The sequence below is a fragment of the Heterodontus francisci genome, chromosome 14 (genome assembly GCF_036365525.1).
Source record: "Heterodontus francisci isolate sHetFra1 chromosome 14, sHetFra1.hap1, whole genome shotgun sequence".
Taxonomy (NCBI): domain Eukaryota; kingdom Metazoa; phylum Chordata; class Chondrichthyes; order Heterodontiformes; family Heterodontidae; genus Heterodontus; species Heterodontus francisci.
The window spans coordinates 46,314,660-46,603,017 of NC_090384.1; the positions used below are offsets into that span (position 1 = coordinate 46,314,660).

Sequence of the window (288,358 nt, forward strand, 5' to 3'; positions counted from 1 at the left end):
TAAATGAAGTTATTTCTGTCAGTGGTATGGTTGAAGCATTTTCTTTGATTTTTCATTGATTGGTCACAGTAATTGTTTTCATATTTTTTTTGTTTTGTCCAGTTTTTGCCCCTTCCATTTCAAGGTGTTGTTTATTCCTGAATGATGGTTCCCAGGGCACCAGGTGTACTCCAGTACCTTTCCCACGTGGCCATTCTAGATGTTTTTGCCCAGTGAATGTCAGGTTATTCAGCCTTGGCGAGCACTACAGGCAAACCTTATGCTGTCATCGCCAAAACATCTACAAAAATACATTCTAGCAGGAGTCATTGGATATTGACATTGAGCAGGAGGTAAAATATGGATTCCTACCACCCCTACAAACCTAACAGCATGAAAGCCTTTTTAGCACATATATCAGCATACGCCAGCTAACTCAGCACATACCAGACTGCTTCAGTACATCACCATATGTAATTCACCATCAAACCATTGGGTGAGTGCCATTTTACAGCTAAATCAGCCTGGGGATCAGATTGTGATTTATACCATTTCATTGTGGGGGAAGGGAGTGGTTCAGACCAGACAATATATTCTTAAGCTAATAACTTCTCATCTGCTTAATTTTCAGGAGTTTAGCAGCAGAAGGGTGGAGTTTTTTTGATGCCATTGGCATATAGATTGATGTTGAGCTTAGAACATTGAATCTGAAATATATAAATTAGCTCAATAAAGCTCCTCTGATTCAGTGGGTAAATGCTCCACTTTGCAACAGGTGGTCATCAATTGACTTCAGTGTCCTCAGATTTCTAGGATAGCCAGACCTGTTTCATATAAGCTCTCTGATAGCCAGACCCAGCTGGTCCTGCTCTATGTTTCTGGCTTGTTTAATCCTGAGATTACCAGCCCTATTACATACTTGTTACTAGCTGATCAGCCCTAAATGCTTTAGCTTCTTCTGCCATACCTATGGAAACTGAACAAAGGTGGTTTAAAAAAACGCCCTCAGCACTGACTTATAGCACTGGTGTGGATCTGCTGTTTCATGCTTGCTTTGATATCAGGGAGAGTGTCTAGTAGAATGGAGACAAAGGATAAGTATGGTACAAATACTGTGCTGGGCCTCATACTTCTCCATCTCCTTCTGTCTTCTCAAAATCCTGCATTTGGAGGGCCAGCTCCTCAAAAGTGGAGAGAAGATGCATTCAACAGCTTGTATTTGTATGGTGCATTTATCATAATAAAATGCCCCAAGGTGCTTCATATATGAAACCGAGACATTAGGGCAGATGGCCAAAAGCTTGGTCAAAGAGGTAGGTATTAAGGAGCATCTTAAAGGAGGAAAGTGAGGTCGAGAGGTTTAGGGTGGGAATTCCAGAGCTTAGGGCCCAGACACCTGACAGAAAGGCACCAACGGTGGAACAATTAAAATCAGAAATGCTCAATTAGAGGCCAGAATTAGAGGAGCACAGATATCTCGGAGGACAATGGGGCTGGAAGAGATTACAGAGATAGGGAGGGGTAAGACCACAGAGGAATTTGAAAACAAGGATCGGAATTTTAAAATTGAGGCATTGCTTACCAAGGAGTCAGTGTAGTCAGCGAGCAGAAAGGTGAAAGGGATTTGGTGTGAGTTGGGACACTGGCAGCAGAGTTTTGGAGAATCTCAAGTTTAAGGAAGATACAATATGGGAGGCTGGCCAGTAATGCATTAGAATGGTAAAGTCTAGAGGACAAAGGCATGGATGATGTGTGCAATTTTCTTTAAAATCAAAGATTGAGTAGTTCAGTATCATGAAAGATACTACTAATGCATTTATCAAGGTACTAGTCACAGGTGGTGGAAAGACAAAAACATGCATTATGCAGGTGCTATAAATGGAAGGAGTTGGCAGCAGGTGCTCCTGGGTATGACAGGTGCTAGGAAACCGAATAGGCAACCTCAGTAAGCAAGTCAAATATGTAAGAATGTATGGGTAAATAGTAACAGTTCATGCCAGCAATATTGCTGCACTGCATTATGAATGTTAGTATGGTTCCACACCTTGCTACTAAACTTTTCTGATATTGAATCTAAATCCTGTTGCTGGCACTGACAGAATTAGTGACCTCCTCCAAGCTGCCTGACTCATCTTTGTAGGAGAAAGAAAATAGCACGGCTCAGCTGCAGGAAGATTTCCATGGCCTCCTCCTTGAAGTGTGCTGCCCTATTGCTGCTTTGGCTGTGCACCCACATTAGCAGAACAAGCTGTAACATCAGGTCTCTCTCTCTACACCTCCATACCCCACCAGGACAGTTTGAGGGCTCTCCGCTTCTTCCTTGAACAGAGGTCCAACCAGTCCTCATCCACCACCACCCTCCTCCGCCTGGCTGAACTTGTTCTCACATTGAACAATTCTCCTTCAACTCCACTCACTTCCTTCAAGTAAATGGTGTTGCTATGGGTACCCGCATGGGCCCTAATTATGCCTGTCTTTTTGTGGGATATATCGAAAATTCCTTGTTCCAGTCCTACCCTCCCCCAACTCCTTTTCTGATACATTGATGACTTAATGGTGCCATTTCCTGCTCCTGTCCAGAACTAGAAAACTTTTATCAACTTTGCTTCTAATTTCCACCCTTCTCTCATCTTTACATGGTCCATCTCCAACACTTCCCTTCCTCGACTTCTCTGTCTCCATCTTTGGGAATAGGCTATCTACTAATATTCATTATAAGCCCGCCGACTCCCACAGCTACCTCGACGACACTTCTTCACACCGTGCCTCCTATAAGGACTCCATTCTCCCAGTTTCTCCGTCTCCGACGCATCTGCTCTGATGATGCTACCTTCCACAACAGCGCTTCTGATATGTCTTCCTTTTTCCTCAACCCAGGATTCCCCCCCTCTGTGGTTGCCAGGGCCCTCAACCATGTCCGCCCATTTCCTGCACCTCTACCCTCACCCCTTCCCCTCCCAGAACCACGACAGGGTTCCCCTTGTCCTCACTTTCCACCCCACCAGCCTCCACATCCAAAGGATCATCCTCCACCATTTTTGCCACATCCAGCCTGATGCCACGACCAAACGCATCTTCCCCTCCCTTCCCGTCAGCATTCAGAAGGGACCGTTCCCACCGCAATACCCTCATCCACTCCTCCATCGCCTCGTCCCCTTCCATAGAGAGATACAGCACTGAAACAGGCCCTTCGGCCCACCGAGTCTGTGCCGACCATCAACCACCCATTTATACTAATCCTACATTAATCTCATATTCCCTATCACATCCCCTCCCACATTAATCCCATATTCCCTACCACCTACCTACCCGAGGGGCAATTTACAATGGCCAATTTACCTATCAACCGGCAAGTCTTTGGCAGTGGGAGGAAACCGGAGCACCTGGCAGAAACCCGCACAGTCACAGGGAGAACTTGCAAACTCCACACAGGCAGTACCCAGAATCGAACCCAGGTCACTGGAGCGGTGAGGCTGCGGCGCTAACCACTTCGCCACTGTGCCGCCCATAAAGCACCTTTCCCACTGCACCTTCCCCTGCAATTGCAGGAGGTGTAATACCTGCCCATTTACCTCCTCTCTCCTCACTATCCAAGGTCCGAAACATTCCTTTCAGGTGAAGCAGCAATTTGCTTGTACTTCTTTCAATTTAGTATACTGTATTCGCTGCTTACAATGTGGTCTCCTCTACATTGAGGAGACCAAATGCAGATTGGGTGACCACTTTGTGGAACACCTTCGCTCAGTCCGAAAGCATGATCCCGAGCTTCCGGTTTCTGGCCATTTCAACACACACCCCTGCTCTCATGCCCACATCTCTGTCCTGGGCTTTGCTGCAGTGTTCCAGGAAACATCAATGCAAGCTTGAGGAACAGCACCTCATTTAACAATTAAGCACGCTACAGCCTGCCGGACTGAACATGGAGTTCAATAATTTCAGAGCATGATGGGTCCCCCATTTTATTTTGTTATTTTTTCTTTTTATTTTATTTTAGTTTGTTTCTACTGTGCTTACCCACTTTTTTCATGTTTGTGCTTGGCTGTTCAGTTTTCTGTCAATTGACACTCTCTCTGTACTAACGCTTCATCTTTCAGCACACCATTAACATACCATTTGTCTTTGCTCCATGACCTTCTGGTCAGCTATTCTGTGACCTTGTCCTATCAACACCTCTTTTGTTATCTCTTGCCCCACCCCCACTTTACTTGCTTAAAACCTTTTACATTTCTAATATGTCAGTTCTGATGAAGGGTCACTGACCTGCAACATTAACTCAGCTTCTCTCTCCACAGATGCTGCAGACCTGCTGAGTATTTCTTGTTTTTATTTCAGATTTCCAGCATCTGCAGTATTTTGCTTTTACTCTAACAGGAATTCATGTTAGCTGCTGCAAACCTTTTAAGACTTGCAGCAAAGCAGGAATTCCTGTCGCCAATTTGAATACGTGCTGAATAGCCATTAACTCACACTCGGCACTTGCCCACATGTCACAAGTGGGTTGACCAGAGAGATACAGATGTGTTCTGAAGCTCTCGAGTTACATACAAACTACATATCACCTGATTTAATTGGGACAATATAAAAATTAGCTCAATGTCTTTGAGGGGAGCGGGAAGAAAAATAGAGAAAACTATCGGGTGAGTGGGTGGCGGGTACCATTTTTGACATAAAAATTTCATGGGTTTACGATTTGTTTTCCAGTATACTAATTGCCACTTCTAATATTTTCAGCGGAAGGGCAGTTCCTACATCATGTAACTGAACCGTAATAAATAGATTTTGTCTAAACTCGTGTGTTTTAAGAATAAGAAATGCTTGTGATGTTTCCTTCCCGTTATCCTGCTTTTAATATATACCAACAAGATTTTTTTTTTTAAAGTCGATATGGGATCCAGACAGCGAGCTGCTTCCTCTTTGTACCTCACCATCTCACATTCTGCAGAGGCTGATTCTTCTTGTGAGAAAGCCAGTTCTTAGAATCTGAGCTTGCAGCTGCTTGATTGCAAAGTGTTTTGTGCTGAGTCGCCTATGAATGTGCAGTAATCGCCTTTGCGCTGCAGTATCAGGTTACACAATGACGCATTCTCCCAATGCTGTGCTGCCTTTTGTGGGTGGAGACGAGCTTGAGGCAGCATCCATCACCCCTCCTCCACCATCATCACCAAGCCGCCTGCTAGCTTACATTCTCCTCCAGTGATCCACATTTCCCTGAACATCGTGAATAAACTGGATAATCACTAGTAGCCTTAACAATGGCAAGGAGAGCAAGTAAAAATTGGGCAGATGAGGAGATCAAAGGCTTGTTGTCCATTTGGAAAGATAGGTCCATCCAGGATCAGCTGGCCGGGGCAGTGAGGAACAAAGATGTGTTCGTGAGGATCTCCAAGAGCCTTAACGCGTTAGGGGTCAACCGGGACTGGAAGCAATGCCGAGCCAAAGTGAAAAACCTGAAATATGAATACAGGACCATGGTGAACCAGAGGAAATCCGGCAGGAGATGCAAATCCATGCGCTTCTACAGTGAAATTGACGCGGTGCTGGGATCCCGAGCTCTCCAGGCCAAAGGAGCACAGGACAGAACATTCCTCAATGTGGTGGTCAAGCAAGAAGGAGAGGAAGAGAAGATGGAAAATGGCCCGCCACAGGCCTCTTCAACCTCCGAAAACGTCACCGGTAACCTTTTAATTCAGTCTGCAACAGGAAAATCATAAATAACAGTTAGTTGATAAATGAGAAACAACAATTCCGGAGTGCGTTTTCTTCAACGTAAACGAAATTATAACAATTATTTATAAGATTTACAGAAAGAGTCGGAGATAATTTAAGATATAAAATGGGGATTTCGGAGGGCACTCTTTTAGCTGACAAAGCTTTTGATGCCTATTTTTGAAGAAATCTGAGCTTCAGGTTTTTAAATACGGTATAGAATCATCAGTGCCCACTCACTGTACAGTCTGATCTGCAAAGCGAGATAGCAAGAAGGCTGTCAATAAAACTGGAGCTTTAAATTTTTTTAGAATAAAAATTGATGGAAGATTGTCATAAATAATTTATCAAAGTTTTGATATAAAGTATAGTCCATATGTTTAATATCTCAGATAGTCACCTGGAGTCACGTGCCTCCTTTCAGACTCACTGCACTTATCCCTAAAATCAGCACCTTCCTTAACATTCAAAGCACAGATTCCAGAGTCAAAAGAGCTGATTCTCTGATCACGTGCTCCCGGTGAGGCGTGGTACTCAGGGAGCAATTTGGGAAGTTGTAGGTCAACAGTGCCTTCTTATCCATTAACTAATTTGGGGCACTTTTCTGTGTTAAAGTCGCTATATAATGCAAGTAGTTAATTTAAATGGATGGAAAATTAAGGACTGCTGGATTTCTGGTATGAAATCATGGACACCTGATGGGAGAATCCGTTTTAAAGTTGTCTTAGCATTCAAAGTTACCATCCATCCTCCTTAACATTCACAGCAGGTCACAGAAGTCACCCTTCAGCCAAATAGACACCCTGTCTGCTCATTTTTGACATGTCCTTTACAAATGTACCACTTGACACTCATTAGGAGTGATAATTAATTCATATGAAAGAAAAGACTGCCTATAAAAAGTGCCTTATTAGATCACTCAGAAATATCTCAAACGCTTCATATACAATTAATTATTTTGAAATCCAGTCACTGCTAGTGACCTACTCAGACATATGTTACTCTAAAATTTATGCACAGCTCCATTTTATTAGGAAGAATATATAGCTGAACATTAACCTGAATTTATTTTACAGATGCTGATGAATAATTATTTCCAGCATTTTTGTTTTATTTCATGTATCAGAATGTGCTTCCCGTGGCATGTGGGAAGTCGTGGATGGCACCATGTGTCCTCGGCAAACACAGCTGCAGGAAGTGTCACCGGCTGCAGAAGCTTGAGCTCTGGGTTTCGGAATTTGAGCGGCGGCTGGAGTCACTGGCGCATCCGCAAGACAGAGAGCTACGTAGATAGCATGTTTCAGGAGGTAGTCACCCCAGAGCTTAAGCGAGTACAGGCAGAGAGTGACTGAGTGGCTGCCAGACAGACAAGAAGGTCAAGGCAGGTAGTGCAGGAGTCCCCAGAGGGCATCCAATTATCTAACTAGTATTCAGTTCTGAGTATCGATGGGAGAGAGGGTTCCTCTGGAGAGTGCAGCGAGAGTCATGACCAGAGCACTATGGGTGGCTCAGCTGTGCAGGGAGGGAGACGAAAGGACAAGAGGGCAATAGTGATAGGGGATTCTACAGTTAGGGGAACAGATAGGCGTTTCTGTGGTCACAGACGTGATTCCAGGATGGTTTGTTGCCTCCCTGGTGCAAGGGTCATGGATATCACCGAGTGGCTACAGAGCATTCTGGAGGGTGAGGGTGCACAGCCAGAGGCCGTGGTCCACATTGGTACCAACGATATAGGAAGAAAGAGGAATGAGGTCCTGCAGGCTGAGTTTAGGGAGTTAGGAACAAGATCAGCAAGCAGGACCTCAAATATAGTAATCTCTGGATTACTCCCAAGGCCACATGCTAGTGTGTAGAGAAATAGGAAAATACACCAGATGAACACGTGGCTGGAGAGATGATGCAGGAGGGAGGGCTTCAGATTTCTGGGGTATTGGGGCAGGTTCTGGGGAAGGTGGGACCTGTACAAGCTGGACAGTCTACACCTGAACAGGACTGGGACCAATATCCTTGCAGGAAGGTTGCTAGTGCTGTCGGGGATGGTTTAAACTAGTTTGGCCAGGGGATGGGAACCTGAGCACAGTCTTAGGACAATTTCAGGGCAGGAAACAGGAGGCAGAAAATTAGCAAGGACTCTGGAAAGACAAGAAGCAAAGGTTAAAAAGCATGCAGCACAGGAATTTGGCAGTTTCAAAGGGTATTTATGTAAATGCAAGTATAGTAAATAAGGCCGATGAGCTGAGGACACAAAGACACATGGCAACACAATATCGTTGCTTTAACGGAAACTTGGCTTAAAGAGGGGCAGGAATGGCAGCTCAACTTCCCTGGATATAGAGTTTTCAGGTGGGATAGAGAGGGAGATAATAAAGGAGGGGGTGTAGCATTATTAGTTAATAACAGCTTTGAGGAGGGATGATATGCTAAATGAATCATCAAATGAGGCCATATGGGTGGAGCTCAAATAAAAAAGGGGCAGTCACATGACTAGGAGTGTACTATAGTCCCCCAAATAGTGAGAGGGAGATAGAAGAACAAATATGTAGGCAAATTTCCAAGTGCAAAAACTATAGGGCAATAATAGTTTGGGATTTCAACTACCCTAATATCAACTGGGATACAAGCAGTGTGAAGGGCACATAGAGGACAAAATTCTTGAACTGCATTCAAGAGACCTTTTTTAGCCAGTACTTAACAAGACCAACAGGAGGGGGCGCAATTCTAGATTTAGTCTTTGGTAATGAAGCTGAGCAAGTGGATGACCATTTTGGAGATAGTGACCATAATACAGTTAGTTTTAGCATAATCATGGAACAGGACAAAGATAAAACAGGAGTAAAGATTCTAAATTGGGGGAAGGCAGATTTTATGATGCTGAAAGGTGACTTGGCGAAAGTGGACTGGATACAGCTACTTGAAGGGAAATTAGTGGCAAACCAGTGGGAGGCATTCAAAAGCGAAATACTACAGGCACAGTGTAGGCATATCCCCACAAAGATAAAGGGTGGTACTGCCTAATCTAGAGCCCCCTGGTTATCTAGAAGCATACAGGGTAAGTTAAAGCAGAAAAAGAAACCTTATGATGATCACAAAAGTCTGAACACTATAAAAAGCCTTGTGGAGTATAGAAAGTGCAGGGGTGAAATAAAAAAGGAAATTAGAAAAGCAAAGAGAGGACATGAAAAATTATTGGCAGGTAAAATCAAGGAAAACCCGAAGATGTTTTATCAGTACATTAAGAGCAAGAAGGATAACGAAGGAAAGGGTAGGGCCTGTTAGAGCTGTACAACGGAACTTGTGCGTGGATGCAGAAGATGTGGGCAGGATTCTTAATGAGTTTTTTGCCTCTGTCTTCACAAAGGAGAGGGGTGATGCAGACATTGTAGTTACAGAGGAGGAGTGTGAAATATTAGATACGATAAGCATAATGAGAGAGGAAGTACTAGAGGGTCTGGCATCCTTGAAAGTGGATAAATCGCCAGGGCTGGATGGATTGCATCCCAGGTTGTTAAACGAAACCAGGGAGGAATTAGCAGATGCGCTGAGGATCATCTTCAAATCCTCACTGGATGCAGGTGAGGTACCAGACAATTGGAGGTCTGTGAACGTTGTACCATTGTTTAAAAAGGGTGCGAGGGATAAGCCAAAGAATTATAGGCTGGTCAGTCTGACCTCAGTGGTGGGTAAATTGTTAGAATCAATTCTGAGGGACAGGATAAACTGCCACTTAGAAAGGCACGGATTAATCGGGAATAGTCAGCATGGATTTGTTAGGGGAAGGTCATGTCTCACTAACTTAATTGAGATTTTTGAGGAACTAACAAGGAGGATTGATGAGCGTATTGCAGTGGATGTGGTCTACATGGATTTTAGTAAGGTATTTGACAAGGTCCCACAAGGCAGACTGGTCAGAAAAATAAAAGCCCATAGGCTACAGGGGAATGTGGCAAGTTGGATTCAGAATTGGCTCTGTGTCAGGAAACTAAGGGTAGTAGTCGACGGATGTTTTTGCGAATGGAAAGCAGTTTCCAGTGGCATTCCACAGGGCTCAGCGTTGGGTCCCTTGCTGTTTGTGGTGTATATTAATGATTTGGACTTAAATGTGGGAGGCATGATTGGGAAATTGGCTGATGACACAAAAACTGGCCGTGTAGTTGATAGTGAAGAGGAAAGCTGTAGACTCCAGAATTATATCAATAGTTTGGTTGAATGGGCGGAAAAGAGGCAAATGGAATTCAATCCGGAGAAGTGTGAGGTAGTGCCTTTGGGGAGGGAAAACAAAGTGAGGGAATACACAATAAATGGGAGGATATTGAGAGGGGTAGAAGAAGTGAGAGCCTTGGAGTGCATGTCCACAGATCCCTGAAGGTGGCAGGACTGATAGATAGAATGGTGAAGAAGGCATATGGAATGCTTTCCTTTATTGACTGAGGTATAGAATACAAAAGCAGGGATGTAATGCTGGAACTGTATAAAACGCTGTTTCGGCCACAGTTGGAGTATTGCATACAGTTCTGGTCGCCACATTGCAAAAAGGACATAATTGCCCTGGAGAGAGTACAGAGGAGGTTTACAAGAATGTTACCAGGGCTTGAAAGTTGCAGCTATGAGGAAAGGTTGGATAGGATAGGGTTGTTTTCCCTAGAACAGAGGAGACTGAGGGGTGACTTAATTGAGGTGTACAGGATTATGAGGGGCCTAGATAGAGTAGACAAGAAGGAGCTGTTTCCCTTCACGGAGAGGTCAATTACCAGGGGGCACAGATTTAAGGTGATTGGTAGAAGGATTAGAGGGGACATGAGGGATAAACTCTTTCACCCAGAGGGTGGTGGGTGTCTGGAATTCACTGCCAGAAACAGTGGTGGAGGAAGAAACCCTCAACTCTTTTAAAAGATACCTGGACATGTACCTGAAGTGCTGTAACCTGCAAGGCTACGGACCAGGTGCTGGAAGGTGGGATTAAATTGGGCAGCTCGTTTGTTTGGCTGGCACGGACATGGTGGGCTGAATGGCCTCCTTCTGTGCTGTAATTTTTCTATGGTTCAATGGTATTTAATATGTTTCACAGTTAAAGGTTGTAAATGTCTTTCCTAACGTATCCCAGATACGAGTTTGCCTGATTGATTTTAAATATTTCCACCCCTCATATAATCCCTGCTCCCTTCCTATTCATAGTTACAAGTGATCATCTTATTTAGTCAGAAGTGATTATTTGTTTTATTTTTATGTGGTTATTTGTCCACTTGGCCTGTCAACTGCAGAAAAGAATGAGGGTGCAGAACTTGCTTCCAGCTGCTACAGCCATCCTCTGTAGCAGAACTTGAATTTGTGCAGATTCCCTCTCTGTGACGCTATGGGCGTACATTTACCAGTCTCGTGGTGACAGTCATGGAGGCTGGGGGTATCGGTGGGGAATGCATCAGAGTGGAACCCTGCATCTTGCCGAGGGGCAGTCAGCCAGCCGGATCGGGAATGCACAGGATGGCAGCGGGCAGGCAATTGAAGCTGTTAGGCAGCCGATTGAAAGTAATTTTGAAGTGGATTTTAAATTTTCCCTGGGATGCACAGGTTCTGCGACACGTCAGTAGCTCACCTGCTCAAAGGAGGCGAGAGCTCGGGCAGCCATTGAATACAGCAGTGTCGTCAACCAGGCGGGCTGAGGTTCAGATAAGCAAAGGTTTGAACATTTGGAGAGATTGTGGTGTGCGAGCCCATATTGGAGGGCAGTTATTGGAAGTGTATCTTCCAGGTCCACTGCAGTGAGTGCAGGCAGCACTAGGGGCTTGAGATGCGTTGAACCATGAAGAATTTAAATCTCAATGGGTGCTCTGCACTCTGGGTTTGACTCCTCCGGTGAGGAGGAGAGTGGGCGGGAGAGACAGGTTCAGCCACATGGAGAGGGGCTGCAATGGCCCGAGGAGCACCAGCATCATGAGAATGCAATGAGATGCAGACCAGGAAGGTGCATTGAGGCAGTAATGCGGGCCAATGTTCGTAGAAGGCACAACCCAGCTGAAAGGGTTTACAGGCAGAGGCTTAGCTTCAGGGGGATGTCAGAGCACCAGTATCTCAGAAGACTCTGTCTGTCCAGGCAGGTATTAGTGGACCTATGCAAAATGCTGGAGGAGGAGTTGAGGCCACTGGGATCTGTTGGCTACCCATTGCCTGAGGTGTTGAAGGTGACCGTAGCACTCAACCATAACACTTTAGGCTTTTTCCAGGAATCAGATGGAAACAGCTGTGGGATCTCATGGTCAGCAGCCAATTGTTGCATCAAGTAGGTGACTGATCATATGCCTCTGGTATGTAGCAACTCTGCATCTCACTGTGGATGCTGCTCCCTTGTCATACCTGTGCATGGGTTGGCCAGCTCCTCACATCTCATGGGTGCCACTTAGGACATGCAGGGCTGCGAGCTTGCAATTATGAATGCTACTTACCTTGCCAGACTGCACCAGTTAATTGAAATGCTTCCAGCACTGTGCCCGTGTTTGTGTGACCACCCTGTGGCTGCCGACTTTCTGGGCCACCTCCAGTCATGCCTTCATTGTGAGGCTTTCTGGCTCCACCTCCCATCCACTGGGAAGAGCACCTCTCTTTGTTCCCTTGCTGCCTGCAGGAGCACCTCAGGGAGGGATCCCTGAACTGTGGAGCCACCCTTCCTCTGACTCCAGCTATTCTTCCACAGTCTGCCTTGTTCTGTAGCCCTTTGAATGCCCTCAATCTGTGCAGCCTGTATGAAGGCTGCAGACTGGCCTTTAAATATGGCGTCTTCCTTTGACCTGCCAGAACTCCCTCCCACCCGCCATCCATTATTGGTCAGCTCTCCTGCTTGCCGGACGTTAATTGGAGGCAGATGGGAAAATCCCCGAGAGTGCCCCACCACCCGTCGGTGCGGCCAGGTGACTTACGTTTGACCCTAGCATCAGGTCTTGCGCTCAATTGGCAAAATCCAATCCTGTGCGTGTGCTAATGTGCTGCCACCAGTTATATAACTGATAATGATTTATTGCTTTCTCATTGACTTGATGAGTTACATGAACAAGGAGCTGAAGTTACACAGCCCAGAAGGTCTGAGGTTCTGTTACCAGTCTGTGCCAAGCTACTAATCCCATTCAGGATGGTGGTGAAGACACTATAATAGGCCTCAGTACCCCTCATTTAGGGAAAGGAAATTTCATGAGACTTTCTATTCCAGATTGGTATCCAGTGTGCCTGGTGGATGTGGGGTGAGAACAGGATTGGATTTGGATATCTATTTAGGTTAAATACCCTGCCGATACATACTGACGTAGATGAATAGTGGCTATCGGGTGAACTATCAAAAGGGTACCTAGTTTCTGTGGAACTGTGCCCCAATGACAGTAGACACCTTGGAGAGTGATGGAAGAGAAAATTGGTTTGAAAAAAAATTTGGTTTACAGATATGAATCTTCATGAGAACAATGTAGGCTGTCTGCTCCATGCTATAACTACTATTATCTCTACTCAGATTTCCAATAAGGGGGGGACACATCTTGCCATTAAAATTAGCTGAGCACTGACATACTGTAAATCTTAAATTCCCACAGCATGCTATGTCCAACCAGCTGCTGCCATCAGCAGAGAAGAGGAAGATAAAGTTGTGACTGAACCACACTCTGGAGCAGATAGTGTTACAGGTACGTGTCAAGTTATATAAAGAATGATGATGGAGAGGCAAGGATTAGATGACAGTATCTATCCAAACTGGTGATTGGTGCAAGTAATAATATTGTGAGGAGCGAATGGCATCCTTTCTTGGTGAGGGGTGGAGAGCAGGGGTGGAGAAATGGTAGGTGGGGTCTCTTTGGGATCGCTTTCACACACAATGCAAGATTGGAATCAATGGAGGGTTGCAACTGACACGATTCCCTGTGGCATCATCCATAATTGGATACCTCAGCTAGACTGATCAGCAATTCTCATGGGAGCGATTGCTGATGGACCAGACAACCTCTCTCTGTTGGGATGTGGAGGGACAGTTGTTGAAGGCTGGGGCCCCAATGCTTTGTTGGGTAGAGTGGCCCAGCTGAGTGAAAGCAGAAAGCCCACTATGCTCTGTGCTGGTGGTTGCGCTGCTAAGTTGTCTGGACTTAAGTAAGCGTAGTGTGCCCCTAAAGAGGGAGTATGTATATCCAATATTAGAAAAACAATCTCTACTCTACAAAATTTCTTAGTCATTTTGGAGACTCAAACATGGCCATCAGTGTTTACACCTGTCAGATACATGGCTGGCTAGAAGAGAAAGAGAGGGAATGGTAACATTCATTAAATTTAGTGCTTGCTTCTCCATTTTCACATCTCTGCTGAGGAAACAGTTAAAGTATACATGAGTCTAACCTGCTACCTCCACTGGTCTTAGTGTCTGTATTCCAGAGAAATCCTTCTTTTCTTCCCAATTTTCTTTTGTACATCTAAATGGCCTTTATTCATATGGAAGCTTAGAGAAAACATTTTAGTGGGGCTGTTGCCCAATAGAGGGCATCATAGCCAAGCCCAAAGCTGCTGCACTTGACATTTGCAAGCATGCACTTTTGAGCAGAAGATTTTTTGCTTGCGATAGACTTGACAATCATCAATAGTATATGTATACTAGGAAACCTCCCTTAGCATGCTCACAGGTGGTGAGAAGGCTGGCTCGGGAGGCGATTCCACAGTTCTGATCTTCGTAACTCCTTCATTTCTTATGGTTTGGGGTGTGATTGATCAAGCCAGTCATGGTATGAATAATAACACGGGTACAAGATTGTGACCTAGTGATGGCAGGGCCTAATGCCCTATTACCCCTCTCAGGTACTATTTATGTATTCTGTCCACTTATTTGACATTCCATAATGTTGGTGCTTGCTGTATGCCAGTCTCAGCCTGTTCTTTGTCTTCCCCAATCCTGAGACATCCCAGGCCAGGCCTTCTCCTTGAACCTTGCCAAGAGGCCAGCACTTCTGTTATTAGAGTTAGAACATTACAGCGCAGTATAGGCCCTTCGGCCCTCGATGTTGCGCCGACCTGTGAAACCATCTGACCTACACTATTATTAGAATTATGAAAGTGCAAAGAGGTGGAGACATGGATTTTAAACTAAATTGGCTTTTAAGTTGCTTTGTATTGTTAGAATGGGCCAATCGGAAGGCCAGGAGAAACTCCACATTCATACAGTCACAAAATATTGTATTTGTTTATTTTGGTTTTTGTTCTATCCAACAGACAAGCAAAATTTGAAAGGGAAAATCCAAAAGAGAGATCATTTAATATTGTTTTGGGTTTGGAGCATGGAACTTAGGCTCAGATTGTGAAATGTAGTCCATATTGGGAGCAGATTAAAATTTGCCATTTGGATTTGAGGCTCAGGGCATTGTGTAGCACAAGTTAGATGAAGGGTTAAGGTTCCTTTGTACTGTCCCATGAAGCACCTTCAGGTGAAGTGCAATGCTAGTTCACTTAGGGTTTGTTGGATTCTAATGGGACTGCTTTCGTTGAATGATGTGGATTCTAATGAGACTGGTTCATTTGAGTGTTATGGGAAAAGTTTGGTTGAGTCCTGTTGTGTTCTAATGGGACTGGTACAACTTACTGTTGTCATTTACTATTTTTCTTGATTGCTGATGTAGCTGAAACAGAAGGCCCTATGGAAGAAGAAAAGATTAGCACAGCCTCAGAAGCCCCTGCTGCAACAAGCAGAAAAAGGACTGACGATGAGCATGGTGCGTATCTGAGCAATGATGGACTAATAAAATTCAGTAAGAGCTGGATAATTAAACAATTGTTGCTTACAAGTCCAGCAAACTGTTGGGAATTACTGGCACAGTCAAAACAGATATGAGATTGTGACCTAGCGATGGGAGGGCCTAATGCCATGGTATCCCTCTTGGGTACTATTTATGTATTCTCTCCACTTATTTGACACTCCATAATGTTGGTGCTTGCAGTTCACCAGTCCCAGCCTGCCCTTTGTCTTCCCCAATCCAGAGACATCCCATGCTAGGCCGCCTTGAACTTTGCCAGGCGGTCAGCACTTCAAGTACAAAGAGGTGGGGATATGGATTTTAAACTAAATTGGGTTTTAAGCTGCTAGGTATTGTAACTGGACTTAAATGGACTGTTGACGAGCCAAAACTAAACAAAAATACCTAATTTGTCTTCATAATCACCACCAAATGCATCACTAAGATATAAAGATCAGAAGAGTCACTAACTCCATCTTAGCTGATCTCTACTTGGGCCACAGTAAAAATGCTACAGTTGGCCTTAGCACTACTTTGCTAGGGAGAGAAAAAAGATCACAAAAGCCTCTGCTCCTGATCATTATCTATTTTTGTACATGTCAAGTGGTAATTGTGGTATTTTTTATCATTGAGTAGCCTGCTGACGGTTACTGTCTAGGCTCTCGTCAACAATAGCTGCTTGTGTGAAATACCAGAGGTGCCTCCCAAGGAATTGGCAGCTCCAGGAGTGAAACTTGTTTTAAAAATTTAAAGAAACACAAGAGCACTGAGTCGAACAAAGGCTTGCAATGCTGCATCAGGTGTCAGTTGTAGCTCGGTTGTAGCACTCTTACCTCTGAGTCAGAAGGTAGATTCTAGGTTGATACGCCAGTGCAGAACTGAGGGAGTACTGTACTGTTGAAAGTACCATCTTATGGATGAGATGAAGCAGGGATTAATCCAGGATAGTCAGCATGGCTTTGGCAGGGGGAGATCATGTCTAACAAACTTGATTGAATTTTCCGAGGAGCTGACTATATGAGGGGAAAGTAGTTGATGTAGTCTACGTGGACTTCAGTAAGGCTTTTGATAAGGTCCCGCATGGGAGATTGGTTAAGAAGGTAAGAGCCCATGGGATCCAGGGCAATTTGGCAAATTGGATCCAAAATTGGCTTAGTGGCAGGAGGCAGAGGGTGATGGTCGAGGGTTGTTTTTGCCAGTGGAAGCCTGTGACCAGTGTGTACCACAGGGATTGGTGCTGGGACCCTTGCTGATTGTAGTGTACATTAATGAGTTCGACATGAATATAGGAGGTTTGATCAGTAAGTTTGCAGATTACACGAAATTGGTGGTGTCATAAATAGTGAGGAGGAAAACCTTAGATTACAGGACAACATAGATGGGCAGAGCAGTGGCAAATGCAATTTAATCCTGAGAAGTGTGAGGTGATGCATTTTTGAAGGACTAACAAGGCAAGGGAATATACAATGGATGGTAGGATCCTCAGAAGTTCAGAGGGACTTTGATGTACTTGTCCATAGATCACTGAAGGCAGCAGCACAGGTAGATAAGGTGATTAGGAAGGCATATGGGATACTTGCTTTTATTAGCTGAGGCATGGAATATAAGAGCAGGGAGGTTATGATGGAGCTGTATAAAACGCTAGTTAGGCCACAGCTGGAGTACTGTGTACAGTTCTGGACACCACACTATAGGAAGGATGTGATTGCACTGGAGAGGGTGCAGAGGAGATTCACCAGGATGTTGCCTGGGCTGGAGCATTTCAGCTATGAAGAGAGACTGGATAGGCTAGGGTTGTTTTCCTTATTGCAGCGAAGGCTGAGGGGGAACCTGATTGAGGTATACAAAATTATGAGGGGGATAGACAGGAAGGAACTTTTTCCCTTAGCGGAGGTGACAATAACGGGGGGCATAGATTTAAGGTAAGGGGCAGGAGGTTTAGAGGGAATTTGAGGAAAAAAGTCTTTCACCCAGAGGGTGGTTGGAATCTGGAACACACTGCCTGAAGGGATGGTAGAGGCAGGACCCCTCACAGCATATAAGAAGTATTTAGATGAGCACTTGAAACGCCATTGCATACAAGGCTACGGGCCAAGTGTTGGAAAATGGGATTAGAATAGATAGGTGCTTGATGGACGGTACAGACACAATGGGCCAAAGGGCTTGTTTCTGTGTTGTATAACTCTATGACTCTATGTTAAACCGAGGCCCCATCTTCCCCCTCAGGCGGAAAATGTAAAAGATCCCATGACACTATTTGAAGAAAAACAGGGGAATTATCCCCAGTGTTCTGGCCAATACTTATTCCGCAACCAACATCACAAAAACAGATTATCTGGCAATTGTCACATTGTTTGTGGGAGCTTGCTTTCTGGAAATTGGATGCTACATTTCCTATATTGTAACAGTGACTGCACTTCAGAAGTATTTAATTGGCTGTAAAGTGCTTTGAGATGCCCTTGATTGTGAAAGATGCTATGTAAATGCACGTCTTTCTTTATCCCAAGTAATTTGATTGTATCTCACTTAACTATACTTTGGAAAACATTTAGAGTGCTCAGTGCCAAAGAAGAGGATGAAGCTGAAGAAAGGAACCATGTTTCAGAGACACATTGGCACCATTATCAACACCTTCATGGACTATCAGAGGAAAGCTGAAGAAAGGTTCTACAAATGGGAAGAAGAGAGGCGGAGAGAGGAGCGTGAGCATGAGCTGCGGATCATCCAATTGTTGCTTGATCATTCCAGATCCTCAATAACTCAAGCACCTCAAACACCAGATTATTTGAGATCGCTGCACAGCCAGAACACCCACATATTCACACCTCCTCCCTCAAACAATTAATATTTAGGTTCTTTTTAATTGTTTAAATTACTTGCCATTGATGGTGCTCAGCTGTGACATCCTATGTTAGTCAGGAGCCGTTAAATTGCAGTTTCCCAGATTTACCTACACATTGCCAGCTCTTACAGGATCCAAGTCTAAACAGGAAGAGGTAGGATGGTGAGCGGGTTAATTTAAAGAAGAGCTCCCTGATGATTCAGTTGCACTGTCCACTAACCTATACTCACCAAGTAGGTCCCATGTTCCATCCACAGGCTGTGCTGTGTTAGCTGATCTCAGTATAGGGGTGTTTTAATATGACATTTCCAGGCTTGGCTAGGGAGCAAAAAAATCAGCCATAACTCCCTCTCCAAACCCCTATGCTACCTAACAGTGTGTGTGTGGATGTTGGGTGAGGACAAGATTGGGCTTGGCTGTAATGTCCTCCTCCCCACAGTTGAAAAGCTATTGACACTTGTTGCTTAGGCTCACAGATAAACCATTGAGTGAGTACCAGGAAGCTATGAGCATCTGTACAACTGTATCCCTAGTGAAGTGTATGCCACCAGGAGGAGAGAATATTAATTGTAAGAAAGCAAACAATGGAAAGGTAGGTTGGTTGATAGCATCTGAATGGTTAGCACTGCAGCCTCACAGCTCCAGCGACCTGGGTTCAATTCTGGGTACTGCCTGTGTGGAGTTTGCAAGTTCTCCCTGTGTCTGCGTGGGTTTTCTCCGGGTGCTCCGGTTTCCTCCCACAAGCCAAAAGACTTGCAGGTTGATAGGTAAATTGGCCATTATAAATTGCCCCTAGTATAGGTAGGTGGTAGGGAAATATAGGGACAGGTGGGGATGTAGTAGGAATATGGGATTAGTGTAGGATTAGTATAAATGGGTGGTTGATGGTCGGCACAGACTCGGTGGGCCGAAGGGCCTGTTTCAGTGCTGTATCTCTAAACTAAATCTAAACTAAAGGATACATTTTGGGTGGAACCCTTCCTCAAAATCTTCTCCTATGATGAAAACTCGCACTTGAAATGCTAACTTGTCTTCTCAGATGCTGATTGACTGTCTATAAACTTCTGCCATTTCCTGCTTTTTCTTTTGAAAAGTTCACGTTTGGCTGCTGCTGAAGTTGGTGACACTGTGGTTTAAAATGTGTTGAGAACCAGGATATTATCCAGAATTGCAAAGGATGATGAGTGACACTTTAATGTAACAGGAGTCAGCTAATAACTAATTCGCTGTATAAACCACCCAATGGTTTTTTTGCTCTATGAAGATACTTTCTCACTGAGAAACAATATGCTTCAGATAGGAGACAATGAACCCCAATATCTCAGAGTAAATACACCATGTGGTGTGGTACTGAACCATTCAGAAAAGGTGGTGTTGTGGGAGGGACATTCCAGTTTTGATTTCCTGGTCTGTACTGAGTACACCAAATTCAGTCATGGCAGTTAGAGACAGTACAATTAGCCTCAGTGTCGCTGCGCTAGGGAGGAAAAAAACATCAGCCCAGGTTCTTTCACTTGATTACTATCCAGTGACCTCTGCTTGGGAGTATCTATGTGTTGGGTGAGAATAGGATCAGGTTTAGTTTTGACAGTACCACAGTTGAATCGCCTGCCCACACAGGTTAGTATGGTCACTTGGGTGAAGTACTGTACTGGCACCATTGAACTATCCTCCAACAAGAGTCAGAGGATGGAGGAAAACTGGAGGACAAAAGAGGAGGGAGTTCCAGAATTTTTCTTCAAAATTAATTTTCTTTAAAAATGAAATAGTTCACTATCATAATTGCAACCTAGTTTCCAAACACTGGTAATGGATGGAAAGTGTCATGAGCAGTTAAGTGTGGGTGAAGCTCTATTCATCCTTCCTTTATGATAAGGTAATTGGTTTTACTTGGACAAAGTCCCTTACGTTAGGAAGACCTTCTGGAGTCTGATAAAAGAACATGAAAATTATATAAAAGACACTGTATTGAAATCTTGTATCATGACATACTATGATACAGTAACTATTCTGGTAATGTATCACAAGATCCAGCCTTGTAATATTGTATGTCATGTGATGCTGTATCAGTGAGTTCTTTCATCAATGCTTGCATCACACTTTTTTTCCTGTCTCACAAGTAATGAAAACAGCAAAATCAGCAGTCTTGTGTTTCATTAAAAAAATGAATTAAATGTTTGTTACACATTAGCTGATTCATATGATTGCTGCTGATAGATTTGTTCAGTCAATTAAATTTTTGTCAGTCACTTTCATTGTTTACACAGCACTGATTTGCCTAAATATATTTAAATTATAATAATCCTTGCATTTATTAAATCAGTGTCGCAAAGTGCTACTGTTACGACCTCAGTAGAGACTCAAACTTTAAAATGAGATATGAACACCCAAGACCGATTTAAAGAATTACACAAGATTTCACATTTTAAGACTTTGACTATAACAACTAAACTAAAAATCAACATTAACTAAAGAGTACTTAGTAGGTAGCTAATACACTAAATTACAGATAAAGATATTTCCCATTAACTTATCAACACTCTCGAAAACCCCACACCATATTTATATGTTACACAGTGGTCTCAGCGAAAGAAGTATCTTTGCAGTTAAAAGTCCCAAACTACTACTAGCTGCAATGGGTTACATTATCCAATGTCCTCCTGAAAACCAACGTCCTCTTTGCTCATCTCTTCCAAGCGCATTTGACTGGACTTCTGTTAACAAGGCAATCTCTGGTGACCCCATTGATTTTTACTGCCCCCAAACTTCGAGCCTTCGAACCGGGTTAAAATCTTAGCCGCATTTTGCTGCATTGATGATCTGAGATCACCAGTTTCCCCAGAAACAACTCACTGGTTTTTCTCTCTGTTCAGGCTGCGCAGCTGACTGCTGGTCTTTGTTTCTACCTTTCAGTTCTCAGACCTAGCAAAGCCTCTAGAATGTATCCAGAACAAAAGCCAGTAGTCGTTTGCCTTTAACAGTTCTCAGACCATAAAGCTGACACTAGCAAAACCACCTGGGGCCTTTCTTTGCTTCCAGGTGTTAAAAACTTCACCTCAAGTCTGCATTTTAGAGCCTCTGGCATCCTTTTTACGGTCTGGGAGAGCAAAAACCTTTGTCCTTTTGGTGTTACAATCTTGCACCCTGCTTCCAAAAGGGTCTTTGATCTGGGTTCCTTATTCTTATGGTAACCAAGACCCCTGGCTTGTCTCTGGGCTGATTTTGTATGAGGTCACATATTTCCTCTGAATGTCTATTTTACACTACATTAAAGATCACAGTTTTAAAAAAAAACATACTACAAAGTCCAGTGTTGATAACACTACACACAATAAAAGTTGGGAGATTGAGGAAAATGTAGGAAAAACACAGCAGCACACTGCATCAGCAACATCCCACCAATAGCAGTAAAATGAATTGCATTATTGTATTTTTGGAAGTATTGGTTGAGGGAGGACAGGCAGGCAGGATATTCTATTTACATCTTATCCAAAAGACAACAGGGCGGCGCGGTGGTTAGCACCGCAACCTCACAGCTGCAGCGACCCGGGTTCAATTCCAGGTACTGCCTGTGTGGAATTTGCAAGTTCTCCCTGTGACCGCGTGGGTTTCCTCCGGGTGCTCCGGTTTCCTCCCACATGCCAAAGACTTGCAGGTTGATAGGTAAATTGGCCATTAGAAATTGCCCCTAGTATAGGTAGGTGGTAGGGAAAATATAGGGACAGGTGGGGATGTGGTAGGAATATGGAATTAGTGTAGGATTAATATAAATATGTGGTTGATGGTCGGCACAGACTCGGTGGGCCGAAGGGCCTGTTTCAGTGCTGTATCTCCAAACTAAACTAAACATCTCCAACAATGGAGCACTAAAGAGTTTGCACTGAATTCACAGCTTTCTCTCCCAGAGATGAGGGTGCCAGAAACTTTGCCGAGCCTCCTTAGTACTCAAAATACGTGGCCCTCAGTAAAATTGTTGCTCCTGTCTCTGCTTTGCAATTTGTAGCTCAGTAGCTCTGGGATGTTGCTTGAGCAGAGATTCAGCAATAATGAATATTTTTGTTTTCCTTTATTAAAACATGGGATAATTTTATTGTTGGTTGGTAAGAGTGGACCTTGAGCAAGTTGTTGAAGACCTTTTGAGATTTATGCATGCCTGCTTAATCTTATGCTGGTTGTGTATGCCAGATTTATTTGAATCTAGTGAGGATTGCCATAACCAGAGAAATAAACGTGACACATTAGTGAAAAAGACAAACTTTCATTCCACTAAAGCATCAATTTTGGTGCCTTAATCCTTGTATTGTCTACCGTCCTAAACAAAACAGCTAGTTGGGGCTGGGCCCAGTCTGTGAGCACACCACATTCGGAGAAAAAATAAAAAGTGGCATCACAGGGAAACAGGTAAGTGAATGGTTGGTGAGTATTTTGTTATTTTCCTCATTTATCTTTCAAAACTCAGGTAATTTATCAGTAATTGTACGGTTTTATTAGTATTAGTAAAGTTTACTAGTGGTAATAAAACTTATTGGGAGTAGGGTAAGGTCTACAATTTTTTTTGTATAAAGTAAGTGTTTTTAGGGAATCAAGGTTCCTAGTGTAAATAATCTCTAATTTTTGGGTAATTTAAGGGAGTAAATTAAGGGTAAGTCATAGCAGGGCAGTTCGGGGATGTTGCCTGGGCTGGAGCATTTCAGCTATGAAGAGAGACTGGATAGGCTAGGGTTGTTTTCCTTATTGCAGAGAAGGCTGAGGGCGGACCTGAATGAGGTGTACAAAATTATGAGGGGCGTAGATAGGAAGAAACTTTGTCCCTTAGCGGAGGTGTCAATAATCAAGGGGCATAGATTTAAGGTAAGGGGCAGGAGCTTTAGATGGGATTTCAGGAAAGGTTTTTTCACCCAGAGGGTGGTTGGAATCTGGAACATACTATCTGTAGGCGTGTAGAGGCAGGAACCCTCACAACATTTAAGAAGTATTTAGATGAGCACTTGAAACGCCATAGCATACAAGGCTACGGGCCAAGTGCTGGAAAATGGGATTAGGATAGGTGCTTGATGGCCGGTGTGGTCACGATCGGCCGAAGGGCCTGTTTCTGTGCTGTATAACTCTATGACTCTATCCTGGCTATGTGACATCTCTGTGGTGTGTTCCAACAATGTGCTGCATAACTTGGCTGTCCATCTGGGCATCCAATTTCAACCCATTAGAGAACAGATCCATGTCCTACTGTGGGTGAGGAGTGAAAACAGTCGCCACCAAAAAATTATTCTCAGATATTGCGAAATAATGTCTGTGTCCAGCTGGCCCTGGAGAAGGAATATGTGGTTTCCACTGGGCTGCTTGGGGCCTTCCATCTTCGGTGGGCACTGCAAAGAATAGTGTCTGATAGACACGAATAACAACATGGTGATTGAGAAGATAAGCTTTCCCTTTTAAATTGATTTTATGTTTCAATCATTGTATTACTTGTACCTCTTTATGAGGGGACATTTGTAAAATAAAATTCCAGTCGATACCTTCATAGGTCAATTTAAAAAAAGGTATTTCTATATAATACACCTTCATAAAGTTCCCGTCCAAGTCACACACCATCCTGACTTGGAACTATATCGCCGTTCCTTCACTGTCGCTGGGTCAAAATCCTGGAGCTCCCTTCCTAACAGCATTGTGGGTGTACCTACCCCACATGGACTGCAGCAGTTCAAGAAGGCAGCTCACCACCACCTTAAGGGCAATTAGGGATGGGCCTATCCCATATCCCATGAATGAATGAATTAAAAAAAACCATCCTGTCACATCACTCAAGTATTATCAAGATAAATCAGGAAAAGAGTTGAGTCACACACTTAATTACGATCAAATCCCCCAATGGTTTAGTGGGTAAAGTCATAGTGAAACAAATCAAAAGATTCCAGATTAGGTTTCCACTCTAGTCTGCACTGTGATTTGATTTAAGATGCTGCAATTGGCCTAAGGGCACCTGGGGGTGGGGGGAAACTTCCAGGACCAACTCCAGTAAAGACGCCCAGGCATTGGGAATACCTCTGGTTGGGAGCTCACCTCTGTTGGGGTGGGAAATACTGATTTGCTGCAAGACTTAAACCTTGTTGCCAACTGTCCACGTTGAGAGGATTTTTTTTACCTCCACTTACTCGGCCCATACCCTGTTTCGCTAAATAACTTGTCTGACTCTGATCCACTCGCTCCACAAAATCCATCAGGTGTCTCTCCTACACATGCACGGATGTTGTGTGTGCTTTGGAGGAACAAACTGCAAAGTTTTTGGAGCGAGTCAGTTATAACCAGAAACATTTTGGAAATTCTGGGAACGGGGTAGATGGAGCTTGGCAAGTATTTCCCACTTTCAGCAGTATTGGTAATACAGTGACATTTTAGTCTGTAGTAACTGGAATTTACATTCAGAATGGAGACATTGCTTTCCATATTTGGACATGAAAGGAATGGATCAGCTTTTGGGGCATCACATTTATACGTGAGGGAACTCAAAGATTGTATAACAATTCTTCAGTTGATCTGTTTCGACTTTTTGCTCAAAAATGAACAAGTTAGTTGTGTTTCTCTTGTTTCAGATAAGTGGCACAGGACTCAAAAAGTTGCAAAGTGAAATCATGATGATGGAAATAAAAGAGGCAATAAAAGATAGTGGGGTATATAGAGTCATTTATTATGGCAACAGAAGGCAGCCATTTGGCCCATTGTGTCTATGCTGGCTCTCTGTAGAGCAATCCAGTCAGTCCCATTCCCCCACTATCCCCATATCCTTGCAAGTTTATTTCCCTCAAGTGCCCATCCAATTTCCTTTTGAGGGGTGGAATGATAGCTGGCCAAAGGGGAATGACAAAGGGAAATGAGGGAGAGCGAAAGTGACTAAAAGCTATTGGAGGATAGCAAATGGGAATAAAGGTTTGAAATAGGGGAGAGAGGGAGAGGTGTGATCTCATTATGTTCCACATTCTGAGGATAGGGAGGTAGGAGAGAAACTGACTGTGTCTCAAGGTTGAAAGGTGTCTGAGCTATTTGTAGATTAGAGACACCCATAAAAGGACTTTGCATCTGGGTCAGCAAAATTGTAGCACTGGATTTGGACCTGTACCATTTACATAATTTGCAAGCCTACAATGATACCTTAGTTCATTGTCAGTACCACTGGTCTAACTTTCAGTGTTAATACAAGAATTGTTTCTGATACTGTACGTGTGTTTGTACATTATATTGGTCTTTGATCCTTACATTTTGCTTCACTTAAGGTCTGCACCTCTGATCTAGCTTGTGGCATATTGTGCACGTACCTGGTTGGTCTGTGCTTAGTATTTATTCTACATCTCCACCGAGTCACAACTATCAGTGCAAGCGACTAACCAATTTCTTACAATAGGGAAATATGAAAACTTATGAATTTGGCCCTTGGCTTCAGTGAAATGTTTGTAACACTGTATATAACTTTTCCGGGGTTAGTTGATTCCAAACCTAGTCAAGCTACAGGTTAACTTAAAAGTCACAAAATATAGAAAGCATTACTCATGGGTCAAAAGATTTGTTACACAGTCCTGTGCAGAAGATGATAAAGAGACACAATTGAATTTCAAAAGCAGGGCAAAAAATGAGAAGAGAAAGCATAGCAAAATAACAGAAGACGTAAGCAAGGAAAAGAATCACAGTGCATTTCAAAATGTGAGAAAATTTATCAAAACGTGTTCTTTTTTAAAAAATCTAAATTTTCTGGGAGTGCATGCCTCCAGAACCCTCACCCAGAGGCAAATTTGGCACAGCAGAGCTTCAAAAACTTCTAAATCTACCAGTGCAAAAATTGTACTTTTTGTTTACTTTAGCCTTCATATCGTACAACTGGTGCAATATTGGATGCAGCTGATGCTTAAGTCACGACAAGTTCATGTCCTACTGCAATCCTGTTATAATCACTTCTGTTCATGTGTCACGCATGAGGCCACTGGATTTCAGTTTTCACAGAAAAACAGGATAATTTGTGGAAAGTGATCTCAAAACACCAATAAAAAACCTGAAACTCAATGTAATAAAAGGAATTCAACTTATTCAGACCTCTTAAATCATAGGCCTTTATTCAACGCTATTTTTCAGTTGTCTACTATTTTTTGAATTGTCAGCATCTTTGTTTCAGCATTTCTGAGCTTTGTAGTTGGCATCAGGTGGCAGGACTATATCTCCAACACAGAAGTCCTTGAAGCGGCCAACACCCCCAGCTTATACACACTACTGAGTCAGCGGCGCTTGAGATGGCTTGGCCATGTGAGCCGCATGGAAGATGGCAGGATCCCCAAAGACACATTGTACAGCGAGCTCGCCACTGGTATCAGACCCACCGGCCGTCCATGTCTCCGCTATAAAGACGTCTGCAAACGCGACATGAAATCGTGTGACATTGATCACAAGTCGTGGGAGTCAGTTGCCAGCATTCGCCAGAGCTGGCGGGCAGCCATAAAGACAGGGCTAAATTGTGGCGAGTCGAAGAGACTTAGTAGTTGGCAGGAAAAAAGACAGAGGCGCAAGGGGAGAGCCAACTGTGCAACAGCCCCGACAAACAAATTTCTCTGCAGCACCTGTGGAAGAGCCTTGTCACTCTAGAATTGGCCTTTATAGCCACTCCAGGCGCTGCTTCACAACCACTGACCACCTCCAGGCGCGTATCCATTGTCTCTCGAGATAAGGAGGCCCAAAAGAAAAGAAAGAAGTTGGCATGCAGGCTTAAAGGCCTGAGTATGATCTTAGGACTTAAAGGCTGCAGCTGCTTAAAGGGGCCCAAGACAACATATTATTTTGGATGCAGCAAAAGAAATTCATGGATCGAAATAAGTCAAAGAAGACAAATACAGCATACAGTCACCCCTCTCCTTTTGCGGATACTAATTTTGAAGTGGTGCTTCACAAGGTTTGGACTATTCGGAGGCCTCTTTTGAATCAACGCATTGTCATATTGCTTGTTGTGGGAGCTAATTGTGTGCAAATTGGTTGCCATGTTTCCAATTTTACAACAATGACTACACTTCAAAAATACTTCATAGGCTGTAAAGCACTTTAGGACGTACTATGGTTATGAAAGGTGCAATATAAACGCAGTCTTTTTTGACACATGGAAAGACTCACGGAGAATTAAAGCTGGCTAAGTGGAAGGGTGTTAGTGAAAACTTAACCATCCAATGCACAGCCACTCAGTGCTGCAAAAGGATTTAATGACCATACCAGGTCAGACAAGGTAAAGAGGAGCCAGTCATACCTTCTAAGAATGCATGATATTAAGCACATTTACCACTTTCAATGGCCCCCTCCTCGTGTTGAGTGAAAGTGATAAGAACTTATCATCAATGCTCATGTGATAGTGTGCTGTGTTTTATACCCACAAGGCAAGCCATATGTGCAACAGAAGCCTCCCGACTGCCTAGATCATGATGTCAAACAGCTGTACTGGCTGATTTGAAGCTTGATTTACAAACTTGGACCACCCTGGTTCTTTCAGCGTATTTGCTTGTCATTCACCAAAGAACATTCGTAAAGCTGCAAGAGGGATATACTACAAGTGTTAATTAAAGGGTCTGACAACCAACTTGCAGGTAAGTTGATTTACACTAACTTTTGCTATTGTAAAGTCTCTGGAAGTATTGTGGAGTGCTTTTGGAGGTGTTGTGACGAGTTGCTGGATTCAGCAGAGTGGACAGAGGAGTTGATGACCTGTCCACACAAAGGCTGAAACAGGTATGACGCCTGCAACTGCACTGCCTCTGGGACTGCAGCACAACAGGGAGATAAAGCAGAGACTGCAGAGAGGGGAAGCTCTGTGGGATGCACTCTGCCAAGTTGAAGCCAGACTCCACCATATTCCTTGCCAGTAACAGGAAGCTGTCTGGCAGGCCAGCCAATGGAACCCAGCATCTCAGTGTGCATGCCATCAGCATTCTCCTGTATGCCGTCCCATCAAAGCTCTCATCCGAATCCCCTGTAGCAACCGCCAACCTCATAGAATCAGAGTTATACAGCACAGAAATAGAGCCTTTGGCCCATCGTGTCTGTGCCCACCATCAAGCACCTATCTAATCTAATCCCATATTCCAGCACTTGACCCGTAGCCTTGTATGCAATGGCGTTTCAAGTGCTCATCTAAATACTTCTTAAATGTTGCGAGGGTTCCTGCCTCTACCACCCCTACAGACAGTGTGTTCCAGATTGCAACCACCCTCTGGGCGAAAAAAGTTTTCCCCAAATCCCCTCTAAACCTCCTGCCCCTTACCTTAAATCTATGCCCCCGGTTATTGACACCACCACTGAGCGACAAAATTTCTTCCCATCTACCCTATCTATGCCCCTCATAATTTTGTACACCTCAATCAGGTCCCCCTCAGCCTTCTCTGCTCTAATCAAAACAACCCTAGCCTATCCAGTCTCTCTTCATAGCTGAAATGCTCCAGCCCAGGCAACATCCTGGTGAATCTCCTCTGCACCCTCTCCAGTGCAATCACATCCTTCCTATAGTGTGGTGACCAGAACTATACACAGTACTCCAGCTGTGGCCTAACTAGCATTTTATACAGCTCCATCATAACCTCCCTGCTCTTATATTCCATCTCTCTGCTAATAAAGGCAAGTATCCCATATGCCTTCCTAACCACCTGATCTACCTGTGCTGCTGTCTTCAGTGATCTATGGACTAGTATGCCAAAGTCCCTCTGACCTTCTGTACTTCCGAGGATCCTACCATCCATTGTATATTCCTTTGCCTTGTTAGTCTTCCCAAAATGCATCACCTCACACTTCTCAGGATTAAATTCCATTTGCCACTGCTCCGCCCATCTTACCAGCCCATCTATATCGTCCTGTAATCTAAGGCTTTCCTCCTCACTATTTACGATACCAATTTTCATGTCATCTGCGAACTTACTGATCATACCTGATTCACGTCTAAATCATTAACGTACACTACAAACAGCAAGGGTCCCAGCACTGATCCCTGCGGTACGCCACTGGTCACAGGCTTCCAATCACAAAAACAACCCTCGACCATCACCCTCTGCCTCCTGCCACTATGGCAATTTTGGATCCAATTTGCTAAATTGCTCTGGATCCCATGGGCTCTTACCTTCTTAACTAATCTCCCATGTGGGACCTTATCAAAAGTCTTAGTGAAGTCCATGTACTCTACATCAATTGCTTTATCCTCATCTGCACACCTCCTTGAAAACTTCAATCAAGTTTGTTAGACATGATCTCCCCCTGACAAAGCCATGCTGACTATCCTTGATTAATCCCTACCTCTCCAAGTGGAGTTTAATCCTGTCTGTCAGAGTTTTTTCCAATAGTTTCCCTACCACTGATGTTAGACTCACTGGCCTGTAATTACCTGGTTTATCCCCACTACCCTTCTTGAATAATGATGCCACATTCGCTGTCCTCCAGTCCTCTGGCACGTCTCCAGCGGCCAGAAAGGATTTGAAAATTTGTGTCAGAGCCCCTGCAATCTCCTCCCTTGCCTCACATAACAGCCTGGGATACATCTCATTTGGGCCTGGGGATTTATCCACTTTTAAGCTGGCTAAAACCGCTAATACCTCCTCCCTTTCAATGCTAATTTATTCAACTATATCACAATCCCCCTCCCTGATCTCTACACCTACATCGTCCTTCTCCATAGTGAACACAGATGAAAAGTAATCATTTAAACCCTCACCTACGTCCTCCGGCTCCACACACAGATGGCCACTTTGGTCCCTAAAGGGCCCTACTCTTTCCCTGGTTATCCTCTTGCCCTTAATATACTTATAAAACGCCTTCGGATTTTCCTTTATCTTGCCCACCTGTGTTTCTTCATGCCCCCTCTTCGCTCTCCTAATTACTTTAAGTACCCTTTTACACTTTCTATACTCCTCTAGGGCGTCTGCTGTTTTCAGTGCTCTGAATCTGCCATAAGCCTCCTTTTTTTTCTTTATCCAATCCTCTATATCCTTTGACATCCAGGGTTCCTTGGACTTGTTGTTCCTACCCTTCAACTTTACTGGAACATGTTGGCCCTGAACACTCTCTATTTCCTTTTTGAATGACTCCCACTGGTCTGATGTAGGCTTTCCTACAAGTAGCTGCTCCCAGTCCACTTTGGCCAGATCCTGTTTTATCATATTGAAATTGGCCTTCCCTCAATTAAGTACCTTTATTTCCAGTCCATCTTTGTCCTTTTCCATACCTACCTTAAATCTTACAGTTATGGTCACCATCCCCGAAATGCTCCCCCACTGACACTTCTACCACTTGTCTGGCTTCATTCCCTAAGATTAGGTCCAGTACTGCCCCTTCTCTTCTAGGACTTTCTACATGCTGGCTCAAAAGGCTCTCCTGGATGCACTTTAAGAATTCTGCCCCCTTTAAGCCCTTTGCACTAAGCCTATACCAGTTAATATTGGGGAAGTTGAAATCCCCTACTGTTATTACCCTATTATTTTTACACCTCTCTGAGATTTGCCTACATATCTGCTCCTCAATCTCTCCCTGACTATTTGGAGGCCTGTAGTACACTCCCAGCGAAGTGATTGCCTCCTTTTTGTTTTTAAGTTCCACCCATATGGCCTCATTTGAGGAACCTTCTAAGATATCATCCCTCCTAACTGCAGTAATTGAATCCTTGATCAATAGTGCAGTGCCACTTCCTCTTTTACACCCCCATCACCACTCCCGTCACGTCTGAAGATTCTATACCCTGGAATATTGAGCTGCCAGTCCTGCCCTTCCCTCAACCATGTCTCTATGATAGCAATAATATCATATTCCTATGTTCTCAGTGCATCAGATGCTATTGGCTCTGTCGCAGCCGGCACTAAGACTTGAAGAACTGCATCCTCTGTTGGGTGAGATGCAGGCATGCTTGTCCGCCACTGGTTCTGCTCTGCTCCCTTCTATTCTGGGAGACCTTGATCTGCCAAAGAGGGGGAAGAATGTCAATAATTGTGTAGCACTGTGTTTGGGTGATGTGCCTGCCACAGTTGAACAGCTGAAGTATGTGGAGGCAGTGAGAGATGGTTTGGTGTGAATCCTGAGTGCCAGAGAATGCTGCTGGGTGAGTAATGTGGGTGTGGAGCATTGGGCAGCATGAGAGGTTGGTGGTGTGGTGCAAGCACATGACATGTAAAGATGCATTCACTGACCTTGACCACTTGTGTGAGGTCATTAGACTTCTCGTGGCACTGCTGCCAGATCTTTGAGGCCAGATTCCTTGCACTGACCTCTCTGGTCACCTGCTCCCACTCCCTTCTTAGGGTGGTCCTTGAGAGCCTCCTAGCTACCCACAGAAACATGACCTTTCTCCTTCTGTAATTCTCATTTTTGTTTGCATTTTTTCTTCAAAGCTCCGAACAGCTAGGAGATATCGAGGACAGATGGCAGTCTCTCAAACCTGTCATTCCCATGATAAAGGTGTCCACACTTTTGTAGCTGGGGATTGGATATATGTGCCAGAATCACTAGTAGGCTGTATTTGATTACAGCAACTTGCATTTATATAGCAGCTTTAAGATTATAAAATGTACAAAGGCGCTTCACAGGTATCATCATAAATAAATGGATACCAAACCAAAGTAGGAGATTGTAGAAAAGGCGATTGAAAGCTTGGTCAAATAGATTGGATTTAATGAGGGTCTTAAAGGAGGAGAAGGACATAGGTAGTTAATTCTAGAGCGTGGGGCCGAGATGGCTAAAAGCATGGCCACCGATCATTGGCTATAAGATCGGTAAGGTAAATTTAAACATGAAGGGATTTAAACATGAGGATGAGAATTTTGAATTGGAATCGTTGGAGAAGTAGAAACCATTATAGGTCGGGAAGCAGATGGTGATAGGTAAGCAGGTGTGAAACAACAATGAAACTCAATACATGCTCGAGGAACAGCACTTCACTTTTGACTGGGCACTTTACAGCTTTCTAGACTCAACATTGAGTTCAATAATATTAGTTCATAACCTCTAGCCTCATTTTTACTTTTTATGCTTATTTTTGCTGGTTCGTTTATTTGCCCCCCCCCCGCCCTCTCATTTCTTTCTTTATCCATTTACTTTGTGTTTGTATTGCTGCTTTCCTGCCATTCAAACTTCATCCAGAAATCTCCTTTGTTTCTTTATTGTCCCATTACCACTCCCTTTGGCTTTGTACCATCAAACCTTTTGTCATTTAATCTGTCCTGCCCTCCACCCTATCACAGACCTTCCTTTTTGTTCTTCTTCCGTCGCCCCCCTTTCACTTGCTCAAAACCTATTACATTTCGAACCTTTGCCAGTTCTGATGAAAGGTCACAGACCTGAAACATTAACTCTGTTTTTCTCTCCACAGATGATGCCTGACCTGCTGAGTATTTCCAGCATTTTCTGTTTTTGATTCAGGTGTGAACTGAGATAGGATTTGATTGGAAGAGTTTGAAATGAGCTGAAATAAATGCAAGGCAGAGACTAGGAGAACCTTGGAAAAGTAGCATCTGGAGGTGACAAATACATCAGAGTTTCAGCAGCAAATGGGCTGAGATGACCAGTGTTATAGAAGTAGCACGAGGTGGTTTGAGAGGATGTGAGGTCAAAAGTTGTGCTTTTGTCGGGATTAAAGGCCTGCTACCCGACCCGAACCTGATGGGACCTGACGACGTGTCGGGTTCGGGTCGTGTCGGGCTTATCTTCCGGATCCAGCTTTCGGGCTTGGGTCGGGTCGGGCTGGACACACACGCTAAGTGCTCTGCTGATAAGTATTGAAATTAAAAAAACTTACCTGAGCTGGGAGTCCGAGACGAAACTGAGGCTGTGCCGTGAGCGAGTGACATCACTGTGATGTCATCACGCATGTGCTGCAGCTTCCCGGAGGTTCCGAGTCGGAAGGTAAGTAAAGGGATGGTCGGGTCAGGTTCGGGGCAAAATCAGAGAGACTTGGGCCGGGTTGGGCTCGGGTCAGGTTCTTTTTCCAGTCCTTTAGCTGCAGAGATACTAAGAAGGAGATGGAGGGATTATGTACCATCGTCACAATCACATGATGCTACTTGTGACTTTAATTAGGACCATTTCAGTGCAGTGGAAGGGATAGAATCTGATTTGAGAATCTCAAACATGCAGTTGTGGGATAATGGATTTGGAGTGGTGCAAGAATTTTCAGGAGTATATGGAGCTGGAAATGGAGTGGTAGTTTGCAAGGGCAGGGATGGAGAGTGGTATTTTGAAAGGAGGGTCAAAATAGTGATTTTGGAAGGGAAAACGAGGATGATGCTTGAGCAGGGGATGGACCTAGAGGGAGGAGTTTGGATTAATGGGGAAGGAGAAGGTAGAAGCAGTGGATGCAACTGAATGGATGATCTCAATCATAGTGATAAAGAAGTCCATGAATTCCTCACACTTGTTGGAAATAATGGTGGACAGGGGTAAAAGGAGACAGTTGGTAGTGGAGAAATCAGGGGTTATCTTTGCCCTCCAGGAAGATCCTGGAGTGGTGAGCAGTTTTAGCAGAGAAGATTGAGGCCTGATAGCGCTTGATGTGATCTAGCCAGATTTGGTGATGGATGATTAAATCAGTTGTGTGCCAGAATAACCAGTCCGTACTATTTGTTCTTGAAGGAGTAAAAATGGGGAGCGTACCGGGAGAGTGACCAGGGTGGGAGAGAGTAACAGTTTTACTGATGTCAGGTTCTGGGGGGGGGGGGGAAAGAGCTGGAGAATCGGAGCGGCAGTGGCCTACCATGGAACCTGACGCTGGGATTGCTGGGCCTGATCTTCCCAGCGGCGGGGAAGCTCTGTGGCACTACTCTGAGATGGGACCCTTTCCATATGCTAATTCTTCTTCTTTTGGGCCTCCTTATCTCGAGAGACAATGGATACGCGCCTGGAGGTGGTCAGTGGTTTGTGAAGCAGCGCCTGGAGTGGCTATAAAGGCCAATTCTGGAGTGACAGGCTCTTCCACAGGTGCTGCAGAGAAATTTGTTTGTTGGGGCTGTTGCACAGTTGGCTCTCCCCTTGCGCCTCTGTCTTTTTTCCTGCCAACTACTAAGTCTCTTCGACTCGCCACAATTTAGCCCTGTCTTTATGGCTGCCCGCCAGCTCTGGCGAATGCTGGCAACTGACTCCCACGACTTGTGATCAATGTCACACGATTTCATGTCGCGTTTGCAGACGTCTTTATAACGGAGACATGGACGGCCGGTGGGTCTGATACCAGTGGCGAGCTCGCTGTACAATGTGTCTTTGGGGATCCTGCCATCTTCCATGCGGCTCACATGGCCAAGCCATCTCAAGCGCCGCTGACTCAGTAGTGTGTATAAGCTGGGGGTGTTGGCCGCTTCAAGGACTTCTGTGTTGGAGATATAGTCCTGCCACCTGATGCCAAGTATTCTCCGAAGGCAGCGAAGATGGAATGAATTGAGACGTCGCTCTTGGCTGGCATACGTTGTCCAGGCCTCGCTGCCGTAGATCAAGGTACTGAGGACACAATTAGATGTTTGCATTAATATAAATGTAACCCGCTGCGATCTTACCTTCAGTTCCTGATCTTCAGCGCAAAATGCAGCACTTGCGCCTTCACTTTCCTATCCAGGGAAAACTGCCGCCACTGAAGTGGGGAAAGGGCCATCTCTGCAGTATTTGTAAAGGGAAGGTGAGGGGCGGAGAAGGGGTGAACTCTGCATTTCATTGAATTGTCTGCAGGGCTGGCTGCCTTTTAAAAATGGCACCAGCACATGCTTCTGCATCAGGTGACACAGTGAATGACATCGTCAATGCACTACCACCACATGATGGGTGGGGGCAGCGACTGGCCACCATGAATAAGCTAAGTGGCCACCCGCACCGTAATCGCAGTGGCGCAGATCCCGTGGGGGTTGGCCGCCATGTTCCGCGCCTGCTGTTGGAACTACAAAATCCAGCCCATCAAATCAGAGATAAGGAGGTGATTAAGCACATCAACAGTGGCAGAAGTATGATGGTGAATGGCTAACCAGTTGGGAATTATGCAATAATGCAAAACTTCAGAAAACTTCAAAAAGCAAGATCCCCACACATAAAAAAAGAGACTCCCATAGACAAGAAAAGTAGTCATTGTTTTCTCTCTCTTTATCTTTCAACCCACCCAATCTCTTTTCCTGTCCTCACCTTATCTCCTCTTTTCCTCCTCTGTCTCTCATCTTTTCTAGTTCTTATCTTTCTCTCTCTACTCCATCTCTGTCCTCCTGTTTCTGTCTTTTTGAAAGACCCATTAGCTTCAAAAATATATAATCAAAAATAAAAGCGGTCAGTCTGGAGGGAGCAGCCTTCCAGGATCTGGAACTTTACACAGCATGGAGATGCTGAATGCTTTGCTCACAGGTACAAAGAGGAAGGAAAGCAGCAGGAGCTTTGCAGCCAGTTCACAGGCCGCACTCGGCCCTCGGCTTTATGAGGCAGTCGTGCAGGCTGGTATAGGTTGGCGTGTGCCAACTGAAGAGGGTCTATTATGGCATTGTCCCCCTTCCCTTTACAGGATCCTGCATGAACTTCATGTCACTCCTACTGAAAAACAGGTCCTGAACTGTTCCTGAGGAAATCATTCGAATCTCTTCCTCCACTAGATGGGTCGGGCTTTGTTTTGAAAAGGAACACGAGTTTGTTTTGCATTCGTTATTACAGAGTTTTCAACAGTTTTCCAAGGACGGCAAAGTAACCCACAGAGTTTGCGCTCTGATCCTACCCCCTTCTCGACCTCTTTCCTGTTCTGGCGGGTTTCCGTGCAGGAGAAGTGGGTTTAGTCTCAGTTTGATTTTCCTTTCAGAAAAAGCGGATTAGCGATTCCAAGAGAAAGAGCAGCAGGAACCCAGGAGTAAGTTTGGAGAGCTGCTCTGGGTGAGTGAGTAACCAGAGTTTACATTTCAGGAGCACAGGTTTATTTAGAATTTAGAGATGGTTCGAAGCAAACTTGACGGCGGGAAGTTCCTGCAAACTGAGAATAGACGTTTGATTAAGCTTACTTGTTTCATCCATTTCTGTTTAAGTGTTTAACTTGTAGAAGCGTTCGAGAGCGGTGTGAAGTTGCGAACTTTATTTACTCACTGCCGCTGCTTCCCAGTCTCTGGGGAGACTGCTTCATCTTTCCACAATGGAGACAAGGTTTGGGGAGGGGCAAATGGAAGGGTTGAGATTTTTTTCTATGATTATAACACAGAAAAGGCCAGCACTGTTCCTAGAGGTGAACCTCGATACCCTGATATTTTCAAAGCGATTATAAAGACCTGGAACAGTGGCGCAGTGGTTAGCACTGCAGCCTCACAGCTCCAGGGACCCGGGTTCGATTCTGGGCACTGCCTGTGTGGAGTTTGCAAGTTCTCCCTGTGTCTGCGTGGGTTTCCTCCCACAAGCCAAAAGACTTGCAGGTTGGTAGGTAAATTGGCCATTATAAATTGTCACCAGTATAGGTAGGTGGTAGGGAAATATAGGGACAGATGGGGATGTTTGGTAGGAATATGGGATTAGTGTAGGATTAGTATAAATGGGTGGTTGCTGGTCGGCACAGACTCGGTGGGCCGAAGGGCCTGTTTCAGTGCTGTATCTCTAATCTAATCTAATCTAATCTAATTGGGAAGGTTGGTGTTTCTCGGAGCGTTCTAAGCAGTGGGAGCAAAGTTTTGTTGGGTGCAGCCTGGTGGATCCAATTGGCCCAGCAGTGCCTACACGTTCACTTGTAACCGCTGTGGGAGAATCTACCGGTCACTGATAGGCCTGACTAGCCACCGGCTAACCTGCAACTGATGAATGCAATCTTCCCAAAATCTTCGTCTGCGAAGAAATGCCAAGAAAAATGCCTGGTAACTCAGCAAGATTGTTTACCCGTCACGCTGTGAAGGTTAAAGAGGTGGAATATTATTCGGGGATAAGTTTTTGCTAAAGAACGACTTAAGTTCTGTAGTATTCCTTATGTAAAAGAATGTTCTTTAACATGAGAGGATAAGGATGCTGAGAGGGAAAAGAATATGGGGCTGAATTTTCTTTTCTCCCTCACACCTCTATCCCGCAGCTTGGACGTTTGCCTGCCTAACCTGAATGCATCTCTATTTGAATTGAGGTTTAGGGTATAACCCCAGCCAAGTGTATGATAACTCCTCGGTGGGGCCTTATACCTGAAATACATCTGCTGTTGCAGCTTGAAAGGCTTGAACAAAAGGGTACTTGCTGCTTTGAGTTTGCCATGACCTTGTTGTCTGGTCCTCTCGACTCTTCTGACCCAAGGAATGTGGCTGGTGCGGAGGGGGTAGAACTTGGCAAGGCCCCTCCATTCTCCATAATGCTGTGCCTAAATCTCTACCAGATGCAAATCCAGAAAAATGAGGTGGGAGATGTGATGTTGTCCTTCCTCCCTGACTTACGTGTCCTCTGTGTGTGCCTGCTTCAAGTGCAAGCATTTTGAAGTCCTTGGAAACTTTGAAGGTATAACTGCAATGCATAGTGTCATGGTCTTGTAGTTTTTTTTCTGGGAATATGCGGTTTGCCTTTAAGGCTTGCAAAGGATCAGTATTGCTTTAAGAACCAGCAAGCCTCAGGAGTTATAGGAAGATGCATTTTCGTTGCCTTAGAAACAGCCATTTGGAGACTGCGATTCAAAAGGTGCATTCTCGTTACCATAGATAAAGCCACTGGGAGTGAGTATTAAGTGATATATTTGTTATAATTCAATTTTGAACTGGCTTTTTAGTTGAAGACAGTTTGTTCTAACCGAACACAGACACAGCGGACACAGACAGCTGTGGTGACAGCACCTGCAAAAAGAGCTCTCAACCATTTAAACTGAAGGAATAGGATTTTAGTCTGTTTAGTTATTATCTCTCAAAATTCTAAAAGTCAAGCCAAAACAGAGATCGCTGGTAATTTAAATTGAAGAAAGGGAAGTTAGACTATGACAATCTTTTATCCTTAAAAAACTCGAAAGTCAGATTGATTCTGTTGAAAGTGTTTGCAAGTTTGCAAATTGTTGAAATTCACTGGAGAAAGAAAGTAACATTCTGTGAGGACTTCAAGCAACATTGGACTGTAAATTTGCAAGGACTCTAATTTTTTCTATTTTAAATGTTTATATCTTCGTAGTGTTTAAAAATTTAGTTCTTCTAATTAAAGAGTTAATTTGTTGATTTAAAGATACCTGGTTTGGCTAGCCTCATTCAGGGGTTAAAAGATGGTACGAATGGCTGGGTCTTTCTTTAATTTGGAAAGTTTTAAATGATATGTCAGGCGATCTGTGGAGCCACGGGATTGAATTATCAGTGCATTTCTCCCACCACAATCGGATTCGTATATTTTGAGTGGGGGCTTTGACTGGAGCAGTCGGTCATAACAATAGAAGCAGTGATCCAGCCTACTGGGTCTCTGCCTCTTTCTCTAGCCCCCTTGATTGTTACCGGGTTGCAAAGCAGAAGAAAATCACCTCTTATATTTGGAAACATATTCTTCACCAATTTTTAAAAGCTATATTGTATGTATGAATTGTGCTTAGATGGTACTGTATTTCCCAAGGGTCAGATGTTCCAATACAGCTACTCAGGGGTGCTGTCATGGGGTCGACCGTGAAGGGCCCCAACATGGTGGAACCTCCTTTGGATGAGAAATTTTAAAATGTCTTATTTTTTCACAATATGTAATGGGAGTGCACTGAATAGTTAAAATAAAGCTCCTTCCTCTTTATAAACCTGTGATCCAAAAATATCACTTGGACTACAGTGAAGCCATTTCCAAAAACAGTAAATTGAAATTTCCCATTCTAAAACTAGCAAGTTTCCCTTTTCAGTTTCATTTATAAGTCTTTTAAAATACTATCAGTAAAATATTGTTTATAACTTTTACTCTCTCTCTCGTTTTGGCCTGACTACTTGAGACAGACAGGAAGATCTGTCACATTTCAGATTATAAAACAGGTTTATCTTGTTAGTATTTATTTGAGACTTGGTCACCTTAAACTTTATTTACTGTAACAGGTGGTTGAGCTAAATATACATGTAATCACCTGACAATATCCATGAACTTTCCTACTCATTTTAGAGGCAATGGCAATAACTTGTATTTATATTTTGCCTTTAATGTAGTAAAACATCTCCAGAATTTGCACAGGATTATTTGACACCAAGTCACATAGGAGATGGTAGGGCAGATAACTAAAAGCTTAGTCAAAGAGGTAGGTTTTAAGGAGGGTCTTAAAGGAGGAAAGAGAGGTAGGGAGATTTAGGAAGGGAATTTTAGAGCTTAGGGCCTTGTCTGCTAAAGGGGTGGCTGCCAATGGTGGAGCAATTAAAATTGGGGATGCTCAAAAGGCCACAGTTAGAGGAGCGCAGATATCTTGGAGGGTTGTGAGGCTGGAGGAGTTTATAGTGATAGGGACGGGTAAGGCAATGGAGGGATTTGAAAACAAGAATGAGAATTTAAAAATTGAGACATTGCTTAACTGGGAGCACAGGGATGTTTTGTTGCGAGTTAAGACCCAGGCAGCAGAGTTCTGGATGACCTCAAGTTTATGGAGGATGGAATGTGGGAGGCCATCCAGCAGTGCATTGGAATAGTCGAGAGATGTAATTCATATCCAAATACATTTTGATTTTTAAAAAAAAGGTGGAAATTGCTTAACACAAGCTTTTTTTAAATCTTGAAATCAGTCAATGTAAGGAAAAGGGTTTGGCTACACAGGAAAATAAGCTTGTGTGGATTGAGTTTAGGAAAGCATCACTTTAGTCTGATGCACTTAGTTTAACTGTGGAAGACCCTTTTGATTTTGAGTAACCTCATTTCAACTTTAAAAGATACAAGAGTTTTTTTATTTGTACTTGGGATTTGGACATCGCTGGCACATCAGCATTTATTGCCTGTCCCTAATGGCCCTTCAGAAGGTGCTGATAAGCTGCCTTCTGGAACTGCTGTGGTGGTGTAGGTACACCCACAATGTTGTTGGGGAGTGAGTTCCAGGATTTTGACCGAACAACAGTGAAGGAACACAATATATCTCCAAGTCAGGAGGATGTGTAACTTGGTGGTGTTGTTCCCATGCATCTGCTGCTCTCGTTCTTCTAGGTGGTAGAGGGTGTGGGTTTGGTAGGTGTTGTTGAGGGAGCCATTGGTGAGTCGCTGCAGTGCATCTTGTAGATGGTACACGCTACTGCCACTGTGCACCAGTGGTGGAGGGAGTGAATCTTTAAGGTGGTGGATGGGGTGCCAATCAAGTGGGCTGTTTTGTCAGAGTCATAGAGAGATACAGGACTGAAACAGGCCCTTCGACCCAACGAGTCCGCGCCAAACCATCAACCACCCATTTGTACTAATCCTACATTAATCCCATTTTTCCCTCTCACATCCCCACCTTCCCTCAATTCTCCTACCACCTACCTACACTGCTGGATGGTGTCGAGCTTCTTGAGGTTTTTGGAGCTGCACCCATCCAGGCAAATGGAGAGTATTCCTTCACGCTAAAGTAAAAAAAATACTGCAGATGCTGGAAATCTGAAATGAAAACAAAGTGCTGGAAACACTCAGCAGGTCTGGCAGCATCTGTGGAGAGAGAAGCAGAGTTAATGTTTCAGGTTGAAATGTTTGGGCAGCTCTCCCAATTTTGGCACAAGGCCCCAGATGTTAGTGAGGAGGACTTTGTCATTTCCAGTGTCTAGGTCGATGCTGTGTGATCCGTCCAATTTTATTCTTCTTCGACTTTTCTGTAGCAGTTTAATACATTGAGCGGCTTGCTAGACCATTTCAGAGGGCAATTAAGAGTCAGCTGTAGGTCAGGAGTCGCCTGTAGGCCCAACTGGGTAAGGATAGCAGATTTCTTCCCCTGAAGGTTGTTAATGAACTATTTGGGTTTTTATGACAATCTGGTAGTTTCATGATCATTATTACTGAGACTAGCTTTTTATTCCAGATTTATTAATTAATTGAATTTAAATTCCCCCAGCTGCCATGGTGGGATTTGAACTCATGTCTCTGGATCATTTGTCCGGGCCTCTGGATTAATAGTCCAGTAACATCACCACTATGCTACTGTTTTGCAGTAGGTATGCTCACAGCTCATCATCTCTTCAGACCTCTATCAAGATATAAGTTGCAAACTCCATTTTGGGTGATAAAGCCTCACCTATAAGGTATGTTAGAGGCAATTGTCTGGATTTTCTGTTACTGAGAGACTTGGCAAAGTGTTCTGCCTTTTATTATTTTTGATTTGACATTAATGTCTGCTTTTAATAAACTGTTTTGTAGTTCATAACTTAAGTCCTACAGTCTGTTACAATGTTTGTTCTTTCATTATCTGAAGGCCAGATAAAAACAATGAGGCGACGCTGTTATCTGACATTGCATATAGAAAGTCACATTCCAGATTGTAGGGAATGAGGGCTGAATATGAAAGAAGTATCCAGCAAAGTCTAGAAATTCTTACTCAGTATGACTCCTCTGGCTGCAGCTCTGATTAAATACCTCACCTGAGCAGCCTATACCTTAATTATTAGCAAAGGATTCAACCATGGGTGTCTCAATTGAGCCTGCATTTAACCTGCCCTGACATCCATACATTGACACTTTCAGCAAGGGTTGTTGGACGGTGATCAGGTTGTGTGAATACTGGCCCATTTTCCCCTTTCTAATCCAAGTTGTTAAACCCAGTTCTAGCACCTCACTATCACTGTGGTTCAGATCAGCTAACTCCACACAGATTAGAGGTGAAACCAGAACTGTTCCTGGTCTGGACCTCATAATGTTCAATGTCTTTAACTTTGTATTCAAATAAAGTGAGTTCCTGCCCCACCCCTGCACTCTGTCTTGATTATCTAGAGTAATGGAAGTAAAAGAGAGTCTATTATCATGGGCACAACCACTGTGGGGAGTGGGAGTGGAGATGGGAGAATGGGGGATAAAGTATCACCACATTCATTTTACCAAAATGTTTTCTTCCCTTGGTAGACGACACATTCATTATGTCAGAATGTGAAGATGACCCTGCGGTGTTTTCCAGTGACACCTTGCCATCTGACCTGTGTTTCATGGCAACAGTTGCCAATGGATATCTTGGCACTAGAGTGTATGGTGACATAATGCATATTAATGGGGTGTATAACGGTGAAAATGGTGACTGCTGTCGGGCAGATGTACCGTCTACTGTTAATGCCAGACTGACCGTAGCTGGTGAGAGTGCTTTGAAAGAAACCTTCACCTTGAACACCAGGACAGGTAAAACCGATATGTTTATCTTTAATTTAAAAAATTTTACAAATGCTTTTTCCCAGATTGTCTGTTCAAAGCGATGCTTATCATTAGATTTAGATATTCTTCAGTAGAATAGGACAGCCAGTGCCTAACACTAATGTCAGTGTTCTTTTTGTAGATATTTGTACTCATCAGTGAGGGATGTAAGTACTGCAGAAAGGGATACTTTCCATTTTTACTTCCAATGGAGCAGCACTGACCTCTCTAAGATCAGTTGCAAAGTAGTTAGATACAGAATCATAGTCATTTACAGCTCAGAAGGAGGCCATTTGGCCCATCTAGTCCATGCCAGCTCTCCACAGAGCTATCCAGTCAGTCCCACTCCCCTGCTCGATCCCTGTAGCCCTGTAAGTCTATTTTTATTTTATTTATTTTTTATTTAGAGATACAGCACTGAAACAGGCCCTTCGGCCCACTGAGTCTGTGCCGACCAACAACCACCCATTTATACTAACCCATATTCCCTACCACCGACCTACACTAGGGGCAATTTACAACAGCCAATTTACCTATCACCTGCAAGTCTTTGGCTATGGGAGGAAACCGGAGCACCTGGCGAAAACCCACCCGGTCACAGGGAGAACTTGCAAACTCCGCACAGGCAGTACCCAGAATCGAAGCCGGGTCCCTGGAGCTATGAGGCTGCGGTGCTAACCACTGCACCACTGTGCCATCCTTCAAATGACCATCCAACTTTCTCTTGGAGTCATTGATTGTCTCCACTTCCAGTACTGTTGTGGGCCACAAATTCCAGGTCATTACCACCCACTGCATTAAAAAAAAGTTCTTCCTCATATTCTGTCTGCATCTCTTGCCTAAAACTTTCAACCTGTGTCCCCTAGTCCTTGTACAGATTTTCCTTTTCTAACTTATCTGAGCCTGTCATAATCTTGTACCCTTCGATTAAATCTCCTCTCAATCTCCTTTTCTCCAAAGGAGAACCAACCCAGCTTTTCCAACCTAACCTTGTACCTAAAATCCTCCTTGGAACAATTCTGGTAAATCTCCTCTGCACCCTCTCAAGGACCCTCACATCTTTTCTGAAGTGTGATGACCAGAACAGTACGCAATACTCTAGATGGGGCCTAACTCGAACTTTATAAAGGTTCAATTAATTTCCCTGCTTTTGTACATAATGCCTCTATTTATGAAGTTCAAGATTACATATGCTTTAGTAACCATTGTAGGGTGTGAGAGTCCCTTGCGGAGTCTCACTTGAGTTTGGAGCAGTACTCTGGACATAACAGGAATGAGTTACTCAATAATAAATAATATGTTAAAACAATTTTTATTAAATAATAAAAAAGAACTTTAAAAAAAGGAAGGAAAATAATTACTATTCTAGAAAGACAACTTTCTTATGGCACAACTTCTATAACCCCAAATTACTCTGTTAAGACAGTTTCCTAGAATGGTACAGTTCCCCTTGATACATACATCACCAAGTCTCTGAATAACCTTGCACGGGGTGGACTCTCCGATCAGTCACTCCGTCAACGTCCCTTCCTCTATAGTCTTCAGTGATTGACGAGTCTGTTCAAGCTGCAGCACCAAACGTTGGATGCTGTGCCCCCTTTAAGTCTAATTTCTGGCTCCATTCCAGCCTTCCGAGGCCTCCATCCAGACTTTCTCAAAACAAGAGTCCGATAACCCTGAGTCCTTATCAAATTCTTCTCATGGGCTCTACCAGGTCGCTCAGGCTGTTTACACATTCTTTGATGGTGTCTGTCACCTGCCATCAATTAGGTTGTACTGTCCATCAATTAAATGCCATCTCCTGACTCCACACCATAGTGGACCACCCCATGTGCAAGGCTATCTAGTGTCCTGGCTTGTAGTTTGTTATATGTTTGGCTTTGGATGCTGCCGCCGTATTGAGTCTACCAGAAAGGTTCTTAGACTGTAGTATTAAACATTAATATTTGATAACGACTGTATACACTCCACACTAGCCTGTGTGTCTCCTTCAAAAGCCACATGTATCTGTTCTCGAGTCTCTCCCACATGATCTCTTACATCATCATGGTGGGTTGTATTCTTTACATGCTCTCAAAATTAACCCTTTCAGACCCTTATACTACATAGTTCAAGGGTCATTGAATACTGTAAGAACAGACACCTGTTTAAACAGTAGGAAACAACTTTTATTTTTAACAATCTAGTAAGAGAAAAACAGCAGTTTGGACGAAACAAATGCTGCGAGCATGGCCTGCTTTGACCAGCATGAAAACAAAACAAAGGAGTTCTTGTGAAAAACAAGTTCAGTTAATAATATTATTGATTACCATGGATTACATAATTGATTAATTACTTGACTTAATCAGAGCACAATCACACTTAAATCAATGTCTACAAAGTAACCTTTAAAAATTCAATACAGATTTTTATTTGAAATTAAGAGCAAAGCAGAAGTAAAATGCAAAAATATAAAAGTTCAAAAGTAGTGGCTGCAGGCAACAGGCTTACAGCACTCTCTCAATATGTCCTGCCACCTTCAAAGATCGATGCACAGGCAGCCCAGGTCCCTCTGTTCTTGCACACTCTTTAGAATTGTGGCATTAACTGTATATTGCCCCTCCTTCTGCCAAAATGCATCACCTCACACTTGTCAGTATTAAACTCCTCTACCACCTGTCTGCCCACTCCACTAGCCAATCTATGTCCTACGAATAGGAGTAGGCCATGAGTAGGTCCTGTTGCAGGCTGTTCATATCATCCTCACTGTTTGCCACACATCCAAGTTTGGTGTCATCAGCAAAGTTTGATATTCTACTCTGTATTCCAAGATCCAAGTCATTTATATACTATTGGCACAACCATGTTTTAGCCAAAAGCTTATTTTCCATTTCTGCACTAGCTACTTTAGGGCTTCTGTTTGTTTGAGATGACCAATTTACAATTAGATTTATATCTCAGTTGTGGGCCTCACTGCCAGCTTACATATTATTGACCAATGAACAAAGTTATACGAGTGATTGACATGGGTCATCTCATGATGTTATTTACTTTAACTTTTCCTTATTTCTTATCTTCCTTATTCGAGGTCACTCATTTAATTCTCTCACAGAGTATCTCTTTATGTCTTTATATCTCTCCTCATCTAGGGAGCTCTGGCTTTGGTTGCCTTAACTGTTTCCCCTTATGGGAATGTACCTCGACCTTACCCAAACTATCTCCTCTTTCAAGGCAGCCTATTGTATGATTCTGATTTACTTGGGACAGATCTTTTCTCACCCCACTGAAATTGGCCTTCCTCTAATTTAAGGGTTTTAGTTTAGATTGTTCCTTGTACTTTTCCATGACTAACATGACTTTTGATATTATGATCTGAATGTTCACCGATTAATATCTGATCCTCATTCCCCAGAACCAGATGCAGTAATGCCTCCTTCCTCATTGAACCGGAAACATAATGATCAAGAGAATTCTCCCGATCACATTTCAGAAACTCTTCTCCCTCTCTGCTCTTTACACTATTATTATCACAGTCTATATTAGGATAATTGAAGTCCTTCATTATCACTACAGTTTTTGCACCTCTCTGTACATTTTCCTGCATGTTTTCCTGCACATTTGCTCTTCTATATATTTCCGACTAGTTGCGGGTCTGTAGAATACACCCAGTAGTGTAAAGGTCCCTCAATTGTTGCTTAACTCGCATCAAATATATTTAATCCTTGACCCCTCCAGGACATCCTCTCTCTCCACTACTGTAATATTCTCCTTTGTCATCACAGCCACCCCTCCTCATTTCTTTCCTTTCCTACCTTTTCTGAACATCTTGTATCCAGGAATATTTAGTACCCAGTCCTGCCCTTATTTGAGCCAGGTCTCTGTCATAGCACAGCAACATATTCCCATGTGCAGCTCACCAACCTTATTTTACCACATTTCATGCATTTATATACATGCACATGATATTGGCGACCATGCTCTGGAAGTGGTTCAAGAGTTCACCTACCTAGGCTCAACTATCACCAGTAACCTGTCTCTAGATGCAGAAATCAACAAGTGGAAAGGCTTCCACTGCTATGTCCAGACTGGCCAAGAGAGTGTGGGGAAATGGCGCACTGACACGGAACACAAAAGTCCGAGTGTATCAAGCCTGTGTCCTCAGTACCTTGCTCTATGGCAGCGAGGCCTGGACAACGTATGTCAGCCAAGAGCGACGTCTCAATTCATTCCATCTTCGCTGCCTCCGGAGAATACTTGGCATCAGGTGGCAGGACCGTATCTACAACACAGAAGTCCTCGAGGCGGCCAACATCCCCAGCTTATACACACTACTGAGTCAGCGGCGCTTGAGATGGCTTGGCCATGTGAGCCGCATGGAAGATGGCAGGATCCCCAAAGACACATTGTACAGCGAGCTTGCCACTGGTATCAGACCCACCGGCCGTCCATGTCTCCGCTTTAAAGACGTCTGCAAACGCGACATGAAGTCCTGTGACATTGATCACAAGTCGTGGGAGTCAGTTGCCAGCGTTCGCCAAAGCTGGCGGGCAGCCATAAAGGCGGGGCTAAAGTGTGGCGAGCCGAAGAGACTTAGCAGTTGGCAGGAAAAAAGACAGGCGCAAGGGGAGAGCCAACTGTGTAACAGCCCCGACAAACAAATTTTTCTGCAGCACCTGTGGAAGAGCCTGTCACTCTAGAATTTGCCTTTATAGCCACTCCAGGCGCTGCTCCACACACCACTGACCACCTCCAGGCGCTTACCCATTGTCTCTCGAGGTAAGGAGGCCAAAGAATACATGCACTGTAAACCTAATTTAGACCTTGTTGCATTCCTTCTTAGTCTGACCCCACCTAATACTTTCCTATTTCTTCCTCTAGTGCTATATGTCTCTCCTAATCTTTTGTGCACCTTGTTTCCACTTTCTAAGGCTACATCCTTGTTCCCATCCCCCTACCAAGTTAGTTTAAAACTTCCCCAACAGCACTAGCAAACTGCCCCATGAGGACACCGTATCGGACCCACCTTCCCCAGAACTAGTCCCAATGTCTTAGGAATCTAAAGCTCTCCCTCCTGCACCATTTCACTAGCCACACATTCATCTGCTCCATCCTTCTCTTTCTGTACTCACTAGCTCATGGCACTGGGAGTAATCTGGAGATTACTACCTTTTGAGGTCTTGCTTACTAGTCTTTTTCTTAGTTCCCTAAAATCTGATTGCAGGACCTCATCCCTCTTCCCATCTATGTTGTTGGTACCGATACGGACCATGACCTCTGGCTATACACGCCCCCCCACCCCCCTCGGAATGCTTTGCCTTGGGAGGCCAGCTTTAGTATTCCAGTAGAGGAGACAAATGCATGAGATCTTGTTGTTCAATTTAAATTTTTTTTAAAATTACAATTAACCCTTTTTCTGCCCATGTCTCCTAAAAAATAAAATTGCAGGAATGGTGATTGCTTTGGCAGGGCTCAAATTTCTGGAATTCCTTTCTCCAGTTAAGTAATGATTTCTGCTTTCCTTTACCTAGGCACATTTTGCTGTATTGCAGAGACAGAGGATTTCCTGGTGACCCAGCAGATATTTGCCCATCGCACTCAGGTCCATCTCATGGTTCTCACCATAACTTTGGAACGGTTGACCCTTTCCAAGAAGCAGTTCACAGTGCAGATAAACTCATCGTTTGTTCCCTACAGCCAGAATATTGACTTTGTGAGTGGGCCAGACTTCATGGGAGCAATGTAAGGGTTAGAGGATGATTCTAGCTATAATATGCTGCAGTTTGGGGTATCAAAGCTTTCACATATGGCCTTATTTAGATAAAATTTCCTTTTTTCCTCCTCTCTTCCTTCTTTCTCTAGTGGCGATGCTGATGTCTCGTTCTATGGGCACAGTCAACCTTCCAGTATCTAATTCAAGTGGATACTGAGTGTCAGCAGGCTGTTACATTGTAAGGATAGTGCTGTGTATGTATGTTGCCATGTCTTGAATAGGTTTCCCCCTTACATAACTCATTTGGACCTCTTAGTTTGCTTGTTTTTTTTCCTTTAACCAGCATTGCTGTTGTAACATTCTGCTGTTGTCACTTCAGTGAATTGTTTCTTTAAACTGTCACCCTCTCCTTTTGAGCTTTATCTATTTTATAATATCGATGTCCTGACATTTTTGCTCTCATTAAAAGCATAATTCTGTTTTACACATTTTTTTCTCCCTCCATATGCACCCACTTGAGAATCCTTGGACATTTTCACAATATCGATACTGATGAAGATGCCATTTAGCCCCTCTAACTCAACCATGCAGAAAGACAGTTCCTGAGGCACCGGTAGTCCATTGGAACTCAATCAAGCAGCTATTCTTCATCTGTGCAACTAATACTAGTTAGTTGACTGTGGTGGCCATCACAGCTGAGCCTACTTCATTCTTCACCCATGTTCATGTGTACTTTGCAGAAAGTGTCATTGGATAATCATGAGGACAGAAGTTCTTGGCTGATTTTATTTCTCCCTCTAAAGCTCAGGCACACTGCAGATGAATTTCTATGGGGGCCTCCTGTTTGTCCACCATAAATTTGTCAGAGAGCTGCAGAAACCCCAGAGAAACAGCATAAATGGAGTTTTGGCTTTTTATCATTGAGGTTTGTGTTGCTGTGCTGCTGAAATTACAGGGGATGAGCAGGAAATCCACTATGGAAATTCAGCCCCACTCTGACAGTTGGTTTGACTGTAGGAGCAGTGTGGTTTATCTGTTTATCTCAGTAACGCGGGCAGTGTTATCCATCTTCCAAGCATTCCCCTACTGAGTATCCTTCCCCTAAAACAGAGGTTCCCAAACTTTACATATTGTGTACCCACTTGCAGTTCCACCAGCTGCCTAACCATCACCTATTTCATCCTGTACAACATTGTCAACCCTCTGCCACGAAAACCCTTATCCATTCTTTGTCACCTCTGGACTTGATTATTCCAATGCCCTCTCATTCTCCACAAATCCCCACTTATTCCAAAACATAACAACCTGTACCCTGTTCTGCACGAAGTTCCATTCACACATCATTGACTGACACTGGCCCCAGTAACATAACAAATTTCAACAATCATTCTTATCAAATTCCTTATGGTCTTGCTGAACTCTACTCTTACAATGTCCTGCAAGTCTTGGATTACCTTCCACAGAACCCTTCAGTCCTCTGATTCTTATTTTTAATTATACAACTCCCTCCCGTTAATGCAGCAGTGATGAATCCTTTGGTGGCATTTCCCCCCCCCCTGCCACTGCCAACCTTCTCTGCATGTCCACCAGTCTCTGCTCCTATAACAACGTCTCAAACCCCATCTTTTTGGCCAGGTTTTGGTCATCCCCTACTAGTCCCTCTCTCCATGGCTTCCATCCCTGTCTCTGCCCTTTTTCTGTCAAATGTTTTTGATTCTGTGATATCTAACTCGTTTTTAAAAAAAAATGGATATGTTTCAAAGTTCTTACCTAAATCGATAAAGTTTTCAGCAGAGTCTCCCCTCCTGCACCATATGGTACCAGGAGCCATGTAGCCTCACCTGCTCCATCTAGCTCCTTTGCACTGATCAGTGCTCGCGCGATCCAGGAGGAAGCAGGCTCCACTTGGGATGGCGATGTGTTCTTCATTCCCTGGGGGAGCCAGCCCAGAGACACGGGAGTCTCCTGGAACTCGTGGCTGATGGTTGAGGTCTGTGGGCTGGAGCAGGTCATCCCAATCTCCCCACCCCTCACTGCTCCTCCAGACCCCGCAAAGTAACTGCATGACCGCTGGTGGTTGGTGGATTGTTTCACTTCTCCAGGTATAAAGGCCAAGTCAGTGCGGGTGAATGTCTTGTCCTTCCAGACAGTGCATTGCACTAGGTGACAGTGGACAGTGTCAGGATCAAGTAGTTTAGGAGTGGACAAGTCCACCGTGGAAACCTCCAACCCGTGCTCAAGCTCAATGAGCACGCCTAGTGGTGGCGAGCAACAAAATCACATAGAGGCCTGACCCCCCTCCCTCCACTCCCCCGGGCCATGCTGCATGTCTTTGCATTTGGGAAATATACAACAGACTGAGACAAACATGCACTGAGAAGCATCCTGACTTTTGTTTTCGTCACACACACATACACACAAAATGAAAAATAAATAAATAAATAAAATGAAGGAAAAAATGTTTATTTTGCATTAGATCTTAAATCCACCATTAGACCGTTTCTCCTGTGTACAACCCCAGAGATGTCTCGCATATCCCCAGGGGTACATGTACCACAATTTGAGAACCACTACCCTAAAATAACCAATTTAGACTTTTTTTCCTCTCTCTTCCCATGAATTGTAGCTTCTCAATTGTCATTAGCTGAGATCAGTTAAGACCTTTCCCTGGAAACTGAAAAAGCTTTTCTTTATAACTCAGGTACATCTATGGACAGACACTTACCCCAGAGGTCAAAGGCGCTGCAAGGCAAAGTGTCCACATGATCTCAATGCCGCTTCCAGACTCTCTGACCCTGTTACCTCAGGAGCAGAGAGGTTCCTGGGTATTCCTGACTGCAGTGGCTGACACAGAAGAACGAGCGAAGGAGTGTTTTGTAGAAGGACAGGCCCTGGTCCAATTAAATCAACTGTACTCTTCGCATGTGGCAGCATGGGCTGCACTGTGGAAGCAGAGCTGCATCAGTGTGAGAGGCTGCAGAAGGCTAAACCAGGCTCTGTATGGCTGTCTATATTACCTGCTCAGTGCCCTACCCCCTCTGAAACCTACAGACTTCCAATATGTCGGACTAAGTCCTGGAGGTCTCTCCAATGGGGGTAATGGAGAAGATTACTATGGCCACATCTTCTGGGATCAGGTAAGAGATTTTAGTCCTAAAGAGTCAGACCATATGGCTGGATTTTGTCTTTGGAGGAATTTTGGTGAAACTTTTATGGATCAAGAGCTCTGTACACTCTACAGGCTGAGTGGAATCTGATCTGAGTTGATTTTCTGGGGTCAGGGCAACTTAAATATTGTTGGCAGCATTACCAGTTCTATTGAAGAGCCCACGAATGGGGTCGAGTTGGGGCGGGGGTGGGTGGGGGATATAAAATATCTGTGGCAGTCCTCAACTCTTGCATAGTATAGTGTGGCTGGTGCTTCAGGGTTGCATGCAAATTTTGAAATAATAATGTCGAAATCCATTTTAAGGTGGCTCTTTATATTTTAAAAATTCCTGCCCAGCATAGCAACCCAAGAACCCAGTATTTTGAGAGTGCAAATAACAGGGGATATATTACAGAATGTAATCCCTCTCATTTGTGAGTGAGTCTAACTCTGTGGTAGTGCTTTTGATCAAGTCAGAAGTTAGTCAGTTCCAGGTATTTCTCACATAATCTAGGCTGGCACCTTGGTGAAGTACTGAGGGAGCACTGCATTGTTGGTGCTACAGACAATGAGATGGATGTAACACATCCCAAAAAAGGTCAGGGGAATTCACCTGATAACCTGGCCAACATTTATCCCTCAACTAACATCACCAATACCGATAAATAAATCATTTAATCTCATTGCTGTTTGGGGGACTTAATGAGCACAAATTGGTTGCTGCATTTGCCTTTAAAGGAGCAGTAACTATGCTTGATGGTACCATAGAATGGTTACGGCACAGAAGGAGGCCATTTGGCCCGTTGTGTCTGTGCCAGTTCTCTGCAAGAGTGACTCACTTAGTGCCACACTCCAGCCCTTTCCCCATAGCCCTGCAAATCTTTTCTCTTATAATTATCCATTTCTCTTCTGAAGGCCTCAATTTGAATCTGGCTCCACCACACACTCAGGCAGTGTATTCCGGATCCTAATTACTCGTTGCATAAAAGTGTTTTTCCCCATTTTGCCTCTGGTTCTTTTGCCATTCACCTTAAATTTGGTGTCCTCTGGTTCTAATCCTTTGGCCAATAGGAGCAATTTCTCCATCCGTCCAGACTCCTCATGATTTTGAACACCTCTATCAAATCTCTCTTAATCTTCTCTTCTCCAAAGAGAACAGGCCCAGCTTCTCCATGTAACTGAAGTTCTTCATCCCTGGAACCATTCTTGTGAATATTTTCTGCGCCCTGTTTAATGTCTTAACATCCTTCCGAAAGTGTGGTGCCCGGAACTGGACACAATACTCCAGTTGAGGCTGAACCAGTGTTTGATACAAGTTTATCATAACTTCCTTGTTCTTTTTCTCTATGCCCCTATTTATAAATCCCAGGATCCCAAATGCTTTATTAACTGCTTTTTCATCCTGCCCTGCAACTTTCAATGATTTGTGCACATATACCCCCAGGTCCCTCTGTTCCTGCACCCACTTTGGGATTGTATGCTTTAATTTATATTGCCTCCCTTAATTTTTCCTACCAAAATGTATCACTTCACACTTTTCTGCATTAAATTTCATCTGCCACTAGTCTACCCCTTCCACTCTGTGACTGTCCCTTTTATTCCATGGGCTTGAACTTTCTGACATCCTGTTATGTGGCACTTGATCAATACATAAATGTAGTTTCTTTTATTAGAATATGTCCCTCCATATTAATGTGAGTGGGATGTTTGTGGATTGGCAGCGGCCTTCGGAAATGTGTGGATCCAGGAAGATCTTAAAAAAAACCCCACAAATTTATCTGTCTGGTGGACGCTGCTGCTTAGGCTGCTGCAATCGCTGGGGAAACCTAAGTGAGCATGTCCAGTGCCTGCTGCACTTAACACTGCCCAGTTTCTTGCAGGAGGGTGCCAGGGCAGCCATCTATACCTCCAACAGATTGGATGTGGGACCCTGTGCCTCAGACATGGTCCTTTTTGAGTTCATCTTACATCATTGTACTAAATTTTACCTGTACCTGTTGTGTATGCCCTTGCGTGTGCTTCTCCAATCTTTTGAAAAATGTACTATGAAAAGCCTTAGTAAGACGAGAGCATATGGTTAAAGCTGTTTTATTTCTTAGACAGCAAGTTAATATACCCCTTCAGAGCACTCTGGACCAGAGACCTCTCAGCCTAATAAATATGATGTTTTTATCAATTGGCAAGCCAGGCTTTTGTCATTCTTTGAGGAAATAACTTTAAAGCCTGGCTTATTAGCATTTTACCCCTTCTCAGTATGTTTTGTTTTAAACTTGTGTGAATTGAATGCACTTTGCCTAAAAACACAACACTTATATGTAACTCAGTGTTGTCTAGTAGAAGTTGCTGACTAGCCACTAGAGTGGTTACAGTGACATTGCTTCAGCCACATGCACTAATTTTAGTAGGAAACACCTTGCATGCATCAGACAATACAAGTAATGTACTTCACTTCTATATTTACTTAACACACACCTACCACCATTCAGTAACCAAGGAAGTACAGCAATCACAATGATCAGGAAAAACTGCTTCACGTCTTACAGTTTTATCAACAAATGGACAAAAGGGCCTAAAGTACACATGGGCTATGCGAATGTGTATTCAGAACACCTGCCCAACAAAGGTGCCTCTTGCCCATTTTTTTATTCAATTGTGCCAGGCAATGACCATCTCCCCTTGATATTCAATTATCATCGCTGAATCCACCACCATCAACATCTTGCGGGTTACTGTTGACCAGAAACTTGACTGGATGAAGCATGTAAATACTGTGGCCACAAGAGTAGGTCAGAGGCTGGGAATTCTTGTAGTTAGTAATCTACCTCCTGATTCCCTAAAGCCTGTCCACCATCTACAAGACATAAATTAAGAACGTGATGGAATGCTTTCTGCTGAATGAGTAGCTCTAACATGTGGACGGTGGTGTAGTAGTAATGTCACTTAACTGGAAATCCAGAGGCCCAGGCTACTGCTCTGGGGACATCGTTTCAAATCCCACCATGGCAGCTGGTGGAATTTTATTTCAATTAACTAATAAATTCAATTAATTCAGAAGAATGTGGAATTGAAAGCTAGTCTCAGTAATGGTGCTATGAAACTATCATTGATTGTTGTAAAAACCCATCTGGTTTACTTAGGTACTTTAGGGAAGGAAATCCGCTGTCCTTACCTAGTCTGGCCTACAAGTGACTCCAGACCCACGGCAATGTGGTTGACTCATAACTGCCCTCTGAAATGGCCTAGCAAGCCACCGAGTTGTCCAAGGCAATTAGGGATGGGCAACAAATGCTGGCCTTGCCAGTGATGCCCACATCCCGTGAAAGAATAAAAAAAAAACTCCGGAAGCTTGACAACATCCAGGACGAAGCCCGCTTGATCATCACTCCATCCACCATCTTAAACATTCACTCCCTCAGTCGTTGGTGCACAGTGGCAGCAGAGTGTATGATCCATAAGATGCACTGTAGCAACTCGCTAATGTCTTCTTTGACAGCATCTTCCAAACCTGTGACCTCTACCACCTAGAAGGACAAGGGTAGCAGCCGTATAAAAACACCACCACCTGCACATTCCCCTCCAAATCTGACACCATCCTGACTTGGAACTATATTACTCTTCCTTCTCTATTCTTTGATCAGAATCCTAGAACTCCCTCGTTCATAGCACTGTGGGTGAGCCCACACCACATGGACTACAGCAGTTCAAGAAGTCAACTCACCACCACCTTCTCCAGGGCAATTAGGGATGGTCAATAAAGGTTGGCCTTGCCAGTGATGGATACATCCATCCATGAATGAATTTGAAAAAAAAAATTACTAATCAACAATGCAATTAGCTAAATCTGGATTTCCAGTTAGCCATTTATCTAGTGGCCAATGTATTGGTCACTTTTTTTTCTAGATCCTTTCTGCGGAGCAAAAAATCACAAATCCAGAAAAAAAGAGAACTTCTGTGTTCCTATTGGCACTTTATTGGGTGAGATCAGCTAATTGGGCACAGATTGGAGATCAATACAGTCTCATACCATCTCATGTGGTACATGAAACCAGTAAGATCAGAGAGCCTCACTTATTTTTATCAATTTTAGTATGACTCATAATTTATGATTGACACTAGGATGATGTCATCGCCATGGTCTCCTCCATTAATTAACTTAATGGTCCTATGAGCTAGTTATTAGCTGCCAGGACCCCTTTCAAATATTTAACATTGCTTGTTTCAGGAGACCTGGATGTACCCTAATGTGCTTGTATTCTACCCTGAGCTGGCATGCACCCTCCTGAAGAGCCGTATTCGAACACTTCCTGCTGCCAAGTGCATTGCAGGACAGCAAGGATACATGGTAAGCGAGTGGCAACAGGGCAGAGAAGATACTTTTCACGTTGTAGATTCACCATCCCACACGTGCGTTTATTTCTAACAGGGTTTTTTTCTCTTTCCTCCCCTGAATATACTGGCTTTGGTAGTGAGTTGGTTCCACTAGCATCTGGCATGCTTTTATTCTTAAGAGTAAATTGATGGTGCTTTTCCTTGCATTGAACTTAATAGGTGAGATTTGCCTTCGCATGCACCCTCCATTAATTTGAGCAGAGGAAGGTCAGATGGTTCTCTTCACAAGCATATGTTCTGACCCGCCCAATTTTCCATTATGCACCACAGCTGGGTGATCCAGTGCGACTGACCTTAAACCCAGGAAAGTGTCTCAATGAATAATTGTCAATATACAGATTTATTTTCCATATTTTGAGAGGAAATGTGGGGTCATAGCAGATGTCAATCAATTCTGGTTATGTTTCATTAAGTGAATGTCAGAAGATTATTTGAATATTGGTGAGGGGGGATGGGAGGAGGGTGGCAGGACATTATAGCTGAACCTGAATTTTTCTTGCATGATTTTCACATGCATGCACATTGCAGCAGGGGGTAAATAAAGTTCTTTCCACTCTGCCTCAGAAGAATAACCTCATATTGGATCAGAAAGACATTTATCACATAACCTAATTTTGCCAGATGGGTAGAAATAAGGTTGTACGGACAAATTATTATGGCAACTTGGAGCAGACCACACCAACTTTTGAATAGGCTTCCATATTGCTCAAGTTGTGTGACATGGATGGGAGCAAAAACAAAATGATTAAACCGAGTGAAAGAATGAATAGAACTGGACACTGGTATCACCTGAGTCCAGTTGTGAACATAATTTGTACAGGCGATTCCTTTATTGAGTTGTAATATCGACAAGTGAAAATGGGCTCCGAGACTACCAAAACAGCACCATTCTCAGCACCACTATGTTATGATCACATCTTAAACAATTTATGAAAATTAGTACTGAGACACAAGAACAGTACAGTACTAGATGGCATTGGTTGCTCCCTTTCACCTGTTGTGTACTGTAAATGTGCAGGAGCTGACACCACAACACACATGAGCCAGACAGGAGTGGATTGTTTCCTTGTACGTGGTGTATACTTTATGTACTTGTTTTGGAAATCAATATCAAAGACTTCATTCTAAATATCTATTTTTAGTTACCAAAGTGATAAATGTTCACAACTACAGCTTCTACTAATCTCGTCACAGTTCATATGTTTACTAGTGATATCGATATCTGTTTTACTGACTTAAATGAACGCTGTGAATGAAGTTTAATATCTCTTGTTTTATAAGGGTGCCAAATACCCGTGGGAGAGTGCTGTGACTGGATTTGAGGTCTGTATTGAGGATGTTTATGGACTGCAAGAAATTCACATCAACGGTGACATCTCATTTGCATTTCAGCAGTATTTTTACTTCACCCAGGTGGGCAATGTACTTCCTGCTTCCGCAGGCCACGTCATAGCAGACTGTTACTGATACTGTTGCTGTGTTACTGATGCTCCACTTTGGAATAGTCAATTGTTGTAAAAACCTATCTGGTTCACTAATGTCCTTTAGGGAAGGAAATCTGCTGTCCTTACCTGGTCAGGCCTACATATGACTTCTGACCCACAGCAATGTGGTTGACTGTAAATGCTCTCTGAAATGGCCGAGCAAGCCACTCTGTTGTATCTAACCGCTACGAAGTCAATAGGAATGACCACCTAGGCACCGGAAATGACAACGGTAAACACAGCCCTGTCAACACTGCAAAGTCCTCCTTGCTAACATCTGGGGGCTTGTGCTAAAGTTGGGAGAACTGTTCCACAGACTAGTCAAGCAACAGCCTGACATAGTCATACTCACAGAAACATGCCTTACAATGTCCCAGACACCTCCATCACCATCCCTGGGTATGTCCTGTCCCACCGGCAGGACAGATCCAGCAGAGGTGGGGGCATAGTGGTATACAGTCATGAGGGAGTTGCCCTGGGAGTCCTCAAAATTGACTCTGGACCCAATGAAGTCTCATGGCATCAGGTCAAACATGGGAAAGGAAACCTCCTGCTGACTACCACCTACCGCCTCCCCTCAGCTGATGAATCAATACTCATCCATGTTGAGCAGCACCTGGACGAAGCACTGAGGGTGGCAAGGGTAAGAATGCACTCTGGGACATCAATGTCCATCACCAAGAGTGGCTTGGAAGCACCACTACCGAGCTGGCTGAGTCCTAAAGGACATAGCTGCTAGGTTGGGTCTGTGGTGAGGGAATCAACAAGAGGGAAAAATATACTTGACCTCGTCCTCACCAATCTGCCTGTTGCAGATGCATCTGTCCATGACAGTACTGGTAGGAGTGACCACCATACAGTTCTTGTGGAGACAAAGTCCCATCTTCACATTGAGAATACCCTCCATCATGTTGTGTGGCACTACCACTGTGCTAACCGGGATAGATTTCGAACAGATCTAGCAATGCAAAACTGGGCATCCATGAGGTGCTGTGGGCCATCAGCAGCAGCAGAATTATACTCAACCACAATCTGTAACCTCATGGCCTGGCATATCCCCCACTCTACCATTACCATCAAGCCAGGAGACCAACCCTGGTTCAATGAAGAGTGCAGGAGGGCATGCCAGGAGCAGCACCAGGCATACCTCAAAATGAGGTGTCAACCTGGTGAAGCTACAACCCCAGGACTGCTTGCATGCTAAACAGCGTAAGCAGCATGCGATAGACAGGGCTAAGCGATCCCATAACCAACGGGTCAGATCTAAGCTCTGCAGTCCTGCCACATCCAGTCGTGAATGGTGGTGGACAATTAACTAATTGGAGGAGGTGGCTCCACAAATATCCCCATCTTCAATGATGGTGGAGCCCAGCACATCAGTGCAACAGATAAGGCTGAAGCATTTGCAACAATCTTCAGCCAGAAGTGCCGAGTTGACAATCCATCTCGGCCTCCTCCTGAAGTCCTCAGCATCACAGATGCCAGTCTTCAGCCAATTCGATTCACTGTTATGATGTCAAGAAACGACTGAAGGCACTGGATACTGCAAAGGCTATGGGTCCTGACAACATTCCAGCAATAGTACTTAAAGACCTGTGCTCCGGAACTTGCTGCACCCCTAACCACACTGTTCCAGTACAGTTACAACACTGGCCTCTACCTGACAATGTGGAAAATTGCCCAGGTATGTCCCGTACACAAAAAGCAAGACAAGTCCAACCCGACCACTTACCACCCCATTAGTCTACTCCCAGTTATCAGTAAAGTGATGGAAGGTGTTGTCGATAGCACTATTAAGCAACACTTACTTAGCAACAACCTGCTTGTTGACGCTCAGTTTGGGTTCCGTCAGGGCCACTGCACTCCAGACCTCATTACAGCCTTGGTTCAAACATGGACAAAAGAGCTGAACTCCAGAGGTGAGGTGAGAGTGACTGGCCTTGACATCAAGGCAGCATTTGACTAAGAATGGGATCAAGGAGCCTGAGCAAAACTGGAGTCAGTGGGAATCGGGGAAAATTCTCTGGTGGTTGGAGTCGTAGCTAGCGCAAAGGAAGAAGGTTGTGGTTGTTGCAAGTCCGTCATCTCTGCTCCAGGCATACTGCAGGAGTTCCTCGGGTCGTGTCCTAGGCCCAACCATCTTCAGCTGCTTCATCAATGACCACCTTTCAGTCATAAGCTCAGAAGTGGGGATGTTCACTGATTGCATAATGTTCAGCACCATTCGTGACTCCTCAGATACTGAAGCAGTCCGTGTAGAAATGCTGCAAGACCTGGATAATATCCAGGGTTGGGCTGATAAGTGGCAAGTAACATTCACATCACACAAGTGCCAGGCAATGACCATCTCCAACAAGACAGAATCTAACCATCTCCCCATGACATTCAATGGCATTACCATTGCTGAATTCCCCACTATCAACATCCTAGGGGCTACCATTGACCAGAAACTGAACTGGAGCGGCCATATAAATACTGTGGCTACAAGAACAGGTCAGAGGCTAGGAATCCTGCGGCGAGTAACTCACCATCTGCAAAGCACAAGTCAGGAGTGTGATGGAATACTCTCCACTTGCCTGGATGGGTGCAGCTCTAACAACACTCAGGAAGCTCGACATCATCCAGGACAAGCAATCCCCTTGCTTGGCATTCCCTCCACCACCAACGCACAGTAGCAGCAGTGTGTACCATATACAAGATGCACTGCAGCAATGCACCATGGCTCCTTAGACAGCACCTTCCAAACCTGTGACCTCTACCACCTAGAAGGACAAGGGTAGCAAATGTATGGGAACACCACCAACTGCAAGTTCGCCCCCAAGCCACACACCTTCCTGACTTGGAACTATATCGCCGTTTCTTCACTGTTGCTGGGTCAAAATCCTGGAACTCCCTTCCTAACAGCACTGTAGGTGTACCTACCCCACATGGACTACAGCGGTTCAAGGAGGCAGCTCACCACCACCTTCTCAAGGGCAATTAGACGGGCAATAAATGCTGGCCTAGCCCACATTCCAGAAATGAATTAAAAAAAAAAATGAGAACTGTATCAGTTCTGTGAACAGGATATATGAAAACCCTTGTCACATGCTGTATGATCCTTCTTAAATCTCTGGCCTCTGACCTGTTTGTTCATCTAAATCTTTCTTGTTGGGTGGTATTTAATCAATAGCACTGTGGTGATTACTGCTCTGATCTTTCTTGTTCCTCATAAGCTGCAAATGCATCATTTTACATGTTCGTCCTGTTCTTTATATCCTTACTGTTGAGGTCACTGCTTCTGACTCGTTGTTTGAGGATCTCAAAACTGTCGAACTCATTTCCTCCCTTCCTGGTATTTGAAGGATTTTAAAACCCAAATTTTGTGGTACCTAATCACTGCTATCTCATTTGAGACTTCTTGTTTTGCACTTTGGGCCTTGGCACTTCGTCATTGTTTTTAAAAAAAATATTTTTTCTAAGCTTTGGTTTGGCAATTTTCTGTCCTCAAAGCTTAAATTTTTGAGCTGCTTGTGGCTATGAGGAGAGAATTTAGGCCTGTAGACATGGTGAATTTGACACCTACAGGATGGAAGATTGGGAGCACTACTGTGTACAAGTTGGAGTTGCTAGAAAGTAAGAGTTTAGGGCGAGTGGAAGGACTGTGTTTTGAGCATAGATAAGTTTGTAGGGAAGCTTAATGACTGCTTCATTACCTGGCTTCCCGTCTTTAAACGGTGTAAATTTGCAGGAGACATTTTTAAGCTTACGATTTGCAAACACATGATACTATTAACTGTGAGCTGGGTAACATTCAAAAAGTTGAGAGAGAAAAATGAGCATTCGCCCTTCAAGCCCACTTCATCCAGACCCCATGTTTATTCTATCATGGACACCCTGTCTACTGTCTACCTGATCCTTTACTTTAAGGGACACATAAATCATTCTGATCTTTCCACTTAAGAAAATCAAACAAGGTTATGACTCTCCGTCTGCTTTCTCAAGCGAGAACATTGGGTTGTTGCAAGTTTCTGTAGTTGCAATATCTGTTCTTTTTGGTTTTAGGACCTAGAGTTTTTCCAGAATGATGGGGGTTGGGATGTGGTCAGCAGTATAGCTGAGTTTTGGAGCAGCCGAGTTACTTGGAACCCTTCTGAGGAGTGCTACGATATCAAAGGTAATGGACATGAATTCAAGCAAAATGCTGGATCATGTGTATGTATATATATATGTGTGTGTATATATAATAATATATATCGTGTGTATATTGATCACTTGAGCTCTTGCAACTTCAAACATTTTATGAGGGTGAAGATTCAGCTAGGTGCTGAGGGCATGAGGTGTATTAAGATTGGCTGGAGAATCAAGACGTCCCTTAGGTGGAAGTCTTGGAGTTGAGAATGTCAGGTGTGATCTGAGTATATCTAAGACTCTGAAATGCATCTTCCTTTTTGTCTTCATTAAAAGCTTACTTATGTGCTGAAAGACCGCCTTCGGTCATTGAATAGATTCCACCATTCAGAGCATTTCTTGTGCTGATTGTTGAATTGGTCATCTGTACAGTTGCGTTAAGTTTAGAACATGTTTGTTCTGTCAATTGCAATGGAGCTGTCTATAATTGATCGGATGGACAATAAGGTAACTGGGGGGAAGGAAACATATATATTTGGCCCATGAGTATGCTCGGTCAGTTATTTGTACGGTCAGTTATTCAGACCATCAGCTGCATGACACTGAAAGAAATGAATGTTTCCACAAATCTTTTATTTATTTTATTTGATACAAAATATACCAGGAAATTAAGTATTCGAACATATGATCATACGAATTAGGATGAGACAAGTGTATGTATATTGAAAATGTGGGTGGTAATTATGGGTGATTATTCAAAAATGAGGGTAGGTTGGATGGTCTGCATTATTTTAACTTCTGTGCTGTTGTTACAAGGCTATTAGGAATGAAGCAAGATTTCACTTTATTCCCATGGAATATTTGGTGCAAGCACAAAATGCAATATGTTCATTAAAAGCAGAAAAATTCTAGGTCAGCCAAAAGTTATTAAAAGAGAGCAATGTCGTAGTAACTTTGTGTTACTGGTAAGAGTTGTTCATATTGTAATTTTACTGTTAACATTAAGTAACATTGCACTACACATTCACCAAGTCCCTCAGATCACAGTCCCTCAGTTATTACAGCTCATTCCTTTCGCACGATCATGGCTGGATCATTGCATCCTAATGTTCACCAGGTTCTTTAAGGCAATAGACATCTTGTTTGTTTTAAATTCCAAAGAAACAAATTAATGTTTTTCTCAGGTCCAACCACCAACAGCTGCTTTTGATGCCCTTCTTTCTCTTCTCTCTCTCTCTCTTCTCTCTCTCCACTCTCGGCGCTCTCTCTCTCGCGCGCATGCGCGCGCGCTCTGTGAGTAACTTCTGTTAGAAAGTATCTGTAAATAGCTGATTTAGTGCACTGCTGTTTGGGTGCGTGTGTTAATAGCTGGAAATTAGAAATCATACAACTAAAATTAAAGTAGCTACCTTATAATTAAGACATGCAAGCAGAAGGGAAGTAAGAACCTGGTGAGTCTACTATTTTTTTTAACGATAAGGTTTATTGTATTATCAAGGTTAAAATTAGTACATTAAGTGCTGGTGAGAGGCATTAATTTAATTAAGGAAAATATTTAGTTATTTAAAACTCAATCAGGATGGCAGGGCAGGTAATGTGTTGCAGCTGCAGTATGTTGAAGCTCGTGGACTCCAATGTGATCTACCGCAACTGCATCTGCTCGAGGAGCTTTGGCTCAGAGTTGATGAGCTGGAGATAGAGCTACAGACATTGTGAAGCATCAGGGAGGGGTAGTTATCTGGACTCTTTGTTCCAGAAGGCAGTCACACCCCATAAGATAGGGTCTTCTGATTTGGTCAGGGACAGGAGGATGTGATTGTGAGTAAGGCAGGTAAGGGGATCAAGATGGCAGAAGTGGAGGAGCCAAAGCCTTGCAATTGTCCAACAAGTTTGAGGTTCTTTCAGCTTGTATGATGAGAGTGAGGGCTGCAGGGTGAATGAGCAATCTGACAATGGCACCATGGTACAGGAAGCTTTTCAAGCGGGGCGAGTAAATAGGAATGTAGTGGTAGTAGAAGATAGTTTAGTCAGGGGGATAGATACAGTTCTCTGCAGCTGAGAGCAAGAGTCCAGTAAGCTCTGTTGCCTACCCGGTGCCAGGGTTCGGGACATCTGCTCAGGGCTGGAGAGGAACTTGCAGTGGAAGGGGGAGGATACGGTTGCTATGTTCCACATGGGTACCAATGACATATACAGGACTAGGAAAGAGGTTCTTCAAAGGGAGTATGAGTAGCTAGGGGCTAAATTCAAAAGCAGAAACTCAGGTAATAGTCTCTGGATTATTACCTGAGCCACGAGCAAATTGGCATAGGGTAAATAAGATTAGGGAGTTAAATGCGTGGCTCAAAGATTGGTGTGGGAGAAATGGGTTTTGATTTATGGGGCACTGGCACCAGTACTGGGCAAAGTGGGAGCTGTACCGTTGGGACGGTCTTCACCTGAACCATGCTGGGACCAGTATTCTGGCAAGATATTAACTAGGGCAGGAGAAGAGGACTTTAAACTAAATAGTGGGGGCGAGGGATCAAGTGAGAGGAGATAGGATAATTTAAAGAGAAGAGAAAGCAATATATCAATAAGGGTAACGATAATCAGAGTGTGGCAGGAAGGAACAGAGTATACAAACTGAAGAGTGTGCCAGCAGATAAGGCCAGAGGTCATGAACTAACAATGGAGGGAGAGTTCGGGTGAAGGGAGATTTAGAAATCCAAAGAGAAAGGCCAAGGCATTGGAACAGTATAGCGTTGTGCGTAAAAACAAGCAGAATGGGACAGGAAGGGACAGAGCATTTAACAAAAATTGTACATCAGCGAATAAGATCATTGTAGGGAATAGAAGTAAAAAAAAATGAATTAAAGGTTCTTTATCTGAATGCACGAAGCATCTGCAATAAGACAGATGAACTAGTGGCACAAATAGAGGTAAATGACTTGGATCTAATTGCTGTTACAGAGACATGCTTACAAGGTCATAGAATCATAGAGAGATACAGCACTGAAACAGATCCTTCGGCCCCCTGAGTCCGCGCCGACCTTCACCCACCCATTTATACTAATCCTACATTAATCCCATTTTCTCCCTCACATTCCCACCTTCCCTCAATTCTCCTACCACCTACCTACACTAGGGGCAATTTTTTTTACAATGGCCAATTTACCTATCTACCCGCAAGTCTTTGGCTGTGGGAGGAAACCGGAGCACCTGCAGGAAACCCACGCGGTCAGAGGGAGAACTTGCAAACTCCACACAGGCAGTACCCAGAACCGAACGCGGGTCGCTGGAGCTGTGAGGCTGCGGTGCTAACCACTGCGCCACTGTGCCGCCCAAGGTGATCAAGGTTGGGAAATAAATACTCCAGGGTGCACAATACTTCAGAAAGACAGATAGAATGGCAAAGGAGGAGGGGTAACCTTGATAATAAAGGATGATACAAGGACATTAGTGAGAAAGGATCTGGCCTCAGAAGATCATGAAGTAGAATCAGTAGGGGTGGAAATGAGGAATAGCAAGAATCAGAAAACCTGGTGGGAGTAGTTTATAGGCCCCTTAACAGTGGTTATACTGTTGGACAGATCATTAAACAAGAAATTATTGTAGCTTGTAACAAAGACAATGTAATAATTGTGGGGACTATAATTTTCATATTGACTGGGACATTGAAATTGGCAAGAGTGGTCTAGAAGATGAGATTGTGGAATGTTTCGGGACAGTTTCTTGAAGCAATACATTGTGGAACGGACTAGGGATAAAGCTATCTTATATCTAGTTTTGTGTATTGAAGCAGGGTTAATTAGTAATGTCATAGTAAAAGATCCACTGGGAAATAATGATCATAATACCATTGAATTCCATGTTAAGTTTGAAAGTGACATACTCCAGTCACAAACAAGAATCTTAAATAAAGCCAATTACATAGGTGTGAAGGGAGAACTGGGTAAACATACTAAAAGGTAGGGCTGTACATGAACAGTGGGAAACCTTTAAAGAAACAATTCAAAATGTTCAACAAAAATACATTCCATTGAAAACAAAAACTTAGCAAAAAAGACCCACCTGTAGCTCAGTCAGGAAGTTAAGGACAGTATTAGATTAAAAGAGGCTTACATTGTTGCAAAAAAGAGTAGCATGTCTGAGGATTGGGAGTGTGTTAGAAACCAGTAAAGGGCCACCGAGAAGATGGTTTTAAAAAAAAATGGGATGAGAGTAAACTAGCCAGTTATATGAAAACAAATTGTAACAGCTTTTATAGGTATATAAAAAGGAAGAGAGTAGCTAAAGTCAAATTGGTCCCTGAGAAGCAGAGACAGGAGAAATTATCATGGGGAATGAGGAAATGGCAGAGGCATTGAACAAATATTTTGTGTCTGTCTTCACGGTAGAAGATACGTTTCATACCAGAAATAGATGGTAATCTAGGGGCTAAAAAGAGTGAAGAAATTAATATCAACAGACAAAAAGTATTGGAGAAACTTAAGGGACTAAAATCCAACAAATCCTCGGGACCTGATAATCAACACCCTAGGGTTATCAAAGAGATAGCTGTAGAGATAGTGGATGCGCTAGCTACGATTTTCCAAAGTTCCTTTAGATTTGGGAACGGTTCCGTCAAATTGGAAGTTGGCATATGTTGCACCACTTTTCAAGGAAGCAGGGAGAGAGAAAAACAGTGCACTTCGGGCCAATTAGCCTAACATTGTTTCTTGGAAAAATGCTAGAATCTATTATTAAGGAATTATTATGATTAAAACAAGTCAGCATGGTTTTACTAAAGGGAAATCCTGTTTGACAATAAATTTATTAGTTTTTTCAGAATGTAACTAGTAGGGTAGATAAAGGGGAGCCAGTAGATGTAGCATACCTGGATTTCCAAAAGGCATTTGAAAAGGTGCCACACAAAAGGTTAATAGGCAAGATAAGGGCTCATGGAGTTGGGGTAATATATTAGCATGGATAAAGGATTGGTTAACAGACAGGAAGCAAAGCATGGGCATAGATGGGGTATTTTAATTTGGCAGGCAGTGAATAGTGGAGTGCCACAAGAATCCATGCTGGGGCCTCAGCTATTTATGATCCATATTAATACTTGGATGAAGAGACAGATGTATCTACATTTGCTGATGATACAAAGCTCGCTGGAAAGGTAAGTATGGGGAGGACACAGAGGCTGCAAAGAGATATAGACAGGTTAAGTGAGTGGGAAACAAGATGGCAGATGGAGTATAATGTAAGGAAGTGTGAAGTTATTCACTTTGGTCGTAAGAATAGAAAAGCAGAATTTATTTTTAAAGGTGTGAAACTTTTCGGTGTTAATGTTTGAAGCGACTTGTGTGTGCTTGTACAAGGAATGCAGAAAGCTAGCATGCAGGTACAGCAAGCAAGAAGGAAGGCAAACGACATGTTGGCCTTTATTGCAAGGGGATTGGAGTACAGGAATAAAAAATGTATTGCTGCAATTGTACGGAGTTTTGGTGAGACCGCATCTGGAGTAGTGTGTGCAGTTTTGGTCTCCACATTTCAGAAATTGCATTGGAGACAGTACAGCAAAGGTTCACTAAATTGGTCCCTGGGATCAGGGGGTTGTCCAATGATGGGAGGAGGAGTAAATTGGGCCTATATTCTTTGAAGTTTAGAAGAATGAGAAGCAATCTCATTGAAAGGGCTTGATAGGGTAGTTGCTGAGAGATTGTTTCCGCTGGTCAGGGAATCTAGAATACTGGGGCGCAGTCTCAGGATAAGAGGTCGATCATTTAGGACTGAGCTGAGGAAAAATCTATGGAATTCTCTACCCCAGAGGGATGGAGATAGACAGATTTTTGGTGTCTCAGGGAATCAAGGGATATGGTGAGTGAGCGAGAAAGTGGAGTTTAAGCCTAAGATCAGCCATGATTGTATTGAATGGCGGAGCAGCCTCGATGGGCCTTATGGTCCACTCTTGCTCCTATTTCTTCTGTACTTGTGTTTCTGAGGCCCTGCATCTGTGCCCAGCTGAGCAGGGCTGTGTCTGTTGTCCCTCCTGCAAGGGGTACTGCCCGCGGCCCCCGGTGCCTCTGGCACCTCTCCTGCACGCTTGTGCTGTACTCCTCACTCATTGCCACCCTATCTCTGTGTGAGGAGCCACCAAGGTGACTATGGCTGGTGGATGGTGAAGTTGTAAGGTGTGACGGTGCTTCTTCTTAGCTTTGCTGTCGCTGCTCTTGGCCTGGTGATGGTGAGGGAGATGGTCTCCTTGGCTTGACATCTGCACCTGTGGGCAACATGAGACGAAATCATGAGAGCTAGCCTTGGAAAGCAGAAACCTGTGCCGTTCTCAGGTTTCCCAGTGCAACTCCATGTTTGGAATACTGTCAGGGTGGATTGTGAGGCCCCCCCCTGAATTAGCGCATTGTGCTCTTTAACCACCATGAGTACCCATCTCGCCATGTCTGACATCCTCATGGTCTGCGAAGGGTGTCAATGATGGAGATGAGACATAAATAAAAGCAAAATACTGCGGATGCTGGTAATCTGAAATAAAAACAAGAAATGCTGGAAATACTCAGCAGATCTGGCAGCATCTGTGGAGAGAAAAGCAGAGTTAACGTTTCAGGTCAGTGACCCTTCTTCGGAACTGCTTTTTGGACTGGAGGAAGGTATGCAGTGGGGTTCCCTAGGGATTGGTACAACAACCTATGCTTTTCTTGAGCTATATTAATGACTTAGACTTGGGTGGAAAGGGCACAATTTCAAATTTGCACATGACAAAAAACTTGGAAATATAATCTGTGAGGAGGATAGTGATAGACTTCAAGAGAAAATATGCTGAGGGAATGGGCGGACGCGTGGCAGGTGAAATTTAATGCAGAGAAGTGTGAAGTGATGCATTTTGATACAAAGAATGAGGAGAGGCAATATAAACTAATGTCTCCTTTTGTGGCTCAGTGTCATACATTGTTTTATAATGCTCCTATGAAGTGTCTTGGGATCTTTTATTATATTAAAGAGCTATATAAATATAAGTTGTTGTTGTTAAGCACAACTGCTCTTTCAAAGAGTCAGCATGGGCTGAATGGCTCTGCTCAGTGCTGTAAGATTCAGAAGAGTACCTCTACTGCAACACTGTGACATTTCCTAGTTAACAATAGTCATTTTCATGGCTTCTTTGAGTGAGCCTACGAATTCATTGTTACATTGTTCTGAATTTTATGCAGTACTTCTGCATAATTTCCTGTCCAAATCGGGTCTGTGCTCAGAAAGAATTTCTTTACTCAAATAGTGGTAACTGTTTTGAATAAAATACCAAGCAGGGTAATAAAGACAAAAAGATTGAAATTAATTGTTCAAAATAAAATCAGATGTTAGGTTGGGCAAGCTAATGTATTAATGGAATGAGCTTTGAAGAACGAAGTGGGCTTTTCTCATCTCTGGTATGATTGATAACAGACCTTATTTAAAGACAGTCTATGAAAAGAACCCAATCAAGATGGAAATCCATATTTTATGTTCATGACTTATTATTTCACTGCATATAATTTCTTCAAGGAGTGATGCCACCTGATGAATATCATTCTGATGTTACCAATTCAGCCTACACTGCAGTGGTCGCCAAGTACAGGTGAGGATGGGACTGGGGGAGGTGGACTTTCCTTGTCCCATTTTTCTGAAGTTACTAGTTTGAGGAATGAACAAGGGCTGCAACAAAAGAATGAAATATTACAATAAAAAAGACACATGATAAAAACTGACTTTACCAGTTTGCAGAGTGAAACACAACAAGGGCACTTCAGATTGTTTGAAATGTGTTGTGTATTCTTTATTTTTTTGGTGAATTTTCAAAGTGATGATAACTGCTTTAGATGCATCATAAAGCTCTCTCTGCTGTGCCCAAACCTCAGAAAAGTGGCTTCCTTAAAGCACCAATGTAACATTTCCCAAACTGAAGCAGCCCTTCTTACGGTTCAAGAATGCCAATTAGAGGCAGTTTTTTTTTTATTGTTGTAGGCCTGTGTCCACTAGAACTGGATTGAAACTGCACAAACTTATTCCATATAAACCTTGACAATAGCAGAGAAGGAATTTTATTCTTCAGTTTGTGTTGGATTTGAACCTAGGTAACAGAGATGCACGTCCAGTGGGCAGATATGCTGCAACACCTATTTTTAACTTTTTAAAGTTAAGTATTTAAAAAGGGTCCCAGGATATCTCTGCAGGAGTTACTCATTGCTTCAGCAATGACCTTTCTTGCATTATAAGGTCGGAAGTGGGGCTCTTCACTGATGATTGCAGTGTTCAGCTCCTTTCACAGCGCCTCAGATACGAAGTAGTTAGTGACAACATTCAGGCTTGGGCTGATGTGTAACAAGTAATATTGGCACAAGTGCCAGGCAATGACCATCTGCAACAGGAGAAAACCTAACCATCTACCTTTTAACATTTAATGGCATTACCATTGCCAAATATCCCACTACTCACTACTGTACTCACTACTGGCTAGAAAATCAACTGGACCAACCACATGCCATGGTTTTGAGAGTAGGTCAGAACTGTGAAGAGTGGCCCATCTTCTGACTCCCTAAAGCCTCTTCATTGCCTACAAGGCACAAGTCAGGAGCGTGATGGAATACTATCTATTTTTCTGGACAGGTGTAGCTGTAATATTAAAAGAAACTCGACACCATCCAAGCAGTCTGCTTGACCTGCACCCCATCCACCAGCTTAAACACATCCACTCCCTCTACCATGTATCATGGCTGCAGTATGTACTGTCACAAAAGTCTTCTTTCCAGCATATCTCAAATTTGCAACCTCCATCTAGAAGGATAAGAGCAACAGATGCGTGTGAACACCATCACCTCCATGTTCCCCTCCAAGTCAGACACCATCTAGACATTGATACATATCGTTGTTACTTCATCGTTACTTGTTGAAAATCCTGGAACTCCCTGCCTAACTGCAATGATTGGCTGCAGCACCTTGGGTGAGGGAGGAGAGAAGTCAGCCAGGATTCCCACTTCTGATTACTGTCCAGTGACTTTTACATGCAGCTATCAGCAGAGGGGAAATTGAGGTTATAAAATGTCCTTCAGTAGGTTTTCTTGGCAGAGAATATTTGAATAGTGATGCACCATGCCACTGAGTGACAAAATTTGGATATACAGTGTAGTTCTCCATGTGCACGTACCTGTTTTTGAGGGGGAGACAAGTCTTTCTTTAATGGGATGTTTTAAAGTATGAAACTAGACCACCTATGCAGGACATTGCCTCATTGCTAGGTTTAAAGCCTTTTTACGAATCTCCCTAGATTATTCTTTCACTTAATTTTCACTTTGTACTACACATCAGAATTACTATTATTTTCCTGTGAATTAATTGGATTTATGCTGTATTATTTCCAGCCTCCAGTTTGCTACAGAGTTGGCATCACATTTGAAAGTTTTAGTTCCATCCGAATGGATGCAAATAGCTGAAAAAATCAAAGTGCCGTTTGACCCGCTGAAGCAGTATCATCCTGAGTATGATGGGCATAAGTCAGGTATGGAAGAATTCATTTCAGACATCCTTAATTTTACTCCTCTTCCCCAGCCCCCTCCCCCCGCTTTTTTTTTCAGAATTCTCTCTAAGGCCTCTCCCCTCCTTTTGACCAAGAGTTTGACACAGCCAAGGCTGAATATGTTGCCATTGCAGATATAATGGGTGGAATCTTCTCCACTCACAATTTTCAGGCATCGGGACCATTTGCAGCTCCCCACCCTGCTCGTGTTGGAGGTGTGCCTGCAGCGCGATCTTACAGGAGGTGGCAAGTTAGCAGGCTGCCTCCATGTTCACCATCCAAATAAGGACGGTGGGTGGGACACGGACGCAGGAGGGCCTGCAGGACTGGATGGCGAGCAGCCCCACTGGGAGAGGCGGGCATTGCTGAGGCAGGTGGAAAGGGCAAAGGTGCCTCAAAATGGAGGCGTGTTTGAAAGGCTTCAGAGTAATTAATAAAAATGAAGGCCCAGAGCTGCTAGGGCCATCAGTCTAGAAAGGGTCCCTCCACAAGAATCCTTTCGGCTGTGGATGTTCCCATTTCAGCCTTGCGGCTCCATGATAGTGGCATGGACAGCAGCCTCCAATATTCCACTGATCTCCCGCCTTGAGGCCACCTCCAATGCATTGCCAGCCTCCTGAAACAGTGCGGGGTTTGCACACCTTCCGCAAGATTGCATTGCTACACACATTTCGGGGCTAATTGCCCTTTTACATTGGCCATCTGCTGCGGATGGGTGTGCAGCAGCTGCTGCAAGGAGCCTGCTTCTGGGAAAATCTCTTGGAGGTGGGAACACATCAGGGAGAGGACCTGACATGCCTCTGTTTGAATTTCCATGCCCACCCTGCCTCTAAAGCTGCCTCCCCAAGGCTGGGAAGATTCTGTCCAATGTCTCCCAAGCTGTGATTTTGATGGGATAAAATAGAAATGTCTGTGTGATTTGCCCCCATGAGGCAGTATAATTGACATTCATGCTCTTGGACAAGGCAAAAGCAAAAAACCTAGTCGGGCTTCTCACTCTCGATCACAATCCAGTAACCCCTACTGGAAAGTGCATTTGTGTGGACATCATTGAGTGAAGCTGTGATAAGCCCAAGTGAGCGATGATCCCTTGGACAAGGTAGCGTTTCCCACTCTGTGTAAGTTCTGCTGAAGGTTTGGCTACAGCATTCTTTATGCTAAGAATATTATTTCTTTGCTCCAGGGGATGTCGTGAAACAAGCTGATGTTGTGTTGCTAGGTTACCCACTCATGTATCCCATGAGTTCTCTGGTGCGCAAGAATGATCTGGTGACATACGAAGCTGTGACTGATCGTGATGGACCAGCCATGACATGGGTTAGTAGAAGGTGACAGTTGAATGGGCACAGGAAGGGGCTGTCTTAGTAATGGTCAAACTGTAAAACCAGCAGCATTATGTGTAAGCAACAGGGAATTATAAACTGACTAACCTAACATCTGTTGGGAAATTACTAGAGTGTATAATTAAGGATGGAGTGACTAAACATGTTGAAAATTCACAGCTAATCAGAGAAAAGCAGCATGGATTTGTTAAAGGTAGGTCATGCCTGATGAATCTGATTTGGAATTTTTTGAAGAGTTGAGTAAAGTAGTGGACAGGGAATGTCTATGGATGTTATTTATATGGACTTCCAGAAGGTGTTTGATAAAGTCCATCATAAGAGATTGTTAGTGTTATGGACAAAATTGAGAGAGAACTGAAATCCCAGTTCTTTTCCCTTTACTGTCTGTAATCGATGTGTTTTTGAAAAGGAAGATGTGTGTGTTTCGTAACCCCTGAATAAATGGCCAATTTGAATAACCAACAGCACGCTTTTCGTGGGTTTAAATAAAGAGGATTATCTTTATTCACACTTTCAACCTGGAAGTCTTAACATTTCATCACTCATCACTCTCTCACTCACACACACTTGAGAAAGAAAGCCGTTTAAAAAGGATACTGCACTTCACAAATTACAAGCAAAGGAATAGTTCATAAGTCACGTGATATGGCACGTCTTGGGGAAAAGGCCTGAGTTGCAGGCCCAGTGAAATAGGCGTTTTCACTCCTGAAGTGTAGTGGGGTGGATTCAGTAGCCAGAGTCATATATCGAAGTCATTGCAGGATTCTCTCGAAGAGGTGGATTTTCAGCAGGTCATGATGTTAGTTGCTTGTAGTCTCATTTCTAGGAGATTGATTTTCTGTACTGGTGGAATTGAAAATGAACAGGTTTGGAGATCTTAAGATATTACAGCCTCCAGTTCTTTTAAGGCATGATGGTACTGCCTTGTCTGCTTGCTGCTTTTTCCTGCAGCCTGTGTTTAAAAATATTTTTAAAAGGAGACCAACATGACTGCCTCACCATTTTGGGCGGCACAGTGGCGCAGTGGTTAGCACCGCAGCCTCACAGCTCCAGGGTCCCGGGTTCGATACTGGGTACTGCCTGTGCGGAGTTTGCAAGTTCTCCCTGTGACCGCGTGGGTTTTCGTCGGGTGCTCCAGTTTCCTCCCACAGCCAAAGACTTGCAGGTGATAGGTAAATTGGCTGTTGTAAATTGCCCCTAGTGTAGGTAGGGAATATGGGATTAGGGTTAGTATAAATGGGTGGTTGTTGGTCGGCACAGACTCGGTGGGCCGAAGGGCCTGTTTCAGTGCTGTATCTCTAAATAAAAATAAATAAAATAAATATGACTTCTCACCGTTCTTTTTCCAAATATGGTGGGGGTCTACGTTGATTAGACCCATCCTAGTTTATTGTTGTAAGATATACATCCTGAGAAGGGTTAACATCTTTTTTGTTTCAGGAGAAACCCATTTAATTCAGGAATGTCTCCTGATGGTTTCAGGATGGGCGTTGGTGACATCTCTCAGTCTGGAAGGTATTCTTTTGTCCTTTCAGGCAGTGAGTCAACTTTTGAATGCACAACCTGAAGGTCAGCTGACCTTTAGTGGTCATCTTTGCATCCATGTCCATTTTTAATGTCCATTGTAGTTCATTTAAAACAAAAGAAAAATTCCAGATGATGCTATGCTGAGTATAATCCATGTTTAATGAATAGGACATGCCTGTACTAGGCATGACAATTAGCTAAAGTTGAAGCTTGTGAGACTGAGGGAAAAATATTGACCTGGTTAGGAAATTGGCTGAGTGGCTGGAGACAGAGAGAAAACGGTCAGGTATTCTAATTGGCAGAATGTGACAAGTGGTGTTTCTCAGGCATACATGTTGGGAAGTCAACTATTTACAGTATTTATTAACGACTTGCATGATGGGATAGAGAACCATTTATCCAAATTTTCTGTTGACACATTAGCAGCATTGTGAGCAATGTAGCTGGAAGCATAAAATTACGGCACTGTTAATAGATTGAGCAGGCAAAACAGTGGCAAATGGATTTCAATATGAGCAAGAGTGAGGTCACCCACTTTGGACCTTTTATGTGATGAAAAGCTAGAAGCAATGGAGATACTTGGGGATCTATGTACATTGATCATTTAAGTGTCATGGACTGGTACAAAAAATAATCAAAAAGGCTAATGGAATGCTGGCTTTTATATCTAGAGGACTAGAAGTCAAGGAGTTGGAAATCATGCTGCAGCTATACCAAAGCCCGGGTTAGATCACAACTCTGTAATTGTGTTCAGTTCTGGGCATCACACCTTTAGGCAGGATATATTTGCCTTGGAGGGAGTTCAGCTTAGACTTAGTAGAATAATAACTGAACTGCAAGGGTTGATTTACGAGGTAAGATTACACAAGCTAGGGTTGTATTCCTGGAAATTGGAAGATTAAAGGGTGATTTGACTGATGTTTTTCAAGATATTAAGCAGAACTGATACAGTAGTTGGGAGAAATTATTCCTGCTGTTTAGAGAATCAAGACTTTTGATCTGGATAAATTCAAGAGGCTTTCCTAAGTCTGGGGGCTAAAAAGGAAGAAACGAAGATTGCAGACAGCTTCGCAGCTTAAAGAGGGACCAGTGGCCTGTTTCTGGGGAAACAGCTGCTCTCTCATCACCAATACAGCAAAATGCTGCTAAGATTTGAACCCAGTTCCAAGGCTCGAGGTTTGCGGAGGAGAAAAGATCAACAGTGTCACCAGAGATTGCCTTATTGACAGAAGTTCATTCGAATGTGCTTGGAAGAAATGAATGAAGAGGACATTGACTTTGAGAAGGATATTTGGGAGGCCCAACCCATTGCAGCTTGGAGGAGTTTGGGACTTCTAACTGCAAGGATACCTTTTCACTAAGAACACTAATGTATAAATGTAGTATGGGTTTTCGAGTGTGTTAATAAGTTAATGGGAAATACCTTTCTCCGTAATTTAGTGCATGAGCTACATACGAAGTACGGTTTAGTTAATGTTGATTTTTTTTTTAAGTTTGGTTATAGTAAAAGTCTTAAAACATGAAATCTTGTCATGTATTTCTTTAATTGGTCACTAGGAAGTTCATAACTCTTGTTTTAAAGTTAGCGGTCTCTGCTGAGGTCATAACAGATTTAGGGTAAACTCCTTGTGTACGAGCTCTTGGTTTTCATGAGCCATTTAGGTGTGGACCATCGAGCCATGTTCCTAATTAATTTGCATATCTCAAGTTGCTGTTGCTGGTGTTTTGAGGTAGGATTAATCCACAAATGAGGCAACATGGTTAAAAACAGTCCTTTTGAATCGTATCGGTCAATGAAATTCAAACAGGACAAACGGATAAATAGGAAATATAATTGCTGCTACAGACAGGTGGTAAGGGATGTGGGTGGTTTCCACTGTTCACCTCCAAACTGACCATAATCGTGTTTTGTTTAAAATAATAAGTTAGGCCCTGAGTGTTTTTTAGGGTCAAATAAGCAGACAAATGACAGGTTTTCTCTTTAGGTTAAACAGAAGATAACTATCTTTACACAATTCCCGAACTGGTCACAACCTCACTCACGCACACATTCACACACGCATGTACACAAGAATAGGTCGAGAGGAAAAGGGTAAGTGGTTTAAAGTGAGGTAGTGTTCATGGTTGACAGTAAACCTGTTGAATCTTCTAAGGAGGACAGCTTCTTTTAAAGGTGCAGGCCTGGGTGTTTGTAGTCTTGAACTTGTTGAGGTGTCATGGATTTCTAGTGATTAAGACTTCAGACTGGACGTGGTGGTGACTTTGTTCTCTGTTGCAGCAATTTAGAGTGTAGAATTAGCAGCAGTGCTGTTACTTCTTGCCTGGCTGGATCCTTCCACAGCCCCTGGCAGTACTGCTTTCTGTGATGTTGTTGTGATCTCTCGTCTCTCTCCAGAGGGCTACTTTTCAAGGTCAAAATCCATCACATTAGCATTTATGTTAGCTGTCACATGGTCTTCACCCTGGTGTGTCCACACAATGGACCAGGATGTGGAATTCATGACTATCCATTGATGACTGGATGGGTACCATTCTGTTATGATGTGGCAACATCATTCTTTCTTTGTCTCAGAAGAAATCCATTCAATTCAGGAATATCTCTTGATGGTTTCAGGTTGGGTGTATTTAACATCTCTTAGACTAGAATGTATCGTTTTGTCCTTTCGAGAGAGTGAGGCAGTTTTTGAATGCACAGGCCAGGTCATCTGACTGGTGGCCATCTTTGCAGCACATTGTCCACTTTCTTTTTAAAAGGAAAAGTCAATTTCAAATAGTTTATATTGAATAAAGTTTGTATCTTAAAAGTTAGGAATATTATTAAACTTAAAATTTTAACATAACATGAAGATGTACATTTCAAACTCTAAATCTCAACAAAACACTCCTATTTTACTGTTCCTACCACCCCAATAATTTCCCTATACGTTAAAGGATCTTGGCGGTTTATTCGCTTCTGCAGGGACCAATCCAAAGTTTACCACAGCTCTTAGGAAATCACTTTGATTTCCTTAATTTCTCAGCTGTCTTCTGAGGTATCAGATCTCCTGAATTTGGACTTCCCAGCTTGAGCATGGACCTTACTCAAAACAGAAACGCCCCTGGTTCTTGATGGCTTCTTTGCTCCTGAGTCTAGTGGACTTCTAAAAGCCAACTTGCTTTTTCAAAAGCCAGCTGACTGTGTCAGCAAGCACACAGATCAAACAACCGACAGACACACCCTGCATTATCCATCTCCATGGTCATGTGGGATGTCCCATATAGCAATTTAAACTAATCATTTCCAACTCCAAATCTTGTCTTTAATTCCTGATACCCACATGAGTAATATTGCTAACAACGATAGAACAATTTCCCCTAAACATTCTGGTTTCAACTGCCCAATTAAAAGAGGTTTTATGGGTCTCACCTCTTTAACTCTGTCTGTAAGCACTCATGGAGAGATTTTTGAACTTTAAATCTTGGGTGGTCTGCAACCTTTTGAAATTTTTCCAACTACACATTTAATTCCACAAAACTAAAAATGACCTCTAAAATATTAATACAAACCATGAACCAGGTGATCGTAACACTTTGCACCAAGAATACTTTTGCCTGGAGATCCACTGACCACAAATTATGGTGATTCTGGAGTTACAAATAAATACAAGTGGATTAAAATTTCCATGTACAATGTTGCTGCAAAACAATTGCAAGATCTGGAATTCCTGGCTCCAGTTCAAGTGGAGTTGGATCCCTGAACAAGGTGACCAAAAGGAGTCAGTAGTGGCAGTGTATGACAACTCATGGAGAAGAAGATCAGGATTTTCATGTTGCAGTACTAATCTAATAGTGTCCTGGTCTGGATGCAGAGCATAATCTGCCATTTCAGCAAATCCTGCTCCTCCAGTATGATGTTTTAGTCAGCCTGCAATTGACAATTTGTGCTAATAATTCACTTGCAACCTAATTGGTACTGCCCCAAATTGAAATGAGTTCGGACCCTAAACCAGAAAGAGTAAACTTGATTAAAATCCAGCTCCAGATGGTAGGAGCAGTGGCTTGCTGACTACAAATGCAGACATGGACCAAAAGGAGTGAGGTTTCCTGTTCCATTGACTAATAATTTGATCAAGGTGAGCAACGTCTGTGCTTGTTACTTAAAAGCACGTTTCTTTTTCAGAGCATGTTTGCGATTGGTTGGCTGGAGCTGAAGAATGTTAGTCGGGCTCAGCAGCAATTGAACAAGTGTTATAGGAACATTCAGGAACCATTCAAGGTAATAGTTGCCATGAAAACGTCTCGAGGCTCTGCCCAGTTGCATGCATGCCAAATGATAAAACAAGCAAAAGCTGACTAAGGGCTTCACAAAAGCATTTTTAGGACTAAAGCGCACGAGCTCAGTTCAGAACAGTGATGGATTTAGAATTTCACAAGGGGGTGTGAGGACCGAAGGCAAGATTTTAATTTTTTTGTGGGGGTTTTCACTTGGGAAATTTAGATTTTCTGGTACTTTATTTTGATACATATTCAGAACTTTACAGCCACCTGTGATTTTAGTCCCTTAATTCAGTTAGGACACGCAACTTTTTAAATATGTTACCATGGCGTAGAATTCCCTTGGAGGTGTTCCCACTCCACCACCATAACCTTGTCCAAAGTGTGGCAAAAACCACTTTCATGAATTGCCTTCCCCCTTCACACCCTCCCCATCACTGAGGCCAACTGTAGCATCCCTCATGCTACACCTGATGAGGCAAACTAACTTGGATTAGACCAAGGTTTGAACTTTTGGCCTTTCAGGGCTATGTGTGGCATGTGAATCAAAAAATAAGTATGGTGTTTTCTGAGAGTTTTTGGATACTGATTTTTGCCATTTTCCCTCCCCATGACAGGTTTGGAGTGAAAATGAGGATGGGTCAGGAGCTGTGAATTTTCTGACAGGAATGGGTGGCTTCTTGCAGACTGTGCTGTTTGGCTACACTGGCTTCAGGTCAGTGTGAATATAGCCAGGTTTTATTTGAGTTGCTGGGATATCCAATAATCGATTCCGTTTTGCACAAGAAATCTGCTTTTGTTATAGATGTACTCTGAAAATATTTTCTTCAACCGCTCTCTTTTTCCATTAATTTCTCCCCTCCACTTCTGAAGGCATTGATTCCTTGATGACCAACATTACCATGGGTGCTGCCAGCTCACTGCTCTCTCAAGCAAATTACCTGTGTGTGAACCTAGCCAGTGAATATCATTGGGCTACTTGGCCATGGACAGTACCACAGCTGAGGCCGATCCTGTCCCCAACCTAACTGTGTATACACTCAGTTTTCAAACTGGGTCACTGGATACCCATGGGGACCAGGAATCCTTGCTGTTTTATCTCTCCTTCGCCCTAAACACATCTCCTGCCTCTCAAGTGAGAAGGAGAAATATATCATAGACTGGGGATTGAATCTGAGAGTTTCCTGGTCTATATGGATCAACCTATTGATTAGATTCACTGACTTCTTGGAAAACAAACAGTCAATTTTTAAATGTCTTGTTTTCCAGGAACTGACATTAAATCCTGCCTTGTCCTTAAAAAAAAACTCCAGGGTGAAGCTTAACCACTCAATTTTTTTTTGAATAAAGGAAATAGGAGCAGGAGCAGACCATATAGCCTGTCGAGCCTGCTCCGCCAGTCAACACGACCATGGCTGATCTTCAGCTTCAACTCCACTTTCCAGCCCTCTTTTCCCCCCCCCCCCCCCCCGATATTCCTTGATTCCCTGAGAGACCAAAATTCTGTCTATCTCAGCCTTAAATATATTCAGTGGTGGAATATACCACTACCCCCGGGCTGGAGAATTCCAAAGATTCACAACCTTTGTGCCCCCATGTTCTCTATTTCCCCAGCCAGGGGAAATGACCTCTGTGTAAAGGTCTGCTACCCGACCTGAACCCGACAGGACCTGACGACGTGTCGGTTTCAGGTCGGGTCGTTCTTCCGGGTCCGGCTTTCGGGCTCGGGTCGGGCCGGGTCCGGGTCAGACACACACAGTGAGTATTGCATTTTGCTCTGCTGGTAAGTGTCAGATGTTGAAAAGCCTACCTGAGCTGGGAGTCTGGGGCGTCAAGGAGGGAAACGCTGAGTCTGCGCAGTGAGTGCGTGAGCGTCTGTATGACGTCATCGAGCTCATGCTGCAGCTTCCTGTAGTTTCGGAATGGGAAAGTAGGTAAAGTGAACATTCCGGGGGTCGAGTCGGGTCAGGTCGGGCTCGGGCCAGGTTGGGCACTGGTCCGATGTGGTTCTGTCCGGTTTTTTTTTCCTGACCTGAGCAGGTCTTTACCTCTGTCTACCTTGTCAAGCCCCCTCAGTATCTCGTATGCTTCAATGAGATCACCTCTCATCTTCTAAACTCCAGAGTATATAGACCAATTTACTCAGCCTGTCATCATAGCATCCCTCTTCCAACCCCTGATGCGGCCCTCTCATTCCAGGAACCAATCTAGTGAACCTTCGCTGTACTGCCTCTAAGGTAAGTATATACTTCCTTAAATATGGAGACCAAAACTGCACACAAACTTCAGGTATGGTCTCACCAAAGCTCTATTACAATTGTAGCAATTTTTATTCTTTATTCTTGTACTCTAATCCCCTTGCAGTAAAGGCCAATATGCAATTTGCCTTCCTATTTGCTTGCTAATCCAGCACGCTAACTTTCTGTATTCCTTGTACAAGTCCCTCTGAACATCAACATTTATAAGTTTCATGCCTTTTTAAAAAAAAAATTCTGCTTTTCTCTTCTTACAACCAAAGTGAGTAACTTCACATTTCCCCACATTATACTCCATCTGCCACCTTGTTGCTCACTCACTTAACCTGTCTATATCTCTTTGCAGCCTCTTTCTATCCATACCAATATATTACCCCCAACTCCTTTGGCCCTTATCTTGCCTATTGACCTTCTATGTGACATCTTATCAAATGCCTTTGGAAATCCAAGTATACTATATCTACCCTACTAGTGACATCCTCAAAAAGACTCTTAATAAATTTGTCAAACAGGATTTCCCTTTCCTAAAAACAGGTTGACTTTGTCTGATCATACTATGATTTCCTTGATAATAGATTCCAGCACTTTCCCAATGACTGATGTCAGGCCACCTAGCCTGTAGCTCCCTGTTTTCTGTCTCCCTCTTTTCTTGAATAGAGGAGTTACGTTTGCTAACCTACACTCCACTGGGACCGTTCTGGGATCCAGGGAATTTCAGAAAATCATAACCAGTGCATCCACTATCTCTGCAGCTACCTCTTTTAGAACCCTGGGCAGTAGGCCATTAGATCCTGGAGATTTGTCGGATTTTAGTCCCTTAACCTTCTCCAATACTCTTTCTCTGCTGATATCAATTACCTTAATGTAAGATTAGATAAGTGGGGAGTTAATGCCTCCTACTATGGCAGGAACAGACTTAGCAGCAAAGCTTTTGTTGTGAATCAACGTTATTGAGATAAAGGTAAGGACAAGTTTATTAAGTTTTCAGATGAACAATTAGTTACAAACTCAGGCAGTGATTAACAGTCTAACACAGATACTACCCATATTAGAAACTGGCCAGCTAGAGCGCACGACTGGTTTCAGTGCAGCTTTTGAGCTTCATGTTTTTGCTGACTCTCTCGTCTCTGTTGTTGAAAAAGTTCTCTCAGTCGTACAGAGACACAGACAAGATATCTTTTATTTTGGCTGCTTTCCAATTAACCCTCCCTTTCCACACTCACTGATTAGTCTTGTATTATGGGATGCCTTTCTTAACCAACCAAGCATCATTTTGTGGTTGTTGCAAACCCTTCTGATTTATGTAGGCAATGCCTTTGTTTTTACATTCCATGGCTTCTTATCTCATTGAGAGAAAGATCTACATTTTGTTCTTACAGAAGCTGTTTTCACTCTCTGCTCTCAAGTTTTTTTTTGCTGCAAGTAAGCATTTTAAAACTTGGCATAATCTCCCAGTATCCCTCTACCTTGACTTCTTATCCATACTGGGTCCTTTTTCCTAAGTTTTCCTGCTTGTAATACTGCAAAGGAGGGTTCTAATAAAGTCAAATGTTAGTTTATGATAATTCAGTTGTCAGTTTATAATAGCTAAAGTTTAACAATTAGTATTCTGGTTGGTAACTTTTTAGTAACCTAATAATATATTAATTTCCTCACTCTTAGTAGCCCCTAGGTTACCCTTGGTTTTTGGTACGTAACTTGTGTCTGCTACTGTGAAGACTGACACAAAATATTAGTTCAATGTCTCTGCCATTTCCTCATTTCTCCTGTCTCTGCCTGTAAGGGACCAACATTTACTTTAGCTACTCTCTTCTTTTTTCTATACTTGAAAAGTTTTGAAATCTGTTTCTATATTCCTGACTAGTTTACTCTCATTCTATTGTTTTTCCCTTTTGATCAACTTTTTTGTTGTCCCTTTGCGAGTTAAGTAACTCCTCAATACTTTCCCCCCTCCCCCGTTTTAAGTGTCTTTATTTACCATACCATTCAATCTGTGAAGAGTGTGGATGTGAACTAGTGCAGCTCCCTTATCCTTGGGATTGGGCTGGATAGACTCTCCTTTATGGCTTTTTTTCTGCTCGAACAGCCTGGTTTATGCTTGGATCATGGCTGATTTGATCATGGTCTCAACTACACTTTCCTGCCTGCACCCCCACCGATCACCCTTGAATTGACTCTCTTGTAGATCAAAAATCTAACTCAGCCTTGAATCTATTCCATGACCCAGCCTGTCTGCCTGGAGTAGCAAATTTGAAAGATTAACTACCCTTTGAAAGAAGAAATTCGTCCTCATCTCTGTTTTAAATGGGAGACCTCTTATTCTGAAATTGTGACCCCCTAGTTTTTGATTCTCCCACAAGGGGAAATATTCTCTCAGCATTTACCCTGTCAAGCTTCCTCAGAATCTTGTGTTTCAGTCACCTCCCATTCTTCTAAACACCAATGAATATAGGCCCAACCTGCTAAACCTTTCTTTACAAGACAACTCCTGCATCCCAGGAATCAAGCTAGTGAACCTTCTCTGAACTGCCTCCAATGCAAGTCTATCCCTCTTTTAATAAGGAGAGCAAAACTGTCTGTAATACTCTAGGTGTGGTCTGACCAACACCCTGTACAGTTGTAACAAGACTTTCCTATTTTTATACTCCATCCCCCTTGCAATAAAGGCCAACATTCCATTTGGCTTCCTAATTACTTGTGCTTAAATGCTAACTTTTTATGATTTCATGTACGAGGACACCCAAATCCATTTACTGTGGTTATTACAATTTCCAGTTACTGCCTAAGGAAGACTCCACTCTGTCAGCAACTCAGTCTTCTGATCTGTATTCTGTGCTTTTCTTTTGCAGGATCATGAAGAACTATCTGCACTTTGATCCCATAATCCCAGAGGACATGGGTGAACTACAGATTACTGGAATTAATTACCTCGGAAACAAACTACAGTTTCAATTTTCTACAGAGCAGGTCACCATTGCTTTGATAAGGCCTTGTGGGTTTCAGTACTTGGCCTTGGAAGTTGTTCTAAGAGATTCGGGGAAGAGTTTTGTACTAAATGAAGGTAATATAGGGAAGTTCATATTGTCATTCAGTTGGAACAATCTGGACTTTCACTGGCCTGTTGAAAGCCTTGGTCAATGTAGTGTCCTGCTTTCAGAGATTGACTGAGAGGGAACAACAGATACATGCCAACATTTCACATTTTGGGGGCTAGATCAATGTGTCAGCTGACAAAAATTAGTCCTACCCCTTTTGCACATGGAAATGATTCTGGCCACTGCATATTGTCAAGATTAAAAAAATATATAATCTTATCCCAAAATGCTTCACAGACATTGAATTCTGAAATTTTGTAGGCATGCCAATTTGCAAATAGTAAGCTCCCGCAAATTAGAGAATTGAGTAATCTGTTTTGATGATGTTGGTTCAGGGATGAATATTGGCCATGATGATTGAGAGAATTCCTTACTCTTCATATAGTGCCATGGGATCTTTTATGTCCACCTGATCTGGGTAGATCTTAACTTAAAGAGCATTACATTGGATGGAAGAGGAAGGCAAGTGATAACATTAATTGTGAGGGAATGAAGGTGAAAGGGCCAGAATGAACTGTGTTGGGAAGAGTGCCAGGTTGAATTGAAGGGAATGTATAGTCCCAGCTTGAATAGAGTGTGGAAGAAAGGTGCCACTTTAAATTGTGGGAGAAGAATGCCAGTATCTACTGTGAGGTTTGGAGGAAGAATGTTTCTGTGAAAGGGCCCAGAGCTGATTGGGTTGCAGCACCTGTGTGAACTGGATCAGGAGGGGTTAGAGTGCCTCTGTGATATGGGGCAGTGGGATTTGGATGTGGGAGAGTAACCATTGAGAAAAATTTGGGCAAGTGATAGCCTGGTTTATGTATTGAAAATTCAAATGTTTGTACTAAAAATTCTATTAATTGTGAAGTCTAAAAACACTTAAAATTAACAAGAATTCATGTGGACTTCTTCCTTCAAACTTTGATTCCATCAGGAGAGGAGAGCAGATTGGTAGAAGAGGACAAAAAATGAGGGTGTGGAGAGCAGGCTAACAAATGTACTTATTTTATACATGCTAATAGGTTAATTATGCTAAAGATACACAGATGAAGGGCATTATTTAATTAAGGACTTAGAGCGGATATAAAGAGAGCCTGGCAGCAGCTGATGTATGGCGCCTCAATCGACATAGTTGACACAAAGATAGGTAGGCAAGTATGTTGTGAAGAGGACATAAGGAGGATACAGACCGATATAGATAGGTTGAGTGAGTGGGCAAAAATCTGGCAGATGGAGTATAATGTGGGAAAATGTGAAGTTGTTCACTTTGGCAGGAAGAATAAAAAAGCAGAGTATTACTTAAACGGAGAACGACTGCAGAATTTCGAGGTGCAGAGAGATCTGGGTGTGCTCGTGAATGAGTAACACAGTGCAGGTACAGCAAGTAATAAAGAAGGCTAATGGAATGCTATCCTTTATTACGAGAGGAATTGAAAATAAAAGTAAGGATGTTATGCTTCAGTTGTACACGGCATTGGTGAGACCACATCTCAAATACTGTGTGCAGTTTTGGTCTCATTTTAAGGAAGGATGTAAATGAGTTCGAGGCAGTTCAGATGAGGTTTACTAGATTGATGCCTGGTATGAGTGGGTTGTCTTATGAGGAAAGGTTGGACAGACTGGGCTTGTTTTCACTGGAGTTTAGAAGAGTGAGGGGAGACTTGATTGAAGTTTATAAGATCCTGAATGGTCTAGACAAGGTGGATGTGGAAAGGATGTTTCCTCTTGTGGGTGAGTCCAGAACAAGAGGCACTGTTTTAAAATTAGGGATCGCCCTTTTAGGACAGAGATGAGGAGAATCTTTTCTCAGAGGGTTGTACGACTTTGGAACACTCTGCCTCAGAAGGTGGTGGAGGCGGGGTCATTGAATATTTTTAAGGCGGAGGTAGATAGATTCTTGTTAGGCAAGGGAACCAAAGGTTATGGAGCTAGATGGGAGTGTGGAATTCGAGACACAAACAGATCAGCCATGATCTTATTGAATGGCGGTGCAGGCTCATGGGGCTGAATGGCCTACTTCCCCTAATTCGTATGATCGTATAGTGGTCAGTACTGTGCGTTGTGGCCAGAGCAACCTTGGTTCGAAGCTGAGTCCTGACGCAGGTTGTTCGAGCTGGCTTGCACGCAGCGACACCTCCTAAAAGAGCACCGCTTCAAAAGAGGTATAAAGAGAGCCTGACTCAGTAAATCAATAAATACCATGGGCTGAATTTTACCAAGCCCTTGATGTCAGGCTTCGTGGCTGGGGGGGGATGCAAAAAATGGGGCCGGCAGTTGTCTGCCACAGAGGCCGACGCCAGGAGGGCCCAGCCTGATCATTCCGGCGGCGGCGGCAAGGCTCCTTGGCAGCCCCCTGCTGCTGGGCGTCGGGACTTGGATTTCAATATTTAAATTAATGACATGCATACATTTAAACAAACTTATCTTCAATTTTCTGGGACCGCCGTGATCTTCGGTGCGGTGGCTGGCACTCCTGTGCCTTCAAATTCCCCATCCAGGGAAAGCCGGCGTGACACTGGTGGGGAGGGGGAAAGGAATTAATATTTTCAGAGCAGGAGGGGGGTCGGGGTCAAATAAAAGTAATGGATGTAGGGGATGGTTGGAAGGGGTGAACTTTAAAAACTTTATGCAATCTGGGGGGGGGTGGGGGGGTGGTGTCAGATTTAAAAGGTAAGTGTTTTTTGGGGGGGGGGAGGGCAAATACTTGATGTAATTGTTATTGCTGGGTGGGAAAGGGGCATTTGAAATTTACTTAATAAATTTTAGTGGGTGGGGGTGTATATCTTTAAAAATTAAAATTTACCGGCAGGGCTGGTTGCCCTTTAAAAATGGCGTCAGCGCCTGTGCTGCCATTGCTGAGGATGGACAACCCGCCCCCTCCATGAGATGGGGGGGGTGGGTGCCGGGATGCCCTGGTTATTGAAATGAGCCGCCACGCGTGGGATCGCGGTGGCTCTTTGGCATGCGGCCCACCATTCTTTGAGCTCACTGTCGAGATCGGCGGCGGGCTGTTAAAATCCAGCACATACTCTATTGTGTTGCGAAGTCCATGGTCCTGAGCGCTCATCAGGGTTTGTTTGGTTCTTGCCATAAGTTGGGCACATTGGGAGATAAAAACAGAGACACAAATAATCACAAACAGAAACAAATATTCACTAACAGTGAGGTTTTTAAATAGAAAACTGAAAGGGCAAATTTTCACCAGGCCCAGAAGGTTAGGATTCAGATGGTAGTTTAAAAGTTAAATTTGTTCAAGTTAAACAGGATGGCCCACTGATGTGGGGAAGCATGGCATACTCATTATTTTGTATGATAGTGCAAACACAAGCTGTGCTGAGAAAACTAAGTGAGTCGGATCATTACTGTTGCTCTGTATGTTCACTTGCTGTGAAATAAAGGAGCTTAACACTTTGTATTTGCCCTGATTCTACCAAATGTTTTCTTGACAAAATAGTTGCAGAGGTACACACCAAGGTACATGCTGATGACATGAATATCCAGTTCAGATCACAAGGGGGTAATATGGTTACATCCCTGGGTTATACTATTGTATAATTAGATATTGGGCACTGTGGGCACACCCTTAAATGTAAGCCACTTGAACTGCTCACTGAAGTGGCTAGCAATGAATAGGAAACTGAGGCAAAGCCCTAAACTTGTAACACCCTGTTTCATTTCTTTTTACAGGCCAACCGGTGTCTTTTCTTCTGGGACCAGGAATGATTCGAAGCAAATGTCTTGCTGCTGCTTCTGTATTATCTAGCAATTTGTAGCCTGTAGGAGCTGAACCAGTTTTTCCATCCATAACATATAGGTCTGTGTATTCGCTAGACCTGAAGTTTTGAGAGTCACTACATGCCACTAGAATTTTATACATGTTACGACCGAGGCAGGAGGAGTGCACTGTTAATTCAGACCCACTTCTCCACAGGTCACAGCATATCAATACATTTTCCGACTTACCGAAACAGCCAATTAGATATGCTATTTGTCCCCAGAACAAAGCACACCAACCAGGTTTCTTTAATAAACAACACAATTATCTGTTTATTATTAAACCGAGTCTTAACTACTAATGAAGTAAATATATATGTGAGTCAAAATATTAAAGCCCCATGTTATTATCTTAGCCCTCACACGCACACACACACATCCAAAAACTGGTTAACGGGGAAAAAAGGGATTTTTGTTTACAGCTGTTTCAAAGGAATAAAAAACTTCAACTGTAATGATCTGGAAGGAAGTCATTTGGTTTGGCAAGGTGTCCCAAAGCCAAATAGTTGGATGCCACTCACAGTCTTTCCAGGTGAGGTCTGTTTAGGGTAGGCGTTCAAAGAAATTCAACTGCAGAAGCTTCACATAGGTCTTCCATCAGATGTGCAGCAACAGGTGTCAATTCTCTCTCACATTCGATGCAAAGACCTTTCTTAAGAGCCAAAATTTCTCCAAGCATTCAGGGTTTCTTAAAAATACAGTAAGCAAGAGTACCACTTCACACAGGCTTTTGCTTTACACTAGCAGGGATTCTTCAAAGAGTTTTTTCTTCTGATCTCCTGGCAGGTTCAAACGCAGATTTCAACTACCTGCTTTTAGTCCATAAACCAGCATCTTTTAACAATTCAAAGTGAAACTACTTTTCCAAGCAAGTGTCTTGCTAAGTCATAGATTCTCTCTTGTCACAACAAAGGGTAGGTCTTAGGTCAAAACCCCTTGTGGTTTCCTTTAAATCACCTGGCTTCCAGTATTTCTTTGCTGGTTAAAACCAGTAAACTCTTGTTGACCTTGCTTTTTTTTTTAAAAAAGCATGCGTAAAGTTCAGCTATATCCAGATGTTTCAATGTCCATGAAATTTTTTTTTTTAAGTTTTTAAAAATTTAGATTCCAAGTTTTAACAAAAAAGGACTCTCGTCACACACCTTTCAGTGAATTATTATTTTGTTTTCTTCCTTCCCTTCCTCTGCCAAAGATGTGCGCTTTTGCTGGGGTATGCTGGCACTTGCAGCCCTCCAGTATTTTTGCCTTTAATCAAGTGAGAACCTTGGGAAGTGAGTGATAGCAGTATTTTTGGCATCACAGTCGAACCTGATGCTGTCCTCACATGTACACTTTTCAGCAGAGTTGCTGGATAGTGATGAGTGGGAAGCCTGGTTGATTTTTTTCCCCCTTCCTATCCAAGGATCACCTAAGGTTAATTACAACAGCTTTGTAGGTGCACTGTGGTGATCAACTAGCCCAGTACAGACTGAATCTGCAACCTTCTCACTCATGGTCTACATGGCTACTTTCCCACACGAGGTACTCCATTTCCCATTAAGTCAATGGAAGCTGCAACCTTCTCACTCATGGTCTACATGGCTCCTTTCCCACACGAGGTACTCCATTTCCCATTAAGTCAATGGAAGCTGCAGAATCAGATATGTTCCATTCATAAATTTCTTTCAGATGAATGTAATAGTTCAAACATTCAAAAAGCCAATATTAACTGGTTCAATAAAATAGAAATTATTATACCTATTAAGGTGAAAGTGACTTTTAATTATTGAGAGAACCTATGTGAAATCATAGTGCAAGACACCACTAAGGTTGCAGAGAACGAGGTAAGTCAGGAACTAGCTATTAGCTGATGCTGTAATTGTATTTTGAGTGCATGTAGATTGTAGCAGGAAGGGATGTCTGAGGGAAGTGTTCCAGTTTTGAGCTCCAAGGGAAGAACAAACTGCATTAAAATGTATACACAATGAAAATGTGCCTTTTAATAGCCCAATAGTTCTCTCAACGGTCAACCTTATGGAAGATTTTTCCTTTTTGTCTGGCTTCTCTGCTGTTGTTTGGACCATTCTTAATGGAGCCTTTGCTATATCCAGTACCTTCAGCCTTTTTTTTAATATCATGTGGAATGAATCAAATTGGCTGAAGACAGGCATCTGTGATGGTGCAGACTTCAGGAGGAGGCACTTCTGGCTGAAGGTTGCAATCATTTTAGCTTTGTCTTTTGCACTGATGTGCTGGTATCTGCCATCATTGAGAATGGGGATTTTTATGGTTAGTTGTTTAATTGTCTATCACCATTCACGACTGGATGCGGCAGGACTGCAGAGCTTTGATCTCGTCTATTAGTTATGGCATCGCTTATCTCTATAGAATGCCGGTTGCACTGTTAAGCATGCATGTAGTCCTGTGTTGCATCTCCACCAAGTTGGCACCTCATTTTTAGGTACACCTGCTCCAGACATGCCTTCCTACACTCCGCATTGAACCAGGATTGGTCCCCTGCCTTGCTGGTAATGGTAGAGTGAAGGATAAGTCAGGCCATGAGATTATAGATTGTAGTTGAATATGATTCTATTATATATTATAAAGAATTAGAAAGTTAGGGAGGGGCAAGGCCATGGAGGATTTGAAAATAAGGATGAGAATATTAAAATGGAACTGTTGCTTAACCGGGAGCCAATGTAGATCAGCAAGTACAGTGGTGATGGGTTGACGGACTTGGTGCGTGTTAGGATAGGGGCAGCAGAGTTTTGGATGATCTAAAGTTTATGGAGAGTAGAATATGGGAGGCTGGCCAGGAGTCATGGATAAAGATTTGAGCAGCAGATGAGCTGAGGCTGGGATGGAGTCGGGCGATGTTACTGAGGTGGAAATAGGCGGTCTTAGTGATGGTGTGGATATGTCGTCAGAAGCCTATCTTGGGGTCAAATATGACACCAAAGTTGCGAAAGATCTGGTTCAACCTCAGACAGTTGTCAGGGAGAAGTACGGAGTTGGTGGCTGGGGAACAGACTTTGTCACGGGACCAAAGACAATAGCTTCGGTCTTCACAATATTTAATTGGAGGAAATTTCTGCTCATCCAGTACTGAATGTTAGACAAGCAGTCTGACAATTTAGAGGGATGGGTGAAGGTGGGTGGTAGTGAATTAGATCTGAGTGTCATCAGCGTCCATGTGGAAACTGACATTGTGATATTACATGCCTCTCTGAAATGAGACTGTGCCATAAAGTTTAGGTGCTGTCTTTCATGGCTATGGAGCAGTGCATGGTTGCAGGTACTTAAGGGACAGCTTATCTGCAGCTGAAACCCTCATTCATGCTTTTGTTACCTATAGACTTGACTATTTCAGTGCACTGCTGGCTGGTCTCTCACATTCTGTCTCCATAAACTTGAGGTTATCCAAAATTCTGCTGCCTGTGTCTTAACTTGCATCAAGTCCTGTTCACCTATCACCCCTGTGCTTGCTTGACCTACACTGGCTCCCGGTCAAGCAGCAATCTGATCTTAAAATTCTCATCCTTGTTTTCAAATCCCTCCGTGGCATCGTCCCTCCCTATCTCGGTAATCTCCTCCTCCTGTAGACCCACAACTCTCCAAGATATCTGGACACCTCTAATTCAAGCCTCTTGAGTATCCCCCTATTTTAATTGCTCCACCATTGGTGGCTACGTCTTCCATTGCATAGCCCTTAAGTTCTGGAATACCCTCCCTATACCTTACTGCCTTGTTTTCCTCCTTTAAGACACTCCTTAAAACCTACCTCTGACCAAACCTTTGCTCATCTGACCTAATATCTCCTTATGTGGATCAATCATATCTTGTTTTATAATTCTCCTGTGAAGTTAAAGGCACTATATAAGTTGTTTAGTTGTTGACAGAGCTGCCCTCTTTGTGGAAGTGCACTCTTGTACAAACTTCACTAGGGCTGTCATAGCCTTTGTTGTCTGTATATCCTATAGAGGAGGGGTTCATCCTTCAAATGCTGCTTGATTCTCTGCACCATTCTGTACTGCTGCTTCAGGATAGTGGCATACCTGCTCCTGAGAATTCCTAACTGTAAACAGAGGGTGGGATGCAAATTCAGGTGTGTATAATCAGAACGCCAGGAAAAAAAAGTCAGCACGAAAAGCATTTCCCAGCTGCAGGTATCGTTGTGAAACTATCCACTCTTTTCAGGTTCAGAAACTCCTCACTTCTGCAGTCTGCTGATCTTGGCAGCCTTTCAGAATTATATCACCATCAGATCATCCCTCAGCCTTGTCATTTTTAGAGAAAAGAGCCTCAGCCTATTCAACCTTTCCTGCTGGATAAAACTTTTGATAGATTTCTAAATCTTATTTGCACTTTATCTAGTGCCTTTTTTATATATGGAGACCAGACCCCCCACCCCACCCCACCCCACCCCAAGTGTGATGTAACCAAGGTTCAATATAAATTTAACATACTTCTCTGCTTTTCAACTCTACTGCGCTAGAAATGAATCCTTGGTTTGCTTTTTTATGGCTGTGTAGCTACTTTTACTGATATGTGTATCTATAGCCCCAGAGTCGTCTATCAACCTCATTTAGGCTCTTTTCCAAACAATTTGTAGCCTCTTTATTTTTCCACCTAGATGCCTCACACATACGTATATTTATCCATTACATGCCTATTTTGCAAATTTATTACTGCCTTGCATTTTGTCTGTTCTCTGTATTAACTATAATTCCTCTCTTCCCCCCTCCCTCTCCTCCCCCCTCCCTCTCCTCCCCCCTCCCTCTCCTCCTCCCTCCCTCTCCTCCTCCAAATTGGTGGTGTCTGCAAACTTTGAAATTCGACTGCTGATTCCCGAGTTCAAATCATTTACATATTTTTTAATTGTGAACAGCAGCGGTCCCAGCATTTCCCTGTGAGTAACGGTCCTTTAAATCCTTAAGTCACTTTACTGCTTTGTAGCCAGCTTGCTATTTACTGTAAGTCGTGGTGACCCTGCAGCATTATTCCATGCTTGGGGCAGAATATGAGGCTTATGTTAAAACGACTGACCCAATATTTATGTAGTAGACTCTTGAGTTGGAGGACTGATAGCAGAATTTATGGTTTCGGGAGCATATAAGTTTGCCGTTGTAAACTTTCTTGTACACTAATTCTGCTGCTGTGCAGTAGTAAAAACTTTGTAATAAATGGTCCTTTAGAAATAAGGGCAGAAAATTCCTAAAATAAAAGCAAAATACTGCAGATACTGGAAATCTGAAATAAAAACAAGAAATGCTGGAACCACGCAGCAGGTCTGGCAGCATCTGTGGAAAGAGAAGCAGAGTTAACGTTTCGGGTCAGTGACCCTTCATTGGAACTGACAAATATTAGAAAAGTCACAGGTTATAAGCAAGTGAGGTGGGGGTGGGGCAAGAGATAACAAAGGAGGTCTAGATTGGACCAGGCCACATAGTTAACCAAAAGGTCACGGAGCAAAGGCAAATAATATGTTAATGGTGTGTTGAAAGACAAAGCATTAGTACAGATTAGGTGTAAATACACTGAATATTGAACAGCAGCAAGTGCAAACCTGAAAAAAAAGTGGGTAAGCAAACTGAACAAACAAAGATGAAATGAAATAAATGCAAAAAATGTAAAAAAAAAAGTTTTAAAAGAAAAAGGAAGAAAAAATAACTAAAAATGAAGGTAAGATGGGGGGCTGTCATGCTCTGAAATGATTGAACTCAATTCAGTCCAGCAGGCGTGGCCGCAGGAATTCAGTCAATATTTGCACCATGTGACCGAAGAGAAAAGTTCTGATTGAGCTTGATCGGGGAAGAGAGTGAGGAATTGCTATCTGTGAGCAACAATCCCGCCCTGTCCAGAAACTTACGCAGAGGCTGCGATGTTGCCCTTCGAGTTGCTGTAGGCCTCGCTTTAAATGCCCGGTACAGGGAGGCCGTGGGGGCAGGGCTGGGACACAAACTGCAGTTTGTGCTTCTCCAGCACGAAGCCTTTGTGTGGTTTGAGCTGCTGAGCGGCGCAGTGAAACTGGATGTAACCTTGCAATAACTTTCGCGGCTGTGTTGCGGAGCGACGTAATGCGTCAGTTGCCACGTCTGTGCGTCACGGCGTTACTTCGCCGCGATTGGTTCGTTCTGTAACTGCCGCTGAATTTAAAAGTTTAAACGGGCGAGGGGGCGCGCGCTGCTTCTTGTTTGGTCTTGGTTTGTCCCGGAGTCTCCGGTAAGCGGCTCGGGTGTGTGCATGTGTGAGTAAGTATGGGGATGATGTTGCGATGTGTCGGGGTGAAGTGGGTGTGCAGGCCTGGGTAGTGGCTCTGGATGTACCTGTACACCACCATTCCCCCGCTCTCCCCTGCAACGGCCGCACTGTGGGAGGAGGGATGGTGGAATTAGCAGTTTTCCAACAGTGGGAGGCCCGGGAGCTGTGAACCGATAGAGAGCTGTTGTCTGTGAACATCAATACGGCCGCGATCGGAAAGTTACGCGGAGGCTGAGATTTTGCCCGTCAGTTGGTGTAGGCCTCGCTTTAAATACCCGGTGCGGGGAGGAGGATGGGGCAGAGCTGGGACTCAATCTGGAATTTATGCTACTCCAGGAGGAACACTTCGTGCGTTTTGAGCTGTTCAAAGGCGCAGTGAGACTGAATGTATTGATATTCGTTACCAGCTTCAGTAAGCTTGACGTTTGTCATGTTGTGAAGCACAAGAAATTTGTTTTAACTTTTGCCATGTCCATACATTTAGTGTTTAGAACATCTTCGCTACTTCAGATGCAGCTCGCTGAAACCATTTGATTCCTAAAATATTAAAATAAATTGTTGTGTTCTTCTCTACATTAACTTGGTACACAAACTTGACGATTGGGGTCACTAGCAATCAGAAACAGGGTAGTGTTCTTGGTTCAAATATCTTCAGCTGCTTCATCAATAACCTTCCCTCCATCATAAGGGCAGAGCCTCACAGCTCCAGCGACCCGGGTTCAGTTCTGGGTTCTGCCTGTGCGGAGTTTGCAAGTTCTCCCTGTGACTGCATGGGTTTCCGCCGGGTGCTCCGGTTTCCTCACACAGCCAAAGACTTGCAGGTTGATAGGTAAATTGCCCATTGTAAATTGCCCCTAGTGTAGGTAGGTGGTAGGAGAATTGAGGGAAGGTGGGGATGTTTGGGAATATGGGATTAATGTAGGATTAGTATAAAATGGGTGGCTGTTGGTCGGCACAGACTCGGTGGGCCGAAGGGCCTGTTTCAGTGCTGTATGACTCTGATCCCTCTCTATGATGACACAAAGATTGGCCGAGTGGCTAACAGTGAGGTTGAGTGTCTTGGGTTACAGGAAGATATAGACGGGATGGTCAAATGGGCAGAAAAGTAGCAGATGGAATTTAACCCTGAAAAGTGTGAGGTGATACACTTTGGAAGGAGTAATGTGACATGGAAGTATTCAATGAATGGCCTGACACTGGGAAGTTCCGAGGAACAAAGGGACCTTGGCGTGTTTGTCCATAGATCTCTGAAGGCAGAAGGGCAGGTTAATAGGGTGGTGATAAAGGCATATGGGACACTTGCCTTTATCAATCCAGGCATAGATTACAAAAGCAGGGAGGTCATGTTGGAGTTGTATAGAACTTTGGTAAGGCCACAGCTGGAGTACTGTGTGCAATTCTGGTCGCCACATTATAGGAAGGGTGTGATTGCACATGATTGGAGGGGGTGCAGAGGCGATTCACCAGGATGGTGCCTGGGATGGAACATTTAAGCTATGAAGAGAGGTTGGATAGGCTTGGGTTGTTTTTGATGGAGCAGAGAAGACTGAGGGTTGACCTGATCGAGGTGTACAAGATTGAGGGGCATGGACAGGGTGGATAGGGAGCAGCTGTTCCCCTTAGTTGAAGGGTCAGTTACTAGGGGACGCAAGTTTAAGGTGAGGGGCAGGAGGTTTAAGGGGGATTTGAGGAAGAACTTTTTTACCCAGAGGATGGTGACAGTCTGGAATGCACTGCCTGGGAGGGTGGTAGAGGTGGGTTGCCTCACATCCTTTAAAAAGTACCTGGATGAGCACTTGGCACGTCATAACATTCAAGGCTATGGGCCAAGTGCTGGCAAATGGGATTAGGTAGACAGGTCCGGTATCTTTAATGCATCGGTGCAGACTCAATGGGCCGAAGGGCCTCTTCTGCACTGTATTATTCTGTGATATAAATACTGTGGCTGCAAGCGCAGGGCAGAGGCTGGGTGTTCTGCAAAAGTGACTTGCCTCCTGACTCCCCAAAGCCTTTCTACCACCTACAATGCATAAGTCAGGAGTGTGATGGAATACTCTCCACTTGCTTGGATGAGTGCAGCTCCAACAGTACTCGAAGCTCAACACCATCCAGGACAAAGCAGCCTCCTTGATTAGCACTCCCTCCACCACTGGCACACTGTAGCTGAAGTATAAGCCATGTAATGGATGCACTGTAGCATCTTGAAAACCACTTCCAAACCCAGCTAGAAGAATATGCATAGCAGGTGTGTGGGTACACCAACACTTTCAAGTTCCCCAAGTTACAGATCCTAGCTCCCTACCCAACAGCACTCTGGAGTATCGAATCTCCACGAACTACAGGCGTTCGTGAAGGCGATTTTCCACCATCCTCTGGCGGACAGTTAAGGATGGGCAATAAATGCTGGCCCTGCCATTAACAGCCACATCCCGTGAATGTTTTTTTTTAAGTGGTACGGTTTGTTTCATATTTTTGTTGCCTGCGTCAGGTGCTAAAGTCAATTAAAGAAGAAATAACTTCATTTATGTATTCCCGTGCACCAGTTCAGGACATCTTAAGTGCTTCACAACCAAGGGCAGGGGTCGGCAACTGATTTTTTTTTAAACCTGAAAGGCTTTTTTTTAAAGTCAAAATATCTGGAACTGCAAAACGAAAAACTCCATCAAAGAATGGAGTAACGACATAACCATAGCTTAAAAGGATTTTTTTTAACTGGGTATCTAAGGAACATTGTATACCTATCTGATGCTGTAAAAAATCATGTGTTTTATCTTCTCAATGCTTACTACTGAATTTCGTGTAATTTCAATTGGTTGGGCAAAAATCCAGTTTCTACATCCCAGTAATAGGTTAAAAACCATTATTTTTGTTTTCAAAGTTTAATCTTGATGCTACCCAAATCTTAAATTTGCACTTGGCTTTATCAACTTTTTTCCTCGAGAATCATAACGGCATGTTTTCTTTCACTTCTAGGTGGATATTTTTTGGTAAAGGTTTTGAGGTTTGCTAACAACTGCCAGCCAGAATTTGTTTTTTTTTTGTTAACTTTATAGATGAAACCCTGATTTCCTTTGTAGTTTTCTTAAATTTAATTTTTGAGATTTTTACATTACATTTTAACACATCATAAATACCATAGAGATGCATTGGCTCACAACGAATCTATTTTAAAATTTTCTAAAATCATTATTGCAAAATTTAAATATTTTAATTTTCAACCTTTAGGTGCGTGTAGAGAATTATATTCAGAAACGGTGGCTTCTCTGGTGACCCAACAAAAATTAATTCTCAATTCCATTTTGTGATGAGGTTTGTGTTGGGTGAGTTAGGGAATTGGATGCACACTAAACTTCAATTCAACCATCCTGTCCAAGGGGACTACTCGAGGAATTCGGTTGCAGTATTGGTACCCATCGATATCTCTGACAAGCACTTAATCTATTTAATTGCTGATCCGACTCGCTATAGGAAGTAACTAGTATGTTGAAGTGAATTTTACAAAATACAAAATTTTACCTTATTGTGACTGGAGCATAAACATGTCTAAAAATCTGAGTTTATAACAAGACATTTGCATATGTTTCCTATTTAATATACAGTCATTTCCACTTTGCATGATTTGTTGCCGTGAATTTAACTGCACTATATTATTTAAACATGTTGAATTTTAAAATTCATTAAGATATAAAGTCTGTGAAAAGCACTATAGAATATATATCTCAAAAATAAGAAAATCTGGATTACCAGATTCAACCAGATCTTGTATTAAGGCAGTTTTCTTTTTCGTTCATGGGATTTGGCGTCGCTGTCTAGGCCACCATTTATTGCCCATCCCCAATTGCCCTTGAGAAGGTGGTGGTGAGCTGCTACCTTGAACCGCTGCAGTCCATGTGGGGTAGGTACACCCACAGTGCTGTTGGGAAGGGAATTCCAGGATTTTGACCCAGTGAAGGAATGGTGATATAGTACCAAATCGGGATGGTTTGTGGCTTGCAGCGGAATGTGCAGGTGGTGGTGTTCCCATGTATCTGCTGCCCTTATCCTTCTTGGTAGTAGAGATCGTGGGTTTGGAAGGTGCTGTCTAAGGAGTCTTGGTGTGTTGCTGCTGTGCATCTTGCAGATGGTACACACTGCTGCCACTGTGTGTTGGTGGTGGAGGGAGTGAATGTTTGTGGATGGGGTGCCAATCAAGCAGGCTGCTTTATTCTGGATGGTGTCAAGCTTCTTGAGTATTGTTGGAGCTGCACCCATCCAGGCAAGTGGAGCGTATTCCATCACACTCCTGACTTGTGCCTTATAGATGGCGGACATGCTTTGGGGAGTCAGGAGGTGAGTTGTTCGCTGCAGAATTCTTAGCCTCTGACCTGTTCTTGTAGCCGCAGTATTTATATGGCTACTCCACTTCAGTTTCTGGTCAATGGTAACCCCTAGGATGTTGATAGTGGGGATTCAGCGATCGTAATGCTATTGAATGTCAAGGGAAGATGGTTATTGCCCGCCACTTGTATGGTGTGAATGTTACTTGCCAATTATCAGCCCAAGCTTGGATATTGTCCAAGTCTTGCTGCTTTCTACACAGACTGCTTCAGTATCTGAGGAGTCGTGGAACATTGTGCAATCATCAGGGAACAAACCCACTTCTGACCTTATGATTGAAGGAAGGTCATTGATGAAGCAGCTGAAAATGGTTGGGCCGAGGATACTACCCTGAGGAACTCTTGCAGTGATGTCCTGGAGCTCAGATGATTGACCTGCAACAACCACAACAATCTTCCTTTGCACTAGGTATGACTCCAACCAGCAGAGACTTTTCCTCCTGATTCCCATTGACTTCAGTTTTGCTAGGGCTCCTTGATGCCATACTCAGTCAAAGGATGCCTTGACAGTGACTCTCGCCTCACCTCGAGTTCAGCTCTTTTGTTCATGTTTAAACCAAGGCTGTAATGAGGTCAAGAGCTGAGTGGCCCTGACTGAACCCAAACTGAGCATCACTGAGTAGGTTATTGCTGCTTGATGGCACTGTTGATGATACCTTCCATCAGTTTGCTGATGATTGAGAGTAGACTGATGGGGTGGTAATTGGCCGGGTTGGACTTGTCTTGCTTTTTATGTACAGGGCATACTTGGGCAATTTTCCACATTGCAGGGTAGATGCCAATGTCGTAGCTGTACTAGAACAACTTGGCTAGGGGCGCAGCAAGTTCTGGAGCACGAGTCTTCAGTATTGTTTCTGGAATGTTGTCGGGCCCATTGCCTTTGCCGTATCCAGTGCCTTCAGCTGTTTCTTGATATCAGGCGGAGTGAATGGAATTGGCTGAAGACTGGCATCTGTGATGCTGGGGACCTCCGGAGAAGAACAAGATTGATTATCCACTTGGCACTTCTGGCTGAAGATTGTTGCAAATGCTTCAGCCTTATCTTTTGCACTGATGTGCTGGCTCCTCTACCATTGAGTGTGGGGATATTTGTGGAGCCACCTCCTCCAGTTAGTTGTTCACTTGTCCACCACCCTTCACAAGTGGATGTGGCAGGACTGTAGAGCTTAGATCTGATCTGTTGGTTATGGGATCGCTTAGCTCTGTCTATCACATGCTGCTTCCGCTGTTTGGCTCACAAATAGTCCTGTGTTGTAGCTTCACCAGATTGACACCTCCTTTGAGGTATGCTTGGTGCTGCTCTTAGCATGCCCTCCTGCACTCTTCTTTGAACCAGGGTTAATCCCCTGACTTGATAATGGTAGAGTGGGGGATATGGCAGGCCATGAGGTTACAGATTGTGGTTGAGTACAATTCTGCTGATGGCCCACAGCACCTCATGTCTGCCCAGTCTTGAGTTGCTATATCTGTTTAGCATCCATCCCATTCAGCACAATGGTATTGCCACACAACACGTTGGAGGGTATCCTCAATGTGAAGATGGGACTTCATCTCCACATTCTGTGCATGGTCACTCCTACCGATACGGTCATGGACAGATGCATCTGCAACAAGCAAGTTGGTGAGGATGAGGTCAAGTATGTTTTTCCCTCTGGTTGGTTTCCTCACCACCTGTCGCAGGTCCAATCTAGTAGCCATGTCCTTTAGGACTCGGCCAGCTTGGTCAGTTGTGGTGCTACCAAGCCATTCTTGGTGATGGACGTTGAAGTCCCCTACCCAGGGTATATTCTGCACTCTTGCCACCTCCAGTGCTTCCTCAAGTGGTGTTCAACATCAGCTGAGGGTGGGGGGGGGCAGGAGGGGGGACCGGTAGGTGGTAATCAGCAGGAGGTTTCCTTGTCCATGTTTGACCTGATGCCATGAGACTTCATGGGGTCTGGAGTCAATGTTGTGGACTCGCAGGGCAACTCCCTCTCAATTGTAAACCAGTGTGCTGCCATCTGTGCTGGGTCTGTCCTGTTGGTGGGACAGGACATAACCAGGAATGATGATGGTGATATCTGGGAAATTATCTGGTAGGTATGATTCCGTGAGTATGACTGTCAGGTTGTTGCTTGACTTGTCTGTGGGATAGCTGTCCCAATTTTGGCCCAGCCCCCAGATGTTGAGGACTTTGCAGGGTTGACAGGCCCGGGTTTGCCTTTGTCGTTTCTGGTGTCTAGGTCGATGCCGAGTAGTCCATCCAGTTTCATTCCTTATTGACTTTTGTAGCGGTTTGATACTACTGACTGGCTTTCTAGGCCGTTTTGAGAGGGCAGTAAAGAGTCTGAGTCACATGTAGGCCAGACCAGGTAAGGATGGCAAATTTCCTTCCCTAAAGAAAGGACATTAGTGAACCAGATGGGGTTTTATGGCAAACAACAATGGTTTTGTGGTCATCATTAGACTAGCTTTTAGTTCCAAAAAAATACTTCAATTTCCACCATCTGCCATGGTGGGATTTGAGCCCATGTCTCCAGAGCATTACCTGGTGTCTGGATTACTAGTCCAGTTGCAATACCATTGCGCCACCACTTCCCCACAATGATGACATTAATCGGTAGAAAGTCTTCCTTCAGCTGCTGGGGTGAATTGAATTGTGAATTGGATGCTAAACAATGAGTCCTCTAAAATACTGGTCATTTTTGTTCTAAGTGCAGTTTTAAAACAGCCTGATAGCAGAAACACTGATCGCTAAGTGTTGCCGTACAGCTGCAAATTGATAATATAAACAGCATTTAGCAGGAGCCGCATGCAGCTCCGGAGCCCTGGACTGCCTGTGCCTGATCTAGGAAGTTCTTTTGAAGTGTATTCGCTTTTGTAAAGTAGGGAAAAGTGGCAGCCCATTTGTGCATAGTAAGGTCCTTCAAACAGCAATGAGGTAATGACCAGAATCTTTCATTTTTTGTTGGTTACTCCTTCTCGAATAGTGCCATTGAATCTTTTATGTCATCTAAGAGGACAGATGTATCCTCTGAAAAACATTATCTCTCTGTTTATGCAGTGTTCTCTTGCTTCTGCACTGAAGTTTCAACCTAGATGCTGCTTAAGTCTCTCTGAGCTTGAATCTATGAGCTACTGACAATAAAGAAATAAGAAATTTGCAAATGGATATGGATAGGTTAGGTGAATGGACCAAAATTTGGCAGATGGAGTTCAGCGTGGATAAGTGTGAGGTTATCCATTTTGGTTGGGAGAATAGAAAGGCAAATTATTATCTAAATGGAGAGAAACTTCAGAGTGCTTTGTGCAGAGGGATCTGGGTGTCCTCGTGCATTAATCGCAGATAACTAGTATGCAGGTACAGCAGGAGTGGGAGGGGAAAGATCCAGTTGTTGTGGTCCATGTAGCTACCAACGATATAGGTAGAACGAGGATGGAGGTTCTGCTGAGGGAATATGAGCAGCTAGGGGCTAAATTAAAAAGGTGGTAATCTCTGGATTACTACCTGAACCGCGAGCTAATTGGCACAGGGTCAATAAGATTAAAGAGGTAAATGCGTGGCTCAAAGATTGGTATGGGAGAAATGGGTTCAAATTCATGGGACATTGGCACCAGTACTGGGAAAGGAGAGAGCTGTTCTGATGGGACGGGCTCCACCTGAATCATGCTGGGACCAGAGTCCTGGCAAATCGCATAACTAGGGCTGTAGATAAGGCTTTAAACTAAATAGTGGGGGGGAGGGTTCAGTTGCATGAAAAATTAGGAAGTCAAAGTTAAAGGAGAAGGTAGGATTGCAGGTTAATGATGAGGCTGATTGTTACCAGAAAATAAAAGGAAGGGACAGAACGTGTGAACGTCATATTGCACCAAGGAATCGTACGAGAGTAGGGAAATTTGATAATAGCACAAACTTAATGCACAAAGCATTCGGAATAAAATAAATGAGTTAACAGTGCAAATAGAGACGAATGGGTATGATTTAGTGGCGATTACTGAGACGTGGTTGCAGGGAAATCAGGTTTGGGAATTGAATATCCAAGGGTACTCTGTATTTCAGAAGAATTGGCAGGAAGAAAAAGGAGGAGGTGTAGCTTTGTTAGTAAAGGAAGAGATCAGTGCTGTAGTGAGAAACTATATAGGCACTGGAGATCAAGGCATAGAATCAGTCTGGGCAGAAATAAGAAATAGCAAGGGAAAGAAGTTCCTGGTGGGAGTAATCTGTAGGTCCCCAAACAGTAGTTCCTCAGTGGGGCACAGTATAAACCAGGAAATACTGGGGGCTTGTAAGAAAGGTACTGCAATCATCGTGGGTGATTTTAATATGCATATAGACTGGATTAATCAAATTGGCAAAGGTAGCCTCGAGAGAGTTCATTGAAGGTATTCGAGATTGTTTTTCGGAGCAATATGTTGTGGAACCAACCAGGGAGCAGACTATTCTAGATTTGGTATTGTGTAATGAGGTGGGATTAATTAATAATCTCATCGTTAAGGATCCTCTAGGGAAGAGTGATCATAGCATTCTAGAATTTCAAATTCAGTTTGAGGGCGAGAAACTGGAGTCCCACACTAGCGTTCTGGAGTTAAACAAAGGTAATTACATAGACATGAGGACAGATTTGGCCCTAGTGGACTGAGCAGGAAGACTAAAAGGTAGAACAGTTGATGAGCAGTGGCAGATGTTTAAGGAGATATTCAATTCCTCCCAACTAAAATATATTCCAGAGAGGAAGAAAGATTCTAAGAGGGAGGAAAAACATCCATGGCTAAGCAAGGAAGTTAAGGATAACATAAAGACAAAAACTATGGCATACCATATTGCAAAGGCCAGTGGCAGGCTGGAAGATTGGGAAACTTAAAGATCAACAAAGGGTTACTAAAAAAGTAATGAGCAAAGGTAAATTATGAAAGAAAACTAGCGCAAAATATAAGAACGGATAGCGAAAGCTCCTATAAATATATAAAAGGTAAGAGTAGCTAAAGTGAATGTTGGTCCTTTGAAGGATGAGACTGGAGAGTTAATAGAGGGAATCACAGAAATGGCAGAGACGCTAAATCAGTATTTTGGCTCAGTTGCAGACAAGGCCCCAGGGCCTGATGGCCTACATCCTCGGGTCTTGAAGGAAGTGGCAGTTGAGATAGTGGATCCTCATTGGTTATAATATTCCAAAATTCCCTGGATGCGGGAAAGGTTCCAGTGGATTGGAAAAAAGCTAATCTAATGCCCTTCTTCAAAAAGGGAGGGAGGCAGAAAGTAGGAAACTACAGTCCAGTTAGTTTAACATCTGTCATTGGGAAATTGTTAGAATCCATTATTAAGGAAGTAATAGGACATTTAGAAAGTCAAAAAACGCAATCCATCAGAGTCAGCATGGTTTTATGAAGGGTAAATCGTGTTTGACTAATTTTTTTTTTTAGAGTTCTTCGAAGCTGTAACAGGCAAAGTGGATAATGGGGATCCTGTAGATGTAGTATATCTGGACTTCCGGAAGGCATTTGATAAGGTGCTGCGCAAAAGGTTAATGCATAAGGTAAGATCACATGGGGTTAGGGGCAATTTATTAGCTTGGGTAGAGGATTGGCTAACCAACAGAAAACAGAGTTGGGATAAATGGGTCTTTTTCTGGTTGGCAAGATGTAACTAGTGGGGTGCCACAGGGTTTGGTCCTTGGGCCCCAACTATTTACAATCTATATTAATGACTTGGATGCGGGGATAGAAGGTACTATAGCCAAATTTGCAGATGACACTAAAATAGGTGGGATAGTAAATTGCAATAAAGAAATAAGAAATTTACAAATGGATATGGATAGGTTAGGTGAATGGGCCAAAACTGGGCAGATGGAGTTTGACGTGGATGAGTGTGAGGTTATCCACTTAGGTCGGAAGAATAGAAAGGCAAATTATTAACTAAATAGAGAGAAACTTCAGAATGCTTCGGTGCAGAGGGATCTGGGTGCCCTCGTGAATGAATCGCAGAAAGCTAGTATGCAGGTACAGCAGGTAATAAGGAAGGCAAATGGAATTTTGGCATTTATTGCTAAAGGAATAGAGTATAACAGTAGGGTAGTGTTGCTGCAACTGCACAAGGCATTAGTGAGACTGCACCTGGAGTATTGCATACAGTTTTGGTCCCCTTACTTGAGGAGGGATGTAGTTGCATTGGAGGCAGTTCAGAGGAGATTCACTAGATTGATTCCAGAGATGAGGGGTTTGTCTTATGAAGAGAGATTGAGCGGTTTAGGCCTTTACTCTCTACAGTTTAGAAGAATGAGAGGAGACCCAATTGAGATATATAAGATGGTTAAGGGGATTGACAAAGTTGACGTAGAGAGGATGTTTCCTCCTGTGGGCAATTTAGAATGAGAGATCATTGTTTTAGGGTCAGGGGTAGCAGACTTAAAACAGAGATGAGGAGAAATTACTTCTTTCAAAGGGTTGAGAGTCTGTGCAATTCACTACCCCAGAGTGTGGTGGATGCTGGGACATTGAGTAAATTTAAGGAGGAGATAGACATATTAGTAATGGGTTGCAGGGTTATGGAGAATGGGCAGGAAAGTGGAGTTGAGGCCAAGATGAGATCAGCCGTGATTGTATTGAATGGCGGAGCAGGCTCGAGGGGCTGAATTGCCTACTCCTGCTCCTAGTTCTTATGTTATGATTAGGCAAGAGTTTTGTTACTGAGCTGAGGCTGACGCTGTCTTGTGTTTTAACTGTTCCCCAGATGTAATTGGCTAGTTAAGCACTGACAATAAATTGTTCCTGACCTAAATGGTTCTTGGATGATGTGATGTTTTGTTTCTCTTCAAGAACAGTGTCTCACTTTATACAAATTTCATTTTACACGCCAACTTAAATTTGAAATTTAAATCACTTAATTTTGTCTATGGTTGCCAGCTTTTAAATTTACTTTTTTTGCCATTCAGGGAACCATGGCTTCTGGAACAGCAATCACTGTGGACACTGATAACATGCTGAATTATTTAGGTGAAAAACTCAATGCTGCTGTTGAAGATTTCAAAGAAAATACAGTATGGCTGAAAGAAATCCAGGAGGAGGCCAAAAAGATGTTTATCAGGTAAAAATTGTCCTGGGATATGCAAACGGCATGTTAGTATATCAAAAAAAGAGGTATAGCGACTATCCGTTTAGTAGCAGTCAAATATAAAATAAAAGTTGCTCCCTTAATTGTGTGGCTGATTAAGGTTGCTGAGCCCCAGAATTGATCCTTGAATCTGCACTCATTTTCATTGAAGTGGAAGTAGTGGGTTCTCTGGTTTAAAGAAGGAAAAAATCAATCTGAATTTGAGGTAATTGTTACCCAGTGACTCCAACTGTGAAGTGTGTGGATATCTGGTGGGGTAGGATCAGGTCTGGTTCTCGTATAACTCCACAACTCACTTTTGATAACCAGCCAGTCTGATATGCTATTCAAAATGTTTTGCTAAGATTATTGAATCTAGCTATGTCATTCAAGAGTGACTAGCAATTTTACATTATTCAAGGAAAAAATTAAGTTTTTTTAATATATCGATGGCGTTTGTTTCAATGTATCTTTAAAGGTTTGGGTATTGACTTCTGTGGCTGTGACTTCAGTAAAGCAATTGGGTCAGTTTGATTCCAAGAAATACACCTTTATTTTCAAGGCTCAATGTATGTTGAGACAGCTTCAGAAGAAGCACTATTATTGTTTTAATATATTGTAAAGACTCGCAATGTTTGTAATTTAAGTCTGCTGTTTTGCAGCAAGTAACCCTTTGGAGGCCCCCACTATTCCTGAGCTACATGCTACCCCTCGAAAATATCATCCAAAAAACACATCAGGTTCCACGTGTATGCAGACGATACTTGGTTCTATCTCATTACCACCTCCTTGAACCCTTCAACTGTCTATGATTTGTCACACTGCTTGTCCGCCGTCCAATATTGAATGAGCAGAAATTGCTTCCAACTAAATATTGGAAAGTCTGAAGCCATTGTAATTGGTTTCTGCTATAATCTCTGTTCATTGTCCACTGTTTCCATTCCAAGTAACTGTCTTAAGCTGAGCAATCCTAGTTGTATCCTCGGTGTTGTGCTTGACCCCTGAGATGATGGGTTTCTGACCACATATCTACACCGTCACCAAGACTGCTGCCTTCTACTTACATAACCTCACTTGAAACTGACCCTGCCTCAGTTCATCTGAAGCCTTGTCTTAGTTACCTCTGGACTTGACTATTCCAGGTCTGGCAGCATCTGTGGAAAGAGAAGCAGAGTTAATGTTTCAGGTCTGTGATGAAAGGTGACAGACCTGAAATGTTAAGTCTGCTTCTCTCTCAAAAGATGTTGCCAGACCTGCTGACTACTTCCGGCATTTTCTGTTTTTATTTCAGATTTCCAGCATCCGCAGTATTTTGCTTTTATCCAATGCTATCCTGGCTGGCCTCCCATTTTCCACCTAATGTAAAGATGCGCTGTTCCAAGACTCTATCTTAACTTGCTTCAAGTCTCATTCACATCTCACCAAAACCTTCAATGGCTCCCTTTCTGACAGTGCCTCAATTTTAAAATTCTCAAACTTGTGTTCAAGTCCCTTTATGGCCCTCAATATCTGTGTAGCCTTCTTTAGCCGTACAAGCCTTTGCGATCTCTAGGCTCCTTCAATTCTGGTCTCTTATGCATCCCTGATTTTAATCAGGCCACCATTGGCAGCTGTACTTTGAGCTGCCTTGGCCCGAAGCTCTGGAATTCCCTTGCTAAATCTCTCTGCCTCTCTACCTCTTTCTCAGCTTTGAAGGAACATCTTAGAAGAGAAGTGTTTGATCAAGCTTTTGCTCCCTGTCCTGATTTCTCCTCCTGTGGCTTGTTTTTTTTTAGTCATATGTTTTTCTTGGTATTGCTCTTAAGTGCCTTGGGACACTTTAAACAAATTGAAAATGTTTTTCAGTGATTTTAACACAGAGCCTGAGTTGATGCCAAAAACACCTTCAGAGAGAAAACGGCGTAGAAGACGTCCATCTGTGGCCCAGGATTCCAGTAAGAGGTAAGAGTATCAATTGCTGTTCAATGACATGAAATACAGTTCAAAGGCATTAATCACCTGAACAAGTTATTACTGGATTGATATGATTTAATCTCAGCTTTTTTTAAAAAAAAGTAAATTGGGGTAGTCTGTTTTTTCCAAAATTCCCTAGATTCTAGAATGGTCCCAGCAGATTTGAAGTGAGCAAATGTAACACTGCTATTCAAGAAAGGAGAGAGAGAGGCAAAAAGGCAGGGAGCTACAGGCCAGTTAGCCTGGTATCAGCCTTTGGGAAAGTGCTAGAACCTATTAAAGAAGTCTCAATAATGTACTTAAATCATAGTGTGATCAGATAGCGTCAACATGGTTTTATGAAAGGGAAATTGTGTTTGACAAATTTAGTTGTGTTTTTTGAGGATGTAACTAGTAGGTTAGATAAAGGGGAACCAGTAGATGTAGTATCCTTGGATTTCCAGAAGGCACTCGATAAGGTGCCACGCAAAAAGTTAATGTATAAGATAAGAGCTTGTGGAGTTGGGGCTAATATATTATGGATGGGAGGATTGGTTAACAGACAGGAAGCAGAGAGTAGGGATAAATGAGGCAGTTTCAAGTTGTCAGGCTATAACCAGTGGAGTGCAGCAAGGATCAGTGCTGGGGCCTTCGCTATTTTCAATCTATATTAATGACTTAGATGGCAAGACTGAGAGTAATGTATCCAAGTTTGTTGATACAAAGCTAGTTGAGAATGTAAGCTATGAGGAGGCTGCAAAAAGATATAAGTAGGTTAAATGAGTGGGCAACAAGGTGGTAGATAAAGTATAATGCAGGAGTGTGAGATTATTCACTTTGGTAGTAAGAATAGAAAAGCATAATATTTTTTAAAAGGCATGCAACTTCTAAATGTTGTTCAGTAAGACTTGGGTGTACTTGTACAAGGAACATAAAGTTAGCATGGGGGCACAGCATGCAATTAGGAAGGCAAATAGCATGTTGGCCTTTATTTCAAGGGGACTGGAGTACACGAATAAGCAAGTCTTTCTACAGTTGTATAATGTTTTGGTGAGGCCACAGTTGCATTGTTTTGGTCTCTATATCTAAGGAAGGATGTACGTGCCTTGGAGGTGGTGCAGCGAAGGTTCTCTAGATAGGACAACTCCCTCATCCCAGGAACCTATGATGAGATGCTGAATAAATTGGGCCGAAATTCTCTGGAGTTTAGAAGAATGAGAGGTGATCTCATTGAAACATACAAGGTTCTGAGGGGGCTTGACAGGGTAGACACTGAGTGGTTGTTTCCCCTGGTTGGGTAATCTAAAACACGGGGGCACAATCTCTGGATAAGGGACTGATCATTTAGGACTGAGATAAGAAGAAATTTCTTTGCTCAAAGGGTTGTGAATCTTTGGAATTCTCTACCCCAGGGGTTGTTGAGTATATTTAAGGATGAGGTAGATTTTTGGTCTCTGAGGGAATCAAGGGATTTGGGGGGCAGGTGGGAAAGTGGAGTTGAGGCAGAGGATCAGCCATGATCATATAGAATGGCAGAACAGGCTTGAGGGGCCTTATGGTCTACTCCTGCTCCTATTTCTTGCATCCTTATGTAAAATTCTATCTTTTCTCAATCTATGAACCTCTTGTGAGTAATCTGGCTCTGAGCAGTCTGCTAGATGTTGGACTGGTTTGGAATTACTTATTAAAATTTAGTAAACACAAAGTGGCTGCATGGAAGTGTAAAGTATACACAGAATTTGCTTATCCAACTGCAGTGATAACTTGTAGATGTGAATGAGTTGCTACATTTCCCTTATATTCTATTTACCCCAGAGTTGTGCGGTAAACAGAAAGATGCTGTGAGTAGGCTTGATAGAATCTCATCTATTCTAACATTGAAAGATCAAATGGTGATATACAAGAAAAAAGATTGAGGTGGTCGTGAAGTGATTTATGACTTTAACCCCTTATAGGGACTAAACCAAATCAGGAATACATCCCTAGGAATCTCCTTTTGATCAAGTTCAAACCAGACAAATTCTTAGACACTTATCTGGGTCCAAATAATTGTACTGGGTTTCCCTCAAAGAAAGAAAACCAAGAGAGAATATTACCATCTTCCAGATAGCCTATTTTTAATTATGGCTAAGTCATAAATATGCCAAATATTATAAGGGTCTGGGAAACTCTCTTCGATGCGTATCTCTCCACTTGGAGACACCGAGGGGTTCTTTGTAGTTATATACAGAATGCTACATGAGATGATTTATTAACTTTCATATATTTATTAAAGAATTTAACATGCAATAAACTTAAGTGGATAGGTATATCATAATATCAAATATTACTGAGATGTAACACATTCTTATTTCTAATATATCCAAAGGTTTAACCTTGCTAATGTTACAGCAAAATTATCTTAGAATATTCATCAAAATTTAAAATAAACTTTTACCTTAAATGCCCCTTAGTTGAGAAGCGTTGTTTGAGGATTCAACATTTCTAAGTGTTTGCTTCAAAAGCTTTTCATGTTTATACTATTTCTAAGGTGTCACATGACCTCTTAGCATATAGGTGCTGCCCTTCTGTGTGTGTTTTTCTTGCTTTCAAAACCCATATTTGTTGGTATCATGAACTAACTTTCCACTTAATGTTTTACTGGAAACCCCTTGTTTTCTTTTGAAGTTGTGAGCATTTATCTGGTCAAAATGTTTATAATTGTGTTTACTTGCCGCCTTGTTCCTGTAAGTCCATTTTCATTTATTGTTTTGTTATCTATAATTGCCTTTTTTATGGTACCTTAAAGCACCATTTTGAGCCAATTTGTCTGCATCAACAACTCCATAACCTAATTAAGTTTATTGCTACCTCTTACTGATGTCTCACAGGATATTTCAATGTGTGTGTTTAGTTTCCAATTCTCTGGCAACAAAAAAATTCTATTCTAACAGAGACCTTGAAATATTTAACTCAACCTTCTTAAAGGGGAATCTCTGAATAAATAGTCAGTTTTTAGAACTCACGATCTCTAACTCTAAAAGGCATAATGCACTAACTATATCTAAATGCTGCCTATTATATTGATATTCCATTGCAGTCGGGGTTGCGGGGAGTCCAGTTTCATTATATACTGTACTGTGACATGGAGGAGGACTAAGATCTTAGTTCAAAAATGTGATCCTCTTAGCTAAGAATCATTAGAAATATTTCATGCTTAACATCCTAACCACTTTTGGATTCAACTTGATGGCTCAATTGGCAAGTAACATGAGAATAGACTTTCTGCTTTAGGCGCAAATGGTGCAGATTGCACCCAAAAGTTTTTTTTTCCCTCAAGATACTGCTCAAACTAATTTCCATATTGCCAAATGCAAAATCTGTTGTGAACTAGCATTTTAGAATGCAATTTTGCTTTTAAAAATACTCATTACTATATTTGAGTGGTGACGTGGTGCAGTTAACACAGCCAAAAATGTGTTGCTGACAAAAAATAAGCATTTGAATGAGTGTCTAGTTCACTACCTGTGAGTAACCTGATTTTAAATAACTGAAAATGACTTTAAAAGACTATATGGTACCATTTGCTTGTTATATTGGTGTCAGCTTGGCAAATTAAAATACATATTCAAAAACTTTTTTAAAATTAGCACTCTTGCACCTAAAAGAATTAGCTTAATTTTTAGAGCCTGTTTGATGATTAATTTGATCTGGAGGTGTGATCAATTTTGTGGGTAAGACCAGTTCTAGCAAAGAAAAAAAATTAGAAATGGCACAGATGAATCCTGATAAATTGGTGCACTTCAGTAGTTTGATTGTAATTGATATGAATTTTGCTGTTTTCATTTGAGTTGTACCTCAAAGCGAATTTGTATTGTTCAGAGATTTTGATTAACTATCTTATTCCTCCAGGTTTTCTAGAAGCAGAAAGAATTTAAGACGTTCTTCAATTCAACGTACAAAACTCAGAAGTAGGGTCTTCGAGGAAGATAACAGTGGCTGCAATAAAATAGTTGAGGAGCAGGCACATCCTGTACGCCTAACACGATCACGTGCAATAGCAACTGCCAACCTTGAAACTGAAAAAAAAAGTGAGTCCCCTATTGTCCCAGTTAATGGACGAGTGCCATTGGTTGTACTGTCACTGAATGATTGTAAGAGTGTGGAGTTGCACCAAAAACGTCAGGCAGATAACTTAAATGAAACTCAGCTTACTTCTTCTGAAGATGTGAAATTGCCCCAAAAGGAACCTGAGTCAAAACTACCTCCTCTAAGTGGATCTGCTATGGAAATGTTGACTCCTGCCACTGCAGTGACTCCTAGGAGCCCAAGTCGTATAGCAACCAAGATGAAAATAGCAGAGGCTGCTACTGCTAAAGAAAATGGAGTGTATAGTGAGTCTGGTTTAACTGACCAAAAGTTGAGTAACGTTGTACAGCCATCAGCTGCTAGTAAGAACTCCATCTGTGAAGATGAAAGCCAGGCTACCTGTAGAGCTGTCCGTAGATCAGTGCGGAAAAGCACTGCTAGCCACCGGTCCAATTGCATTAGATTGGCAGATAAATATTCATTGAATGTTCAACGGACTGCCATGGTACAGGAATCTGTGATGAAATCATTGCGTAAATCCATTAAGAGGAAGACTGTGCTGGAATCCTCTGCCTCCAGCTGTGAGTATAATTGTCTAAAAAATTTGTATTTGCAATTTATATTCTGTATTCTGGTTGCAGAATGATAATTACAGCTCTACCTCTTACTAAATATGAGAGAACTATAATGTAGTACAAGAAAATTGCATTTCAAGTGAGGGGTCTGTAGGGGAAACCATGAATTTCAGCTGTGTGTATCTGCATTGGGCCAGGGAAAAGGTGCACCTTCTTGCAGCGTGTAGTGAGAGTTGTACTTGTTTATTGCAGTCAGCCCTTTCCAGTGCTCGGGTTCAAGTGGCAAAAACCTGAGACCTCTGGGATCAAGAGGTAAGTCATATTCCTTATCTTACAAAATGGCTTGAAGGGAAGGGGATCATTAGAATATGGGGAGGAGGGTGCACTTCTGTTCACTGCATCTTTAACAGTTATTTCATATGGAGTGTCGTGCAGGTCCCCACCTGCCATGAATGAGGCACGTTAATTTCGCCACATGGACATTAAATTTCAAATTGCTGCTGGGAAGAGAAGGCCTATTACAAGAGGGTTTCAGGCCCCTGCTCCCAGAACAGACCTGGTCAAACCAGTCGATCACGTGACCACCCTGCTGGCCAACTTGGGGAGTTTTAAATTGTAGAGACCGTGTTTGAACTGGCAAAAGGCTCTGCTCCTGGATTGAAAAGACCTCCTCTCCTCCTGTCTGCTCCCATCTCTTTCTCACGGAACTGAAACCCACTGAAGACACATGAACCCCAAGAGAGAAAAGTCTCCTACAGTGAACAAGGTTTAAGAAGAATACTGGGCCCCAATGAAAAGCAAGATCAACCCACAAAAGGACTCTACAGTGAGCTCAGAGAACCGTAACAAACTCTTCAGATATTGCCGCAACCGTTCCACTTTATTTTTCTTCTCTCTTTTCTGTCTCTATTTGCATGTGCGTATCGCGTATGAATGCTAGCGTGGGTGTGTCGTGAATCCGTAGGCGTCAACCGAATTAGTTTAAGTTTAATAAAATTTCACTTTTTTCTTTAAAGCTAAGAAAGCCTGTTTGTACTAATTTCTTAGCCTCATAATTGGAAAGTGGTGAACAAGGATTCACCAAGGGGGAGCTCAAAACACAGTGTGTTTAAAATTAAACCCTGTTACAGTTAGACCAGGTGAAGGCTGAGAGGGACCCCTAGACACCTTTCCCGTCTTGGGTTGGAACAGAAATTTGGGTGCTAGCGTCCGGGATCGTCTCACAGACAAACAAGAGAAATTGGGAAGCTAAATTGTTCCCAATCAAAAAAAAAAGCAAGATTTTAATGCAGGTTTTTTTGTGGTTGTGTGTGATTTGAATACTAACATTTCTGAACTGAAGCTAGTAGTTCTCCAAGCTAGGGTGAAGTATCTTGGGATAAGTTAAAAGCACTGTCTATGGAAGAGTTGTGGGAAATGACTGAGCAGTGTGGGATCGCTGTACGTGGCAAGGCTAGGAAGTCTGAACTCCTAAGACTAGTGGCCAACCATTTTTCCGTTGAATCTGAAGAAGCAGACATAGGGTTAGAAGCAGACCCAGACAGGGTACTGCTAGCAAAGATACAATTGGAACAAAGGAAACTTGAATTAGAAGACAAGGAAAGAGAGAGAGAGAAAGAGCCTTCCAGAAAGAGAGAGAGAGAGTGAGAAATAAAGACAGGAGAAGGAATGAGAGAGAGAAAGAATATGAAGAAAGAGTTGAAGTGGTTTGAGTTAACTGGGGGGCGACAGAGTAGCCCCAGTGAAAGCATGGCCAATAAGGAGGAGCGTAATTCAGGGACAGGTACAGAATTGTTAAAACTAGCTCATCTAATCCCAAAGTTCAATGAGGAAGATGTAGAGGAATTTTTTTGTGTCCTTTGAGAAACTGGCAAGACAGCTAAAATGGCCAGCTGAGACCTGTTTTACTACAAAGCAAGCTAATTGGAAAAGCCCATGAGGATTATTCCCTGTTGCCAGATGAGAGTTCATCAAGGCATGAACTGACCAAAAATGCTATCCTTGAAGCATATGAATTAGTACCCGAAGCCTATTGCCAAAAGTTTAGAACCCTCTAGCACAGGCTACCCAGTCTGAAAGTGAAGTAGAGGGAGTCCCTGATTGCTACTATTTTAAGAATGAGATATGAGGAAATGGAGTTCTCCTCACAGACCTGAGGGCAAGGAGTGGATAGTAGTTCACCAGTTAGTGGTGCCACAGAGGTACTGGGGAGAAATATTAAGAAGGGCCCATAAGACTGCAGTGGGTGTACATGCCGGTATACGAAAGACCAAAGCCCGCATGAGACAACAGTTTGACAGGCCAAAACTCCACAAAGATGTCGTGGAGTACTGCAAGCGTTGACACATGTGCCAGGTTGAGGGGAAATCCCAATCTACAGTGAAACCTGCACCCCTAAGTCCTGTACTGGTGTTAGGAGGACCCTCCAGAAGAGGCCTGGTGAACTGTAAGGGATCTCTGCTGAGAACAAAAGGGGACAGGCAGGCACAAGGCTGACAGAAGTTTAGAAAAGGAAAGGAAAAAAGCCAACCAAGAGGGCGTTAAAGGAAGCCCGGGAGGAATCCCGGATGAAAACCCCTACTGTCCGGTCAGCCAACCCCGCAAAATGAAAAGTTACACCCCCACATCCTCCTACGTAAATGCAGACTTTAGAAGCACCCCACCAGAGGTGCCAGCAGCATTTACAGGAACATGCAGAGACCAAGAAAGACCTCTAAGGGGAAGAGAAACCGTGAGGGTGATGCCTCACCTAGTCGGAGTGCAGCAGGGTCTGCACAAATACCTGCGAGTAGGAGTGTCCCAGAGGACAATGGGGAGATTAACAAAGAATCCTTCCCCACAGTCAGAACCAAAGGGAATCACCCATCCCCTGAAGTCATAAGCCTTTGCATGACTCAGCAAAGTACTGAAAGGGAGTTCAGGATAGACCTGCCCACTACTAACTCCTTTTATTTAAAAAAAACTTCAACAGGAACAAGGACCCTAGGCAGCCATGGGAAATGGGCAAACTGAAGAAAAACTTCCCCAAAAAACTACATGTTTACTGGGATGCCAAAAAGGGGGAAATTAAAGCAGCACTGGTACCAAGAAAAGACAGTTTAGTAAGTTTTAGGATTCATGAATGAATGAGGGAAATGCATGGTTTACTGTATCTGATATATATTGCACTCAACACTTTTAATGAAAGGCGCCTTTGTTTTCCAAATCGCATTTCATTCCCCTGGGTATGGAGGTGTCATGCAGGCCCCCACCTGCCAAGGGGCGGCACAGTGGCGCAGTGGTTAGCACCGCAGCCTCACAGCTCCAGCGACCCGGGTTCAATTCCGGGTACTGCCTGTGTGGAGTTTGCAAGTTCTCCCTGTGTCTGCGTGGGTTTCTTCCGGGTGCTCCGGTTTCCTCCCATATGCCAAAGACTTGCTGGTTGATAGGTAAATTGGCCATTAGAAATTGCCCCTAGTATAGGTAGGTGGTAGGGAAAATATAGGGACAGGTGGGGATGTGGTAGGAATATGGAATTAGTGTAGGATTAGTATAAATGGGTGGTTGATGGTCGGCACAGACTCAGTGGGCCGAAGGGCCTGTTTCAGTGCTGTATCTCTTTTTTATAAAAAAAAAAATGAGGCACATTAATTTTGCCACATGGACATTAAATTTCAAATTGTTGCTGGGAAGAAGAGAAGGCCTATTACAAGGGGTTGCAGGCCCCTGGCTGGAAGGATATTTTTGCATATTAGCAGACAGTGTTGGAACAAAGGAGCTATCCCTGCTCCCAATGCACAGAACAGACCTGGTCAAACCAGTCGTTCACGTGACCACCCTGCTGGCCAACTTGGGGAGTTTTAAATTGTGGAGATAGTGTTTGGACTGGCAGAAAGCTCTGTGCTCCTGGATTGAAAAGACCTCCTCTTCTCTTGTCTGCTTCCATCGCTTTCTCACAGAACTGAAATACATGAACCCCAAGAGAGAAAAGTCTCCTACAGTGAACAAGGTTTAGGAATAATACTGGGCGCCAACGAAAATCAAGCACGACCTACATTCAAAGACTCTACAGTGAGCGTGGAGAACTGTTACAAGCTCTTCAGATATTGCCTCAAACCTTTCCACTTTATTTTTCTTCTCTTTTCTGTCTCTATTTGCACGTGCGTATCGCATATGAATGCTAGCGTGGGCGCGTTGTGAATCCATCAGCGTCAACCGAATTAGAGTTTGTTTAATAAAATTTCGCTATTCTTCTTTAAACCTAAGAAAGCCTTTTTGTGCTCATTTCTTTGCCTTATAATTGGAAAGTGGTGAACAAGGATTCACCAAGCAGGAGCTCAAAACACAGTTTAAAATTAAACCCTGTTACAATAAGACCAGGTGAAGGCTGAAAGGGACCCCTAGACACCTTTCTCACCTGGTCGTAACAGGAGTGATGGAATTTTTGGAGGATGTGTAGTTGTTGTATTTTTGAATTGGTATTTCTGTGCTTTGTTGCAGGTGTTGTTTAAGGCCTGAGTTCATAAATTTTGCCATTGGTTCCAGGTGACTGACCCTCCTTTATAAACAATTAACATCCACCACCCACGCCCCCACCAAAAGAAAGAAAATCCAGGATCCTCTGTCCTTATGTACTGCCCCATTCATTACCTATCTGATCATAGCCAGTGCATCTCCAATAATGGCAACTCTTCCAGTTTTCACACTCTAAGAATCTAACAGTGGCCCCTTCTGTTTCCTCATCTACATTCTGCTTCTTTTACACATCATTCGCTAGAGATAAATGATGACAGCACTAGGTTCTACCTCTTTTGATTCCCCTCAGATTGCTTACTTGGCACATACACAAATAAGAACATAAATAGGAGCTGGAGTAACCATTCAGTAACATCATGGCTAAACTTCTACCTCCGTTCCACTTTCCCATACTTTCCCCATTTCTATTGATCCCTCAGTCCTGAAGATACTCATTGAGCATCCACAGCCCTCTGGTGTAGAGAATTCCAAAGATTCACAACCCTCAGTGAAGAAACTTCTCCTTCTCTCAGTCCTAAATGGCCAACTCCTCCTGAGACAATGACCCCTCGTTCTACAATTTCCAGCCAGGGCAAACGGCCTCTTGTCATCTACCCATCAAGTGTTCCCAGAATTTTATCCATTTCAATGAGATCATCTCTCGTTCTTGCCTCCAGAGAATATGCCCTCATTTTACTCCTCATAGGACAACCCTCTCATCTCAGGAACCAGTCCAGTGAGCCTTTGTTGCACTCCTCTAAGCTAGGTATATTCCTCCTTGGATAAGGAGACCAAAGCTGTATACAGTACTTCAGGTCTGGTCCAACCAAAGTTCTGTACAATCACAGCAAGTCTTTGTTACTCTTGTGCTCCAATCCCCTTACATGAGAGGCTAACATACCATTTACCTTCCTAATTGCTTGCTGTACCTGTAGAAGAATAGGCCATTTAGCCCTTTAAGCCTGTTCCACCAATCAGCGAGATCATAGTAGATCTGTGATCTAACTCTCATGTACCCACCTTTGCTCTTATTACTTTATAGATTTTTGTTATCCAAAAGATATCAAATTTAGATTTAAAATTTACAATAGATCGAGTATCAATTGCTGTTTGCGGAAATGTGTTCAAAACTTTTACCAGCCTTTATATGTGGAAAGGCCTAGCTCTTGATATTGAGACTATGCACCCTTGTCCGACACTCCCCAACCAGCAGAAATAGTTTCTCTATCTAGCCTATCTGCTCCCCTTAATATCCTGAAAACCTTGATCAAATCACCCATTTACCTTCTAATTGCAGGGAATACAGCCTTACTTTGTGTAATCTCCCCTTATAATTTAACCTTTGGAACTCTTGTGTGGCACCTTTATGAATGCCTACTAAAGATCCAAATATACTATATCCATTGGTTCCCCTTAGATCTTCAGAAAAAACTCACTAATTTGTTAAATGTAATTTTCCTCAAACAATTCAAATGAATTGCAGCTTTCCCCTCTCTCTGGGCATTAGGAAGATCGACAGCATTATCTTTGGTCCCCACCACAACTCACACTTGCCCAGATTCCATCCCCCTCTACAGCCACTTTCTCAAGATGAACCATAGTAGTTTAATTAACCCTGAGCTCCTGACCCTTAGATTTCCTTCAGAAAGACTGCCTATTTCCATCACTGTTATATGGCCTGTCTCTACCGCAACTTTAGTGCATCTGCCTCTGAAACCTTTCTTCATAATGTCATCGCCAGACTTCATTATTGTATTGCTGTGCTGGCTGATCATCTGCCCTCCATAAATGTATTGTCTTACATCGTTTCACTTATCTGTCGCCCTGTCCTTGCTGAACTACATTGGCTCCTGTGTTTATGTAAATGCAAGTTGCTGTCAGTCCTGTATCACAGTTCGTTACCCAGGATTGTTTCAGGCACAAATAGTCGTCACAAGGAAAGTCTACAGCATTAGGTTGTTTTGTAATGATTTACTTTCAGATTCTCTTGGTATGATCTCTGTTCCCCAGATCTAAGTGTGATGTTTTGTCCCTGCAGATGGTGTGATGTTCTGTGATTTTTGGGGGGGGATCATTGAGGATTTTGATGAAACCATGTTTGGCTAATTTGGGAAGGAATACATCAGAATACCTCAGTGTGGGGGTGATCTAGTTGGGGAAGCTAGCTATTAATTACTATTACGCATCCCTGTACTTTTATTTTTATATAATAACCCTTATGGTATATTATGCTAGGAACCTAGCTACCCAGATGTTGCCACTGACTGAATCCAGCCTTGAGAAGATGTATCATTTCAGTATTTCAGTGGTTAGCACCGCAGCCTCACAGCTCCAGCGACCCAGGTTCAATTCTGGGTATTGCCTGTGTGGAGTTTGCAAGTTCTCTCTGTGTCTGTGCGGATTTTTGCCGGGTGCTCCGGTTTCCTCCCACAGTCAAAGACTTGCAGGTTGATAGGTAAATTGGCCATTATAAATTGCCCCTAGTACAGGTAGGTGGCAAGGGAATATAGGGACAAGTGGGGATGTGGTAGGAATATGGGATTAATGTAGGATTAGTATAAATGGGTGGTTGATGGTCAGCACAGACTCGGTGGGCCGAAGGGCCTGTTTCAGTGCTGTATCTAAATAAATAAAATAAATAAATATTCTTGATTCAATTGATCAGGTTTTTCAGTGTTCAAATTTTCAATTTGTTTTTTTTTTCAAACCACATAAAATTTATTTTGGCAATATGCCTGCCTTTTCTTTTGTAGATCAGAACTGCACTGACAAAATGGAAGGAAATGATGAGCAAGAATGGTAAGAAATAATTTTAGTGGAATGCATATGCTGCACCCACCCGAGGGGTGGTGGGGGAGGGGAGGGGAGAGGAGAGGTGGTGGGAGGTGATGTATTGTATTTGTCTACCCCAAAATTAAAAACAGGAGAGGCGCTGTGCGTAGATTGAAGTAGCATAAAGAAGTGATCCTTGATTTAATACACAACCGTGCAATCGCTCGTGCAAGTACAGTACATAAAGCAAATAATCAGATACAATAGTACAAACTCATCTCAGTGTTATGATTTTACACTTCTCTCTAATGAATCAAGATAATTCAAGCTCCAATTATAAGCCTACTTCACATAATCTAATGATTATAAACTTATGTTGATACCAAAATAATAATCATGGCTTATTCAACTTAAAGACTACGTCCAGCAGATCATAAGGATTAAACTACAATAAATAAAGCACTAAGTAAGTATACCAGTATTGAACTGTACCTTTACTACATGTGTTGTGGCTATCCTAGTCATTGGGAATAACAAAATTGTAACCCAATTCAATGTGAATCATGAGTCACCAACTGTCAGGAACATCTTAAACATAGTCAAACTTGTATCTCGAGTAAGCATTTTTCATTGCTTGGTTATACTATCCAACAAATAGACTTTTCTACAAATAAAAACTTATATTCTGCTAAAATACTAATTTCCATGGTGATCCCTTAGGGTGGGCAAAACTATATGATATTCATCTAGCTAGAAACACTTGTTACACACCACCCGCTCTCTGCACTCTTCCATTGCCTAGAATCTGTGCTGATCCCTTACACAATTTCTTGTATGTAACTCCCAAACATCTTTCACTCTGATTTCAATATCTCTAACCCTCTTGCTACCGCAAAAAGGATGTGCTATAATAAGAGTATTTAACAACAATTTGTGAATAGAAATGGATCATCTTGCCTGAGACAAAAGAAAAACAAGGGAGACAGTGTGTGTAGGTTGAAGTAGCATGAAGAAGGGATAAAGTTGCTACTTCAGGGTATACTATGTTCCTCTCTTTGGTATACTGGTTCATTGTCTTTATGGGGGTGTTTGGTTGTGAATTGACTTTTAAGAGAAAGCTAACAGAAGGTATATTTGCAACCAATTACATAGTAAGCACAGAATGTTGAAAAAACAGAGTGATAACAAAGGGACGATGCAGATATTGTAGTTGAGGAGGAGTGTGAAGTATTGGATGTGATAAACATAGGGAGAGAGAAAGTATTAATGGGATTAGTATCCTTGAAAGTTGTTAAATCACCAGGGCCAGATGAAATGTAGCCAAGGCTGTTAAAAGAAGCAAGAGAGGAAATAGCAGAAGGTTGGACCATCATTTTCCAATCCTCACTGGATACAGGTGTGGAGGATTGGAGAGGTACGAACGTACCTCTGTTTAAAAAGGGGGCGAAGGATAGACTGAATAATTATAGGCCAGTCAGTCTAACTTCAATGGGCAAATTCTGAGTACAGGATAAATTGTCACTTAGCAAGGCACAGGTTAATCAAGGTTAGTCACCATGGATTCGTTAAGGGAAGATATTGTTTGACCAACGTTATCAAATTTTTTGAAGCAGTAACATGGCAGATAGATGAGGGTAGTGCAGTTGATGTGGTCTACGTGGATTTTAGCAAGGCTTTTGACGAGGTCCCACATGGCAGACGGGTTTAAAAAAAAAAAAAAAATCCCATGGGATGCAGGGAAATGCAGCAAAGTGGATACAAAATTGGCTCAGTGGCAGAGAACAAAGGGTAATTGTTGATGGGTGTTTTAGTGACTGGAGGGCTGTTTCCAATGGCATTCCGCAGGGCTCAGTAGTGGGTCCTCTGCTTTTTGTGGTATATATTAACGATTTGGACGTAAATGTAGGGGGCATGATCAAGAAGTTTGCAGACGACGCAAAGATTGGCCGTGTGGTAGATAACGAGGAGGATAGCTGTCGGCTGCAGGAAGATATTGACGGTCTGGTCAGATGGGCAGGAAAGTGTAAAATGGAATTCAACCTGGAGAAGTGTGAGGGGATTCATTTGGGGAGGTCAAACAAGGCAAAGGAATCCACGATAATTGAGAAAATACTAAGTGTAGATGGCACTAAGGACCTTTGAGTGAATGTCCACAGATCCCTGAAGGTAGCAGGACAGGTCGATAAGGTGGTTAAGAAGGCATATGGAATCCTTTCCTTAGCCAAGGTATAAAATATAAGAGCAGGGAGGTTATGCTGGAATTGTATAACTTATTGGTAGGCCACAACTTGAGTACTGTGTGCAGTTCTGGTCACCTCTTTACAGAAAGAATGAGGTGAGAGGGTACAGAGGAGATTTACGAGGATGTTGCTAGGACTGGAAAAATGCAGCTGTGAGGAAAGATTGGATAGGCTGGGGTTCTCCTTGGAACAGAGAAGGCTGAGGGGAGATCTAATTGAAATGTACAAAATTTTGAGGGGCCTGGATCAAGTGGAGGTGAAGGGTCTATTCACCTTAGCAGAGAGGTTAATGAAGAGGGGGCATAGATTTAAAGTGAGTGGTAGAAAAATTAGAGGGAGATGAGGAAAATCTTTTTCACCCAGAGGGTGGTGGGGGTCTGGAACTGACTGCCTGAAAGGGTAGCTGAGGCAGAAACGCTCAACTCATTCAAAAGGATGCTGGATATGCACCTCAAGTGCCGTAATCTGCAGGGCTACGGACCAAATGCTGGAAGGTGGGATTAGTATAGGTGAATCGTTTTTCGGCTGGCACAGACACGATGGACCAAGTGGCCTCTTTCTGTGCCTTAAACTTTCTATGATTCTGTGATATGTAAAGATTTTTTTAAAATGGGGCATGTGATTTCTTATTGGGAACTAATCCTTCAAAATTCTTATATGGGTCACAGAGCTAAGTACAGCAAAAACATAGCAGCCTGACTTGTGCATCCTACCTTGAGGGATCTCTTGCAGAAATTCATTTAATCATTTCTCCACCCCCCCCCCCACCCTTTTTTTGAACATGTCTTAAGTTGGACATAATTTCATGAGGTGGTTCCCTTACCCAAGTGTCTAATCTGGAGGGACAGTTCTTCAAGTGCTAGTTGGTGGTTAGTGTCTTGTCAAATAGCCATTTCTCATCTGTGAGTATAGTGAGTGTTGCAGGCTGTTGAAGCATAGATAGTGTACTGATTATTCTTATTTGACATTGTGGAGAGGGACCTATCACTCCCCCCACACCCCACCCTGCTCTTTTGTGAATCCTTCATAAAATAGGATCACTGAGGCCAATTTTATTGACTCCATTTCTTCCCCAGCTGAGATCCAGTAACTAGCTCGTGACATTAGCTATTATTCGTTACAAGTTCCAATTTGGTAATTCAAGGTGTGGGGATTATAATTGATTCAAAATGTCCAATTGTTAAATTAAAAAAAAAACTTGTGTTACGTGGTTAATGAATGTAAGCAACCATCTTGCTGTAGGTGTCAATATAATGAAAAAAATGTCATTAAATTTTGAGAATTGTTGTCTGAAGGACTTGAGCTTTTAATGTCCATCGCAGGTGAAACCACATGTTGGATCTCATATTGTATTATTGTGGCCCATCACATGCTTATCTGCTGATGATGTGGAAAGCTGATCTGTGCAAAAGTTTACGTACCCCTGCTTTGAGCTGCAAAGCTAACCTAATCAGAAAAATATGCAGTTGTAAATATTTAATTTGGTTAGGTATGATCAGAGTTGGTTTTGGCAGAATGCTGAGAGTACTCAGTTTTTTCTAATGGCTCTGTAAGGAATTGAATTCTATAGTAACGTGCTGAATCATAGCCTAAGATGTGGTGGTGGTGTCATTGTGGTCAGCTGTGCTCAGTGGGTAGAATTTTTACCTCTATAAGCTAGCAGGTCATGATTTCAAGTCCCACTCCAGAGGCTTGAACATAAAATCAAGATCGACATTCTGTGGTATTGAGGGAGTGCTGCACCGTTTGAAGTGTTGTCTTTCAAGTGAGGCGTTAAACTGAGATCTCATCTGGTCTTGTGTCCACACAAAACATCCCACGTTGCAATTTCAGACAGCAGGGGAATTCTCCCTGGTGTCCTGGCCAAACTTTATTCCTCAACCAACATCTCTAAAATAAATTCTGATCATTATCATATTGCTATTATTCGGACCTTGTGCAGAAATTGGTTGCTGCATTGCTACACTACAGTAGCGATTACACTTCAAAGTACTCCATTGAATGTGGAGTGCTTTGGGATGTCCTGATGTTGTGAAAGGTGCTATAGAAATGCAAATTATTTTCTTTTTAAGATGATTCCAGGTCCATGTTTTAAGTACTTATCAATGGGGGTGCTGCAATTGACCTCTGTGCCACTGAGTTGACATGGCTGTATAACAGATTACATTACACTTCTATAAAAGCAAAATACTGCTGATGCTGGAAATCTGAAATAAAAACAAGAAATGCTGGAACCACTCAGTAGGTCTGGCAGCATCTGTGAAAAGAGAAGCAGAGTTAACGTTTCGGGTCAGTGACCCTTCTTCGGAACTGACAAATATTAGAAAAGTCACAGGTTATAAGCAAGTGAGGTGGGGGTGGGGCAAGAGATAACAAAGGAGGTCTAGATTGGACCAGGCCACATAGCTGACCAAAAGGTCACGGAGCAAAGGCAAACAATATGTTAATGGTGTGTTGAAAGACAAAGCATTAGTACAGATTAGGTGTTAATACATTGAATATTGAACAGCAGCAAGTGCAAACCTGAAAAAAAAAGTGGGTAAGCAAACTGAACAAACTAAGATGAAATGAAATAAATGCAAAAAAAAGATTGTAAAAAAGAATGTTTAAAAAAAAAAGGAAGAAAAAATAACTAAAAATGAAAGTAAGATGGGGGGCTGTCATGCTCTGAAATTATTGAACTCAAGGTTCAGTCCGGCAGGCTGTAGTGTGCCTAATTGGTAGATGAGATGCTGTTCCTCGAGCTTGCGTTGATGTTCACTGGAACACTGCAGCAATCCCAGGACAGAGATGAGAGCAGGGGGGAGTGTTGAAATGGCGAGCAACCGGAAGCTCAGGGTCCTGCTTGCGGACTGAGCGGAGATGTTCCGCAAAGCGGTCACCCAGTCTGCGCTTGGTCTCCCCAGTGTAGAGGAGACCACACTGTGAGCAGTGAATACAGTATACTACATTGAAAGAAGTACAAGTAAATCACTGCTTCACCTGAAAGGAGTGTTAGACGCTATCTTTTCTCCGCTGGTCCAGTCTCTTCCCACCTACATCCGTGACTCTTCTGACGCCCTACGTCATTTTGACAATTTCCAGTTTCCTGGTCCCAACTGCCACCTCTTCACTATGGACGTCCAATCGCTCTACACCTCCATCCCCCACCAGGATGGTTTGAAGGCTCTCAGCTTCTTCCTGCAACAGAGGCCCAACCAGTCCCCATCCACCACCACCGTCCTCCGCCTGGCTGAACTTGTTCTCACATTGAACAACTTCTCCTTCAACTCCACGCACTTCCTTCAAGTAAAAGGTGTTGCTATGGGTACCCGCATGGGTCCTAGTTATGCCCGTCTTTTTGTGGGATATGTCGAGCATTCTTTGTTCCCGTCCTTCTCGGGCCCCCTCCCCCAACTCTTTTTCCGGTACATTGATGACTGTATCGGTGCAGTTTCCTGCTCCCGCCCCGAACTAGAAAACTTTATCAACTTTGCTTCCAATTTCCACCCTTCTCTCACCTTTACATGGTCCATCTCTGACACTTCCCTTCCCTTCCCTTCCCCGACTTCTCTGTCTCCATCTCTGGGGATAGGTTGACTACCAAAATCCATTATAAGCCCACCGAATCCCACAGCTACCTCAACTACACTGCTTCACACCCTACCTCCTGTAAGGACTCCATTCCATTCTCCCAGTTTCTCCGTCTTCGATGCATCTGCTCTGATGATGCTACCTTCCATGATGGTGCTTCTGATATGACCTCCTTTTTCCTCAACCGAGGATTTCCCCCCCACTGTGGTTGACAGGGCCCTCAACCGTGTCCGGCCCATTCTCCGCACCTCTACCCTCACCCCTTCCCCTCCCTCCCAGAACTGTGACAGGGTTCCCCTTGTCCTCACTTTTCACCCCATCAGCCTCCATATCCAAAGGATCATCCTCCGCCATTTCCGCCACCTCCAGCGTGATGTAGTATACTGTATTCGTTGCTCACAGTGTGGTCTCCTCTGCACTGGGGAGACCAAGCGCAGACTGGGTGACCGCTTTGCGGAACATCTCCGCTCAGTCCGCAAGCAGGACCCTGAGCTTCCGGTTGCTTGCCATTTCAACACTCCCCCCTGCTCTCATGCTCACATCTCTGTCCTGGGATTGCTGCAGTGTTCCAGTGAACATCAACGCAAGCTCGAGGAACAGCATCTCATCTACCGATTAGGCACACTACAGCCTGCCGGACTGAACATTGAGTTCAATAATTTCAGAGCATGACAGCCCCCCATCTTACTTTCATTTTTAGTTATTTTTTCTTCCTTTTTTTTACATTCTTTTTTACATTTTTTACAATCTTTTTTTTTGCATTTATTTCATTTCATAGTTTGTTCAGTTTGCTTACCCACTTTTTTTTTTCAGGTTTGCACTTGCTGCTGTTCAATATGCAATGTATTAACACCTAATCTGTACTAATGCTTTGTCTTTCAACACGCCATTAACATATATTGTTTACCTTTGCTCCGTGACCTTTTGGTCAGCTATGTGGCCTGGTCCAATCTAGACCTCCTTTGTTATCTCTTGCCCCACCCCCACCTCACTTGCTTATAACCTGTGACTTTTCTAATATTTGTCAGTTCCGAAGAAGGGTCACTGACCCGAAACGTTAACTCTGCTTCTCTTTTCACAGATGCTGCCAGACCTGCTGAGTGGTTCCAGCATTTCTTGTTTTTATTTTACATTACACTTCTGATGCAAGTGAGGGTACAGGGGAATGGGATAGATTTGCGGAGTGTTACGACCGGGTGAGAAAGAGGTCGAGGGGGGGTTCCCTTTCTGCCTTCACCTGGTCTTACTGTAACAGGGTTTTTTTAAAAAAGTGTTTTGACCTCTCCCTTGGTGAATCCTTGTTCACCACTTTCCAATCATAAGGCAAAGAAATGAGCACAAACAGCCTTTCTTAGGCTTAAAGAAGAAAAGTGAAATTTATTTAAACTTAAACTCCAATTCGGGTTAATGCCTACGGATACACGCCATGCCCCACGCTTGCATGCGTACGTGATACGCACATGCAAAAAGAGACAGAAAAGAGCAGAAGAAAAATAGTGAAGAGGTTTGAGGCAATCTCTGAAGAGAGGTTTTTCTTACTGTGATGCCATTGATTCTCTAGCCAGTGGAAAGCCCCTGGAAAGGATAGCATTACCCCTGAAATAATCAAGAGTGCCAAGCCTGCTGTACTCTCATGAACTGCTTTGCCTGTGCTGGGATGAGGGAGCAGTACCACAGGACATGCGCGATGCTAATATCATCGCCCTCTATAAGAACAAGGGTGACCACAGTGACTGCAGCGACTACCGTGGAATCTCCCTGCTCAGCATAGTGGGGAAGGTCATTGCTCGAGTCGTTTTAAACAGACTCCAGAAGCTGGCTGAGTGTGTTTACCTTGAGGCACAGTGCGGCTTTCGAGCAGAGAGATCCACCATTGACATGCTGTTCTCCCTTCGCCAGCTACAATAGAAATGCCGCGAATAACAGATGCCTTTCTACGTTGCTGTCATAGATCTCACCAAAGTTTTTGACCTCGTCATCAGGCGTGGTCTCTTCAGACTGCTAGCAAAGATCAGATGTCCACCAAAGCTACTAAGTATCATCACCTCATTCCATGACCATATGAAAGGCACAATTCGGCATAGCGGTGCCTCATCAGACCCTTTTCCTATCCTGAGTGGCGTGAAACAGGGCTGTATTCTTGCACTCACACTGTTTGGGATCATCTTCTCACTGCTGCTCTCACATGCGTTCACGTCTTCAAAAGAAGGAATTTTCCTCCACATAAGATCAGATGGCAGGTTGTTCTACCTTGCCCGTCTTGGAGCGAAGACCAAAGTACGGAAAGTCCTCATCAGGGAACTCCTCTTTGCAGACGATGCTGCATTAACATCCCACACAGAAGAGTGTCTGCAGAGACTCATCGACAGGATTGCAGCTGCCTGCAACGAATTTGGCCTAACCATCAGCCTCAAGAAAACGAACATCATGGGACAGGACGTCAGAAATGCTCCATCCATCAATATCTGCGACCACGCTCTGGAAGTGGTTCAGGATTTCACCTATCGAGGCTCAACTATCACCAGTAATCTGTCTCTCAATGCAGAAATCAACAAGTGCATGTTAAAGGTGTCCGCTGCTCTGTCCAGACTGGCCAAGAGGATGTGGGAAAATGGCGCACTGAAACGGAACACAAAGGTCCGAGTGTTTCAAAACTGTGTCCTCAGTCCCTCGCTCAACGGCAGCGAGGCCTGGATAACGTATGTCAACCAAGAGCGACGTCTCAACTTTTTAAAAAATTCATTCTTGGGATGTGGATGTCACTGGCTATGCCAGCATTTATTGCCCATCCCTAATTGCCCTTGAGAAGGTGATGGTGAGCTGCCTTCTTGAACCGCTGCAGTCCATGTGAGGTAGGTCCACCCACAGTGTTAGGAAGGGAGTTCCAGGATTTTGACTCCGCGACAGTGAAGGAACAGTGATATAGTTCCAAGTCAGGATGGTGTGTGACTTGGACAGGAACTTTCAGGTGGTGATGTTTCCATGCATCTGCTGCTCTTGTCCTTCGAGGTGGTAGAAGCCGCGGGTTTGGAAGGTGCTGTCTAAGGAACCTTGGTGCGTTACTGCAGTGCATCTTGTAGATGGTGCACACTGCTGCCACTGTGTGTCGGTGGTGGAGGGAGTGAATGTTGGTGCATGGTGTGCCAATCAAGCAGACTGCTTTGTTCTGGATGGTGTCGAGCTTCTTGAGTGTTGTTGGAGCTGCACCCATCCAGGCAAGTGGAGAGTATTCCATCACACTCCTGACTTGAGCCTTGCAGATGGTGGACAGGCTTTGGGGAGTCAGGAGGTGAGTTACTTGCCACAGGATTCCTAGCCTCTGACCTGCTCTTGTAGCCACGGTATTTGTATGGCTACTCCAGTTCAGTTTCTGGTCAATGGTAGCCCCGAGGATGATAGTGGGGGATTCAGTGATGGTAATGCCATTGAATGTCAAGGGGAGATGGTTAGATTCTCTCTTGTTGGAGATGGATCATTGCCTGGCACTTGTGTGGCGCAAATGTTACTTGCCACTTATCAGCCCAAGTCTGGATATTGTCCCGGTCTTGCTACATTTCTACACTGACTGCTTCAGTATTTGAGGAGTCGTGAATGGTGCTGAACATTGTGCAAGCATCAGTGAACATCCCCACTTCTGACCTTATGATTGAAGGAAGGTCATTAATGTAGCAGCTGAAGATGGTTGGGCCTAGGACACTCATTCCATCTTCGCTGCCTCCGGAGAATCCTTGGCATCAGGTGGCAGGACCGTATCTCCAACACAGAAGTCCTCGAGGCGGCCAACATCCCCAGCAAATATACCCTACTGAGACAGCGGCGCTTGAGATGGCTTGGCCATGTGAACTGTATGGAAGATGGCAGGATCCCCGAGGACGCATTGTCCAGCGAGCTCGTCACTGGTATCAGACCCACCGGCCGTCCATGTCTCCGCTTTAAAGACGATTGCAAACACGACATGAAGTCCTGTGACGTTGATCGCAAGTCATGGGAGTCAGTTATCCGTGATTGCCAGAGCTGGTGGACAGCCATAACGGCGGGACTAAAGAGTGGCGAGTCAAAGGAGTTGGCAGGAAAAAAGACAGAAATGCAAGGAGAGAGCCAACTGTGTAACAGCCCCGACAACCAATTTTATCTGCAACGCCTGTGGAAGAGTCTGTCACTCTAGAATTGGCCTTTATAGCCACTCCATTCGCTGCTCAACAAACCACTGACCACCTCTAGGCGCTTACCTATTGTCTCAAGACAAGGAGATCGAAGAAGAAAAGAAGAGCTTCGAGCACGCTGTAGTCCTTGCTTGTAGGTAGATCTTGCTTTTCGTTGGGGCCCAGTATTCTTAAACCTTGTTCACTGTAGGAGGCTTTTCTCTCTGGGGGTTCAGATGTCTGCAATGGATTCAGAATCTGGTGAGAGAGATGAGAACAGACAGGAGAGAGATGTTCTGCATCTAGGAGCTTTGAGTTCAAATTTTCTCTGGCAAGTTTAAAAAAGAACTGCAACAGTCAGTTAGTCATGTGACTAAACTGGTCTGACCACATCTGTTTGTTTGTTCGGCCGTCTTAGCAGTCAGCCTGGACTGCTAGCTCCTCCACCTTCAATGTCTGGTAATCAAAAATCCATTGTGGATTGAATGTATCGGGGAATGGTCTTTTGTCCCTTTTTAAACAATGTCTGTAAATATGCAAATGTCTTTCCAGCCAGGGGCTTGGCAACCCCTTGTAATAATGGGCCTTCTTTTCTTCCCAGCAACCATTTTAAAATTTAATATCCATGTGGTGAAATATATGTGCCTCATTCCTGGCAGGTGGGGGCCTGCATGACGGGGAAGGAAACATAAAAGCAGATAAACAGTCTCCTCCCTTGTTGACATTTCTAGTCAAACTGCAAATTGTGGCTGGAGCTGAATTAAGTCAAATTTGATGTGGCAGAAAAAAACTAATTAGGATATCTCTTCTAAGTATCTGGCCAGTGGAGCAGTATTGGAAAAATTGGAAAAAGCAAAAGGTAAAGTTTTCACTTTGGGAACAATTGAAGATCTCGGCACCAATTGTGCCAAACATTGCTGTAGTTTTGCACGGGGGAAGAAGCTGATTTGTGAGTAACTGGTAAGTTATTCTACTTATTCTAATAAAAAATAGTTTTTAAAGTTACGGTATGGCAGGTCAGCTTGGCCAAGTGGAATGTACATCTTACTGTATGTGGGAAGTTATGGACATACCACGTGTCCTCGATGAATACATCTACAGAAAGTGTCACCGGCCGCAGAAGCTCAAGCTTCAGGCCGCAGAACCCGAGCAGGGGCTGGTGTCACTGTTGTGTATCTGCGAGGCGGAGGACTATGTGGATAGCACATTTAGGGAAGTGGTCACACCGCAGGTTAGGAAAATGCAGGCAGAGAGGGAATGGGTGACTGCCAAGCAGAAAAAAGAACCGGGCAGGTCGTACAGGAGTCCCTTGAGTCTATCTTGCTTGCTAATCCGTTTTCCATTTTGGATACTGGTGAGGGCAATGGTTCTTCAGGAGAGCGAAGTCTGTGACAACACGAGTGACAGCTGCACAGGAGGGAAGGAAGAAGAGTGGAAGGGCAATAGTTACAGGGGATTCGATAGTCAGGGGATCAGACAGGTATTTTTGCAGCAGTGAAACGTGATTCCTAGATGGTGTGTTGCCTCCCTGGTGTCATAGAACATAGAACAGTACAGCACAGTACAGGCCCTTCGGCCCACGATGTTGTGCCGACCCTTTAACCTACTCTAAGATCAAACTATCTACATACCCTTCATTCTACTATCATCCATGTACCTATCCAAGAGTCGTTTAAATGTCCCTAATGTATCTGCTTGTACTACCACCGCTGGCAGTGTATTCCACGCACCCACCACTCTCTGTGTGAAGAACCTACCTCTGACATCTCCCCGAAACCTTCCTCCAATCACCTTAAAATTATGCCCCCTGGTGATGGCCCTTTCCGCCCTGGGAAAAAGTCTCTGGATATCCACTCTATCTATGCCTCTCATCATCTTGTACCCCTCTATCAAGTCACCTCTCATCCTTCTTCGCTCCAATGAGAAAAACCCTAGCTCCCTCAACCTTTCTTCATAAGACATGCCCTCCAGTCCAGGCAGCATCCTGGTAAATCTCCTCTGCACCCTCTCTAAAGCTTCCACATCCTTCCTATAATGAGGCGACCAGAACTGAACACAATATTCCAAGTGTGGTCTAACCAGGGTTTTATAGAGCTGCAGCATAACCTCGCGGCTCTTAAACTCAATCCCCCTGTTAATGAAAGCCAACACACCATACGCCTTCTTAACAACCCTATCAACTTGGGTGGCAACTTTGAGGGATATATGGACGTGGACCCCAAGATCCCTCTGTTCCTCCACACTACCAAGAATCCTGTCTTTAAGCCTGTATTCCGCATTCAAATTCGACCTTCCAAAATGAATCACTTCACACTTTTCCAGGTTGAACTCCATCTGCCACTTCTCAGCCCAGCTCTGCATCCTGTCAATGTCCCGTTGCAACCTACAACAACCCTCCACACTATCCACAACTCCAGTAACCTTTGTGTCATCGGCAAACTTACTAACCCAGCCTTCCACTTCCTCATCCAAGTCATTTATAAAGATCATAAAGAGCAGAGGTCCCAGAACAGATCCCTGCGGAACACCACTGGTCACCGAGCTCCAGGCTGAATACTTTCCATCTACTACCACCCTCTGTCTTCTATGGGCCAGCCAATTCTGTATCCAGACATCCAATTTTCCCTGTATCCCATGCCTCCTTACTTTCTGAATGAGCCTACCATGGGGAACCTTATCAAACGCCTTGCTAAAATCCATATACACCACATCCACTGCTCTTCCTTCTTCAATGTGTTTTGTCACATCCTCAAAGAATTCAGTAAGGCTTGTGAGGCATGACCTGCCCCTCACAAAGCCATGCCGACTATCTCTAATCAAACTATGCTTTTCCAAATAATCATAAATCCTGTCTCTCAGAATCCTGTCCAATAATTTGCCCACTATCGACGTAAGACTGACTGGTCTATAATTCCCAGGGTTATCCCTATTCCCTTTCTTGAACAAGGGAACAACATTTTCCACCCTCCAATCATCTGGTACTACTCCAGTGGACAGTGAGGACGCAAAGATCATCGCCAAAGGCGCGGCAATCTCTTCCCTCGCTTCCCGTAACAACCTTGGGTATGTCCCGTCTGGCCCCGGGGACTTATCTGTCCTCATGTCTTTCAAAATTTCCAGCACATCCTCCTTCTTAACATCAACCTGTTCGAGCATATCAGCCTGTTTCACACAGTCCTCACAAACGACGAGGTCCCCCTCACTAGTGAATACTGAAGCAAAGTATTCATTAAGGACCTCCCCTCCCTCCTCCGACTCCAGGTATAAGTTCCTTCCACTATCCTTGATCGGCCCTACCCTCACTCTGGCCATCCTCTTGTCCTCACATAAGTGTAGAACGCCTTGGGATTTTCCTTAATCCTACCCGCCAAGACTTTTTCATGTCCCCTTCTAGCTCTCCTAAGTTCATTCTTCAGTTCCTTCCTGGCAACCTTGTAACCCTCTAGAGCCCTTTTCTGATCCTTGCTTGCTCAACCTTAAGTAAGCTTCCATCTTCCTCTTGACTAGCTGTTCCACATCTCTTGTCATCCAAGGTTCCTTCACCCTACCATCCCTTCCTTACCTCATCGGGACAAACCTATCCAGCAGTCGCAGCAAGTGCTCCCTAAACAACCTCCACATTTCTGTCGTGCATTTCCCTGAGAACATCTGTTCCCAATTTAAGCTCCCCAGTTCCTGCCTAATAGCATTGTAATTCCCCCTCCCCCAATTAAATATTTTCCCATCCCGTCTGCTCCTATCCCTCTCCATGACTATAGTAAAGGTCAGGGAGTTGTGATCACTATCACCGAAATGCTCTCCCACCGAGAGATCTGCCACCTGGCCTGGTTCGTTGCCAAGCACCAAATCCAACATAGTCTCCCCTCTAGTCGGCCTATCTACATATTGAGTCAGGAAACCTTCCTGGACACCTGACAAAAACTGCTCCATCCAAACTATTTGCACTAAAGAGGTTCCAATCAAGATTAGGGAAGTTGAAGTCACCCATGACAACAACCCTGTTACTTCTGCACCTTTCCAAAATCTGCCTCCCAATCTGTTCCTCCGTGTCTCTGTTGCTATTGGGGGGTCTATAGAAAACTCCCAATGAAGTGACTGCTCCTTTCCTGTTTCTGACTTCCACCCATACTGACTCAGTAGACAAACCCTCCTCGACGACCTCTCTTTCTGCAGCTGTGATACTATCCCTGATTAGCAATGCCACTCCCCCACCTCTTTTACCTCCCTCCCTATTCCTTTTGAAACATCTAAACTCCAGAACATCCAACATCCATTCCTGCCCCTGTGATATCCAAGTCTCCGTGATGGCCACAACATCGTAGCTCCAAGTACTGATCCATGCTCTAAGTTCATCACCCTTATTCCTGACACTTCTTGCATTAAAATAGACACACTTCAACCCATCACACTGGCTGCAACTTTGCCCTGTCAACTGTCTAACCTTCCTCACAGACTTTCTGCACTCTGTATCTGCCTGTTCAACAGCTACCCCATCCACTGATCCGTAGCTCCGGTTCCCATCCCCCTGCCAAACTAGTTTAAACTCTCCTGAAGAGATCTAGCAAACCTCCCGCCCAGGATATTGGTGCCCCTCCAGTTCAGATGCAACCCGTCCTCCTTGTACAAGTCCCACCTTCCCCAGAAGGTATCCCAATGATCCACATATCTGAAGCCCTCCCTCCTACACCAGCTCTGTAGCCACGTGTTCAGCTGCACTCGCTCTCTGTTTTTAGCCTCACTAGCATGTGGCACCGGTATCCTGAGATTACTACTCTGCTCGTCCTGCCTTTTAGCTTCCAACCTAACTCCCTATATTCGCTTTTCAGGTCCTCATCCCTTTTCCTAGCTATGTCATTGGTACCGATGTGTACCACGACTTCTGGATGCTCCCCCTCCCCCTCCCCCTTAAGAATCCTGTCGACTCGATCCGAGACATCCCTGACCCTGGCACCCGGGAGTCTCGTTCGCGACCGCAGAATCTCGTTTGCGACCGCAGAATCTCCTGTCTGTTCCTCTAACCATTGAATCTCCGATCACTATTGCTCTCCTATTCTCCCCCCTTCCCTTCTGAGCCACAGAGCCAGGCTCAATGCCAGAGACCTGGCCGCTGTGGCTTTCCCCTGGTAGGTTCCCCCCCCCCGCCCCCCTCGGCCCCAACCGTATCCAAAACTGTATACTTATTATTGAGGGGAACAGCCACAGGGCACTGTGCGCCTATTCCCTTTCCCTCCCCTGACGGTCACCCAGCTACTTTCATCCTGTAACTTAGGTGTCACTACTTCCCTATAACTGCTCTCTATCACCCCCTCAGCCTCCTGAATGATCCGAAGTTCCTCCAGCTCCAGTTCCCTAACGCGGTCTGTGAGGAGCTGGAGTTGGGTGCACTTCTCACAGGTGAAGTCAGCAAGGACACAAGTGGTGACCCTCACCTCCCACATCCTGCAAGAGGAGCATGCAACTGCCTTAGCTTCCATCCCGTCTGCTCTAAATTGACAAAAGAGATTAAAAGTAAATAAATAAAATAAAGGAAAACCTTACCAAGCCCTCCACACAAGAGTCCTTTTTTTTTTTTTGTTTAGAGGTGGAGGGAGACACTACACGTGTAGTATTTCGGGTTTAGCCACTGCCCGAATATATAAGTTCACTTACCCAGCAGTCCCCGTGTCTGCATCCGCCGAATCACAAGGTAAGTACTTTATAGCTCAACTTACCTTCCCGGCTGACCCCTGGCTCGCGCTCTCACCGCTCCCGCTGCTCAAATGGAAGAAAGAAATACCCACCAATCACTTACCAGCTCTCCTGTGACATCACACTTCAATTTTTGCTGGTCAAGCAGGTCCACAGAACAGAGCGCTCTCGCTGCTGCTTCTGGTCTCTGGCTTCGGCTCCTTTTATCTCCCGGCTCCTCTCGCCTGTTCCCACTCTCGCTGCCGCCGCTCTCACTGCTGCTTCTGGTCTCTGGCTTCGGCTTCTTTTATCTCCCGGCTCCGCTCTCGCTGCCACCGCTGTCGCTGCTGCTTCTGGTCTCTGGTTTCGGCTCCTTTTATCTCCCGGCTCCTCTCGCCGCTGCCGCTCTCGCTGTGTCAGGGTCAAGGATGTCGTGGAGCGGCTGCAGGACATCTTTCTGGGGGAGAGTGAACAGCCAGAGGTCGTGGTCCACATTGATACCAATGACATAGGTAGGAAGAGGGATGTGGTCCTGAAAACAGATTTTGGGGAGTTGGGAAGGAAACTGAAAAGCAGGACCTCTAGCCATAACCGCAGGGTTACTCTCAGTTCCACGTGCTAGTGAGCATAGGAATAGGAGGATTGACCCATTGAACACGTGGCTGGAGAACTGGTGTAGGAGGGAGGGCATCAGATTTCTGCAACATTGGGACCGGTTCTGAGGCAGATGGGACCTGTGCAAGATGGACGGGCTGCACCTTAACAGGACCGGAACAAATACCCTCGCAGGGAGATTTGCTAGTGCTGTTGGGGAGGGTTTAAACTAGTTTGTCGGGGCTGGGAACCTGAGGGGAGGCTCAAATTGGAAGGAAGTAAAGCTGGTAACAGGAGGTAGAAAAGTAGCAAGCAACATTAGAAGACAGGCAAAAACAAAGGCAAGCAGCAACTAGGCTTAGAATGCAGAATAATGTCAAAAAGACCAGGTTAAGGGCATTCTACCTGAATGCTTGCAGCTTTCGCGACAAGGGAGACAATTTAAAGGCACAAATAAAGGTAAATGGGTATGATCTAATTGCCATAACAGAAACATGACCACAGGGTGACCAAGATTGGGAACTGAATGTTCAAGGATATTCAACAGTTAAGAAGGACAGGCAAAAAGGAAAAGGAGGTGGTGTTGCACTGATAAGGGATGGGCTCAATACATTGGTAAGGGAGGATCTCTGATCAGAAGAACAAAATGTGGAATCTGTTTGGGTGGAGCTGAGAAACAGCAAGGGGCAGCAAACATTGGTAGGAGTTATTTATAGGCCACCAAACAGTAGTGGTAGTGTGGGGCATGGTATTAATCAGGAGATTAGAGAAGTATGTAGCATGGGTCATACAGTAATCATGGGTGATTTCATTCTGCATATAGACTGAGTAAACCTAATGAGCACTAATGCTGTGGAGGACAAGTTTCTGGAGTGTGTTGGGGATGGTTTTCGAGAGCAGTATGTTGATGAACCGACAAGAGAACAGGCTATTTTAAGTCTAGTATTATGTAATGAGAAATGGTTCTTGTTGTAAAGGACCTTTAGGGATGAGTGACCATCATATGATAGAATTTTACATTATGTTTGAAAGTGAGGTAGTTCAATCTGAAGCTAGGGTGTTAAATTTGAAAGAAGGAAATTTTGACGGTGTGAGGGGCAAATTGGCTGAGGTGAATTGGCAAAATACATTTAAAAGGAATGACAGTATACGGGCAATGGATAGTCTTTAAAGAAATGTTACATAGTTTACAGCAACTATATATTCCGTCAAGGCACAAATACACCAAAAGAAAAGGAAGTCAAGGATTGTGTAAGATTAAAAGGAAAGGCCTATAAAGTTGCCAGGAATAGTAGTCAACCTGACGATTGGGAGGATTTTAGAATACAGCAAGGGAGGACTAAGAAACTGATAAAGGGAGTACAGAATACGAATGTTAGCTAGTAAAAAAAAAATATAAAAATGGACTGTAAAAGTTTCTGTAGGTAAAAAGGAAACGTTTGGCTTAGACAAATGTGGGTCCATAACAGGTAGAGTCAGGAGAATTTTTAATGGGGAATAGTGAATAGGAATAGTGAAATGGCAAAGAATCTAAATGTTTACTTTGTGTCTGTCTTCACTGAGGAAGATGCAAGAAATCTCCCAGAATTGGAGATCGAAGGGATTAGAGGGAAGGAGGAATTGAAGGAAATTCGTATTAGTAAGAAGATTGCATTGGAGAAATTAATGTGGCTGAAGTTTTATAAGTTCCTGGGACCAGATATTCTACATCCCAGAGTGTTCAAAGAGGTAGCTATGGAGATAGTGGGTGCATTGGTGAACATCTTCCAAAATTCTATAGATTCTGGAACAGTTCCTGCAGATTGGAAGATAACAAATATCACCCCACTATTTAAGAAGGGAGAGAGTGAGAAAACGGGGAACTTCAGACCTGTTAACCTTACAGCAGTGGTAGGGAACATGCTAGAATCTATTCTAAAGGATGTGATAAATGGACACTTGGATAATAATCTGATTGGGCATAGTCAACATGGATTTATGAATGGGAAATCATATTTGAACCTGTTGGAGTTTTTTGAGGATATTACTAACAGAATTGATAAAGGGGAGTCGGTGGACATAGCATACTTGGATTTTCAGAAGGCTTTTGAGAAAGTCCCCCACAGGAGGTTGGTTAGCAAAATTAAAACACATGGGATAGGAGGTAATATACTGGTATGGATTAAGGATTGGTTAACGGGCAGAAAACAGTAGGAATAAACGGGTCATTCTTGCGTTGGCAGGCTGTGACTAGTGGGGTACCACAAGGATCTATACTTGGGGCCCCAACTGTTCACAATATAGATCAATGATTTGGATGTGGGGACCAAATGTAATATTTCCAAGTCCGCAGATGACACAAAATTAGGTGGGAATGTGCGGCTTCAAGGGGATTTGGACACACTTAGTGAGTGGGCAAGAACATGGCAGATGGAATATAATGTGGAAAAATGTGGGGTAGGAGGAACAAATGTGCAGAGTGTTTCTTAAATGGTAGATTAGAATGTGTACATGTGCAAAGGGACCCACGTGTCCTTGTCAATAAGTTACTGAAAGCTAACATGCAGGTGCAGCAAGCAATTAGGAAGGCTAATGGTATGTTAGCCTTTATTGCAAGAGGATTTGAGTACAGGAGTAGTGAAGCCTTGCTTCAATTGTCTCGAACCTTAGTTAGGCTGCACCTGGAGTACTGTGTGCAGTTTTGGTCCCCTTACCTTAGGAAGGATATTATTTCCATAGAGGGAGTGCCACGAAGGTTCACCAGACTTGTTCCTGGGATGGTGGGATTGTACTACAAAGAGAGATTGGGGAAACTGGGCCTGGATTTTCTAGAATTTCGAAAAATGAGAGGTGATCTCATTGAAACCTACAATATACTTAAAGGGGTAGACGGTGTAGATGCAGGTTAGATGTTCCCCCGGTTGGGGAGTCTAGAACCAGGGGACCCAATTTCAAAATAAGGGAGAAGCCGCTTAGGACAGAGACGAGATATTTCTTTACTCGGAGGATTGTTAACCTTTGGAATTCTGTACCCCACAGGGCTGTGGAAGCTCAGTCATTGAGTATGTTTCAAGCACAGATTGACAAATTTCTAAATACCAATGACATAAAGGGATAGTGTGGGAAAAAGACATTGAAGTGGCTGATCAGCCATGATTGTATTGCATGGCAGAGCAGGCTCGATGAACTGAATGGCCTACTCCTGCTCTTTTGTTCCTATATCACCAAACGCACATCTGCCATGAACCAGCATAATTGGGCAGCATTTTAATTTCTTTGAACTTTAAAAAAGTACTCTTTGATATATTTACGAATGGTAACTTGGTCCAGTTTGATTAATACAGCTGGAAATGGGTATATCATCAAAAAGCATTTTGAATCACCATGTCAGTCTACCACCTGTTAGCAACTCAGTTTTAAATTACTGAAAATGACTTTCTTTAAAAAAAACTATTTGTTACTTTTGTTGGGGTACCATAGTCAGTTTTTTAAAAATAGATATTCAAAAGCTTTAAAAACACACCTATTAGTGTCCTTGCACCCAAAAGAACCAGCTTCATTTCATTCATTAAAGCCGCTTCGGAGCACTGCTAACAACGAACACGATTAATAGAAGCTCCCAATGGTGATTGATTCATCTTGGAGATATGGTCAGTTTTGTGGGTGAGGCTGGATTCTAACTTTGGGCCTAGTCTTTTAAACTAGCACAAAAGATCACAAACTCAATTTGCACTTGGAATTCTGCTGTTTTTTGCACACATTGTTTTGAATAAACCAACACAACTGAGTGGAAACTCTACCCTGTTTGTTTTTACTGCGTACGGAAAAGGAGATTTTACGATCTCCATAGCTTCGCTGGTGTTACTGAAGGTGAAGAGCAGATCCCGAAGTTCAGGTAGGTGTAAAATGTGTCATGTTGGAAACTTGAAAACAGTAATTTCTTCTTATTATAGTGTTGAAGCAATGTCTAGCACTCTGCTTAAACCTGAGCAGCCAAAGGAAGAGGAGCAACCAGCCACTTTGGTAGGTATAATGCAATGGCATTGCTTTTCTAAAAAATTTTGTTTAACTTTTCTGTGGCTGGTTTTTGTTTAATTCATAAAGCAGCTTAGTTTATATATGTTTTATTTGTGTACAGGTTGCTGAAAATCAAGAACGTAGATGCACACGAAATGGCACGAAAGTTGCCATCAGCATTCCAGAGAAGGAGGTGGCAGCTGATGTGCAAGCTTGCAGAAGTTCAAGAATTCGGAAAAGAGGTCTGTAATTGGTAAATTTTATATCTTCTATTTTACTCTGGAGAAGTTTATCATAGTTGCATGATTTTATTTGAAATAGTGTGCTTGCTGATCTCCATTATAAAATGCATTAGAGCTTGGAAAAGGGTAAAGAAAAATGGAACATGTATTTCTAAAATACTTTTCATCCTCCAGCACTGACTTGACAACATTTCTAAAGGGAAAATGTTCATTGCTCAATAAGAGCTGAGAGCACCAAAATGGAAGTGCCTGAATCTGTAAAATTATAACTGAAATATACTGCTACTTAAATAGGATGTACTAACTGGCTGCTATCATTTGATGTTTTAACACTTGTTTTTTTTTTATTTCACAGACAGTCATGATTCTGATAAACTGATCCCTCCTGATGGCCAGAATGTTGGGTAAGTATGTGTGTAGTTTATGTGCTCCCGCCTGCTATGTGCATAGCTCAATGTTATGTTTAACCTTCGGACATTATATAGTAACTTGAGCTGGTAGTCCACTATTAACATTGTTGGCTCCAAATGCCAAAACACACAACTGGTGAAATGTTCACATTTTAGTTGTTTAGTCTGGCATGGTGGCGGTGGGGGAAAGTTTCGGGAAAAATTCCCTCACAATGGTATCCAGAATTCTCAAATGGTCTGGGGAAAAAGAGAGAGAGGCACAGACTAGAGCTTAGTGTTGAGGCATTGTACAACAAAGAAAAGCCAAAAGACAATGGCTTCCGTCTACTCACTTTTTTAAGTGGAGGAAATTTCTGCTCATCCATTACTGGACGTCAGACAAGCAGCATGACAGGTGCATAGAGGAACCCAAAGAGGTGTGGAGGCTGGGTGTCATCGGCGTACGTGTGATGGCATCGATTGACCGCACGTAGCTTAGAAATAAGAGGAAGCAAGGATAAATTCTTGGGGGATGCTAGAGGTAATGCTGTGGGAGAAGCAAGAGAACAATTACGGGTGATTCTCTGGCTATGATTGTACAGACAGGAATAGGACCAGGCGAGAATAGTCCTATCCAGCTGGACAAAGGAAGAGTAGGGTTGGAGGACGACGCTGTGGTCACCTGTGTGTCAAAGGCTTCAGACGTGTCGAGGCTGTCAGTCACATAGGTTATCATATAACTTTGATAAAGGCTGTTTCAGTGCTGAGGCAGAGGTAAAAACATGATTGGAGGGGTTCAAACATGGTGTTGCGGGAAAGGTGAGCAGTGTTTTGGGAGGCAATACTAATGGGCAATGTAACTTTTTTTGTGTGCACAGGTGATTTATTTAAGCACGTGGCCTCTTTAAAGTATTTTGCATGGCTGCGCACTTAAAGGGGCTGACCTGGTTGGGGACCTTCGGTTTGTGGCCACACAGCTTACAGGGAACATTGCTTGTGGGTGAATTTGTTAATTAGAAGGGCATTTTTCCTGTTCTATTAATCATTGCACTTATAAATGTAAAAGAGCAGAGATGATCTCCAAAGCAATCAACTCAGCATTATTCTATCCTTTAATACCACCTGCAGATATGAAGAGAATTTGAACAGGCTTGCAGAGACACCCTAGTTTCTGTGCATTTTAACCAATGTGAATAGGTTGAAGTATAACCCTGCTGAATATTTGGGAAACGAGGGCTCAATCCAATTAAGGTTTCAAATTTTGTTATAATGAACTGTTAAATTGGTTGAAAATACAGCTATGACTAAAAGGTGCTGCAGTGTGCTGTTGGGCAACAAAACCACACAAAGGATCAGATCATACTGTTTTAGCCATCTTTTTGCAGCTTCATTATCTTCCTATGTTGCTCTTTCTTAGACGGAAGCGAAGTTACAAGTACGCAGTGGCAAATGTCTGTAATTACTCTAATGAAGAGTTAGAAAAGGATGACTCTCCACCAAGAAAGAAGACCCCTTCACCAGGTTTTACAAGCAGCAAAGTAAGTTGTGTGCAGAGCCTTCTGAATCTTTTGAAATGCAAGAATCTCATGGACTTCATCACTAAGAGTGAGACCATCTGTTGTGCTGCCTCTGCAACTTCCATCCTTACATTAACCCACCAAGTTCAAATTTATGCCAGCATTCCCAATGTCCTAGCTCTGAACACACTCATTTTCTCTAGTTTCTTTCCTATCCCCCCATATGTGTTCTCTAATCTCATCTTGTCCATGAGACTCACCTCTTGCTACCTTGACACTATTTCTACTAAACCATTGACCACTCAACTTCCCCTCATGGCTCTGTTAGCTGATAAACAGTTCCGTTTCCTCTGGTATTTTTCTCCCTGTGCTGCAGATGTACCACTATAAAACCCCCTCCCTTTCAAAAAAAAAAAAACACCCTTGAGCCTAGTCCTTGCTTTGGAACCCCATCTAAAACCTACCACTCCTTTTTCAAGTGCTTGAATGTTGCCTCCCAAAACCTCCTGTAACACCATGTTTGAACCCCTCCAATCATGTTTTTACCTCTGCCTCAGCACTGAAACAGCCTTTATCAAAGTCACATGATAACCTATGTGACTGACAGCCTCAATACATCGGAAGCCTTTGACACACAGGTGACCACAGCGTCGTCCTCCAACTCTTCTCCTCCTTTGTCCAGTTGGATAGGACTATTCTCGCCTGGTCCTATTCCTGTCTATACAATCATAGCCAGCGAATCACCTGTAATCGTTCTCTTGCTTCTCCCACAGAATTACCTCCTAGAGTCCCCCAAGAATTTATCCTTGCTTCCTCTTCTTTCTAAGCTACATGCTGTCAATCGATGCCATCATACCTACGCTGATGACATCCAGCCTCCACACCTCTTTGGGCCCCTCCAGGCATCTGTCATGCTGCTTGTCTGACATCCAGTAATGGATGAGCCGAAATTTCCTCCACTTAAAAGTGAGCAGACCGAAGCCATTGTCTTTTGGCTTTTGTTTGTTTTCCCAGCCACTGGATGGGGGCATATTTATTTTATTTTTTATTTATTTTATTTATAGATACAGCACTGAAACAGGCCCTTCGGCCCACCGAGTCTGTGCCGACCAAGAACCACCCATTTATACTAACCCTACAGCAATCCCATATTCCCTACCACCTACCTACACCATAATTACTGGACTAGTAATTGAGGCCTGGACTAATGATCCAGAGACACAAGTTCAAATCCCACCAAGGCAGCTGGAGAACTTAAATTCAATTAATTGAATAAATTTGGAATAAAAAAACTAGTCTCAATAATGGTGACCATGAAACTGGCAGATTGTCATTAAAAACCCATCTGGTTTACTGAGATCCTTTTATGGAGGGAAATCTGGCGTCTTTACCTGGCCTGGCCTATACGTGACTCCAGACCGTCACAAATGTGGTTGAGTCTTAACTGCCCTCTGAAGTGGTCTAGTAAGTCACTCAGTTGCACAGAGGTATACATTATATGATGGCCTTGTTGGCCATACCCAGTTACCGTGAATTAATTTTAAAAAAAACAACCAGACTGTTTGCAACCTGAGCATCCCGTGTGAAAGTATGTGTGCTTCCTATCCTATATCCACTCCATCACCAAGACCACCAACTTCCACCTTTTATCACCCATCTCTGTCCCTGCATCAGCACATCTTATGCTGAAATCCTCAACCTGTGCCTTTGTATCTCTAGACTTGATTATTCTAATGCTTTCTTGGCTGGCCTCCCACCTTGCATCCTCTGTAAATTTGAGCTTGTTCAAAATTCTGTTGCCCATTTCCTAACTTGCAGTAAATCCCATTCACACATTATCACTGTGCTCGCTGACCTGCATTGTTTCCCAATCTGTCAATGCCTCTTTTTATTAATTCTTGTCCTTGTTTATAAATGCCTCTGTGGTTTCTCCCCTCTCGATCACTGCAACATCCTCCAGTCCTACAGCATTGATACTCTGTGCTCCTCCAATACTAGTCTCTTGCGCATCCTCAATTTTCATTGGTAGCCACGCCTTCAACTGTCTAGGCCCTAGCTCTTGGAATTCCCTCCCTAAGTTTCTCCTTTTTAAGATGCTCCTTTTTAAAATCTACTTCCTTTTAATATTCCCTTATGTGACTTGGTATCAAATTTTGTTTGCTAACGCTGTTATGAAGGGTATTTTTACAATGTTAAAAACAGTTTATAAATGCAAGTTGTTGTTGAATTAGCTATTTGAGGTTGAACAATAAGTTTACTTTCTATTAAAATTAGCCTGATCACTCAATGGGTGTAATCAAATATCCTCATTAGTTGAAATTTCTCATCCTTCCCAGCCTTGTGAATGTCTTTTTGTATCTTCTGCAAGGTCTTGGCCGCCTTCCAAAAGTAAACTGGTCAAAACTGAGCAGAATATTCTAGCTGCAGCCCAACAAATTTGTATAAAGTCAGTATGTCCTGTGCTTTATACTCCAGACCCTATTTATAAAGCCCAGGGTCCCATTCGTTTAACATATTATCAACTTGTCAAGCTACTTCTAATGGTTGTAAAGATCCTCCCTATCTACGAGCTTTCTTAATCTTGAGACTCTTCAGTTACCCATAGTCCTTTTTAAAAAAAAAATCTTCAAATGGTTATATTCAGGATGACGTGTGACTTGAGGAAATTGCAGGGGGTAGTGGTTCTATGTGTCTGCTGCCCTTGTCCTTCTAGGTGGTAGAGATAGTGAGTTTGGAAGGTACTATTGAAGAAGCCTCGGCGAGTTGTTGCAGTGCATCCAACAGCCAGCGGGAGGTAGAGGAGCAGATATATAGACAGACTTTGGAAAGATGTAAAGGTAACAGGGTTGTAGTGGTGGGTGATTTTAACTTCTCCGATATTGACTGGGACTCCCTTAGTGCTCGGGGCTTGGATGGGGCAGAATCTGTAAGGAGCATCCAGGAGGGCTTCTTGAAACAATATGGAGATAGTCCAACGAGGGATGGGGCCGTACTGGACCTGGTATTGGGGAATGAACCCGGCCAGGTGGTCGAAGATTCAGTAGAGGAGCATTTTGGGAACAGTGACCATAATTCCATAAGTTTTAAGGTACTTGTGGATAAGGATAAGAGTAGTCCTCGGGTGAAGGTGCTAAATTGCGGGAAGGCTAATTATAACAATATTAGGCAGGAACTGAAGAATTTAGATTGGGGACGGCTGTTTGAGGGTAAATCAACATCTGACATGTGGGAGTCTTTTAAACATCAGTTGATTACAATCCAGGATCAGCATGTTCCTGCGAGGAAGAAGGATAAGTTTGGCAAGTTTCTGGAACGGAACCTTGGATAATGTGAGATATTGTGAGCCTCGTCAAAAAGAAAAAGGAAGCATTGGTAAGGGCTGGAAGGCGAGGAACAGACGGATCCCTTGAGGAATATAAAGACAGTAGGAAGGAACTTAAGCAAGGAGTCAGGAGGGCTAAAAGGGGTCATGAAAAGTCATTGGCAAACAGGATTAAGGAAAATCCTAAGGCTTTTTATACGTAGAAAAGAGCAAGAGGGTAACTAGGGAAAGGGTTCGCCCACTCAAGGACAGAAGGGAATCTATGTGTGGAGCCAGAGGAAATGGGCGAGGTACTAAATGAGTACTTTGCATCAGTATTCACCAAAGAGAAGGACTTGGTGGATGATGAGCCTAGGGAAGGGAGTGTAGATAGTCTCAGTCATCTCATTATCAAAAAGGAGGAGGTGTTGGGTGTCTTGCAAAGCATTAATGTAGATAAGTCCCCAGGGCCTGATGGGATCTACCCCAGAATACTGAGGGAGGCAAGGGAAGAAATTGCTGGGGCCTTGACAGAAATCTTTGCATCCTCATTGGCTACAGGTGAGGTCCCAGAGGACTGGAGAATAGCCAACGTTGTTCCTTTGTTTGAGAAGGGTAGCAAGGATAATCCAGGAAATTATAGGCCGGTGAGCCTTACGTCAGTGGTAGGAAATTATTAGAGAGGATTCTTCGGGACAGGATTTACTCCCATTTGGAAACAGGCAAACTTATTAGCGAGAGGCAGCATGGTTTTGTGAAGGGGAGGTCGTGTCTCACTAATTTGATTGAGTTTTTTGAGGAAGTGACAAAGATGATTGATGAAGGAAGGGCAGTGGATGGTATCTATAATGGACTTCAGTAAAGCCTTTGACAAGGTCCCTCATGGCAGACTTGTACAAAAGGTGAAGTCACACGGGATCAGAGGTGAGCTGGCAAGATGGATACAGAAATGGCTCAGTCATAGAAGACAGAGGGTAGCAGTGGAAGGGTACTTTTCTGAATGGAGGGCTGTGACTAGTGGTGTTCCGCAGGGATCCGTGCTGGGACCTTTGCTCTTTGTAGTATATATAAATGATTTGGAGGAAAATGTAGCAGGTCTGATTAGTAAGTTTGCGGACGACACAAAGGTTGGTGGAGTTGCGGATAGTGATGAGGATTGTCAGAGGATACAGCAGGATATAGATCGGTTGGAGACTTGGGCGGAGAAATGGCAGATGGAGTTTAATCCGGACAAATGTGAGGGAATGCATTTTGGAAGGTCTAATGTAGGTGGGAGGTATACAGTAAATGGCAGAACCCTTAGGAGTATTGACAGGCAGAAAGATCTGGGCATACAGGTCCACAGGTCACTGAAAGTGGCAATGCAGGTGGATAAGGTAGTCAAGAAGGCATACGGCATGCTTGCCTTCATCGGTCAGGGCATAGAGTATAAAAATTGGCAAGTCATGCTGTAGCTGTACAGAACTTTAGTTAGGCCACACTTAGAATATTGCGTGCAATTCTGGTCGCCACACTACCAGAAGGACGTGGAGGCTTTGGAGAGGGTACAGAAGAGGTTTACCAGGATGTTGCCTGGTCTGGAGGGCATTAGCTATGAGGAGAGGTTGGATAAACTCTGATTGTTTTCACTGGAACGATGGAGGTGGAGGGGCGACATGATCGAGGTTTACGAAGTTATAAGCGGCATGGACAGAGTGGATAGTCAGAAGCTTTTTCCCAGGGTGGAAGAGTCAGTTACTCGGGGGCATAGGTTTAAGGTGCGAGGGGCAAAGTTTAGAGGGGATGTGCAAGGCAAGTTCTTTACACAGAGGGTGGTGAGTGCCTGGAACTTGCTGCCGGGGGAGGTGGTGGAAGCAGGTACGATAGCGACGTTTAAGAGGCATCTTGACAAATACATGAATAGGATGGGAATAGAGGGATACGGTCCCCGGAAGTGCAGAAGGTTTTAGTTTAGGCAGGCGGCAAGATCGGCGCAGGCTTGGAGGGCCGAATGGCCTGTTCCTGTGCTGTACTGTTCTTCTTATGCACACTATTGGCACAGTGTGCTGGTGGTGGAATAAGTGAATGTTTAAAGTAGTGGGTGGGGTGCCAATCAAATAAGTTGCTTTGTCCTGGATGATGGTAAGCTGCTTGAGTGTTGTTGGAGCTGCACCCATCTAATTCCATCATATTCCTATATCGTGCCTTGTAGGTGGAGTCAGGAGGTGAGTCACTTGCCACAGAATACCCAGCCTCTGACCTCTTGTAGCCACATTATTTATGTGGCTGCTCATGCTAAGTTTCTGGTCAGTAGTGACTCCCAGGATATCAATGGTGGGGAATTTGGTGATAAAGCTGTTGAATGTCAAGGGCAGGTGGTTAGATTCTCTCTTGTTGGAGATGATTATTCTCTGACACTTAAATGGCAAGTAACAGTCACACCACAGCAGCCCAAGCCTGGATGTTGTCCAGGTCTTGCTGCATGCGGGCCTGGACCACTTCATTATCTGAAGAATTGCGAATGCAGCTGAATACTGTGCAATCATCAAACTTCTGACATTATGGAGGGTAGGTCATTGATGAAGCAGCTGAGGATGGTTGGGCCTAGAACACTGCTCTGAGGAACTCCTGCAACAAGTTAATTACCCATCGACATCGCAGCATCTTTTGTGTTGGGTATGACTTCAGCCAGTGGAGAGTTTTCCACTTGATTACGATTGACTTCAATTTCACAGGGACTTCTTGATTCCACCTTTGCCCATTTGCTGCCTTGATTTCAAGGACAGTCACTCACCTCGCTTTTGGAATTCACCAAACTGAGCCTCAGTGTGCAGGTTATCCGTGAATTGGTGCTGCTTAATAGATAGCATTGTCAACCCCTTCAACCACTTTTCTGTTTGAGACTGGACTAGGGCAGTAACTGGCTGGATTTGATTTGTCCTGCTTTTTACAGGTGGAATGTACCTGGGTAATTTTCCACTTTATCAGATGCCCTGGTGTAGCTGTACTGGAGCAGCTTGGCTAGAGGTATGACTAGTTCTGGAACATGTCTTAAGTACAACCAGGATGTTGTTGGGGCCTGTAGTCTTTGCTGTCCAGAGAACTCAGCGTTTTGCTGATTTTTTTTTTTTTGTTGCATGGAATGAATCGAATTGCCTGGAGACTGGCATTTGTGATGGTGGGGTCCTCGGGAGTAGGCTGTGATGGATCGTCCACTTGACACCTGGCTGAAGATGGTTGCAAACGCTTCTTCAGCCTCTGGAGAAAACTTGTTCTGCGGAACTGAAATAAGACAAATGAGCATATTACAGTTGGAAAAGTCGGAAGGAGAAGAAACAAAGTATTGATAGAATTATTAGATCATCTTAGTCTAGTAATGGAAAATTAAAAATGTAAACTGCTAAGGCAGTGGAAAACTTTAGGAAAAGGTGAAAAAATGAGATCGAAAATGTAGCAAACTTTGAAAGCAGGTTTGAAATTTTAGAATGGAAGATGCTGTTCAAGTACGGTAGATCCACAAGCTCCAGGTCAACAGTGTGCATTTAGATTTAGTCCCTCCTAGCACTCTTCCAATCCATCTGATGGAAGTCATAGAGTTAAAGTTTTACAGCACAGAAACAGGCCCTTCAGCCCAACACGCCTGCACTGACCATCGAGCACCCGTCATAACTAATCCCATTTCCTTGCACTTGGCCTGTAGCCTTATATGTTATGGCGTTTCAAGTGTTCATCTAAACACTTCTTGAATGTTGAGTGTTCCTGCCTCTACCACCTCTTCAGGCAGTGAGTTCCAGATTCCAACCACTCTCTGGGTGAAAAATTTCTCCTCAACTCCCCTCTAAACCTCCTGGCTCTTGCCTTAAATCTATGCCCCCTGGTTATTAAACCTTCTGCTAAGGGAAAAAGTTTCTTCCTATCTAACCTATCAATGCCTCTCATAATTTTGTACACATCAATCAGGTCCCCTCTCAGCCTTCTCTGCTCCAAGGAAAACAACCCCAGCCTATCCAGTCTGCCTTCATAACTGAAATGCTCCAGCCCAGGCAACATCCTGGTGAATCTCCTCTGCACCCTCTCCATTCCAATCACATCCTCCTTATAGTGTAGTGCCCAGAACTGTACACTGTACTCCAGCTGTGGCCTAACCAGCATTTTCTACAGCTTCATCATAACCTCTCTGCTCTTATACTCTATGCCTCGGCTAATAAAGGCAAGTGAATGATCTGGAGTTGCGCAAGATGGGGATCTAGGTAATGGATGGGGACTGGTTGAGCTAATCTTCAAGGGAGAGGAGGAAGGTCAGGCTGTTCTGGTGAAGAAGAATTGTATCCAGAAAATCTCTCATTAAGCGGGCATTGGAGAAGTTACAGATGTAGGTTGTGTTATGAACACTGGACTTTGTGGTATGGTTAGGTTTTAAAATCTGTGATCTTTAATGCAGTGTAAAAGGGACATTCGGAGGAAACGTGACCTCATACAAAATCTGCCCGGAGACAAGCCAAAGGTCTTTGTTACTTGGTAACCCAGATCAAAGACCCTTCTGAAAGCAAGACGGAAGGTTTTAACACCTGAAGGACAATGGGTTTCGCTCTTCCAGACTCCGATTGTAAACAGGGAGCCAGGGGCTCCAAAATGCAGATTTGAGTTACAATTTTTAACACCTGGAAACAAAAAGGCTTGGGTGGTTTTGCTATGGTCAGTCTTATGGTCTCTTAGAATTGTCAAAGGCAAACACCGATTGACCTTTGACCTGGATGAATTCAAGAGGCTTTCCTAGGTCTGTGGGCTGAAAATGAAGAAGCGAAGACCAGCAGTTAGTCTAGTGAGAGAGAGACACACACAGCATTGGGCTGTTTGTCGGGAAACAGCTGCACTCAACACCAATACAGCAAAAAGCTGCTAAGATTTGAACCTGTTTCGAAGGCTCGGTTTGCAAAGGAGAAAAGACCAATGGGGTAACCAGAGATTGCCTTATTAACGGAAGTGCAGTCAAATGTGCGCGGAAGAAGTGAGCAAATAGAATGTTGATTTTTGAGAAGGGCACGGGGAGTTCCAACCCACTGTATTTGGGAGGAGTTTGGGATTTTTAACTGCAAGGATACCTTTTCACTGAACACTAACATAAATGTGTAGGGTTTTCAAATGTGTTAATATGTTAATGGGAAATGCCTTTTTCTGTAGTTTTTAGTGTATTTGTTATTTACTAAGTTTTGTTTAATGCTTTCTATTGAGTTTAGTTATAGCAAAAGTCTTAAAACATGTAATTCTTTCAACGGTCACAGGGAAGTTCATATCTTTGTTTTAAAGTTAGCAGTCTCTACTGAGATCATAACAGTAGATACTGGACAAGACAGAGTAAGAAAAATGTTAAGATATATTAAATTAGTTGATTGTTTCAGCTTGGTCCTGTACTAGTCTACCAGGATAGACCTATTTGTACCTTCGAGATAGAAAGAGATATTTGGGAACTGACATCGTTATCCATCAGCAGTACCCCTTTGTCAGCACTTTTGATCTTTGGGTTAGAACCAAGAAAATGAAGTGCTGCAAGTTTTGAGGGACATTGGGAGTGAAGAAACTGAGACGACTATATTCAAGCAGCTGTTTTCAATCTTAAAGGATTGAGAAGGTAAGAATTCAGAGGGGACTTCAGACTGGAAGTTAAGACTGGAGAATGTCATATTCCATGGGGGGGGGTGTTTGGGGGGTGGTGGGCCTCCTAGCAAAGTGAAGGTGGCAGAAGGGTTGTCATCAAACTCAATCTGTTGAGTACGGATATAGGCGATAAAATAGAGGCTGTTATATTTGGCCAGATCTCTGCAGACAAATACTAACCTCATTTTGTATCTGCACCATCCATTCATTCTAAAAATTTCCTGTTTAATTTCTAACTGGTCGTTTCTTGATCTTTTTTAATTTCTAAATTCTTTTCTCTTGTTTCTATATGTTCCTTGTCAGTCTTCATTAACTCTCTTGTCCTTTTTCTAATCTATTTTTGCTTGATCTCTTACAGTTTCTAATCTCAGCTTGGGGGCACGGTGGGAAATTCTTTAGGTTATCCTGTCTCAATTAACCAGTCTGGTATGTTTTGTGTCAGGGTTAGCTCAGTGAGGTTCGAAAAGGCAGAATGTACAGTGGCACTGCCCTGGGCTTTCCCGTAAGTAATTAGCCTAATTCTAATGCAGATGAAGGATATGTTTCATAAGAGACTGTACAAAACATTGACAGCTTTATGTATGCTGTTTAGAATTTTCACTCTCCAATCCAATTCAATTTGCATTTATACATAGTTTGACACTGCTTGACAAGTTTAAGTAAGTGCTGCAAGACTTGATATTTGAAGTTAACGTAATCTTCAGAAGATTATGACACGTATAGACTAAGGTGTTGAAGAAATGAAAATACTTTGTCGACCAAGTCATAAACGGGACTAACTTTTTTTTCTACCATTGGTTCTTGAGGTGGATTCTGGATATAAATCATTCCAATCCCTGAATCCAGCATACAACACTGAGACCAATGCATTTACCTGAAAAATGTTTCTGTAGGTGGTTCGACCAAAGCACAAAAGCTTCCTCCATGCAGTTCAGAAGAATCAATTGCTGATGACTCCAGTGTCTGTTGGCCGCACTATGGTGAAGTCCTTCATTAAACGCAACACTCCATTGAAAGTTGATCCCAAGGTATGTGTATTCTGCCTCCTTTAGGATAATTGCATATCTTTTGTTACGACCAGGTGACGAAGGCTTCCCTCTCTGCCCTTTACTGGTTTGGCCATAACAGGGTTTAACTTTTCAAAGTGTTTTTTTTTTTAAGCTTCCACAGTGAGTCCTTGCTCAATGCTCACTAATTGTAAAGGAATCAACCAGACAGGTTTTCTGAGGTTTAAACAAGAAAGGTGCAAGTTTATTAACTGTAAAACTCTAACTCAGTTAAAACTACTAAGAATACGAGAAACAACTACGCTAGCGTGCATATGCGATAAATGCACAAACAAATGGGTACAGAGGAGAAGAATTAAAGGGGGAAGGTTTGAAGTAGTAGATGGAAGTCAGTTACTGGTTTTGGATTGGATGTAAAGTCTTTGAAGTTAAATCTTGCAGTTCTCATGGGGGCCCAGTGCACACTTTCAAATTTGTTTCGCTGGTACCAGAAGGCTGGTAAGGGTCTTCTGTCTTGAGGCTTAGGTTACTTCCGTGGGTCCCTTGATCTTTGCGTGAGAGAGAAAGAGAGACCTTCTCTTTGGTCTTCAAAATTGCAACCTGACTCAACTTTACTGAGAGTACAATTCAGAATTCCAAGGTCGGCCAGCAGGTTAGTCATGTGACTAGCTCTTTGTTTGAAACAGCATTGCTTGCGATGTTTGTTGATTCTTCAAAGCTTACTAGACACACTCAGTCGGGGTGTGGAATGCTGGCTGTTACACAGACAATAATTCTCAATGTCTTTTGATCATCACCATTGACAAAACCCATCTGGCTAATTGAATCAGGGAGCACTCCCATTGTCTCTCCCGAGGTAACTGTCTCTCAGAATGCAAATGTGCTGCCATGTTTTCAGCCACTGCTCTGTGGTCTTTTTTTAAAACAAGTTATGTTCAATGTCCAGTAACAATTCAAATAGTGTTCCATGTGACAATATTGTCAGGCAAACCCCCCCACCTACTAAGACTGAGGCACACATTATTTCGCCACATGAACATTAAAACTTAAAATTGCAAGCCCCTGACTAAAAAGATATTTACATAGTAACAGACAGTGTTGGAACAATGGGGACCCAGTCGTTGTTTCCTCAATACACAGAAGTAGTGGTCAGAACAGTTTTGGTCACATGACTAACTGGCTGTTGTAAAGGTTTGAACTGAGAGTTTTAAATTGGAGAGAAGTGTTTGAAGTCAGAAAACTCCTGGTTTGAGAACATCACTCTCCTGTCAGGCTTCACTTTGCTCACACCAGCATCAAAAACCATTGAAGACATATGAACACTAAGAGAGAAAGGTCTCCGACAGTGAACAAGGTTTAAGAAGAATACTGGGCCCCAACGAAATGCAAGAATTACCTACAAATGAATGATACTGTGAGCTTGAAGCACAGTAACAAGATAGTGCCTCAAACTGTGCCACTTTATATTTTCTTCTCTTTTCTGTGTCTATTTGTATGTGTGTATCATGTGTGCATGCTAGCGTGGGCGTGTCATTTTTCTGTAGGTGTGAACCGTATCAGAGTTTAAGTTTAATAAATTTCACTTCTTTAAACCTAAGAAAAACCTGGTGTGCTCATTTCTTTGCTTTGTAATTGGAAAGCTGTGAACAAGGATTCACAAAAGGGGAGCTCAAAACACCCTGTGTTTAAAATTAATCCCTGTTATAATAAGACCAGGTGAAGACAGCCAAAGACTCTTAGACACCTTTCTCACTTGGTCGTGACATTTTGTTTCCATTTGGCAGGTGTGGTTTCTGTTACACTTTGTAAACAAGGAGACCTGAGATTATCTTGAAGTATGCACTCCTTGGCTGGATGCCTCAGTAACTGCTAGTGAAAGATTTTTTTTTTGTTAATACTGCATGTAATTCAATTTATTGTATTCATTATAGACTTGGTGACTCTTATTTTTAATTTCCTCTTTTTTATGGAAGTAAATTTAAGTAAAACTCGCCTAGAGTATGATGTTATGACCGAGGCGGGAGGAGTGCACTATCTTTCTCTAGTTCCACTTCTCCACAGGTCACAACATATATGTAAATGTTTACCCAGTTACCAATACAGTCAGATTCTCTACTCTTTATCCCAGAATAAAATACACCAACCAGGTTTCTTTAATGGACAAAAAAAAATTGTTACCTTATTATATAAACCAGGTGTATCCAGTAAAGAAGGAAAGCATTAACAGAGATTGAAATATGAGTGTTCCCTTTTAAATACTCTGCACACAAACTCACATACTGAAAAGAAATAAAGAAATTCTCTCTACAGAGGCCCTTTTTTTTTTTTTAAAAAGAAAAAGACAAAAATAAAAACTTTGGCCAAATACTTGCAAATTCTTAAAAAAGAGAAGATATGTAAGGATGTCAGTTGTCCATTTTGGTCTGGCGTCCGGGTACACCGAGACGGGTCACTGGGATCTTTTCAGAAGCAGTTTGTTCTGGAGATGTCGAGAATTAGTCTGGTAGGCTTTCCAGGAGAAATGTGACATCAGGGTTTCAGTTATCACACTCTGGATTTGCAGGGTTTTTTTTCCAAAGAGGTAGGGAAAGAGGAGCTGTCACTCTGGATTTCTCAGGCTCTCTTGGAGAGGTGCAGGAAAGATGAGGTGAGCGTTTCTTCTCAGCAAGCTACAAAACCAGCTGCTTTTTAACACTGTCCAAACCCCAACTTAACCTAAACAATATCTCAGAAGTGAAACCACCTTCTGATCCTCGTAAATTTTGACATGTCACTTTTCCGTAAACATCTCCCCCAAGTTATCAATGTTTCTGTTTATTGAGTTTAAGGCTTGTGATATCTAGTAAAGGTTGTTTTCAAGCAAGACCTCGGTGTCCTTTCAGTGAACTTTCAACAAAAAACAAAGTCCAGCATCTATAAAATTTCAGCTTTTCAAAATGAATCCATTTCCACAATTTAAATGGGTCCTCAAAAATATTTAACAAAAGATGGAAGCGATTTCATAATGTACATAATGCATCTATTTGCCTACTTTCCCTGTATATTAGGAACAAGAGAAGACTCGTCTGGCAAATCTAAAGAAAAAGCGAGAGCAGGAGGAAGAAAGAGTACAGAAAGTGGAGGAAGAGAAGAAACGCAAATTGGAAGAGTTTAAAAAGTAAGCAAATGTGCTGTAACTTAATGTGAATCTGGATGCCATATTACAGACTCAGACTGGCTTAGTAACATACTGTATCATAGAACATTTCTGTATCATGAGCATAATTTTAGAACAAACTTTTTTAAACTAGTTTTCTTTCCTCTGCTGAGGTCGCCTACTCCCTAAGGTTATGCTACCACAAGGACTGGTTGTCCAGTGGAGTTATGTTTCAGGAGTGAACTTCAATGTTAGACTATTCAACTGTGGCAGGTGTCGCAGCTGAATTTATGTCCTCAATTAATGCGCACGTACCTTTCCAGTACTGCTTAGTGAGCAGAAGCTATACAAGTTTATTTTTGATGTCTTTCCTTTCCAACCTTCATAAGGTGCTGATTCATGCTGGGGAGATCATCTTTTTCTATATATTCTGTAACATTATTTCTAAACCTTTTTTGTACATTCTCCTGTCCTTTTCTTTCTAATGCTGTACTGCAATATTATCTGCTGAATGATTAGTTTTGATATTTTCCAGTTGCATCCAGTGATGAGGCTTTTCTATGCAATTTAGATTCTGCATGTAAAAGAAATTTCAAAATAGTGCATTTATTTGCTGATCAACAATGTGGAATCAATGATTTAATCTCTCGCTCTGGCAGCTCAATTTCTCTAGTGGACTACATTGAATATCTTTGCATTCAGCTCTGTACAAGATGAGGTATGTCTGTGGGTTACTCAGCACCCAAGAAAATCTTTTTTTTTTGAATAAGGTAACATTTTACCTGCAGTGTGGATTGAGAATGTCATCGCAACTTAACACCACATAGCTAAAACTGGAAGTTTTCTGTCCAGTAATGGGTGGCCTACACGTGCTGTGGATAACCGTTGCATAATTGTTGTAATAATTTCATGGCTATGGTTTATAATCATTGGCTACTGCCTACTTAACTTTGAGTTGTTGCAGGTAGAAAATACCACAAAAGCTGGTGATTCAAATACGAACCAGAATAGACCATTTGGCCCCTCAATATCTATCATTAGATAGATTATGTTACAGAAACAGGCTATTCAGCCCTGCTGGCCCATGCTGGTGTTTATACTCCACACAAGCCACTTCCCACTCCGCTTCATTGAACCCTATCAGTACAACCACCTATTCTTTCTGCCTGGTCTGTTTAGCTTCCCCAAAAATGCATCTACACTATTCTCCACAACTACTCCTTGTGGCAGAGTGTTCCACATTCTAACTACTGTCTGGGCAGAGAGCCACTCTCTGGGCATGGGACATTCTCCTGAATTTCCGATTAGATTTTAGTAGCAACTATCTCATATTTATGTCCTCTAGTTTTGGATGCTCCTCTCAATTTTCTTCCCACCTGTTTACCCCCTCACCCCCCAACCACAAGTAGAAACATCTCTGTCTATCCTAGGAAACCCATTCATAATCTTAGACTTCTTTTGAGTTAACCCTAGGCCTTTTTTTTTTATAGGGAAGAGCGCTCCAGTCTGTTAAAATCTTTCCTGTTAGAAATAGTCTCCCCATTCTGATGTCAGCCATGTAAATCTTTTTTGCACCTTCCCCAATGCCTATATTTTTATAATATGGAGGCTAGAACTGTTCACAGTACTCCTCCCAAGCGTGGTCCAATTCATGTTCTATATAAATGTAACAATTTCTCTGATTTTCAATTCTATTTCTATGAAAATGAACCTGTTTTGGTTTGCTTTTTTTTTATAAAGAGTGAACATTGGTCACTACTTTTATGGATTTTACATAAATATAACCCGAGATCCTTTGCTCCTCTATCCCTCTTAGATTCATATTATCCAAAAAGTGTGTAATCTCCTCTAATTCTACCTACCAAGATGCTCCACCTCAATTATATTGTACAACTAGCTTGAAGGGTACAACCAATTCAGTAGCTGTCTAATTGTAATATCCTTTGAGATCTGCTTTATCTATTTTTATGCAAGCTCAACTGCAGTGTGAAGAAGTTGGTTGGTCTGATTGTAAAGCTCACAGTTGGTCATGTAGGAATTTTGAACTTTAAAAAAAAAAAATTCAATTGGAATAATAAGAAAAAGCTCATAGTGGAAGGTAGCATCCGGGGTTGAATACAACAAAAACTACATTTAAGCTTGTGACATCCAGATGTCATGAAAACTGCTATATAAATGCAAGTCTGTCTTTCTTAATAGGGGTTGTTATAAGTGGTATGACAATGGAGCTGTAACTTGTTTGACAGTGGCTGAGGAGGGAAGGAACAGACCAACAGCACCAGGGAGGACCAGAAGGTTGAGAATTGATGACGGCTGAAAGAGGCTTCTTATAATTGCAGAGCTTGGAATAATTGTGTCTCGGTTCAGAGGCTACATGGTGCTGGGTTCTAAATAGCTGAATATTAAATTTAATCAAAATTAACCAGCAAGGAGGCAAGAGCCTGAAAAAGGAATACAAATATGTAGAATGAAAGATATTTTGCTGGGAAAAAGGCTCAGTGGTGGATTGAGTTGGATGTGACTTGTGAAATTAGCCAAGTGTCATTTTAGTTGTCAGACCCTGTAAAAGCATTGACATTTGACCCAGTAAAATAGAATAGGAAAGGTTGACAAAAGTGACTCAAAATCATGGCAATGGGAAGTAAGGTTTGTAGAAAAAGATTTTTTTTTTCTTGCATATTTTCTCTGACGAGCAATTGAACATGGGTACCTGCGGTTTTCTTGCTTCCGCTCTTTGCTAGCTTGGTGATGGAGGCTAACTTGTAACTTCCTCATTACCCCTCCCAGTTAACTCAACACATTCCAGTGATTCCAAAAGGACCTAGCTGATCCATTGAATTAATTAATTTAAACATTTTCATTCACCTGTGTCCACATGTGCTATTAAGAGGAGGTGGCGGGGGGAGCTTAAATATAATTGTGATTTGTTTAAAATGACCAAATGACGTCAGTAGTAGGGAAAAGGTTAGAATCTATTAGAAAGGATGGGATAACTGGACACTTGGAAAATATGATTTGGCAGAGCCAACATGGATTTGTGAAAGGGAAAAAATGTTTGACAAACCTGTTAAAGATTTTTTTTGTGGATGTTACTTGTAGCATAGATCAAGGAGAACAGTGGATGTGGTGTATTTGGATTTTCAGAAGGCTTTTGATAAGGTCCCACACAGGAGAGGCAGTGGCATAGTGGTAATGTCACTGGACTAGTAATCCAGAGGCTAAGGCTAGTGCTCTGGGGACATGGGTTCGAATCCCACCATGGCAGATGGTGAAATTTGAATTCAATTAATAAATCTGGAATTAAAAAAGCTAGCCTAATGGTGACCATTTGTCGATTTGTTGTAAAACCCATCTGGTTCACTAATTTCCTTTAGGGAAGGAAATCTGCCGTCCTTACAGATCCACAGCAATGTGATTGACTCTTTAAATGCCCTCTGAAATGGCCTAACAAGTGACTCAGTTCAAGGGCAATTAGGGATGGGCAATAAATGCCAGCCAGCCAGTGATGCCCACATCCCATCAATAAAAAAAAGCTTAGTAAACAAAATTAGAGCACATGGGATTGGGGGTAATATACTGCAATGGATTGAGAATTGGTGAACAGACAGAAAGCAGAGAGTAGGAATAAATGGGTTATTCTCAGGATGACCAGCTGTTACTAGTGGGATACTGCAAGGATCAGTGCTTATGCCACAACAGTTTACAATCTATATAAATGATTTGGATGTGGGGACCAAATGTAATATTTCCAAATGAGGTGGGTATGTGAGATGTAAGGAGGCTTCAAGGGGACTTGGACAGGCTAAATGAATGGGCAAGAACATGGCAGATGGAATATAATGTGAATAAGTGTGAAGTGATCCACTTGGACAGAGAGACAGTGTATTTCTTAAATGGTGAGAGGTTGGGAAGTGTTGATGTTCGAAGAGACCTGGGTGTCCTTGTTCATGAGTCTTCCGGGAGAGGAGCAGATCTGCAAGAAGAACATGGAGTGAGGAGCAGATATATTGAACCCGAGGATTGCGGCCTAGAACACTTAACCTTCTGGGAGCGGAGAGGAGTCCAGGCGCGCCAGAGTTTTAAAACCAAGTGAGCATTGACGTCACAGGAAAGCTGCAAGGGTGGTTGGTTGGTTGGTGAGTAACTGCTGTGAGGAAATAACTCTAAATAGCTGGGTAAGTAACTAAAAGTAAAGGGAAAGGTCTACATTTTTTTAATATAGTAGGTAGTGTTTTTTTTTTGGGAATCAAGGTCCCTCGTGTAAATAATTAATTTTTGGATAAGTTAAGGGGCTAACTAAAGTCATGGCAGGACAGCTCAGCAACATGGAGTGCTCCTCCTGTGCAATGTGGGAAGTCAGGGACATTTCCAGTGTCCAGGGCGAATACGAGGCTGCGATCATTGTGGATAGCATGTACAGCGAGGTGGTCACACCGCAGGTAAAGACTTCAGGCAGAAAGGGAATGGGTGACTGCCAGGCAGAGTAAAAGAACTAGGCAGGTAGTGCAGGAGTCCCCTGGGTCCATCTCCCGATCTAACAGATTTTCCACTTTGGATACTGTTGGGGGAGATAGCTTCTCAGGGGAATGCAGCAAGAGCCAAGTCTGTGGCACCACGGATGGCTCAACTGTGCACAGGAGAGCTGGAAAAAGAGTGGGAGAGCTATAGTGATGGGGGATTCTATCGGAAGAGGTACAGATACATGTTTCTGTGGCTGCAAACGTGACTCCAAGATGGTGTGTTGCCACCCTGGTGCTAGGGTCAAGGATGTCATGGAGCGGCTGCAGAACATTCCTGAAGGGGGAGGGTGAACAGTCAGAGGTCGTGATACACATTGGTACGAACGACATGGGTAGAAAGAGGGATGAGGTCCTGCAACAAGAATTTAGGGAGCTAGGTAGCAGATTCTAAAGCAGGACCTCAAAGGTTGTAATCTCTGGATTACTCCAGGTGCCATGTGCTAGTGAGTATAGGAATAGGAGGATAGAGCAGATGAATGTGCGGCTGAAGAGATGGTACAGGAGGGAGGGCTTTAGTTTCCTGGATCACTGGGTCTGTTTCTGGCAAAGGTGGGACCTGTACAAGTTGGACAGGTTGCACTTGAACTGGAATGGGACCAGCATCCTTACTGGGAGGTTTGCTAGTGCTGTTGGGGGGGATTTAAACTAATTTGGCAGGGGGATGGGATACAATCAAATATAGAAGAGAAACGGAGTCAGTCTGGAAGGCAAAGCAAATATAGACCTGTTAAGGCACAAGCGAACAATGCAAGGCTGGATTGCATCTATTTTAATGCAAGGAGTCTTACTAGTAGGGCAGATGAATTGAGGGCGTTGATTAGCACATGGGAATATGACAGTATTGCTATCAGACATGGTTGAGGGAGGGGCAGGACTGGCAGCTCAATATTCCATGGTATAGAATCTTCAGGCATGACAGGGGAGGGGGTAAAAGAGGAGGTGACATTGCACTGTTGATCAAGGAGTCAATTACTGTAGTAAGGAGGGATGATATCTTAGAATGTTCCTCAAATGAGGCCATATGGGTAGAACTTAAAAACAAAAAGGGGGCAATCACTTGGCTGGGAGTGTACTACAGGTCTTCAAACAGTCAGGGAGAGATAGAGGAGCAGTTATGTAGGCAAATCTCAGGTGTAAAAATAATAGGGTAATAATAGTTGGGGATTTCAACTCCTCAATATTAACTGGGATAGTCTTAATGCAAAAGGCTTAAAGGGGGCAGAATTCTTAAAATGCATCCAGGAGAGCTTTTTGAGCCAGTACGTAGAAAGTCCGTGAAGAGAAGGGGCGGTACTGGACTTAATGCTAGGGAATGAAGCCAGACAAGTGGTAGAAGTGTCAGTGGGGGAGCATTTCAGGGATGGTGACCATAACTCTACAAAGAACAGTACAGCACAGGAACAGGCCATTCGGCCCTCCGAGCCTGCGCCGATCTTGATGCCTGCCTAAACTAAAACCTTCTGCACTTCCGGGGACCATATCCCTCTGTTCCTACCTATTTATGTATTTGTCAAGATGCCTCTTAAACGTCGCTATCGTACCTGCTTCCACCACCTCCCCTGGCAGCAAGTTCCAGGCACTCACCACCCTCTGTGTAAAGAACTTGCCTCGCACATCCCCTCTAAACTTTGCCCCTCGCACCTTAAACCTATGCCCCCGAGTAACTGACTCTTCCACCCTGGGAAAAAGCTTCTGACTATCCACTCAGTTCATGCCACTCATAACTTTGTAAACCTCTATCATGTTGCCCCTCCACCTCCGTCATTCCAGTGAAAACAATCCGTGTTTATTCAACCTCTCCTCGTAGCTAATGCCCTCCAGACCAGGCAACATCCTGGTAAACTTCTTCTGTACCCTCTCCAAAGCCTCCACGTCCTTCTGGTAGTGTGGCGACCAGAATGGCACACAATATTCTAAGTGTGGCCTAACTAAAGTTCTGTACAGCTGCACCATGACTTGCCAATTTTTATACTCTATGCCCCGACCGATGAAGGCAAGCATGCCGTATGCCTTCTTGACTACCTTATCCACCTGCGTTGCCACTTTCAGTGACCTGTGGACCTGTACGCCCAGATCTCTCTGCCTGTCAATACTCCTAAGGGTTCTGCCATTTACTGTATACTTCCCATCTGCATTAGACCTTCCAAAATGCATTACCTCACATTTGTCCGGATTAAACTCCATCTGCCATTTCTCTGCCCAAGTCTCCAACCGATCTATATCCTGCTGTATCCTCTGTCAATCCTCATCACTATCCGCAACTCCACCAACCTTTGTGTCGTCCGCAAACTTACTAATCAGACCTGCTACATTTTCCTCCAAATCATTTATATATACACTACAAAGAGCAAAGATCCCAGCACTGATCCCTGCGGAACACCACTAGTCACATCCCTCCATTCAGAAAAGCACCCTTCCACTGCTACCCTCTGTCTTCTATGACTGAGCCAGTTCTGTATGCATCTTGCCAGCACACCTCTAATCCCGTGTGACTTCACCTTTTGTACAAGTCTGCCATGAGGGACCTTGTCAAAGGCTTTACTGAAGTCCATTATAGATAACATCCACTGCTCTTCCTTCATCAATCATCTTTGTCACTTCCTCAAAAAACTCAATCAAATTAGTGAGACACGACCTCCTCTTCACAAAACCATGCTGCCTCTCGCTAATAAGTTTGTTTGTTTCCAAATGGGAGTAAATCCTGTCCCGAAGAATCCTCTCTAATAATTTTCCTACCACTGATGTAAGGCTCAATGGCCTATAATTTCCTGGATTATCCTTGCTACCCTTCTCAAACAAAGGAACAACATTGGCTATTCTCCAGTCCTCTGGGACCTCACCTGTAGCCCCACCCCTTTTACATCCCCCTCTATCCTGCCTGAAGCTTCTAAATCCTGGAACATTTAGCTGCCAATCCTGTCCTTCCCTCAGCCAAGTCTCTAATAGCAACAACATCATAGTTCCAAGCTCTAAGTTCATCTGCCTTACCTGTTATACTTCTCGCATTGAAACAAATGCACTTCAGACCAGCAGTCCCGCTGTGCTCCGCAACATCTCCCTGCCTGCTCTTCCTCTCAGTCTTACTGGCCTTATTTACTAGTTCCCCCTCATTTATTTCACTTGCTGTCCTACTGCTCTGGTTCCCACCCCCCTGCCACACTAGTTTAGACCCTCCCGCATGAAGCTAGCAAAACTCAGCCAGGATATTTGTGCCCCTCCAGTTTAGATGCAACCCGTCCTTCTTGTACAGGTCCCATCTGTCCCTGAAGAGATCCCAATGGTCCAGATATCTGAAACCCTCCCTTCTACACTAGCTGTTCAGCCATGTGTTTAGCTGCACTATCTTCCTATTTCTAGTCTCACTGGCATGTGGCACAGGGAATAATCCCGAGATTACAACCCCAGAGGTCCTGTCTTTTAACTTTCTACCTAACTCCCTAAACTCCCCCTGCAGGAGCTCGTCACTCTTCCTGCCTATGTCATTGGTACCAATGTGTACCACAACCTCTGGCTGTTCACCCTCCCCCTTCAGAATGCCCCCTGTCCATTCAGAGACATCCTTGACCCTGGCACCAGGGAGGCAACATACCATCCTGGAGTCTCTTTCACATCCACAGAAGCGCCTATCTGTGCCCCTGACTATCGAGTCCCCTATAACTATTGCTGTTCTGCGCTTTGTCCCTTCCTGCTGAACGGTGCCAGCCGTGGTGCCACTGCTCTGGCTGCTGTTTTCCCCTGATAGGCCATCCCCCCCAACAGTATCCAAAACGCTATACTTGTTAGAGAGGGGGATAGCCACAGAGGATTCCTGCACTGACTACCTGCCCCTTCTAGCAGTCACCCATCTATCTGCCTGCACCTTGGGTGTAACCACTTCTCTAAAACTCCTGTCTATGGCACTTTCTGCCACCTGCATGCTCCTAAGTGCATCCAGTTGCCGCTCCAACCGATCCATGCTGTCTGTAAGGAGCTGCAACTGGCTACACTGCCTGCAGATGTAGTCATCCGGAACGCTGGAAGCGTCACGGACCTCCCACATCTCACAGGTGAAGCACTTCACCCCTCTAACTAACATTTCTATCACTAATTAATAAATTAATTTAAAATAAATAAATACTTATTAAATACTTACTAAATTGTTATAATTAACTATATGGTTCCTAGTGCTAGATTCCTACTATAAATATTAAATGCTAACTAAATGCAGTAATCTCCTCCCTCTGGTTTAGTTACTCTACTTATTAGTTAATTAGGGTTTTAATCGATTTTATCAGTTTTATTTTCAAATTTAGTTTAAAACATTTCCCTACCAGCCAATCAGGTCACAGCTTTCCTGTGACATCACTTTCAGCTTTTTTAACAGAAGTAAGTTTTTTATACTTACTGGTCCAGAACTCCGCCCTCCGAGTCTTCTCCCAGTCAGCTGTGTTCTTTGGAAGCTCTTGGCTTCCCTCACTCTGAGAACAGGTAGGAAATGAAAGGAGCTCCTCGCTCACTCCTTACTGAACTTCCTCAGTTACCAAACTGCCACTGTAGCACTCTAATGCAACCCAAGTCAGCATTGTAAGATGGCTCACTTTTATACTGACTGACTCTAGCCCCCTGAAAACTGGTTTAAGCCACTTTTCTAATTAACAAGGTGCAGCTGCAAGCAGAGCCTGAGTGAACCCTGTTTAAAGCTGGTCTACAGCTCACCTTCTCCAACTCGAACAGCAACTGTTAAGTTAATCTGCTAAATAAAAGACAGATTAGATTTAAGATAAAATTAACCCTTAATTATCCTCAGTTACCAAACTTCCACTGTAGCACTCTAATGCAACCCAAGTCAGCACTCCAGTTTTTAAGGTAGTTATGGAAAAGGACAAAGATGGACCAGAAATAAAGGTACTAAATTGGGGGAGGGCCGATTTCAATATGATAAAACAGGATCTGGCCAAAGTGGCCTGGGAGCAGCTACTTGTAGGAAAGTCTACATCCGACCAATGGGAGTCATTCAAAGAGGAAATAGTGAGAGCTCAGGGCCAACATGTACCCATTAAGGTGAAGGGTAGGACCAACAAGTCCAGGGAACCCTGGATGTCAAGGGACATAGAGGATTGGATCAGGGGAAACAAAGGAGGCTTATGGCAGGTTCAGAGCGTTGAAAACAGCGGATGCACTAGAGGAGTATAGAAAGTGTAAGGGGATATTTAAAAAAGAAATTAGGAGAGCGGCGAGGGGACATGAAAAAACACTGGCGGGCAAGGTAAAGGAAAATCCCAAGATGTTTTATCAGTATATGAAGGGCAAGAGGGTAACCAGGGCAAGAGTCGGGCCCGTTAGTGACCAAAGTGGCAATCTGTGTGTGGAGCTGGAGGACATAGGTGAGGTTTTAAATGATTACTTTTCATCTGTGTTCCCTATGGAGAAGGACAATGTAGGTATAGAGATCAGGGAGAGGGATTGTGATATACTTGAACACATTAGCATTGAAAGGGAGGAAGTATTAGCTGTTTTAGTGGGCTTAAAAGTGGATAAATTCCCAGGCCCAGATGAGATGCATCCCAGGCTGTTTATTTTAATTTTTAAAAATTTTTATTTAGAGATACAGCATTGAAACAGGCCCTTCGGCCCACCGAGTCTGTGCTGACCAACCACCACCCATTTATACTAACCCTACAGTAATCCCATATTCCCTACCACCTACCTACACTAGGGGCAATTTACAATGGCCAATCTACCTATCACCTGCAAGTCTTTGGCTGTGGGAGGAAACCGGAGCACCTGGTGAAAACCCACGCGGTCACAGGGAGAACTTGCAAACTCCGCACAGGCAGTACCCAGAATTGAACCCGGGTCCCTGGAGCTGTGAGGCTGCGGTGCTAGCCACTGTGCCACCCTGTTATGTGAGGCAAGGGAGGAGATAGCAGGGGCTGTGACACAAATTCTCAAATCCTGTCTGGCCACGGGAGAGGTGCCAGAGGATTGGAGGACAGCGAATATGGTACCATTATTCAAGAAGGGTAGCAGGGATAAACCAGGTAATTACAGGCCGGTGAGTCTAACATCAGTGGTTGGGAAACTATTGGAAAAAATTCTGAATGACAGGATTAATCTCCACTTGGAGAAGCAGGGATTAATCAGGGATAGTCAGCATGGCTTTGTCAGGGGGCGATCATGTCTAACAAACTTGATTGAATTTTTCAAGGTGACTAGATGTGTAGATGAGGGTAAAGCAGTTCATGTAGTCTACATGGGCTTCAGTAAGGCTTTTGATAAGGTCCCACATAGGAGATTGGTTAAGAAGGTAAGAGCCGATGGGATCCAGGGCAATTTGGCAAATTGGAACCAAAATTGGCTTAGTGGCAAGGAGGCAGAGGGTAATGGTCGAGGGTTGTTTTTGCGAGTGGAAGCCTGTGACCATTGGTGTACCGCAGGGATCGGTGCTGGGACCCTGACTGTTTGTTTGTAGTGTACGTTAATGATTTAGATGTGAATGTAGGAGGTATGATTAGTAAGCTCGCAGATGACACGAAAATTGGTGGTGTTGTAAATAGTGAGGAGGAAATCCTTCGATTACAGGGAGATATACTGACACGGAACACAAAGGTCCGAGTGTATCAAGCCTGTGTCCTCAGTACTTTGCTCTATGGCAGTGAGGCCTGGACAACGTATGTCAGCCAAGAGCGACGTCTCAATTCATTCCATCTTCGCTGCCTCCGGAGAATACTTGGCATCAGGTGGCAGGACCGTATCTCCAACACAGAAGTCCTCGAGGCGGCCAACATCCCCAGCTTATACACACTACTGAGTCAGCGGCGCTTGAGATGGCTTGGCCATGTGAGCCGCATGGAAGATGGCAGGATCCCCAAAGACACCTTGTACAGCGAGCTCGCCACAGGTATCAGACCCACCAGCTGTCCATGTCTCTGCTTTAAAGACGTCCGCAAACGCGACATGAAGTCCTGTGACATTGATCACAAGTCGTGGGAGTCAGTTGCCAGCGATCACCAGAGCTGGCAGGCAGCCATAAAGGCGGGACTAAAGTGTGGCGAGTCTAAGAGACTTAGCAGTTGGCAGGAAAAAAGACAGAAGCGCAAGGGGAGAGCCAACTGTGTAACAGCCCCGACAAACAAATTTTTCTGCAGCACCTGTGGATGAGTCTGTCACTTGAGAATTGGCCTTTATAGCCACTCCAGGCGCTGTTCCACAAACCACTGACCCCTCCAGGCGCTTACCCATTGTCTCTCGAGACGAGAAGGCCAAAGAAGAAGAATAGATGGACTGGTAAGAGGGGCAGAGCAGTGGCAAATGGAATTTAATCCTGAGAAGTGTGAGGTGATGCATTTTGGGAGGACTAACAAGGCAAGGGAATATACAATGGATGGTAGGACCCTAGGAGGTACAGCGGGTCAGAGGGACCTTGGTGTACTTGTCCATAGATCACTGAAGGCAGCAGCACAGGTAGATAAGGTGGTTAGGAAGGCATGTGGGATACTTTATTAGCCAAGGCATAGAATATAAGAGCAGGAAGGTTATGATGGAGCTGTATAAAATGCGAGTTAGGCCACAGTTGGAGTACTGTGTACAGTTCTGGGCACCACACTATAGGAAGAATGTGACTACACTGGAGAGGGTGCAGAGGAGATTCACCAGGATGTTGCCTGGGCTGGAGCATTTCCGCTATGAACAGAGACTGAAAAGGCTATGGTTGTTTTCCTTGGAGCAGAGAAGGCTGAGGGGGGACATGATTGAGGTATACAAAATTATGAGGGACATTGATAGCGGAGGGGTCAATAACCGGGGGCATAGATTTAGGTTAAGGGGCTGGAGGTTTAGAAGGGATTTGAGGAAAAGATTTTTTATCCAGAGCGTGTTTGGAATCTGGAACACACTGCCTGGTTGAGGCAGGAACCCTCACCACATTTAAGTATTTAGATGAGCACTTGAAAAGCTATAGCATACAAGGCTAGGGGCCAAGTGCTGGAAAATGGGATTAGAATAGTTAGGTGCTTGATGGCCGGCACAGACACGATGGGCTGAAGGGCCTGTTTCTGTGCTGTATAACTCTGACTCTATAAAAGCTCGTATGCAGGTGCAGCAAGCAATTAAGAAGGCAAATGGTATGTTTGGCCTTCATTGCAAGCAGATTTGAGTACAGGAGTAACGATGTATAGCCACAATTGTATGAAGCCTTGGTGAGACCGCACCTGGAGTATTGTGGACAATTTTGGTCTCCTTATCTAAGGAAGGATATACTTGCCATAGAAGGAGTGCAACAGAGATTCACCAGACTGATCCCTGGGATGTCGGGATTGCATTCTGGGGAGGGATTGCAGAAACTGGGCTTGTATTCTCTAGCGTTTTGAACAATGAGAGGTGATCTCACTTGAAACTTTAAAAATTCTTACAAGGCATGACCGGGTAGATGTGGATAGGATGTTTCCTCTGGCTGGTGAGTCTAGCACCGGTGGACACAGTCGCAGAATAAGGGGTAGGCCATTTAAGACTGAGATAAGGAGGAATTTCTTCACTCAGAGGGTGGTGAATCTGTGGGATTCTCTCCCCTAGAGGGCTATGGAAGCTCAGTTATTGAGCATGTTCAAGACCGAAATCGATAGATTTCTGGATACTAATGACATCAAGGGATATGGCGATAGTGGGGAAAAATGGTATAGAGGTATATGATCAGCCATGATCTATTTAAATGGTGGTGCAGACTCAATGGGCCGAATGGCCTACTCCTCCTGTTTCCTTTGATCCGATAAATAATTTTACTTTCTACAGAAAGCGGGAAATGCAAGTGAAACGTGTTTTAGAAACTCGTTCCAGAGTTCAACGACAAGAGGAGGAGAAGAAAAAGAAAATTGAACAGAAGTTTGCTCAGATTGATGAGAAGAATGCAAAGGTATGACAATTCTGATGCTGCCTAACTGCAGCTAAACCAGGCATCAAACAAGTAGGGTAGGTCTTTCATTTCTTTGCCTTTTTAATATAATGTACACATTCACTTAAAGCGGTTAACGCAACAGTCTGCATCACTTTCCAGATCCGAGAGGAAAGATTTGCGGAAGAGAAAGCAAAAAGGAAAGTCGCTGTCAAGAGGATGGAGGAGGCAGAAGCTAGAAGACGGCAAGAGGAGGAAGCCCGAAATAAGAGATTGCAACAGCTGGTATGGCTGCTGTACTTTTCTCTTTTATTCCTAGTTACTTCTTTCTCTTATGCCATGTTAATTTGCATTGGTTGCAGTTCAATGGAAACTTGTAGTCCCTTGGTACTTCATGCATGTCTTTTTCTTGAGAGCCTGTCTCATTGTCAGACTAATATCCAACCTCAAACCGCAGCTGAGATTTTTTTCTAAGTATGCTAGTAAATTCCATTTATTATGGCTTGTAATTATTAAATTCACTAAATGCTCAGGTGGGGTTCTGCTGTTTGCTTCCTATTCCATTCTTCTCGTCTTAAATCCTCCTCCATCTGGGTTGGGAGGTAAGCTATTCACTAGTAGACTGAAAGTTCTGGATTTTTTCTAACTCCCTCAGATTTTATTTGGTGCAGCTCTACTGTTACAGTAACTCTGAATCAAGATTTACAAGATTTGTAAAATAAACCATATGTGGTATGTTTTTTTTAAAAAATCTTATTGATCAACACTTGAACAGACTTCAGTCCTGCAAGTGTCTAGTGTTAACTGCTTAATTCAAATTCTGAGAAGGTAAGAACAATTGTCTGAGGATATCTTTAATCAGTGCTTACCCATATAGGAGGAAGAACGCAGAGAGCTACAGCAGCGCAAGAAGGAGGAGGAACTGGAGCGCCATCGTAAAATGGCAGAAGCCAGAAAGCTTCAAGAGCAGCGGCAAGCTGAGCTAGAGAGAGAACGACAGCATGAGCTGCAACTGGCTGCAGATAGGGAGCGGGAAAGAAAGAGGGAACAAGAGAGCATCCAGGCAGAGAAGTATGTAGCCATAAAATGCTGCCATTGTCATAACCGTATCATTATCTTTCACCCAAATGTTCTAATGTATGATCACCTTGTGTGGTACTCTTAAAGCATTACTTCAATTTCATATTTTTCTTACCCCTATATATGAATCCAGTAGTATCTCCAGTAGTTTACCTAAGTATTATATAACTCAAAAATACCCTAGACGTGAACTCTGGTTTGGAAGGAGAAAGCTGACAATTGTACTGCTGAGAATTTGCACGTATCAAGTGGATATAAAATGAAATTCATATCGCCTGTTCTACTTTACTGCAATTCCAGAACACTGTATTAAAAGATATGCTGACGAGATGATCATAATGTGTTTGCTACTTGTAACTTGAATTGACAAGCTGGCTGTTCTAAATGTTTCAGCTCTTGAGCTTTTTGCAGGACATGAGAATAGATAGAAAAGTTTATATTTTAAATCTAGGCAACAGCTTTTTATACCATTCAGCTTTCCCTGTATTTCCAATCCTTGTTGAAAAATAGACCGATTTTATGTGGATAAATGTCACTTCTTTCTGCAGTGGATGGTGTAATTGGAGTCAATTGCAACAAGAATAGTTGTCTTAAATTGGTTATAGTAATTGGAGAGTGTCAATTACTAGAGGCATTTATACTACCTTGCCAGTAGCCAAGTTGGAGTCTAAAGTGCCCTGTACAATTCGGACTCACTCTGCCACTTGTCAGCCTCCACCCTTAGCCATGATTCCCAGGATGCTTCCGCCTACCTTGGTCTCTGACCTGTTGCTTCCAGTTGCTTAACAGTAGGAATCCAACCCAAAGCTGGGCCTTTTCCCCACCCTATTTAGACTTTGTTTATTTGGTCTGTCTCATCAACTCAAGAATGAGAACTCCTCCATTATAAACAGTACAAACATGAATAAATGAAGGGTGGTATTTAAGGGTCAACTGTTACATTGGTGATATGTTAATGACTTCCTGAAATGTATAATTTCATTTATTGCTGGAGTTCAAGATTAGTAGGTTCATGTTAAATGTATTGCTCTAAATAGAATTGTGCAACACTACAAATAAGTAACAAATTTAAATTTAACAGAGAACGTGAACGTCTGGAGAAAGAAAAAGTTCTCCAGTTACAGCGAGAGCTGGAGCGAACAGCACGGGAGGATGCTGCACTGCAGGCTCAACGAGAAAAGGAAAAACTTCACAAAGAAGCACAAGAGAAAGATCGAAAGCGGGTAGGGGGCCTCATCTTTGGAATTCTGGTGCACCTGTCACTTCCTGTTCTGCCCTCCACCACCCCCCAGTATCAGAATTTTAAAAATTTGGTAAAAGTGACTAGGAAGCTGTCAGATTGTCACTTTTTTATAAAAACCTAACTGGTTCACCTATGCTGTCTGACCTGTGATTTCAGTTCCACATCAATGTGATTTACTCTTCATTGCATTGCACAATGATATGCCCTAACAAGCCACTCAGTTATAGCAAGGCAACTAGAGATGTGTGATAAATGCCAGTGATGCCCATTTCCTTTTTTTTTTAAAGTGTCATTTGTGCTCATTAATGGATAACAAGTGGTCTCTATATAATTACATTAATTGGGTACTTTGAAGTAGGTGAAATGGGTGAAGAAAGTGTCTAGTTACTGAAATACCTCTGCTATTCCTTTCAGCATTTGAAGGTAAAATTCAACCTCAGGATCTATGAATTTAATTGGTAATGATACTATTGCACCAGACAAATAATGGAAAAATAGATGCTAGTCTTGGTATCTACTTTCAGAACATTGCTTTTTAAGAAAGTTGCATTCAGTGCTTCTCCAATTAGCTTAGTGTAACTGTCTCTTCAGTTGCTAAATAATGCAGATCAAAGTGTGCAGGTTCAGTTGCACTGTGGTGAGTTAGCTGATCTCTTCCTCTGGAGAGGACTAAGTGTGTAAAATTGGCCATGGCTGGAGAGTGGGAAAATCTGATGGAGTTTCTCCTCCAGACCTTTTATCCAGAAGTTTCTATTTTTGTTGAGGACAAAATCTAGTTTGAATAAAATGAGGCTTTAAAAAAAAAAAAAAAAATTTGTGCGTGTAAAGTGACCACCTCCCCACCCCCCCCCCCCCCACCCCAAACCCTTGCCAAAAAACAGTGTGGTTGAATAACCTGCTGATTTTGCTAAAGCTCAGACAACGGTCATTCTGGTGATTCTATTCACTCCAGTACAAAGCCATTGCTTTAATGTTTGCAGGAGGGGAGAGCTTTACAAGGAGCTCAGTCTATTCTAGTATCTACTTCTTCACATCACTTAGTGATCTGATCAATTTTCCAGCTTATCTGGCTATTATGAAGCAAATAAAGCCCACCTGGTGGGCTGAAACATTGCTATCTGAGGTCTTTGGGAATTGTTTGTCCTGTACAGTTGTGGTTTGACTAGCTCTTGATATTAACACTTGCATGTTCTTGTTTATAGGAAGAACAGCGTTTGGCAGAGCTGGAAAAGCAGCGTTTAGAAAAAGAGAAAATGAGAAAAGAGCAGGAAAGACTCGAGCATGAGCGACAAGAAAATGAGAAGCGACTTCGTGAAGACGAGGAAAGAAAATGGAAGGAAGAGCAAGACAGGAAAGCTGAGAAGGAGGTCACCAGCAAAAATATACTGAATGTGACTGTGGAAGTGCATGTGAGTGTTTCAGTGGGGGTGGGCAGGGGAATGGAGAAGGGCAAAAGGCACTTCTTGAATTCAGTTCTGCATTGTCGTACAATTCTTTAGATTTTAAATTGAGTTGTGTTGGAACCTTGGAGAGCCACGATAGTGATTAATATCACCTTTATTCTCCATGTCTCCCTTCCTAAAACACATAGAACTTGGTGCCTTTCATGACCTCTAGGTGTCCCAGAGTGCTTCACAGCCAACCAAGTATTTTGAAATGTAGTCATTGTTGCAATATAGGGAAAGGCAGGAGCCAGTTTGTGCACAGCAAGGTCTCTCAAGCAACAATGGGATGAATGACAAGGTAACTTTTTTTTTGGTGCTGTTTGGTTAAGGAGTAAATGTCAACCAGGAGAGCTCCTCTGCTCTTCAAATAGTGCTGTGGGATATTTTATGTCTGCCTCAGGGCAAATGGGCCCTCAATTTAACATCTCATTTGAAACATATTGTCTCCAATAGTGCAGTGCTTCTTCAGTACTGTGCTGATCAACCCAGATTATAAGAACATAGTAGAAGCCCCTCAAGCCAGCTCTGCCATTCAAACCCACTTTCTTGCCCTATCCTCATTTGCCTGATTCCTTTAGTGCCAAAAAGTATATTGATCTCAGTCTTGAATATGCTCATCAAATGAGCATCCACAACCCTCTGAGTGAAAATATTTATCATCTCAGTCCTAAATGGCCAACCCCTTACTCTGAGACTACGATGCCTAGTTCTACATTCTCCAGCCAGGGGTAACGGCCTCTAGGCTGCCAAGTGCTCTCAGAATTTTAGGAACAGGAGTAGGTTGTTTAGCCCCTTGAGCCTGTTCCACCATTTAAATAAAATCCTGGCTGATCTGTAATCCACCTCCATATACCTGCCTTTGCCCCATATCCCTCAATACCTTTGGAAAACAAAAATCTATCCATCTCAGATTTCAAATTGACAATAAATCTGGCATCGATTGCTGTTTGTGAAAGAGTTCCAAACTTCTCCATACAAAAATCGTGGAAGTGTTTTCTAATTTCACTCTTGAAAGCTCTGGCTCTATTTTTTTAGACTATGTCCCCTAGCCTTAGACTACCCAACCATCAGAAATAGTCTTTCTCTCTCTACCCTGTCTGTTCCCCTTAATATCTTGAAATTTTGATCAAATCACCCATTATTTTCTAAATTCCAGGGCGTATAGCCCTAGTTTAATTTAACCCTTAGAATCCAGGTTTCATTCTAGTAAACCTACACTGCACTCCCTCCAAGGCAAATATATCTTTCCTCAGGTGTGTCCCTAGAACTGCTCTCAGTACTCCAGGTGTAGTCTAACCAGGTCTTAGTATAGTTAAAGCATAATTTCTACCCCTCGTATTCTATTCCTCTAGATATAAAGGATAGCATTCCATTAGCATTTTCAATTATTTGTTTGTACCTGTTCATGACATTTTATGTCATGTTCATGTACCTGGGACCTCCAAGTCTCTTTTAGACCTCCATTGTTTAGCTTTTCGCCATTAAGGAAGTGCCCTGTTCTATCCTTGAGGTCACACTATCCTTAATTATAGATTCTAGCAATTTTATCCCATTCAGTGAGATCGCCTTTCTAAACTCCAGAAAATATAAGCCACACGCACAGAACAGCCCTCTCATCCTCACTCCGTTGGACCCTTGGTTCCCAACAATATTTGGGCCTTCTATTGTAAACACTGACGTGCACTATTTGTTCAACGTCTCTGCCATTTCCTTATCCTCCAGTGATTTCCTTGATCCCTGCCTCTATTGGACCTATGTTTACTTTTGCTTATCTCTTCCTTTTTACATCCTTGTAAAAGCTCTTTTTATATTTCTTGCTAATTTACTCTCATTCTATTTTCCCCCCTTTATCAATTTCTTGGTCATCCTTTGATTTTTTTTTTTTTAAACCCTCAATTCTCAGGCTTACTACTCTTGCAACAAATCTAATGCTATCCTTTTAACTTTAGTTAGCCTGGCTGTACTACTTTTTCAATGGCGTCTTTGTTCCTCAAGGGAATGTATAATTGTGAATTATGAATTCCTTAAATGTTGGCCATTGCTTATCTACCATCAGATCTTTTAATCTAATTTCCCAACCAACTGCAGCCAACTTGTTCCTCGTAATGTCACCCACAATTATTTCATTTACCCTTGTTGCATATGCCACTGATTTCCTGATTTAACTCTGATTACTGTTAGGGAGCCGAGAAACTACTCCCACAGTTGTTTTTCTGCCCTTTTCAGCCATACTAAGCTTGCACCCTGACCTTTCCAGACTAAGATCCCGTCTCTTTTCTACTGCCTTTATCTCACCCTTTAGTAACAGGGCTACCTCACTTCCTTTTCCATTTTGCTTATCTTTTTCTAAAAGTCACGTACCCTGGAATATTTAGCTCCCATCTTGGTCACCCTGCAATCATGTCTTAGCTACCCGATCAAGCCCATTTATCTCTTGTGTCATTACTTTATCCATCTTGTTAAAAAATGCTTCATGAATTCTGTTACGTCCAGGTGAGAAAGGTGTCTAGGGGTCTTTCTCAGCCTTCACCTGGTCTTGCTGAAACAGGGTTTTGTTTTAAACACACTGTTTTAGCTCCCCCTTGGTGAATCCTTGTTCACTGCTTTCCAATTATAAGGCAAAGAAATTAGCACAAACAGGCTTTCTTAGGTTTAAAGAAGAAAAGTGAAATTTATTAAAACTTAAACTTCTAATTTGGTTAATGCCTACTGATAAATGCCGCGCCCCATGCTAGCATGCATACACGATACACAAATGCAAATAGAGACAGAAAAGAGCAAAGAAAAAGAGGTTGAGACAATCTCAGAAGAGGGGTTTTTCTTGCTGTGCTTTGAGCTCGCTATAGTCCTTGTAGGTCGATCTTGCTTTTTGTTGGGACCCAGTATTCTTAAACGCTGTTCACTTTAGGAGACTTTTTTTCTCTCTTGGGGTTCATATGTCTTCAATGGTTTCTGAAGCTGGTGAGAGAGACTAGAGTAGACAGGAGAGGTGGCAGCAAGCCAGCCACGAGAGGTCTTGCCAGTCCAGGAGCAAACAGCTCACTGAGTTTTAAAACTCTGTGGCAAGTTCAAATTAAAAAACTCCGGTTGCCCAGCATGTTAGTCATGTGACTGGGGGAGGGATGCAACCACATCCTTTTGTGCATTTGGCCATCTTAGCAGTCAACCTGGAATGCGAGCTTCTCCACCATCAACATCTGGTAATCAAAAGTCCATTGTGGATTAAATTGGAGCAGGGAGTGGCCCCTTTGTCCTTTCCAAGTACTGTCTGTTACTATGCCAATGTCTTTCCAGTCAAGGGTTTGCTGTATTTTTTTTAAAACAGGTTCTTTCTGTGCTCCAGTAACAGTTTAAAAATCAATGTTCATGTGGCAAAATTAATGTGCCTCATCCTTGGCAGGTGGGGGCCTGCATGACAATTCAGATACAGCATCTTTTTTTATTTTAGATTTTTTATTTATTTTATTTATTTAAAGATACAGCACTGAAACAGGCCCTTCGGCCCAACCGAGTCTGTGCCGACCATCAGCCACCCATTTCTACTAATCCTACATTAATCCCATATTCCTACCACATCCCCACCTTCCCTCAATTCCCCTACCCCCTACCTATACTAGGGGCAATTTATAATGGCCAATTTTCCTATCAACCTGCAAGTCTTTGGCTGTGGGAGGAAACCGGAGCACCCGGCGAAAACCCACATGGTCACAGGGAGAACTTGCAAACTCCGTACAGGCAGTACCCAGAATCGAACCCGGGTCGCTGGAGCTGTGAGGCTGCGGTGCTAACCACTGTGCCATCCAATGTGGCCTTGGCTACTAATGCTCTATTACCATCATTAAACCCTCTGTCCCTCCCTGACGCCATCTGCTTAATTTTACCCAAATCGCTACTTTGCTTTGACCTTTTCTCTTTAGACTTGTAAGTTTGCCCTTACCAGAACCATCCCTTCCCCTTATTAGTTTAAAGTCCTATCTACCACCCTTGTTGTTCAACTCATCAGGGCACTGGTCCCAGTTTAAGTGGCATCTAGCCCAACCCAGCTGAAGTCTTGAATGGAGTTTGAACCCACAACTTTCAGATATTTGTATCAGTTTATCATTGACTTGTGCTACTTTGCACAGGAAGGTGCAGAGCTTGGATGTATCCTGTTGCTAGAGCAGTTGAACTCTTCACTGGACTTTCTTGCATGACTCTTGGTGCTGGCCCAAAATGCCATTAGTTCTACATGACCGTGGAAGAGTGGGGGAGGCGCATGACTGTGTGAGAGTATACTCTCCCAAAAAAAAACTTCGTTAGGTTCTTGCTCGGATTTTGCTCATCATACAGCGATTTATGGGGTTTAACTTGTTTTTCAGCACTCTCCAGCCCCCGAGTCTTACACTATGACTCCCAATGGCTATTCCAAACTCAAGTTGCCTAAAGTAAATCTGGACAACTATGGAATGGACTTGAACAGTGATGATTCTACAGATGATGAGGGAGCGCCCCGTAAACCAATCCCTGCTTGGGCTGATGGTAAGTGACTGACTTCAAATCAATTTAGCAAGAAAATCTGTTTTGTATTTCTGCAATGAAATGGAAAGCTTACAAACCTAATGGAGGCTTTAATTGACTGGTCACTGCAATTGTAAATCATTAATGATGGATTGATGTGTAATTATTGATGCTCCATGCATTTGAAATTCTGGATGCAATGTGATGAGCATCACCATCCCCAACCCCCAAATGGATGCAATTGACAGAAACCCGCTATGCTGACCTGGCAGAAAGTCAGGGACTCCTTCAAATGAGTTAACTTTGAAACCAATGTAATAGATTGCAGAACCTTATGCATTAGTGGTTACGGGCGTAGCTCACTTGCATTTAAATTCCACAATCTTTTGCACTATTTTAGTTGATCCCACCCAGATTGTACTGATTTCATGGCAAGGAACATGAAACTGCAGGCTAATGATGATCAATTGCCCATCTCAGAAATTGACAGTTATTGTGGAAGAGACTTCACATTTGAGTCCATTAATTGTCTTAGGAAATCTTGTGGTTTGCTGCGCAATTTTAAACTTTTTATTGAAGGCTCAGTTAATGGCTCAACCAGTTTACACAGTGATCCCCACAAATCCACAAGGTTTCAAGTTTGATTCTTGGCAACTGCTGAGTTAGCTAATTTCAGTTGAGGATATATTGCAAATTATTGTAAATACTTGCTTGGGTCCATATAAATAAATGTCTTTTTTGTCAACAATAATTGCTCTTTGCCTCCTTCGCTAATCCTTCATTATTCATCTCCCATCCCAGGTTTGAATGCATTCTTGAATAAGCCAGCAGTCATTCTGTGTGCCTGTCTTGGCCTTCTGGTGAAGGCCCACTGAGGGGGCCATCATTGCTTCCTTGCAAACAGCACCCTTAACTGCTCCATCTTGCTGATCTTCCTGCTCCGCATACCCTTTGGGGATTAACCTCACCAGACAGCTTCCCATCCCACTTTCCTCTTTCAACTCTGCCAGTGTATTGTGATTCATGTACTTCCCTCCAGAAAGTGTGCTCATTCTAAACAAAACCATATTGTGGCTGATTTTCAGTCAAGCCAGCAAGTCAATAAAACTTGGTCAAGGTGCTGCCACCAGCAACTCTTTGCTAAAGCTTTCCCACCCAGCTATAATTTACACCAACTGTTCTTCCAGATCATGGTGGTGTGGTCCTTTTATCATCAGGTCATACCTTTTGGATTCTCTTCTTTTTTTTTTCAGCACCCTCACAAGCAGCAACAACCCCCCACCACCCCAAAGACTCCCAAGTTGTATCTTAAGAGGAAACCGATTGGTCCATACCTGAAACATTTCTTTCATCAGGGCCAAATACGATTCTCCTACTTTACTCTTTTTCACGCCCACCCCATCAGCTATGCAACTAAATCTGATAAATTATTTTGGATTTTCAATCTGAGTAGTTCTGGTAATAAAGGTTTTCCATCTTCTGTGTATCACGTTGTTTGCCATAATTGTAATGGAATTTGTTTTTCTGTCATCAGGTAAACAATTGCAGCAAGCACTCATAAAGCAGTATTACCACCCACTTGACGTGGACAAATTCTTCGGTGTCATTCAAGCCCCCAACCTTGAGACCATCTTCGGCAAAAGCAAGCCACGTTACCTGAAACGCACCAGTTCTGCAGTGTGGTATTCTCCACCAGTATCAAACAGCATTAAGAATGTACCCTATGGTTTTATGAAATACTGAAATTTTCCTGTTGTATTTTTACAGTAACATTCGGTTACTGTAAAATGTGAAATTGTCTCATTCTGTCCTTTATTTACTTGACCACTTTGATATCATGACTTTGCTATCTCACTTTTATCTGTTCTGTGTCTCTGTGTATGTACATAGTGGATAAAGACTTTAAATGGAAAATCAGTCAGCTGCTTCTCAGGAACCTTTAATAAGTATGGGTTTACTTTGAGGTTTTTTTAGCATTGTAGTATGTAGGGATTTTTATTTGGGTCTTTTTTTTTATTAGACCAGTTTTGGGTACCTTTCATCTTGGGCTTGGAGTTAAATTCAGTGCTGCCTGATGGGATAAAAGTTGTCTGTCTGACTGTGTAAGGGGCCAATGTGTAATGAGTTTGGCAAGCCTCTAGTCATAGTTTGGCACAGGAAAGGGGAAAAATGGTCTAAAATTCCAAAAGGTGACCTAACTGGCAAGCTCTCAGGATAGCTGGGAAATAGGAGGAGGAAATCTCTGGTTTAATAGGGGATACCTTTCTGAAACTGGGATCTAGCCATTATGGAGTAGGGTCTTGGGAGCTTTATTGTGCATCTGACTGTATACCTGAGAGATGGTGATGCCTGAAATGTGCTAAGTTCTAGTCTCCAACATGAATATGTCCCTCATCTTGAAGACATGTATTTTGAAATGGAACTCCAGCTTTTCCACTGGAACAAATACATTTTTTTAAACTGACTATTTGATCTCTTGGACTAGTGTATTAACTCCATTGCTTCTGTACATAAGGTGCATTATGGTGTTATATTTTTGGAAGATTCTAATGGCATATTTTAACATATATACTGGGAAACAGCCAGACATGGGGAATAATAAGGTTCAAAGTTCAGTTCCTAGGCTGTGCTCCGTTAACTGATCTCAGCTAGGGTGACATTTTAAGTGTCAATATCAGTTTCACTGCCTCTTGGCTAGGGGCTAGAAAATCAGCCTGAGTTCAAATTTCTAGTTGCTTCCTCTCATGGATTGTGTACATGGGAGGACTGAGGACAGGATTAGGCTTACTTGTGTTTTTTTCCTCTTTTTTTTTTCCCTCCCTACAAACAACCTGTCAGTACACACTGCTTAGATTCGTGCAGCATGGCCACTTGGGCAGGATACCTAAAAGTGGCCATGGAATCGTACGTACCCCTGCAAGAGTTGTGTCTTGAAGAGAATGTTGGTGCGGAGTTGGGGTGGAAAAAGCCCCTTGTGTTTCAGGCACTAAATTTTAGTGCTGTGCGTAATGTTGCCTAGAGGATTGAATTTTAGGTTCACTATGATGACTTCAACTGGGGTGAAAATTTAAACTGTGTTGGTGCCTCCTGTGTAGTGAATCTATCTCAGTCTGACATGTATAGTTAAATGATTTAATCTACCTGGCAATTGTTTAGTTTAGTTTAGAGATACAGCACTGAAACAGGCCCTTCGGCCCACTGAGTCTGTGCCGACCATCAACCACCCATTTATACTAATCCTACACTAATCGCATATTCCTACCACATCCCCACCTGTCCCTATATTTCCCTACCTACCTATACTAGGGGAAATTTATAATGGCCAATTAACCTATCAACCTGCAAGTCTTTGGCATGTGGGAAGAAACCGGAGCACCCTGAGGAAACCCACGCAGACACAGGGAGAACTTGCAAACTCCACACAGGCAGTACCCAGAATTGAACCCGGGTCGCTGGAGCTGTGAGGCTGCGGTGCTAACCACTGTGCTGCCCCTAAATTGATTTAAAAAAAATCTTGTCTTGGACACAAGAACTATGTTATATGAGGAAAATATGTACTTTAAAAAAAAAACTTACTAAGCGTAAGTTTTGAAGTTGTGTCTTTTTAACTGTTCTTCTTGAAGTTGATCAAAACTAAACTCATGTCACATCAGTTAAAATGCAATAATAAACTAAAATTGTGAACTAGAGTACACTTTCCGAAACGTTTTAGCCATATAGTTTTGCTGAGAATGTGACATTGGAACATGGAGAGGGGGTTATAGAGCACATTCATTCACCTCTAGGGCATGGATTCAAATTCAGCCTAAAACAAAGGAATCCCTAAAAGGAGTGACAGTCCTATGCTGCTGATTTAAAAGTGAGGAAAATGTTTCACTTCTCAGTATTGCATCTCCCCTTGAGCAAGTTCCATTCCATGAAAATGTAAGTGTTAAATGATTTAGTCTTTGTTCTAGCACAGGCAGGAATCAAGCCACTTTTGATTATGTGCATCAGTGGGATTGTTTTGAATCTGGTGAGTTAATATGTTTCATCTTGATTCAAGACGGGTATTAACCAAGAACATACAGAACTACAAAGCTTTTCAGCTTCTACGCTCCTCAGCCTGTATTTTCACACGAAAATGATTGGGTGGGAGAGTAGCGGAACACTGAGCACAGAAGTAGAAAATCCAGGCATTTATCTTAACTCATGTTCCTTACTAATTTGTACAGTTTAGTTATCAGTGTTTTTTTTCCCCTGAAGATCTTAACTCACCATGCATGTAGTCAGTGTTTGAAGCTTTGTTAGAATAATTGGCTTAAACTACGAATGTCACATTTATATTGTTGAAGGGTTACATTTCGAACTTTTTCATTCCATTTGATATTCCAGTGCTCACTGGCCTATACTGGCTCCGGTTACACACTGCCTCAATTTATTGAATCTCTCTATGGCCTGGTTTCTCCCTATCCCTGTAATCTCCTCCACCCCTACAATCCTCAGATAACTGTGCTCTAATTCTGGCCTGTTGAGCATCCCTGACTTTAATTGGTCCACCAAGGCTGTGCCTTCTGCTGTCTGGGCCCTAAGCTCTGGAACTCTCTCTCCCTAAACCTCTCCACCTCACTTTTCTCCTTTTTAAGATGTACATGGTTTACTTCAAGGCCACTTTCGTAAATTGATTATTTCTTATCTATCAAATCGTAGCCAGAGAATCACCACCAATGACTTCTGTTCCTTTTCCTGCACAGTTTATCTCTGGTGTTTTTCCCCCAAGGATCCAGCCTTGAACCCCTCCTTTATCTCACCTACATGCTGACAACACCCAGCTCTACCTCGCCACCACTGCTTTTGACCCTGCCACTGTCTCCGTCTTTCAATTGTCAGACTGCTTAATTGACGTGCAGTACGGGATGAGAAGAAATTTCCTCCAATTAAATATTGGGAAGACTGAAGCCATTGTCTTTCGACCTCGCCACAGATTCCATCCCTCTCCCTTGTAACTGTCTTGAGGCTGAACCACACTGTTTGCAACCTCTGTACCGTATTTGACCCATGCTGAACTTTCAACCACGTATCTGCGTTGCGACTAAGGCTGCCTATTTTCACTTCTGTAATATTGCCTGTCTCTGCCCCTGCCTCAGCTCTTCTGATCTCATCCATGTGTTTTGTTATCTCCAGACTTAATTATTCTAATGCATTCCTGGCCAGCTTCCCACATACTACCCTCGGTAAACTTGAGATCATCCAAATCTTTATAGCCCCTGTCCTAACTCGCATCAAATGCTGTTCACCCCTGTGCTCACTGACCTATACTGGCTCCGGTTACGCAATGCCTCAATTTATTGAATCTCTCTATGGCCTGGTTTCTCTCTATCCCTGTAATCTCCTCCACCCCTACAATCCTCAGATAACTGTGCTCTAATTATGGCCTGTTGAGCATCCCTGATTTTAATTGGTCCACCAAGGCTGTGCCTTCTGCTGTCTGGGCCCTAAGCTCTGGAACACTCTCTCCCTAAACCTCTCCACCTCACTTTTCTCCTTTTGAAGGCACTCCTTTTAATACCTACCTCTTTGACCAAGTGTTTGGTCATCTGCCCCAATATCTCCTTGTATCTGTGTCATTTTGTTTTATAATGATCTGAAGCTCCTTGGGCTGCTTTAAGTTAAAGATGCTGTAATAGTCGTGGTAGTAGTACTGTTCTACCAACAGGCAGGTTACAATGGTGTGCCTTCTGTTACTAGTCCTTAAACATCCACAATCAGTACATTAAGTTGTTCAGGATTCGCGATGGGCGATACCCAGCAACTTCTGACGCTTTTACTAGTTTGCTCTTTGAGCTGCAGCACCATCTTTTCCAGTTGGCAGTGAGCTACTGGTTCTCAAGTGATGGAACGTTCCATGAAAGCAAGAAACCAACACTGCTGTTACTTTATTATGCATGACATCATGAGAGATTTCTGACTACTTATTTCATATAACAATATGAAACAAAAAGTTGAAGATCCTTAAACTACTAAAAGAAATGTTTCACAAAACCTGGCTAGTGACAGTGAAGAGCCATACTTCTGCATTGGATGTGGTAATTCTATTAAAAGTACATGTGCTTTGAGTGCTCTTCCACCTAGCAATGCTAAGCACAGATGTAAGATTATTCTCTGGCTTTAATATCCAGTTCGCTGATCTCAGTTGCAACAGCAATTGGAGTGCTTCAGTTGGCTTCTGTGCCCTTTATAGTAGGGAGGTAAGAAACTGCAGCTGATTTCTGTCTCGTCACATGCTATGTGACAGAACAGCTTGGGAATGCATGGTTTTAATTGTGGTTAGGACCACTACTGTGAACCGCATACCAACAAAAGCCTCCAGAAAGCCTGTCATTTTTCAATCTACCTTGTAACCTCCTCTAATTTCACTGCTGCTGTATAATCTGACCAGTGACGCATTTTTCTATGTTAAAGATGCTTAAATTATTACATCATGGAATGGTCATGAAAAAGACTCTCAATAATCGGTTTCAATGGAAAGCAAGCTACCTTATCAACTCTCTTTTTGGGTTTCAAGTGCTTGTTACCAATGTTTTCTTCAAATTGCATATTCTCGTTCACTTATAGTTGATTACATGCACTGCTCTTAAATGGTGCAATCTATTTTCCAATGACTTTTCAATATCATAAGAAATTAAGATCGTTAAAACCCAATAGCATCATCTCCAAGAACACATTTCTAGTGCTGTAGCTAGTGGTTGAATCTGCATGTGTAAGGTCCCGTGTCCATGTTTTATTTCAATAACTGAATTTTTCATCCAAGGTACCTGAAGCGGTTCTGTGCTAAAATCACATCATTGCTATCAGTGGCACTTTAATGCATTCTCAAGCTGTACACTGAGAAAGTAGATGTTGAGACAATTTGTCTCTGGAGGATATGGCACCTAAGTCTAATCCTGTGCACTTTCCACAGCCTGTTTGTAATGCAGTAGTGAAAAACTTGTTTTTTTCGCAATCCAGCACTCTCACTGTGATCCATCGCTTGGCAAAAATCATGGATCAAATATAATTACTTTATGGGATGCCATACATCACACCATACATTACATTTGCCCATCACAAATGTTGCCATTAAAGGAATGTTTCATAGTACCACTTCTTCTGAAATTCCGGCTTCATTGTTGTGGGCTGTCCAGAAGTTAACTGCTTCCTCTGTTGATTTGCTGTATTGCCTGACTCCAAATTAATTCATTTTCATTTTTTTTAAAAAGACTGCAATTACATGGAAATGGAACCTGAGGTTCAACTTGTTTAGGGTAATTTGTGACGGTGAGTTTTTTTAATATACTCCCAAACCCTTTACTGCAACCTTCTGCCTAAAATTGACAGCTGCATTCCTGTTCTTGAGTTTTACTTAGTGAAAATTCACTGTTAGAAAGCAGCTTTTAATTGATTCTATTGCAAATTATTCTTTCACCTACTGGATGCCAATAGCCTTCCAGTGCCTCATCTAAGTAGCCATTTTATGAAACTGGCCAATGGCTTTTGGAACCATCACAATCAACAGTGACCTCGTCCTTAGTAAGCAACTATGTACATTTGATGAACTGTGATTGGGAGCAGAAACCCTAGATTCCTTTTTCCTTATTCTTACTCTTTTCCTCCACTCCTGCTCCATTCCTCCGTCTTTCATTTATTAAGGAACCTAAAGCAATATTCTACTGCTTCTTCAAGGTCAGCTGTGTTTTTTTGACCTTCCCACCTTTGGTTGAGTTTCTATATCTTATCCAAGAATAAGGATGCAGCAATGTATAGAGAGGGGAGGTGATCCTCCTATTATCTGAACTAAACTCTTCATCACAGCATCTTAGTGTCTCTTGAATGATTCTGGAAATCTGTTACACGTTCTTTTTTTCATAACGGGAAATACTTTTCCAGTGGGTAGTGTTTCTCCTTGTGCAGGAAATCATGTTAAATAATTTGACATTAAGCCTGAAAAAAACAGATGCAGCATAGAATTTAAAAGGCAAACGTCTGATGGCCCACCATGAAGGTTCTATGGGTAGAAACCAAATTGGAAAGTAAAACACTTGGCTTTATATAGTGCATTTCACAGCTGCAGAATATCCCAAAGTGCTTTACAGTCAATGAAGTACATGGGTTTGGAAAAAGGAGTGGTGGTATAATGCACTTCGCGAAGGCCGAGGTTGAGCATAGCTTTTTTCGGGGGGGTAGGGTGGAGAGCATGTTATTGTGACATTCTTGGGTTGATATTAGCAAATGAGGACCTGATGTGAAGGTGGGTGGTCAGGAACTGGAATAAGAGGCAAAAGTGTATGATCTATTTGTATCCTGATTCCCTAACATGTGGGAAATTAGGTTTTAATGTAGGCTGACTGTTGCAAGCACTAAAACACATATCAGATGGCAGCTCTGAAAGAAGGGACAACTTATTTTTTCTAATGTTCACAGGTGGTTATGGGGTCAAGTGAACTGTTAGACAGCTGAGTGACATTGACTTATGTATGGAAGCTGATTCCTAGCATTTGGACGAAATCACTGAGGGATAGCATGCAGCTGAAAATATTAACTTTTTATTATGATGCATAAACATTTAAAAAGTGCTGCAGCAGGACTTGCAAGTCAAGTGCAAATACCAAGAGAATTAGCAACTTTGAAGTCCCAACCTGGGTTATTCTCTGATTCTTGGAGCAGAATTAGACCTATTTTAGCAGAAAAGCTAAACGCTGGAACAGAAAATACTGGAAATTCGCAGCAGGTCAGGCAGCATATGTGGGGAGAGAAACCGTTGACGTATCGGGTCGATGACACTACCCAAACTGACCTATAAAAGATAAGTTATTTATACAACAGGTTGTCAAACCGGAATCATAGGCTGAATGGCCTCCTTCTGCACTGTAATAATCCTATCGTGTCTGCAGTGGCTCTCCAAATGAGCAATTCACTTAATGCCATTCCCCAGCTACCTTACCATAAACCCTGCAGATTCTTCCTTTTCATAAAACAGTCTAATTCACTTTGAATGCATCAATTGAACCTGTCTACACCACACACTCAGGTAGTGCATTCCAGATCTTAAACACACGCTGCATGAAAAAGTTTTCCGTATGTTTTTGCTTCTTGTACCAAATACTTTAAATCTGTGCCCTCTTGCTCTCGATTCTTTCACGAGTGGGAACAGTTTCTCTGTATCTACTCTATCCAGATCCCTCGTGATTTTGAATACCTCTATCAACTCTTCCCTCAGCCTTCCTTTCTCCCAGGAAAACAGTCCTAACTTCTCCAATCTACCTTCATAACGGAAGTTCCTCATCCCTGGAACCATTCTCGTGAATCTCTTCTGTACTCTCTCCAATACTTTCACATCTTTCCTAAAGTGCAGCGCCCAGAACTGGATGTAGTACTCCAGCTAAGGTCAAACTTGTGTCATATACAAGTTCAACATAATCTTGCTCTTGCACTCTATGCCCCGATTAAGAGAGCCCAGGATTCTGTATGCTTTATTAAATGCTCTTAACCTGTCCTGCCACCTTCAATGAGTTATGCACATATACACCCAGATTCTTCTGTTCCTGCACCCCCTTTAGAATTCTACCCTTTTATTTTATATTGTCTCTCCATATTCTTACTACCAAAATGTATCACTTCACATTTCTCCGCATTGAACTTCACCTGTCATTTGCCCGCCCATTCCACCAACTTGTTTAAGTCCTTTTGAAGTTCTACACTATCCTTGCAGTTGATAATACTTCCAAGTTTCATATCATCCACAAACTTTGAAATTGTGCCCTGTGTAGCAAGGTCTAGGTCATTAATATATATCAGGAAAAGTCTGGATCCCAACACTGACGCTGGGGAAATCCACTACAAACCTTCCTCCAGTCTGAAAACATCCAATAACCACTACCTTTTGGGCTGGATTTTACCAGCCCCTCAACGCCATGGGTTGTGGCAGGCAGACCCATACAATGCTAGTGGGAGTGGCCCGCCACAACGCCGAGAAGGTTCCACCAGATATTAACGGTGGCAAGGCCACAGTGCGCACATCTCTTCCCCCCCCCCCCCCCCCCCCCCACGTTTGTAAATGAGAGTAATAAGCATGCAAATGAACTTACCGGCCGCTCCACACTGATTTTACGTCCACAGGCCACAACACACGCACCTTCGGAACTCCATACGGAATTCCAACGCGAGACACTGATGGGGAGGAGTCAAATTATCGGCGGAGGGGGAGCGGGGAAAACCTCTTATTGGTTGTGGGGATGGTGGGAAGGGGTTGAGGGTCAAAGATGCTGAAGTTCGGGGGAAAGTTCGGAATTTCAAAAAGTGTTTTTTTGGGGGGTTAGATCAGTTTATGTATTGAGTACTCAGTGGGGCGGTGGGGGAGTGGTGGAGGTGGGAGAGGGGATTCAAAGTTAAATTAAAGTTTTATTGAAATATTTATCAAACTGGCACCTTTAAATATTTAAATCTCTCGTGAAGGGCTTGAAACCTTTTAAAAATGGCGCTGGTGGCCATTGCCGGGGTCATGCGGCTGTCCCTTCTGTGTCATCGGGGGTGGCTGCTCCGCCCCCTCCATTTAAGTGAGCCCCCGCACGTAATATGACCGGGGGTTCTGCGTCAGCACGTCTGTGTCGGAAGTCTGTCGACTCGCTGATAAAATTCAGCCCTTTGTTTCCTGTCACTCAGCCAATTCCGTGTCCATGTTGCTACTGTCCCATTTATTATCATGAGCTATAACTTTGCTCACATTTCTGTTGTGTGGCACTTTATCAAATGCCTTTTGGACACATGGATCTGTCTCCAACAAGATTTCCATAATAGTCCCTCAATCTTCCACCAGAGCATAGCAAATTGTCTGCGGGGATTCAGTCATCCAGATTGACTGATACAGTATGTAAATGATTTGCTGTTGCTCTCTGAGAACAAGACGGAGCAAGGGGAGTTATTGGTGGAGTTATTGGAGCTGCTGCGAAAAGCTGGCTTTAAAGTAAATCCTAAGAAGGCACAGATAGGGCAGAAGGAGGTTCAGCTCTTAGGACTTAGAAATAAGAAAGGGTGATCACTTTGATGGGATTATACTATAGGCCCCCCAATAGTCAGAGGGAATTGGAGGAGCATATATGTAGGGAAATCACATATAGGTGTAGGAATTAGAGGGTTGTAATAGTAGGTGATTTTAACTTCCCTAATATTGACTGGAACTGCCTTAGTGCTAAGGAATCAGATGAGGAAGAATTTGTTAAGTGTGTCCAGGATAATTTTCTGAAGCAGTATGTAGATGGCTCTACTAGAGAAGGGGCTACAATTGACCTCCTCTTAGGAAATGAGGCTGGACAGGTGGTTGATGTGTCAGTGGGGGAGCACTTTGGGACCAGTGACCATAACTCTATTAGCTTCAAGATAGTTATGGAAAAGGATAGGACTGGTCCTCAGGTTGATGTCCTAAATTGGGGGAAGGCGAGTTTCGATGGCATCAGACAGGAACTCTCAAAAGTTGAATGGGAGAGGCTGCTTGCAGGTAAAGAGACCTCTGGCAAATGGGAGGCTTTTAAAAGTGAGATAGGAAGAGTTCAGGGCCGGCATGTTCCTGTTAGTTGGAAGGGCAAGGCTGGCAAGTTTAGGGAACCTTGGTTGACGAGGGATATTGAGGGGCTGGTCAGGACAAAGAAGGAGGCATATGTCAGGTATAGACAGCTGGGATCAAGCGAGTCTCTCGAGGAGTATAGGGGATGTAGGAGTACACTTAAGGAAATTAGGAGGGTGAAAAGGGGCCATGAGATTTCCCTGGCACATAAGATAAAGGAGAATCCTAAAAGATTCTATAAGTATATTAAGAGTAAAAGGGTAGCTAGGGAGAGAGTAGATCCCCTTAAGGATCAGTGTGGTAATCTATGTTTGGAGTCACAGGAAATGGGCGAGGTCTTAAATGAATACTTCTCATCTGTATTTACCATGGAGAAGGTCATGGAAGCTAGTGGGTTCAAGGGAGGGAACAGCGATTATCCTGGAGCATATCGACATTACAAAGGAGTAGGTGTTGTAGGTTTTGAAACACATTAAGGTGGATAAATCCCCAGAGCCTGACCAGGTATATCCCAGGATGCTATGGGAAGCAAGGGAGGCGATTTCTGGGGCCCTGGCAGAGATTTTTGTATCATCATTAGCCACGGGTGAGGTACCGGAAGACTGGAGGATAGTTAATGTTAGCCTTTATTTAAGAAGGGCAGCAGGGATAAGCCAGAGAACTACAGGCCAGTGAGCCTTACATCAGTGGTGGGAAAGTTATTGGAAGGGATTCTGAGAGACAGGATTTATATGCATTTGGAAAGGCAAGGTCTGATTAGGGATAGTCAGCATGGCTTTGTGTGTGGGAAATCATGTCTCACAAATTTGATTGAGTTTTTTGAGGAGGTGACCAAGAGGATTGATGAGGGCAGGGCGATGGACGTTGTCTACATGGACTTTAGCAAGGCCTTTGACAAGGTCCTGCATGGTAGGCTGGTCCAGAAGCTTCGAACACATGGGATCCAGGGTGAGCTAGCCAATTGGATACAAAATTGACTTGGTGATAGGAGGCAGAGGGTGGTAGTGGATGGTTGTTTTTCAGATTGGAGGCCGGTGACCAGTGGCGTGCCGTAGGGATCGGTGCTGGGCCCTCTGTTGTTTGTCATATATATTAATGACTTGGATGTGAATGTAGGTGGCATGATTAGTAAGTTTGCAGATGACACCAAAATTGGTGGTATAGTGGACAGTGAAGAAGGTTGTCTAAGGTTGCAACAGGATATAGATAAACTGGGAAAGTGGGCAAGGGATTGGCAAATGGAATTTAATGCAGACAAGTGCAAAGTGATGCATTTTGGGAAGTTAAACCAGGGCAGGACATATACAGTGAATGGCAGGGCCCTGGGGAGTGTTGTTGAGCAGAGAGACCTTGGGATGCAAGTACATAGTTCCCTGAAAGTGGCAACACAGGTCGACAGGGTGGTGAAGAAGGCGTTTGGCATGCTTGCCTTCATCGGCCGAGGCACTGAGTACAAGAGTTGGGACGTCATGTTACAGTTGTACACAACGTTGGTTAGGCCGCATTTGGAGTACTGTGTGCAGTTCTGGTCGCCGCACTACAGGAAAGATGTGATTAAGCTAGAGAGGGTGCAGAAAAGATTCACAAGGACGTTGCCTGGTTTGGAGGGCTTGCGTTATAAAGCGATATTGGATAGGCTGTGTCTGTTTTCCCTGGAGCGAAGGAGGCTGAGAGGTGACACGATATAATTTTATATACCTCTGAGAGGCATAGATAGGGTAGATAGCCAGAGTCCGTTTCCCATGGTAGGGGTGACTAAAACTAGAGGGCAAAGATTTAAGGTGAGAGGGAGAAGGTTTAAAGGGGATCAAAGGAGTAAATTTTTCACACAGAATAGTGGGTGTCTGGAATGAGCTGCCTGAGGAGATGGTGGAGGCAGGAACAGTAGCGACATTTAAGAGGCATCTGGACAGGTACTTGAATGAGCAAGGCATAGAGGGATATGGAATTAATGCAGGCAGGTGTGATTAGTATAGATAGGCATTATGGTCGGCATGGACGCGGTGGGCCGAAGGGCCTGTTTCTACGCTGTACGACTCTATGACTAGCTTTTTGACCAGCGAGTGAGCAATAAATGAGGCAAAGAGAAAGGTAGTTCAAGAATTACCCTGCCCAGAATCACTGACGGTCCTCAGATCATTCTTGGGACTGGATACGGTAGAGAGCTCATAGATGAGTATGCTTGACTGGCTCTCCTGTTGAAATTATTGAGGAAAGGAGTCAAGTCGGAATGGGATGGTAAGTGTTTGTTAAACTGAAAATGGATTTACAGACTGCTCCAGCTCTGGGAGTGGTGGACCCTGATAAGGACTTCTACTTGGAAGCTTCAGCCACCGATGCCAGTCGAAGTGTAGCCCTTTTGCAGGAACGAACAGCCACTTGCGACCAGTGGCATACAGATCCAGAGTTTTAGCAGGGGTGAAAAAGCGTTCTCCACCTGCAAACACCACCTGCTGGTGACTTTCTGGGCAGTGAAGCATTTTTTGGTGTTTCCTGGCACCCAGGCTCTCGCGTTACTTACCCACCACACTCAGATTGGTTTATTGGATAGAAGAATCAAAGAAAGGACATTATTTACTGCTAGAATAGCGATATGGACTTTGTTCTTACAAGAGAGGAGCATCAAGGTAAAAAGAATAAATGATCCAAAGCTGGAGGTCAACTCGACCACCCGGGAGAGCCCCAGATATGTACTGTAGAAAGTTTCTGGGAAACTGAAGGACAATTTAGAGCAGGGGTCCACCCAGAGGGAAGAGATATTTATGTAGATGACACAAGCTTTGTGGGGGGTGGTGGGATTGGAAAATAGCCTGCGGTAGCACATTGTTTTGCTGTTCACAGAATCGTTACAGCGATTGTGTTTGCACTTGCTCTCTGAAAGAGTAACTCCCTCAATTCCATTCCCCTGCCTTCTCCCCATAAACCTGCACATTCTATCCCCTCTCCACTCCCTGCTTTACCCCCTCTCTCCCCTCCCATTGATCCCCTCCTCTCTCCCCTCCCTCCCTTTACTCCCTCCTCCCTCCCTTTACCCCCTCCTCTCTCCCCTGCCTCCCTTTACCTCCTCTCTCCCCTGCCTCTCTCCCTCCCTTTCCCCCTCCTCTCTTCCCTCCCTCCCTTTACCCCCCTCCTCTCTCCCCTTCCCCCCTTTACCCCCTCCTCTCTCCCTTCCCTCTCTCCCTCCCTTTACTCCCCTCCTCTCTCCCCTCCCTCCCTCCCTTTACCCCCTCCGCTCTCCCCTCCCTCCCTCCCTTTACCCCCTCCTCTCTCCCTTCCCTCCCTTTACCCCTCCTCTCTCCCTTCCCTCCCTTTACCCCTCCTCTCTCCCCCTCTCCCTTTACTCCCTCCTCTCTCCCCTCCCTCTCTCCTTCCCTTTACCCCCTCCTCTCACCCCTCCCTTTACCCCCCTCCGATCTCCCCTCTCTCCTCTCCCTCCCTCCCTTTACCCCCTCCACTATCTCCTCCACCGCTCCTTTTCCCACTGGATTTTCCAGCAATAAAGTCATAGAAAGGAATTACTTTTTCCTTTGGGTAGCCAATACTGACTTTCTGTGGTGAGGACCAGAAATTCTGGGACCAGGGCACTGATGGGGAATTCTCTGCCCCAAGGGTTGTGGAGGCTCAGTTGTTGAGTATGTTCAAGACGGAGATCAAAAGAATTCTACATATTAAAAATATCAAGGATTACAGGGATAGTGCAGGAAAATGGTCTTTTAGTAGAAGATAAGCCATGATCTCATTGAATGGCAGAGTGGACTTGAAGGGCTGAATGTCCTACTCCTGCTCCTATTTCTTATGTTCTTATGAATCCTCAAAAGTGTGTTTGGGATAGGAATGCAATACTGTACTAATGTGCCTCCTGGCTTGCTGTAGTCATGTGATCTCCAGCATGAGGCACTCACTACAGGCATCCATCAGCAGGCAGTTCAATAAAGATACAGTACAAGCGCGACTGTTGGCCTGTGAGCTGATACCATGGTGTCAGAGTGGAGCTGAGATTGAGTGTTTTGAAGAGCGGTATAGAAGCACAGCTACTAAAAGAGGAACACAGGAATGTTCAGAGCTGCTAAAAGCTGCTAATGCCACAGGAAGCCACAGAAAAGGAACAAAGAAGTGCTGAAAGCAGTGGGTAAGACACAATGGCTGAAAATTTTCCCCTCCTGGTGCGAATCAAAATGAAAGGTGATATGAAGCAGAACTGGCAGTTTTTCCACTTGCAATGGCAAAATTATGAAATTGCGACAGATTTAATTAACAAACCAGAGCAGCTATGAGTAGCTGCACTTTTATCACTGTTGGGTTGAGACTGTTACAAACTGTATTCCACCCTAAATTTCTCCAAAGAACAAAAAATCGGACAGCAGAAATTTTGAAAACCTTGAAGGCACACTTTGAACCCCAAGTAAACATAACTTAAGAACAGTATGTATTCAATATCAAGGTCCAAGGTGAAAAAGGGTCCATTGATCAATATGTGACTGCAGTAGCACAGAAGCCTGTGAATTTGTGCAACTAAAAGATTATCTAATTCAAGACAAGATTGTATTAGGCATAAAAGATCCTGCAGTGAGAGCATGTCTACTGAGAGAGGTGAAACTTACTCTCAGGAAAGCGATCACATGTGCAGAAGCACTGAAATTGTAAATCAGCAGATAGAGCACATTCATGGCAGAACAGACCAGGCCTTGCATTATGCTGATAGACATTCCAGGCTGAAAGGGCAGAAAGATCACAGACAAAAGGCAGGATGCAAATACTGTGGAGGACATCACACAATGGAAAAGAAGGCATGTCCAGCATAGGAAAAACAGTGTTCTCACTGCAAGAAGCCGAATCATTTTGCACACAAGTGGCTAGAAGGAAGCACAACAAGCAGGTAAGATGGCCACTGGAGAGATATCAGCTGAAGATTCTGACGAATCACTATACACCATACAACAGGTTGGTTCAATCAGGTCAATAGGTGATAAATGGTTTGTGACTGTTGGAATGATGACTGTAGAAGGAGAACATCAAGTCAACATAAAGTGTCAGATAGACACCGGTGCAACATCATGACCTTCACAGACCTGTGGAAAGTGGTTCAACGTGGCGATCCAAAAATGAAGCCCTTGAAAGTAAGGTTGAGGCTATATGATGGCATCATACTAGTGCTGAGAGGACAAACTATTCTGAGACTCCAATGCAATGACAAGAATGAAGATCTGGAGTTCCAGATCATAGACGGCAAGCAAAAGCCACTCGGCTCAGCCGGAGCAAGCCTAAAGTTTAGACTAGTAACCCACAATGTGTAAAAGGAGATTTGCAACGTGTCGCAGCACACTAAATCATTGACCACAGAACAGATCCTAGAGGAATACAATGATGTATTTACAGATTAGGATGTCCTCCTGGAGAATATCATCTCGAAGTAGATGAGCGGGTAAGACGAATTCAGCATCTGCCGAGGAAAGTTCCAGCTACCCTCAAGGCCAGCCTGAAAGACAAGATAGAAGAACTGGAAATGAAGGGAGTAATCAAGAAAGTGACAATCCCTACAGAATGGATTAGCAGCACGGTAGCAGTGAAACAACCTGGAAAACTGAGAGCATGCATTGCCCCAAAGGAGATAAATAAATCTCTGAAGAGATCTCACTACCACATGCCAACCATCGAAGGGATTTTGCCACAACTTGCAAAGGCAAAAATCTTCACTACTCTAGATGTGAAGGATGGTTACTGACAAGTGAAACTGGATGAAAGCCGCAGTTTTCTAACCACATTCTGGATGCTGTTCAGGAGATACAGATGGTTGCACATGCTATTTGGCATTTCCACAGCTCCAGAGGAACATCAACGCAGACAGCATGAGATAGTTAGTGATCATCCTGGAGTGAAAGCGATAGTGGATGATCTGCTAGTTTATGGATGTGGAGACACAATGGAAGAAGCCATTGCCGACCACGATCAAGTCCGACTGCTGGACAGAGCTCGCCAAATGAACCTGAAGCTGAGCAAGAAAAAATTGCAATTAAAGATGCCCAAAGTCAAGTACATAGGTCATGTTTTGACAGCAAAAGGTCTTTGCCTGGATCCCGAAAAGGTGAGAGCGGTAACAGCGATGCAGCGACCCACTGATGTAAAATCAGTGCAATGATTTGTTGGAGTCGTCAACTATTTAGTAAAATTCTTGCCCAATCTGTTGTCAGAGTGTGAACCATTATGCCAACTCACTGCCAAGGGCTTGCAGTGGTATTGGGGCACAGAACAAGAAGCAGCGTTCATTAAAATCAAGCAACTAGTGACGGCAAAGCCAGTGATGAAATACTATGACGTAAATGATGAAGTCTCCCTGCAGTGTGACACCAGTGAGACAGGACTTGGAACAACCCTAATGCCGCAAGAACAACCAGTTGCATTTGCATCCAGGGAATTAACGCAAATGGAGTGACGCTCAGATCAAGCAAGAGTGCCTGGCCATTGTCTTTGCTTGTGAACATTTTCATCAATACCTACTTGGAAGAGACAAAGTGACAGTTGAGTCTGACCACAAGCCACTTCAAATCATTTTCCTCAAGCTGCTACTATTTGCTCCAAAGCGTCTGCAAAGAATGTTACTCCGGTTACAGGTATATCATCTGGACATACAAGCAAGGGAAACAGATGTACATCACTGACATGCTGTCAAGAGCAGCACTCCCTATGAAGAAAATAGAGGATGCTACGATAGAGTGTGAAATCTTCCAGATCCAATGTGAAGCTGCAGCTTGACATGCTCTGAAAGTCATCAACCCTGCAGAGACAAGCGCCTTGCTCAAATCAAGTGAAGTACCCAACAAGATGCAACTCTCCAAGTGTTGCAAGAAGTAGTGATGAAAGGATAGCCTGAAAGCATCAAGGACACACCTTTGAGATGAAATGACAGCCCAAGGTGGCATCATGTACAAAGGAAATAGAGTCATTTTCTTGAAGGAGTTGAGCAGAGAGATGGTAAAGTGCATTCATGTAAGGCATCAAGGATTTGAGTCGAACCTGAGGAAGGCAAGAAAAGTGCTCTACTGGCCAAACATGAACAATGAGATCAAGGACCACATCAACCAGTGCAGTGCATGTAACAAGTACCAAGCTAAGCAAACTAAAGAGCCGCTGATGACATCCCAGACAGACCATGGATGAAGCTGGGAGTAGACTTCTTCACTCTCGCAGGAATTGATTATCTTGTCACTGGAGACTACTATTCTACTGGGAGCTTGACTAGCTGACTTCAACAAAGTTAGTGAGATTGTAGAATGCCTGAAGCACACTTCAGTCGTTGCGGCATTCCTGACATTGTGATGAGCGACAATGTTCACGAGTGAAGAATTCATCCACTTCATAAAGGATTGGGAAATTTTAGCGCCATATTTCATCTCCAAGCTATCCCCAGTCAAATGGGAAGGCTGAGGCAGCAGTGAAAATCGCCAAAGGAATCATAAAGAAATCAAACAAATACATCAAAGCAATCCTTGAGTGGAGAAACACACCTACTGAAGGCATGGAAAGTAGTCCAGTACAAAGACTAATGTCTCGCCACACCCAAACTACTCTTCCAATAGCAAAATATTTACTGAAGCCAGAAGTAGTAACAGGTGTGAGTGACAAAATCAAGGTGAAATGACACAAAGTCAAATTTCATTTTGACAAAAACGCCAAACCATTGCCAGAATTGAGCATTGGAGAGCCAGTCAGAGTACAAACCTTCAACACTCTCAACAAGAGTCAGCTCAAGTGGCAACTTGGGACCTGTGTGGAGCAATTGTCACCTCGATTGTATGCGGTGGAAGTGAATAAGCAGATATATCGTCGCAACCGCAGGGACATATGCACAGCTGAAGAAACTGTTCTGTCACTGCAGGCGGCTGATCAGGAAGAATGTGAACTCACCATCTGCACAGACCACAGATCAACCATCAGTCACATAGGTCCACAGTACCCCAACAATGGAAATGGTATAACAAGAGTTACTGCGGTTACAACGACACTCCCCGGAGAAGGAAAATCACCCAGATGAACAGCCAACAACAATGAGCACGCACACCATTAAGAGACTAGCACAATTTAAAGACTATGTGTGCAAAGTATGTGCAGAGACTGACGAGAATAACGAACTGCTAATGCATGAGAACAGTTGTATGCTTGGTGGTTAATTTGGGCAAATCACAGTGTAAATGATAATGCATGCATTTTTTTGTTTTTTTGTATGAAAAGGGGGATGTTTGGGATAGAAATGTAATATTGTACTAATGTGCCTCCTGGCTTGCCATAGTCATGTGACCTCTGGCATGAAGCACTCACTGCAGGCATCCATCAGCAAGCAGTTCAATAACGACACTATACAAGCAAGATTGTTGTCCTGTCAGCTGCTAACAGTGTATCAATATATGTGAGGCTCGACAAATGAGTGATAATATTTGTGCAGGAAACACTGGAAATAGGTCTGGCAGCATTATTTTTATTCTTTCATGTGATGTGGGTGTTGCTGGTAAGGCCAGCAGTTGTTGCCCATCCCTAATTGCCCTTGAGTTAACGTTTCAGGTCTGTGACTGTTCATTCTGATTCTCTCTCTACATATGCTGCTAGACCTGCTGAGAATTTCCAGTATTTTCCTTTTTATTCAGATTTCCAGCATTTGTAGTACATTTTTGTACAATTTTTGTAGGTGGTCCCGGGGCTTAAGTCAATATTTTTAAAAGGATCCCTGTTGTCACTATTTGTCAAATATACATAGACATCCCTGGTGAGTCTCTACTTGCAGAGAATCCCTGTGAGTATGTTAACGTTTTAGGGGATTCTCTGACAGTAAGACAGGAATTGCCATGGGTATCCTTAGGAGTGGATCAATATTTTCCAAGCAGTCTCTGAAAATGAATCAGTATTTACAAGAAGGTACTTAGCAGTGAGTAAATAGTTGAAGGCTGCATTTGCTGACAACGCTACCACTAGCTGGTGCTGCAGTGGCACATGTGCAAATGCAGCAGGTGCCACTAAAACCTCACAGTCTGTGACTTCAGGCAGATGCCAGGACTAAAGATGGCGCTGCTCAAATAATCACACGAAGGCAACCTAACCTAAACACATGGGAGCACACAATGGCGGGAGGGAGAGAGCGAGCAGACCGGGGCTGAGGGGAATCGGAGGGGGCTGGGGACGGGGGGAGCAGAGCGGCTGGAGAGAGCAGTGGGGGGGGGGGGGGCAGAGTGGCCAGCGAGAGGAGCGAGGGGGTGAGCGGAGCAACCGGAGAGAGCAGCGTTGCATTGCTGTACGCGTAAAGCGCATGTGCAGAGGCCGACCAGGCACATGTCACGCGATGATGTCATCAATGCATGCGCTAACCATTCCTGGCAAGTCGGAACGCAGCACACGCACAGAGAGCAGGAGACCGTCTGCGCATGTATGCACTTTGGCGTAGCCTGATGACGTCAGTGGCCTGCTGCGTTGTCAGGAATCACTTTGATAGTTGAATGTTTGCATAAATGGAACAATCACATGTTTCAATGCTGTATCTCTCAATAAAATAAATAAAAATGATGTAATCTCGCGAGCACTTCCGCTGCGGCGGAGAGCGACGTAATGTGTCAGTTCCCACATCTATGCGTCACGGCGGCTGCTTCGCCGCGATTGGCTCGTTCTGTAACTGCCGCTGAATTTAAAAGTTTGAACGGGTGAGGGCGCGCTGTGGTTGTTGTTCAGTTTTGGTTTGTTCGTGAGTCTTTGGTAAGCGGCTTGGGTGTGGGGGCTCGGGTTGTGGCTTTAGATGTACCTGCAACTCCCCACTCCAGGCCGGGCCTCAGCTTTCTAACAGTGGGAGTCCCGGGAGCGCTGGCCTGTGAACCGATAGTGAGTTGCTGTTTGTGAGCAACGACACTGCCGCATCCGGAAGCTTACGCGGAGACTGGGATTTTGCCCGTCAGTTGCTGTAGGCCTCGCTTTAAATGTCCGGTGCGGGGAGGCGGAGGGGACAGAGCTGGGAGTTTGTTTCTGTGATGAGGTGAAAATGGACGGGATGGGATTGCATTGCTACAGGTAGAGAAATGGTCAGTGATGGCCATGTGAATGTGGAGGCTGGGAGGTTAGAAAAGGAGGAATGGTGGTTAATGTGGTGGTGGAGATATGGAGGGAGTTACAGAGGAGAGGCTTGGGGCAATAGGGTTATAACAATAGAAAATGCTTGAAATACTCAACAGGTCCACCAGCATCTGTGGCGAGGGAAACAATTAACGTTTCGGGTCGATGATTCAGATTTTCAGCATCCGCCGTATTTTGCTTTTATTTTAGTGTGAAATAGGGTGGATTTGGCTGAGGTTCCTTTGACCACTAGACTGACAGAGGGTGCAGCACAGAAACAGGCCATTTGCCCAAACTGGCCTATGTTAGAATAAAAATATTCTGGTTTGGCAGTATCGGGAGAGAGAAACAGAGTTAACGTTGCTGGCCAGTGACCTTGCGTCAACACTATTTCTTTCTCCACGTATGCTGCCAGACCTGCTGAGTATTTCCAGCAGTTAAGTTTTTATTTCAGATTTTCAGCATCTGCAGTATTTTTGCTTTTGTTAGTGGCCTCTGCTGGTGTTTACCTACTGCAGGAGCCTCCTCCCACACTTCTAGCTAGTTAACATATTCTACTTTTTCTGCCGTGTGTTTATTAAACTCCCCCTTAAGTGCATCAATGCCATTTGTGTCAGCTACCCCTTTTGTAGTAGAGACTCCTGCATTTCTGGCACTAAGTAAAGATTTATTTTCTCAATTCTCTGTTGGATTTATGTGATATTGTATATTTATCTTTTTTAGTTTTGCGTGCTCCCCTCCCCTCCAAAGTGGAAATGTTTTCTCTATGCTTACCATTTCAGAATCTTAAAGACCTCCATCTGCTCTTTTGTCAAAAAGAGCTCCAGCCTGGTTAATCTTTCCAAATTGTTGTACCTTCTCAGTTCTGGTAATCATCCCTTTTGTGGCTCTTTTTGAGCTATCTCCAATTCTTATATCTATTTTTATAGTATGAGGACCAGAACTAGAGCCATAGAAAAGTTACAGCACTGAAAGAGGCCATTCAGCCCATGTCTGCACCTGCTGAAGAAACTAGCTGCCCAATCTAATCCCACCTTCCAGCACCTGGTCTGTAGCTTGCATGTTGCAGCACTTCAGGTGCATGTCCAGGTACCTTTTTAAGTGAGTTGAGGGTTTCTGCCTCCACCACCAATCTGAGCAGTGAATTCCAGACACTCACCACCTCTAGGAGAAAAAGTTTTTCCTTCTGTCTCCTCTAATCCGTCTACCAATCACCTTAAATCTGTGCCCCTTGATAATTGTACTCTCCACTAGGGGAAATGGGCCCTTCCTGTCTACTCTATCTAGGCCCCTCATAATTTTGTACACCTCCAATTAAGACACCTCTCAGCCTCCTCAGTCCTAAGGAAAACAGCCTCAGCCTATCCAATCTTTCCTCATACTGCAACTTGCAAGCCCTGGCAACATTCTGGTAAATCTCCTCTGTAGTGTCTCCAGAGCAATTATGTCCTTCCTGTAATGTGGTGACCAGAACTGTCCGCAATACTCCAGCTGTGGCCTAACCAATGTTTTACACAGTTCTAGCATTACATCCCTACTTTTGTATTCTATGCCTCAGCCAATAAAGGAAAGCTTTTCATATGCTGCCTTCGCTTTATCGACCTGTCCTGCCATCTTCAGACACCTGTGGACATGCAATCCAAAGTGTCTCACTTCCTCTATCCCCCTCAATATCCTCCAGTTTATTGTGTATTCCCTTGATTTGTTTGCTGTCCCCAAATATATTACCTCACACTTCTCTGGATTGAATTCCATTTGCCACTTTTCTGCCCACTCAACTAGACCATTGATAACCATTCTGAAGTCTACAGCTATCCTTCACTATCAACTACATGGCCAATTTTTGTGTCATCTGCAAATTACCCAATCATGCCTCCCACATTTAAGTCCAAATCATTAATATATACCACAAACAGCAAGGGACCCAAAACTGAACCATGTGGGACACCACCGGAAACTCCCTTCCATTCGCAAAAGCATCCATCGACCATTCCTGTTACTGAGCCAATTTTGGATCCAACTCGCCACATTCCTTTGTATCCCATGGGCTTTTATTTTTCTGACCAGACTGCCTTGTGGGACCTTGTCAAATGCCTTAATGAAATCCATGTAGATAACATCCACTGCAGTGCCCTCATCAATCATCCTTGTTACTTCCTCAAAAAATTCAATTAAATTAGTGATACATGACCACCTCTTAACAAATCCATGCTTACTATCAGTGACTTTCTAAGTGACAGTTTATCCTATCTCTCAGAATTGATTCTAATAATTTGTCCACCATCAAGGTTAGACTAATTGGCCTATAATTATTTGGCCTATCCTTTGCACCCTTTTTAAACAACGGTACAATGTTTGCAGACCTCCAATCCTCTGGTACCTCATCTGTTTCTAGTGAGGATTTGAAGATGATCATCAGAGCATCCACTATTTTCTCCCTGGTTTCCTTTAACAGCCTGGGATACAATCCATCCGGCCCTGATGATTTATCCACTTTCAAGGATGTCAGACCCTCCAGTATTTCCCCTCTCATTGTGCTTATTGTATCTAATATTTCACACTCCTCCTCTTTAACTACAATGTCTGCATCAACCTGCTCCTTTGTGAAGCCAGAGACAAAATACTGATTCAGAATCCTGCCCAATATCTTCTGCATCCACGCAAAAGTTCCCTTGTACATCTCTGAGCCTTGCCCTTTCCTTGGTTATCCTCTTGCTCTTAAGGTACTGATGCAACATCTTTGGGTTTTCCTTGATTTTATCTGCCAATATTTTTTCATGTCCTCTCTTCGCTTTCCTAATTTCCTTTCGACTTTTCCCCTGCTTTATATTCTCCTCTAGGCTTTTGAAAGTATTGTTTTTTGTGGCTATCCTAAGCTTTCTTTTTCTGCTTTATCTTGCCCGGTATGCTTCTAGATAATCAGGGGGCTCTGAATTTGACAGTACCACCTTTTTCCCTGCCAAACTCTGCACAGTATTTCAAGTGCAGTCTAAGATTCAATACAAGTTTAATATAACATCTATACTTTTCTCTGCACTGCGTGCACTAATCACCATTGACACACCTTCTGTCGTTAAATGCATTCTTTCAGAAATTCTGGTATGGGTACTGACATTCGTGCAAATGTGTGTAGAAAGGAATGGGAGAGTTGATGTCATCTCCTTGCAAATGGAATGTGGGGTAGCAGAACCTTCAAACTGAATTGTCCTGCCATTTAGACTACAGAATGGCCACTGCATAGCCTATCCTATCAAATGTCAGTTCCATCAGTTGAAGGCTTAGAGCTTCACAGCAGATGTTTTCCCCGCTCCAGTCACTTAAAGAAGATCTTGAATCCTGGGGGAGGGGGTTAGTGTGTATATTGTCATACTTGGCCTTCATGCAACATATTCCAGCATTTTTTGTCCTAAGACAGCACATGCCGGCCAAACTTTCATTTGTGGTGAAAGGACTTTTTGCAATGTAGTTAAACTGTGGCAGGAATGCCAGAGTATCATGTTTACAAAACTGGTGCACTTAGAAGCAAAAGTACTTTCTATTCTCTCCCATCTCCTGATTTTTCTTCCCTATATATTTTTACTTATTAAATAAGCCTCATGAGGTCACTGATATTTTGAAGTATATAAAGTGGTATGTCTGTTAATGCTGCGGTACTATAAACAGTAAACTGTTGACAGTGGTGCTAAGAAATCTGCATGTTTAATGTTTCTATCTGTTAGTTCTTTGCAACATAGTGTCTACCTCAAAAGTAATAATAAATATGTATTCTGCATATGTTTTGAAAAAGCTTTTGATTTGAGTGAGCAAAATACACAGGCAAATATTTTGCTGGTGATGCATAATATTCTGGTGATGCATATTTATTTGCTGTACTAGGAGTAGTAGGATCTAAGATTGTATGTTTGATTTCCTTTTTCTTTGTATTGTCTTATTAGATTGAGGATCTTCCTTTTTTATTTCCCTCCAGACTGTAATTGTCTAATGTCCGAGATATGAGCACCCCCCACTCCTTCCCCCCCCAACCTCAAAGAAGAATCTGTCCCCTGGCCTACTCTTCTGCCTTGGTGAAAGGCTGGCAGAATGGGCAGATGGAATTTAATACAGACAAGTGTGATGTGATGCGTTTCGGCAGAAGGGATAGGGGGAGGCAATATATACTTAATGGCAGAGTTCTAAAGAGTGTGCAGGGACAGGGACCTGGGGGTTCATGTGCATAGATCTTTGAAGGTAGCAGGACATATTGAGAGGGTGGTTAGCAAAGCATGTGAGATCTTGGGCTTCATTATAATATACTGAGCACAAACGCAGGCCAGTTAAGTTGGACCTCTTATAAAGCTCTGGTTAGGCCCCAACTAGACTATTGCATTCAGTTCTGGTCACTGCACTTTAGGAAGGTCATGAGGATCCTTGAGAGGATGCAGTGGAGATTTACCAGAATTGTTCCAGGGGTGACGTAATGCAGGAAACCTCGTACCTAAAATCCAGCACTTCAAAAAGTGCTTTCAGACATCCAGTGGTCGTAAACTGCGCTATACAAATGCAAGTCTTTTTTTAGGTTGGAGAAGCTGGGGTTGTTCTCCTTGGAACAAAGGAGGTTGAAAGGAAATTTGATAGACGTGTACAAGATTATGAACAGTTTAAATAAGGTAGACAAAGAAGAGCTGACCTTTCTTGCTGGTTGTGATTTTTTTTTAAAACCTTTTTAGGCCAAACGAGTAAGTGGGTGAGAAAGGAGGCCGCAGGGCAACAGAATCCAGTCCGTGCTCTAAGGTAGGTTAGTGCCAAGATGACATGGTTTGGCACTCCATAAGCCATCCACAAAGTGCCTAATTCTCTGCTTCTCTTGGTCTTTTGTGACATACTATTTTTAAAATTTATCTCTTATTACCTAGACTGATACACATGGTATCCAATTTAAGCCGTACAAATGTGTGGTCGATAGCGATTCAGTGGTTTCTATAATTACTTTTAGGTGGGTAGTTCCCTCCTCTAAAGAAAGAGGGAACAAAATGGCCATGGAGGGTAGAAAGTAAACTAGAGATTGGGATCCTAAGGCCAGCAATTGGTCAAGGATGTCACTGAACAGCTGCAGATCACCCCGAGGGGGGAGGGTGAGCAGCCAGCAGTCATGATCCACATTTTTATCAGTGACATAAATAGGAAGAGGGATATGGTTCTGCAGAAAGAGTTTAGTGAGCTAGGTAAGATTAGCAAGCAGGATCTCAAAAGTAGCAGTCTCTGGATTACTCCTAGTACCACACTCAAGTGAGTTTAGAAATAGGAAGATAGTGCAGATGAACGTGTGGCTGGAAAGATGGTGCAGGAGGGAGTCCTTTAGACTCCTGGGACACTGGAACCAATTCGGGAGAAGGTGGGACCTGAACAGCTGGGATAAATTTCATTGCGGGACACGTTGCTCATGCTGTTGGGGAGGGTTTAAACTAACTTGGTAGGGGTGTGGGAACCAGGAGTAAATATCCAAGAGGAATACCAAATAGCACAGAGTATTGGGGGAGATGTAGCACTAGAGTAGGGAATAGTAAGTTTATTAGGTGGGGTCAGAGTAAAGGAGAAAGTAATCCTGATTTAGATTTTATGTGTATGTTTGTGAATGCACGGAGTGTTGTGAATAAGATTGGTGAGTTACAGGCGCAGATTGACGCGGAAATATGCTGTAGCTATAATGGAGACCTGGCTCAAAGAAGGGTGAGACTGGGTGTTAAAATATTCCTGGATACAAGGTTTTCAGGAAAGATAGAAAATGGAAAAAGTGGGAAGGATGGCAGCATTGATTTCAGGAGAGCTTTGCAGTGCTGGAGAAAAAGGATGTCCCAAAAAAGTCGAGGTCAGAATCTATTTTGCTAGACCTAAGGAACAAAAAAGGTGCAATTACATTGCTTGGTGTTGTCTATAGGCCACCAACTAGTGAGAAGGATGTAAAGGACCAAATTTGCAAGGAAATTAGAGGTGCAAAAATTTTTAGGGTAGTTATAATGGGGGACTTGAATTATCTAAATATAGATTGGGATAGAAAGGGCAGTGAGGGACAAGAGTTCCAAGTGTGTGCTCAGGAAATGTTTCTACAGCAGTATGTTTCTGGTCCAATGAGAAAGGAGGCACTGCTGGACCTGGTTCTTGATCCATTGGCCCAGCTCATTCCCAAGTGTCAGTAGGAGAACATTTAAGAGACAGTGATCATTGTATCATAACGTTTAGGCTGACCATGGAAAAGGACAAAGACCAATCCAGGGTAAGAATAATTAACTGGGGAAAAGCCAACTTCAATGGGCTAAGAATGGATTTGGAACAAATAAATTTGGAATCAATGGTGACAGGGAAAATGGGGCTACCTTCAAAGAAGGGATCGTTCAGGCACAGTCAAGATATGTTCCCTCGAAGGGAAAAGGTAGGGTAAACAAACCCAGAGCTCCCTGGATGACAAAAGAGGTAGCAATTAAGATAAAGAAGAAAAAGTGTGCTTATGACAGATACCAGATGGAAAATACTATTGTGAACCAGGCTGAATATAGAAGGTCGAGGGGAAGGGAAAAAGCAAATAAGAGAAGCAAAGAAAGCATGAAAAGAGACTGGCAGCTAACATAAAAGGGAATCTCTGTTTTCTACAGACAGATAAATAGTTAAATGGTGGTAAAAGGAGTGGGCCTGATTTAGGGACCAAAAAGGGGATTTACGCATGGGGGCGGGGAATAGCTGAAGTATTAAATGAATACTTTGCACCTGTCTTTACTAAGGAAGATGATGCAACCCAGGCAATGGTGAAAGAGGAGGTAATTCAGACGCTAGAAGTTGCTAAGGAGGTGGTATTGGCTAGGCTGTCTGTACTTAAAGTGGGTAAGGCACCAGGACTGGATGAGAATCGTCCAAGGAAACTGAGGGAAGTGAGAGTGGAAATTACGGAGGCACTGGCCGTAATTTTTCAGTCTTCCTTAGACTCGGGGGTGGTACCAGAGGTCTGAAGAATTGCAAACGTTACACCCCTGTTCAAAAAAGGGTGTAATGATAAGCCCAGCAACTACAGGCCAGTTAGTTTAACTTCGGTGGTGGGGAAAATTCTCGAAAGAATTTGGGACCAAATTAATAGTCACATAGACAAATACAGGTTAATTAAGGAAAGCCAGCATGGATTTCTGAAGGGAAAATCATGTTTAACTAACTTGTTGGAGTTTTTTGAAGAGTTAACAGGGTTGATGAAGGCCATGCAGTTGAGGTGTACATGGACTTCCAAAAGGCATTTGATACAGTGCCGCACAACAGATTTGTGAGCAAAGTTATAGCTCATGGAATAAAGGGGACAGTAGCAACATGGGTACGGAATTGGCTGAGTGGTGAGGAATGACGTAGTGGTTAATGGATGTTTTAGGGCTGGCGGAGGGTTTGTAGTGGAGTTCCCCAGGGGTCAGTGTTGGGTCCCTTGCTTTTCCTGGTATATATTAATGACCTGGACCATGTATACAGGGCACAATTTCAAAGTTTGCAGATGATACAAAACGTGGAAGCATTGTGAACTGTGAGGAGGGTAGTGTAGAACTTCAAATGAACATAGGTAAGTTGGTGGAATGCATGGACAGGTGGCAGATGAAGTTCAATGTGGAGAAATGTGAAGTGATACATTTTGGTAGTGTTGCGACCGAGGTGGGAGGAGTGCACTGTCTTTTCTAGTCCCACTTCTCCACAGGTCACAGCATATATTTTAAAATGTTTACCCAGTTACCGATGCAGTCAATCATATACTCTCTTTATCCCAGAATAAACTACACCAACCAGGTTCCTTTATAATAAACGACAATTATCAGTTTATTATCAAACAAAACTTATCCAGTAACGAATCAAAGCATTAACGTGCAGATTGAAATATGAAAGTTCCCTTTTTTAAATTGTGTGCTCTTGTTACTAAAAAGATAAAAAAAAAAAGTACTTTGGCAAATAGCTGCCAATTCTGCAAGAAAAAAAGAGTTGATATGAAAGGATGTCAGATGTCCCTTTCGTGTGGTGTCCGTGTATACGGAGACTGGTCACTGGGATCTTTTCAGAAGCAATTTGTTCTGGAGGTGTTGAGAAATCATCTGACAGGCTTTCCAGGCGACATGTGGCATCAGGGGCTTCATCCAGCACACTTGAATTGCAGGCTTTTTCAGCTTCTCGGGGGAGAAATGGTGATTTTAACTTCCCTAATATTGACTGGGACTGCCTTAGTGCTAAGGGATCAGATGGGGAAGAATTTAAGTGTGTCCAGGATAGTTTTCTGAAGCAGTATGTAGATGGCTCTACTAGAGAAGGGGCTACACTCTACCTCCTCTTGGGAAATGAGGCTGGGCAGGTGGTTGATGTCAGTGGGGGAGCACTTTGGGTCCAGTGACCATAACTCTATTAGCTTCAAGATAGTTATGGAAAAGGATAGGACTTGCCCTAAGGTTGAAGTCCTAAATTGGGGGAAGACGAATTTTGATGGCATCAGACAGGAACTCTCAAAAGTTGATTGGGAGAGGCTGTTTACAGGTAAAGGGACGTCTGGCAAATGGGAGGCTTTTAAAAGTGAGATAGGAAGAGTTCAGGGCTGGCATGTTCCTGTTAGATGGATGGGCAAGGCTGGCAAGTTTAGGGAACCTTGGTTGACGAGGGATATTGAGGGTCTGGTCAGGACAAAGAAGGAGGCATATGTCAGGTATAGACAGCTGGGATCAAGCGAGTCCCTCGGAGTATAGGGGATGTAGGACAACACTTAAGAAGGAAATTAGGAGGGTGAAAAGGGGCCATGAGATTTCCCTGGTAGATAAGATAAAGGAGAATCCTAAAAGATTCTATAAGTATATTAAGAGTAAAAGGGTAGCTAGGGAGAGAGTAGGTCCCCTTAAGGATCAGTGTGGTAATCTGTGTGGAGCCACGGGAAATGGGCAAGGTCTTAAATGAATACTTCTCGTCTGTATTTACCGTGAAGGTGGTCATGGAAGCTAGTGAGTTCAAGGGAGGGAACGGCGACATCCTGGAGCATATCAACATTACAAAGGAGGAGGTGTTGTAGGTTTTGAAGCACATTAAGGTGGATAAATCCCCAGGGCCTGACCAGGTGTATCCCAGGATGCTCTGGAAGCAAGGGAGGAGATTGCTGGGGCCCTGGCAGAGATTTTTGTATCATAGTTAGCTACGGGTGAGTACCAGAAGACTGGAGGGTAGCTAATGTGCCTTTATTTAAGAAGGGCAGCAGGGATAAGCCAGGGAACTTACAGGCCAGTGAGCCTTACATCAGTGGTGGGAAAGTTATTGGAAGGGATTCTGAGAGACAGGATTTATATGCATTTGGAAAGGCATGGCCTGATTAGGGATAGTCAACATGGCTTTGTTCGTGGGAAATCATGTCTCTCGAATTTGATTGAGTTTTTCGAGGAGGTGACCAAGAGGATTGATGAGGACAGGGTGATGGATGTTGTCTACGTGGACTTTAGCAAGGCCTTTGTCAAGGTCCCGCATGGTAGGCTGGTCCAGAAGGTTCGAGCACATGGGATCCAGGGTGAGCCAGCCAGCTGGAAACAAAATTGGCTTGGTGATGAGCAGAGGGTGATAGTGGAGGGTTGTTTTTCAGGTTGGAGGCCGGTGACTAGTGGTGTGCCGCTGGGCCCTCTGTTGTTTGTCATATATATTAATGACTTGGATGTGAATGTAGGGGGCATGATTAGTAAGTTTGCAGATGACACCAAAATTGGTGGTATAGTGGACAGTGAAGAAGATTGTCTAAGGTTACAACAGGATATAGATCAACTGGGAAAGTGGGCAAGGGATTGGCAAATGGAATTTAATGCAGACAAGTGCAAAGTGATGCATTTTGGGAAGTTAAACCAGGGCAGGACATATACAGTGAATGGCAGGGCCCTGGGGAGTGTTGTTGAGCCGAGCGACCTTTGGGTGCAAGTACATAGTTCTTTGAAAGTGGCAACACAGGTAGACAGGGTGGTGAAGAAGGCATATGCATGCTTACCTTCATTGGCCGAGGCATTGAGTAGAAGAGTTGGGATGTCATGTTACAGTTGTACGTAACGTTGGTTAGGCCGCATTTGGAGTAGTGCGTGCTGTTCTGGTTGCCGCGCTACAGGAAAGACGTGATTAAGCTAGAGGGGCTGCAGAAAAGATTCACGAGGATGTTGCCTGGTTTGGAGGGCTTGAGTTGTATGGAGAGATTGTATAGGCTGTGTCTGTTTTCCCTGGAGCGAAGGAGGCTGAGCGGGGACATATTGAGGCATAGATAGGACAGATAGCCAGAGTCTGTTTCCCATGGTAGGACATAGATTTAAGGTGAGAGGGAGGAGATTTAAATGGGATCAAAGGGGTAAATTTTTCACACAAAGAATAGTGGGTATCTGGAATGAGCTGCCAAAGGAGATGGTGGAGGCAGGAACAGTAGCAACATTTACGAGGCATTTGGACAGGTACTTGAATGAGCAAGTCATAGAGGGATATGGAATTAATGCAGGCAGGTGGGATTAGTATAGATGGGCATTATGGTCGGCATGGATGTGGTGGGCCGAAGGGCCTGTTTCTATGCTGTACGACACTATGACTAGATGCAGCACCAGGGATTTTAGCTCTCCCACATTGGGTCTTTGTAGGGTTTCTTCCAAGAGATGGAGAAAGAGGTGAGCTGGGAAACCAACTGTCTTCAAAATAGTTCACACCCCAACTGACTTGAAAACAATATCTAAAGCCCCCAAACAGAAAGTCAACCTCTTGACCTCCATAAACCTTGACATGTGGCTTTTCTATGAACATCCCCAGGTCACCAAGATTTCTATTGTTTATTCAGTTTAAAGCACATGACTTCCAGCAAGGTTGTTTTTAAACAACATCTGTGTCCTTTCAATGAACTGTCAACAACAAAGCAAAGTCCAGCTTCTATGAAATCTTTAGCCTTCCAATGAATCCATCTCCACAATTTAAATGAGTTCTCAAAAAAACCTAACCAAAAATATCGAAGTACCTTCATAACAATGAGAACAAGAGACAATATAAAATGGGGTTCAGGAGCAGAAGGACCTGGGTGTATGTGCATAAGTCATTGAAGGTGGCAGGACAGGTTGAGAGCACAGTTAATAAAGCATAGTGTGTCCTGGGCTTTATTAATAGGGGCATAGATTATAAGAGCAAGGTTATGCTTAACTTGTTTAAGACTCGTTCAGCTTCAGCTGGACTATTGAGTCCAGTTTGGGGGCTGCGCTTTAGGAAGGATGTAAAGGCATTCGAGATGGTGCGGAAATGGTTCCAGGTATGAAGAATTTCAGTTATGAAGATAGATTGTAGAAGTTAGGACTGTTTCCTTTGGAGAAGGGAAGGCTGAGAGGAAATTTGATAGAGGTATTCAAAAACATGAGTGTTCTGGACAAAGTAGACAGGGAGAAACTCTTCCCACTCATGAAAGGATCAAGAACATGAGGGCACAAGATTTAAAGTAATTGTTTAAAAAAAAAAGCGAAAACTACACGAGTCAAAACTTTTTAATGCAGTATGTGGTTAAAGTCTGGAATGTACTGCCTGAGTGGTGGAGGCAAGTTCAAGCGAGGCATTCAAAAGGGAATTGGACAGTTATATGAAAAGGAAGAATGTGCAGGGTTATGGGGCGAAGACAGGGGAATGGCACTAGGTGAAATGCTCATTTGGAGAGCTGGTGCAGACACGATGGGCCGAATGGCCTCTATGCACTGTAACTATTGTGATTCTGTGAATTCTTCCAAAGCCAGCAAGCAGAAAAGCCTTTTAGCATATGTGTACTAAATATCTGTACAAATTTAAACAGAGCTCGATGGGAAGAAGGATGGAGATGATGAGTGGTCAAGGGAAGAATAATAAACTAATTGTCTGAAATCAAACATTGGCTCTACTCCTGAAGTTTGCTACTTCATATGCCATCTGGAGTTCTTCTGTGTGCTCTGGTGATCTTGGCTAACAGCTCATGGGTCAGCTGACTTCTGCTTTGTGTGGAGGAGAGAGAATCTGTAGCAATTTTCTAAATTTCTCATGTATTTCTAAACGCTCAACTAGTTTTATTTTTTGAATTATGAATTTTAAAAGTTCACCCACTGCTCATATTAGACTTGAACTATAGCTAATTCAGTTGATCATTTTTCTCTTGAATAGAACTGCAACGTTGGCTGCTGTCCAATTTCCCCAGCACAATTTATATATTCAGTTGGTTTGGAAAAATTGTTTGAACCTCTACTAATTTCTCTGACATTAGCAAGTTGTTAAAGCTTTATAAAACACTGGTTAGGTTCCGGCTGGAGTCGTGTGACCAATTTTGGGCACCACTCTTTTGGAAAGATGTCGGGGTCCTTTGAGAGGATAGAGGAAATTTAATGGAATAGTACCAGTGATGAAAGACTTCAGTTGTGTGGCGATACTTGAGAAACTGGGGCTGCTCACTTTACAGTAGAGAACGTTAAGAGGAGTAAAAACAGAAAATGCTGGAAATACTCAGCAGGTCTGGCAGCATCTGTAGGGAGAGAGCAAGAGAGTTAATGTTTCAGGTTGGTGACCTTTTGTTAGTTTCTGTTTTTTCCCTACCTCATTTTGACAATTTCCAGTTTGCTGGCCCTAACTGTTTCCTCGTCACTATGGACATCCAATCCCTTCTATACCTCATTCCCCCACCAGGATGGTCTAAAAGCTCTCTGCTACTTCCTTGAACAGAGGCCTAACCAGTTCCCATCTGCCACCACACTTCTCCGTCTGGCTGAACCTGCTCTCACTTCCAACAACTACTTCAACTTCACTCACTTCCTCCAAATAAAAGGTGTTGCTATGGGTACCTGCATTGGTCCCAATTATGCCTGTTTTTTGGGGGTTTTTTTTTGAACATTCCTTTTCCAGTCCTACTTGGGCTCCCTCCCCCAACTCTCTCTTTCTGGTACATTGATGACTGTCAGTGCTGTTTCCTGCTCCCGCCCTGAACTGGAAAACTTCAACTTTGCTTCCAATTTCCACCCTTCTCTCACCTGCACGTGGTCCAACTCTGACACTTCCTTTCCCTTCCTCGACTTCTGTCTCCATCACTGGGGATAGGCTGTCTACAAATATTCATTATAAGTCCAGCAACTCCCACAGCTACTTCGACTACACTTCCTTGCACCCTGCCCCCTGTAAGAGCTCCGTTCCATTCTCCCAGTTTCTGTCTCTGACACATCTGTTCTGATGCTACCTTCCACAACAGTGCTTCTGGTATATCTTTTTCTTTTCCTCAACTGAAGATTCTCCCCCCACCCCCACTGTGGTTGACTGAGCCCTCAACCGTGTACGGCCCATTTCCCATACTTCTGCCCTCACCCCTTCCCCTCCCTCACAGAATGGCGACAGGGTTCCCCTTATCTTCACTTTCCACCCAACTAGCCTTTGCATCCAAAGGATCATCCACCATTTCTGCCACCTCCAGTGTGTTGCCACCACCAAACACATCTTCCCCCTCTCCTCTCGCCAGCATTCCTAAGGGATTGTTCCCTTCGTGACACCCTGATCCACTCCTCCGTCATCCCCAACACCTTGTTCCCTTCCTATGCAATCGCAGGAGATGTAAGACCTGCCCACTTACCTCCTCTCTCCTCACCGTCCAGAGCTCCAAACGCTTCCAGGTGAAGCAGTGATTTACTTGTACTTCTCAATTTAGTATACTGTATTTGCCGCTCATAATGTGGTCGTCTTTACGTTGGGGAGACCAACTGCAGATTGGGTGACCGCTTTGTGGAATACCTCCGCTCAGTCCACAAGCATGACTCCGAGCTTCCCGGTTGCCTGTCATTTTAATTCACCATTCTGCTCCCCTGCCAACAATTTTGTCCTGGGCCTGCTGCAGTGTTCCAGTGAACATCAACGCAAGCTTGTGGAACAGCACCTTATCTTCTGATTTCAGAGCATGACTGCTTTTTTGTTTTGTCTTATTTTATAACCATGGGCCTGTTTTAAACATGTTTTTCAGATTTTTGCTTCTGAACAGATCTGTTAATTATTCTGCCATTAACACTCTCTCTGGACTAGTGCTTTGTCTTTAAACACAACTGTAAGCACTCTGTGACCTCCTTATCAGTTAATCTGCCCTGACCTCTGCCCTATCGCGCACCTTCCCTTTTTTGTTGTCTTCCCCTTCCCCCACCCCCCACAGGCTGCCCTTTTCGCATGCTCATTTCTAATTTTTGCCAGTTCTGATAAAAGGTCACAGACCTGAAACGTTAACTCTATTTTTCTCTCTCTCTCCAAAAATGCTGCCTGACCTGCTGAATATTTCCAGCACTTTGTTTTTATTAGGGGAATGGAACTATTTGAATAGTTCTTCTCAAAGAGCCAGAACAGGCACGATGGGCCAAATGGTCTCCTGTGCTATATCATTCTATAATTCTATCAGCAGCCTTTCTGCATATCATTGCCTGGTAACTTGTACATTTATTTTCCAGAAACAATTTATTTTCTACAATTATCTTCAATTCTTCTATATCTTCTAGTACTACTTACTGCCACTGTACTTCTTTCTTGCCCTTCCATGTTGGAAGATGCTAAGACCAATTATGATTCAACTGCTGACCTGGCTGTGATTTGCAAATAGCACTGATAGTAATCTGCTCATGATCTTTATGGGGTTGTAGGTGCACAGACTAACAATTCTTGGAGAATGAGCCTTTTTCAGTCAGGTGTATCCTTGCTTGCATTTTCTATGGGTAAGTTTTATAATGTTTAGATTATAAAGCTAGAATTTTAATTGGGTAGGTTAAGCCACTTGCATTTGGTTACTCTGTCAACTCTTTAACTTTGCTTTTTTGCAATTCAGGGACACGATGGCTTCAAGAACAGCAATCACATTAGTGGACACTGATAACGTGCTGAAGTTTTTTGGTGAGAAACTCAATGCTCTTCTGGAAGATTTCAAAGTAAATCAAGTATGGCTGGAAGAAATCCAGGAGGAGGCCAAGAAGATGTTCATCAGGTGTGAATAATGCTCATTTCTTGAGTGGTAGTATGTTGAGCAAGAGGTATATTAGTTGAGTTGACCAAAATGATGTTTGGCAACAATACCAACTTGCATTTATATAATGTTGTAAAACATCCCAAGGCGCTTCAAGGAGCATTATCGAACTAAATTTGACAAAGCCACACAGAATAGAATCTTAGAGCACAGAAGCCCATTGTGCTTGTGCTCTTTGAAAGAGCTATTTAATTACATAGAATTAAATTGAATGTACAGTTCAGAAGACCATCTGGCACAACCAGTCCATGCTGGCGTTTATGCTCCACTTGAGGCACCACCCATCCTTCCTCCTCCTAATTCCTATTAACATATTTGCTTCTCTCTCATATACGTATCTAGCCTCCCCTTAAATGTATCTATATTATATGTCTCAACTACTCCCTGTGGTAGCGAGTTCCACATTTGCACCACTTGGTCAACTAGAGAACAAGCGAGCTTGAAGGAAAACAGTGCCATGGACCGACAGATAAGAGCAATGGTGAGGAGTCAGACAGCGAGCCTGAGGGAAAACATTGCTGGAGATCACAGATGAGAGCAGCGGCAGGAGTCAAAGAGCAATGTGAGAGCAGATCAAAAAAAAACTGTCACAGGGCAGCAGATAGGTTGTTCAGTGAGGAGCATGCAGCTGAAAGAGTTCAGGGACATAGCGGAATGAGCATCAGGGAATAGGATTTAAAACAGTTTTGTCAGCGTAAGGAAGGATGTTGACTGCTCACCTTTTTTTCTATAAGTCTTCGTTTACTTCTGTTTAAGTTTAGTTAGTCTAGTAAAAGGAAATTACCATCACCAGGGAAGTGGTACTGAGCAAATTGTTGGAGCTGCGGGTTGACAAGTCCTTCGGTCCTGATGGACTTCATCGTAGGGTCCTAAAAGAAGTGGCTAGTGAGATGGTTCATGTGTTGCTTTTAATTTTCCAAAATTTCCTAGATTCTGGGAAGGTTCCATGAGATTGTCACTGGACTCGTAATCCCAAGCCCAGGCTAATGCTCTGGGGACATGGGTTTGAGTCCCACCATCCATATGGTGAAATTTGAATTCAATTAATAAATCTGGAATTAAGCTAGTCTAATGGTGACCATGAAACCAGTATCGATTTGTTGAAAAACGCATCTGGTTCACTAATTCCTTTTTAAGGAAGAAAATCTGCCATCCTTACCTGGTCTAGCCTACATATGACTCCAGACCCACAGCAATGTGGTTGACTCATAAAATGCACTTTGAAATGGCCCAGCAAACCACTCCGTTCAAGGGCAATTAGGGATGGGCAATGAATGCTGGCCTAGCCAGAGATGCCCACATCCCACAAACAAATAAAATAAAATTAGAAAACAGCAAATGTAATTCCTTTATTCAAAAAGGGAGGCAGACAGAAAGCGGGAAACTACAGGCCAGTTAGCTTAACATCTGTCATAGGGAAAATGTTAAAAGCTATTAAAGACGTTCTAGCAGGGCACTGAGAAAAATTCACGGTAATCGGGCAGAGTCAACATGGTTTTGTGAAAGGGAAATCATGTTTAACCAATTTATAGGAGTTCTCTGAAGAAGTAATGTGCTGTGGATAAAAGGCGAACCGGTGGATGTACTATACTTGGGTTTCCAGAAGACATTTGATAAGGTGCCACATCAAAGGTTATTGCGGAAAATAAAAGCTCATACTGTAGGGGGTAATGTAGTGGCGTGGATAAAAGATTGGTTAGGTAACAAGAAACGGTAGGCATAAATGGGTCATTTTCTGGTTGGCAAGACATAACGCTGGTGTGCCACTGGGAACAGTGCTGGGGCCTCAACTTTTTACAGTTTATATAAAATGACTTGGATGAAGGGACCAAAGGTATGGTTGCTAAATTTGCTGATGAGACAAAGATAGGTAGGAAAGTAAGTTGTGAAGAGGGTATAAGAGGTTACAAAGGGATATAGATAGGTTAAGTGAGAGGGCAAAGACCTGGCAAATAGAGTATAATGTGGGAAAATGCGACATTGTCTATTTTAGCAGGAGGAATAAAAAAGAATATTATCTAAATGGTGAGAGATTGCAGAGCTCTGAGATGCAGAGGGATCAGGGTGTCCTAGTGCATGAATCACAAAAGGTTAGAATGCAGGTACAGCATGTAATTAGGAAAGTTAATAGAATATTATCGTTTATTGCTAGGGGAATTGAATACAAAATTAAGCAGGTTATGCTTCAGCTATACAGGGCATTAATGAGACCACATCTGGAGTACTGTGGTATTGGTCTCCTTATTGAAGGAAGGATGTAAATAAATTGGCAGCAGTACAGAGAAGGTTTACTTAACTAATACCTGGAATGGACAGGCTGTCTTACAAGGAAAGATTGGATTGGATAGGCTAGGCTTGTATCCACTGGAATTTAGAAGAGTAAGAGGTGACTTGATTGAAACATGTAATATAGTGGGGGGTCTTGACCGGGTGGATGTGGAAAGGCTGTTTCCTCTTGTGGGAGAATCTAGAACTAGGTGTTGCTTTTTGTATTTAAAAAAAAAAGGGTTGCCCATTTAAGACATGAGAAATTTTTTCTCTGAGGGTTGAGTCTTTGGAACACTCTTCCTCAAAAGGCAGTGGAAGCAGAGTCTTTGAATATTTTTAAGGCAGAAGTAGATAGATTCTTGATAAGCAAGGGGTGGAAGGTTATTGGGGCTAGGCAGGAATGTGGAGTTGAGGTTACAATCGATCTTGTTGAATGGTGCAGCAGGCTTGAGGGGCTGAGTGGCCTCCAACTGCTCCTAATGCGTATGTTTTTATGTATATAAATAGAGGCATGGCAGGGATCCTCTGTTCCATAGAATGCACATCCTGTAATGTGGGAACTCCAGAATGCTGCTTGTGTCTTGGACAACTCGTGCAAAAAATGTCATCAGCTGGAGGAGCTTGAGCTCCTGGTTTTAGAGCTTGAGTGGAGGCTAGAGTCACTGGAGCATCCATGAGGCTGAGCGCTTCATGGATAGCACGTTTCTGGAAGTGGTCAACCCGCAGCTTAAAGGTATGCAGGCAGAGAGGGAATGGGTAACTGCCAGGCCGTCGAGGAGGGCGAGGCAGTTAGTGCATCTTGCTCTCCAATAAGTATTCAGTTCTGAATACTGATGAGTGATAGTTCCTCTGGGGAGTGCAGCCTAAGCCACACTGCAGCTGGTTCAGCTCTACAGGGGGGGTAAGAGGAAAATTGAGAAAGTACTAGTGATGGGGGATTCTACAGTTCTATAGTTAGGTAAACAGACAGGTCTTTCTGCAGCTGCAGATGTGAATCCAGGACAGTGTGTTGCCACCCTGGTGCCAGGGTCAAGCAGCCACTTAGCATCTGCAGAGCATTGAGGGGGGGTAAGGCGAACAGCCAGCAGTTGTGATACATATCCGTACCAATGAAAGGCTGAGGTCCTGCAGGCTGTTGAACTCCAGAAAGCTTGTTATGGAAGGATAATGCTTGAGCCTATCTTTACTCAGTTTCATATTTATTATGCAGAGTAAAAGGATTACAAACATATAGCTCCTCACTCAAAAATCTCCGTAGCTAAAGGGCAACATTTCCCATTTTCACCCATCAGAACATTATGAAACCATCTATAATCAAATACCCATCAGCAAGATTAGCATGTGAAGCATCACTAAAAATTATTAGCTTCACGTTCTTTGGGTCACTTAAGGATGGGAACTTCAGTACATAGGCAGATTTTAGGGAGCTGTGAAAGAAACCAGCTAGATTACTTTCAGTGCTAGTGAGTACAGCAATAGGAGGATAGAACAGATGAACACATGACAGGAGAGAGTGCAGGAGGACTGCTTTGGATTCCTGGGACATTGGGACCGGTTCTGAGAGGTGTAGGACCTGTGCAGGCTGGTTGGGTTGCACCTGAACAGAGCTGGAGCCATGTCCTTGCGGGGTAGTTTGCTAGTCCTTTTGGAGAGAGGTGACTAACTTGGCAGTGGGATAGGGGCCAGGAGATAGCGGAAAAACAAATTGCACAAAGAATTGGGAGACACGAGATAGCACTAGAATAAGAAATAGTAAGGAATTAAGTAGGATCAGAGTAAGAGAACATAAAGTCTGAATTAGTTTTACTGTGCATGAATGTGAGCGCACAGTGTGTGGTATATATGATTTGTGAGCTGCAGCTACAGATAGCCAAGTGGGAATATGATGTGGTGATAACGGAGACCCTGACTCAAAAGGGCAGGACTGGGTTCTAAATATTCCTGGGTCCAAGGTGTTCAGGAAAGATGGGGAAGGAAAGAGGAGGGGTGTCGGTATTGATTAAAAAGAATATTGGTGCTGGAGAGAGAGGATGTTTTAGAGGGGCCAAGGGCAGAATCTGTTGGTTAGAGGTACCATTACACTGCTGGCTGTATTCTATAGGCCACCAACTAGTCAGAATGGTATGGAGGAACAAATTTGCAGGGAAATTGGAGAAGTGCAAGGACTATAGTTACAATGTGGGACTTTAATAATCTTGATAGAGACTTGGATAGTAATAGTGTAAAGGGCAGAGGGGGGCGGGGGAGAAAGAGTTTGTGAAATGTGCTCAGGAGAACTTTCTAGATCAGTATGTTTCCAGTCCAATGAGGGAGGAGGCATGGCTGGATCTGGTTCGATGGAATGAGGTGGATCAAGTGTCAGTAGGGAAATATTTAGGGAACAGTGATCAGAGTAACATGAGGTTTAGGTTAGCTATGGAAAAGATCCAGGAGCAATCCAGAATAAACAACATTAATTGGGGGAAGGGCAAAAATTTCAATGGGGTGAGAACTGATCTGGCCCTGCTAAATTGGAATCAAAGATGGGCAGGCAAAACTGTAAGTGAACAATGGGCTGCTTTTAAAGAGATGGTTCGAGTATAGTCGCGGTACATTCCTATGAGCGGGAAAGGTAGGACAAACAAAGTCAGAGCTCCCTGGATGACAAAAGAGAAAGATGAAACAGAAAAAGGGTGTGTGTGACAGATGTCGGGTTGATAATACAAGTGAGAGCCAGGCTGAATATAGAAAATTCAGATGGGAGGTGGAAGAAAAATGAGGCAGAGTATGAGAAGAGACTGGCAACTAACATAAAAGGGAATCCAAAAAGGCATACAAGTAGTAAAAGGATGAGAAAAGGCATAGGGCCTATTAGGGGCCAAAAAGGAGATTTATGCATAGAGACAGAAGACATCTGTCTTTGCCAAGGAAGAAGATGCTGCTGGTCATGGTGAAAGAGGAGGTAGGATGGCCTAAAAATTGATATCTTGGGTATTAGAAAGGTTGGCTGTAATTAAAAGCTGATAAATCACCAGCACCAGATGAGATGCATCTGAAGATACTGAAGAAAGTAAAAGTGGAAATTGCGGGGGCACTGGCCACAATCTTCCAATCGGCCTTGGATACAGGGGTGGTGCCAGAGGACTGGAGAATTGTAAAGGTTACACCCTTGTTCAAAAAATAAGCCCAGCTGCTACAGGCCAGTTGGTTTAACCGGTGGGAAAGTTTTTAGAAATGATAAACCGGGACAAAATTAAGTCACTTGGATTAATTAAGGAAAGCCAACATGGATTTTTTGAGGACAAATCGTGTTTAACTAATTTTGAGCTTTTTGATGAGGTCGCAGAGTTGATGAGGGTAATACAGCACTGAAACAGGCCCTTCGGCCCACCGAGTCTGTGCCGACCATCAACTACCCATTTATACTAATCCTACACTAACCCCATATTCCTACCAAACATCCCCACTTGTCCCTATATTTCCCTACCACCTGCCTATACTAGTGGCAATTTATAATGGCCAATTTACCTATCAACCTGCAAGTCTTTTGGCTTGTGGGAGGAAACCGGAACACCCGGAGAAAACCCACGCTGACACAGGGAGAACTTGCAAACTCCACACAGGCAGTACCCAGAATTGAACCCGGGTCGCTGGAGCTGTGAGGCTGCGGTGCTAACCACTGCGCCTGGTTGTGGTGTACATGGACTTCCAAAAGGCATTTGATAAAGTGCCACTTAACAGACGTGTCAGCAAAGTTGAAGTAAAGCCTGGCTACCCAACCCAAAGCTGACTAAATGTCAGGTCCGGGTTGGGTCAATATTCTGTGTCCAGCATTCGGGCTCGAGTCGGGTTCGGGTTGGCTGTGGTCAGGTTTTGTTTTGTATTGTTTTCTTTTTAATCTACGTTTTGGCGCAATTTTTTTTCTGTGCTAATAACATGTTTGATATTGTCAGGTTGGGCATGAAAAAATTGAAGGACTCTGGCCCGGTTCGGGTTGGCTGTGGTCAGGTTGGGCCCAGTCCGGGTTAGGTTTTAATTTTATATCCAAGCAGGCTTTAAGTTGAAGCCCATCGAATAAAAGGGACAGTGGCAGCGTGGATACAAAGTTGGCTAAGTGATGGGAAACAGAGTAGCAGTGAATGATTGTTTTTCAGAGTAGAGGAAGGTATATAAGGGGGTTCCCCAGGGGTCGATATTAAGACCCCTTTTTTGATTCATATTAATGACCTAGACTTGGGTGTGCAGGGCACAATTTCAAAATTTGCAGATGACATAGAACTTGGAAGTATTGTGAACTGTGAGGAGAATAGTGATAGACTTCAATTGGACATAGACTGGCTAGTGGAATGGGTGGACATGTGGCAAATCAAATTTAATGCAGAGAAGTGTAAAGTGATGCATTTTGTTGGGAAGAATGAGGAGAGGCAATATAAATTAAAAGATATAATTCTAAAGGGGTTGCATGAGCAGAGGGACCTGGAGGGTATATGTGAACAAATCGTTGAAGGTGGCAGGGCAGGTTGAGAAGCAGTCAATAAGGCATATGGGATCCTGGGCTTTATAAATAGAGGCATAGAGTACAAAAGCAAGGAGGTTATGGTGGACCTTTTTTTAATAAGACATTGGTTTGGCCTCAACTGGAGCCTATTCTGGGCACAACATTTTAGGAAGGATGTGGAAGCTTTAGAGAGAGTGCAGCAAAGAATTACAAGAATGGTTCCCACTAAGGTTCAGTTACGTGCATAGATTAGAGAAGCTGAGGCTGTTCTTGGAGGAGAAGGTTGAGAGGAGATTTGATAGAGGTGTTAAAAGTCATGAAGGTTCTGGACAGAGTAGATAGGGAGAAACTTCCATTGCCAGAAGTCTTGAGAACAAGAGGATACCAATTTAAGGTGAATGGCAAAAGTACCAATGGCGATATGATAAACACTTTTTATGCAGAAAATGTTGGGATCTGGAATGCACTGTCTGTCTGAGGAGCGTGGTGGAGGCAGATTCAATTGTGGCTTTCAAAGGTATTGGATAATTATCTGAGAGAAAATTTGTAAGGCTACAGGGAAAAGGGCAGGGGAGTGAGGCTAGCTGATTTGCTCTTGCAGAGAGCCAGCATGGACACAATGGGCTGAATGGCAGCCTCCTGGCTGTTAGCATTCCATGATTCTCGAAGTTTCTTCTGCATTTTCCATTTGGTTTCTTTGTGTCTACTTCATATTGATGGCCTTTAGTTTAGTTTTGCTCTTGCCACAAGCTATGTCTACTCTTTCATAATTTAAGACCTTGTTGTGCCTAATCTGTACTTAGACTTAAAGAATCCATGGAAGCTGATGGGTGAAAGGTATATCAATATTTTATTCACCCACTAATTCAAGTACAAGTACAAGCTCTCACTACTTGCACAGTGTACTACCCGTCAAGGCACGAGGTGATCAGTCTTGGACTTGCAGTTGCTCTTCTGTTCTGAGCCCTTGGCTCAGAGGTATCTTCTTGAGTGTTCTTTCCCAGGGTTCTCGTGCCTTCCTTAGTTGCAGTCAAGGGTTAAATCTTGTTTCCAAGACCCTCCCCTCTTACTGATAGGGGTCTGGTATAATGACATAATTCCTTATTTGGCTCAGTGATTCATTTCTTTACAGTTTCCCATTGTCTACTGTGAGTCTAATCATATCTCGTGTCCATAGCGACACCTTTTATCTGGTACGTGCAAGGACAGTGAGTCTGCTAGTATCTTTACTGTTCCCCTTTCTACCCAAAACCCCCTATGTTTCGACACACTGTAATTATGTGTAACTAGCCCTTTGTTTCAACTAAGTTCTTATGCTTTTACTGTGTGTTTTTACTGGGTCTGCAGTCCCCCCTTTGATCTGCAGGCTATGCCCAAGGGATCTCTCACTCGTTTCTCTTGGGTAGTACACTTGTGCAATTACAATTTCATTTCATTTTCAAAGCAAAAGCATAAGCAGTGTAATGTTAAAGAAAGCACAATTTAAGCATCACTATTGCACAGTCACTTGTGCGAACATAATACCGTCGCAATTTCATTTTAAGTATCTATTGCCTTTAAGGTAGCTGTCCTGCGTTCATACATCCTCTTACATTCTCTACTCAATTTCTTAAGTTTCCAAATTAAGTATGTCACATATAACGCCATGATAACCAAAACCACTATCAGGGCATGGGAGATAATTCTAAACCAGGGGTGTGGCTGCACATTTGACCCCCAGTTCCATAAGTCCTCCCACCAAGTAGAATCGTTTATCTCGTCAATCTCACCTTGTAGCTTCTTCAACTGTTGTTCCATATTGTACTACACTGCAGCAATGGCTTCTAATTGCTGCCTCTCTTTACCCAAGTGTGTGGGCAATGGCTAAATAGTATATTTGTATTCCCGGAGGTAATTTATCAAGTCCCCCTTAATACTTTGTCACAGTTATCATTTCTGTCTTTCATTTATGTATGTCTACCAACTCCATCTTTCCTACTCTGGTTAGTATTTGTGGGTTGAAACAGAATATACTGTTGCTCACTGGACAAGCCCAGTTATGTCCATACTGGTGGTACTTCACTGCGGTGGTTAAGCAATATCTCCCCTTTCCCATAGAGGCCACATGGGTTAGCCCTGACAATGCTTTCCTAGTTTCCATGGTGCAATTCACAGTGGCATTAAATCCACATTTTGACTCTGCTGTTTTATATATAGGATGAGGACATGACTACCTGGTTTTCCAGACTACACAATGTTATTCCAACTATCTCTTTTCCAATTTCCACAACATGGGGTAATATATCATTGTATTTTATGTAATCTTTTCCCCTTCTCACCCCTATATTTTCTACTTCTAGTTGCATCCCTAATTTATCTCTTGGAATTACAGGTATTCCCAACACTACTCCAATACGCATAGATCTTGTATTTACACACCCCTGATCTTTCCATACCTTAACAAGTTTTCTGAGTTGGCACCTGGTAATTTTATCATTTGTGTGACCAGCTAAGTACTCCAACTGGGTGTCATTTATCCAAGCTGGCACCTGTCCCGCACCAATTTGCCTCTAATTTTCCCCCGTTTGTTCTAACGTCCACGAACTGTATGTATTACAAACACATTCATTATTTGAAACATTGTGGACTGCCTTTACCTTTTCTATTATATCATTAATAGTACGAGAATGACCTTCCAGTACACTCTCCAGTCCTGTCACTGTGTTCGTCAAATCCTGTCCTACTTTAGCTGCACCACTCTGTTCCTTTTGCTCCTTTTTCAAAATATCCTTTACTAGCTGACAGAGTTCTAACCTTCTGGTCCACATTTTCCAAATCTATAGTATTAACAATTGAAGTTCCCATATTAAAGACTGTAGCTGCGCATTCACTAAACTATGTTTACGCCTCTTTCCTTTTATTACTCCCTCATTCCCAGTGGGTGCCTTAATGTGGTCTCTTTTGGGCATTCGATACATACCCGTTGTCCGATAGTAACGTTTACAAGAAAGACCCACCAAAGTTCGTCTGAGTCTGGGACTTCCATCTTCCTGTACATGTAATCCACACCCTGTCTGCCTAATCCCATCCTCCACTGCAGAGGAACAGTCAACAAAAATTTTGATTGCTGGCTCCTTCCCTTGTACACCCCCCAATGAATTTTGACACAAAAGGTCCCTTGAGGGCCTTTGCTGTCAAAACCTGACACCCATGGGGTTCGCTGTGGTATGTTAAATTGACCACGAGGCATGTAGTCGTCCTTGCCCTTTTTATCGAAATGTCTCTACCTTGCAAGAGCAAGGTCCCCCGCGCGATATGATTCTGAATAACATTACCGTCCTTCAGTCATCCATCCAGTAAAAACTGGATGGGCGTCTGTTTAGTCAGGATAGTTACGGGGCTGAGGCCGACAATATAAGTAAAATTTTGAATTGCCCAGAAGACGCCCAGCAAGTGTTTTTCTCACACTGTGAAGGCCTGTTCTACTGATGTTAATAGGCAAGATGCGTACACCACTGGGAAAAATCGACTATGTTTTTCCTGAAGCAATACCGTTAAGATATTATCTGTGGTAGAGACCTTGAGGGCAAAGGGTAGGGATGGGTCTGGCACCCGTAGCGCAGGGGCTGTGGCCAGCACCTGTTTTAATTCTGCAACCGCTGACGTACACTCTGGTGTCCATACCCACTTGGAGTTCTTTTTCAGGAGATCATATAAAAGGGCTGCTTTTAAGGCAAATCCATCAATATGGTTCCTGCTTTACCCAACGAGGCCCAAAGATGATCTCTGAGCCTTAATATCTTGCGGTAGGGGGATTTCGAGGATTGTCTTGACTTGCATCTGCTCTATCTCGTGCTTTCTCTGTGTTATCACTATTCTCAAATAGGAGACCTTTAATTTCATTATCTGTGCCTTTTTAGGGTTATCTTTCACTCCAACCTTCCAGAGGAGTCAAAGGAGCTCCTCCAGTAGCTTGAAGTGCTCCTCCTTACTCTGTGCCAACCACTAGTGGCATCTCAGATTATTATGAAATCCCTGGGAGAGACACGTCCAAGTGTACTGTTGTCCCTGGAATGTAAACGCAAATTTATATTGACACTTGTGCCAATAGTATGGACCAGAACCCATTGCTAATGTCCAACACAGTAAACCACTTGGACTGTTTTTGTTTTTTAAAACTTTGATTGTCCTCTTAAATGTCAGATAAATTTCCCTTTGAGTCCTTTAAATAACCACTCCCATCAATTAAATTGTTTGTTTTATTTTATTTCGAGATACAGCACTGAAACAGGCCCTTCGGCCCACCGAGTCTGTGCTGACCATCAACCACCCATTTATACCAATCATACATTAATCCCATATTCCCTACCACATCCCCTACCACCTGCCTACACTAGGGGCAATTTACAATGGCCAATTTACCTATCAACCCGCAAGTCTTTGGCTGTGGGAGGAAACTGGAGCACCCGGCGGAAACCCACGTGGTCACAGGGAGAACTTGCAAACTTTGTACAGGCAGTACCTAGAATCGAACTCGGGTCGCTGGAGCTGTGAGGCTGTGGTGCTAACCACTGCGCCACTTATGTCCAGACTTGATGGTATTGTACTTTTTTACATTAAAGACAGAAGTGCTTGCAACTATCTCTCCTTCTCAAGCAATTTGGCTCTTTGATAAAGATGCTGTGGCATTTGTTGTCTGCAATTAAGTTCTTAAATTCTTAAAGCTGCTGGATCTTTTGCTGTGGCATCAGTTCTCATGTGGCCTTGGAACCTACTGTCACCTGCTTTTAAAAAAAAAAACACCGAATCCATTGCTCTGCCCCGAAGCCCAATGGGTTCATTTGTCCAATTATATCTGTCAATTTAGAAATTTAAAATTTGATGTCCAATATATTTAAATTTTACACTCAGCAATGCAAAAATTGTGTGGTGGATTAAATGGAAAACCAACAGCTGCAGCTGGGTTAATTTTTTGCTTGTCTCCAAGGGGGCGGAGCAAAATGTTCTAAGCTGTGTCACTTCGCATAACTTTTTTCTGATCTGAAAGAACTACACTCCATTTTAAACTTTTATTTCAATTCTTTTGGTATCTTTGGGGTTTGAAAACAACAAAATCATTAACATTATCAACTTCAAAGGAAAGCATATCGATCAGGAAAGACAGCATTTTAGATTAAACTCCAATTGTTTACAAACTTTGAGCATCTTTTGTAAGAGGTTTCTAATCCAAGGATTTTTTTTTTATACAACAAAGATGATTCCAAATTTCAATTCACAGCAATAAACATTTAAAAATCAAAACTGTCCATGTTATATGCGCGGGTCTTCTGTCCGGAATTAAAGACTGCCCCAAAACTTGACTTAATAAACTTGAGTTTATTGTGGCCACAAATGAAATTTCCAGTTTTTTTTTTTAACTGACCTGTTAAGTTGAGCTTAATTCAGACTTATTAACTTATAATGCTTATGAACTACACACAGAACAGAACAGCAGGTGCTTTTTAAAAAGAAAATTGGTAATTTACGTCATTTTTCTTTCTTCAGGCGCCTTTTCAAATGACTGTAATAAAACCAAAAAGTAAAGAAAGTTATTTAACATTCTTAACATGAAAGATTTAACACCAGCTGCTTAAACTTTAAACAGAATCATTCCCATATCTCCTTTGTTTATCCTTCTCTCCCTTAAACCAATATCCAATTCCTGACATTTGCTACTTAAAACAGTCAGTAAAACATGTCTTTAATTTAAACTGCAAAAAAAAGGATTTAAAACTGGAACTCCAATTAAAGCAGTGTTTTTAAACTTCAAATTGGATCTCTGCCAGACATCTTCAGACCTTCAAGGCTGAAGCTTATCTCATAGAAAATTGTTCATTGCCTTTTCACAGTTGCAAAACCAACTCTTAAAATAAAAAAAACTTTAACTTAAAATATAATTCAATTTTATATTCAATTCCTGGGTGCACAATCTTAAAATTAAATGAATACACTCACCAATCACTTTTCACGCTCTCAATTCCAAGCAACTTAGAAAATTGATTCCTGTAATGGGTTATGAATTCAAAGTATCAAAATCTGTGTCAAATTCCCTGTCCCGATGCCAAGGAACACACTGGTTCAACTAGTTCACAACCAAAACATGACTCAAGGTTCTCACAAAATATACACATTTGTAAAAACAAAAACACAAGTAACAGATTCATGCATTCAATATTAAGGCCAGACGACGAGTTAACGACTGTCAGTTCTATAGAACACAAGCTGTACATCCCAAGGACTTGCATTTCATTTGTGGAAGCTTCCAACATTTACACATTCAAATCAAAAGACACAGTAACTTGTTTTTACTCACTTGAAATTTCACTAAAACAGTCTTTTTATGTCACTCTGCCATAAACTTAGTCACTGAGCCCTCTGGCCCCCCAGTTGTTATTGGGCCCATAGATAAGGCCAGGGTGGGGGCTGAAGTCTCGATTGGGGGTTCAGGTGGTTCTGGGGGTGGGTCATCCCAAGGACTGTAACCATCGTTCTGGTACGTACTGGCCTTATCTGCTAAGTCGACCTGATTTAAAATTGTCAGTCATCATCTTCCCAATCCGCAAACGTGCATATTATACCCCTTTGCGCTGACAGTTGAGACTAGTTTACTTATCCCCTGAAGACATTTGGTATGATCTGACTAGTACACCCACTCCGTCTGTGAGTGGTGCAGAACCGTCAATGCGGTCTGTAAGTCGGTGTTTCTGTTCCACTCGAGCTGTTCTTCGCCTTGTCCGCTTTCCCCCTCAACCTTATTACGACTATATTCAGCTTTTTCAGCCTGAGACTGGAATTGGCTTAAATGCACCACCTGTGCTGCACTAACTGTTTCTGCCTTCAGGGCCCTATCATGCCACTCATTCTTTTTCTTTTTCTAACTTCTGCAACTCCTTCAATCTTTCATTCTCCCTTTCCTTTTCATCTAATTCCCTCATACAAGCAGAGGCTTTCACTAATTTAGGTGCCCGTTTGGCTTGGCGGATATGCGCATCCTCTCAATGCTGTACCCCAACGGACCCCTGGCCTGTGTACTGCTTAACTGCAAACTCTATCCATAAAGGCCACTTGCCCTGCAAATATTTCCGGAGTTCCAACTCCCGCTGTGGCCTGGCCAGGGCCATAATTACTCAACCATTGTCTTGCTTTGTCTATTTAATTACTCAACCGTTCACCAATCCGATCCGTCAAACTCGTAACTTTGTTTTTTAGATTAGTTCGAACTCTGAGACTATTCAAAATAACTTGAAATAGCACTTCAACCAAGTCCCTGTTCAGGCGCCAGTTATGTTGTACCTAATCTGCATAAACTCTTAGAGTCCAAGGAAGCTGATTGGTGAAAGATATATCAATATTTTATTCCCACTAAATCATCAAGTACAAGCTCTCACTACTTGCACAGTATATTACCTGTCAACGCACGAGGTGATCAGTCTCGGACTTGCGGTTGCTCTTCGGTTCTCTGAGCCCTTGGCTCGGGTATCTTCTCGAGTGTTCTTCCCCAGGGTTCTCGTGCCTTCCCTAATTTCAGTCGGGTTAAATCTAGTTTCCAAGACCCTCCCCTCTTACTGATCAGGGTCTGGTATAATGACATAATTCCTTATTTGGCTCAGTGGTTCATTTCTTTGCAGTTTCCCATTGTCTACTGTGAGTCTAATCGTATCTTGTGTCCATAGCGACACCTTTATCTGGTATGTGCAAGGACAGTGAGTCTGCTAGCATCTTTGCTGTTCCCCTTTCTCCCCAACCCCACTATGTTTCGACAGTGTAATTATGTGTAACTAACCCTTTGTTTCAGCTAAGTTCCTGTATGTTTTTACTAGGTCTACAACCTCTATGAGCCTTCTCTTTTCAAAAGAGAGATCTAGCCTGTTTGTTTCCTGATTGCAGTTCTGGTAAATCTTGTAATTTATGTAAATCTTATTTGCACCCTCTGCAGTGCCTCTGTCACCTTTTTGTAACCTGGTGACTGGAACTGTACACTACAAGTTGGTCTAGCCAAAGTTTGATACAAATTTAGAATGAATTCTCTACTTTTTTTTTTCCAGTGCTTGGTTGGCTTTTTTTAAAATCAGATTAGCCATGACTTCAGGCTCGAAGGGCTAAATGGCCTGCTCCTGTTCCTTTGTTAAATGCCTTATTTACCTGTGTTGCTACTTTTTGTGATTTGTCTTTGTATCCCCGGATTCCTTTGCTCCTGTACCCCATTTAGATCTTATTTCCCAAATAATTTATGACCACCTTTCTTACCAAAATGTTCTACCTTGCACTTATCTGTTAATAGGCAAGGGCAGTCCCACCCAGCTAGATGATGGAGGAGAAGCTTTGGATCATAGGGGCAGGAGCAGGCCATTTAGCCCTTTGAACCAATTCTGCATTTAGTAAGATCACAGCAGATCTGCCTATGCCCATTTTCCTTAATAACCTTTGGATAACAAATCTATCTATTACCAATTTTAAATTAAACAATTGATCGAGCATAAATTTGCCATTTTTGGAAGAGTTCCAAACTTTGGCCACCCTTTGTGTGCAGAAGTATTTTCAAATTTCACTCCTGAAAGATCTGGCTCTAATCTTCACACTATGCCTTCTAGTGCTAGACTCTTCAACCCGCAGATGTTTCTTTTCTATCTATCCTATCTGTTCCTTTTGTATCTTGAAAATTTTGATAAAGTTGCCCCGTCAACTTCTTAAATTCCAGGGAATACAACTCTACTTTGTGTAATAAAGACCAAGTGCTGGAAATACACAGCAGGTCTGACAGCATTTGTGGAGAAAGAAAGTGTTAATGTTTCAGGTCTATGACTTTTCATCAGAACAGCTACTACTTTGTATAATTCCTCCTTGTAATTTAACCCTTGGTGTCCAAGTATCATTTTAGTAAATCTACACTACATTTCCTCCAAGGTCAGTATATCCTTCCTAAGGTGTGGTGCTCAGAACTGCTCTCCATACTCCAGGTATGATCCCACCAGGGTTTGGTACAGCTATAGCATAACTTTTACCCCCTTGTATTCTGGTACTTTTGATATAAAGGCCAACATTCCATTAGCCTTTTTGATTATCTGTACCTGTTATTGTCATTTTAATCTGTGTACATGGACCCAAAGTCTTTTTTTGGTCCTCCCCTGTTTCTAGCTTTTCACCATTTAGGAATTCTATCTTATTTAGGTCCAAAGTGGATGATCTCACATTTTCCTACACTGAAATCCATTTACTAGTTTTGTCCATTCGCTTAAGCTATTAGTATCTCTCTTTGTAGTTTTATGTTTCCATCTACACTGCTTACAGTGCTGCCTATCTTTTTTTTTTGAATAGTTGAGGCCTCAACACAGATCCTTGGAGAGGACACCACTAATCGCATCCTGCCAATTACAGTACTTAACCATTATCCCTTCTCTGTCTCAAGCTGCTCAGCTAATTTCTGAACCAGGTCAATAATTTGCCTTCAATTCCATGGGCTTCAACTTTAGCTAACAGTTTCTTATGAGCGACTTTGTCAAATGCCTCCTGGAAGTCCATATAAGTAGCATCCTTAGACATTCCCCTGTCCGCTACTTTAGTCACCTGTTCAAAAAAAATTCAATCAGATTTGTCAGGCATGACTTGCCCTTTACAAATCCATGCTCTCTCCGATTGGCTGAAAATTTTCAAGGTGTTCAATATCCCTATCCTTAGTTATAGATTAATTTTCCAATAGCAGATGTTAGGTTTAGAATTCTCTGGTTATTCTCCCACCTTTCTTAAATAGCAAAGTGATGTGCATTTTTCCAATCAAAAGGAATAATTTCTTTGAAATTATTCACAGAACTTTGAAGATTATAATACAAGGAGGATGTTGTGGCCAACTATCAGAGGACAGGCAGGTCGCGAAGGATAAGGAGTAATAGTTTACTATGATTACAGTCACGTAGGATGCTTGTGACTTTGATCAGGGCTGTCTTAGTACTGTGGCAGGGGTGGAAACCCAATTGGAGAGATTCAAATGTAGACTTGTGGGAAAAAATAGGCATGGCTTTGGGAGGTGACATATGTGGGAACTTTGGAGAGGAAGGGCAAATTGGAGATGGGACAGTAGTTCGCAAAGCCAGAGGTCTGGGATTAGTCTTTTGAAGAGAGGAGTAATGACAGGAAATTTGAGGGGGTGGTGGGTGGGGGGGGAAAGAGAAAGACTACCGTTTGATACAAGAGTATTCATAAGAGTGCATCATAGACAGTGTTGAAGTTTGAAAGCACAAATTTGGTGCAGTGGGGAAGGAGGTGTTGCTTTTTGCCTCCAATACCGAATGTGGTTTGTATTACAAGTAAATATTTAATTACTTGATCTAATTAAAGTTATAACTAGATTAGTTAAACAAAAATCATTAAGCTAAGTTGATTAAATATGTGAACTTTGACTTGAATAAAACACCGTTCTATAGGGATGTCAGTACAGGTGGTGTGCTGCAACTGCAGCTTATAGGAGTTTGTGGAAAGCATTGCGATCCCCAGACATCCCCACATCTGCAGTAAGTGTCCGCATCTCAGAACTTCAGCTCAGAGTTGTTGAGTTGGAGCCCGAAGTGTAGACATTGCAGGGCATCAGGGAAGGGGAAGAGTTACCTGGACGCTTTGATCTAGGAGGCATTCACATCCCTTGAGTTAGGAAGTGATGCAGGTCTGGGTAGTGGTCAGGGACGGGAGGGTGTGACTACAAGTTAGGCAGGTGCAGTGCTGGAGCAGTCTTGGCCTTTTCCCTTATCCAACAGGTGTAAGGTTCATACTTCCTGTGGATGAGGGCAAAGTCTGCAAACTGGCCATGGCACCATGGTACAGGAGTGAATGGGAATGTAATAGGGGACAGTATAGTCAGGGGATAGATTCTGTTTTCTCTGGTTACGACTGGGAGTTCCTGCTCGCCCAGTGCCAGGGCTATGGACATCTCATGGCTTGAGAAGAATTTGAAGTGGGAAGGGGAGGATCAGATTGTTATGGCTCATGTAGGATCCAACTCCATAGTTGGAATGACGTTCTGCTGAGGGTGTTTGAGGAGCTAGGGTTCAAATTAATAAGCAGAGCCAGACAGGTGGTAGTCTCTAGTGTGAGACAGGTTTTGATTCCTAAGCATTATCAAGGCCATAGAGCAGTGTAGTGATTTGGGTAAAGATGAGCAGCTTGTGAAAGGAAGGGACAAACAGTTTAGTGCTAATAGTGCATTAACGAATAAGATCAAATTGGGCAAAAGGGGTAAAAAGTTAAAGTGCTTTATCTGAATGATAAAAACATATGTAGCAAGATGGATAAATTAATGGCATAAATAGAAATAAATGAGTTTGATTTAATAGCAATTAGAGATGTCATTGCATGGTGACCAAGGTTAGGAACTAAATATTCCAATGTATTTGTTTTAAAATGACAATGCCAAAGGGTTTTCGAGTGGTGGCAGCCCTGATAGTTAAGATGACAAGGACAGTGGTGAGGAAGGATCTAGGCTTGGAAGAGTAGGAAGTCGAATCAACATGGATGGAGATAAGAAATAAGGAGCAGAAAACATTGGATGTAGTTTATAGGTCCCCTAACTAGCTAATACTTTGTCCAACTGTATAATCAAGAAATAAGAGGAGCCTGTAATGAAGGCGATGCAATAATTGTGAGGGACTTTAATCATATAGATTGAACAAATCAATTAAAACCAAAGTTTGGAGGACAAGTTCATGGAATGCATTCGAGACAATTTTGTACAACAATGTGTCACGGAACCTCTGGTGTATGAGATGGGGTTAATTGGTAATCTCATAGTAAGGGATCCTCTGGAGAAAAGTGATCATAATATGATGGAATTTCACATTGAGTTTGAGTACATAAGTCCAAAACTAGCAAATTAAACTTAAAGCCAATAACATAAGTATGAGGGGTGAGTTGGCTAAGGTAGATTGGGAAATTAGGTAAAAAGGTATGACAGAAGATGAGCAATGAAGAACACTTAAATATTAAATGGCAGAGTAGGCAAGAGGGACCATATGGCCTACTTCTCATTTCTTGTGTTCTCAACAAATAAATATGCCACAAGAAAAGTGATCCATCTGTGATTAACTAAAGAAGTTAAGGATAGTTTTGGATTAAAAGGCTCATAATATTATTTGGAAGAGCAGCAAGTCTGAGGATTGGGAGAGTTTCAGAAACCAGGAAAATGACCAAAAATTGGAGAGAAAACAGAATTTGAGTAAACTAGCAAGAAATACAAGAACAGATTGTAAGAGCTTCTGTAGGTATATAAAAAGAGAGTTGCGAAAGTAACCATGGGTCCTTTGGCGGCAAAGACAGAAGAAATTATAAAGGGAAATAAGAAAATGGCAGAGGCATTAGATATTTTGTATGTCTTCCCACAAGAGAACTCAAGCATACCAAAATAGTGGGAACCAAGGGTCCAATGAGGGTGAGGAACTTGAGGTAATTGATACCAATAAAGAAAAAGTGCTGAAGAAATTAATGGGACTAATAGCCAGCAAATCCCCTGGACTCTATGCCCTACATCTTAGGGTTCTAAAGCAGGTGGTTGGAGAGATAGTGGATGTACTGGTTGTGATCCTCCAGCATCGAGGGAATTTTGGAACAGTTCTAGTGGATTGGCAAGTAGAAAAAGTAACACTGCTATTCAAGAAAGCCAGGAGAGAGAGAACTGGAAACTACAGGCCACTAAGCCTGATGCCAGTTGTTGGGAAAATGCTGGAATCCATTATTAAGGAGGTGTTAATAAGGCACTTTGTAAATCATATTTAGACAGTCAATATGGTTTTATGAAATAGAAAGTTTTTGATCAAAATTTTTGTGTGTAACTAGCAGGGTAGATGGAGGGAAACCAGTTGACATAGTATGTTATATTTTTCAAAAGACATTTGATAAGGCGCTAAACAAAAGCTTCTTGTGCAAGATGAGGGTTTGTTTTTGTGCTAATATATTAGCATGGATAGTGGATTGGTTGGTTAAAAGGATAGAAAACAGTAGGAATAAGTAGGTCAATTTCAAATTGGCAGGCTGTTACTAGTGGGGTACAGCTAGGAATGGTGCTGGGACTTCAGCTATTTACAATGTATATACTCAGTCCCTTTTAGCTAAGTAATTGATGTATCCAAGGTTGCTGACAATACAAAGCCAGCTGTAAAATCAAGTTGAGAAGAAGACACTCTTCAAAGGGATAATAAGTTAAGTGAGTCAGAAGACGGAAGATGAAGTATAATGTGGGGAAATTATTTTCTTTGTGAACGAATAGAAAAACAGCATATTTTTAAATGGTGAAAAATTCTTAATTGTTGGTATTTAGAGGGGTTTGTGCATTCTTGTCCGTGAAACACAAAGTTAGCATGCAGTTAGGAAGGAAAATGGTATGTTGGCCTTTATTGCAAGAGTAAGGAAGTGTTAAAGCAATTGTACAGGGTTTTGGTGGAACCACGCCTGGAGTACAGTGCACAGTTTTAGTCTCCACAGCTAAGGAAGGATATTCTTACCTTGGGGTATAACGAAGGTTCACCACATTAATTTCAGGGATGAGAGGGTTGCCCTATGAGGGGAGAAAGAATAGAATAGGCTTATACTTTCCAGCATTTAGAAGAATGAGGCCATCTCATTGAAACATCAGATTCTGAGATGGGTTGACAGGGGAAATGCTGAGAGGCTGTTTCCCCTGGCTGGAGAGTCTAGAACTAGGGGGCATTTGGGATTGAGAAGAGAAATTTCTTCTCTCAGATGATTGTGAATCTTTATAATTCTATACCCCAGAGGGGTGTGGGTGCTTAGTCAATAAGTATATTCAATTCTGAAATCAATAGATTTTTGGACTCGAGATCCGCAGGGAAAGTGGAGATGAGGTTGAAGATCAGTTGTGATCTAACTGAATGGTGGAGCAGGCTTGAGGTGTCGTGTGAGCTACTCCTATGTATGTTCTTGCGTAACAATATCAGCTAAAATGGTGGCGTGTGGGGGGCCTCAGGAAGTGAATTTGGATGGTCAGTTTGGTGGAAGTAGGGTCAAGGGAGCAAGAGATGGATCTCTTGGACAAGATGAGCTCTGAGGGCAAATGGAGAGATAGAGAAATTAGAAAAAGATGAGAGGCTGGGACCACTGTGGCCCAGTGGACGAAGGAAAGGGAAGGAAGTAGCAGAGGCAGCAGACTGACTGGTTTCCATGTCTAGGAACTCCTCACACTTGCTCAGGATGGAGACGGCAGGTGAGCGCAGTTTGTATTTACATTCTAGGATGATCCTCATGGTGAGCAGTTTTGGCATAGTAAAGCCAAATTTGATGGTGATTTATGTGGTCTGATCAGGTGGTAGGTGCCATGATAGTTTGTGGTATATTTCAGTAAACTACTAGCCAGGGTTCCCTGTTTAATTCCAGTCTGTAAATTGTACATATCTTGCATTTCTGCTCAAGACCTGGAACCAAAATGTTACTTTTCACACCCTTTTTGATCCACCCCACTCTCCTTCAAAGTTAGAAAAATTATCACGTTTGGCATCTATGGTGCACCAATGTGCATTTAAGGTATTGAGACCACACTGTACTATGTCTGCAACTACTCTTAACACTATGAAAGCTATTGTGCTGTTCAACTACTTGTGATGAGCAAGAACTTTCTCCAATTTAATGTTGTCAAGATATTAAGTTGGAAAAAGCAATCCTGTTAAGTTTCTACCTGAAAGCTCCATGGCCTAGACAGTGTTTCAATTTCCATTTGCAGCTGCTTGCTTTGGCTGAACCCAATGTTGAATAACCACTGCCCTGGTTAACAGCACTAAGTTTCCAGTCCCAGTTTGAAGTCCACAGCACTAAAGGCCTGCTACCTGACCGGGACCCGACGACATGCGTCAGGGTCCAGTCTGGCTTTGGGGCTCGGGTTGGGTCGGGCCGGGTCCGGGTTGGACACACACAGTATTAATTGGACTTGAAAGATTGTTTAAAAAGATGATTATAGCCACGAAGTCAGTGATTGTTTGGTCACGCGTTAAACAGAAACCCATGGAGTTGTGCCCAGACAGGTTGTGCCACACTGTACCAGTATCTGTATTGCTTAAAATAAACAACAATTGTCCGAAGGCTCAGAAAATTTTGTTATACATTACCTAGATTCCTGCTTTACAGGTTGATATACTTACTGCAAGTTTATCCAGTGAGCAGTTGAGATGCAGAGACCAAGAAGGTCTTGAGTGATTATTATAAAATATACTGTATTTATATAAATATAAAATGATCACTGTCAGGACTCTAGTATATGCACATTTAAGAAGTATTTAGATGAACACTTGAAAAGCCATAGCATATAAGGCTAAGGGCCAGGTGTTGGAAAAAGGGATTAGAATAGTTAGATGCTTGATGGCCAGCACAGACACTAACAGGCCGAAGGGCCTGTTTCAGTGCTGTATAACTCTATGACTCTGACTCTGCATACAGTACAGTCCTAGACTAGAGTAGAGTTGATGAGGGGGAGCCAGTGGATGTGGTCTATTTGGACTTTCAGAAGGCATTTGACAAATTCCCACATAAGAGATTGGTGTGTAAAATTAAAGCGCATGGGATTGGTGGTGTATTGCCATGGAAAGAAAATTGTTTGCCAGACAGGAAACAAAGAGTAGGGATAAATGGGTCTTTTTCCAAATGGCAGGCAGTGATTTAGTGGGGTACTGCAGGGATCGGTGCTAGGACCCCAGCTATTCACAATATATATTAATTTAGATGAGGGAACTAAATGTAATATCTCCAAATTTGCAGATGACGCAAAACTGGGTGAGTTGTGAGGAGGATGCAGAGAGGCTTCAGGGTGACTTGGACAAGTTAAGTGAGTGGGCTAATGCATGGCAGATGCAGTATAATGTGGATAAATGTGAGGTTATCCACTTTGGTAGCAAAAAAACAGGAAGGCAGATTATTATCTGAACGGCTAGAAACTGAAAGGGGAATATGCAGCGAAACCTGGGTGTTCTCGTACACAAGTCGCTGAAGGTAAGCATGCAGGTGCAAAAGTTGGTATAAAAGGAAAATAGTATGTTGGCCATCATAGCGAGAGGATTCAAGTACAGAAGCAGGGATGTCTTGCTGCAATTATACAGGGCCTTGGTGAGGCCACACCTGGAATATTGTGTGCCATTTTGGTCTCCTTGTCTGAGGAAGGATGTTCTTGCTGTGGAGGAGTGCAACGAAGGTTTACCAGACTGATTCCTAGGATGGCGGGACTGACGTATGAGGAGCGATTGAGTCGGTTAGGATTATATTCGCTGGAGTTCAGAAGAGTGAGGGGGGATCTCATAGAAACCTATAAAATTCTAACAGGACTTGACAGGGTAGATGCAGGAAGGATGTTTGTGATGGTGGGGGAGTCCAGAACCAGGGGTCATAGTCTAAGGATACAGGGTAAACCATTCGGGACTGAGATGAGGAGAAATTTCTTCACCCAGAGAGTGGTGAACCTGTGGAATTCGCTACCACAGAAAGCAGTTGAGGCCAAAACTTTGTATGTTTTCAAGAAGGAGTTAGATATAGCTCTTGGGTTTAAAGGGATCAAAGGATATGGGGCGAAAGCGGGAACAGGTTACTGAGTTTGATGATCAGCCATGATATTGAATGGCGGAGCAGGCTCGAAGGGCCAGATGGCTTACCCCTCCTATTTTCTATGTAACCTGTCTGGGCACAACTCCATGGGTTTCTGGTTAACTCGTGACCAATCACTGACTTCGTGGTTCTAATCTTTTTAAACAACCTTTCAAGTCCAATTACAGTTTTTGTTGCTTATCTGCACAAACTGAAAGTGAAAAACAGATTTGGAATCGGAAGGTAGGTAAAGTGAACATTCTGGTGGTCGGGTCAGGTGCGGGGAAAAAAATGGAATGATTTGGGCTTGGGTCTGCTGTGGCTCTTTCGGGTTTGGGTCGGGATTTTTCCTGACCTGAACAGGCCTTTACATAGCACTTTAACATTTCCTGTCCTGCCAGTGCCTGATCCCTTACTGCCTCATTGTCATCAGTGCCTGTCATCTTCAGCGTTATTGTGAGCATTGTGTTCCACTCTACTTAAAACTATATGACCAAAACTCCACTGCCTGCATTCCATCCCACAAAGGTTCATCCTTTCCTCATTTCCTGACTCTGCCAACTGCTGGTTCCATGGTGCAGCATGCCCAATTTGAAGTTAATCTGTGTCCCCCTCCATGCTTTGCCCCTGTCTACTCTAACCATGTTATGTAAGTACTCATTACATAGGAGCTAGTGAATTGTGAAAGTAGATAGAAATTCTAACAGTATACATTAAGTGAGCAGGCAGAGCGATGGCAGGTGTATTCTTGGTGTGAAGTAATAAGAATGCATAGGAATATAGTCTAAATGGGGGAAGGAGAGCAAAAGAATAAAGGAACAAAATTTATGGGTCCAAGTATAAAAGTGATTAAAGGCCAACTTGATTAGATTTTTGATTAGATTAGAGATACAGCACTGAAACAGGCCCTTCGGCCCACCGAGTCTGTGCCGAACATCAACCACCCATTTATACTAATCCCATATTCCTACCAAACATCCCCACCTATCCCTATATTTCCCTACCACCTACCTATACTAGTGACAATTTATAATGGCCAATTTACCTATCAACCTGCAAGTCTTTTTGGCTTGTGGGAGGAAACCGGAGCACCCGGAGGAAACCCACGCAGACACAGGGAGAACTTGCAAACTCCACACAGGCAGTACCCGGAATCGAACCCGGGTCCCTGGAGCTGTGAGGCTGCGGTGCTAACCACTGCGCCACTGTGGAGTTGCAAAAAGACCACTATAATGCTGAGCTTCACTACATGAATTGTAATATGTAAATGAAAGTACTAGTGCAGATGAGAGTTCTTAACGATATACCAATTTTTGACTGGTTTCAGTGATGATTCACTGGGGTAATACCTGGCATGAAGGAAAGATTGTTATCTTCTCTGAAAGTGATATTAAGGGGTCATCTGGTTGAAGTGTTTTAAAATAACGAGGAACTGACAGAACAAAGGAAATGCTATAAAATTCAAACAATTTGGGAAAACAGAGAATCTTTTCACAAAAAGGTTGAGAAGGTGGAATGTCATAGATGCAAAATGTTTCAAATGACAGTTAAAAGACAGTTAAAAGCAAGAAAGCTTAAGGAATTAGAATTTTTAAAAAATGAGCTACAAGATCAAGCAAGATAGCACAGCAGACTCTATGGGCCTATGGACGTATTAAAATCCTATGATACTATTTCAAACAAGAGGTTTCCAATATTTAATCCTTCAGCCATCATCTAAACAGATCATCACATCGCTGTTTGGGATTTTGCTGTGTGCAGATTGAATTCCATGTTTCCTATGTAATAGCAGTGATTATACTTCAAAAGTACTTAATTGCTTTGTAAAGTGCTTTGGGATGTCTGAAGTTGAGTTGTAAGTCTTTTTAATGGGTTAAAAATTCTCAAATTTGGTTCCTGGTCTGTGCCTGGAAGACCGGTAAACCACAATTGATTTAATTGCACCTTGTTTTGGGGAGGGGAGAAAATTGACTTTTTTAAAGTTAAAAATCTGTTATGCTTCTTGTTTGCAGTAGCTTGGCCTGTGCTGGAAAGTGTATGTATCTGGATATCAGGAGGACAATATGTGGCTGGGTGGTTGTGTCCTCTTATAGCTATTTCCTCCAAAGCCAAATATTCTACCACCACATGTTACAAAAGCAAAATACTGCAGATGCTAGAAGTCTGAAATAAAAACTGAAAATACTAGAAATGCTCACTTGGGTGAAGTGTCAGCAGGAATGGGACTGCACTTCCTGCAAAAGTCATTTTAGTAATCAGCAAAAAGGTATGCACATTAAAGTGATATTGAATTAATGTTATCATTTCATGCGAGTAGAACTATCAGCTGCCAGACATCATGAGGTCATTGTTGGACCTGTGCTGTGCTCCTGTAAAGCAAGGGTGTATAGAGAACACTGGGATATTCCCATGTGCACCTTTACTCGCGTAGGCTCAGGCATCACTCATTACATGGTCATAATGTTTCCCTTTAAAATGTTTCCACTTAAGCAAACAAATCCCGTTGGCGCCAATACTCCTATAGTCCCAGCAATTTATAATAACTTAAATCTATCCTACACTAACTTAATGAAGGGGCATTGTCGCAAAGAATTACTGTGCTTAAGATAATTATTTCCATACAAATTGAAAATGTTTTTCAGTGATTTTAATGCAGAGCCTGAGTTGATGCCAAAAACTCCTTCAGAGAGAAAAAGGCTCAGGAGGCGCCCATCTGTAGCCCAGGATCCTAATAAGAGGTAAGGGTATCAATGTTCTTTAATGAGAAGTTACAAGTCGATGGCATCAAAATCATCCAACCATGTTCATCATTGGATTTAAGAGATCTAATTTCCCATAGATGTTTGTTTTTTGAAAGATGAATTTCCATTTATTTCCTTTGACAGTGAACCTGTGCTGGGCTCTACCAATGTTACTCTGCACAGTTTTCCAGAAGATATTAGAATGGTTTGGGATGACTAAGTTAGTAAACCCAAAGTGACTGCATCAAAGTGTAAACTCTTTTTACAGTAGTAAGAAGTAACTTGTCTCACTGCAGTCGTAAAAACATAGAAAAATAGGAGTAGGCCGTTCAGCCCTTCGAGCCTGCTCTGCCATTCAATACAATCATGGCTGATCATCCAAACTCAGTACCCAGTTCCCGCTTTCTCCCCGTATCCCTTGATCCCTTTAGCCCCAAGAACTATATCTAACTCTTTCTTGAATATATTTAATGATTTGGCCTCGACTGCTTTCTGTGCTGGAGAATTACACAGGTTCGCCACTTTCTGGGTTTACAAAGCAGAAGAGGTTTTTTTTTTTTTTAAAAAAAAGCGCAAAACTCAATGCTGAAAGATCAAATGGCAGTAAATCTAAGATGGTGGTGCTGGGGAGGGTGGAAGGAAAAAATGTTTCATTACTCTAATTTCCTTTTAAAGTATTTGTGACTCGGGGAAGAACTAAGAGCCTGTCCAGTTCAACTAAGTGCTCCTTTTCAGCTCGGGGCTAATAGAAGAGCTTCATGCATATCCTCCTAACTATTTTTGAATTCTTGTTGGCTCACTTGGTAAAAGTAACATCAAGCTTAGCCATGCAGTTTGAAGGTATGACTTGATTACTAATCTTTAGTCACTTAGTTGACCAGCCAGGGTGGTATTACAGATGCAATGGCTAACTTTAATGTCCCAGGACCTATTGGGTTGCATTGGGAGAACATTATAGATCACTGATCCTGGTGGTTATCCACCTGAGGGAAAAGTGCTTCTCTGAAAGCAGAATTTGGCTCCAATGTGTTTCTCTTCTCTCTCTCTCCCCATCCCACGCTAAAACAGTTACAGGCAAGCACTGTTTTTGGCTGTTGTGGCCAGGTGGGAGAAAACTGCAAACTTCTATATCTTTAGAAAAGGGAGGAAGAAGATCTTTAATTCTGTTTAAACAAAACATAATACATGACTTGGATAAATCCAGATAAAAGGCTTTCTTCAGTGTTTTAATTGTAATTGGTATGAATTTTGATACAATCATTTGAATAGGGCACTTCATAATTTATCTCAAAGTTGATTTAAGCATAATTTCAGTTTTCAAAATTTTATTTCCAGATTTTCCAGAAGCAGAAGAAGTTTAAGACGTTCTTCAATTCAGCGGCCAAAACTCATACGTAGAGTCTTTGAGGAAGATAACCATGACTGCAGTAAAATAGTTGAGCAGGTGCATCCTGTGCGTCTGACACGATCAGCATCACGTGCAGCAGCAGCAACTGCTAGTTTAGAAACTGAGAAAAACAGCATGTGCCCTATTGTTCCAGTTAATGGTAGAATTCCATTGGTTGAACTGTCGCTGAATGGCCACAAGAATGTGGAGTTATCCCAAAAGAGTCATGTGGTCAACTTATCCCAAACTCTGACTTTTGAGCATGTGAACTTACCTCAAAAAATAGTTGAGGCAAAACCACCTCCTCAAAGTGGACCTCCTTTGGAAACATTGCCTCTTGCTGCTCCTGCAGTGAGCCCCAGCTGCTCAAATCATGAAGCAATGAAGATCAAAATAGATGCTGTTACTACTAAGGAAAATGCAGTTGATGGAGCGTCTGCTTCAGCTAATTGGGAGTTGAGCAATATTCCAGCTGTGGCTGGGGGTTCCATCTCTGAGACAGATGAAAATAAATCCGTTCGTAACAGCACTAGAAGTACCCGTAAGTCAGTACGGAAAAGCATTGCTGGCCGCAGGTCCAGCTGCATCAGGTTGATGGATAAATATTCACTTAATGTTCAACGGGCCACCATGGTTCAGGAATCCACCAGAAAATCATTACGTAAATCTATTGCCAGGAGAAAAAATATGCTGGAGTCCTCTGCTTCCAGTTGTAAGTATAAACGTGTAAGGAAAATTCACACCGCATGCATTGCATTCTGCATGCAGAATGGTAACTGCTGTGCTGCCCCTCACTAGATTGTGGACCTATAATGTAGTAAAATAGTCTGTTAGTAGAAGGGTTACAAGGAAAGCTTGCACAGTTAATCCCAAAATTTAAAGGAATGATGTATGGGGAAAGATTGACTACCCTGGGTTTTGTTCTCTCCAAAAGAGAAAACTGAGGGCCTATGATTGAAGTGTTGAAAATTATGAAAAGTTTGATCAAATTGAATCTTCAATTAGCTTTTCCTTGTACTGAATTTAAGCATTTAAGGGTCATATTTACAAATTAAGAGCAATGTATGAAAATAGGAAATGCAGGAAGCAAGTTTTTTTTTTAACTAATGGGTGGTAAATTTGTGGAACAGACTGGAACAAAAAATCTTATTGGGTTTCAAGAAGGAATTGGATAAACTGTCAACAAATAAGATTTAGGGCTATTAGAAATACAGCAAGGGAATACTGTGGATAGGTTGGCTAGATGGACTGACGGTAATTTCCTGTCTAAAACTAAATAGTATTAAGTTGTTTGAAAGTTTTCACACTGAGAATGGTAATGTCGAGCAAGACAATTTTACCGTTTTACTTCATGAATTTGCTCTTTTTAAAAAAAAAAAAAGGGCAGTTGTCCCATGAAAAATTGAGTTCTTAGAATTGGCAGGCCTCAACATTTTGGGCAGCATACTCTGCCCATCTTCTGGATGGATAACTGGAACAGGTGGAAACAGGTTTATATGTGATGGAGAATGGGAATATGGATGGGATCTTACTGCTAATAGCAGCAAGAACATGGAATGATCTATTGGTGTGCTAACTTGTTTTCTGTTATCGGTCATTAAATGCTATTCTTTCTGCTGATCGGCTATTGTATCTCACAGCAAGTCGATAGATACTATTATTCTTGTCGGAGTATGTTGACTGCCAAGCAGGTGGTGATGTTTTTTGAGTCAGGGTAACCAGACATCACTGATGAGCATGTCACTGTCTTGGGGGTGTTAATAGATCTCCCTATCATCCCTGATGCATTCTTTTCTTCATCCCTTTTGTCATGGTTCTGTAGTTTTTTTTTTTCAGAATATGCGGTTTGCCTTTAAGGCTTGCAAAGGATCAGTATTGCTTTAAGAACCAGTAAGCCTCAGGAGTTATAGGAAGATGCATTTTCGTTGCCTTAGAAACAGCCATTTGGAGACTGCGATTCAAAAGATGCATTTTTGTTACCATAGATACAGCCACTGGGAGTGAGTCTCAAGCGATACATTTGTTACAATTCAATTTTGAACTGACTTTTTAATTGAAGACAGTTTGTTCTAACAGAACACAGACACCGAGGACACAGCTGTGATGACGGCACTTGGAAAAAGAGCTCTCAACTATTTAAACTGAAGGAAGAGATTTTAGTCTGTTTATTATCTCTCAAAATTCTAAAGTCAAACCAAAACTCAGATCTCTGGTAATTTAAATTGAAGAAAGGGAAGTTAGACTGTGACAATCTTTTATCCCTCAGAATTCAGCTTGATTCTGTTGAAAGTATTTGCAAGTCGTTAATTGTTGAAATTTGCTGGAGAAAGAAAGCAACATTCTGTGAGGACTTCAAGCAACATTGGACTGTAAATTTGCAAGGACTCTAATTTTTTCTATTTTAAATGTTTATATCTTTTGTGTTTAATTTAGTTTTTTCTAATTAAACAGTTAATTTGTTGGTTTAAAGACAACTGGTTTGGTTAGCCTCATTCGGGAGTTAATGATATAATTTGGCTGGGTCTTTTAATTTGGAAAGATTTTAAATGATATGTTAAGCGATCTGTGGAACGACAGGATTGAATTATCAGTGCATTTCTCTCACCACAATCAGAATCTTATATTTTGATTGGTGGTTTTGACGAGTGGTCGGTCATAACACTCTATTCTTCAATCGGTATCTAACATCCTCATCAGGAGAGCCTACTCCATTAGCAATAAAAATCTACTACAAGAATCATGCCATATCAAGTCTACACTTCAACTCAACAGATTTCCTTCCCAAAAGGTCAACACATGTCCACCTGTTGCTTGCACTGCAACAACTACCTCAATCAAGACAAGTCAGCCTCACATACATTGGCTCAACCTCTCAGTCTACAGCACATACTCAAGTCAGCGGACATGGAAATCTGATGCAAGTCATCCAAGAAGCTCCACTCCATCCTTCGTACCCATAAAGACCCAGAAACCATCTCACAACAAACCAAGAATTTACAGCACACCATGTGACTGTGGATTCATCTACATCAGATCAGCCACAGCCTACACACTAGACTCGAACACCAAACCTGCTTCAAACACCGTGAATGGGACAAGTCAGCTATTGTTGAGCACACTCAACTCCATAACCACTGCTTCGACTGGTCCAATTCCAAACTCATCTCATCCATTACGCACTGGCAGTCAAGGCGCATCGGAGGCTATGGACATCTATAACACCACACTGTTCCCCCAAGAAAGTGGCCTGCTCCACAGTAAGATCCCGCCTGTGTTTCCATTTTTCTCCACATATAAACCTACTGTTTCCACCTGTTCCAGTTATTCCTCCAGAAGACCCTGTGGAAGCTCAATTGTTGAGTATGTTCAAGACAGGAATCAGATTTCTGAATGCTAACGACATCAAGGGATAGTGGGGGGAAAATGGCATAGAGTAGATGATCAGTAGTGATCTGTTTGGTGGAGCAGGCTCGATGGGCCAAATGGCCTACTCCTATTTCTTATAATCCTAAGACAGGCAGAGTACACAGCCCAGAATGTTGAGGCCTGTCAGTTCTTCATAAACTCTTTTTTTTTTTCCAAGGGACAACTGCTGTTTTCAGTAAATTCACATGGTGTAAAACAGTAAAAGCGTTTTATTCAACATTACTAATAGTATTGTCTCTTGGTCTGTTTAATTCTTTTAACTTTCAGGTCAAAGAGCACATGTTTACACACATTCATCATATGTAATATTTTGCATTCATTACCTATGTCCCCCTGTCCAGTGGTTTTTGGGGAGCCTGATTTGGCCTTTTTTCTCTTAACATTTTGGTGCAAAGCCTGGTCTTTTGTTGGGGTTTCCTACTTTCTCCTCATTCAACAGATTTTGTGGATGGGAACGACTCATTGTCTCACTGGAATAAACCTATTAATCCAAATTGGAAAGTCTTTTGTTGCAATTCAGTGGAAGCTTTGTGTGGAGAGGACTAGCAAAATATATCTTAAAATGGAGACCAAGGCACTAAACAACTAAGGTGGGATAGTGACATTTTACAAGACGAGATGGCTCATTGAAAATGAGAAAACACAAATCCAGATAAGTAACAGGAAATGCACACTCCTTGACTGCTTTGTCACAATGGTGACTTAAATTAGCAATCCTGATTTTTCCCAATCCCCTCCACACCCGCCCACCCAATGTATCGAAATTTCACCACGAGTCTAGAACTGTATTTTTAAATCTCTTGATGGTGTCTAGAGTATGAAATCTTTTTACAAAGTTTGGAGTATTGTGCCGGACTGCAAACTCTGTAGACCTTTTTTATTTTACTGGTTCCTTGAATTCTGATATGAAAGGACTTATTTAAGAATCTTTAATTCAGTTGATTGAGCTCGCCAATATTTCAAATTCTGTCTAGTGCCAATGTTTTCAGTTTTGCATATAAATGTTTTCAATGTCCATGTCTTTTTTTCTCTATAGACTGTAGCTCCATTGAGAAAATGGAAGAAAATGCAGAGAAAGAATGGTGAGATTTTAGTTGGAGTAGCTACCTCCAAAATTTTGTTAGTTCGTTGAGGTGTAATCCTACTTTAACATTGTGGTCCCTTAAATGGGGACATCACTATAAAGGGCAGTACAGCTATGTGTATCTTCCTATAAAATGGGACTTTCTCCTGCCAATTACTTCTGTATGTACTATCTAGAGATACCTCTTGTAGAAATCTTCCCTAAAGGTGGTGCTTTTAAGTTGGACGTGGTTCATTTGAGGCCTCCTATAGCTCACTTAAGAGGCCTGGCAGTAATATTATCTTCCCACTCTCAATTAATACTGGCGTTAATGACTTTAGTTGGGAACACTACTTCTACAAGTGCTTGTTGCCCTCTACTACCTTACCAAGTAGCAATTCTTCACATGAGCCCGGAGCGCAAGTGTCATAGGCTATTAGAACACCATGGGGGAGATGGTGGCATAGTGGTAACGTCACTGGACTAATAATCCAGAAGCCCAGGCTAATGCCCTGGGGACACTGGTTCAGATCCCACCACGGCAGCTGGTTGAATTTAAATTCAATTCAAATTCAATTAATCAACAAAAATCTGGAATAGAAAGCTAGTCTCAGTATTGGTGCCATGAAGCTATCATCGATTTGTTGTAAAAACCCATCTGTTTCGCTAATGTCCTTCAGGGAAGGAAGTCTGCCATCCTTACCTGATCTGGCCTACATGTGCCTCCAGACCCACAGCAATGTGGTTGACTCTTAACTGCCCTCTGATGTGGCCTAGCAAGCCGCTCAGTTCAAGGGCAATTAGGGGTGGGCAACAAATGCTGACCTGCCAGTGATGCTCACATCCCATAAAGTATAAAGAAAAATCATCTACTGATCCTTTTCCCATTTGACAAATGGGAAATTCATAAATGTACATTGAGAGCATGGTTACTACATGGGAAACCCTGGTGGCTTCCAAAAAAAGTTTATATCCTTTCTAAACCAGGTTCGTAGTCCTATTTTAGTGACTCTACACCTGTAACTGAGATCCAACTAATTTGCAACATTAACCCTTAGTCACTGCACTATAGAATGGCAGCTTCTGATTCTGCTCTAATAATTCAAGGTGTGGAGTTCACAATTAGTTTGACATGTTCAGATTATTGAAAAAAAAGCACCCTGTTGTCAATGAATGCAAATAGTCTTGCTATTGGGTAGTACTTAAGTGTCCATTCTTGCCTATCTGAAGTTTAAAAAAGATGATCTAGCTCATGGCAGAAATGATTCTTGTACCTTTTCCACTTAAAATTCTAGTCATTTTACATTTATGGCCAGATAGCTTCCTTTTATTAACCCTATACTAAAAATAAACAATTTGAATGGTGTTTAACTGAAATGCCTAATTAATTTTAACATTTAAGACTTCTGCCTGCACCCTATAATTAAACCCTTCAAAGTTTTTTAATAAACTTTTATTTGCCATTTTTTAGAGATGGGACTTGTTGGAAAAATTGGCTTCTGGGTCAATTGTCAGTGTTTTTTAGTGGTCAGTGGAGTGGTAGAAGCCTAAAAACTGATCTGATGCCAGAGTGGTCAGACAAATCCTTGGTCCACTTTGTTTTTAACGAGTCACAATTGTAATGTATACTCGTCACAGTTCTACATGGATGCAGCCGCAATGACAAAAAGCTCCACACCTATGCAGCTGGGTCCCTTTCACCACATGGATACAGTGTTTTAAGGAGGTCGAGGAGCATCATCTTAGGGCAACTAAAGATGAGATTATTAAATGCCACAGCATCCTGAGAAATCAAAATCATGAAGAGCTGCTGCAAGATGAAGTATCCTGTTTGCAGTACAAAAGTGCCTCGATGAGGAGATTGTAATTAATATAAAGAATTTATTAGAAATGTATTCTACCCTCCAAATTGCAGTTCTTTTAGTTGGTCATGTTGTACCGTGCTGAAAATGATTTGTAGCCTTATAATGCAGCTTGTTACACCTTTAACCTAATGAATTTCAAGTGTTTAAATGGTCGTGGGATAGTTCTGGGATGGTGTAGACAGGAAAGTAGATAGGCTTGTTCTTGTATATGGTTTCTTATTAAACGTGTATAAATTGGATGGATCTGAACAAGTTAAAATTCCTCTGGTAGGAAACGAGTTCATCTTGAAGTAGTATGATGTCAATTCAATTGAATTGGAAATCATTTTTTTCCACTCATGAGAAAGAAGGTATTACTGTTGGTCTCCATAGCTAATTTATATTCACTAAAAGGCTAAGAATGTAAGCATTGCCTGACCTAATTTCAAAATGCTAGATGTTGTAGGGCACTTGGAATCAACAATATCTTGTCATTGCAGTGTTGAAACAGTTGAACTTGAGCAACCGAAGGAGAAGCAGCCAGCCACATTGGTAAGTATAGTACAAATGGCATCGCTTTTCGAAACATTTTACCTTCTATGGTCGTTTTTTTTTTTTTTTGTTTAATTAGCAAGATGTGAGTAACTCAAAAATAACTAATCATGTAAGCTAAGGTTGAGTTGTTTCATTTGTCTACAGGTTCCTGAAAAACAAGGTCATAGATGCACTAGGAATGCCACAAAAATTATGAGCAATCTAGAGGAGGCTGTGTCAGCTGCTGTGTCTAAGCCACAAACTTGCAGTTCAAGAATTCAGAGAAAAGGTCTGTAATTGGTGAATTTTAAAACTTGAATAGATTGTATTTCAATTTTACTCTGCAGAAGCTAAAGATAGTTGTGTGTTATTGAGATGTGGTGCAAAGACTGGGCACACTGTATGATGTACATTAGAGCTTGTAGAAAGCCAAGTCAGCAGGAACAGTAAAATACTGAACCCTGTCTGAAGATCAAACTGAAGATTTTCAAACTCATATCTCTGGAGGCATTGTCACCTCCAAATTGTAAGGAAAACTTTCTACAATGGGCAATATGACGGAGTGACTTTCAGTATTGCGTTTTAATAAAAGTAACTTTTACTGTGCTAAAACAGCAATTGCATGTACTACATACAGTATATGGTTTATTGGTAGCCAAAATTGTAATTTTAAGCTGAACTTGTTGAAAGGCAACAATGCTGCTTTAACAAAGTGTTACGAAAGTGCCTCTGTTTTGTTAAATGTACTTTTTGAGGATTCATTTTTGAAAGACTGAAGAAATGTTAAATTTTGGGGTTTTCAAAAGGGTCATGTAAATGCCACTTGACTTTGAAAAACAGTCCCTGACAGTGTTTTTTTTAAAGGGCACTGAGAGTTCTTGAGGAAAACCAGCTTTTCCAGTAAGCTACCTGACTTGCAGCTCAATAAACAAGAAGTTTGGACACCTAGAGAAGCTGTTTACAAAGAAGTGACAGGTCAAGATTTATATGACCACCTGTTGTCAGTGTCACTTCTGAAGTGTTTTGAGTTGGGGTTGAACTGTGTAAAAAGGAAGCGAACTTCTGAGGAGAGAACAGTACAACCCTGCTCAGCTTTCCAGCACCACTCTGAAAGACCCCGAGAAGTCCACTGTGTCAACTCGTCTCGTCTCCTGTCTTTGAAGAAAAGCCTACTAAATTAATTCTCAACACCGCCTGAAAAAACTATTCTAAAAGATCCCAGTGACCTATCTGCATATACTCAGAGTCCAGACTGTTAGCAAGTTTTGGAACACAACACATCTTATCTGCTGTCTATTCAAGAATAAGCAAGTATTCAGCCCATGTTTTTTTTGTCTGTGATCGTGCTCTAGAAACAAAAATCCTTTTTTCTCCCGGTTAACCGGTGTGAGGGGCTCAGGTAAAAAGGGAACTTCTAATATTTCAATCTGTATGGTTATGCTTTACTTCATTACTGGTTAAGACTTGTTTTATAATCTGATAACTTTGTTAAAGAAACCTAGTTGGTGCGTTTTATTCTGGAATAAAAATAGTCTATGATTGACCATTTAGGTAAGTGGGGAAAAAAATATAGATATATGTTGTGACCCGTGGAGATAGAATAAACGGTGCACTCCTCCTACCTTGGTCGTGACAAAAGCATAAAATTTGCATCATGTATAGTGACTATGCACTTTAAATGAAAATTGTTGCTATATTTGAAGAGCCTGCTTAACTTGGGTAAAGATCCCAAATGATAGCAATATTTTTTTTATTCATGGGATTTGGGCGTCACTGGCTAGGTCAGCATTTATTGCCCATCCCTAATTGCCCTCGAAGGTGGTGATGAGCTGCCACCTTGAACCGCTGCAATCCATGTCTGTATAAATGATTGAAGGAAAGTTGACTTTCTGCTATGAGGGAAACTAATTTGGTTTACTTGGCAAATTTTATAAACTTGAGTTCAAACTTGGGAAAGAAAGGTGGGTTCTTCAAAGTCATCACATGGTGTATTACTGAGTTCTTCTGATCCAAAAGATCCCATTCCAACCCTTGGCCAACTTGGAATGGATGGCACTGAAGGTACTGCAGTTGGCCTCACGTTCTTCTTAACTAGGTAGAGGAAAAGTTCTGATTATATCCAGTTATCTTTACTGTAAATTGCATGTGTCTAGATGTTTTAGGACAGGATCAGGGTTGTTGTCTCCCACTTCCCTTTGCAACGCACAAAATATTAAAAACTCATTCACGAGTGTCCTATAAAGAATTGGTCACTTGGGCAAAGTGCCCAGGGAATTCTATCCCAGCATTAAATCACTGCTTGCAAGCCGAGACAAAATGGGTCATTTATATGATCCTGGACAGTCCGTATCAAGCAAGTTTACCTGTAAAGCGTATACCACAGAGCACAATTCTCTCCATGTTTGCATGTTGGGATGGGGTCTAGTGTAGTGATTAAGGACAGCGGAATCCTTTTTTTTTCCGCCTCATGCTTTCACTTGCTCCAGCACATTTGAGCCCTGTTTGACCTCTCAACTGCTGCTTGGCTTGAGTTTATGCTATATATCTGAAGTCTAATCTGGAAACCACCTTAATTTGAGTGCCTTAATAATGCAGCAATATGTCTGCATAGAGCCGTAGGATTGAGATTTACAACTGCTAGCCTCCAAGATTGACTAGAGTGTTTGGGACCAATTAATTTTTGACAGATCACTTTTTTTGGGATGGATGTACTTGATTGATATATGGCCATGGAGGTGACTACATAATAGCATGAGAACATAAATAGGCACAAGAGTAGAACATAGGACCCCTTGAGCCTGCTCCACCATTCAATACGATCATGGCTGATCTTTTGCCTCAACTCCACCTTCCTGCCTGCTCCCCATAGCCCTTGATTATGTCAGACCAAAAATCAATCTAGTTCTTCAATATACTCAATGATGAGCATTCACAACTCTCTGGGGTAGAGAATTACAAAGATTCACAAAGCTTTGAGGGAAGAAATTTCTCCCCTTCCTCAGTCCTAAATGAGCGGCCTCTTTTATCCTGAAACCGTACCCCATGTTCCAGATTCCCCAGCCAGGGGAAACTATCTGTCTACCCTGTCAAGCCCCTTCAGAATCTTGTATGTTTCAAGAGATCACGTCTTCTAAATACCAGATGGTATAGGCCCAATTTATTCAGCCTCTCATAATAGGACAATCCTGACATCCCAGGAACCAACCTAATGAACCTTCACTGTACTGCCTCCATGCAAATAAATCCTTCAAGCTTGAATTCCTACCTAGTTTTGTATCATCAGCAAACTGAGATACATTGCTCTTGGTCTCTTCATCTAAGTCATTAATATAGATTGTAAATTGCGGAGGCCCTAATGCTGATCCTTGCGGCACTCCACTAGTTACAGCCTGCCAACTTAAAAATGTCCTGTTTATTCCTACTCTGCTTCTTGTCCTTTGCCCAATCCTTTATCTGTGCTAATATATTATCCCAAATTCCTTGAACCTTTATCTTGCATATTAGCCTTTGTGCGGCACCTTATCAAATGCCTTTTGGAAATCCAAGTATACGACATCTACTGGTTCCCCTCTACCTAACCACCTAGTTGCATCCTCAAAAAACTAAAATTTGTCAAATACTATTTTCCTTCCGTAAAACCATGTTGGCGTTGTCTGATCATGCTATGATTTTGTAAGATTTTTCTGTGCTTAGGCAGGACGTTGACTAGCCTTGCACCCACAAGGTACAGACTCTGGTTTCTTAAATCAAGATAGAGTTTATTAAGTGAAGCAAGAGTATACAGCCAGTAGTTATACATCAGTGTGTAGAGTGTCCTCTGTCCTTGCTTCCCGAGTTGTTGTGGTGCAGTCTTCTCTCCTGAGATGTTTTGTTGACTGTAGGGTGGTCATCTCTTTGAATCAGTGTGCCCCGAGTGTATCAGCACCTTCCATTTATGCCCCCTCCAAGGGTTCCTTCATTCCATGTTAGGTTGCATTCCACCTTAACCCTTTTGATTGGTCAGGCCTGACCAAACCTTCCATACATTGTCTCTGCAGATGGCTTGATGGCCTGAGTCATTGTCACACAATGGGAAATGTTTGCTACCCCTATCAATATTCCAGTCATGAATGGTCTCTGAATACCTTCACTTGCGTTTCCATCCTCATGAGGTTTACAAGTCTAGCACTTATTGTGACTGAGTCATTCTTAATTGAAATGCGGTAAGGTAGTTATCAAGACATCCGATTTCATAGCAAAGCCACTTCTGCTATTGTTGGAATAGACACTGTCTTCCACCGTCTCTCCAATACAGCTCACCACCACCTTCTCAAGGTGTCAGGCAAACCCCCCACCTGCCAAGACTGAGGCACACATGATTTCGCCACATGAACATTAAAACTTAAAATTGCAAGACCTTGACTGGAAGGACATTTGCATGGTACTAGCAGTGTTGGAACAAAAAGGACCCTGTCGTTGCTTCCCCAATACACAGAAGAAGTGGTCAGACCAGTTTTAGTCACATGACTAGCTGGCTGCTGAGATTTGAATTTCCAACAAGGAATTCGAACTCAAAAGCTCCTGGTTTGATGAGATCTCCTGTCTAGTCTCATCTCGCTTTCACCAGCTTCAGAAACCATTGACGACACGTAAACTCGGAGAAAAAGTCTCCTATGTGAACAAGGTTTAAAAGGAACACTGGGCCCCAATGAAACGCAAGACCATAGCTTCAATCAAGGACTACAGCGAGTTCAAAGCACAGTAACGAGATATTGCCTCAAATTGTTCTTTTCTTTTTTCTGTCCCTATTTGCATGTGTGTATCGCATGTGCATGCTAGCATAGGCGGGTCACATATTCGTAGACGTGAACCGAATTAGAGTTTAAGTTTTAGTAAATATAACTTTAAACCTAAGAAAACCTGGTGTGTTCATTTCTTTGCCTTATAATTGGGATGTTGTGAACAAGGATTCACAAAGGGGGAGCTCAAAACACACTTTTAAAATTAAACCCTGTTACAATAAGACCAGGTAAAGACAGCAAAAGACCCCTAGACATATTTCTCACCTGGTCATAACAGAAATTGGGTGCTAGGGTCTGGATTGTTAATCACAGACAAATGAGTGGAAGTGGGAAGCCAAATTGTTCCCAAACAAAAAAAAAAATAGCATGTTTTCAATACAGGCTTTCTCGTGGTTGTGTGATTGAATATGAACATGTCTGCAACTGAAGCGAGTAGCTCTCCAAGCCAGGGTGAAGTAACTTGGGATAAGTTAAACGCGCTATCTATGGAGGAGTTGAGAAAAATGGCTGAGCAGTGTGGGATCACTGTACGTGGCAAGGCTAGGAAGTCTGAACTCCTAAGGCTAGTGGCCAACCATTTTTCCCTTGAATCTGAAGAAGCAGAAACAGTGTTAGAAACAGAATCTGACAGGGTATTGTTAGCAAAGATGCAACAAAGGAAACTTGAATTTGAGGGAAGAGAGAGGGAGAAATAAAGAGCCTTCCAAATGGAACATGAAGAAAAACAAAGACAGGAGAAGGAAAGAGAGAGAATATTCCAGAAAGAATGCGAACAAAGAGTTGAGGCGGTTTTAGTTAGCTGGGGTGTGACAGAGTAACCCTAGTGAAAGCATAGCCAATATGGAGGAGCACAATTCAGGACTGGGTATAGAATTGCCAAAACTCGCCCAACTAATTCCAAAATTCAATGAGCAAGATGTGGGAGTGTTTTTCATGTCCTTCGAGGAACTGGCAAGGTAGCTAAAATGGCCAGCTGAGACTTGGTTTGCTTTGCAGTAAAAGAGACCAACTGGAAAAGCCCATGAGGTTTATTCCTTGCTGCCAGATGAGAGTTCATCAAATTATGAAGTAACCAAAAATGCTATCTTCGGGGCATATGAATTGGTACCCGAAACCTACCGCCAGTAGTTTAGAACCCTCATAAAGCAAGCCAATCAAACTAATCTGGAGTTTGAAAGAAACCAGCAGCTGGCTTTTGACCAGTGGCTGAGGACTTTAAAAATGCAGCTCAGCTCTGAGACTCTGAAGTGATCCTGTTAGAGGAATTTAAAAACACTCTCCCATTCTCAATGACAAACCCATGTAGAGGAGCAGCAGGTTCAGGGAGCCTGGCAAGCAGCCTTTCTGGCTGATGAATTTGCTTTAATTTGTAAGTTGGTTTCCCGGGGAGAACCTTTCCTGATCACCTCCACAAATCCGCAAAGGATAAAAGGTGGGAAGGTGACAGAAGCCCAAGCAGTCCTGGAAAAGAAAGGAAAATTGGACACACCAGGGACCCTCCTCCAGCTAAAAAGGAAGGTGCTGTGAGCAGGAGTGAGACCTGGAGACCTGTGTGCTTCCACTGTAATAAAGCAGGGCATTTAAAAGCTGACTGCTGGAAATAAAAGGGGGGGAAACCGGTAAGGTTAATCAGGGCACACTCACTCGGTGCAGATGGGATCCTGATGAAAGTCAGGGTCAGACCACTTTGTCACATGACTAGCTGGCTGTTGAGATTTGAACTTGCAACAAAGGTTTCAAACTTGAAAAGCTCTTGGTTTGATAAGACACCTCTCCTGTCTGCCCTCCTCTTGCTTTCACCAGCTTTGGAAATCATTGAAGACACGTAAACTCAGAAGAAGTCTCCTACGTGAACAAGGTTTAAAAGGAACACTGGACCTCAACGAAATGCAAGACCGGACTACAGCGAGCTCGAAGCACAGTGTCGAGATTGCCTCAGACTGTTTTATTTTTCTTCTCTTTTCTGTCCCTATTTGCATGTGTATCATGTGGGCTTGTCGTATGTCCATAGGTGTTAACTGAATTAGAGTTTAAGTTTGAATAAATTTCATCTTTAAACCAAAGAAAGCCTGTTTGTGTTCATTTCTTTGACTTATAATTGGAAAGTTGTGAACAAGGATTCACCAAGGGGGAGCTCAGAACACTGTTACAATAAGACCAGGTAAAGACAGCAAAAGACCCCTAGACACATTTCAGAGATTAGAGTGATCCTTTCCTTTTAAATTATTACTATGGAAGCTGCATTGGCCTCATGTTACACCTTTAGTTTCTATCCTGATTTTTTTTGTCTCTTTTTGCGTCTTCTCCTACCGCCCCCCCCCCCCCCCCCCCACAAATAGTTTACATCCTAGAGTTATAAAAGAGGTAGATATTATGTCCTCTGTCAGTTTTTAGCGCTTTTACGTTTCTCCAATACTTTTTCCTTGGTATTAATTACCTTCAGTTTCTCGCTCTCATTATCCCTTTTGGTCACCATCTTTCTGGAATGTAACTTGTCTTCTCTGAAGACAGACAAGATATTTGTTCAACTTTTCTGCCATTTCTTGAATCCCCATGATAATTTCTCCTGTCTCTGCCTCGAAAGGAACAATGTTTATTTTAATGACGCCTCTCTTTTTATGTCCTTGTAAAAACTTGCAATCTGTTTATATTCCTGGCTCAGTTACTCTTTTTTTTTGGTCACGCTTTGCTGGTTGTTAAGACACTCCCAATCCTCAGGCTTACTACCGCTTTACTACATTTATAAGTGTCTTTTAATCTCAATGTTATCTTTCACTACTCCAGTAAGCAATGGATAGATCTTGCTGAGATTTTTTTTAATGGAATGTATTTTTTAGATTTAGATTTTTAGATTTAGAGATACAGCATTGAAACAGGCCCTTCGGCCCATCGAGTCTGTGCCGACCATTAACCACCCATTTATACTAATCCTGCACTAATCCCATATTCCTACCACATCCTCACCTGTCCCTATATTCCCCTACCACCTACCTATACTAGGGGCAATTTATAATGGCCAATTTACCTATCAACCTGCAAGTCTTTTGGCTGTGGGAGGAAACCGGAGCACCCGGAGAAAACCCACGCAGACACGGAGAACTTGCAAACTCCACACAGGCAGTACCCAGAATTGAACCCGGGTCGCTGGAGCTGTGAGGCTGCATGCTAACCACTGCGCCACTGTGCTGCCCAACATTTTTAATTGTTTCCTTTTTAAATGTTTCCCCTGTTTTCACCATCATATCTTTTTAATCTATTTACACAATTAACCTTAGCCAACTCTCCCCTCATCCCTATATAATTAGCTTTTAAGTTTAAGATTCTTGTTTGGCACTGGAGTATGTTGCATTGCAAAAGATCCTATGGGAGAGAGTGATAATACAATTTAATTGAATTCCATATTAATTTTGAATAAGGTTACTAATTAAGCATGCCTCAGTGAACAAGACTAGATTTAAAATAAAAACAAGAAATGCTGGAATCACTCAGCAGGTCTGGCAGCATCTGTGGAAAGAGAAGCAGAGTTAATGTTTCGGGTCAGTGACCCTTCTTCGGAACTGCTTCTCTTTCCACAGATGCTGCCAGACCTGCTGAGTGATTCCAGCATTTCTTGTTTTTGTTTCAAATTTCCAGCATCCGCAGTATTTTGCTTTTATTTTAAATTTAAAATAGCTTTATCCCAATTGATTTCATACGTATTGTTCTAGGAAACTGTCACAAAAGCATGCTCGTGTCGGTTGAGCCCACACTCTAGCTTTTTCTCCATAACGCTGCAAATTAGTCTTCAAGTGCATGCTAAATTGACTTTTTGAAGGGTCGTATGGAATCTGATTCAATCTGTACAAAACCTTAGTTAGGCCACACTTAGAATATTGCGTGCAATTCTGGTCGCCACACTACCAGAAGGACGTGGAGGCTTTGGAGAGGGTACAGAGGAGGTTTACCAGGATGTTGCCGGGTCTGGAGGGTATTAGCTATGAGGAGAAGTTGGAAAAACTCGGATTGTTTTCACTGGAACGACGGAGGTGGAGGGGCGACATGATAGAGGTTTACAAAGTTATGAGCGGCATGGACAGAGTGGATAGTCAGAAGCTTTTTCCCAGGGTGGAAGAGTCAGTTACTAGGGGGCATAGGTTTAAGGTGCGAGGGGCAAAGTTTAGAGGGGATGTGCGAGGCAAGTTCTTTACACAGAGGGTGGTGAGTGCCTGGAAGATGCTGCCGGGGGAGGTGGTGGAAGCAGATACGATAGCGACGTTTAAGAGACATCTTGACAAATATATGAATAGGCAGGGAATAGAGGGATGTGGGCCCCGGAAGTGCAGAAGGTGTTAGTTTAGGCAGGCATCAAGATCGGCGCAGGCTTGGAGGGCCGAATGGCCTGTTCCTGTGCTGTACTGTTCTTTTTTTGTTCTCACATTGAGATAATGAGTTCCAGATGTTAACAACCCTATGTGTGGGCAGAAAAAAAAAATTCTCATTTTTCCCTCTACTTCTTTAGCCAACTATTTCAAATCCATGACCTCTGGATACTGAACCACTTGCTAGATTGTTTCTCGCTACTTGCGCTATCAAAAATCTCTTGTACAATTTGAATACCTCTTGGTCCTCTTCTTGACTTTTGGTGCTCTGAGAACGATATTAGCTTGTTCAATCTCTTCACCTAATGAAGACCCTGAACCCTGCTAAACCTCTACCCTCTCCAAGACCTTGACATCTGTCCTGAAGTGTAATACCTAGAATTGCACAATATACCTCAGCTTCCTGGGCTCTTGGCTCTGGAATTCTCTCCCACAGCCCCTCTACTCCCCTCTCCTCCTCTAAGTTGCTCCTTAAAACCAATCTCTGACCAATCTTCTGGTTAAATATTTTGTTAACGTTTGCATGATGTTTGGATGTTTTATATTAAAGGTGCTATATGATGCAAGTAGCTGTAACCAGTGATTTGTAAATGTTTAACACAACTTCCTTATTTTGCTATTAAAAATTTACAAAACAAAGTATCTCATGTTTATCTTAACTGCCTTATTAACTTGTCCTGCCCTCTTCAAAGATTTGTGAATATGCATCTCCAGGTCTCTCTGCCTCAAACATTATACTGGCTCTTCATGATCCTCCTAAAGTACATCACTACATGCTTCCCCATGTTAAATTGCATCTGCCCACTTTACCAATGTGTGTCTTCCTGCTCACTATTTACTACATTAAGTTTTGTATCTTTTGACAACTTTGTAATTTGATCCTCTACACAAGCAATAAAAGAGAAATGGATCCACTTCTCCAGTATGCATCATTTAGGAATGGACCTGAAGGGAAACTGGTTGATGCTCAACAGGAATTGAGAGAGATTCAGAATGAAAGCTACTGAATGAGTAGAATTAAACAGTTTTGAAGCTGACGAGTAACAGTTGCAGTTGTTGAAGTAGGATGTTCTTGTCTGTTTCTTGGTGTTTTGATACTTGTTTGTTTTAATTTCACAGATAGCAGCAATTCTGATGAACTGAATTCTGACAATCAGAGTCTTGGGTGAGTTTCTATGTGGACCATTGTGCGCTGGGCTTTAACTGCATACAAAGCTTAATGTCCTGCAAGTAATGTGACCACTAGTCTACGATTAACTTGTATTTGGAGCTCCAAATATCAAAATACAAAATTCCTGGTCAACTGTTCACATTTTAGGAGTTGGTGTGAAGGGGGTGTAGACTGTATGGACAAACTTCTGCTATGGTAGTATCCAAAATTCTTAAATGGTCTGGGAATCCACTTCCCCTAAAAGTGAGGCTCTTGTCACAATGATGTACATGGTTATCCCTGCAACTTTGGGAAACAGTCTGATTCTTAGCCTGAGACAAAGGGAGGCACAGTTTTGTTAAACCGAAGCCTGAAACATGTGGCACGAGATGAAAATCCTGTGCAGGTTTCTAAATAGTGAATGAGCTTGATCATTCAAAGGGCTTTTTTTCCTGCCTCCTTGTGCTGGGAAGTTAATAATTAGTGGAAGAATGAAGATAATCTCCAAAGCAATTGCCATAGCATTCTTTAACATTTTTATTGCCACCTGCCGATATGAACAAAATCTGTGTAGTCTTGAGTACATACTCTGATTTCAGTTTGATAATGAGGGAGTGTAAACTTAGTGTTCAATATCCTTGAGAAAGGGGACTCGAGTCCAGCAAAGATTTGAGTTCTGTAATGTGGATTGATGAACATAAATACTTAAAAAATAAAAATAAAAATTGTTACAGAATGCGGTTGGTGAAATAAAATGGCACAAAGTATAGGAATTACATAGACTCAGTTTATGCTGTTTTGGTCATCAGGTTTGGTGCGTCATTAGCTTCCTATGTTGCTCTTTCTTAGATGCAAGGATAGTTACAAGCAAGGAGTGGAAAATGTGTTAAATCACTGCGAGGTTTTGAATTGTGAGGATTCTCCGCCGAGAAAGACCCCTTCGCCACCTTGTCCTGCTAGCAAGGTAAGTCTTGCAAGCAAAACCTTCTGTAACCTTTGCATTACTTTTTAAAAATCAGGTATACTTGTTTAAACTCCCCATTATCTAAGAGGAAATGAGGGATGCTATCTTTTTGATATTCAATTTATCCTTGGGAGAATCATGTAGTGGCCTCCTGCTCCTGCACAATTTATTTTCCCCTCATAAAAGTTTAGAAGACAGAACAAGATTATTTATTCAATTGCTCCTATGCTAGTTTTCAAGTAGAGCAATCCTTTTTTTTTCTCATTCCCTGCCTGTTCGGCATACCCACTTTAACTTTGTTTGAAATATTTGCCACTTCCCTTTTTCCCTTCAACTGTTTTCATGGAACGTTGTCTTAACTGCCCACTGTATAATTTGTGTGTGTTGTCCAAACTCTTTTTGGGATACATTTGCGTGCAAGCAATAGACTCTCCCAACCCCAGCCCACCCCCATGAATGGAAAAGGTTTTTTTTTCTACTTCCCTCAAATTTTATGCTTTGACACCTAAAGAATCTCCTCTTAACCTTTTCTAGTAACAAAAAGAATCTCCAGTTTTTTTTTAATGTCATAAATAAAGCAGTTTTGTCCATGGTAATACCGGTAAATTTTCACTAAACCTATCTATGGTCTTGCCACCCTTCCAAAAGTTTTGCCAAAACTGGATTGTCTTTTCTCTGAGAAAAGGTGAGGGGTCCCATATTAACCACCACTAATATTGGCCTGATTGACCTATAATTAATTGACTTAGTATTTTTTATTCAAGGTTGTTGCTTTGGCACAACTTCCATGTCCAAGAAAATTTGTAAATTTTTTGTCAGCCTCTGCTATTTCCTCTGACTTCTTTCAGAAATTTCAGATGCTTGCTATCAGGACCTAATGCTGTTTTTGCTTTTGAGTTCGATGTCTTTTTATCAGTATTTCATCTATAGTCATCCTATGTAATTGCTCCTCCATCAACTTTTTCATTCCTGTTATCATATATTTCAAGCCAATGACAAAATACTCAATTTAGTGGTGCTAGCATCTCCCCTCTCGCTTCTAATTGGCCCTTCCTTTTCTTAAACATTTTTTTGAACTTTGAGACTAAAAAATCCCTTGCTGTGTCCCTTTATCTACCAGTTTGTGTGTGCTCCTTTTTCTAATGTTTGCTTGCCCTCAACATTGGTCTATTCCTAATATCGATGAGTCACATTTTGGAAAATTGAGGAATACCATACAAAACATTATTGGGTCTGTCAGTGTATAGAATTTTCACTATCGTCCAATTCATGTTGAATGTATATACATTCAGCATAGTTTGAAGCTGTGCTTGGAAGGAAAGTTAAACTGCTACAAGATTTGACATTTAATGAGTTAAAATAAATAATACTACTCTCCATTTATTACCTGGTGCAGAAATAAGATTGCAAACCTTGTGGGTTTAGAGACTTATTTTCACCATCAATTTTGTTTCTCTAAGTTTAAGCTGCATTTTAAATGTGTAATTGTAAATATTGCTGCTCCCACTCCCTCAACCCAGCATACACTGAGACCAATGAGTTTACCTGAACAATTTTTGCTTCTGTAGGTGGTTCGACCAAAGCACAAAAGCTTCCTCCACACAGTTCAGAAGAATCAATTGCTAATGACTCCTATTTCTGTTGGCCGCACAATTGTGAAGTCCTTCATTAAACGCAACACTCCGTTGAAAGTTGATTCCAAGGTATCTGCATCTGTTTCCTCTTTAGGATGTTGCCATATCTTTGTATACAAGGAGACCCTTTGGAAGAATGTATTCCTAAGCTGGATGTCTCACTGGCGACTAGTGAAAGAATTGTTCATATATTGGCCTTGCATGTAATAGTTTGTTGTATTTAAGCAAATGTTTAATAGCTTTTTAACTTCATCAATTTGACAGTGAGTATTAAAAGAATCTTTTACAGACTGGATCTTGAGGGTTTGGAGCATCCTGTGAATGGCCTTTACCACATCTTTCTGGTGATACTCATTGGAACTTTATTATCCTACTTTCCTGGAGTACCATACGTGTTATGTCCTGTGGGTTTCTGATTATCCAAACAACTCTGGCTAATGAAGATTGGTTAGACAATGGAGAAACCAGTTGTGATGACATTTTGATTTTAAATGTAATTTTGAGGACAATGAACTTCTGATCCAATCCACACTACCACTGTTTTCCTCTTTTTTTTAAAAAAAAGAAAAAGGGTAATTTTTCAATACTTGGGGAGTAAATATCACATTGTGTATGATCCAGCTGCATTGTAATTGCCCCTCCTATACTTTAGGAAAAGGAGAAGATCCGCTTAGCAAGTTTAAAGAAGAAACAAGAGCAGGAGGAAGAAAGAGTACAGAAAGTGGAGGAGGAGAAAAAACACAGATTGGAAGAGCTTAAAAAGTAAGAATGTGCTGTTAATATGAATTTGAATACAGTATTCCAGACTGAGGTTAGCCAAGTAATAGATTGCATCAGATAAAGCATGTTTGCATCAGGGGCATAATTATTTGTGAAAATATTTGCTAGTTTTATTTCTGTTGGATTGCTTTTTTTTTCATGAATATGCATCAGATTCTTGCCCTGTTAGCTCCAGATATGGCCACATCTTTCACACTCTTCAAAAATGAGACTTAAAATCTTAAGATTCCATGGCACAATTTTGGAAGGAGGAGTTTTGGTATCTTGGCCAACAATTTTTTTTTCTTCAACCAGCACCACCCAAAAGTCAATTCTAATTTGTTATTGGGACCATTACAAAGTAATTAACTGTATATGAAGCATAATGGAGTGTGATGAACTGTTATAACCAAGTTTTTTTTAAAAACAAATATTGGTTAAAAGCAGGAACTGAACCTTAGTTCTGGAAAACCTTAAGTAACTCCACTATTCTCATTTCAGTGCCCATAAGTCTCTCCAAATCTTATCTTGCCTTTTAATCTGTTTCAGGAGTTTGCTAGAAATGTCACACTGACTTGTTTTATTGTAATCCTCCAATTTGGGAATCCTCAAACTATTTTTGTCTTGCATTATTCATCTTGCTTTTTGCCACTTTTTCAAATGCTGCTGCTTGCTCAGCCAGATCATCTTGTGCTGGAGTATGGTTCTGTGGGAATTGGTAGTGTTAGGACCTCTGAGACCATTAACATTAAAATTTGAGATATGAACCACCAGACCAATTTCAAGAATTACATGACAAGATTTCACATTTTAAGACTATTTTTAAACTTAAGTAAAAGAGCTAAATAGTGCTTTGCAAGTAGCTGATATCCCAAATAACAAAGGACGCATTGATGCTCACACCACGCTTATACATTAGTCTTTTTTAATGGTAATGTCTTTATGGTTTTCCCAAACTACTCCTAGTTGCAATAGCTTGGATTGCCCAGGCCATTTTCAAAGGCAATGTCCTCTTCGCTCACTTCTCCAAGCACTTGACCTGGACGTCCGTGATCCTGCAAACTTCTTTCAAAACAGGTTCAAGTCTTTACAGCCTTTGCTGTATCACTTCCTGACAGCAGATGTTCTCCCTCCTGCCCCCCTCTCTCTTTCTCTTTTTCCCACCCCCCCACCCCACCCCACCCCACTTTTTAAATGACCTTCTATAACCACGTTATAGATTTCGGCATTTTCCCTATGTTAAGCTAAAGACCACATAGTTTCCTACTTTGTCTTCCTCCTCTCTTGAATAGCGGAATTACACTGGCTATTTTCCGATCTGATGGGACCTTTCCAGAATCTAGGCAATTTTGGAAAATTAATACCAATGCATCCACTATCTCAGCAGCCGCTTCTTTTAACACCCGAGGTTGAAGTCCATCAGGACCTGGAGATTTGTCAGGTTTTTGCTCTAATAATTTTCTCCAGTACGCTTTCCTTGGTGATGGTAATTGTTCCAGGTTCCTTCCTCCCTTTCAACTCCTGATTCACAATTATTTCTGGGATGTTATTTGCATCCTCTACAGTGAAGACAGATGCATACAATCTGTCCAATACTCTGCCATTTCCTTATTTTCCATTATTTGCTCCCCAGACAATCTCTCGAGGGCCAACACTCATTTTACTTTTTTTACTTTTTAAATACCTGTAGAAACTCTTATCTGTTTTTATATTTCTAGCTAGCTTTCCCTCATACTGTAATTTCTGTCATTATTATTTTAGTCATTCTTTGTTTTTATGCTCAGTCCAATCTTCTGACTTTCCACTACTCTTTTCTGAATTGTATGCTTTTTCTTTCAATTTGTTACTATCCTTAACTTCCTTAGCCACGGATGGTGTCCTTCCCCTAGAGTCTTCCATCCAGCATGAAAGAATCTGAGTGTTATGAAATATCCCCTGAAATGTCTGCCACTGCATCTCTATTGACCTATCCCTTAACTTAATTTCCTATATTACTTTAGCCAGCTGTGTCTTCAAACCCTTGTAATTGCCCTTATTTAAGTTTAAAACACTTGTCTTAGATCCACTCTAATCAGCCTCAAACTGAATACAAAATTCAATGAGCATGTTGTGATCACTGCTACGTAAGGGTGCCTTTACTATGAGGTCATTAATTAATCCTGTCGGGTTACACTTACCAGATCTAGAGTAGCCTGTTCTCTGGCTGGCTCTAGAACGTGTTGCTCTAAGAAACTGTCCCGAAAACACTCCATGAACTCATCTTCCAGGCTCCCTTTGCCGATCTGATTCATCCAATCTATCTGTAGATTAAAATCACCCATGATCATCATCATACCTTTCTCTCAAGCCCCCATTATTTATTCCTGTCTTCTCCCTCCAACAGTGTGGTTGCTGTTAGCAGTCCTATAAACTGCTCCCAGAAGTGACTTACTTTTACTATTTCTTGTCTCTACCCAAACTGATTCTACATCTTGATCTTTAGAACTAAGGTCACTTTTTATAGTACTAATGTCATCCTTAATTAACCCCTCCACCTTTTTCCTAGCTTCCTGTCCTTGCCAACTGTCGTGTACCCTTGAATATTCACGTCCCAGCCATTGTCATCTGGCAGCCATATCTCTAATGGCTATCCGATCATGCATATTTATTTCTATTTGAGCTATCAATTCATTTATTATGAATGCTACGCGCATTCAAATACAGAGCCTTTAGTTCTGTCTTTTTACTGTTTTTGTAATCCCCTAGCCTTCGCTGTTTACACACTTAATTTTATACATCTGTCCCTTCCTGTCATGCTCTGATTATTTCCTTTATTGCTCCCTTGCCTTGTCATCTTTCTGATTTATCATATCTTCTCTCACTTGATCCCTCGCCACCACTATTTAGTTTAAAGCCCTCTTTACTGCCCTAATTATACGACTTGCCAGAACACTGGTCCCAGCACGGTTCGGGTGAAGACTGTTCCAACGGTACAGCTCCCACTTTCCCCAGTACTGGTGCCAGTACTCCATGAATCGAAACAACTGGATTCTGCCCCTCCCTGCAAGTTCCTTTCCAGTCCAGAGCAAATGACCCAAACCCTGGCACCAGGCACACAACACAGACTTCTGGACTCTTGCTCTTGGCTGCAGAAAACTGTGTCTATCCCTCTGATCCTACTACCAATACATTGCTGTTTACTCTGCTGCTTGAATGGCTTCCTGTACCATGGTTCCATGGTCAGTTTGCTCATCCACCCTGCAGCCCTCTCTCTCATCCATGCAAGCTGACAGAACCTCAAACCTGTTGGACAATTGCAAGAGCTGAGGCTTCTGCCTTCTCGATCCCATATAGTGCAGCTGCAACATGTCTCACGCCCTGTCATCCTGATTGTGTTTTAAATAACTAATTACTTAATAGGAAATACTCACCAGCCAATCTAAGCTTTCCTACTATTAGTAAATAAAACCTTATTAAACTTACAAGTTTTGAAAGATAAATGAGAAACTTCTCTCCAACCAGTGGACTGGACTGGCTAGCTCTTTTAAATTCTCCAGGTCTCGCTTTCTCTCTCGCTCCTTCCTGCTGTTGCTGCTCTTTTAAATTCTCCAGGTCTCGCTTTCTCTCGCTCCTTCCTGCTGTTGCTGCTCTTTTAAACTCTCCGTGTCTCGCGTTCTCTCCTTCTCAAAAAAAAAAAGTCTTTGTTCTGTGTTGTCCTGGTAAACAAGATTTCTGCCTTGTCTTTATGTAGAGTTGATGTAAGGTCACCTGACTTCTGACTCCATCTTAAACTTTTAATTTAAAAAAAAATTAGAGTCCCACGTTCATAGCTTTCCAATATTTTGCCCTAGTGGCCATTTGTGAGCCTTGACAGTAAGTATTGTCAGGCTGTTGGACCATGGATGGGGCAATGTCTATATTTAAAGTCTTGAATACGACATGCATTTCTGCCCCATTCCTTTGCTCCTTCTGTCATGATTTTTGGTCTTTTGTTAACTGTCACAATGTGGCTGCAGACCCTAACCACTAGGTGGCTCTGTAGTGTTACTAAATTTTCTGCTTGAAATCTTTTGTCTTCTATACAATAAACCTTGTATTCGTTAACTGACTCTGGACAACACTACAGGAAATTTATGCACTGTCTCCTGTGGCATCACAGTCAGTATATGCAGTTAGTAAAAGGTGCTCGGAAGGAGTAGAGGTTGAAGCTGGATTTTAAGTGCAGCTAAAAAGTATAGGATGAGCCAGGACACTGAGTGTGGCTCATTGTTCTTTGCCCCATCGTGTATATTTCTCAGCACAAATCTGAGAACAAGCAAGTCATTTTTCAAGAGCTTATAACACACACAAATAGTGCTTTAAATACTGGATTAAAAAAAAAATGCTGGTTTCTAGATTAATTCTGAGAATGTTTGAAGGGGGTGATGAGTCCTGGGTAAGATAGTGGCCTGGGCAAGCTGGTGATTTTTCAAAGGAAAGAAAACGTTATAGGTGCAGGATAACTGATGAAACATGGTCATGGAGTTGGGACAGTATTTGGAGACTGGAGAAGGGGGTTGAAGTATTAGGCACAGTAGAAGAAGCTGAGGCAAGCAGGCACGTGCCACAGTAAAATGTACAGTTTGACCCAGTATCAGGCCTTTGGTTGGGGCAGCATTAGGGGACTAGAGCAAGAGGAATAGTGAGGGTTTTATTGAAGTAGAATGGAAATGTAACAGGAATGAGCCTGTGAAAGGCAGGGGGAGTAGCATTTAGCAGTTAACTGGCAATGGGGAGGACCTGAGGACAGGACCTACAGGGTGTGGCAGGCAAAAGCTGAGGGAGGTCATCGTCGAGGCAGTCTTAAAAAGGTGTGTGGGCAAAGCAGCTAAAATAGTGCCTGGGCAAGGACAGTCAAGATGAATGAAGGTGGCAAGAGCCTAGAAAAGGAGAATAAAAGTGTAAAATAAAAATGTAAAGTCTTTCCTCTACAGATAGTAAAATTGTTGAGTTTAAAACTTTGCCGACAGTGGAATGTAATGGTTGAAACCTTCAACTGCATTATAGTTGATGCAGAAAAATTGATTGGGAAATGTTGATGTGACCAAAGATCATGAACGCACTAAAGTTTGTGGAAAGGAAGTGTGCACACTATGCAAGATATGTTCCATCATTCTTTTCCACACGTGCCTCTCTGAATATAAGCAATTCTGAATACAATTGCTGATTTTAAAAAAATATTTGTCTTCGCATAGAAAGCGGGAGATGCGGCTGAAACGTGTTTTGGAAACTCGTTCCCGGGTTGAGCAGCAAGAGGAGGAGAAGAGAAAAAGAAAAATTGAGCAAAAACTTTCACAGATCGATGAGAAGAATGAAAAGGTATTATAATTTTGTTTCTGCCTAAACATAGCATATTGCAAGTAAACCCAGGCATCAGACAAGTTTGGGGGGGGGGGTGCGGTGCAGACAACTTTTTCCCCTCTCTACATTACACACCTTCACTTGGAGAGATCAATGCAGCATTCTGTATCTCTTTACAGATGCGTGAGGAAAGACTTGTTGGAGAAAAGGCAAAAAGGAAAGTAGCTACGAAGAGGATGGAGGAGGCAGAAGCTAGAAGATTGCAAGAGGAAGAAGCCCGAAAACAGAAATTGCAACAGCTGGTATGGCTGCTGTATCATTGGAAGCACTTTTTTTTTATTCAGTTACTGCTTTTCCCTTCTGCCTGAGATGATGACCCTTGCTGGTATGATGCTTATGTACTATGCCCTTCAATGAGTCCAGGAGGATTGTCAGTAGGCTGTTTGACATGAGCGGATCACAACTGAGTTTGATCCTGATTCCATATCTTTGTGAATTTGGTATAATCGATTCTCTTGCTTTTACTCCAGGCCATCAAGTGAGCTTGTTGTAGCACTTGTTTATTAAAGGAAGCTTAAACTGTTTTAAGATAATTGGCTTGATGATTACACCCCTGAACTGTGGTGCATTATTTGAGTTAACAACTTGCCTCTGAACCTCTACTAATGTTTACCAGCAGGTATAGGCAAACAGCCTGAGATGGTTCACCATAAGGAATGTAAAGCATCTACATGGAGTACCTATGTGCATTCAACAAAGATTACTGTATTAAGGAGATGCAGCCTACTTGAGTTTATACTTAATTCACATGGCTGTAACAAGAATAATATCTCTTAGCACACACATTAGTTGTGTTTATATGGGCGATGATGAGCTGAGGAGGTTATGTTATCACTTGGTATGCTGTTGTTGAAATGAGATGAAGTTAATTATCTTTGCTTTATTTGGATCTTCCAAAAGTTAACATTTTTCTTTTAGGGTGTGAGAAGAGACTTTTATATTGGACCAAAACGTTGAAATATTTTGCTCTATCTCTTGTCCTTCCCTCTTGCTCCCATTCGCAGGACAAGAAGTTATGTTGTACTAGGATATAGTTTAATGGAAGCTGCTAGTCTCTTTGTATCTCTCCAAGTGTCTATTTTCCTTGAGCCTTGATCATAGTACCAATTGAAGTTAATGCACTCTATTCTATCCCAGTCTTAGTAACTATCTCACCAGGAGAGATGCGAGTAATATATAAAAAAATAAATTTGGAGCACCCCACAAAACACTCCTGGGAATGTCAAGTCAGATACTTTTTGTTTTAAAAATTGAAGTTAAGTTCTTGTGGTCACTTGCTATAATAAAGGAGTTATATCGATGTGCTGAATGTATGTCCGAGGATGAGGTTAATTTTTTGGAAGATCCGAATAAGGCAAGAGGGATGATCAACTTCAACTTCATCTCATTTCAACAACAACACACCAAGTGATATCAAAACCTCCTCAGCTCATTATCGGCCATATAAACACAACCAATATGTGCGCTAAAATATATTATAGCGGTGTGAATGAAGTGTAGACCCAAGTAGGCTGCATCTCCTTAATACAGTAATCTTTGAATTTCTTCCTCCTTTGCTAAATTTCTCTTGCCCTCCCTCTTCTCCACCCCCACATGGGGTGGTTAGCTAATGCGTGGTGTATCCTTCCCTTTTATTTGGGCATTTAAGTACAGGAACTGTGCGGAGTTTGCAAGTTCTCCCTGTGTCTGCGTGGGTTTCCTCCGGGTGCTCCGGTTTCCTCCCACATGCCAAAGACTTGCAGGTTGATAGGTTAATTGGCCATTATAAATTGCCCCTAGTATAGGTAGGTGGTAGGGAAATATATAGGGACCGGTGGGGATGTTATTGGAATATGGGATTCGTGTAGGATTAGTATAAATGGGTGGTTGATGGTCGGCACAGACTCGGTGGGCCGAAGGGCCTGTTTCAGTGCTGTATCTCTAAAATCTAAACTAAACTCTTGAGCATGAATAAGTTGACATTGTAAATCCTTTTCTACCTCCCTCAGAGATTTTGTTTGCTACAACTCCAGACTATCCAGCTGTTTCAGTAGTTCTTTTAAAGAACTAAATGTGCCATTCTGTTGTATGTGGTTTTTAATCCTATTAATCAACACTTGAGCAGCTCAATCTTGCAGATGTCCAGTGTTAATGCTTCATCCAAATTCTGATGAGCTGAGAACCATTAATCAGTGATTACTCTTACAGGAGGAAGAACGCCAAAAGCTACTGCAGCGCAAGAAGGAGGAAGAATTGGAGCGGCAACGTAAAATGGCAGAAGCCAGAAAGCTTCAAGAGCAGCGGCAAGCTGAGCTAGAGAGAGAGCGACAGCTTGAACTGCAAATGGCTGCGGATAGGGAGCGGGAAAGAAAGAGGGAACAAGAGAGCATCCAGGCAGAGAAGTATGTAGCAACAAAATTCTGATGGAGACAGTGACATTGGGGCAATGTTACTGAACTAGTAATCCAGAGGCCCTGGCTAATACCTTCGGGACATGGGTTCAGCTCCCACCATGGCAGCTGGTGGGATTTAAATTCAATTAACAAAAATCTGGAATAACGCTAATCTCAGTAATGGTGCCAAGAAATTATCATTGTCGTAAATCCCATCTGGTTCATTCACGTCCTTTAGGGAAGGAAATCTGCCATCCTTACCTGGTCTGGCCTACGTGTGACTCCAGACCCACAGCAGTGTGGTTGACCCTCAACTGCCCTCTGAAATGGCCCAGCAAGCCACTCAGTTGTCAAGGGCAGTTAGGGATGGGCAACAAGTGTTGGCCTTGCCAGCGACACCCATATCCCATGAATGAGTGGAAAAAAAAGTCATAGCCATATCGTGGATAATCTTTCACCCATATGCTCTAATGTATAATCACCTTGTGTGGTACTCTTAAATCATTACTTCAACTTCATATTTTTCCTACCTCTATATATGAATCATGTAATCTTCAGTAGTTTATCTATTATATAGTTCAAAATACTCGACTTGAACTCTGGTTTGGAAGGAGCCAACGTATATTTATGCTACTGAATATTTACACAGATTAAATGGCGATAGAATGAAATCATTACATCCACTATTGCAGAAATCCTGATGACCATACAGAGTATAATGGGCTATGCTAATGAGGTGATCATATAAGCGTTTGATACTTGCAACTTGAATTGGCTTTTCTCCGAATTCCTAGAAAGTAAGTGAAGTTTACATTTTTAAATCTGGGCAACTGTCTTTTTCCCCCATTCCACCAGGATTAGAAAGAAAAAAAAGTGTTGAAGAATAATTCTGGTTTTAGGTGGATAATTTTTTTTTCGTGTAGCGGTTGGTGTAACTGGAGTCAGTTGTAACCAAAATAGTTGTCCTAAATGTGTTGTGATAATTAGAGAGTATTGATTGCTGAGGAATTTATACTGTCTTGCCAGTAGATGAGTTGGAGTAGAATGCAGAGTGTAGTCTTTCTAGTTCAATAAATGATCATTTACCTACATCAAAAGTACAAGAAGTTGGAGCATTGTGAAACTTAAATATTGCCATTCCAAGTAATCATCTTTGGATTAATGGAGATCGTAAGGGTTAATCAAACATGCATTAAAATCTTTTATTAAATGCTACTTAAGCTAAATTAATTCTGTTGGTCTCTTTCCAACCCCTGTAGCAAGGCCGGACTAGTTGTGTTGACATAATTGATTTTTGAATTAACTGAATCTCTTTACTATGCATGTTCTTTTGCAAATAAAGGCTAAATGTGGTCCTTACTACTGGACCCTCATGTGACTTGTTTGGAATGTTGTGCTCTTGTGTAGACTTGCAATTGGTAGAAAAGCTGGACTACAATTGTTCTGTAGAGACTCGTGGATTAAGTCTAAAGGTCGACATGAATGAAAGATGGCACTAGTTTCATTATATTGCTGTTCCTTCCATTAAGTGTTGCTGTAACCTGATTTTGTGGATATTGGGATCTACTTGCAGCTACTGAGTAATACCCATGAATGAAACTATATTCCACATTAAATGCAGTGGTAATATATTCGGGAGGGTTTATTGCATCCTCATTGGTAGTCTAAAAATTTTTCTGCAAGAACGGTTTTTTTTTTCTCTTTGCCATGTCATTCAGTGCCCCAGGGCCTCCTGTTTGTAATGTCATGCAGGCCCCCTCCTTTCAAGAATGAGGCACATTGGTTTTGTCATATGAACATTGATTTTGCACTGTTGCTGGAGCGAGGAAATGACTTGTTGACCAGATCAGCCATGGCTGGAAAAACATTTGCATACAAACAGACGGTGCTTGTGTAGACAAAGGACCATTCCCTGATGCATTCAACCCACAATGAATGTTGATCACTGGACAGCGAGTGGGTGGAGAAGTGCATTCCATGGCCTGCTGGAGTGATGCAATCCACAGGGGCCAGGACTGGTTGGACCAACTGGTCACATGAGTAACTGGCTGTTCCAGGGTTTTTTGAACTAGCCACAGAGTTTGAACTCGGAATGTTTGCTCATAGACTGAGAAGATCTTTCTTGTCTGCTCCCATCTCTTTCTCACAAGCCTCTGAATCCATTGAAGACACATGAACCCCGAGAGAGAAAAGTCTCCTACAGTGAACAAGGTTTAAGAATAATACAGGGCCCCAACGAAAAGCAAGATCTACCTACAATCAAGTCTCTACAGTGAGCTCGAGTAGCCATAACAAATACTCCTTCAGATATTGCCTAAAACTTTTCCACTTTATTTTTCTTATCTTTTCTGTTTCTATTTTCATGTGTGTATTGCGTATGCATGGTAGAATGGTAGCAAGGGCACATCGTGTATCCATAGGCGTCAACCGAATTAGAGTTTAAGTTTAATAAATTTCAACTTTTCTTTAAACCTAAGAAAGGCTATTTGTGATGGTTTCTTTGCCTCAGAATTGAAAAGTGATGAACGTGGGAGCTAAAAGCAGTGTGTTTAAAAATAAAACCCTGTTATGGTAAGACCAAGTGAAGGTTGAGAGAGACCCCTAGACGCCTTTCTCACTCAGTCGTAACAGTAAGTACTGTTGCCTCCCCCCTCTTCTGTCCAGCCAACGAAGGGAGCTGACTGCACTGAAGTCCAGTGAAGATACTATTCATGTCTTTACCCAAATCATAAGATTTTCAAATGGGGTAATGTTTTGATGTAATAAAACCTTAACTGCATGCAAGGACTAATTTGGGAAACTATTATACACTGATGCTAATGTGCTCATGAACCTCCATTCCTAACTTTAGTCCCAGGAATTCTTTTATTTGCCTTTTGGTCCAAACTTGTATTGTTGTTGGATAGAGGACCTGCTTCACTTGGACCTTGTTGGCACCCTGCTCCCACTTTCCTGTCCTGAGGCTGAGATGGCCCTTTATGATAATGGTGCTATCATGATTGTGTCAGATAGGGAATTATAGGATATTGATTAGGCAAAGCTGAAGGGTCAACTATTATAGACTCATGTCAGGGTGTTCTGTGGCTTGGGGAAATTAAGAGTAATATTCCCATGACATTGCTCCCTCTTTTTTTTTCTAGGTGGTAGAGGTGCTGACATGCAATCTTGGTAAATTGCTATAGTCATAACAGAACTGAAGGAGGCCACTTGGCCCATTGAGTCCATGCTGGCTGTCCAGAGCAATCCAGACAGTCTCATTTCTCCTGTTCTATCCCCATAGCCCTGCAAGTTTATTTCCCTCAATTGCCATCAAATTTCCTTTTTAAAATCATTTGATCGTCTCTGCTTCCACCACCGTCGGTAGCAAGTTCTAGCTTGTTGCCACTCACTGTGTTTTTAAAAAAAAAACTTCTTGCTAACATTTCTTCCCTCACACCCCAACATATCTCTTGCCCAGAACCTTAAATCTGTGTCCCTTAAACCTTGTACCATCAGCTAATGAGAACAGCTTTTCTTTGCCTTATCTAAACCTGTCATAATCCTGAACATCTCTATCAGATCTCTCCTCAACCTCCTTTGCTCCAAGTAGAACAACCTGAGCTTCTCCAACCTAACCTTGTACCTCATCCCTGGAACCTTTCTGATAAATCTGCTCTGCCGCCTCTCAAGGACACTCTCATCCTGGTGACCAGAACTGGACGCAACACTGTAGTTGTAGCCTAGCCAGAGCTTTATAAATGTCCAGCATATCTTCCCTGCTTTTGTACTCATTCTCTATATATGAAGTCTGAGATCCCATATACTTTGTTAACTCCTCTCTCAATATGTCCTACCACTTTCAAAGATCTATACACATGAACCCCCAGGTCCCTCTGTCCCTGCACACTCTTTTAGAACTGTGCCCTTAAGTCTATATTGCTTCTCCACATCCCTGCTGCCAAAATGCATCATGTCACACTTCTCCATATTGAATTCTATCTGCCATTTGTATTTCAAAAATAAAAGGAGGTGGGTAACTCTTAATAAAGGATGAGATCAGCACAGTCGTGAGAAATGATCTTGGCTCAGAGGACCAAGATGTACAATCAGCTTGGGTGGAGATGAAAATAGCAAGGGAAAGAATTCACTGGTGGGAGTACTTTATAGGTCCCCTAACAGTAGTTACACTTCGGACTAGGACAGAGCATAAATCTAGAAATAATGGGGGCTTGTAAGAAAGGTATTGCAATAATCCTCTGATGGATTGGACAAATCAAATTGGCAAAGATAGCCTTGAGGTCAGGTTCATTGTATATTTTTCTTATTACTTGTTCATGGGTTGTGAGCAATGCTCACAAGACCAGCATTTGTTCCCCATCCTTAATTGTCCTTGAAGGTGGTGGTGAGGTGCCTTCTTGAACCGCTGCAGTACAGTGTTTAATTTTTAAACACCATGTTTTGAGATCCCCCTCGTTCACCACTTTCCAAATGTAAGGCAAAAAAATGCGCACACCAGGTTTTCTTGGATTTAAAGAAAAGTGAAATTTATTAAAATTTGAACTCTAATTTGGTTAATGCCTACGCATATGCGACACACCCATGCTTGCATGCACACTCGATACACACATGCAAATAGGGGCAGAAAAGAGCAGAAGAAAAATAGTGGTTTGAGACAGTTTCTGGAGGGGGTTTCTTGTTACTGTTTCCAGCTTGCTGTAGTGTCTTTGATTGTAGACAGCTCTTACTTTTTGTTGGGGCCCAGTATTATTCTTAAACCTTGTTCACTGTAGGAGACTTTTCTCTCTTGGGGTTCATATGTCTTCAGTGGTTTCCAAAGCTGGTGAGAGCAGACAGGAGAGGGGTGTTCTCAGTCCAGGAGCAAACAGCTTTGAGTTTCTTTCTCTCAGCAAATTCAAATTCAAAAAACTCCAACAGTCAGCCAGTCATGACCAAACTGGTCCCACCACCATTTCTGTGTATTGGGGAAGCAAGGACTGTGTCTCTGGTTCCAATGCTGTCTGCTAGCAAGCAAATGTCTTTCCAGTCAAGGGCTTGGCAATTTCTTTTTGATAGATCCTCATTTGTTTCCAACCACAATTTTATGTTTTACTGTTCATGTGGTGACATAATGTGCCTCAGTCTTGGCAGTGGGGGCCTGCATGATAGTTGCCCATCCTTAATTGTCCTTGAAGGTGGTGAGGTGCCTTCTTGAACCGCTGCAGTCGATCTGGTGCAGGTGTATGTAGTGCTGTTGGGGAGGGAGTTCCAGGATTTTGATCCAGCAACAGTGAAGTAACAGCAATATATTTCCAAGTCAGGATGGTCTGTGACTTGATGAACTTGCAGATGCTGGTGGTCCTATGCATCTTCTGTCGTCCTCCTAGGTGGAACAGGTCGCTGTTTTGGAAGGTACTGTCGAAAGAGTTGTGAGTTGCTGCAGTGCATCTTGTACATGGTACACGCTGCTGCCACTGTGCATGGAGGGAGTGAATGTTTAATGTGGATCAGGAGCCAATCGAGCAGACTGCTTGGTCTAGGGTGATGTGGAGTTGCACTCATCCAGGCAAGTGGAGAATATTCCATCACACTCCTGATTCGTGCCTTGTACATGGTGGGGAGTCGGGAAGTGTTACTCACCACAGAATTTCCAGTCTCTGATGTGCTGTTGTAGCCACAGTATTTATGTGGCTGCTCCAGTTCCATTTCTGGTCAATGGTGTATCCCCAGGATTTTGATGGTGGGGTCTCGAGGATGGTAATGCCATTGAATGTCAAGGAGCGATGGTTGGATTTTCTTATTGTAGATGGTCATTGCCTGGCACTTGTGTGGCATCAATGTTACTTGCCACTTATCAGCCCACGCCTGAACGTCCAGGTCTTGCTGCATATGGGCACTGACTGCTTCAGTATCTTGAGGTGTTGCAAATGATACTGAACATCGTACAATCATCAAACATCCCCACTTCTGACCTTTTAACGGAGGGAAGGTCATTGATGAAGCAGCTGAAAATGGTTGCGCCTAGGACACTACCCTGAGGAACTCCTGCAGTGATGTCCTGGGACTGAGATGATTGACCTCCAATGACCACAACCATCTTCTTTTGTGCTTGGTATGTCTCCAACTAGTGGAGAGCTTTCCCTTTGATCAGTTTGGCCAGGGCTCCTTGATGCCTCACTGTTCAATGCTGCCTTGATGGACAGTCATCTCTGGAATTCAGCTCTTTTGTCCATGTTTGGACCAAGGCTGTAATGAGGTCAGGAGCCGTGTGGCCCCGGTGGAACCCGTACTGAGCCTCGGTGAGCAGGTTATTGCTATTTGTGGCACTTGATAGCACTGTTGACGACATCTTCCATCATTTTGCTGAATGTGGAGACTAGATTGGTGGGGTGGTATTTGACTGGATTGGATTTGCCCTGCTTTTTGTAGAGAGGACATACCTGGCCAATTTTCCACATTGTTGGGGAGGTGCCAGTGTTGTAGCTGTACTGGAACAGCTTGGTTAAGGCCGCGGCTAGTTCTGCAGCACAAGTCTCCAGTACTACGGCTGGGATGTTGTCAGGAGCCATAGCTTTTGCAGTATCCAGTGCCTTCAGCCGTTTCTTGATAGTATGTGGAGTGAAGAGGATTGTCTGAAGATTGACATCTGTGATGCTTGGGACCTCAGGAGGAGGCAGAGATGGATTATCCACGTGGCACTTACGGCTAAAGATGGATGCAAATGCTTCAGCCTAGTCTTTTTCACTGATGTGCTGGGCTCCCCCATTGTTGAGGATGGGGATATTTGTGGATCCTCCTCATCCTCATCCTCGTGTCAGTTGTTTAATTGTCTGCTACCATTCACGACTGGATGTGGCAGGACTGCAGAGCTTCAATCTGATCGGTTGTTTGTGGGATCACTTAGCCCTGTCTATCATATGCTGCTTCTGCTGTTTGGCATGCAAGTAATCCTGTATTGTAACTTCACCAGGTTGACACCTCATTTTGAGGTATGCCTGGTTCTGCTCCTGGCATGCCCTCCTGCACTCTTCTTTGAACCAAGGTTGGTCCCCTGCTTGATGGTAATGGTAGAGTAGGAGATATGCCGGTTCATGAGGTTACAGATTGTGGTTGAATACAATTCTGCTGTTAACTGGGCATTAATGAGTTGCTGTACGCTTTGAGTTGCTAGATCTGTTTGAAATCTATCCCATTAAGCATGATGGTGGGTACCCTCAATGTGAAGACAGGACTTTGTCTCCACAGGGACTGTGTACTGGTTGCTCCTACTAATACTGTCATAGACAGCTGCATCTGCAACAGCTAGATTGGTGAGGACGAGATCAAGTAGGTTTTCCCCTCTTGGTTCCCTCACCACCTGCCACAGATGTCTGTGGGACAGCTTTCCCAATTTTGGCACAAGCCCCCAGATGTTAGTAAGGAGGGGTTTGCAGGATTGACCGGGCTGGGTTTGCTTTTGTCGTTACCAGTGCCTAGGTCAATGCTGGGTGGTCTGTCCGGTTTCATTCCCTTTCTTAGATTTTGATACAACAGAGTGGCTTGCTGGGCTATTTCAGAGAGCAGTTGAGTCATCCACATTGCTGTGGATCTGGAGTCGCCTGTGGGCCAGACCAGGTAAGGACAGCAGATTTCCTTCCCTAAAGCACATTCGTGAACGAGATGGGTTTTTACAACAATCAACAATGGTTGCATGGTCACCACCAGACTAGCTTTTAATTCCAGATTTATTAATTGAAATCAAATTCAACCATCTGCTGTGGGGGGATTCGAACCCATGTCCCCAGAGCATTAGCCTCAGTCTCTAGATTACTAGTCTCGTGACATTACCACTATGCCACCACCGCTAGAGGAAAAAGTACTAAGAAAACTAATGACAAGCCCCCGGACCTGATGGCCTGCATCCTAGGGTCTTAAAAGAAGTGGCTGCAGAGAGGGTAGATGCCTTGGTTGAAATTTTCCAAAATTCCCTATATTTTTGTAAGATCCTAGTGGATTGGAAAACCACAAATGTGGTGCCCCTATTCAACAAAGGAAGGGAGACAAAGCAGAAAACTGTAGGCCAGTTAGCCTACAGTTGGGAACCTGTCATTGGGAAATGCTGGAAAATCCATTATTAAGGAAGTAGTAGCAGGACATTTCGAAATTCATAATGCAATCAAGCAGAGTCAGCATGATTTTGTGATAGGAATAGTCATCGAGTCAGTTTTACAGCACAGAAACAGGCCCTTCGTCCCAATGTGCCTGCACTGACCATCAAGCATCCATACAATCTAATCCCATTTTCCAGCACTTGGCCCGTAGCCTTGTATGCTATGGCGTTTCAAGTGCTCATCTAAATACTACTTAAATGTTGAGGGTTCCTGCCTCTACCACTCCCTCAGGCAGTGTTCCAGATTCCAACCCACCGTATGGGTGAAAAAAGTTTTCCAAAGTGCATCACCTCACACTTCTCAGGATTAAACTCCATTTGTTACTGCTCCACCCATCTTACCAGCCCATCTATATCATCCTGTAATCGAAGGCTTTCCTCCTCACTATTTACGACACCACTTTTCGTGTCTGTGAACTTACTGATCATACGTCCTATATTCACGTCTAAATCATTAATGTACACTACAAACAGTAAGGGTCCCAGCACTGATCCCTGTGATACCCCACTAGTCACAGTCCTCCATTCGCAAAGATAACTTTCGACCATCACCCCCTGCCTCCTGCCACTAAGCCAATTTTGGATCCAATTTGCCAAATTACCCTGGATCCCATGGGATCCCACCTTCTTAACCAATCTCCCATGTGGGAGTGTTTGACATTTATTACAGGTCTTTGAGGATATAACAAGGAGGTTTGTTAATGGAGAACCCGTAGATGTAATGTATTTGGATTTTGAAAAGGCATTCAATAAGGTGCCACATAAAAGATTACGGCGGCACAGTGGCGCAGTGGTTAGCACCGCAGCCTCACAGCTCCAGCGACCCGGGTTCAATTCAGGGTACTGCCTGTGTGGAGTTTGCAAGTTCTCCATGTGTCTGCATGGGTTTCCTCCGGGTGCTCCGGTTTCCTCCTACAGCCAAAAAGACTTGCAGGTTGATAGGTAAATTGGCCATTATAAATTGCCCCTAGTATAGGTAGGGGAATATAGGGACAGGTGAGGATGTGGTAGGAATATGGGATTAGTGTAGGATTTGTATCAATGGGTGGTTAATGGTCGGCACAGACTCAGTGGGCCGAAGGGCCTGTTTCAGTGCTGTATATCTAAAATCTAAATCTAAAGATTAAGACCTCATGGTATGGGGTAATATATTAGCATGGATAATAGAGGATTGGTTAACAGGAACAGTCAGGATAAATGGGTCATTTTCCTGTTGGCAAACTGTAATTGGTGGCTGCCACAGAGAATCAGTGTTGGAGGCTCAACTATTTATGATCCATATTAATAACTTGGATGAAGGGACTGTGTATTGTAGCCAAATTTGTTAACTATGCAAAGGTAGGTGGGAAAACCAGTTGTGAGGAGGACACAGTGTCTGCAAAGGGATATTGATTGGTTAAGTGAATGGGCAAAAATTTGGCAGATCAAGCATAATGTGGGAAAATGTGACATCGTCCTGATAGGAAGAATAGGAAAGCAAAATATTTAGAGAAACTGCAGAATGCTGCAGTACAGTAGGTAATTATGAAGGCAAATGGAATGTTGGTCTTTATTGCAAGGAAGGGGTAGAATATAAACTCCTTACTTAAGGAAGGATATAGTTGCATTGGAGGCAGTTCAGAGAAGATTCACTAGGTTGATTCTGGGGTGAAGGGTTGTCTCATGAGGAAAGATTGAGCTGATTGGGTGTATACTCATTGGAGTTCAGAAGAATGAGAGGAGATCTTATTGAAACATAGGATTTTGAGGGGGCTTTTTTTGTTCATTCATGCGATGTGAGCGTCACTGAACAGGCCAGCATTTATTGCACATCCCTAATTGCCCTTGAGAAGGTAGTGGTGAGCTGCTTTGAACTGCTGCAGTCCATATAGGGTAGGTACACCCACAGTCCTGGTAGGAAGGGAGTTCCAGGATTTTGACCCAGCAACAGTGAAGGGATGGCAATATAGTTCCAAGTCATGATGGTATGTGGCTTGCAGGGGAGCTTGCAGGTGGTGGTGGTCCCACGCATTTGCTGCCCTTGTTCTTCCAGGTGGTAGAGGTTATGTGTTTGGAAGGTGCTGTCTGAGGAGCCTTGGTACATTTGCTTCAGTGCATCTTGTAGATGCTAGACACTGCTGCCACTGTGTGGTGGGGTGTCAAACAAGCAGGCTGCTTTGTCCTGGATGGTGTCGAGCTTCTTGAGTGTTGGAGCTACACCCATCCAGGCAAGTGGAGAATATTTCATCACACTTCTGACTTGTGCCTTGTACCTACCCTCTGACCTGCTCTTATAACCATGATATTTACATGGCTACTCCAGTTCAGTTTCTGGTCAATGGTAACCCCCAGGATGATGGTGGGGGATTCAGCGATCGTAATGCCATCGAATGTCGAGGGGAGATGGTTAGATTCTCTCTTGTTGGAGATGGTTATTGCCTGGCACTTGTGTGACACGAATATTACTTGCCACTTCTCAGCCCAAGCCTGGATGTTGTCCAGGTCTTGCTGCATTTCGACACGGACTGCTTCTGTATCTGAGGAGTCGGGAATGGTGCTGAATTTGTGCAATCACCAGCAAACAAACCCACTTCTGACCTTGTGATTTGAAGGAAGGTCATTGATGAAGCAGCTGAAAATGGTTGGGCCTAGGACACTACCCTGAGGAACTCCTGTAGTGATGTCCTGGGACTGAGATGATTGACCTCCAACAACCACAACCATCTTTTACGCAAGTTATGACTCCAACCAGTGGACTGTTTTCCCAATGATTCCCATTAACTCCAGTTTTGCTAGGGCTTCTTGATGCCATACTCGGTCAAATGCTGCCTTGATGTCAAGGGCAGTCACTCTCACCTCACCTCTTGAGTTCAGCTCTTTTGTCCATGTTTGAACCAAGGCTGTAATGAGGTCAGGAGCTGAGTGGCCCTGGCGAAACCCAAACTGAGCATCCCTGAACTGGTTATTGCTAACCAAGTGCTGCTTGATAGCACTGTGGACGACACCTTCCATCACTTTACTGATGATTGAGAGTAGACTGATGGGGTAGTAATTGGCCGGGTTGGACTTGTCCTGCTTTTTGTGTACAGGAAATACCTGGGCAATTTTCCACATTGCCAGGTAGATGCCAGTGTTGTAGCTGTACTGGAACAGCTTGGCTAGGGGCTTGGCAAGTTCTGGAGCACAGGTCTTCAGTACTATTGCCAGAATATTGTCAGGGCCCATAGCCTTTGCTGTATCTAGTGCCTTCAGTTGTTGCTTGATGTCCTGTGGAGTGAATCGAATTGGTTGAAGACTGGCATCTGTGATGCTGGGGACTTCAGGAGGAGGCCGAGATGGATCATCCACTCTGCATTTCTGGCTGAAGATTGTTGCAAATGCTTCAGCTTTATCTTTTGCACTGATGTGCTGGGCTCCCCCATCATTGAGGATGGGGATATTTGTGGAGCCACCTCCTCCAATTAGTTGTTTAATTGTCCACCACCATTCACGACTGGCTGAATGTGGCAGGACTGCAGAGCTTCGATCTGATCCGTTGGTTATGGGATCGCTGACCTCTGCATGCTGCTTATGCAGTTTGGCACGCAAGCAGTCCTGGGGTTGTAGCTTCACCAGGTTGACACCTCATTTTGAGGTATGCCGGGTGCTGCTCCTGGCATGCCCTCCTGCACTGTTCTTTGAACCAGGGTTGGCCTCCTGGCTTGATGGTAGAGTGGGGGATATGCCGGGTCGTGAGATTACAGATTGTGGTTGAGTACAATTCACCTGCTGCTAATGGCCCACAGTGCCTCATGAATGCCCAATTTTGCATACTAGATCTGTTTGAAATCTATCCTGTTTAGCACAGTGTTCGTGCCACCCTCCCTGCTTCCTCTGTGCTGCTCAACGTAGAGTACTGATTCATCAGCTGAGGAAAGGCAGTAGGTGGTAATCAGCAGGCGCTTTCCTTGCCCATGTGTGACCTGATGCCATGATACTTTGTGGGATCTGGAGTCGATGTTAAGGACTCCCAGGGCAACTCCCTCCCGACTGTATACCACTGTACATCCATCTTTGCTGGGTCTGTCCTGCCAGTGGGACCGGGCATTGTCTGCAAGGTATGATTCCGTGAGTATGACTGTCAGGCTGTTGCTTGACTGGTCTGTGCGGCAGCTCTCCCAACTTTGGCACAAGCCCCCAGACATTAGTAAGGAGGACTTTGCAGGGACTACAGGGCTGGGCATGCTGTTGTAGTTTCTGCTGCCTAGGTCGATGCCAGGTGGTCCATCCGGTTTCTTTCGTTCCTGACCTTCGTAGCGGTTAGATACAACTGAGTGGCTTGCTAGGCCATTTCAGAGGGCATGTAAGTGTCAACCACATTGCTGTGGGTCTGGAGTCCATGAAATCACATATAGGCCAGACCAGGTAAGGACAGCAGATTTCCTTCCCTAAAGGACTTTAGTAAACCAGATGGGTTTTTACAACAATTGACACTGGTTTCATGCCCATCATTAGATTAGCTTTTTAATTCCAGATTTATTAATTGAATTCAAATTTCACCACCTGCCGTGATGGGATTCGAACCTATGTCCCCAGAGCAATACCCTGGGTCTCTGGGTTACTAGTCCAGTGACAAGCCACTATACCACTGCCTCCTCTTGGTGGGATAGATGCTGAGAGGATGTTTTTCCCTTAGGGGAATCTAGAACTAGGGGCCACAGTCTCAGAATAAGTGGTCTCCCATTAAGATGGAAATGAGAATTTCTTTGAGGGTTGTTAATCTTTGGAATTCTTTTCCCCAGAGAGCAGTGGAGGCTGGGTTATTGAATATTTTCCAAGGTTGCATTAGGCAGATTTCTGATCATCAAGGAAATCCATGGTTATGGGGGGCAGGTAGGAAAGTGGAATTGAGTCCATGATTTTATTGAATGGCAGAGCAGACTTTATAGGCCGAATGGCCAATTTCAGCTCTTATTTCTTATGTTCTTCTGCCCATTCTGCAAGCCCATTCTTCTAGCCCATGTCCTATTGCTGTTGATTGGTATGACCCTCACTGTCTGCCACACCTCCAAGTTTGGCAGTATCGGCAAATTTTGAAATTTTACTCTATACCAATATCCAAGTCATTTATTATATATCAAAAGCACTGGTTCTAGCACTTTTATTTAACAAATGCAAATCCCTGGAGCCAAGCAATAGCCTCCTCATTTGCTAAGTTTCAGGTGATTCGTCCACCTGTTAGTCTGTAGAGGGGATCCTCCTCGGTAATGTGTCCCTTCTCGGCATTGTCTCTCCACAAATGTATAAGGGGGATGTACTGAGACCCCAGCGGTGAAGATTGGCTGCGCAGGGGCCCTGGTTTGTCTGAGCACTGAACCTTGGAACACCACTGTCTGTCATACTCTAGTCTAAAAACACAACCATTTACTGTGGCTTACTATTTTCTGTCCTAAAGCCAATTTTTTGTCCAAGCTGACACTGACCTTCCTGTTCCATGAGCCTCAATTTTGTTAACCAGTCTTTTATGTGGTACTTTGTCAAACACTTTCTTAAAATCGAAGTAGACAACATTCATGTAGTCCTTTCTTCAACCTTCTCTGTTACTTCATCATGAAACAATTAATTAGATTAGCCAAACACAATCTGCCTTTTACAAATCTCTGCTGGCTCTCAATTAACTAAAATTTCTCCAAGTGCGTGTTAATTTTTTTCCTTGGTTGTTTCTAAAACCTTACCCACCACTGATGTTAAACTGACTGACCTGTAGTTAATCGGAACGTCTTACAACCCTCCTTGAACCAGGGTGTCACATTTGCCACTTTCCAATACTCTGGCACCTCCCCTGTATCTGAAGAAGTTTGGAAGATTATGGCAACCCTTTTGCTATCTCCATCCCCACTTCCTTTAGCACTCTGGGATGCAAGCCATCTGGACATTCTGCTCATCAATTTTCACCCCATCCATTATCTCTACCATCTCCACTTCTACTGATTTATTTTGTTATCTTCCTCTTCCTTTGTAAACAGATACAAAGTACTCATTTAAGTATTATAGCCTTGCCCTCCACCTGTAAGCATATATTCCCCTCCTTGTCCCTAATAGGCCCCACCCTGCCTCTTAGTATCCACTTACTGTTTACATGCCAGTAGAATGTTTTTGGTTTCCCTTTTATGTTAACTGTCGTTCTTGTCTCATTCTGTCTTGGCCAATCTCATTTTCCTCTTCACTTCTCTCAATTTATTGTATTTGGCCGAGTTTTTGCTTGAATTCACCTGATATGCATCATACATTTTTTTTTTAGTCTACCCTTGTCATCCAAGGAGCTCTGGCTTTGGTTCTCCTACCTTTCACTCTTGCTGGACTGTACCTCGCCTGTACCTGAAACATCGCTTACTGAAAGAAGACTCATTGTTTTGTAGCAGTTTTTCCTGTCAGTCTTTACTTCCATTTTACTCAGGCTAGATCCTCTCATCCCTTTGAAGTTGGCCATCTTCCAATTTAGAAGTTCTGCTTTAGATTATTCCTTGCTCTTTTCTATTAAGTTAAACCTTATGATGCAATGATCACTCTTGCCCAAATGTTCCCCCACAGGCACCTGGCCCACTTTGCCCACCTCATTCCCCAGCACCAGATCCAGCAATGCCTTCTTTCTAGTTGGACTTGACATACTAGTCAAGGAAGTTCTCCTGAGCACATTTCAGAAATTCCTTGCCCTTTATTCAAACGTTATGCAATTGTTATTTAAGTAAATAAAGTTTCTTCACCCCCCCCCCCACCCCCTGCCATATCACCACTCTATAGCTCTTACGCATTTCTGTGATTTCGCTACAGATTTGCTTCTCGGTCTCACTATTTGGACGCCTATAGAATACCCTCTTTCCTGCCTTTCTTGCTTCTCAATTCTAATCAAATGGATTCTGTCCTTGCCCCCTCAAGGATATCCTCTTTTTCCAACTTCATAATGTCTTCCTTAATCAATAGTGCCGCCTCAACTCCCTTTTCCTTTCCCTATCTTTTCTTAACACTTTGTATCCTTGAATATAAGTGCCCAGTCCTTCCCATTTTTCAGCCATGTTTCCATTATTGTCACTACATCATATTCCAACATGGCTATTGGCACTTGTAGCTCAGCAACGTTATTCTCCAAACTGTTTACATATATACATTTTAAACCTGTCTTTGTATTTCGCCTTAGGTAGTCCTTCTTAGTTTTCTCCTATCTAATATGGTGGTACTATATTCGCTAGTACTATCCAATGCTTTCTCCTACATGCACCTTATTTCTCCTCCTCTTCTAATATGCTGGTTCCTATCTCTCTGCCAATTTGGTTTAAACCCTCCCCAATCACACTAGCAAACCTCCCCATGAGGACATTGCATGTCAAAAGGACAGGGACTAACCTGTCCCTTTTTGAATAGATGCTTCCTGCCCCAGAACTGGACCCAATGTCCCAAGAATCTGAAGCCCTCCCTCCTGCATCAAGCTTCAAGCTGCGCATTGATCCTCCTTGTCTTTCTATTTCCATACTCGCTAGCACGTGGCACTGGAAGTAATCCCACTATTTACTACCTTCAAGGCCCTACTTTTTAATTTCCTTCCTAGCTCTTGATGGTCTGACTGTAGGGCCTCAATACCTGCCCTCTGTGGTTAACGTATACTGCAACTTTACTCCCTTCTTGCCAGAATACCCTGAGCCCTCTGTAAACTCCTTTTTAGCTCGGCACCAGGAAGGCAACATGCCATGCAGGACCCATGATAGTTGCAGAAACACCTGTTTGACCCTCTAACTATGGAATCTCCTATAATGACTGCATTTCCCCAACCCCCTTGCCTATTGATGCCATGGTCTGGACTGAACTCCATCAAGGTGTCATTACTCGGCAGTCTCCAATGCTGAATACCTGTTTGACAGTGGCCCGCACCTTGAAGACTCTTGCACTTTCTACTCTTCTGGATGGACACCCATCTACGTTATTGAACGCTCTGTGGGGTGGCCACCTCCAGGAACATAATGATCCTGGGTACTCTTAGCCTCCCTAATGTTTCACAGTGACTCCAGCTGCCTCTCGAGCTGGGAAACCCTGAGCCTGAGCTCAAGCAGCTGAAGATGCTTCCTCATGTGGTCTCCAAGGCACATCAAGTATACTGAAGTTCCCACAACAACCACAACCACAACCACTGAGGGAGTGGATATTTAATCCATTGGTGAGGGACCAAGGAAACAAACTGCACTGTCCTAGATGGTTTCATGTTTTGTATTATGGCTCTACCCATCCAGACAAACCATGTATTCATCATGCTCCTAACTCTGCCTTGGATGGTAGAGAGGCTCAAGGCAGGTACGTGATTAAATGCATGCACCATGGATGATTAACATTTAAGTTAAACTAGTTTCTGTCCTCCTGGTCTTTCTAGTATTGCCGTGTGGTCAGCATCTATAATACATCCTTACTGAGGCAGAAGCTTTTTCTGCCTCAGTAAGTCACTGGGAACATAGCATAGTGGTTATGTTACTGGACTAACAATCCAGAAGCCTACACTAATCTGGAGACATGTTTGGTTTTTTTAGGTGGGGCAAGGAAAACATGGCCTTATGATCTTCTCTTAAAGCTATTTCCCCACTCTCACTAAAGATAGTATTGCTTGAGTTTTCAGTCAGAATTAATCCTGACCACACACCCTTTTTGAACATTACTTCTTTGGAAGTGGTTTCTTTCCATTTTACTACCTGATTTAAGATAGTTTAAGGTGTTTGGATATAGCTAGGTACAATATTGGGGAGCTGGTTGAATTACGGCTTTAAAGGTTGAACTTTAGTAACCCAAAGTCAACTGTAATTCTGAAAGCAAACTTTTTTTTCTACCTTTGTAAAAATTGCCAATTAAACTTGAGCAAACAAAAGAATCTCTTCAGATTAAAGTCAAGTATTACATTGGGTGTTTAAGTTGAATGGATTTTCCTCACAGCTGGAGTTTAAGATCAGTACACATGATAAATGTGTTGCTGCAAAAACAGAATCGTGCAACACCTAGAATGAATAGCAAATGTAACTTTTTTTAAACAGAGAATGCGAACGCCTGGAGAAAGAAAAAGCTCTCCAGTTGCAGCGCGAGCTGGAACGAACAGCACGGGAGGATGCTGCACTGCAGGCTCAACGAGAAAAGGAAATGCTTCGCAAGGAAGCACAAGAGAAAGACAGAAAGAGGGTAAGGGGGTCTCGTCCTGGTGGGAGTCTGGTGTCTTCCCCACCCCTTACATAACAGTCTTGATGTTTTTAAGCATGACTGCTAGCCTTGGGCAAGTGTATGTGAAACTAAAATTTTACTGCTGTCAATTCTATCCTGCAGTATAGCATTTTGGCAACTTTGGGAACTGACTCCATTACAAACTATCATTTCTGGTACAAGTGCATTTATGCTCATTATTGCACAGCAAATATTCTATATATGTATCAAATTAAACAAATTGAAAGTTTTGCCGTAGAAATACAAAAGAAAAAGGATTTGGATTTATACTGCATATTTCAGTAATTTGAAGGTGAAATTCAATTTTAGGATATGATTTCAATTGGTAATGACCCTATTGCACTAGTTAGATGATGCAAAATAGGTGCCAAATTTTGGTGTCTGCACTTTCAGAAGGTTGCTTCTGTTTTGGAAAGTTGTATCCAATACTACTTGATGAAGCTATTCAGTGAGCAGCTGAGCTATACAGATCAGGAAGGTCCTTAGTTCAGTCCTCTGAGTTAACTGGTCTTGGTTGCAGAGTAATAGGGTGCTACCATTGGACTCGTGGGGGGGGGGGGTGGGTGGGGAGAGGGAGGAAATCATGTGGTTTCGACAACAACTTGCATTTATATAAGTGCCTTTAACAGAGTAAAACATCGGAAGGTGTTTCACAGGAGCATTATCAAACCGATTTGACACCAAGCCACGTAAGGAAATAGTGGGGCAGATGACCAAAAGCTTAGTCAAAATAGATCTTAAGGAGTGCATTGAAGGAGGAAAGAGGCAGAGAAGTCTAGGGAGGGAAGAAGAGTTTAGGGCCTCTGCAACCTGAAGGCATGACCACCAAAGGTGGAATGATTAAAATTGGGGATGCGCAAGAGACCAGAATTGGAGGAGTGTAGGAGAACTTCAACTATAAGGAAAAATTAGATAGGCTAGGGTTGTTTTCTTTAGAACAGAGGCAGCTGAGGGGTAATTTTAATTGAGGTCTATAAAATAGAGGGGCCCAGACAGTCGATAGAAAGGACCTATTTCCCTTAGCAGCGTGGTCAATAACCAGGGCTATTTTAGAAGGTTGTGGGATTGGAGAAAGTTGCTAGGCCATGTAGGGATTTGAAAACCAGGATGACCATTTTAAAGTGGAGGCTTTGCTCAACCAAGATCCAGTGATCAACAAAGCGATCAAGCCTCTGCCACCACACTCCCCCTCAACACCGCCCCCCCCCCCTTCAAAAGAAATGCATGTACGGTCTCGTGAACCTCACATGAATGTACCTATGTAATTGACCCCAGCAAGGGTCAATTTGTTCATGGGAGTGAAAAGCAAATTTGATAGGAATTCACTCTAGTGTCTACCTAGTTATCTGTTCAACTTTTCTGGCTAGCTTGTAGCAAATGGAGCCAGCGTGGTGAGCTGATTCATAATTTAGGCTTTTCTAACACTGTAGCCTTTGTGGTTAATATTTGTGTGTCCCTGTTTGTAGGAAGAGCAGCAATTGGCAGAGCTGGAAAGTCAGTCTTTAGAAAATGAGAAAACCGTAAGGGAGCAATTGGAGCGTGAGCAACAAGAAAATGAGAATAGAGTTCGTGAAGATAAGGGAAAAAAACGGAAGGCAGAGCAAGACAGGAAAGCCAACGAACAAGTCTGCAACAAAAATATACTGAATGTAACTGTGGAGGTTCATGTGAGTTTTAGTAATTGGGGTTGAGGGAGGGAGACCATGAAGTAGGGCAGGAGACTGTTAATCATTCGAGTTTAGCATAGTCTTGAAATTCTTCAGATTTAATTTTAGGGGTATGTGGGAACACTGGAGAGCATGTCAATATTGCCATTTTAGAACATTACACATATTTTCCCTTCGGGTTGATCCTTATCCTTTTGATAGATTTGAGGAATCTAGAGACTTATATATGTCTGACAATTAAAAATGTTTAATACTGTTTCAAAACATTTGTCAAGACTATTTGTGGGGCAGACATGAATCTCGAAATTGTGTGTAAAGAACTTCCTGGGGAGTGTGAAGATGCAGAGATTGTTAAAACCCTATTCAAAAAAGGGAGAGGGATAAACCTGGCAACTGCAAGCCATTCAGCCTGATAGTGATGTTGAGACAATAATCCAGGACAAAATCATTTGTCTCTTGGGGGAATGGGGGGTGGTGGTGGGCAGGGAACTGAATTGATAAATCAAAGGCAGTATGTTTTGTTAAAGGTAAATCATGTTTAACAAGCATGATTGTTGTATTTGAAGTAATCGAGAGGGTTGATGTGGGGTACATGGACTTTCAAAATGCTTTTGATAAAATACCACATCATGGACTTTTAGCAAAATTGAAGCCAGTGGGATTAAAATGGCAGTGCCTGCATGGATATGAAATTGGTTAAGGGACAGAAAGAAGAGAGTAGTTATCAAGGGGAAACTGTGACGCTGTGGTAATGTTACTGAAGTAGTAATCCAGAGTCCCTGGCTAACACTCAGGACACTGGTTCAAATCCCACAATGGCAGATGGAATTTAAATTCAATTAATAAAATTCAAGAAAATTTGGTCAGTAAATGAAACCACCCTCAATTGTCATAGAAATGCATCTGGTTCACTAATGTCCTTTTAGGGCAGGAAGTCTGCTGTCCTTACCTGGTCTAGCCTACAAGTGACTCCAGACCCACAGCAACGTGGTTAACTCTTAACTGCCCTCTGAAATGGCCAAGCAAACCACTCAGTTGTATCAAATTGCTGCAAAAGTTGAAAGGGACTAAAACTGGTCAGAACACTGGGCATTGACCTAGGCACTGGAAAAAGCAACCCCAGCCCTGTTGACCCTGTAGGGTCCTCCTTCGTAATATCTAAGGGCTTGTGCCAAAATTGGAGAGTTGTCCCACAGGCTAGTGGAGCAATAGCTTAATGGTCATATTCACGGAAACATACCTTGCATCCAATGTACCAGACACCACCATTACCATTCTTAGCTGTGTCTTGTCCCATTGGCAGGA

General features: G+C 42.8%; 4 protein-coding genes across 18 annotated transcripts in view; all 4 read left to right on the plus strand.

Annotated features, from left to right (window-relative positions):
* The first annotated feature begins 5,101 nt into the window (after positions 1–5,101).
* LOC137377294 (myb/SANT-like DNA-binding domain-containing protein 1) lies at positions 5,102–20,407 on the plus strand. Its single transcript, XM_068046855.1, has 4 exons — positions 5,102–5,652; positions 13,254–13,343; positions 15,312–15,404; positions 17,978–20,407. The coding sequence occupies exons 1-4, from the start codon at positions 5,232–5,234 to the stop codon at positions 18,268–18,270; spliced, it is 897 nt and encodes a 298-aa protein (XP_067902956.1). The 5' UTR covers positions 5,102–5,231; the 3' UTR covers positions 18,271–20,407.
* A 15,323-nt stretch (positions 20,408–35,730) lies between these two features.
* On the plus strand, positions 35,731–88,768 carry pgghg (protein-glucosylgalactosylhydroxylysine glucosidase). Of its 5 annotated transcripts, none has more exons than XM_068046138.1 (15): positions 35,731–36,135; positions 41,210–41,396; positions 42,211–42,477; positions 47,997–48,207; positions 50,880–51,315; positions 55,549–55,668; positions 56,997–57,128; positions 61,244–61,355; positions 68,828–68,900; positions 70,681–70,817; positions 72,019–72,152; positions 77,865–77,960; positions 78,577–78,674; positions 83,064–83,275; positions 86,979–88,768. In XM_068046138.1, exons 3-15 carry the CDS (start codon positions 42,225–42,227, stop codon positions 87,062–87,064), a joined length of 2,100 nt encoding a protein of 699 aa, XP_067902239.1. In that variant the 5' UTR covers positions 35,731–36,135; positions 41,210–41,396; positions 42,211–42,224; the 3' UTR covers positions 87,065–88,768. The 5 variants fall into 5 exon arrangements, with proteins under 5 accessions (XP_067902239.1, XP_067902242.1, XP_067902240.1 ...); XM_068046141.1 differs by having other exon boundaries at positions 41,307–41,396; XM_068046139.1 differs by having other exon boundaries at positions 35,731–36,112.
* A 4,105-nt stretch (positions 88,769–92,873) lies between these two features.
* Positions 92,874–178,141, plus strand: LOC137377016 (inner centromere protein-like). Of its 5 annotated transcripts, none has more exons than XM_068046146.1 (19): positions 92,874–92,945; positions 103,082–103,194; positions 104,590–104,741; positions 106,593–106,688; positions 110,571–111,328; positions 118,570–118,615; positions 138,737–138,806; positions 138,922–139,042; positions 139,398–139,446; positions 140,849–140,969; positions 150,777–150,911; positions 153,938–154,047; positions 167,313–167,433; positions 167,575–167,697; positions 168,290–168,483; positions 169,574–169,715; positions 170,938–171,144; positions 175,539–175,698; positions 177,212–178,141. In XM_068046146.1, exons 2-19 carry the CDS (start codon positions 103,186–103,188, stop codon positions 177,418–177,420), a joined length of 2,823 nt encoding a protein of 940 aa, XP_067902247.1. In that variant the 5' UTR covers positions 92,874–92,945; positions 103,082–103,185; the 3' UTR covers positions 177,421–178,141. The 5 variants fall into 5 exon arrangements, with proteins under 5 accessions (XP_067902247.1, XP_067902246.1, XP_067902244.1 ...); XM_068046145.1 differs by lacking the exon at positions 92,874–92,945 and adding an exon at positions 93,102–93,295; XM_068046143.1 differs by lacking the exon at positions 92,874–92,945 and adding an exon at positions 93,102–93,266.
* Positions 178,142–196,935: 18,794 nt separating this feature from the next.
* LOC137377017 (inner centromere protein A-like) overlaps positions 196,936–288,358 on the plus strand; it is a 104,737-nt gene continuing 13,314 nt past the window's right edge. The window contains exons 1-17 of one of the 7 annotated variants that reach the window (XM_068046150.1): positions 196,939–196,984; positions 202,042–202,105; positions 212,151–212,306; positions 238,308–238,403; positions 239,742–240,505; positions 244,256–244,301; positions 246,627–246,678; positions 246,826–246,949; positions 256,919–256,964; positions 257,799–257,913; positions 259,482–259,616; positions 260,200–260,309; positions 265,520–265,643; positions 265,805–265,927; positions 267,873–268,066; positions 285,206–285,347; positions 286,853–287,053. In XM_068046150.1, the coding sequence (XP_067902251.1) occupies positions 212,158–212,306; positions 238,308–238,403; positions 239,742–240,505; positions 244,256–244,301; positions 246,627–246,678; positions 246,826–246,949; positions 256,919–256,964; positions 257,799–257,913; positions 259,482–259,616; positions 260,200–260,309; positions 265,520–265,643; positions 265,805–265,927; positions 267,873–268,066; positions 285,206–285,347; positions 286,853–287,053 (2,421 nt within the window). In that variant the 5' untranslated portion in view covers positions 196,939–196,984; positions 202,042–202,105; positions 212,151–212,157. Of the gene's footprint in view, positions 196,985–197,023; positions 197,108–197,238; positions 197,294–202,041; positions 202,106–212,150; positions 212,307–238,307; positions 238,404–239,741; positions 240,506–244,255; positions 244,302–246,626; positions 246,679–246,825; positions 246,950–256,918; positions 256,965–257,798; positions 257,914–259,481; positions 259,617–260,199; positions 260,310–265,519; positions 265,644–265,804; positions 265,928–267,872; positions 268,067–285,205; positions 285,348–286,852; positions 287,054–288,358 lie in introns of those variants that run through there. The other 6 variants (XM_068046151.1, XM_068046152.1, XM_068046153.1 and 3 more) reach the window with 6 other exon arrangements.

Excerpts from the sequence above, each read along its gene's own strand:
- LOC137377294 (XM_068046855.1), top strand. The coding sequence starts at position 5,232 with ATGGCAAGGAGAGCAAGTAAAAATTGGGCAGATGAGGAGATCAAAGGC. Across the intron at positions 5,653-13,253 it reads AACCTCCGAAAACGTCACCG|CATGCTATGTCCAACCAGCT; the intron begins GTAACCTTTTAA and ends AAATTCCCACAG. Across the intron at positions 15,405-17,977 it reads AAGGACTGACGATGAGCATG|AGTGCTCAGTGCCAAAGAAG; the intron begins GTGCGTATCTGA and ends GAAAACATTTAG.
- LOC137377016 (XM_068046146.1), top strand. Across the intron at positions 139,447-140,848 it reads CCTGATGGCCAGAATGTTGG|ACGGAAGCGAAGTTACAAGT; the intron begins GTAAGTATGTGT and ends GCTCTTTCTTAG. Across the intron at positions 154,048-167,312 it reads AAATTGGAAGAGTTTAAAAA|AAAGCGGGAAATGCAAGTGA; the intron begins GTAAGCAAATGT and ends TACTTTCTACAG.
- pgghg (XM_068046138.1), top strand. The coding sequence starts at position 42,225 with ATGTCAGAATGTGAAGATGACCCTGCGGTGTTTTCCAGTGACACCTTG. Across the intron at positions 42,478-47,996 it reads CACCTTGAACACCAGGACAG|GCACATTTTGCTGTATTGCA; the intron begins GTAAAACCGATA and ends TCCTTTACCTAG. Across the intron at positions 55,669-56,996 it reads CAGGACAGCAAGGATACATG|GGTGCCAAATACCCGTGGGA; the intron begins GTAAGCGAGTGG and ends TTGTTTTATAAG.